This window comes from Ambystoma mexicanum, chromosome 5q, assembly GCF_040938575.1.
Source record: "Ambystoma mexicanum isolate Mex_15411 chromosome 5q, UKY_AmexF1_1, whole genome shotgun sequence".
In the NCBI taxonomy this organism is placed as follows: Eukaryota; Metazoa; Chordata; class Amphibia; order Caudata; family Ambystomatidae; genus Ambystoma; species Ambystoma mexicanum.
In genome coordinates, this window is record NC_090933.1 from 198,009,773 (window position 1) to 198,298,130 (window position 288,358).

The following is a 288,358-nucleotide window of genomic DNA, read 5'->3' on the forward strand; positions in this document are numbered from 1 at the left end:
CGCTTCCGCCTGCCTTTGTGTGGCAGACCCGTTGACGCCTGTGTGCGTCTTTTGCCGTGTGCAGGTTTCCCGTATTCGAATCCATGAATACGGGTTGTTCGCGTGCGTGTGGGCGTTCCGTGTAGTTCCCTGCAGTACTTCCTGAGTTACGCCTTCTTTTTCACGTGTTATTCCCCTTTCCGCGTGTTCCGCCCACTGTTCCGCCCACTTTGGTTGTGTGCACCGCGCTATGTGCACTTTTGCTTTGCGCGTAGCGCACGCCTTTTGTTGGAGTGTGTGCCCGCATGCGCCATGCAAGGATTTGGTGCACGGACAGCGGGAAACATGCACAGCGTCTTCCTTGAATCGCACACGTGCGTGTGCGCTGGGTTTCTCACGCTTGCGCCTGCTTGCACTGGGATTTTTGGCGCGCGTTTGTTCCATGAATCGATCCCTTAATGTCAAATAAATGTACTTGACCAAATGTACCGTATTGCTGTTTGATTTTAAAGTACAGTTTCATATTGCAAATTGTGGCGCGCTGTGTTGTGAGTTGATCTGTGTTTGTTTCTGGGTTCTGTGTGAAGTCGTGTAGAAGACGACTGGGCGCGTTTGCCTACGCAGCACAGTAACGTCAGGGAGAGAGACTGGGAATATGAATGTTTTGATAATGTCAGGCTCAGGGGTGGGGGATATGATTTAGTGCCGCAAAAGCAGGTCAGCCAGGGATCTGGGGCAAGTAATGGGATTATCACAAAATGGCAGATCTCTGATGCCTGTTATCACATGCGCTTAATGGACGAAAACTCGGGTAAGGTCCATAGGATATTTTTCTAAAATCGAGGGACTTAGGCTTAAAAACACATGTCCGACCCCTAGGGACAATACCATTTTTTGACCGAACCATTCCTTTAATTTCCAAGCAATGTGCATCCATGAAAACAAAAGAGGATACCTGGTCGTTTGCATACAGTTGTGAAAGATGTAAAACTGACGAGGATTTAGACACAGCGTTAGTTTGTGAACGTTGATGTATGTGGTTCATTTAATTCACTAACTTCCAAAAATCAGAAGCATTCATTGATTTCAGTTTGGACAAAATGATCTCTAAATCCTGTTGTCTAAGTCTAGCACGTTGACACCTGGTCCAGTGTTTGTATTTTGTTCTGATCTTAGCTATAATCGCAATTTCATGATTTTTTGGAATGGCCTGCATTTGAATAGCCCTGATACTAGATCTAACTTCCCTCTTTTTTTCATCTAACACCAAATCATATCCCTGGAATTTAATGCCACAACCATTCCACAATCTAGCTGCTCTACCTTCCTTATGTAGGTTTACATCATGTGAAGCCAAGATGTGCTCAAAGTTATCAATTGTGAAACAGCCCATTTTATGTTGTACACATGTTTGATGCAAGTAAGAAACTATTTTGTCATTATCTCTTGTAATAGTACCTGGAGAGGGACAATCAAGTATGATGCTGAGATATGATTGTCCCTCACACCGTCATTACCTGAAAGGGTAAGACGCTGTTCCTTGTTTGACGCAGTCTACATCTCGCGCGCCACATAACAATTCCATTGTATTTGCAAGGTGCTTTTTTCTGTGTCACTGTCATCCATCTTATCATACCAGCTGTAATCCATGATATGATGTGATTTGATATATGCAAATAACAAGGGGGGTCCTGGAAGACTCTCTGCCAAATAACCCCCCTTGTTATTTGCATATTTTAAGTAACTTTGGGTCTCACCCTAAGTTACTAGGGGAATCCAGACGTGGACCCCTTGCTTACTATTCTTAGAGAGTCACAGCTCCACCCTACTGATGAAGTCCAAACCAGACCGAAACACGTGTCTGGGGTTGCTGTTGGTTCTCTTGTTCAGAGGAGAATTGCTAGGCATTTCGGTGCTGGACTGCCCCAGGGCAGGGCAAAGACTGATATGTTTTGGATATTTTTCATCTGTGAAAGATAGCAAGCTAAAGACTCTGGGTAAGGCTCTCGTAACCAGGACTAATGTCTGGCAGAGGGCCTACCAGAACCCCCCTTGTTATTTGCATGTTTTGATATATGTTATTTATAACGCTCCTCTACACAAGTGTTTCCATCACGGAGCAAACTTGTGCATTACCAAAATAACATACTGTGCCATCTCCCGTTCATCAGTGCCACTTTCTCCGGCAGCTATGTCTTTATACTCGAAACTAAAGACTAGAGAATGGTGTTTTTTTTCTTCTTTTCTGTAGACCACTGATTAGCATATTATGCTAATCAGTGGTCTCTAGTACATTGAACATGGTCGCCCGCTCTCACCACTCGGAATAGAAGGAGAAGTCTAGTTTTTTCGATCCATTCAGACTGATGACAAACAGCAGACATTTCATGTCGGCTCCACATACAAACACAGATGCCGACATAGGATTAGGCTGCTTTGGGGGTTTTATTGCTGTTTGTACCCCTGAAAACACTCCAAGAGTACTAATATTAATAGATCCTGAGGAGGGATGCCCCTGGGACAACGTTGAAGCCCTTGCTACATTTGGGTTTATAACTCGAAAACCCGAGGGCATTACCCAATTGGTAATCCCCCCCCACCTCCTCGGGATCTATTGCTACAATAGTTTCTCTGTTCTAGGTAAATCTATTACCTTTCTGATCATTTGACAAAACTTCAGAATATTGAGCTTCATCATGATCCAGTTGGAGATCAAAATCACAACTAAGAAAAAAGTAAACATTTAGAGAAGTTGAGACCACACTCAAATAACTACATTTCTCAAAAAGATATGTATGCACGAATATATATTTTAAAGTGGAATTGGACTACCCTCTAGCCCATATGGGATTTCCTGGCATGTCACTTTTAACCATTGCATATCATTTACAAAGACCCAGCTAACTCATACTGCTCATCCATCTGACACCATCATGGCTTTTACTCTTTGATTGCTGATTTGCCAGCATGACAGAGCTTTCCAGCGTTCCCTGTTCCATATGCAGACATCAGGAGTTTATGTCTCCTAGAATAATAACATGACCATGTTTCATATGACTCAGCCATCGTTCCACACAGGTGGTGATTGAGATGCTGGAAATGCATCGGAGGGACAGGGCCTCCGTATCCTTGTCCTTTACTGCCTTTTTATCGTGTGTTCTGTTGTGTTTTCCGCGCAGGAGTTCTTGTGGGACTCCTGGTGGTGCAGCTCTCTCTCTTTTGGTTTGGTGAACAGACCCCTGGGATACCCTTATGGCACCAATGGGTAGGGGTACAAACCTGTGCCCCTAGTGTATGTTTTTGGGCACCTGTGTGTGACCCACAGAGCAGGGTACGGGCTGGTGGCAGCTCCGTGCTGAAATGACTGGTGCCCTGAGGGTCCTCCATTTTGGGATGCCCAGGCCCTGTCATTGGAATCGGTAGATTCCTGATGGAGACAAAATGGCCCCTATGGCCTCTTGCCTTCCATCACCTGTAACCCTGATCTTCCCGAAGTCCCGGGAAACCCTGCCTCTGTCCCTTCCCCCTGACTGGCTGTTGGGTGGAAGTTCCGTATATGGTAGTATGGGGAAGTGCTGACCATGCTGGTATGTTGTGGGTACGCCTGTGGGTTGGACCTGGGTGAATGGAGTGTGTGACGAATATGCATTCTATGGTGTGACTGTCTAGTATCTGGTGTTTGAAACAATGGTTGAGACAGCCCTGCCCAAAACCGGTATGAATGCAGCTCGGAATGTTGAATGGCTCGGTACTTGTCCCAATACACATAACTTGTTGTGAATGTCTGGAGAGAAGTGAATGGCCTGAATGCCTTGTGTACCTGATTGGTTGCCTGCCTGCATTAATGCCCGTAGTCGTGATTGGATGCTTGAGCGCGACCCAGCGGAATGAATGGGAGATCAACAGTATATCTGGGGACCTCTCACTGCTAGGAAGCGTGTTCAGAAGCTGAAGTCCACTACGACGAGTAACTGTAGTGAAGCTTAACCTTGAGCCCTACTGGACAAGAAGAATTGCTATTGCTCTCCTTCGCAATCTGAAAGCTGCTGTGCTTCAAGAACTGACCCAGAGAGGACCTGGTAAGGCGTCCTCTTCCCGAGCTACGGGGGACCATCGTGCCCAGCTGATCTTTGCCTAAGCTCCCTGGTAAACTGACCTTCGACCGGCTGCCGACCCGATACGGGGATTGCGGCGGAACTCCAAAGAGAAGCGCACGGACTTTGGTCCGCCACTGTCGCCGACCACCGTCGCCGACTGGAGTCGCTGTGCTCCCATTGCCTAAGAAACTTCCGTGATCCAAGGACGCTCTCCTCTGCATCGTCGCTGCTGTATCCTGCTGGAGAAGGCCTGACTGTCAACACGCTGAGGAGCATCCACCGGTGGGTTTCCCGCCACCCAAAGACCACAGAGAGGCTGACGACTCAACGCCCTTTCTGGGCCACAGTTCTTCAACTCTTTGCGGTCCAGAACTATCGACAGCGAGGTGCCCCGCACGCCTCTTCCTTGCAGGACGTTTATGCTTCCCCGTTAACGAGCACTGCTAGGAACGACGCGGCCACTTCACCGTTGTAGCTTGACCTGTTCTCCGCCGGACGTTCGACGACCCGTGACTCCTGCCTGAAAGGGAGGACACTCAAGAAGGGTGGTCGATTTCCCCAACACGGAACGCTACAACACCAAGGTACTTTGGGTTTGCAGAACTATTGGGAAGTCTAAGGGTGAACAATATATGGACTGGGCTTGTATCTTTCTTCTACAGGTTGCCCAGGTGGGGGGATCTCCACACAGAACTGTGTCCAGGTAACAGGGCCAGTACTGTGCCTATTGTTCAACCATCTTGCTTTCCTTCCTCTCTCTACTGCTGGTTTCCTCTTTATTTTGATCTGTGTGTCATTCTGACCGTATGCACTTTAATAAGATCTAATAAGGTTAGTGGTACCACTTTAGAATTGTACATATTTACCATTGTTGATTTTTGGAGTACAAAGTGAGTTATCGTGATCGTGTATATGACTTTCAATATTAATGATATAAAGACTGTTTTTTTAACTGATACAGTGTGTGGCCATTCCTTCATGGGGGCTTGGGGACTACACTACTTAAGAACCAGCTTGCATCACCTCCCGAGAAGCTAGGCCTTGATTGCTTGTCCATTGCTACCGTAATAGAGAATCTTGGCAGGGGTCTCTGTGCCTCCCCTCTATCATATAAAGAGCGGAAGTGCAGACCCCCCCCTCCGGTCTTTACAGCAATCTTTTGCAATATAACAGCAATAGAGCTGCACCCCTCATGCCAATACATATTGACCAGAAATGTACAGTTTTGACTTTCTGGAGACCACACCATAATTTAAAAAGAGACATAAATGACCCCTCCAGATGGAAAATAATTGTATGTCATTTGTTCTTTGTTCCTTGTTTGAGGCAGTAGATGAAGCACTTGATAAGAAATTGTCATCCCTTTCCAAGGTTATTCAGTTTTCCCTTCAGACATTGGGCATCGTTCTAAGTTTGCTGGTCGGAAACAAGGGTGCCGATAAGCTCAATGGCTCCCTTGGCTCCGCATCGTCAAACTCACAGTCTGCCGGGTGCAGTGGCCATGGTAGGCAGAGTGGTCACAGAAGCACTGGCACATTGCTAGGACTCTATGGGAAGGGGGACTTACAATTTGTTGGCACCTGATTTACCGGGCCGCCGGACTAGTAGCACCAGCAGCGTTACCACTGGTCCCGTAATGAGGCATATCGCCCTCCAGGTTAACCAATAACCCACAGGTTAGTCATAAGATGGGGACCGGGGATGGTGATGTGGGGCTTCAGCATAGCACTGCCCCTTCAAAGAGGAAACATGCTAAACAATAGGCCTCCTGCAGTGAATTGCCTCATCCTGTATAGGACAGGGATGCTTTAGTCCATGATAGAGGTGCTCCAAGGTCTCGAAAGACCCTTTTGCCCGGAGAAGAGCCAGAATCAGGCAAATTGAGCCAGATTGGATCTGTTACCTTCAACAAGGGATGCTGGCTTGGGCCTACCTCTTTCTAATTGGTAGATGCAGGGGAATTACAAACTCCTGGGGGGTGACCCAGATCTGCTGGACCATGGGGAAGGGCCTTCTGGGTTACAGGATGCTTAGGGTAACCATATACTTTTGGCTACTGACACATCCCAATTCCAGGGAATAGTCTGCAGGTCCTGTGGGCTGGGACTATGCTGAATCCTTTTTGAGGGCCAAGATGGAGTCAGCAGCAAGGAGAAAATGTAAGGCGGAATGCCCTAGGCCGTTGTTGTGATTGGATTTGGCTTCCGCTCCTTTGTTCACTCATAAGATCATAAACGTATTCTCATAGTATATTAGAGACATGTCCAAGGTGGTGGATAGGGCCTTACCTGCATGCCAACACAGATTTCTCAACATATCAAGGCCCCTGGCATTGATACTAGATTTAGCAGAAGAGTCCAAGGCTGCTGGCTACCTTTGGATCTGGAAGAAAACAATGGTTGGACACAAAGTGCCATATGTTTCCTGGGGATGCTAAAGTCTCAATCCTTCAGTAAAGGCAATAGGGTATTCTACTAAAGATTAGTCCCAATCCGCAGGGGTTTACCCCACGCAAAGAGTCCCGATATTTCTGGCCAGCGCTCTTTGGAAATTACTTTATATAAGAGATGGCACAATTTGCAAACACTTTTACTTCTCTAGAAAAGGCCCAATTATCTCTCTAAAAAGGAAACCCCTTTAGCCCCCCTAGCAGGATTGATTATGGGAGGGGCTTGTGGGATGTATTTACCCATGCATCCGGGCCCTACCTCAAAACTGTGCAGTACTGGCATTGAAAACATCATAATGGCCAGAGCTCCCCAGAAAATGCACAGGAAAATCCCATGTTTGCCTATATTGTGAGTTCAGAGATGCAATGCTGATTGCCAAAAGCAAACCCATACTGTTGGGAATTCATTTTCCTTGAATGTCAAATATGGCCAAATCATGGGCACAGAATTACTTTACTGCAGAAACACACCAATGCCATGTCCTGAACATGGACAATCTACTCTATATCACTTGCTGAAAGGAATCAATCTAAAAAAAAAAAATCCCAAAAATGGGTGCAGTACCAGTACTCACCACTATCCAAAAGCCGGCAGTTTAAAACCACCCTGTGTTTCTCTGAAGGCAGGCTCAAACTGTCTATTTTAAACATTGCAACACATCTAAAAACTCACTGGACACCAGCAGACATTTGGTAGAATGGAGTGTTGTGTGCCTACAAAATCTGGGAAATGAAGAGCCCAGAACAATGCTTATAACAAAACTGGCTGAGCTATGGAGTCAGCAGTTTAAGTTGCACTGGATTTAAAGACACTAAAATCGAAAATGTTTAGATTAAATGAGTGACCTATGTTTGGTGTCACATGCCTTAGTAACTGTTGAAATGCCATAGTTTTGCACTTAGAATCAGCCTTCTAGCTGCATATGTGAAAATGTTTAGTTTTATTTGAAGGCAGAAACTGGGGAACAAAAAGTGACATTTTATCTGAAACCTGGCTTAAGGAACTGAATTCTGCCTGGCAACTACCCCCATCAGGAGTGAAACTTGAGTCACAGCTGTGTTCCCAGGCCTAGCTGCCCTTTTGCTGCTAACACTAAGGATATGCCATCTATCTGATAATTGAATTACCTGTGCTCTGCAGGAAAGTGAACAAAGCCCTGTCCTGGCTCAGGCAAAGGTTTTATTGGCAGGAGTCGTAAATGGTCGTAAAAAGTGGCTTCCTCCTGAGGAAAGGGGAGGGGCACTGCCTGTGAGAGCAAGCTGGCTTGGCAGAACTGGAAAAACCAGTATTTCTACCTTGTGCTGAGAGGAAACCACACCCCTTTGTAGCCAGAATATTGTTTAGAAAAAGATGAATAACTCATAGTACGGACATGTGAAAATTTTATAAATGATACCATAATTCTTGTGATTTTTCTGCCCACAGTTTAAGAGGTTTTTAGAACCGGTGGTATGTTCAGGGGGGTTTTAGCGGAAAAGTGGATATTACTCTAAATGTATGCATGTTAAAAATCTGAAACTTCATCAGTTAATGTCCATACTCCCTGCGCACATGTATGTAAAGTTGGGTCAATGTCAGAAATTGAAAAATCAGTTAAAAAGTAAATTATGTGCCATTTCTGAATGCAAGCTCTTAGAAACAGCAGATTTGGACAGAGACATGGCTAAATTCAGCCACACCATGTATATGTAATTTCAAGCAACTGTGTAACTGTGAAATGTGTCTTTTAGTATCAAATATAGAATGTGTGCAATCTGACAGAGGAGTGTCCTATCTGCAAGCCATAAAATGACATCCCTCTGACTCACAGTTCATTCCCCAATCAAATGATAAATGGAAGTTTGACCAATTAGAAGCTGAGAGAGAGGTAGGGTCAGTGATGCTAGAACACACCCACATTCTAAACACATAAAAGCAGACAGACAGGACAGATAGGGACCTTCAATTCCATCTGCAGCGGGACGCTCTGCCGGAAAAATCCATACTTTACCTCCATCAAACCTCCAGAGAGCCAAACTAGAGACTTCAATCTATCCAGAACTAGAGACCCAGACCAGAGAACCAGAGAGAGCTGACCCAGATCACTGTGAAGTGCAGAGACCAGAGGCGAGTTTAAAACCTGACCAGATCCATGGCGAGGCCCATTTCACTCAAGAATATAGTGTGAGTACCTAGAAAACTGTGCAGAACCAATCTCCTAGTTAAAATAATATAATTCAATCTATTTAATCTAAGTAGAACTGCCTCCTAACTGTCACCTGTCATTTGTAAAGCTGTCACTTGTCATTTCCTAGTTGCAAGCTGCACTTGTCTTTTTGAACTTTAAAATTTCAAATCTGAAAAACGACCTTCACAAAATCGCTCATATCTCCGCAACCGTTTGTGCTAGAGACTTGCAGTAACTTTCATTTTGAAGCTGAGATCCTAGGCTTTCCTAGGACCCCAAAACGATAGAGATAGTCCTTGTGGTTCCTCTGTAATAGCGCTCGGCGCATCCGCGAATTTTGCCGCGATTTGCAAATTTCTCCACAAGTAAAATCAGCTGCTGCTTGCCTTCCATTTGCCAGAAAATCGTTTGCCTCATAAAAACTATCCCTGAATCATTGCAAGAGTGAGCCTGAGTTAATATTAACTAGATATCACTCACCCTGAACCTCTGAAAGGGAATTAAAAGCATTTTTAGCATATTTTTTAATTCATTGCCAGCACATATCAAAGCAATTCGGGCCTGTGTTTTCAAACTTCTGTAGTCTAAGATTGCTGGGGTGATCTGATTTACATTGATTGCATTTCTGAGAACTGTGTGTTTTCCTTCCATTTCCTTGCCTTGCATCAAGGGGGGGAGGGGATTGCCAGAGAAAAGTGATTACATTGTTTGGTTGAAATCATATTGAGTATTTTCTGTACTGCATTCATTGAATATTGCATCCACCTGAGCTTACATAAAGCATCCTCTACCACATTATCCTTTTGTTCCTATTTACCAGTGTGCTACCTTATCCATTTCATGTCAACTCATTAGTGATTATAAGAAGTGTGCTAGTGCCAGATTCTCCGTTGTTGATCTTTATCATATCAGATTAAGTGTGCTATTCAATTATTAATTTATTATAAAGTGTGAAATATATATATATATTTTAAGTTATCAAATAAACCTTTTAAACTTGCAAAACAGAACTACTTCTTGGCTCAGTGGGGTCAGGGGGATTCCAAGAGAGGGGTGTTATATAGGGGTAGTCATCCAGAACGCATGAACTGGACATAAAGATATATCAATAAGGGTTTTCATTCAGTATTCTAGACTAGGCGTTAATTTAGCTGTAGTGCTGAATTGAATCCTCTTACAGGCTGCTAGACCGGCCATGTGCAGTCCATCACAGAATCAATTATTTCTTGAAAACCATGAACCCAATCACTTGTGCCATGGTTCAGAGGCAGTCGTGGAAGAGTCATATTTGCTAACTACCTTACTCAATTCCGATGGGAGTTCAATTGCAATTCTTTACCAGAAATGTGCTCCTTTGTTCACAGGACGGGTGATTGTAGCAGACTATGAGGTGCTCTCGCTGGAATTCACATCCCTGCTAAATCAATGTTGACCAAGGAGTGTAGCTTTTTTCCAGAACAGAACTAGTTCTCATTGAAAACAAAATTTCTGGATCTGCTCGAAGAGAGGGCTATAGAGAGGGCTCTGGTGAATCCAAGGGGCTTCTTGAGCAACGTATTTCTGGTGGAGAACAAAGGTTTCAGACCAGTCATACAACCAGGGGACCTGAATTATTTTGTAGGATACTGTCACTTCAAGACGGAGACAATTGCCATCTTGAGGGATGCCCTCTGCCCTGTGGATTGATGGATTCAGCTGGATTAAAAGATGCATACCTCACAGTCCCCATTTGTCGTCAGCATAAGAGGTTTCTTCTGTTTTCGTCACAGGTTCATTCTTATCAGTTTTCAGTCCTGCCGTTTGGTCATTCTTCCGCTCTTGGTGTTCCACCAAATTGTTCAGGCCAGAGGTGAAATATTTGCGAACCAGAGGCCTAATATTGGATTGGTTACTTATCAGGATGTCAATCCGATCATGAGTGAATCAGAGCCATTGGCTCAACGTAGGCAAGCTAGGCTATGCAATTGCTCCAATTTCTGTGATGTGTTGTCAACTTTGGGAAATCTGATTTTATTCCTGTCCTGAACAGGCATTTTTTGGCCTTGCTGAGAATCCCCAGGTCTTCTACGATCAGCCTATCAGAAAAGCAGCTGGAACTCATCAGGAGGGATATCAGGAAGGCACAGGGAGTGACAGTCATGTGTGTCTGATGATTGGCCCGCCTCACCAGTCTTCTGTCCACCTCCATTCAAGCAATACTCACAGCACCTTTACAATACTGGGCCCTTTCCTTTAAAGGCACAAAATGTAGGCTCTTGGCAGAGGCCTAAGTAAGTCAAGCTGGGTGCCTCTTTCCATCGAAGCAAGATGACAATTGCTTTGGTGGGAAGGCACCTAAAGGCCTGGAATATCAGGGCTATATTTGATACTTCCCAGAGTCTGCAGTTAGAATCAGACACAAGCAAAAGAGGTTTGGGTGCCATGTGTGGTCAGGCCTTGACTGGAGGGATATGGTCTCCACAGGAGTCTTTGAGGCATATTAACTATTTACAGATGCATGCAGTTTAATTTGGCATCAGGTGCTTTGCAGATAGATGTTCTCGCTGTGTAGTAAGATTACAAATGGACGATGCAGAAGCAGTGCAGTATGCAAACAAGTTAGGGTGGACGTGTTCCCGGTCATTGTCTGATCTGATCCTAGCATTCTGGGAGTTCTGCCACATCTATCACAACAGGGTGCAGTTGAAGTAAACTCTGGGTGCTATCAACTTGGAGTCCTGTTGGTCCTCACACCAGTAGTTGGAGACAAGCGATTGGAGGCTCTGATGCAGTATTTTCAAGGGAATGACAATCCATGGGTTCCTTTTCAGACAGACAGCTTAGCATCCAGGCGTAACGCCCAGCTTCTGACATATTGCAGCTGTTTCCCGGACCTTTCCACACAGGCAACAGACACCTCTTTTCAATTTTGGGGAACAGGGGGAGACTATGCCTTTCCTTCCTTGTCCATGATTGTGAGGACACTGCTCAAGCGCAGATGAAGGGTATCACTCTGTCATTGATTGCGCTTTGTAGAGAGATCAGCCCTAGTTCCATCGTGCCCTATAAATGGTGGTTGCTGATATTCCCAGACCTATTGCAGAACTTGGCCAGCAGCGCAATCCCTTGGTTCTAGGGGATTGCTTCACTTGATGGCTTGGCTGGTGTCAGGGACCGTTGGGGGCCCGATGGGGACTTCGGAGCAGGCTGCGTCTTTAGTCCATTAATCTTGGGTCCCCAGCATGGTCAAGGCCTATGCGTCGGTATGGGAGTGGGGGGCTGGGTTTGCTTGTGTGCTCAGGCTGGCATGGATCCTGCTTTGGCAGGACTTGTTCAGGTGGTAAACATTCTGTCAAACTTGTCCTCTTCACTTTCATACTGCACTATCAACACTTACAAGTCGGTGAATACTGGATGGCTTTCTGGTGGGGGAGCACCTGTTGGTTTGTAGGCTTCTGAAGGGTCTACCAATTATGTGTCTTCGACCAGCATCCAGGTACATTCGGGGGACTGGGAACCAAAGGAGGCCTTGGAAATAATTCTCACATTCCACATTTTCAGCAAGCTCATCCCTTTTCATATGGTTGCATTTAGAAACACCACACAAAAGAGGCCCCATGTGCAGACGTCTACAAGAAATTTCCAGAGTTCCCTTTATGCCAGTCCACTCATGGGTGCACTTGACTTTGGGATGTGAATGTGGTCTTGACCAAATTTAAGGACTGGTCTGAAAATAATAATTTTTCTTTACAGGTGTTGGTGGTTAAACTGGCCACGTGTCTTATGGATTTTAGGAGAGTATGGGATGTCAGGGCCTTGGACAAACTTGGGTGCTTCTTCTGCCCTTAAATTGTGTGCCACAGGACCAAATCAGGGGTTGCAGTTATTTCTGTCCTTTCCTGGCGTCCCCCAGTTATGTGTTGTTCATTTCTTTCAGGATTTATGAAGCTAGGACTCTGAAGGCCAGGGAGGCATCGAATCAGCTTTTTCTCTCATTTCGGAAGCCTTTTCAGACATTGTCCTCTCCTACTCTGGTGCTTTGGGTAAGGCGGATCATGGAGCAGGAAGGCTTTGATGTCTCTCTTTTTGGGAGTTATTCCTCTGGGGGCCTAAGGCTTCAAAGTTCTTTTGGGCAGGGGCACGTTTAGAGGATATCCACAAAGATGCTGATTGATCTAATGCTGGGACTTTCTATCACTTATGGTGTAAATCTGTCGTGCACGCTGCCAGAGCTGTTATTGAAGGGCTTTGAACATGCATAATAGGAAGCCTCCATGGCATGCCTTAGAAAGTCAATCGCTCCCAGCTTGTGACATAGAGTCCGGATTCTATTAATGTCACAGAGGCAAGTATCATCCCTCCCGGCTCTTCCCACCCTAATGATGTCAGTTTCTTTCGCAGGTGGTTTCTATGGAGGACAGTGCTTCTATTGAGAGTGACACCGGTGGATGATTATGGTCCAGATGGTGTTTGTCGTTTTTGTTGTTTTTCATGCTGCAGGGATATTTGATGATACTATGATGGTTTTCAGTGGCAGAAAAGAGGAAAGTCTAGGGGGAGATGGCCTCTTCTTAGTAGATGCAAGGCTGAAGAGTCATCAGGCTGTGTCAAGCAAAGGATTCTGGGAGTGGAAGTGTCTTCTTTTGTAAAGTTCTTACTGCTAAGGAGCTAGTTTGCTGCATAATACTTGCCACAATGCCATTACTAGAATCCCTACGCAGTCATAAGTTAAGAGCAATCTTCATGAACCGGTCCTTTTGGATGTCATATCCATAAAAGCCTTGAAGAAGGCTCCATGCCGGTCCCTAATTTCTGATGAGTCTGGTCCTGGTAATGACAGGGCAGAGATGCCGTGTTCTCATTTCTCTGGATCCAGAACCATTGGCTCCCCTCAACATATTAAGGTCCCTTATACTGGGCCTTTCTGACAACCCTATTTGACTCCTTTCACTTACTCCTCTGAACAAGCATGCAATGCTATACAGTTTCAAGCACACAGAGATGGAAAACTTGAAGGTAACCGGTCCACTGCCATATAACCTGAGAGCAGTATCTCTGGATACCCGGTCTTGTTTTGTTTACAATGTTGTAGCTTATCACCCTTTTGCTAGGCGGACATATAATTCATGTTCATTAAATGTGTCAAACATTCAAATATTTATTCAGAATGTTTTACCTTCTTTGCAACTGACTTTCTACTGTAGAGTACAACACAGTGGAGCTCATTTTATTGGAACGTGTAAATCGTTATGTGAACACTTCAAAGTAAAAGGCTCTCCACCGCCAAATGTATGCTTCCTCTTGCCATCCACTTATGAATGCTGCAGTGCAAATGAAGTAAACATTGCCTGTCATGTACACATGCCAGGTAATGTTTAGGACCCCTATGGGGTTTGTCTCTTTTTTGCATAAAGCAGCCGGACTCCATAGGGATCCTGAGCATTTGCACCGACATGAAAATGGGTGTGGGCGTAAACGGTGGAGGATTTGTATTGCGGAGAGGAAGGGAGTGGTGGGAACGCAAGTTCCATTCAACCCCTCCTCTTTGCCATGCATATTAAGGAACATGAGGCACCCCATTAATTGAAAGTGTTAAAATCCTACTCAGGACAGGAATTTTACACTTTCAATTAACGGTGCCCCTGGGCGAAAATGAGCCCCACTGGATGTGTTAACTCACGTAATTGGTTGATTTCCTCTTGCAGCTATTCTCTGTACTCTGTAGGGATCTTTCATCCTTTTTAAAGTGAAATATAAGTGCTTTCCTAACATGTTTTCATAAGTAACTTTTATAATTTGACAGGTCGATTTACCATAGCATCTCATATTGTGTATTTCAAGTCAGCTTTATTGAACAGAGATCACTGGTCTTAAGACAACTATGCGGAAAGTGTTGCATGTTGATAGCGGTGCAAGGGGAGATGCAGTCTGCTGTCAAAATGTGCGCTCTCCAACAAGGAAACATAAACCCCGATCCAGTGGTACCCACCTGACCAAATTGTCTGCCTCTGGAAAATGTCTTTACCTCTCTTTACCTCATTTACATTACCTGTTTAATTTACGATTCCCTAGATCGGATTCCAGTTAAGCGTGCACACTCCAGAAAACCTTACGCATCTATGATTTAATAGACTTATATTTTCCTCCAACTATAATAGTAGTGCTCTTTCATTGAGAGGAAACCAGAAATAGGATTGTTAATCTATGGCAGTGCCACTTGTGTTCGATGGCACGTTTCTAGACCACACAACACAAAGACAAATACGCATTATTTGGAGGATGGAGAAACTTCCTTGGGGCCTGCACCTTCAAAAGAATAGAAGAGCAAAAACAGGTGAAACATATGTTGCACCCTGTCATACACTTCAATACATAAAGCGACAATAAGAATAGCAGGCTTTTATGTAGAGCTTCATGCCAGATTCCCCCCTCCCTTACGAATTGTTATAGCAGCTGTTATTATTTCCCAATTTGTGTCATCCCTTCCTGGACTCAAACTTTTTTGTGCAGACTTGTTCCACGCTCAAGGCATATGCATAAGCCATATGCTATCGAACTTGGGTTTGGCAATCATGTTTACCCAAAGCAAAATGAATGTATTTGGATGGGGAGACTCTTCTTGTTTTTGAGTGCTGCAACAATTATGTTGGTTTCAAATAGAGAAGGTTTACAATTCAGGATTTCTCCTTGGGTCTTCCGTACTCATCTAGATGACGTGTCCTAGACGTAGATAACATCTCCCAGGTATTGCCACGTTGGTGTGGAAGGTTGCCCAGAGCAATGTCCGTGGTTCAGATTCATTCAAACCTTACCAACCAATTCTTTTGTGGTTATAGTTTGTCTCCCTATTTGAGAACGGGTATGCCTAGACGTGGGACCCTTGCTCGCTGTGCCACAGGAAACCAAGGTGCACCACATTGAGGAGACCCAACAAGGCCGAAACATGTCTGGGGTTGCTTGTGTTTCTGTGCAATGGGTACCTGGCTTAGCATTTCGGGTTGGGCTGCTCCCATTGGTGACAGCACCTGAATGATTTGCATATGACTGGACCCCTTTTGCAATGGCAAAGATGGGCTAAAATACAATGGTTTGGAAGGTTGCCTAGAGCAATGCCAGTGGTTCAGATTCATTCAAAACCTTCCACCAATCACTTTTTTTATTATAATTTGGTTAACTATGTCAGAGATGGTATGCCCAGACGTGGGTCCCTTGCTCGCAGCGCCATAGGGAATCCAAGCTGCACCTCACATTTACGAGGCCCAACAAGGCCGAACCCTGTCTTGGGCTGCTTGTGTTTCCGTGCATAGGGAACCTGGTTTAGCACTTCTGGCTGGGCTGCTCCCATTGTTGGCAGCACATGACTGATTTTCATATGGCTGGACCCCTTTTGCAATGGCTCAGACAGGTTAAAGACGGTGGTATGAAAGGTTGCCCAGAGCAATGCCAATGTTTCAGATTAATCCAAAATCTTCCACCCATCACTTGTTTGGTTATATATTGAACAATCCAAAGCCATCACTAATTATTGTAACAATGACCCATGCATTTATGATAGGATATTATTCATAACTTGTGCAACAGTCTTTTGGGGAGGGAAGCAAGCATGTAGAGAAGGCAGTGCATCACTCTGTGAGCTACTATCACTGGTGCACTTGCTAGATTTCAACCCAACATGAGAGCCTGTGTACTGTTTGAGATGGTATGATACAGCATGGCTGGTGAGGGAGGTTCTCTCACGTAGTGTGTGTCAATCCATGAAAAGCATCAAACAGAATAACAGCAGATACCTACTGGCTTTGTATCTTGAATTATTTTTCAAGATCAAAGTGGCACCTTGTCAGATGCATGAGAACCCTGAGAACCCAGCTGAAGACACAGTGGGCCTCATTACGAGGCTGGAGGTAGCCGTGCCTGTATTACAGAGCCCAGAAAAGTGCAATTACTGGGTCATTACGACCTTGCCGAAACCCAGTAATTGCACTTTTCTGGGCGCCAGAAAAATGTCTTCCCCATTCCCATTTGAGCCCCATAGAGTTACCGTCATGTTCTGCTGGTGGTGCCGGTATGGCCACCAGGTCAGACCTGGTGTCTGCAAAGGCACCCACGAGCAGAACTCGTAGTTTGACGGTACGGTAACAACGGTGCCAGCAAGTTTACCTGTACCGTTGTTATTGTATCGATAAACCCGTAATGAGGTCCATTGAGTATTTGTAAAGAATAATTGATATAGAAGGTGGAAATATAATTTTGTAAACAGGAGTCAGGAAATAAATTGAACAATGCCTGTGCCCAATGAGCCTCCACCATAGAAGTGAACAACATTGAGTTCCCGGTCATCAATGAATACATTGCTCTGATTGCGTACACTACTCTACCCACCTTTTGTGAATGCTACTGTCTTCAGTGACAGACCCCCTTTAGGATGCCTCCTCAACGCTGATGCATCACAAATAACATACAGTGGACATTTAGTAGGTCAGACTTAAATGTCTAGCTCTTTGGTGCCTCTCGCATTAATAGAGGTGTCCACTATACACAGGCCTGGCAGTTCCCCATATTGAAACATTTAACATTCATAACATAACAATGATCCATCACTGCAGCAAGACACCTAAACACAGACAGCATTTCAACTTTGAAGATCACATTGTATTGTCTGCTTCAAGTCACAGATCGAAAAGTAGAGCAAGGTTGTGAAGAGGGTATTTTGTTTGTAAAACAGACATCTTAAGTGACTGACTGATTACGTGGGTGAGGTGCGACTGTCTTGTCATGATGTAATGCCATTAGTATTTGTGCTACTACTCTTCTTAGTGGAGGGGAGAGCTATATTTCGACAGGTCCAAGTCCTGTTTTTATGAGAATTTTTGCAGGTTCTCTCGACTGCCTCAAAACCGGCTGCATGAGAATGTCATTGGTGCTGCCTGCTATCTTAGAGGCTCCACCACGAGAAGTGTCTGGGTTGTCTCTGGGTCTGTGGCACCGCAAGCATAATCATGTATAGGGTTCTCACAGTGATACACAAGAAAGAAGCAGGCATACACGGTTTTGTCAGTGACTACCTGCTAATTGTCTATAGAAAATGTCCTACGCAGATACCAGGCAAACAAGAAAATAAAAATGCATATTTACAGTGAGATGTCAATACGCACCCAGACAGCAGTGGTTGGGGCTGGTGTCAAGGGAAAGAAGGATGCTCTGGGCAAGTAGTGGAGCCCATTCTACGTATAGAAGATTTAGGTGATAGACTCACTTGATTGGAAACATGCTGCTGAAATGTTTGATGTCAATGTGTAAGGATTTCAATGGTGAGACTGGGATATGCGGGAGAAGGCAAACCTCATCCCGGCATGGCCTTGCCATCATGGCCACCGGGATGCATCGGGTGCTGCTGCCTGCACCCTGGAGGCCCAAAGACTGCCTCCCTGCCCTTGGGAATGGATGAGGGACAAAGAACACCGGATGCCTGTAGCCAGCAGGCGATGCCAGCCCCTCTCCCAAGGCTCCCTCTTTATGGCCTGTTTTTCTTCTCACACTTCCTAACCCTTTTTCCACCCCGGAGGAAGCAGCCTGCATCAGAGACTGTGAGGGGCTCCTTCAACCTCATCCTGACGTGGCCTTTCCACCATGGCTGCCGGGATACATCAGATGCTGCTGCCTGCACCCTGGAGGTCCGAAGACCACCTCCCTGCCCTTGGGATTGGCTGGAGCACAAAGAAGACAGGGTGCCTGTAGCCGGCAGGTGATGCTGGCCCCTCTCCCAAAGGCCCCTGGCTGAGCCTGTCAGAGCGTGGAGGAGCACCAGACTTTTCAACACATATGGCTCCAGTACATCGCCTACCTGCACTGGTAAGCAGCTACCAATTATAACGTCCATCCACATCTTGCCTGGACACTATTACTATTTTCACCACTACCGCGTACCTTCACCCTTTGTCCATTGATAACTCAAGCTCAACCATGACCTTTATCACCACCATGATTGTATGTCCTAGAGTATCTTATGTATATAATGCATATAGTTGTTCTTTGAACTTTGCTAACATTCTGCTTCCCATGCCCTACAATACTTTATAAAAAACTTGCACTTAGCTATTCCTTGATCCGTGTAAACATTCGGTTTCTAGCTCCTGCTGTGCCTTGGGTAGTAATGCATTAGGTTTTTTTTGGCATATGTTAACATCCGCGTATTAACCCCACCTCAACATGAGATGAGGCGTTTGTCAATCCGTGTAAACATACCTATCTGACTCTCATGCCGCCTGATGTAGTGCCCCGTAACATGAGGAGAGACTTTGCCAGTCCGTGTAACCATACCTATCCGACTCTCATGCTCTCTGATGTAGCCCCCTGTAACATGAGTTGAGGCTCTGCCAGTGTGTATACATTATGTGGCTGTAACCATATGCTTTATTCCTGCACTTCACATGTATCATGTACTTTCTGTAATTAGTGCCCAGATGCCCAAGGACTTTGTGCGCTGAAATACATGCAAAAATAGATAAATAAATAAATAAATGAATAAGGAGGAAAAGAGAGCGACTGCATAGGGAGAGCAAATGACAGAGATAACAGACCTCATTACATGTTTGCCAGTCTGAAATTAATGTGCCGGTAATTCCATTTGCTGGCACATTTTGTTTGCTGTCGGTGTGGCCTGAGTTACCTCCAACCAAGAGCTGTACATAAGTCAGGCACCCCAACGGCAAAAAACAGCCGGTATTACTGAAACCGGTAATACCGGCAATCCCCCAATGGAGTCCTATGGACTCCAAGGAATGGGATTAACATACCGTTGCTGATACCTATAATCTGCCAGTAATTCCAGCAGATCAGGCATTGGTAACGGTACTACCATTTGCTGGTACCATCAGGATATCGGCAAACATATAATGAGGGCCACTGTGTAATTTGCTAGATGGTAGGGAGTCAGAAAAGTAATTGTGAAGAGTTAAGAGAAGCCATTTGGGTGACTACTCCATGTCAAATACGAAACATATTTCAGCCCCTCCACCCCCCCTTCTCAATATGGTGGAAATGTTGGGGTGATGGGTGTGCAGGAGAGCCATCATAGCATCTGGGACAGCATTTGCTTCAAGCTCCCCTTAGATGATGATAAACCGACAATACAGGAAATGGGTTCCCGAAAGTTGAAACATTCGATCTTGCTGGTTTATGCAATATGTGGTAAAAGACAACGTTTCCACCACAGGAGGGTGAGGAATGTGCATTGTTTAAAAATTCATTTAAACTCTCATGTTATGCAAATACAAGTCAAGGAACAACATTTTACAAAAGTTTAGAAAGAAACGTCACAGAATCTGTTCCGCCTAGGTGGAAAAAGTCAAAATCAGAAAAAGGCAGTCTCTTTTGTTTGCTTTAGAATACGCAGTGTTCTTTTGGGTGCCCCCGTTTCATGTTAATGTTATACCTTCATTTAAACCAACTCTTCAAAATGGCATGCAGTATATGAAAAACGTTTTTCCCACTGTGTTTTTCAATATTTCTTTCTCACATTGTCGCTACTAATTATCACTCCAACACCTTGATAATTGCATGCACTTTGCACGGTAATTATATATATTTACTCAAAGTATTTTATATAGTGCTCCATGCTGCTGGTTTTCTGCCTGGCAAACATCTTATTAGGCGGTTTATTGGGGCCTGCAAACCTCACAGGGGGAATCACAGCCGCTGACAAGCAGATCTGAACCTTGAAAACCCTTCAGCAAATCAGCAGTGATCGCAGAATTCTCAAAACCTAATCAAAATGAATGGAAATTAAGCCTCTGATTACTTTCCGGTAATCTAATCTTCATTACTCCTATTCCCCACTCTTCATCGTCACAGTACTTACTCTATGAAGGCACACGGCCTTCTGACAGAATCCCTTCCCACTCAAAGCCCAGGGTATAAGGCACCTTACCTGTCCCACAAGCCTCCTCTCTTTACCAAAGGAGCCAGGATGTTCTTACCATGGTAATGGGAGATGGAGGTGTCAATATGTTATAATATTGAATCTTGCATTTGTAAAGGCCTACTGCCTTATTTCAGAGAGTCAAAGTGCATTTGCCTGTCAGAGAGGCAAAGGAGGTATATGAAAGAACATTCAGCAGTGATAGTGAGGAGCAAAGTTGGGTAGATAGTTAGGATGAGGCTGAGGTATCGATAAGGTGCTCGGGAAGGCATGAGAAGGAAACAAGTGGACCCAATTTATAGTGAAAATCAACAGTTTTCTATGAGGCGCAGAGCCGAAAGGATAGTCGGAAAAGAGGTGTTCACTGCACCAAGGGGTATGTCTGGAATGTACTCACTGCATGGTGAGCTGGAGCATGTTGAAGTCATGACCAAGAAAACACAGGTGGCAACACCCTTCTACTTACTTCTCTAGGGCCTGAACAACATTTAGCAGGGGCTGTCTAACAGAAATTCGAATTTGTAACTATGCAAAAGCCCCCAGAACAGTGAGAAAAAAGTTCACATTTATTCACGTCATGGTTACCAACACCCTAGTCTTGTATGCAAAGTGATTTAAAACACTAAAGCCTATCTATGGCTTAGCCACGGACAGACTTCTGACCCTTCCACAGTGCCAGGGTGAGCCAAGACATGTAAAAAACATGCCCAAGAAAATACAGCATGCAAAGACCGTCCATTCACTCCCCTTAGCCCCGAATGGTCGCAAACAGCCATGTTCAATAGATTGGAAAGCTGTAAGAAAATATGGGCACATTTTACTGAGAGTGGGACTTCAACCACAGCTTCCTTGGGAGCAGAAGCCTCAGTGAGGCCTTCCTGGAGGATCCTGTGTCCTGCTATGGCCTTTATGGTAATGGTTTTATTATTGTATGAGGCAGGAATCCACCTAGGCTGATGCTGGATGCTCATGGGTGTTAATGTACATAATCCAACCTTTGACTAGCCTTCTCACCATGGCCTACGGTTGCTGTGTCTTTTTAACACAGGACATCATGCAAAAGTTAGGTCAAAACAGGAGTGTATCATCTACACTTCTGGTTTTTCTTTTTCTTTTTTTGCTTGTTTGAGGGGTTGCTACCTGCTGTATTATGGCAGCTTCAAAGGATCTTGAAAATTATAAATTTAAAGCAAAACATTATAATAAACCTCAACATAATATAACATGACCTATCGAGCTAGTATAAAAGGAAACCAACATCATTTTCTTAACACTTTCCCGAATGAGTGAATTAGTATATACAGTAGCACTCAGATACATTCTAGTTAACATGCATTTAGCTTTGGGAAAATAACACATTGATCCCTGCAGAACAAGACATTACACAGTATGTGTCTACAGCTTTCAACATGACATGGCATAGAATAACACAAACAGTGTAGCATAGCAAATCTAACTGCACTTCAAAACTGGACATGGCATATATAATGTAGCTCAGTGCAGGCATAGAGCAAAACAAGACATAGCTAGGCATCCCAAACAACTAATGATACAACCCAACAGAAACAGAACTGCAAAGATAGTGCATCACACACATAAATGCGTGCACACACACAGAAACGCACAGAGACACAGTAACAAACTCACACACTCAGCATATCTGGGTTTGAAGTCTTTTGCTGTTCTTGGAAGATGTAAATGCTGCTCTTTTTTAGGCCCGCTCCATGAAGGTTTCATCCAAGCAGGTGCCCCCCTGCTCCTCCAGAACTATAAAGGACTTAATTGTCTCCCTTGCTCCAGCCTTGGCTGATTTCTGCAATCATTTGTTTGCCACTGGATCATTCACCTCACGCCTCAAGCACTCCCTTGTGCAACGTCTCCTCAAAAAGCCTTCTGCCGACCCCTCCTGTCTGGCAAACTACCACCCTATCTCCATTACCCCAATCCTGGGCAAACTCTTGGCGAAGCTGGCCAGCTCCTAGATTATCCACCACACTGAATCTGTTAGTTGTCTCCCCGACCACCAGTCTGGCTCAGATCAGCCATAGGCACGGAAACTGCACTCCTGAAAAGCCGTGAACACCTGCTCTCTAATCTTGACTCCAGTTCTCCTTCCATTCTTATTCTTCTTGACCTAGCCTCTGCCTTTGATACAGTCAATCATGCCACCCTGATAAATCTGCTCTGTGATACCCATTGCATCACAGACCTGGCTCTGATCTGGTTGACCTCCTTCCTTCTGGACTGACCCTCGCAGGTTCAACTGGGCCCTTTTCTTTCCACCATCTCATTCTCCACCTGCAGAGTCCCACAGGGCCCTACCCTCTCGACTTGGCTTTTCAACATCTACCTGGCTCCTCTAGCCCACTTGATTTCCATCTTCTCTCCTAACTTCCAGTGTTATGAAGATGACATGCGGCTCTCCTTCAGGCTTCCCTCCTCTGTCTTCTCTTTGTCCTGTCTCATTCCTGACTGCCTGTCTGCTATTCAGGCATAGTGCTCTGCTAACTATATCTGCCCTCAAACCAGTTAGACATTCTTCTCATCGGGACACCTGCTCCCTCTTTCCCTCCCACACTCTGGCTGCCCTCCTTGGGCCCTCTCTCCTCACCCTCCTGTGAGGCTGACAACTTTGGTGTCATCGTCAACTCCTCTCTCTTCTCTCCTCACATCACATACCTTGCCAATAAGGCCCACTTTCAGCTGCACCTCCTCAGAGGCATTCTACCATTCCTCACCTTCCCCCAGAAACTCAATGTCTCCAGAGCGCTGGTCCTCTTCAGGCTGGACTACTACAACAGCCTATTCCTTAATCTGCCTAACTCCTCCCTAAACCCCGCTCAACTAATCCAGAATAGGAATGCAAGGCTTATCCTTGATGGCAAGCCCAGGGACTGCATCTCTCCAGCCCTAAACTCTATCCCCTGGCCCCCACTTGCTGCAATCATCCACAAGGCTTTCTGGGGCCTGGGTCCCCTCTACATCTAACTCTCTCTTCATAAATACCTCCCTGCTAAAGCCCTTCGGTCATCTAGCTCTAACTCTCTGCAGGCTAGACGCGTTTCCAAGCATATATCTCTCCTCCACAGGTGCCTCCCTCTGGAATGGTCCCCCTGCCCCTCTCTGACTTGAGCCCAATATCCTGAAGTTCCGGAAGCTTCTCAAGACCTTTCTTTTTTCTACTTCCTCCGCTCTCCCCCTCCCTTGCTAAGGTGCCTGTCTTTTTCTTGACTGGCTGCCTGGTTCCTTCAGAGTCTTCAGGGCACCAAGCCCCCCATTCAAGTTTACACCTGCACTTGATCCCCCCCTCACTCACCCTACCTGCACTTGCCCTTCTGGGCCCCTCCCCCAGAACTTGCCTGGCTGGGCCTGCACCCTTGTAGCACTTTCAGCCCCTTACCTCGCACTTAGCTTGTGGACCTTCTTCCTCTGCACGCTCTGCTTTCCCCTGGCTCTGTCCACCGGGCCTCCCCTGGCACTCGCTTTTTCTCACAGTCCCCTCCACCCTGACCAGCACCTCCCCTCAACCCCCTCTCCTGTCCCCTGCACTTCTCTTACTGCACTTGCACGTTCCGAAAGACCTAGTAAGATCATTTTTGTTTTGTCTCCCCCCCAACCTCTTGTCTTGATGCACCTCGAAACACTTGTGTATAGGCGCATTATAAATACCCAATCAATGAAACAGGTCAACACATGTTTACAAAAAGAACTTGTGAGGAAAAAAAATCTCCAACACACACAGGGATGTCATTTCACCAAAATGCCTAGGGTAGTGGAAGTGACATCACACAAACATTGTCCTCTGATGACATAATGGGAAGTGATGGCACACAACCTTTCAGCCCTTGACAAAACAGGAAGTGGCATCACATAGAATTGTTCCTCAGTACACTAAGAAAAATATGGTTACAATATCACTGTAATGTTATATACATTTCATACAAGAAGGGATCACCATATGTAGCGTTAATATCAGTATGTATAGGGCCATATTACAAAATTACTGTTAATGTAAGCAGACATCCAAAACAACAACTTGGACTATTGTACCTCACTTGGGCTGAAATGTAAACAGACAGAGCATCTCGAAGAGGCCTAAACCCCAAAGCACAGACATCCACTCCCTGTCGAGTGTCTGGCCAAAGACTGGAAACAGCAACTGACCAACAAATGTCCAACCAGAAAAATGATGGTCTGGAGGGTTGCCCAGAGCAGGGCTAGTGGTTATGAATGATTTGAAACCTTCCAGCCATCACCTTTCTGTTTTGCTTATTTGGAAAGTAATCCACAGTTTTTTTTGTAAGATGGGAGATAGAGGAGAAGGATGTGTTGCAGGCCACAGTAATTTCAGGGTTTTTTATTTTAAAATGTAAATAGCAGCAGCAGCTCCACAGCACCACCCCTAAAAAAGCCTCTTGTGCCTATAGACCTATGCTACTCCTCACTGATGATGCCCAATGAGGCTGGAACATGTCTGAGGATACTTGGGTCTCGTGCAGAAGGGATGTAACCTAGCAGATTGGCTGGGCTGCCCCTTTTGCGGTTGGACCAAACATGATTTACATATGTTCTTTCCCCAGATGTAGTGGTGCGACAGGCTGAAAATTGATGGTCTGTAGGGTTCCGCACAGTTGTGCCAGTGGTTATGAATGATTTGAAACCTTCCAGCCATCACCTGTCTGTTTTGCTTATTTGATAGGGGAAGGATGTGTTGCATGTCACAGTAATAGCATTTATTTTTATGTTAACAGCAGCCGCAGCCTCATGACATCACCCCTACAAAAGGCCCATTTTATTATTGACTTTGGTCCTTTATACCTTGCTTAATGCCAGCCTCCTTCAGCTTCTAAGCACTTGAACACAAACTGAACCCACGTTGCACTGCATCCTCTTGTTCCCAAAGCAAGTGTGTTGCCCCTGAGCTATCCTTCCAAATATATATATATATATATGTATATCCCTAACACATATATATTTGTTTTGCTTGAGGAAGCACCAGATAGTTTACTTGAAAGGCGCAGGGCAACTTCATGTACATTAATTATCTCACCTTGTGTCTATCTACAGTGTGCTTGTGATGCAGGTCTTGTAGATCTAGTTCAGGTCACAGAGTGCCCAGGCAGCATTGGTGGCAGATGCCACTGGGGCCCAGTGACTCAGTGGATGTGCAAAGCAGACAACGAAAAACACTGATGAGATTTGTGTTCATGCTATGCTGTCGCTGGGTACTGCAAGCTGCTCTTATCAATTCCCTGTTAGCTAGACCTAGCCCCCATATCCTTCCTGGTGCTAAGGTACTGGGTATGAGTTGCACAGACAGCCCGCCTATGAACCCAACCATTCAGAAATTTTGCACTAATGGAATGCCAGCCTGTTAGTGATGTCACAAGTACAGGTTGAGGGGTAGCAGAGGGAGAGGCAGGGGTAGCAGCCGCAACCCCTGACAACCCCCAAATGACTTCCCTGAACAAACATTGTTGAACAAAAGAAAAGAAAAACATAGTTTCTATTATTATTATTATTATTATTATTATTATTATTATTATTATTATTATTATTATTATTATTATTATTTTGGTATTTATTGAGTGTGGCCCTAGCTTCGAGAAGCAACAGAGTGCTTTAGAGGGGTATACAATAATAAAACAACATAACTGTGTGCTTTACAGAAGTATACAACAGAACAGATGCATCACGAGCGCTTTTAGAGGTAACAACAGAACAGATATACAGCAGGGGCTAGGATACAGAGGGACACAGAGAAGGGATACAGCTGTACTTGGTAACGTGGAGGAGAGGGGTGGGTGGTGTCTAGCAGGTTACGTGGCACGTGGGTCCACGTGATGGCCTAGGTGTTGAGGAGGAGCGATTCCTTGACGAGGCGGGTCTTGAGTTATTTTCTGAATTGTAGGATCATGTGGGCGAGTCTGATGCTGACAGTGAGGAGGTTCCATAGACTTTGCTGTAAGCAGAGAATGCTTGTTTTCTGGTCCTTTCCTTTTTGCTACAGTGGATTTCAAGTCTGCACATGTCCTGGCTTCTGGTGATGTACTGTCAGCCGGAGATGCTGAGTTTCTCCATGAGATAGTTGGGTGACTTGAGGGCGACTGCTTTATAGATGATACAGCATGACTTGAGGGTGATCCTATCTGCGTAGACCCATGATGAGGTCTGCGGCCACATGTAGGACACGTCTCAAGGACACAAGGGAGGATGAGGGGAGGCCTTGCATTGCCCCATCTAGGTGGGATAGCACAAGTTCTGTAACGGTTGATCTAAAGCTGTCCGGAATGTGGAAGGGCTTGACCTTCTGCAGGAGGGATAGCTGATACCAAGCTGTTTGAGTTTTCTTAGCTATGTGTGCCTTGAAGGAGAGCTGTTTCTCGATGTGGAACCTGAGGGACTTGGCTCAGGAGGTGAGCTTGCACGTGAAGCACTCAGAGTTCATGGTTGATTGCCATGTTTGTTTGTCTAGGTGGTCAGTGATGTTGGTGAGGATTAGGAATTCGGTCTTGGAGGGGTTGAACGTGCACTGGAAATCCGAGACTGGATCAGTGAGAGGCAGGCTTTGAGCATATGATATGATATGGCATTTATAAAAGGACATGGATATGCTAGGTCGAATTCTCATTTCTGTGCTAATTCCCTTCAACATTAGAGACAGCCAGCTCTTTTGCTGGACTTTAGGACTTTAGGACTTTTTAATTTTAACCCCGGCTGAGTGAGACCTTATTCTTACTCTCTCATGTGTTTTGACCTGATTTGTTTTTTCCTTTGTTTTTGGAGTCTAACAAAATCCATAGGCATCTACTTTTGTACACCTTCAGTGTTGTGTCACAGAGAAATCCTTTAGATTTCTCACAAGGTTTAAATACTTTTTGTTGTTTGAACTACTGTACCCAAGAATAGTAAATTGAAATTGATTTTACTGACCGTTTCTAAGTCCAGCACATACCATCTTATGTGTAGTGCTGGGGGGTTACTTAGTAGCCCCCTTTCCTACCTACTCATGTAAAACATGTTATGTTACCCTCACTACTTTAAAGGGCTGTGGCAGTGGTTTAATTTTCCTACCATTGTGATTTCCTACCACAGGCTGAATCCTCAGCTGCAGTATAGCACCCATGGGTGACCATTTTGTCAAAATGGCCCTGGTCTTCTTTTTTCACCATTTTCTGTTTGTGAGGTCTTCTGACGGTTTTACACTGCTCATCAAGCCAGATTTGAGCCCTTTGTTCATTATGCCTTTGGTCGGCTACAGTGCTGAAACCCGCCTCTGGCTCCAGTGTGTCTGGAAGGGCAGGAAGTGAGAGAGGTTACTGAAACTCCCCTGTCCTTTGTATTTTGCAAGGCCTGAATGCACCCAGTCCTGGTTGGCTGACTGGCTGTCCTTTCAGAACAGCCACACTGCTGTTTGAGTGACAGCTAGGCTGTGCATGAATGGGAGAAACCTGCTTAAAGGGCAAGGGTTTTGGGACTGAAGACAGCGTTGACTACTGGGAAGAACAACCCGTAGAAGAAACCATGAACAAAGCTTGCAGCTTCCTCCTGGACCTTTGAATTGCCCGGCTGTGCTGAAACTCCTTTTTGAAATCGACAAGAGAAGCTCTGGAAGGGACGACTTCTTCCATTGGGTTAGTCGGACCAACTAACTCTGAGCTAAACTCCACTGGACCATCTTCCCCGTCTGACTGTTCTTCTTTGCTGCTGCAGGTACAGAGTGACAGGGGTCAAGAAATCCATGGTCAAGAGCAACATCTGTGATCCGGCCAGAAGCTCCAGAAGTCCCCCCAGGACCCTCCAGAACCAGTATGACCATAGCTTGAGTCCCCTCACGAGAGTGCAGGACTCAAGGAGTGAAGGAAGCCCAACAGGAAAGTTCTCGCGGTGGTGCTGTTTTCCAAGCGATGAAACCGCAAAGTGCTGCTGATCTGAAAAGAGCCTGTAGCTGCCACGGACCTCTGAATTGCTGCCACAGGAGTCCCGAGATGTCCTCCCTCTTGTACCCATGACTGAGGCTCAGGAACCCAGGATCTGCATCACTGCAACTAGACAGAAGTCAGCTGGACCACTTTCTTCTAACCAAAGGTACTGTTCTGACTTGGGGTACTTACCTTAGTGTATTCAGCTTTGCTCTTCTCAGTTTAGACTTGCAGTAGCTACTTTGCAAGAGTTGATTTTGGATCTACCCTTCACAAGTGTAATAGCTTGTAAATCTACAGTAATTTTTCTTCAACCAACTGTTTAACTTTGTGCAACACTTTACTATCTAAGAAGTGCCTCAGCTCTATAGACTTTGCTCCAATTGACTTTTTTGTCCTGGCTCCCTGCATACTCTTCTAGTCCATCTAACTTGATACTCACTGTTGCTCATAGGTGATAATTTGGATTTTAACTATTACTGCTGGGAAAGGTTTTTATCTAGCCTTCATTGGAAGATTTAAGTGCTCACATGCTCTGAGAACCTATTTAACCCTTTTCCTTCCCTTAACCTTTCCTTTCTACAAACCTCAGAATCCACAAATTGTACTAGTGATATATAAATGCCATTACTGTCCTAGTTAGTGAAGTCACCTCTGGGTGTAGGAAGTGTGTAAGAAGCATCTCTAAAGAGTATCTACTAGCTTTGTGTTGATTCTCTAAAAGTTTTTTTTAAGTATGTTGATTGTTACATGTATTACCCTTTTAAAAAAATGCTTATTTAAAAACTATTGTTAAATAATTAAATAAATACGTATTTATAACAAAAACCTTGAGTATATGTGTTACTTGGCTACTTGTTTTTGTGGATTACCTTGCTCCAGCTCTACAGCTCAAATGTGCCCCACTTGAGATAAGCCAGGCTGCTCAGTCACACTACCAACTTGTTTAGTACAGGGATAAACCAATTGGTGGTTTACGTAATACCAAGAGGACAAGGGCCGCGTAGTCTCCGACAGGGTTACTACATCAATTCTTGCCTAACAGGATGTCCTTGATGGAGTCGACCTTGAGGTAAACCTGTGTGTCATTGGCATATTGGTGGATGTGGATGTTGTGTGTGGCTAGGAGGGCTAGCAGCGGCTGTATTTATGTATTGATTGAAGATCACTGGAGATACGATGGAACCCTGTGGAACTCCACAGGTGACAGGTAGCATTGGAGTTCATCTGAACAAACTACTAGCGGTCGGGGAGCTAGGACTTGGACCAGCATAGGACACGGTTGGACTAGGAAGGGAAGATTGTTACCTAGGTTGGTGGATACAGAGTGGGTTTCTTTAGTAGAGGTTGGATTTGTCCTGTTTTTGGGTCAACATAAAGGAGCCTTGAGTTAGGGAGCTGTTGATCATCTCCAGGTATGGAAGGAGAACTTCTGCTGGGAGGATCTTGAGGATGGATGCTGGGATGATGTTGTCTGCATACAATGTGGCTTTGAGGGTGCCCAAGCTTTCTAACAGGTCCTTTGTTGAGAGTGTCTTGAAGGGTGTGGAGATTTCATGAGTAGGGACGTGAGGTGGGTCTGTGGATGCAGATCTGGTGTCTATGTGCTGGTGAATCTTGCTGGTTTTATCGATGAAGAAGGCCAGCATCCTTCAAGTTCTAAGCACATGAACACAAATTGAACCCATGTTGCACTGCATCCTCTCGTTCCCAAAGCAAGTGTGTTGCCCTTAGCAATCCTTCTAAATATATATATATTTTTTTCACTTAAGGAAGCAACAGATGGTTTACTTCAAAGGCGGAGGTCAAATTCACATACATTAATTATCTCACCTTGTGTCTATCTACAGTGTGCCTGTGATGCAGGTCTAGAAGATTTATGTCAGGTCACACAGGGCCCAGGCATGATTGGTGACAGATGCCACTGGGGCACAGTGGCTCACTGGATGTGCAAAGCAAACAACGAGAAACACTAATGAGATTTGTGTTCATGCTGTGCTGTCACTGGGTACTGCAAGTTGCTCTTACCCATTCCCAGCTAGCTAGACCTAGCCCCCAAACCCTTCCTGTTGCTACAGTACTGGGTATGAGCTGTACAGACAGCCCACCTCTGAACCCAACCATTCAGGCATTCTACACTAATGGAATGCCAAGCTGTTATTGATGGTGGCTTCATGTTTTTTCCTGCATCCCTGTTATTTCTCCAGCTAACGGGTTCTAGATTCCAGGTGAAAAAAGCTGTGGCACATTTAGCTGCATTTAGAACCGCCTTTTTCAGGTGCAACACAGATGTCTGCTCTTGACACTGCATCTTTGTTCAGTCACAAAGGCACGTTTAGGGGTAGCAGACTGTGAGCCAGGTGTAGCATCTGCAACCCCTGATAACCCCCAAATGGTGTCCCTGGACAAGCATTGTTGAAAAGAAGAAAAGCAAAACATAGATTTTATTATTATTATTATTATTATTATTATTATTATTATTATTATTATTATTATTATTATTATTATTATTATTATTTTGGTATTTATTGAGTGTGGACTGTGCTTCGTGAAGAAACAAAGTGCTTTACAGGGGTATACAATAAAAACAGATACATAACAGTGTGCTTTACAGAGGTATACAACAGAACAGATGCATAACGGAGTGCTTTTCAGAGGAAACAACAGAACAGATATACAGCGGGGGCTAGGATACAGAGGGAGACAGTGGAGGGGTACAGTTGTACCAGGAAGCATGGAGGGGAGGGGTGGGTGCCATCTAGAAAGTCTAGTGGCGCATGGCAAAGTGATGGCCTAGGTGTTGAGGAGGAGAGATTCCTTGAATAGGCGGGTCTTGAGTTCCTTTCTAAATTGTAGAATCATGTGGGCGAGTATAATGCTGACACTGAGGAGGTTCCATAGTCTTCGGGTGTAAGCAGACAATGCTTGTTTTCTGGTACTTTCCTTTTTTACAGCTGTGGATTTCAAGCCTGCACATTTCCTGGCTTCTGGTGGTGCACTATCCGCCAGCAATGTTGAGTTTCTCCGTGAGGTAGCTGGGTGACTTGTGGGTGACTGTTTTATAGATGATGCAGTGTGACTAGAAGGTGATTTGTGTGTGCGGTGGGAGCCAATGAAGGTCGATGAGGGACAGGATGATGTGGCCCTATCTGTGCAGATCCATGATGAGGCATGAGGTCACGTGTAGCACACTTCCCAGGGACACATGGGAGAATGACGGGAGGCCTTTGAAGAGTGCATTGCCCCATCTAGGTGGGATAGCACCAGTGCTTGAACAGTGGATCTAAAGCTGTCTGAAGAGAGGAAGGGCTTGAATTTCCACAGGAGGGAGAGCCGATACCAAGCTGTCTGAGTTTTCTTGGCTATGTGTGTCTTGAAGGAGAGGTGTTTGTCAATGTGGAACCCAAGGGACTTGTCACAGAAGGTGAGCTTGGGTGTGAAGCCCTCAGAGTTCATGGTTGATTGCCATATCTGCTTGTCTGTATGGTCAGTGATGCTGGTGAGAAGTAGGAATTCAGTCATGGAGGGGTTGAACTTTAATTATGTACTGGACATCCGAGGCTGGATCAGTGAGAGGCAGGTTTTGAGCCTATGGATGTCATGGATGGAGTCGATCCTGAGGTATAGCTGTGTGTCATCGGCGTATTGGTGGATGTGAATGTTGTGTGTGGCTAGGAGGGCTCCCAGAGGCTCCATGTATAGATTGAAGATCACTAGGGAGAGGATGGAACCCTACAGTACTCCACAAGTAACAGGTAGCATTGGCGATATAGAGAAGGCCATTTGAACAAACTGCTAGCTGTTGGCGAGATAGGACTTGAACCAGCGTAGGACAAGGTTGGACTAGGAAGGGAAGATGGGTGATGTGGCGACCGTTACCCAGGTTTTCGGGATCCAGAGTTGTTTTGTTTAGTAGATGGAGGATTTGTCCTGTTTTTGGGGTTGATGGGAAGGTGCCTTGAGTTAGGGAGCTATTAATCATCTACAGGTAGGGAAGGAGAGCTTCTGCAGGGAGAATCTTGAGGATGGATGCTGGTATGATGCTGTCTGTATACAATGTGGCTTTGAGGAAGGCCAGGATATCTAACAGGTCCTTTGTTGAGAGTGTCTTGAAGGGGGTGGAGATTTCATGAGTATGGACGTGAGGTGGGTCTATGGATGCAGAGCTTGTGTCTATGTGTTGGCAAATCTTGCTGATTTTGTCGATGAAGAAGGTATTGATGTTGGTGTATTTTTCAAAGCCATGTGGTATGGAAAAGGTAGGTAGCAGATTGACATAGTGCTTGACCGATTTGAAGAGGGCTCTCCTTTTGATGTCAGCTTCTGCTATGATGTTCTGATAGTAGGAGGCCTTGGCTGTGTTGATTAGTTGTCAGTGGGTTGCTCAGATTTCCTTGATTGAAAAGCATCAGTTTGGATTTGGTCCTGGAGCGGCGGCAGGTTTTCTCTTGTTTCCTGATGATTCTTTTGCTGAGGTTGAGTTTTTGCATGTACCAGGATGCTGACCGTTTTGGTTTGCAAGTGCGTTGTTTCAGAGGCTCATGTCAGTCAATTGAGGCTGGGACAGTGGTGTTGAGTGCTTCCAGTAGAGTCACAGTTCGGTTCGGGGTATTTTGTCCATGGAAGGTTGGCGAGGGCTTCCGTGAGGGTTTCCATCGGGAAGTTCTAGAAGGGTGTCAAGGTTTGTTGAATGAGTTTCTGCTGGGATGCTTCACTGGTGTGGTGTGCAGAATGTTGAAAGGCATGGCTAGGTGTCAGATCAGTTAAGCGGTAGAGGAGAGCTGTAGTGGATAGAAGAAAGTGTGGTGATGATTACGTCAAGGATGTTACCTTTCTTGTGTGTTTGGTCTTTTGTGTGCTTTGTGAGGCTCAGGGTGCCGAGAATGCTGAGGAGAGCTTCCTTAATCATTTTGGTGGCCTTCTTGCCTGGGAGGTTGAAGTCGCTAAGGAAGATGTTGTTGGTGTGCATCAGGGACATGGTGGTGACCAGGTCGGTGATGTCTCTCATGAAGGTGGTGTTGGGTTTGGGTGGTCTGTAGATTAGATGGAAGGTGACTGTGTCTGTCGGTGAGAGTGGGAAGTGGCAGGAGAGGTCTTCAAAGTAGCCAATGCTGTCAACGCCAAGCCTGGTGCAGGGCCATGAGGTCTTGTAGACGACTGCAAGGCCTCCACCTGTCTGGTTGGGCCGGTCTCTGTGTTGGATTCTGTGGCTGTTGGGGACAAGGATGTCTAGAATGTGGGTGGAGGTGGGTGTCAGCCAGGTCTCAAGTTCACGTGTTGTGATGAAATTGGCGACGTATGCTGCATGGGTTATAGCTGAACGGACGTAGGTGAGCATCAGCCTTCATGTTGTGGACGGTGAGGAGAAGCTGATGAGTTTGGCACAGATGTGGTTGAGGTTGCTGCATTGCAGAATCCATGCCTTAGAGGAGAGGTGATATCGCTAATGTTGAAGTTTAAAAATAGAAAGTGTGCCCAACAACACTGAGTGTGCCCTAAGAATCCCACTGTGCTGTCCCAAATCTTCACTGAGTTGAATCTTGCAGCTGGAAAGTCTGCCCAAACAACATTGTGCGTCCACTAAGGCTTTACTGTATTGAATTGTGCAATTACATATTTAGGTGAAGCGATAGTAAGTGTACCCGCTAATTTTACTGTGCAGTGAATCCACTGTGCTAAATTACACTTCTTGATATTACAACCAAGCCTAACTCCACCCGTGCCTCACCATGACTCAATCCCTCCCAGCTAGGTCCAGGGTGAGAGCCTCACTCTGGCTTACCCACCCTCCCTTTAACTCCTACCCATCCCATCTCAAACCTTCCCACCCCACACCATGATCTCACTCCCACTCCCATCCAGCTCCCAAGCCAGAGGAGCCCGATTGCGTGCCAACCATCCGAAGACCTCTGTTTCTCCCACCCCTTCCACCCACCCGCCTCCGAGCATACTCCCCCTTCCCACCACTGAACTGCCCACCCACCCACTCAGACCCACCTCCACCGCCCTCCCACCCCCAGCCCGTTTCACCCGTCGACACTCACTAACATCCACCACCCACCACATCCATTCTCCTCCCTAAAAATTGTAAGTCTTGCCCTGGCAAGAACAGTGGCCACATTTCCATCGCCCTCCGACCCCCCCACCCACTCACACACACCAACTGCACTCAAACCCCTGAGAAAAATTAAATTTGCCTGGTCCCCTTCAATCTCTCACTACTCCTACCCCTCCTATCTCAAACCTTCGCACCCCACACCATGATCTCACTCCACCCCCTAAAGAACTCGCAAGCCATAGGAGCCCGATTGCGCGCCAACCATCTGAAGACCTCTGTTTCTCCCGCCCCTTCTAGCCACCCACGTCTGAGAATACTTCCCCCTTCCCACCACTGAAACACCCACCCACCCACTCAGACCCACCTCCACTGCCCACCACCCCCTGCCCTTTCCTCCCATTGACGCCCACTAACATCCACCACCCACCACATCCATTCCCCTCCCTAAAAACTGCACGTCTCACCCTGGCAAGAACAGTAGCCACATCTCCATTGCCCTCCAACCACCCTCCCCTCTCACACACACCAACTGCACTCAAACCCCTGAGAAAAAGAAAACAAGCCTGGTCCCCTTCAATCTCCCACTACTCCTCACCCCTCCTTCCTCAACCCATCCCCTCAATCCCTCAACCTGCACCATCACCACCCTCCCGCCTCCCTCACCCCACTTACAAGCCACCTCCCTCAATTTCTTGCCCAACACAACTACCATCCCCAACCCCATGTGATTCACCCTTGAATCCCCAGTCCCAAATCCCTCTGTTCAACTGCCATCCTGCACACACCTGTCCAACTCCATCCTCCCCACGCCCACCCCCTCCTCCACCTGCCTACTCTTCCCCACCTCCAATGACTGGTCCGCATAATCCACCTCCCAGATCCTGCTGCCTCCCCTCCCTACCACTGACCCACCCCTGCCTCCGTCCACAGCCACTCACCCAATTCCCCCCACCACCAACACTATAACCTCCAGGACAACCTCCCATTCCGAAATAAGATGCATCCTCTTTAATGCCCCCTCTGTAGCAAAAAAAAGCCACATCATCTTGGACCTCCTCGCCTCCGACTATCCAGACCTAGTCTTTATCACTGAAACCTGGTTCTCTGACGACTTTGCCCCTGTTGCTCATGAGGCCATCCCTCCCCTACTACTCCCTCATCCCACTCAACAGACGCTCTAGAGCAGGTGGAGTAGCAGTCGTATTCAAATCACACTTCTCTGTCTCACTCGTCGAATGCCAGACAATCACTCCTTCTTGTGAATTGCTTCTCATCAAACTATCACTCCCCCTGACGCTCTCCCACAGCTTACTAATCATCTACAGAACCCCCGGCTATGACAGACATTTCACAACCAACCTCTGTGACTCTATAGCCACCATCCAATTAAACCACCCCTCTCACACTGTTCTAGGAGACTTCAGTATCTAGCTAGACATTCCCACCAACCCCATTACCCACTCACTGGTCGACTGCCTTGATGTGCTTAACCTCTGCCTCCACATGAACGGCCCAACACAGACTAAAGGACGCACCCTTGATGCCATCTTTAACAAACACAAACAGATACATCTAACCCCACCTGTACCTGTCATCTGGTCTGATCACTTCATTGTCCCTTTCACCATCCACTCGCTGGCCTCCATGACCATCCTTGTGCCAGCTGCCCCCCCCCCTTCGCCGCAAATGCTGGAAGAAACTAAAGCTCCTCCTTGACCTAGCCGAAGGTCTGCTTCAAAGACCTCCCTCAACAACCCCACGTAATGAACCCTTAACCATCGACTCCTTTGACGCCTGGCTCAATATATCACTAATCCTGCTCACCCCCACCTGCGAATCCTCAGCTCGCCGTGGTCCTAATCCCAGATGGTTTACACCGGAACTGAAGATTGCAAAACAACTGAATAAATCGCTCGAACGCAAATGGCAGAAAGGGAAACCAACCGGAGTAGATCCATCCTCGCCCTGCATCATTGCCAGTACAAAGCTGAAATCCGATAAGCTAAAAAAGCCCACTACAACTCTCGAATTTTCGACGTTGGAAACCACAGCAACAAACTCCACAAAATAATTTCTGAATTTGTCAAACCGACCTGTACCTCAGCCCAATCCACTCCAACTCAATCACTCTGTGACTCGCTCTCTCTCCACTTCTACACCACTGCTCTCGACAGAACAACCTTCCTTAACAATAAATTGGCCCTCCTCTCAATGCCACATAATCTGCCCAATTTATCAATCACCCCCCCAGCCCGCCACGGCAACAACAACTCCACCCACTTTTGACTCTTTTACACAAATCTCGAGAGATTAATTTCTTGACCTTCTCTCTGCTCAAAACCATCTGGCTCCTCCCTTGACCCCTGCTCCACCTCAATCCTCAAAGAAATATTCTCATCCACATGCGCAGGAGAGCATGCAAGAACCATACTAAATGACTTCCCTGACACCCTCAAAACTGCACATGTCAAGCCTCTTCTAAAAAACACTTCCCTCGACCGCCTTGACCCCCAAAAACTACCACCCCATCTCAAACACAAGGTTCCTTGCTAAACTCATCAATCGAACAGCATACTCCCAACTAAACGCCTTTGTCGAATCCAACAACCTCCTGGACCCCGCACAATCAGGCTTCAGACCACGACACAGAACCGAAACCGCTCTGGCCTCAATCTGGGTCGTTCTTAAGATCACTGCAGACTCTGCAGGATGCGCTGCACTAATCCTCCTAGACCTCCCTGCCGCCTTCGACACAATTAACCAGTCAATCCTACTTGACCATCTCCACTACCTAGGAGTCAATGGAAACGCTCTCAAATGGATAGCCTCCTTCCTCAACAACAGGCAACAAATAAGCCGCTTCTCCACCTTCACTTCCATTGCCCGACCAGTCAATACTGGAGTACCAGAAGGAGCATGCCTCCTGTTCAAAATCTATATATCCACCCTCCCTTGGAATAATTCACCCACACAATATCCTGTGCTATAACTACGCCGATGACACCTAAATAATCCTAAAACTCCTAAACTCAGACTCCAACTCTCAGCCCAACCTCGCAGCATGTCTCCTTGACATTGATCGCTGGATGACTACAAACCACCTCCTCCTAAACCCCACTAAAAACAAAATCATGGTGTGCGGCAACAACAAGCTTCTTCCCCACCCTTTACCTTGGCCCACATCCATGGGCAATCCCCCCACCACCTCGGCCACAGTAAGAAATCGTGTATGCACTCTCTACTCTGACCTAACCCTCTCTCCCCAAATCAACAATGTTTCTAAGTCTTGTCATTTCCACCTTAAAATTCTTAGATGCATCTTTCCCTACCACTCCTTTCCTAACAGACTTGCTGCTGTTCAGTCTATTGTAATATCGACACTTATTCCCTCTATTTCAGAGTCCGGGCATACCACCTCAATAAATTACAAAGAGCACAAACTGCTGTGGCCAAAATGCTTCTAGCACTGGGCTGGGCCCAAGAGACCACATGTCTCCACCTCTCAGAACTCTCCACTGGCTCCCAGTTGGATGAAGGGCCACTTTCAAAACACTATGCATCACACACAGAGCAGTGCACTAAACCTGCCCGATACACCTGCAAGACAAGCTTAAACCATACCACCCACCGCACACTGTAACATCAAGCTCTGACCTCCTTTTAGTGATACCAAACACCAACTCAGTCAGGATAGGAGGATCCTCATTCTCAGCTTTGGCCCGCACTCTATGGAACTCACCTCCACCCCACATCCGACTCACTGAAGACTACTTGTCATTCCGCAAACTACTGAAAACATGACTCTTCCCATAACACCAATGACCTCCCAAGATATGTCCAAACCCCCCACCAACCAATTGATGAATCACACAACGAAGCTGTCCTACCTGGTGCACACCCACATGATAGGACATAATGGATGGATCAGAGGGTCTGACAAAGTGAATAGAGTCGAGGGATGGAGTAAACAGAGTGAATAGTCACAGTAAACAGAAAATCAGAGTAGATCGAACAGGAAAAAAAAAGTAGTGAATGGAGTGGAAGGAATGGATAGAGTGACTAAAACGGATAGACTGAATGGAACAAATGGAATGAATAAAGCGGATGGAGTGGATGGAGTGGATGGAATGGATGGAGCGGATGTATCAGATGACGCGGATGGACGGATCCAGTGGATGAAACGGTTGTAGTGGATGGAACGGATGGAGTGGATGGAATGGATAGAATGGATGGAACGGATGGACCAGATGGAACGGGCGGAACGGATGGAGCGGACGGAACAGATGGAGAGGATGGAGCGGATGGAGAGGACGGAACGGATAGAGTGGACGGAACGGATGTTGCGGATGTTACGGGTGGTGCAGATGTTATGGATGCTACGGATGGTGCTGACATGGATGGTGCGGACGTTACAGATGGTTCGGATGTTACGGATGTTACGGATGGCACAAATGTTATGGATGGTACGGATGTTACGGATAGTGCGGATGGTACAGATGGTGTGGATGGTGCAGATGGTGCAGATGTTACGGACGGTGCGGATGTTGCAGATGGTGCGGATGGTGTGGATGGTGCAGATGGTGCAGATGTTACAGATGTTGCGGATGTTACGGATGATGCGGATGTTGCGGATGTCACGGATGTTGCAGATGTTACAGATCATGCAGATGGTGTGGATGGTGTGGATGGTGCGAATGTTACGAATGGTGCAGATGTTACGGAGGGTACGGATGTTAATTAAGTTGCAAATGTTACTGATGATGCAGATGTTACAGATAGTGTGGATGTTACGGGTGGTGCGGATGTTACGGGTGTTGTGGATGTTACGGATGTTGCGGATGGTGCAGATGGTGCGGATGGTGCGGATGTTGCAGATGGTGCAGATGGTGCGGTTGTTGCAGATGGTGCAGATGGTGCAGATGTTGCAGATGTTGCAGATGGTGCAGATGTTGCAGATGGTGCGGATGTTGCAGATGGTGTGGACATTACGGATGGTGCGGACATTACTGATCGTGGGGATGTTACGGATGGCACAGATTTTACGGATGGCATGAATGTTATGGATGGCACGGATGTTACGAATAGTGCAGCTGGTACAGATAGTGCGGAGGTTACAGAAAGTGTGGATGTTACGGACAGTGCAGATGTTATGTACGGTGCAGATGTTGTGGACTGTGCGGATGTTGCGGACAGTGCGGACATTTATGGATTTTGCATATGTTACGAATGTTGCGGATGGTGTGAATGGTGCAGATGGTGCAGATGTTACGGACGGTGTGGATGTTGCAGATGGTGCGGATGGTGCGGACGGTACAGATGGTGCAGATGTTATGGATGTTGCAGATGTTACGGATGTTGCAGATGTTGTGGATGTCACGGATGTTACGGATGTTACGGATGGTGCAGATGGTGTGGATGGTGTGGATGGTGCGGATGGTAAAGATGTGCAGATGTTACCGATGCTGTGGATGTTACGGATGGTGCGGATGATACGAATGGTGCAGATGTTACAGAGGGTACGGATGTTAATTAAGGTGCAGATGTTACTGATGGTGCAGATGTTACGGATAGAGCGGATGTTACGGATAGTGTGGATGTTACGGGTGGTGCAGATGTTACGGGTGGTGTGGATGTTACGGATGTTGTGGATGGTGCAGATGGTGTGGATGGTGCGGATGTTGCAGATGGTGTGGATGGTGCGGTTGTTGCAGATGGTGTGGATGGTGCGGATGGTGAAGATGTGCAGATGTTACTGATGGTGCGGATGTTACAGATAGTGAGGATGTTACGGATAGTGTGGATGTTACGGGTGGTGCGGATGTTACGGGTGGTGTGGATGTTACGGATGTTGCGGATGGTGCAGATGGTGCGGATGGTGCGGATGTTGCAGATGGTGCAAATGGTGCGGTTGTTGCAGATGGTGCATATGGTGTGGATGTTGCAGATGGTGCGGATATTGCGGATGGTGCGGATGTTGTGGATGGTGCGGATGGTACGGGTTGCGTGGATGTTATGGGTGATGTGGATGTTACGGGTGGTGCGGATGTTACTGGTGGTGTGGATGTTACAGATGTTGCAGATGGTGCAGATGGTGTGGATGTTGCAGATGGTGTGGATGTTGCAGATGGTGCAGACATTACGGATGGTGCGGACATTACGGATGGTGGGGATGTTACGGATGGCACAGATTTTACGGATGGCATGAATGTTATGGATGGCACGGATGTTACGAATGGTGCAGCTGGTACAGATGGTGCGGATGTTACGGAAAGTGTGGATGTTACGGACAGTGCAGATGTTATGTACGGTGCAGATGTTGTGGACTGTGCGGATGTTGCGGACAGTGCGGACATTATGGATGGTGCATATGTTATGAATGTTGCGGATGGTGTGAATGGTGCAGATGGTGTGGATGCTACTAATGGTGCAGATGCTACGGGTGGTGTGGATGCTCCGGATGCTACGGATGCTGCGGATGGTGCAGATTGTGCGGATGTTACGATGTTGCGGATGGTGCAGATTTTACGGATGGTGTGGATGGTACGGGTGGTGTGGATGTTACGGGTGGTACGGATGTTACGGGTGGTGCAGATGTTTTGGATGTTGTGGATGATGTGGATGGTGTGGATGTTGCGGATGGTGTGGATGCTATGGATGGTGTGGATGCTGTGGATGGCATGGATGCTCCGGATGATGCGGATAGTGCGGATGTTACGGATGGTGCGGATGATATGGATGGTGCGGATATTGCAGATGTTGCGGATGTTGCGGATGTTGCGGATGTTACGGATGCTGCGGATGTTGCGGATGTCACGGATGATGCAGATGGTGCGGATGTTGCCGATAGTGGCAACACCTGTTCACCATAATGTTAATATCTGTATCCCCAATGTTTCCTCTGTACCTGTATCCCCATATATATATCTGTATCCCATATATACCTCTATCCACCATCCTGTCACTATATATATATATATATATATATATATATGTCATTATGTACGTCCCCACTGTCCTGCTCACGTGACTGGTGTCAGGCGCTTATACTGACAGCCACCATATATCACGACTATGCCTACTCTCTACTATACACCATCATTCAACCAGAACACAGCTATACCCCTGTTAATTCAGCCTAGCTGTTCACATATGAACACAACTTCATGATCACCTCATCATCCTAATAAAACACAGATAGTGAGGATGTTACGGATAGTGTGGATGTTACGGGTGGTGCGGATGTTACCGGTGGTGTGGATGTTACGGATGTTGCGGATGGTGCAGATGGTGCGGATGGTGCAGATGTTGCAGATGGTGCAGATGGTGCGGTTGTTGCAGATGGTGCATATGGTGCGATGTTGCAGATGGTGCGGATATTGCGGATGGTGCGGATGTTGTGGATGGTGCGGATGGTACGGGTTGTGTGGATGTTATGGGTGATGTGGATGTTACGGGTGGTGCAGATGTTACGGGTGGTGTGGATGTTACAGATGTTGCAGATGGTGCAGATGGTGCGGATGTTGCAGATGGTGTGGATGTTGCAGATGGTGCAGACATTACGGATGGTGCGGACATTACGGATGGTGGGGATGTTACGGATGGCACAGATTTTACGGATGGCATCAATGTTATGGATGGCACGGATGTTACGAATAGTGCAGCTGGTACAGATGGTGCGGATGTTACGGAAAGTGTGGATGTTACGGACAGTGCAGATGTTATGTACGGTGCAGATGTTGTGGACTGTGCGGATGTTGCGGACAGTGCGGACATTATGGATGGTGCATATGTTACGAATGTTGCGGATGGTGTGAATGGTGCAGATGGTGCAGATGTTACGGACGGTGCGGATGTTGCGGACTGTGCAGATGGTGCAGACGGTGCAGATGGTGCAGATGTTACGGATGTTGCAGATGTTACGGATGTTGCAAGTGTTGTGGATGTCACGGATGTTATGGATGTTACGGATGGTGCAGATGGTGTGGATGGTGTGGATGGTGCGGATGGTGAAGATGTGCAGATGTTACGGATGCTGTGGATGTTACGGATGGTGCGGATGTTACAAATGGTGCAGATGGTACGGAGGGTACGGATGTTAAGTAAGGTGCAGATGTTACTGATGGTGCGGATGTTACGGATAGTGCGGATGTTACGGATAGTGTGGATGTTACGGGTGGTGCGGATGTTACGGGTGGTGTGGATGTTACGGATGTTGTGGATGGTGCAGATGGTGCGGATGGTGCGGATGTTGCAGATGGTGTGGATGGTGCGGTTGTTGCAGATGGTCAGATGGTGCGGATGTTGCAGATGGTGCGGATGGTGCGGATGTTGTGGATGGTGCGGATGCTGCAGATGGTGTGGATGCTACTAATGGTGCAGATGCTACGGGTGGTGTGGATGCTCCGGATGCTATGGATGCTGCGGATGGTGCAGATGGTGCAGATTGTGCGGATGTTACGATGTTGCGGATGGTGCAGATTTTACGGATGGTGTGGATGGTACGGGTGGTGTGGATGTTACGGGTGGTGCGGATGTTACGGGTGGTGCAGATGTTTTGGATGTTGTGGATGATGTGGATGGTGTGGATGTTGCGGATGGTGCGGATGCTATGGATGGTGTGGATGCTGTGGATGGCGTGGATGCTCCGGATGGTGCGGATGGTGCGGATGTTACGGATGGTGCGGATGATATGGATGGTGCGGATATTGCAGATGTTGCGGATGTTGTGGATGTTGCGGATGTTACGGATGCTGCGGATGTTGCGGATGTCACGGATGATGCAGATGGTGCGGATGTTGCCGATAGTGGCAACACCTGTTCACCATAATGTTAATATCTGTATCCCCAATGTTTCCTCTGTACCTGTATCCCCATATATATATCTGTATCCCATATATATCTCTATCCACCATCCTGTCACTATGTATGTCATTATGTACGTCCCCACTGTCCTGCTAACGTGACTGGTGTCAGGCGCTTATACTGACAGCCACCATATATCACGACTACGCCTACTCTCTACTATACACCATCATTCAACCAGAACACAGCTATACCCCTGTTAGTTCAGCCTAGCTGTTCACATATGAACACAACTCCATGATCACCTCATCATCCTAATAAAACACAGCTAGCTGAAGCACATTCCAGCTAGCTCAGGCGTTCCTCAGGCCTAACGCAGCCAGAACCCAGTGTGGGTGTCCACCCACCAGACTGAACACATCCAACTGATTTCCTCAGCACCACACCAATCGCTAAGAAGCAGCTTTCATCCAACAACTAGACCAGCTTCACACATATCCGGTGCACCCATGCATCATACGACACTCTCTCTCTCTCTACTGACTTGAACTACCGTTCCCGAGGGTGTTCAACATACCAGCGCTTTGAGATCACACCAGTGATATATAAGGTGCTATATAAATGCCAAGTAACATAACATAACATACTGTTGGACTTGCCTGGTGATGGTGGGCATGGCCTGTGGTGATGGAGGGAGAAAACACATGTTGGTGCATGCTTACCTGTTATCTAAGCAGGAGGGTGGGCCCTTGGTCATCCCGGTCCAAACAGGTCCAAAAAGGAATTGCCCTTTCCTTTGTCTGCCCTTCATTTTGGACACCCGGGCAAGAGACGCCCTTGATCTAAGAGGTAAGAGGAGACATGAAGAGGCAGGGCTAAGAAGGTGGTTGGGGCCTAGACCATGTGACCTAGATCCACTTGCACATGCTCACCAACTGCAAAGGAAAAGAGGCTGGAGGTCTGCTTAAGGCACCAACAGTTTAAAGTGATTGACTGGGGGGGCGGGGCTTAGGCCATGTGACCCAGATCCACTTGCCCCTGCTCACTAGCTGCAAAGGAAAAGAAGCTGGAGAGCTGCTTAAGTAGGGAAAGGGCAGCAAAACAGGATAGCACCAACAGTTTTAAGTGATTGACAGGTGGATGGGTATTTGGCCCCACGACCTAGATCCACCTGCAACCACTCACCAACTGCAAAGTAAAAGATGCTGGAGGGCTGCTTAAGTAGGGAAAAAGGGTAGCCAAACAGCAAGGCACCAACAGTTTAAAGTGATTGACAGGTGGGCAGGGCTTAAGCCACGTGACCTGGATCCACTTGCACCTGCTAACCAACTACTTTATGTACAGACATCATGAATACAAATACACCACTGACATCCAGAGAACTGACGTCAGTCAAGTTGGTGAATCTTTCAAAGTAAAATAATCCCAATGCTACTCGTATACATCAGTTATGGCTTAAACTGGATGAATTATACAACAAATAAACACAATCAACATTTCAACAACGCTCAAATAACGTACACATTTTCATGATGATACCCCTTTATATTTGCAGGGCTTCACATTTTTGTTTTGTTTACTCTTCTTCTCCTGTATTGATTGACTGATATATCAAATGGTTTTTCCCAGCTGAAGGTGGGGTCCTTCAATCAACATTTCCAATTTCACATTTATTTTGCACAGAAGTATAGAATGTGCCTTAACTTAATCACGCATATTGTCATATAATTCTACAAATTAGATGAGAACCATGATACTCTACAACTGCACTGACACTGGTGGCACTTGAAAAGCTCTTGAATCACATCCGCTTCATGCTCTGTCTGGTTTTTAAAGTGCAAAACTAAAAGCAGGATCCGAACGCCGAACTGAGGCTCCCAGGGTGAGCCAAATTAATGCAGAGTTTTCCATGAAAAATAATTGCCTCCAGCTACACACAACTTCACACAGTTCATCAAAAAGCGCTCAAGTACAGCACAACTGTGCTGACACTTGCGGCACTTGAAAAGCACTTAAAACGCACATGCTTCATGCTCTATTAGGTTTTTAAAGTGCAAAGATGGAGGCAGGTGTCATGCGATGGAGCAAATGGCGTATCTGGGATCGCTGGAAGAGTGGCCGCCATTAGATGTTCCGGCACGTTGTTTTTTGAACGCACCTTGCCGGTCTAGTCATTGTAGTCACTTCAGTCCCGGAAGTATTTAGCCTTTCACTTCCATTTTACTGACGCGTTGCAACGTTAGGCTTCTCTGTGTTGGTAACACTTGTTTGTGATTTCCCTTGCGGTTCCTACCACCATTCTTTCCTCTACCTTCTGGTTTCCCCCTCTCTCTCTCCGTTCTTTTACCGCTTCTCTGGCTGGTTCACGCTGCTTATTCTTTTCGCCATTCTCCTGTGTTTTTTCGCTGTTGCCCTTCTCATTGCTTCCCTTACTTACCGTGGATCTCTGTGATTTCTCTGTCTCCTTGCTGTTCGGTCCACTTCCGGATTTCCTCCATCGGACTTGCCTTCCTGATTTCGGAGTCTATGTACTACTGCTTCTCATTGGAACTGCCATCGACTGCATCTGATCCTGTGTAGGGTTTTTTAATGCCTCTGGCTTTTTCCCCTCAACAGACTTGCACAGGGATCCGTCCACAGTCCACTATTCTAGTGGCACTGTGGCGTCCTTCCATGGTCGTCTTCATCTTCTAAAAAAAAGAGATAAGCCATCCTTGAGGAGCAAGAAGAGGAGAGATTTCAAACTGAAGTTTAAAGGTGAGGAGGAATGGGAAGGAGGGGAGACAAAGTTTACTTCTGAGGAAGGGGACATTACTGAACATTGTGATAGTTTGCAACGTCCGGACACAAACATGGCCACGCCACAACAACTCCAAGAACTAGTAGCAGCGGTCCAAAATTTGAATCTAGAGGTTCAGAATTTAAAGAGTGCCAATACTAACTTTACAACAGAAGATGACTGAGAGGGAACAAGCCTCTAATGATCTTCCTCCACTCCCATTGCTCTCTGGGAAATTTGATGGTGCACCCAAAAGCGTGAAAGAATTCCTGGATGCCTGCAATCTTCATTTTGCTTTCCGGACCCATACTTTTTCCTCTGACCATGCCAAAGTAGGGTTTATGATAACCCACATGACTGGAAATGCCCTGAGTTGGGCCACTCCTTTAGTTAACCAATCTGATCCGGTTCTGCAAGATAATACTGCCTTTAAGGCACTTCTACAGAAAACCTTTTGAGAACTGAAACCACCTACATAGCATCTGAAGACTTCTTGGACATCAAACAAGGAAACTCAGATCTGTTGTCCTATATCACATCTTTTAAGCAAGTGGCATCTGAGGCAGGATGGCAAGAGCAGGCACAATATGCAATTTTTCGCAGTGGCTTAAGAGAGGAACTTAAGGATGAACTTGCTCGTATTGCCCGGCCTCAAACATTTGCAGATCTACTTACAGCCGTACTACGGATCGACATCCGACTGAGTGAACGTCGCTCTGAGAGAAGAAAGAACAGGAACCTACCATCTTTCCCCGAAACACTTCCCTCAGTCTCCTCATAGGCTTCACGACAGGCGAAAGAGGAACCCATGCAGATCGGCACCACTCGAGCCCCTCTTATCCCAGAAGAACGGAAGAGACGAAGGGAAGGCAGTTTGTGCATGTACTGTGGGTCCTCCACGCATTTGCTAAGAGACTGTCCAGATGTCCCTTCAAGGCGATCGGGAAACGATCACCCTCGGTAAGTGTAAGGACTAACTTCCGAGGGGCACAATCAAGTCCTTATGCCACTCTTTCTGTGACGTCTTCCCTAACATCTGAAGACTCCCGTCTCATGGTAATTGTTGTGTCTCTGAGAATAGGTGACTCCGACATCCAGACTCAAGCTTTATTGGATTGTGGAGCCACTGGGAATTTCATGGACACACAATAGGCTGAGAAGATGCAATTACCCCACGCAGCCAAGCCAGAAGATCAGAAGGTCGAAGGGGTAGATGGCAAACCCCTTAGCTCCGGCCTAATAACTCATACCACTGAAGAACTCATCATGAATGTCCACCAACATTCTGAAAAGATTGTGTTCAACATCATTCCCGCAGTCCATTTCCCTCTGATACTAGGCATTGTTTGGTTACGAAGGCATAACCCAACGATCAATTGGACCAAGAACATTCTAAGCTTTCATTCCACTTTCTGCAAAGAGACATGTCTTCCTGAGCCTCATTTTGATACCATCAAGGCAGTGTGCAGTTCGGAGAAAGGCGCCATACACTGCTTACCAACCTTCCTTAAAGACTACTCGGAAGTAGTCACTGAAAAGATTCCGCTCGAACTACCTCCTCACCCCTAAGAAGACTGCTGCATTGAACTCACGCCGGACGCATTGGTACCTTTCAGACGGATGTACCCTTTGGCTTTGGAAGAAAATACATTTCTGAGAGAGTACCTGGAAAAGAACCTCACCAACAGTCTTATCCAACCATCTAAGTCCCCGGCAGGCGCATCCTTGTTCTTCATCCCCAAGAGGGGAACACAGGAACTACGTCCCTGCATTGGTTATTGCGGTCTTAACAAAGTAACGATTAAAGATCGCTATTCCATGCCACTGATCTCTGAAATTATTCAAGCCGTTCAAGGAGCTACTATCTTTACCAAATTGGATTTAAGGAATGCTTACAACTTGCTCCGCATTGCTAAGGGAGACGAATGGAAGACAGCATTTCGCACTCCTTTTGGTTTATACGAGTATCAAGTTATGCCTTTCGGATTAGTCAATGCTCCTTCAATTTTTCAACGATTTATGGATCGTCTTTTCTCTGACCTCCTCTGTCAAACTACAATCATATACTTAGATGACATTTTGGTGTTCTCTCAAACCAAAGAAGAACATGAGGAACACGTCAGGGAGGTTTTTTCGAAGATTGCAAGCTAACCATTTCTCAGTGAAACTCAGCAAATGTGGTTTTTCTGCTACTACCATCCCTTACTTGGGCTTCATCCTTTCTGAAGTTGGTATCTCCATGGATCCCCAAAAATTTTCCTCCATCTTGGAATGGCTTTCTCCCAAAACTATCAAGGAGGTCCAGAAGTTGCTCGATCTGGCCAATTTCTATCGGAAGTTTATTCCAAACTTCTCTCAACAGGTTTTGCCCATCACCTCTCTTCTGAAAAAATCTTCATTGCCTTTCAGTTGGTCCAAAGATGCTGAAGACAGCTTTTGTAGTCTGAAGCAGTATTTTTGTTCAGCTCCCATTCTTCGCCAACCGGATCAAAGTCTTCCGTTGATCTTAGAGACCGACACCTCCTCTGCCGCTTTAGGAGCAGTCTTACTACAGCATCATAGTAATCAGGAACATCCCATTTCGTATTTATCCAAGACACTCACCAGCAGCCAAAAGATTTATTCTGTAATCGAGCGAGAACTTTTGGCAATGAAGCTACCCTGCCTGGAATGGCACCATTTACTTCAAGGGGGAGTGCATCCTTTCACCATCCACATGTATCACAAGAACCTTCAGGTCCTGAGACAGTTTGAATGTTACAACACCCGTCAGGACAGGTGGGCCCATTTTTTTGCGCAGTTTGAATCAATATCTCTTAAATACCAGGTCCTCAGAATCTTTTGGCCGACACTCTTTCTAGGCGTAGCGATTACATGATGGACACAGAATCCACAAAAGAACTCATGTTTCCACAATATAAAAGGATCTGTATACTCTCCACCTTTTTGCAACAAGTCAGAGATGCCTCAGGAGGAGCCTTTGAAATCGAAAGACACCCCAAAAACCAGAATTACGATGTCAAGAGTGGTCTCTACACCATAGACGGTAAACTGTACCTACCCACGCCATCTCTAAGGAAAGTGGCGTTCTTCTGGTGTCACGACTCGAGGATCGCAGGACACAGAGGACTCAAGAGTATGTTTGATATTCTCCAAAGACATTTCTATTGGACGACCATGAGTAAAGATACCACTCTATAAGTTCAGTCTTGTTCCATCTGTCTTCGTAGTAAAAATCCCACTCAAAGACCTTTGGGGCTTCTTGAGCCCAGCTCTGTAGCGTCAGGTCCTTGGAGGACATTGTCTACAGACTTCATAGTAGACTTGCCGAAGTCCCAAGGTTATACTTGCATCATGGTGACTGTAGACTTCTTGACTAAACTGGCATCCTTTTCTCCTTTACCAGGATTACCTACAGCCACCGAGATGGCAGAGGTGTTTGTAAGAGATGGATTCCGGCTTCATGGTATTCCCACAAAGATTGTTTCCGACAGGGGCTCTCAATATACTTCTCATTTCTGGAAGGCCTTCTGTGAGAAGTTGGGGATAGAGAGAGCTCTGTCCTCCGGTTTTCACCCTCAATCTAATGGGCAAACCGAACGCTTAAACGGAACCCTAGAACGGTACCTCCGTTGCTTCATTAACTCACAACAAGATAACTGGGTGGCACTTTTACCCACCGCAGAATTCTCCTACAATAACACTATTCATTGTGCATTAGGTATGAGTCCTTTTTTTGTACCTATTGTAACCATCCCCACTCCATTCTACCTATTTTAGGATTGACATCTAGCATTCCTGCTGTAGAATCTTCCTTGGCTCTGATTCATGAAGCTCATAACAAAGCTAAGATAAGCCTGCAGGAAGCGGCTCATCGAAATAAGACCCAGGCTGACAAACACCGTAGACCAGTACCAAGCTGGGAAGTCGGGTCTAAGGTCATGCTCTCCACCAAATACCTACCCAGATGGGTGAGACCCTCTAAGCTGTCTCCACATTACCTTGGTTCCTATGAAATTCTACACAATATTAACCCAGTGGCCTTCCGCCTCAAACTCCCTGAGAGCTTGCGACGGGTCCATCCTGTATTCCACTCGTCCCAACTGAAGCTGTTCCAGGTCGATGAATGAGCTCGAACCTCTAAGAAAGTATCAGTACCTTCTGGCTCCTCTGGAGATGAATATGAAGTCGCCCAAATCTGTGATTCCAGATACCATCGGGGAAGACTGGAGTACCTTATTCACTGGAAGGGATACCCTTGGTCAGAAAATTCCTGGGAGCCCAGATCCTACATCCATGCCCCATTGTTGGTCCATAAATTTCATCGGGCTCACCCTGGTAAACCCGGGGGGGGTACAGCATCGGAGGGGGCATTCTGTCATGCGATGGAGCAAAGGGCGTTTCTGGGATCGCTGAAAGAGTGGCCGCCATAAGTTGTTCCGGCACATTGTTTTTTCAACGCGCCTTGCCGGTCTAGTCGTTGTAGTCACGTCAGTCCCAGAAGTATTTAGCCTTTCACTTCCGTCTTACTGACGCGTTGTAAGGTTAGGCTTCCCTGTGTTGGTAACGCTCGTTTGTGATTTCCCTTGCGGTTCCTACCGCCATTCTTTCCTCTACCTTCTGGTTTCCCCCTCTCTCTATCCATTCTTTTACCGCTTCTCTGGCTGGTTCCCGCTCCTTGTTCTTTTCGCCATCCCCCTGTGTTTTTTCGCTGTTGCCCTTCTCATTGCTTCCCTTACTTACTGTGGATCTCTGTGATTTCTCTGTCTCCTTGCTGTCCGGTCCATTTCCGGATTTCCTCCATCGGACTTGCCTTCCTGATTTCGGAGTCTCTGTACTACTGCTTCTCATTGGAACTGCCTACGACTGCATCTGATCCTGTGTAGGTTTTTTTTTATGCCTCTGGCTTTTTCCCCTTAACAGACATTCACGGGGATCCGTCCACAGCCCACTATTCTAGTGGCACTGTGGCGTCCTTCCGTGGTCGTCCTTATCTTCTAAAAAAAAGAGAGAAGCCATCCTTGAGGAGCAAGAAGAGGAGAGATTCCAAACCGAAGTTTAAAGGTGAGGAGGAATGGGAAGGAGGGGAGATGGAGTTTACTTCCGAGGAAGAGGAAATTACTGAATAGTGTAATAGCAGGCTCCGAACGCTGAGCCAAAGCAATGCAGAACTTTCCAGGCAAAATAATCCACTCCAGGTACACAGTTCACCAAAAAGTGCTCGAGTACTGCACAACTGCGCTGACACTTGCAGCACTTCAAATGCACTTGAAACATTTTCACTGAAAACAAGATCTGTATTGAACGTACACGCTTGTCTCATATTATTTTTTCCTTTGTAAATATTAAAATTTGATAACAACATAATCTGTTTGAAAGTCAAACAGATACCCACAAGAAGGAAAATGTAGTACAAAAGCAGGCCAGGACATCCCACAATTGAATTAGATTTATTCTGTAAAGCTGCCCGGAACATAGCTTGACTAATTTCAATGAAACCATTCATGCACAGGAGCAGGTAACCCTGACAGTACATTCAGAAAAAATATAAACATGCTAGGAGCATGGTGCCCTGAAGAGAACCTACACCAGAATGCACATGTTATCAAGCTGTGATCAGCTGTAAAGAAATACACAACAAAGACTTTGAGTCACACTGCCTGCTAGTCTTTCTTTTTGGCAGTATCAAATGTCCCAACACAATTTCTGATTTTTGGGGGTGGGGGTAGTTGATAGGGTTTTTCCAGCAGTATTGTCGCCCTGTCCATTGTTGTTGTGGGAGGATTCACAGCCCTATCTCATTGGACAGTGCCCAGCACCCAAAGCCACAAAAGGGGGCAGCACCCAGATCAGGAAAATGCAAAGCCCAGCAGAATCTGCAAGAAGCTTTGTTGGTTGCAAACCTGAGCCTAGGAAACTGCTAAAACTCAGAAACAGAATAGTGACAATGTGCATAATGGAGAATACCACAGTGACCATAGTTGTAATCTTCACTACTCATTGTGACCTCAGAGCTCCATGGAGGTGTGACCACAATCCACACATCACCATGCAGTGCTTCCTCCTTAAACCATGGCCAAGTGTGGGCTGCAATGAACTCTGGTGCCGTTGACATCTCCTGTTGCTCAATCAATGAGCCTCACCATCATGTAGGCCCAGAGAGAGACATTCACAGCCACTCACAACCCAGGGCGCCCCCGGCATTAAGTCCAAAATATCCAGGGATGCCCCACACTTATTAGGCCTGGAGCTGTCTTCCCCCCTCTGAAGTGTAAGCACAGCAGGGACTGAGGGGGGAAAACAACAGCATTCTCAAACTAACAAGCCCTTCAGCAATTTCTAATGTTGGTAAACCATTAGACCAGGCCAGCTGGCCTGCACAGGATTCACTATGTGGCAGGACAGAAAGCTAAATATGAGAAGTATGGGACAGATCAGGTGCTTTATGCCCGAACTATGAGGGGAAGGGGCTGAAGAAAAAGGAAGACAAAAAATATGTTTTGGGATAGTATTGTGTCAGAAGGCAGAGTGCCCTCATAGAGGAAGTACTGTGAAGAGGAATAGGAATGTGGAGGTAATGGATGTGCCATTAAAGATTCATATATATTTATAACTTGAAAGAGCACATACCTTGTTGTGTTATCAGAAAGTTTGGATGGATGTATTCAGAGTGAATGCCAAAATGTGGGTGTGGGGATTGCAATTTTTGGGGATAGAAAGTTAGTTTCTGCGGGGTGAGGACATGCCCCTTCAGAGGGCATTGCATTATTTTATTTTTGCATACCCATCCCACACCCACCAGCCAGGCCTACTTCTCCTAGCAGCACTAAGTAGGGCCCAGTCACTCCCAATATTATTTGTGTAATATTATTTGTGTAAAATAGAAGATCTACCTAATTCGATCTCTAAGTATATGGAGCGCTAGTCTTTCTATTATGTCTACTCTGGGTCTATATGACATCAAACCTGGAGTAGGCATAATAGAAATACTATCTCCTGCTATGCCCTCCTTCTATGTTTACCCCTTTGTTCATGCCATCAAAAAGCCCAGTTTGCTATTGCCAGGAACCGTAATCATAGCCGGGCAGATATTTATGTAAAAATCAAACAAGGCACTGTGGGGTCGTAGCTGCCCCGCTCAGAGCTTCTTATTTACAGACACACCAAAAACACAAAACAAAATACCAACTTTCCAGTTCAAGCAGGGTCTTCTGAATAATTTGGGAGGCTTAGTTATTAGTCAAGATTGTTAACCAAGCTAAATGTGTGACTCTCAAATGGCAATGTCGGTGACAGTCCTAATGCTCCCATCTCTCATGGATGATTTTCAGATTACTGATAGTGGTTCTGGCTTCGAATACAGTCCAAGCAATATATATGGGCAGAAATAAAGGCAAACAACCTGTTTCCTGATGATTGAAGTAGGTGAGCGGGCCTCTTTAGGCTCACTCCACCTTTGCCTGGTGCAACAGGTGAAGGTGGCATGATGCCCTTGATGCCTTAGTGAGGCCGAAAAAAAATACTGGTACAAGGAAATAACCCTCTGAGATGAAGCTTGAAAAGAACTTAGAGTGTTAGCTTCTGTTTTCTGCGTAGGCAGGTGCCCATCTGCGGGTACACCGTAGAAGATGGATGCGAAGAATAACTCACACAGAGAAAGGGGAATGATCTGATAGATGGTGCATGGCAGTGAGCATTAGAGAAAGGCGAACGTGCTGATGGTAGGCAGGGTAAAGAATGCTCCAGGCAGCTCGAAACAGGAAAGAGACAAGTCAGAGGAAATGTCTGAGCATGTATTAGAAAGTGTCACTGCAACAGAGACACTGGTTGTGATGCATTTATGGTGGGTTCCTTCTGACCTTCAGCATGTTGATGCATCAGGACGTACAGTGTACCGTAGCATCCATGCTGAATGGGGGTAAACTGCCATCTGGCAGTACTGCCAACATGCCTATAAGGACAGATGTGACACCCTTACACTACTTGTTTCCTTTTTGAGCAGTGACCACATCTTGGGAGGAAGAGGGAGGCATTTAGGGAGAGATATAGCCAGATGAGAGCAGATCTTAAGGATTATCTATGGTTAACATCGGTCCTGTGGGCCGGATCGGATGTTAAGGGCATTAGCACCCCGGGTTACCAAAGCGGCAACCCAGGGTACTAAAAAAAAGGATTTTCCTTCCTACAACAGGACGCGCACGGCATCCCATTGTACGAAGGAAAATCCTTTACCAACATGGCCACCATGGAAAGGCAAGGCAAGGCTCTGTATGGAGCCCCTCTTCCCTGTGCATGGTGGCCATTCTGTGCAGAGATGAAGGTGTGGCGGCGAGTGCTGCTGCAGCCGCAAAAAGGTAAATTGGGGGCGGGGGGATTAAAAATGAACAAACGCAGACAAAGAGGGTGGGGAGGAGATGGTGGTGGGAGAGCTGGTCGTTAGGCGGCTTGGAACGCAGGCTTACACCAGTGGTTCAAGCCTGTGTTCCGAGCCACCTGATTTGCTGGCTCCCCCCAACCGGGTGCTAATGCGTGTAGTCTCATAATTATTCACGTTTACTTTGTTAAGTTTGTGTCAGGTTTACAGAGGCTTCCTTTAATTTTTAAGTTATCATGTCTATGCTTCTTTAGTAATGGTGACTGTAGGAGGCAGCAGGTAAGATCACTCATATTCCATTTATAAAGTTGTAACAAGTAGGTACCTCAGGATCAGGGCTGAACCCCGTAGGGGACCCACTGGCCCCCATCAACCTGGCTCACATTTTTAACTGCCTGGGTTGTAACACAGTTCACATCCAAACATTCCAGGCACACAGTCAACATTCTCTCACTGACATCACACAGCCAAGCATCCAAGGGATCAGGAAACAACAGCTTCTTTAGATGTTGGGCTTCAGTTTTTCTTTACTTCATTTAAAATGAAGCAAAAGGGTACAGCAATGTTTTACAGTGACTTTGGTCGGAAAGACGCGCTAGTTGACAACCTTAACTTATGATAAGAAGGTGGAGGGCCTCGAGAATATACCATTGACAGCTACGGGGTAGCTAATGTGTCTGTTAATCGTAGTGTTTGGAAACCAGCGGGATGTTGATTAGAAGGCATCAGCTCAGCAGTTGATTGGGAATAGTTTGCAGTGGTGTTTTCTAGTACATGAGATTCATTTTATATGGGTAGGGATAACAAACACTAGCTATATTTGTCGTTTGCAACACATGCTGATTGCTTTATAAGCACTGTAATTGAACAGAGACAAATGATTGTCTATTACAAGTATGGTGTCAGATATTGTTTGTGTGTGTAGCTGGTTGTGTGGGCCTGCTATTGGTCCAAGTTGAAGGACATGATGCACAGTGACATTTGTTTTAAAAAATACCAATGATTTCAAAAAATCAAGCAATTGCCTTTAGTTGTGACCATGATTAGGCCATGATTATGTAATGTCCTCCTTTTCCGTACTGTTATTTTATATTTAATGGTTGTATTTTGCAATTCATTTTACACCTCTAATGTCAGTGAAAATATATCAGTATTACATGAGAAGGTCCTGAGAAGATGGGGTCAAGTGCAGGATCCTTCGGAGAGGCCTCAACACAAGGGAACAACTGGTGCTAGCATCTGTAGCCAATCTGCTGGTCCAGGGAATTCCTGATGAAGAGGACACTCGCGAGGCAAGACAACAATGTGGAATGCCCGTAGGGACAGAGGTTATGAATTTCCATTCCTGATGCTGGCAGAATATTGTGAACAATAGTTTGTGCCATCCCACAATCCTTCAAGGACAGACAGTAGCAGCTGAGAGGAGCATGTTGGTTCATCATGTGTGTAGATTGCAGTACTTTATCTCACAAATACAAGGACAAACACGGATATTCTTCCAAATTCTTTTACTTTTAGCATTGCTGTCAAACCACATGAGGCATCATTCTGGGCTAATCTATGATGGAGTCGGATATGGCAAGAACGCGGAGAGATCATCAACTAGCATGAGGCAATGACGTGCTGAGGAATTCATATTGAGGCAATAGGCCCCGAGGCAGCAGGCCGACCCTGTAGGGAACGGCCTGCCGCCCAAGATAAGGGCCTGAGCGCAGCAAGGGTTCCTTAACGAGTGTGGCGGTACCATTGGCGAAAGGGTGGGCACGCCACAAGGGGCATATTGCCATTAGCACCCATGCAGCCACCTTCACGGGTGCTACTGTTTTGTTATTTTAAAAAGTACCTTTCCTGTGCGGTTGTGACCAGGCCACATTGCGCTACTTAAAGCCGCAATCTGCTTTCAATGATGATGAGTGTAACGTCATAAACATAAAAAGGGACTGAGGGATGTTGTATATTATTATTGAAGGAAGACTCGTAAACAGCGTTAGTATTTCTGGTAGTTTATTTACAATAGGAGGTCCCCAGGTGGGTGCATCCTACGCAGATCAAACAACGCCTCTGCGTGATTCTCAATCTCAGGATTCCAGAATCATGCAGTGCGTCATACTGATGACAGAACCATACATTATAACATCGCACCCTCCACCTTGTTTACGGAACACCAAAAAGATAGTGAGGTGGAAGAAGGGGTGGAAAAAAATAGCAGATAGACAGAAAGAAAATTAACTAAGCACTAAGAAAACTATTAACATAAACACATTCAGAACATACAGAGAAAAACAAAATCCACACAAATCAATTAAATTTCTGGGTACGCTAAACTACCCTTGTGACACATTACAAAGAGAATATGGCCAGATCGTAGCAAACTCCAGAGATTCCTTGTTGCACAAGTACCATTAATGTGGTCGCAGCAAATGTTTCAGTAATACACATAGTCCTTCTTGAAATTGTGTGTGATCCTCCTGTTCCTAGATGACATGACATTTTCACCAAAAGTGTCCTTGGGGAACTCTTCAAACTCTCGTACCCCTCATTCCTGGGAGCCTCTTATACCGCTTTGTCCTTCAATAATTCACTTCCTTTTGCTAGTATAACATCATCACAAGACCATTTCTTTCCATCCTCCAGTATCACCGATTTCTTTGAACAACCCATTACTCTTTGTGGAGCTCTATATCTAGATTCACCTTTTAACACTTTCCTTGCTTCTCTTACCTGAATCCAATCACCTCTCTCAATTGCACTTTCTGTCACATGCTTCCTGCTATCGTAGTATTTTTTTATACTCCTCTTGTCTCTTTCTTACCCTCTTGACAATCTCATCCATGTTGATTTCCTTGTTCCTTCCGGGGGCAAGCAAAGCAGATCTCAGTCTGTTGGTAGCCATCCTACCTCTCATGAGGGTATGTATTAAGTCCTTCTTTCAATGTCTCCTTACAAGGTAAATTGTTGGCCATTGCTAATTGAATGCTTCCTTTGATGAAACCATTCATTCTCTGACTAACCCATTAGCAATTGGGTGATACAGTGCAGTAGTCTGATGTTCGATGGCTCTTTCCTTAAGGAAGTTTTGAACTTCTACCGACATGAATTGGGCACCATTATCTGAGATCAATTCTCAAGGGTCTCCTTCCCTGTTAAATATTTCCTCCGGAAACCTTACCACCTTTATGGAAGTCACTGTGCACTCTGCTACTCCCCATTACACCAACTTGGAAGTGTAATCTGCTAACACAATAAAATATATCTTTTGAGGGTCCAATGTCTCAAACGGTCCTGTTATGTCGATGGGCAATTTAATCCACACAGATTTAGGAATTTCCACTGGTTGGAGGGGTGTGGTTTGTGTATATTTACCTTTATTGCTCACAGCACAAGCAGTGCAATCCTTGACTAAAAGCTCCATTTGATTCCACATATTTGGCCACCAATACGCTTCTCTAACTCTTCTCTTAGTCAAACTTCTCCCCATGGACCTCATGAGCAATCAGCATTATTCTTTCTCTCAAAGACATGGGAGGAGTTATTCGGCCCCCTCTATAAACGCACGTGTCGTCACTGGAGATCTCATCCTTTATCTTCTCCCATGTCTTAATACTCATATCAATTTCCTTCCAGTTGCTTCTGATGGCCTTCCTCAGATATTCTTCTTCAACATCGTCATTTGTCGCCCAGGTCCATTCGTCCTTCAAGAAACTCAGATGTATGTGGGCCACAATGCATTCAGTGTCTTGCTCTCCTGTTGTTTTAGCATCTCCTGTATCACCATACTCACAATCCCAGGGGAGTCTAGAAAAACAGTCTGCAGCAGAATTGGATTTCCCAGGGATGTACATGACCTGTATATTATATTGCATGATGTCCAAAGTCCACCTTCTTATTCTCGGTGAAGTTAAATGCGAGTTTTTAGAATTCAACACATAGATTAATGGTTTATGGTCAGTTTTCATTTCAACTGGAACACTCCAAATAAGGCCCTTAAAATGTTCAAGAATCCACCTAAATCCCAAAGCTTCTCTTTCGATGGTGGAGTAGTTTCTCTCTGCACCAATAAGAACCCTAGACGCAAAAGCAATAGGGACCACTGTGCCCTCCTGTAGTTGTTCAAGAACGCTGCCCAACCCAATGTTGCTGGCATCAATGGATATCATAGTCTTAAACTTACAATAGAACATTTTTAGTGTTGGGGCCTTATTCACCAATTCTTTTATTCGATTAAATTCTTCCTTGCAGTTATCTGACCATATACATTTTGCACCTTTGCCCATTACTTCTCTCATGTACTTGATTCTGTCTGCATAGTGTTCAATGAATTTCGAGTAATATTCTGCTTTCCTAGGAAACTCCGGAGTTGGTCTTTATTCACGGTCTCCGGAATGTGCAAAATTGTGTCTACTAGGGTTCTCTTTGGTTTAATCCCTTTAGCGTTTATACAGTGTTCTAGATATGTTACCTCGCTCCTTTTGATTTTACATTTGTCAATTTTGAGCGTGAAACCTTTCTCCTGGATGACCTGCAGTACCCCTAGTCATTTTGCATTATGTTCGTCTGCCGTCATTGCAGAGACAAGTATATCATCTTGAAAAAAATATGCACCCTGTAGGCCATTGAACAATTGGTTCATTACCCTCTGGAAGACAGCTGCCACTGATGCTAAGCCGAAAGGCATCCATTTATATCTGAGTGCCCCCAAGGGAGTGATGAAAGATGTAAGGTGTCTCAACTCTTCATCCAAAACAACCTGATGATAGGCTGACGATAGATCCAATGTTTTGAAGAACTTTGCTGGTTTCATTGTGGTGAGCATTTCACTTATATTAGGTAATGGATGGCGATCTACCCAAATATTTGCGTTCAGATCTCTTAAGTCTACGACATCCTGATTGATCCATCCGGTTTCTGTATGATAACAATTGGAGAAAGCCATTCTGAACTCTCTATCGGCTCGATAATGTCTTGCTCACATAGCCTCACCAGTTCTTTTTGTAAGGCCTCCTTCGTGCCAATTGGGATATTCCTCACTTTGTGAACTATCATTTTAGCACCTCTCTTCAGTACAATCCGATGTTTAAAGCCTTTTAGGGTGCCAATGGTTTCATTAAAGACTCTTGGGAAACTTTTCACTAAATTCTCACTTGTCTCGCAACTGTCCTCGGTAATGCTCAATATGGGAATGCTTTCTCCTGGGTGTATCTTGATTTGTAATGATGCCTGCTCCCACCATCCAACAATGGAGAACCTATGTTTGGCTACGAACAACTTGCAGTATGTTTTTCTTCCTCTAAAAACCAAGTGTACCCAAGTGTAACCAATTATATTGATGGGCGTCTTTCCATAACCTGTCGCCCTTACTCTTGTTGGTTATAACTCTTCAATTTTTCCTCTTTAGTCCTTTACAAATGTCTCTGTGTCAACCATGGTGTATGGAGAAACTGTGTCTACCATAACTTGTAAGGATACTCCATTTATTGACATAGGTACCCACGGACCCATACATTTTTCAGACGGTGTGAACGCCAGAATTTGTACTTCCTCATCGAGTCCATCCGTGACAGACAGCAGGCCACTCGGATTGTTGATCTCTTCCAATGCTTGTCATATTGCTTCTGGCAGTACGACCTCCCTCTCTCTGTGCCACAGGCATGGTATGCAATATAGGTCTGCCTCTTCCTCTGGCACTCCTGCATACTTTACCAAAATGACCAACATATCCACATGTATAGCATTCTGCTGAAAACGCTGGACATTCCATTTCTACATTGGCGTGCCTGTATCTGCCGCATTTATGGCATCTGTTTTGTGTCCGGTTTACATATTCCCTCTTTCTCTTGGCACTGGTGTTAAGATCAACCCTGGTCATTCTTTTCACCAAGGCAATCAACGCTTCTTCATCCTTGTCACGATTTCCATCTTGTGTATTTTGAATGCATCTTATTTCAACATTCTCTGTCCTATTCTGTAATTCCTTCATGCATTTTTCTCCCAACTCTATCGATCTGGCTATTTCCATAGCCTGTTCCAAAGTTGGATCCCTTGCCTGCCATAGTCGCTGTTGTATACGAGGATCTGCAACTTGTAGGACCAATTGATCTCTTAAGTACTCATCGGCTACACCGGTGAAACTGCAGGTCGATATCAGACCTCTTAAGGCTGCCATGAAGGTATCCACACATTCTCCTTTATTCTGTCGTCTGGAGAAAAATAGGTACTGTTCCCGGACGATGTTGGTTTTGTTGCCAAAATGTCTCGTTAATTTCGTTAGTGCAGTCTCATATTTTCTGCCCCCACTTGTTGCGGCATCTGAGTCACCAGAACCTTCCCCACCATCTACTAGATCAGGCAATGTTCTAAAAATGTGCAATGCTTCTGCACCCACACAATTCAGCAAAGTGGCTTCATTCAAGTCATCGTTGAATTTAGCTCCACCTATAGCCCTTAGGTAGACTTGAAAACTGTCCTGCCATTGCTCCCATGTACACGTTGGGTTACCTGGCTGTGCTAAAAATTGAATGGGAGCTATCACGTTCTGCATCTCCACAGTGTCTTTCCTTTATTGTTCTCTTCACTCTTCCCTCTTTTCCTTATTTTATTTTTTTGCAGTTCACTGTAGAAACTGATATCTTTAAGTTTATCAGATAGCTGTGACAGCAATTTCGTTATGCAATTCCTATGCTATTTTACTGCCCTGGCGGTTATGCCAATTATCTTTCACAGTTGAGCCCTCCTCGCATTCATGTGACTGCTTGCTGTTTCTGTGCCTTGTACGGGCTGTTCTGGAAACTATATTGAGTCAGTTCAACTTGTATATCGGCTCTGTGACTGTTGCCATTACATTGCTATGGCAACACGGGTCGTTTTTCCAAGATGGCAGCACGCATTGCACGCAATTTAGGGTCCTTTACTCTAACATTATATCAGTTGGGTCCATAAAATGCGCTTGGGCCGTATGACACTTCCTCGGGCTTTCCAACTTTCTTCCTTAACAGTGGACTTACTTGCTGCTTCTATCAGTTCTCAGGGAGCGCTCCGCAACTCTGTGGCACTGCGACGTCCGCTCTCCGTCGTGTGCTGCCGCTCCTGTCTCGATCAGCACCATAGCGTGTGTCTCTGCCGGGAACCTCCTTTGATAACCATCCTCGTCGCCAATGTTGTATATTATTATTGGAGGAAGACTTGTAAACCGCATTAGTATTTCTGGTAGTTTATTTACAATAGGAGGTCCCTGGGTGGGTGCATCGTCCGCAGATCAAACAACGCCTCTGCATGATTCCCAAATCTCAGGATTCCAGAATCATGCAGTGCGTCATACTGATGACAGAACCATACATTATAACAAGGGACAGCAACATTGTGCGACCCGGCGCCGTGCAGGAAAGGTACATTTTAGTTGGAAAAAAAGGCACCGTTAGCACCCGTGTAGGAAACTGCATGGGTGCTAAGGTTAGTGGCAAGAGGGAGTGGGGAGGGGAAAGGCACTAGCTGCTTAGGCAGCTCAAGTTTGTACCATACAGTACAGCCCACGTTCCAAGCCTACTGATTGGCTGGCGGCCCCCTTCAGGTTGCTAATGGTCGTTGTCAACCTTACCGTCTGGCCAGCCAGCTGGAAAATTCCAGTCCCCCATTCTTCATGCTGCTACTATTCATTTCTCAGATAGATGCGTAAACAAAGGAGAAGTTCAGGATCACAGTGATGTCATCTGTCTGTCTCCTCCTGTGGATTACACTACTGGCAGCAACACGATATGCAACCTCTCTGCCCTGGGGCCTTGATTCCAGCAGAGAGGGGTTTATCGAAAGTCACATTTACACTGAAGAAACGAAAAGGAACATTCCAGGCTGGCAAAGCTGACAAAGCTGCCTTAGGTCACAAATAGGTCATGAAAGAGGAAGGCACTGCAGGATGTACATGAAGGATACATCAATTGGAGTCAGAATTATTTCCCTTACCTTAAACCGAGACCTTTGAATGTATTCCGGGTCAGGGGCCCTCAACTGTTTTTCCTATCTTTTTATAGTGTGTATTTTACAACCTGAGAACACAGTAGCTGGTGTTATTCCAGTCATCGCATGGCACATCACGGCAAATCTACAGTGATCCAGCATGTGTGGACAATAGTACAGCTTCCTCTAACCCGAAGTCTGGCTTTACCTTTCTATTTGATACATTGGCCGAGTCACTGCTTCATTACCTATCTTTCTGCTACATTCACATAGAAGACTTTGGATAACAATGAGCATTTCAAGTATTCGGTGCTTACAATGTTTGCTCAATGCTTTGGTTTCTAAGAAGGAATTCATTTTGATTGTTTATTTTATTTGAAGTTGTGTAAGGCAACAAGTCACTGGAGGGACATTCCAAAAGCGCCATGATAATGAAAAGTGTTACAGAAAACTAGAGTCAATGACAGAAGTCAGTGAACAGACATCGAGTCCAGCAAATTGTTTTCATAAAACCTCGTTACATGGTGATATGGTGTTGCAGTACTCCAGTATTACACTACTAACATAATCAGTGTTTGGATGAAGGTCCAAGGATGCACACTGTGCTCCTACAGAGCTCCCCTGGATGAACTTGATTGGGTTTCAGTGCAGGCTAGGCGCGGTTAGGTTGAAGACAGAGGGAGCCTTTGTGGACCCTAACATGGCTGATAGGTCTACAGAGAAGGAAGACATGCACGACAGAATCTAAACAGAGACAGGAGGCAGGAGTAAGATACTCTTGTATATGGCCTGTAGGAGTCCGATAATCTTGTATATGGCCTGTAGAAGGAACTGGAGGACTCTGGTAATGAACCCATGGGTTACTTGCTGAGAAGGAGTGGGGCAGTGCTAGTGGGTGGATGGTAGGTGTGGATGGGATGGGTTAGCATAAAACTATTTAGAAGTTGGTGGGTGTACTGGGACCATCGGTCGTTTAGTCCCACAGGCGTAATTACAAAGGTTCCATCAGCCAGAGTTTGAGTGACCTTTTTGAACCTTTTGTAATTAGATTCATATTTTAGGGGCATGGGAGATAGTTCTAGTTTCAAACAGTAAGCACCACTAGAGATCGTACACAAGAATTATTTTTTGGGAGTTCAGAAATTGCCAGGTCCTTGTTGGAAGTAACTCTCTGGCACCTCTGGCACTCATACATTATAATGAAGGGGTTGAGATCATTTTTGGTTGGTTTGCACTTGGATCCAGAAGGTGAGCCAGAGTGTATTATGTGTTTGATCCTTTTCTCCACTGGACGCCATCTAAAGGACTCCAATCCTGTGTTATAGGGCCCTAGGGTTAAAGACTGAGGACTGGTCTGCTGTCTTGTTTGGAAGAAGCTGTAGTTGCTGCAATTGGTATTTGTTGAGGCCTAAGTAGAATATGTTAATGTAATAAAAGCATGAGAGTGGCCTCAGTTTTGTGTGCCATATCCAGGTATGGGAGTACCTTACAATTTTGTGGAGCTGGAGGTTAGACTATTTTCACACAGTGTCTATATGCGGTTTGAAGGATAACTTATTAAGAAACACCCCTCGATTCTTGACCAGATGTCATGAAGAGGATGCTTGATCCATCAGAGTGGATTGTCTGTGGATCACTCTACACATATACTGTATATGCCTTATCCATCATGACGAAAGAGGCTTCATATGTTGGTGAAAGGGGTTGCAATGTGCACAGAATGTCAGATGGGAGAAGGATGAACAGGAGGGGAGCCTCCTTGCTAGCACTGGCTGGCTCAATACATTGAGCTTTAATAACACACCTGTTCTCCAGGTAAACTTCAAACACCCCATTGCACAATCTGGCAACAAAAAGGATGACCCTGAAACTGGACAACACAAATATCCTCTCTTGCCTAAATCAATGGACAAGTTTAATTGTGGCTTAAGATTGGCAAGGTCCTTCAATATTTTGATTGTGGTCTGACAGGAAATGCAACGACCGGATGCAAGGGAACCAACCTGCCCAGAGTTAATTTGTTTTACAAATAAACCTACATATTGGCAGACGTCAACAGGGAAAAATATAAACGTGAATTACAAGGACCTAACCTAAGGCTGGAAAAAGCCAGGAGTTTACCCACGCGGAAATCCCGTGGCACTTTGACAGATACCATGGCGGAAAGGAGGAAATGGTGTCCTGAGCTAAGAGGATAGAAATAATGGCTGCATTGACAGCTTTGGTCTAGAATGAGTAAGTCCAGGAAAGTACTTAAAACGATACTAAGAACACCTTCCTCAAGCATTTATAGAAGTCAGAAGTCTCGTTCCTTTGCTCCTGTTTATGTTGCATTTGACATCGTTTTCCACATAATGCTTTGTTTGGTATGGAATGGTAATGTTTATTTGTAAAGCGCCTATACACAAGGCCAATGTTTCAAAGCGCTCAAGGAAGAAGGGAACAAGGGGAGAGAAACAACAGTCATTCAGAGCCCTTGTGTTTCTGAACGATACCAGTCTGTCCAGGCAGAGTAAGGGCATAAGATGCAATGAACGGTGTAGATAACAGCAAACACTGATTGCAAATACAGATTTGAATAAGATAATGTAATTTAGCCCTTGGGCTGTTGAGATGAAGTTCTCTTGCCTGCACATGCAATGGGGGCTGGTCACCATGCCCTTCCACCCTCTTCTCTCCCATTTCCCTTGACCAATGCCCCCATTTCCAGTTGATACATATAATACACAGCCTCAGGCAGCCTAGCCCATGCATCAATTGGTAACCCCAATTAACCACGCGTAGTTCTTTCTGGTTACTACAGAAAGATTTGGTTTAACATTAAAACCAATAACCTCTTCAATTCAGGTTGCATGCCTTCTATCCCAAATCAGTGAATATCATTGAATCGAGTAAGTGGAAATAGCACTGCCATCTCAGCACAGTGAATCGAAGATACGTGTGAAAAATAGGAAGCTACCACCTTGCCCACCTCACAGAGATTTTGAATGTGGAATTTGCCTTACAGGGAATGCCATGATTTCTTGCTACAGTATATATTATTCGCTTGACGGCTAAAAATAAAATTATAAAGACAGACCGTAAGGAAAATTCTTCTAATGTTTTAAAAAGGAGTTTAAGGGAATGTTCAGTGCAGTGCACTTTAGTGCACAGCTTCAACTTCTTCCTACACTTTTATTCTAAAACTAAACCGTTTCAGAACGGTTTATTTTTAAAATAAAAGTATAGGAACAGTGAAACTTAAAAATAAAAAGTATAGGTGTACCGCTCCCGACCGCTCCCGCCCACTTCGACCACTGCCCCAAGCCCCCACAAAGGAATGTCCACACACTATGTCATGTGCTACCACAGTTCTTTATATACAAATAAGGTTCAATATATATACACAATACCACACTTTATACTTTGGCAGATCTAATATGGCAAATATATACAATGTCTATGCGGTACCACACTTAACTATTGAACTGAGGTTCCTTCTCAGCCCTTTAAGATGGGTTAGGAATACCTTAGAGATGGACGGTGGCTGCAGAGTTTACTCAAACATCAATAATAGAAACAACTCAGGTAGTTGGCAAAAGATACTGTTTTAATGTCAATTATCTAAAACAGGGAGTACAACAGATATCAACAGACATCCCGCATCATGATCTCACTCTCAAGACTTACATTTTTATTGTAAAAAATCTTCATAAGTGACATTTAACCAACATATTACTGACGTCATACTACGTGACAAACTACAAAAACCTAATTGTGAGTGTGATAGGTTCTACAAGGATCATCTAGGTATACAATCCATACTTGTTTGGAGCAGTGGAAGAAAATGATTTGATTCTTAACATCAGGTGGGGCAACTAAGCCCTTCCCTAAAATATGTCCCTATAAAAGTCACTAAATATACAACGTCTTATTGCTACAGAACTATAAGAACCTTGATCATGCGGTCCTCTATCATTGGTTACTTTCCAACCTCTGTCAGTATTCTCCCAACATACGCAGGTGGTCCGCAGACTGAAAGTCCAGGTGCAGATGAGCTTATTTTAACCATGGCTTCCCACCAATTAGCATATCCATCCATCATCACCTCAGTGGTCCACTGTCGATTAAGTCTTTGAACTAGGCCTTGAACATGTTCTTTGCTCCAGGGAATTCAGAGGAGTGAAGGCACGCTCTGCCCTCCTGCTTAGGTGTGACCATCATTCTCGTCCAACTTCTTCTCCCCACGTGACTAAAGACAACAAAATTGAGCTTTCAGTGTATTAAAACACTATTCTTTAATAGACCTCTGGCGTTTTATTGTTTTTGTCCATACTTTCTGAACAGGAGCTTCATTCTTTCACCCGATTTGTATCCAATGTTGCTCACCCAAGTCTAATATGGCCTTGGCTTCTTGGCTCATCCAACCTCACCTTTCTGAGTTTCACCCTTGTTAATTCACTTGTTTTCTATATGCACCACATTTGGAAACTGGGAAAAGCGCCATTCCTTCTTTTGCTCTCTACTGCTATTGTACGTAATGGGAACATCCATCTTCTGCTGACTCCAATATATATATTTATATGTATATGTTCATGTCGGTGCCTGCCACAATCTATTCACTATTCACTATTTATCTTGCATGTAAGAATACTTCATCTGCTTGCATTTCCTTGCATGTGTATACATGTGAAATAGCTTGACCTCTTCATTATGTCTGCAGCATAAGTTTCTTCATCTTGATCCCAAGATGTCATTCATCTCGATACTTTCTTGATGCCTTATAGAATTGTCTAGAGCCTCTAGTCTCGGCATCTCTTCCCTATACGTCAGCTTTGCTCTGTATGACGGTGATGGTGATGACGTCACCATTCTTCTTAATCATTCAACCGTCCTGTTTCTTCCGAAATTTCTTTCAGATGACTATCGTATTTTCTCGTATGTAAATATGGCTTCCTCAATGGGAACTTGCTTCCCAGATTCTCCTTGGTGTCGATATTTTCACTGGTACCGCACGTGTTTCACACTCTGGCATACAACATACAGGTGCTGTGGGTGAGATGGTTGAGGTGGGGGTACTGAGCTCCTTCTCTACACTCCCGCTTCTGGGTGATTCATCGACCACGCTCCCCTCAGTCTTCATCTCTAAACATCCTTTTCTGAAGAACTGTTTCTTTGGGACCCATATCTTTATGACTCTCTTCAGACATCCAGCTGATTTCACATGCTCATCTTTATTCCAATTCATGAGCATGTACTGTCCACTTGGACTGCAACAGATCCATCTACCCACATGCTGCTTATGGTTTTTTGGATACAGAAACTTCGTTCCTTCAGGTGCATGAATACTGGCCTTCAAAATGTCTCTGATTTCATCATCTGTTAAATCTCTTGCCTTCCATTCTGATTCATCATCAATCATGATCTCCATCCCTATAGCTTTCTTTTCTGTCTTCTTACATTGTGTGATTATTATCTTGATCACACAGAATCTCAGCAACACTAACAAGATCAGGGCTCCAAGGAACTGGAACATATCTGCCATCCATTGTGTGTTACGCTTCTGCACCCGCATCAGTGACCGTCTAATGCCCCTCTCACCTCCTCTTCTCATCAGGACAGGCAGAACCACCCAAAAGTAACTTCTAAGAGAGTCATAGCTCTCTGTCGTGGTGTGCGCCACTTTGCAGCTCCTTTCCGTTCTCAGTGGCAGCTTCCGTGGAGACTAGCTGCAACAGCACCTGTTGTGTCCACTGTAAACTACATTATCCATAATACTGACGCCCGATCGTAGTTCAGAAGTTAGGACATGTGAGACTCTCTTTCATGCCATCCCACTTCCTTGTTGATTGAATCCATGGCGGCTTGGAGAATGCTGCTTCTGCTTACAATTATAGCCGGCATTCTAAAAGTTCCGTCTTTCCTGCCGCTCAACTCGTTCTACGCTCTACCATGCATCAGATTTCTGCCTTTGCCTAACGGACTGCCTTGTCTCCTGCTTATGTGATTCTGATGCCCGCCTATGTACCGGATCGCATAACCTGCCTAACGGACTGCCTTGTCTCTTGCTTATCTGATTCTGCTGCCCGTCCGTCTACCGGATCGCATAACCTGCCTAACGGACTGCCTTTTCTCCTGCTTATGTGATTTCTGCTGCCCATATGTGTGCCGGACCATATAACCTGCCTAACGGACTGCATTGTCTCCTGCTTATGTGATTCTACTGCTCGTCCGTGTACCAGACCCTGTAGTTTGCCTACGTTTGCCTTTCCACCCGTATTATACGTCAATTATCTGCCTGAATCTCGAATCTGCTGAAAACCTCCTTCCATTCATTAACATTCTTCAGGTAAATTGGCTTTATTGGTTTATCCTCTTGTGTTGGAACTTCCAGAGTGACATTCATTTCTCACTGACTCTGTGGGCTTATTAGCCTTTCTATGCCTTAACTGCTACTGTATCCACTACTGCTAACAGACCCTTTTCTTTCCTCGGAACAGCTTGCCTCTCATGTCCATAAGTGCACGCAGGGACACTTAGCTGGCAAGTGCACCTACCCGTACCTAGTGCGCTCCTCATGCCGCCCGGGTATAGAATCCTCACTAACCTTCCTGTTTATTGTTTTATACCTTTGCTGTGTTCTTTTCTGGACAATTCAAGCTTCTTTTCTCCAATCAGTGGTAAGGCTTCCCAATCATTCATATTCCTATACATATTCCTATAGTCAGAGTAGAACCTAATCTCCTTCTACATTTGTAGGGGGCTCCAGTATTTACTCCATTGAAAATAGGGAAGAACGTTACTCAGGTATTGCTCTAGTTAGTGCATGTCTGAGGTAGCTCTGGTTACTCACCTCTTGTCCTTTCTTTACAGCTGGGTCCGTGGTAGTGTGTTCTCCCCGCTCTTTTAGGTGATTGGCCTCTTTGTCTGGTACAATACACAGCAGAGAGTCATATCATTGAAATTAGTTAATTCCCTCACACAACGGACGCTCAGGTGGAGGCTCCAACCCGAGCTCTTCAATCAACTATCTGGTTTAAGCAGTTCTGGTTTCCCCTCTTGCTTACTCTCCGTCCGGTGAGTAACATTGTGGAATCCAAGACAAAAGTGCTCCAAACCAACTGTCACCAGCAATGTCTTCTACTTCGTCTATCATCTGGACGTGTAGCTTTATTAGCATCTTTATGGCCTCAGTCAAGGTGCCATTCTCGTCATTGTGAGGAGGCATGAATGTGCAACTTGATTCTCTGATGATTTTTGCACACACACCTCCATCTATAGATGTGATCATGTCTAGGACATATCTGTTCTGAAGAGTCATCAATCTTATGGCTCTCAGCTCCTCCTTAATAGCATTGAATCCCGTTATGGTAGTGTTGATTGTCTGCAGCAATTCCCATCTGGTCATCTGTAACCATTTAGTATTTGCTCCATCCTTCATAGTTGGCATGAAAATTATCATGAACACTGATGACGTTTGGCTGAACAGTCTGTGCTCAAATGGGATTGAGTCAAAAGCTTCTATTGACTTGGCAGAGAAATAGTTCTCCCTCTTTCTTCGATGAACCAGCTCCACAGATCTCTTCTTCCTCAGATGAGCATCTGCTTTTGGGAAACGGTCAATATTCAGGTCACTTTTAGGAATCACCAATGCAGGAACATGAACATTCACCAAGGTGCATATTCTTCCCCAGTCTTTGGGCAGCTTCATATATGCTATGGATCCACAAGCTCAATAATGATCCATATTTACTGCTGTTCGGAGTTTCATTCCTGGTACATCAAAGATTCAATCACAGTTCTCATTCTCTCTGACTTTTCTTGTGCCATTGTATCTGAAGCACAACTTTGATCTTTCCAACAACACTATCTGCAAGGGTCCTCCTTTGTCTTCGACCCAGGTCAATAGTTTAGCAAGTCTTGGCCACAATGATTTGCATCCATTCTGCACTATGCCAATGGTTGGTTGGTAACAACCAATGACAGCCCAGGCTCTGCAGATTACGACTCCTTCTTACCACCCATCTGGTGATAGCACTGATCCCCAAATCTGCATCTGGTCTCTGTTCTTCCATCTATGAATTTCTTCTGCAGATTTTCCTGAAACCTCAATTTTCCTGTTCGCTTCTCTTCTGATTTCTGCTCCTTTTACTCCAGATTTTCCATATCTGATGACAAGGTTTTTCTTTTGTGCCTTATTTCTTGTCTTCGTATCTTGTATATAGTCATCTTCATCCGGATCTGTCCTTTCCGCTGCCCATTTGAGATAGACATCTCGACCCATGAACTTGCCTCTTGTTCTGCAAAGTGCTACTTGTGAAAGACAATGTGCTGTCTGCATGTCTATTTCAATAGCTATGAAGATCTTGGACTTCCCCATGCTATATGGCAGGAGTACACATACAAAGCATTACTCCTTTGAAGTACCTCTTCCCACTTCTTTCATATGCTGGTACCATAGGTTATTCCCCAAATGTGATGTACTGTCCAGGTAATCATTTAGCTCATGATCATTCTCCCTAATATTTCTCTTGTGCCTCATTTTTCTCTTATGAGCCTCTGTAATCATGTCATGAAGTATGTCAGCGTTCTTCTTACTGGACCAATCATAGAAACATTCATCAGTGGACTAGGTGTATTCGCGTGTGCTACCTGTGTAGGAGAAGATTCTAGAAGCCTTTGTCTACTTCAATGCCATTTCTTTGCAGCAGCATGTGAGGGCCATAGAGAGTCTCCTATAATCTCCATAATTGACCTCTCTTCAACAGACAACTCAGGTTTATGTAATACAGGGGTAATAACCTTAGGTTTCGGCTGCCAAGTAGTTGCCACATGTGTACCCTTCTCGTGCAAAGGAAGATACACAGGAATCTTTGCTTCATGTGTATCTACAAAAATTGCAGTATCTATTGTGAGTGAAAGCAATACCACTATGAACATAATGCAGGCATAGATAACACACGTGTACGAAATCTTGCACCACAAAGTTTGTGCACAATGTGGATGTCTCTCAGGATCTCCCATGATGAAGTTGCTACTGGTGCTGCCCATAATTTATTTAAGGAAGGAAAAAAAAATGACTTTAATGGGGCAACATCATGCAATATTCTGGTAATAACTTAATTTTCTCAATAAGTTCTTTAAGCAGCTGGCTGATCGCAGGACGATTAACAGGGTTCCTCATGTATAGAAAAGAATCATCCTTTCTCCAGATGAAATGTGGATGCCTCTCCAACAAGAAGTAGGAGACTACAGCAAGTAGGCTCTGGATGTCTTCCTCCAAAAGTCTCATTCAGGATGTCCTCAGTCTACTTTAGCTTGCTAGATTAGTTCAATGACATACACCAATTCCCAATTGATACAACAAATCTGTCTTAGACCAGATGACATGGAAATATTTCTTTCAGTATAAAACAACACGTCCTCACTTAACAAACATTTTTACTTTTCTTCTTCACCAAGTCTCATTCAGTCAGCAAGGTTCTCTTGGAGTATTCATTCACTTGGTATATAATGTCTCTCAATATTCGGTTGAGTTCTGCATTATTTCTCAGGAAGGTTCTGACATCAGTTTGTCTGCCTACAAGATGTGGACATTCTTCAATCAAATAGTAGGAAACTAGGCTAGCCAGCCCATGTGCATTATCCGGTGACAGGGGCATCTGTGTTCTCCCCACTGTACTCAGGAAGTTGAAGAATTTGTTCCGTGATAACTATAAGCAATCTTCTCACAACTGGGCCATTCTTAGGATCTTGCAGGAAAGTAGGAATGCTAGTAGTTTTCTCCACCAGCGTAGGGTATGCGCGCAATACAAACTCAAGAAAAGTAAGAATGATCTGTGAAATATTGTCATTGGGCATCACCATAGGCACCTCTAAAGAGAAAGTCAGTAAGAGGTTAATCAGAATACTGCTCTCTTTTTCAATTTGTGAACAAGAATTCCAAATCTTGCATACTCTTCTGTTTACTTAAGGCTTAAGTGTGTCCAATGTCAACAAGCTCTTGTGGCTCAAGAACCAATATCTTCCCTTAACTCTTATTTTTAGTAACTAAAAGAGAGTCTCGAAATGAGCCATAGTTCAATGATCTCTTTGCCTTTACTTGACTGCTTCTTCGTCCTTCTTCCTCACCATGGTCTTATCCTGCACGTGCTGTGGTTCTTCCCCGATGCTTGCTTCCGATACTTGCTTCCGATGCTTGCTTCAGATGCTTACTTCCGATGCTTGCATCCGATGGGTGTGGGTGTGCTGTGGGTTCTTCAACCTGGATCTTTACATTGTAGCAAGGAATATCCATGCACGTCTGCCTTACACCGTGACTGCAGATGGTATACTGTCCTTCACTACAAAGGGGCTACTTGAGCAATCGTGCCACCTTTTCAACAAAGTTTGTGAGTCTATGATCGGATTTCCGGGAAAAAGTTTGGAAACACAAAACTCTGCATCTCTGGTTGTTGCAACATCTCCTTCTGTGTTCTGCGCTGCACCACACCTTTGTCGCTTGAGTGGAGCTGAAATGACAGAGATACTTGAAGTAAAACACGTAAAAAGACACACGTAGCTCCATTCTTAACAATTCTATTGTTTGCTGGACATCACTCCTAATCCTATATAGAGGTGTGAGAAATATCCTTATTCACCTCCTTGTCAATCTTGTTTGAAACAAGATGGTTTCCCTAAATCCATCTAATTTCTTAAAGCATATAATGCCGGTGATAGGCAATGCAACCATCCTTTCTTCAGGGTCTTTTTCATTTCTCTATTATCTTCCTTAAGCAATCTATTAAGTCTTCTTACAGACCGTATTCGCCCGCTGGTGACCTTGTAAAAGCAAAAAGAGAATATCGAGGCTGAGTACCACAAAAGGAAATACACCAAACACGGGCTTACAAAGATACACAGATCTTTATTCTACAACTGAACAGTTTTCAAAGGAACAAAGTATCAGATAGCTATCTGGCCCTCAGTACATCACAGCGAATACCAACCCTGTCGGTGTGAGAAGAGAGTGGGACTGTACATCAGAACATTCACTCTTTTATACAATTTGTAACATTATGTCCAGCCCATTTACAGGTTAATCATTACTAGGGCTAGGGGTTTGTGCCGCGGTCACTTCTAATTTATTCATTTATATGCATATGGATTATTCCCAGTTTATATACAAATAAGTCACAATGGCAACAGTGTATCTTCGGATTTAACATTAAGCCTTCGTACATGTTTTATACAATGTAGTTCAACAAGTGTTCACATTCAGTATTTAAACAACATTGTGCTTAATACATGCTCGTGGATCAGTTTCGTTGGCACAGGTAATCCTTGATCTACAGGTCAACGAAGGACAAGGTCTCCTTACATGACCCTAACATTTGGCCTGCGGGCAGTTTAGGCATTAACTTCATGTAGAGGTCAAGACAGCCAAGTTACAAACAGAAGAACACTGTCCACCATTTTAGAACACAGGGTGACTTTGGAGTAAGCATCAAAATGGCGGATGAACCTAAAATGGAGGCTAAATCGATCTAAGGTCAGAACCTTGCAACACAGATTTCTTCATAGAGCAACTGGGCTTAGGCCAATATATACAGTAAAGGAGGCACAATGTGATATCCCGTTCAACAAACCCTCCTTTTGGCCTAAGCCAAGCGCTAAAATTATTCTAGTCACTTTACGAGTAACTCCACGTCTCAATGTCCATACATCCTGAATCACTATCAGAGATATCAATTGCCATAAAATCAGATACTAAGATTTCTTTCAGCACATATTCGCTGGAGATCTTCTCTGGGGCGTATACTTTATGTCCTAATGTACCCATCACTTGTGCACGACATCCCCCTAACATCGAACACATATCAGGAAGACATTGTATACAACAACAAAGAAACAACAGAATACCTAAAATAATTAGCAAGACAGAAAGTAGTTTCCATCCCCAAGGTCGCCAGAAGTCCCAGAACCAAGCGCTAAGTTCCCAGTTTCCCTCGGGAACATGCACTTCTGAACTTAGGACATGCGGATTCTGTATTGCCTTAAAGATAGTTGGGGAGGAATCTGGTTGAAAACACAGCAAGCGGACACCACTAATTTACATACCCCACCACTCTCCGGTTCTGAAGTGCTACTAACCTTATTGCTTTCTGTTCTAAAGTCATATTATAGAGTATGTCAGTGGTCCGGTTGATGGTCCTCTCCAGTACTCTCGCTAGTCTCCTGATATCTTCAGCGTTCATTATTTGCCCCCAAAATGGCACAGAGGATTTAACTACATCTCCTAGAACTTGTGCTGAAGTGTCACCATTCTCGTCCCGCCGTGGACGAGCCTTTGAAATCCCTACAGTACTTGCAATGAATACCCCGGGTAATAGGATCCCAAATAACAAGTTCCCTGCCAATCCCTGGGTAACCACGGAAATGCTACATTCCCGCAAACGAAGTAGACAGGTTCGCCTACATACAAAGGTCTGTCCTCACCAGTAAAATTTGCAACGTTGACGCAACCTTTAAAATCACCCATTAACTGAGTAGCATTCCTTTGTATGCAGAAAGAAACTGAATCGGGGCTCTGGTTAACAGTGTAGTAAGGAGGTGTGGTTTCCTTATTGCCTATAGGAGCCATCTTGAAAGAGATCAAAGATTGAAAAGGACGGGACAGTCTATCAGAAGGCCTAATAGAAGCAACATTAAGCTTACTCCTATTTGCAAAAAGCGAGCATCCCAGGGGCGTCAGAACACGTTTTTCGAACTCGGTCAAGTTAGTCCCATCGAAGTCCCCCGAGATGCTATTGTTCCATTGGCCAAAGAATAGTGCTCTAAGAGAAGCATAGCATGCAGTTGTCAAAGGTAAAGGATGAATTTACCAACCTATCCCCTTCTCCCCGTGTTGTGGTAAATGTAAAGAGAGCCAACAATTAGATTTGTTAAAAAATGGCATGTGTAACATTCATGATGAGTAATAGTGTGTTGTTGTGATAATTCTGTCTGTGCTGAGAGTCTATGCGAAATAGAGTATGCAGATGCATGAAAGGAGTAGAAACAGTAGGTACATTTTTAGTAGGTAACAAATTCTCAAATGGATGTACTTCTTCTAAATACCAGAAACCTAAAACAATGACTATTGCGAAACCAATTAACATTATCACAAGACAGCAATACGTTTTCGGGGCCCATACAGTGGATTGTCCATTCTCACAGCTGGTCACACGTTCGCTTATCAGTTCTGTACGAGCGGAAGCGGTTGCAGGTATTGTATTCTTCAAACAAATGCACCAGTGTTATTTGCTGGCGACCTCCAGGCCGAGTGTTTTCTTAGTCCTTCCACAAACCCTAGCCAACAGAATCCCCTTATGTACAAATGATCGGCCCAAAGAGGCAAGCCCTTTGATAATTTTTCCTTGATGGCACAGCCAAACCGTGCAGTAAGTCTATTTCCTCGGACGCAGATCGTACCTTGTGATTCCTGGTACTGAGTGATCTGTGAACATCGTGTCGTCACTTCCCGTTGGAAGCGACGAATCCAAAGCAGGATCTGATGCAAAATCCAGAACAAATTCAAAAGACGAAACTGTTGGAGAATGTGGAGACGAAATGACTGTTTCCCCATACCCCACGGGCTCAGGGAGAGTCTCCGATGCACTCTCGATGCTGGTTGCTGCTTCGTGATCGTTGGTTACAGCATTGGTGAGGCGTTCTGTATCTTCTGTATCGTATGGCACTGGGTGTGGAATCCTCTTGGCGTGCGATGCATGTATCCAATGCCGCAAAGCAGTCTCTGTGACCAGCAAAACTTGGAAGGTGCCCCGCCAACGAGGTGCGAGGCAAGAAGATTGCTCAAATGATTTAGTGAGGATCCTCTCTCCCGGTCGTATGCTGCGACCGGGACCTTCGTACCGTACAGGTAAAGCCTCTCGCACCTGGTGATAAATAAAATACAGATTTATAGTTAACTGGCCACAATAGTCAGAAAGAAGTACATTTTCGACGTCTCGTAAAGAACGAGACTTTGGAACATTCCAAGTATTAGCAGGCCTCCCCATAACCACCTCAAAGGGAGAGAGCCCAGTTTAGTTTGAGGGGTTGTTCACATAGCGCATAGATAACAACACGATCGGTAAGGCGTCTGGCCATTTTAGTTTGGTGCCAGCACATGTCTTAGCGAGCTTGTTCTTGATGATGCCGTTATGTCTTTCCACTAGTCCAGCACTCTGTGCATGTCTAGCCGAATGAAACCGTTTATCGATCTGTAATCCCGCGCATACAGCAGTGATAAAGTGTCGACCATTGTCCGACCAGTTGACTCTCGGCAACCCAAATCTTGGAAAAGATTCCTTTAACATAGCCTTTGCCGTCGTCATAGCTGTGGTATATTTGATAGGATAGGCTTTAATCCATTTGCTAAAAGCACAGATGACGACTAATAGATACATGAAATTGTTGCAACGCTCCATCTCAATAAAATCAAAATGAATAACCTCCAAGGGGATGGAAGGTGGACCAACACTGCCCCTAGCAGTTGATGTGCCCTTTCCCACATTATGCTGCAAACAAATCATGCATCCCTGAACGAAGAGTTTATCTGCTTTAGGGATTTTGTCATTTACCTACACATTTTGCAACATTTTAGTGATTTTACGGGCACATATATTAGTGGCACCATGAGCCATAACAACCATCATCATAATATATGCGTCAGGCAGTAACCCCGTCCCTTCAACTTTGTCCACCCAACACCCATCATCATCCAGTTTCCCAAAACCCTCAGCCCACTTCTTAGATTCTTCTAATGTGGCATCAGCTTGGATATCCCTTACGGAATCAATACCCTCATCCAAAGTAGAACGATTTGTGGCTTCCCTTGAAGTATACATTTCTGAAGAGAGATCAGTGGCAGTCTGTTTGGCTATCTGGTCAGAAAAATTGTTCCCTTTTCCTACATGATCTACAATCTCCTGATGTGCTGTGCATTTCATGATAGCTAGCTGAATAGGGAGTGCAAGCGCTAAGAGTAACAGTACTATCAAGGAGCCATGTTGAATTTGTGTACCATGTGAAGTCAAGAAACCTCTTTCTGCCCAAAGTCTACCGAAGTTGTGAACCACCCCAAAGGCGTACTGACTGTCAGTATATATGTTTACTGTAAGCCCTTCAGAAAGTTCACAAGCTTGGGTCAATGCTATAATCTCTGCGGCCTGCGCGGAGTTATGCGTGATCCTCTTGGTTTCCATGAACGTGCTCAATGTGGTGATTGCATAAGCAGCTGTGGATGTACCATCCGGAAGTTTGAAGCAGGAGCCAACGCAAAACAGCTCCCCTTGTCGATAGTTCAAAGGAGTATCTTTCAGATCGATTCTACCCTTTGTCTCTTGTTCAGTAGTGTAAAGGCAGTCATGGTTTTTCACTGCAAGCAGTACCTTATGGGAAAGGTAGAAGTTAAGCCGGATTAAGAAGACAACACCTCTTAATTTGTATGTGCGGTGCAAACAAGATCAATTCATATCTCGTTAATTGTGCGGAGGTGAGGTGTTGCGTTTGTGTCCTGTTTTATAGAACATCTACAGAGTGAGGTACCATCAGGTTTAAAGCATGGCCTAGGACCATTCTCTCGCTCTGTTTTACGGAGGAAGCAGCAGCAGCGACAGCTCGCAAACATCTTGGCAAAGCGCATGCTACAGGATCAAGGGCGGAAGAAAAGTAGCCGAACGGCTTATTCTTCCCTCCATATTCCTGCGTTAATACAGCCAAAGCACATCCATCACATTCATGCACATACAACGCAAAGGCCTTTTCATAGTTTGGTGTGCCCAAAACTGGTGCCAAACACAATGCAGTCTTGAGCAAATCAAATGCTTGCTGGTGTTCCAAGTTCCACGGTAATGGCGAAGAAATGCCTTTCTTCGTCAAAGCCAACATTGGTTTAATCACTAGTGAGAAATTGGGGATCCACTGCCTACAGTAAGAAGCCATTCCTATCAAGGCTCTAACTTCCTTCTGCATATTTGGGACAGACATGCTAGAAATTAGTTTTATCCGTTCAGGCGTCAACCTTCTTCCCTCCTTTGACAGGAGATAGCCTAAATAGGCGACCTCCTGACGACAGTATTGACATTTTTTAAGCAAAGCTTTATGTCCATGTTTAGCCAAATGAATAAGCAACAACGCAGTGCCCTCCTTACAAGCGCTCTCTGAGTCAGCAGCTAAAAGCAAGTCATCAACATATTGAAGCAGTGTACAAGTAGAGGGCAACACAAGGGTATCGAGCTGCTCTTTCAAAGCCCTACTATAAATACTAGGACTTTCCATGTAACCTTGCGGTGGACGGGTAAAGGTAAACTAACGTCCCCCTAAGGTGAACACAAACGGGTATCTACTGTCCTTTTGTATAGGAATACTAAAGAAAGCGTTCTTTAGATCCACAACACTAAAATTAGTAGCTGAAGCGAGGATCATGGTTAATATTGTCGTCACATCAGGTACAATTGGAAATTGCGGAGCAACAATCTTATTGATGGCACGTAGATAAATTATAAAACAAAAAGGAAATGCATTATCGCCTTTCTTGTACACGGGTAAAATTGTACTATTGCACAAACTACCTGCAATTTCCTCAATCACCCCTCGATGCACAAAATCGGAGACAATGCATTTCAAAGCTTGCTCGCCATCGACTGAGATCTTATACTGTGGAATACGAGGCAGCTTTAATCCATGCTTCAAGATAATCTTAACAGATTAAATTTGCAAGACACCAATGTCATTATCATCAATAGCCCACAAACACTCAGGAACATGACTAAATTCCAAGGTCTGGGCTAGAATTGAGAGACAGAAACCGGACAGACTGGTGTGCCAGAAAACCCTACAGAAACATTGGTTTGCCCTGACAATGGAATGTTTGGAATGTTTGGAACCTGTGAATGGTCAACGAAACACTTCTGTGCCCCTGTATCTATCAAGAATAGATGTTTCCTATTTCCCACTAACATCTCAACGTAGGGACCTTTCTGATTAATGGGAATAGGCATGGGTTCCAAACCCTGTTTGGGGCAATCCTAGCGAAACAGAATGTCGTCAAAAGGAAGTTCTTCAGAGAGGTAAGCAGCAGAAGCATGGTCAAAAATATTTCTATTATCCACACTCAATGCCTAATTGTCCTGCGAAAAAGGTTGCTGTGAATCCTGCAAAAACTGACCTCTACCAGGGCCCCCTACACCTGGGCGACCTCTGGATTGTCTACCCATATTTCCAAATGTGTTATTTGACCTCTGCTGGAGGATCGGGCATTGTGCACGCCAATGACCCTCTTGTCTACAATATGCACACTGGTTAATTTTTACAGGACCCAAGGGCACATTTCCTTATGGAACGTACTGACCTCTAAATTGCTGCAATAGAACTTTCTTCTTTAAGTCTCCTCTTTTCTCTTTTCAACACTTTCTTTTTCGTTATTGACACGATTCTCATAGTTCTGAGCCATGTGCAATACTTCTGACTGTTACTTTGCTTGCCAAGTGCTCTCGGACTACATAATTTGCGACTGGATGTCAGGCAGCAATCAGCGCACAAATTTGTCCATGAGTAATCTTTTCCCAGACTCTGGGCCTGATCACGACTTTGGCGGTAACACCGGTGGTGTTACCGCCGGCGGCATTAGCCCTACAGCTGAACTCCGCGGTGCTAATAGCGCCAGATCACGAGTTCGGCGGTAATGTAATTCCCCATTCCCCATTGAGCCCATTCGGGAATGCCCCATTGCCCATTGGGCTCAATGGGGAAAATTCATGCTCATACCGCCGGCAGATTTCCCGCCGGCGGTAATAGCGCACATTTTCGGCGGATTTCCCCCCAGCCAAGAGCTGGGGCGAAATCCACTGAAGTCCTGATTTGGCAGACCCTTAAATCTGGTGGTAATAGCGCGACCGCCGGATTTAAGGGTTACAGCCAAAGTCATGATGAGGCCCTCTGTGCCTAAATCTTGTCCACTGAAATCTGAAAATACCTGTTTGAACCGATTGAAGAACACGGTAGCACCCTCAGACTTCCCTTGGACACAGGCAGTAAGCGTGTCCCAAATAATTCTCTTCTCAGAAATTATAGTTTTCAATTACGTAACTATTCTGTCAGGTAAAGTTAGTATTACCTGAGGCGTTGTAAGAGGATTCAATTCAGCACTACAGCCAAGTCAACGCCTAGTCTAGAATACTGAATGAAAACCCTTATTGATATATCTTTATGTCCAGTTCATGCGTTCTGGATGACTACCCCTATATAACACCCCTCTCTCAGAATCCCCCTGACCCCACTGAGCCAAGAAGTAGTTCTGTTTTGCAAGTTAAAAGGTTTATTTGATAACTTAAACAATATATATTATATCACGCTTTATAATAAATTAATAATTGGATATCACACTTAATCTGGTATGATAAAGATTAACAACGGAGAATCTGGCACTAGCACACTTCTTGATAATCACTAAGGAGTTGACATGAAATGGATAAGATAGCAACAATACTTTTATGGTTTCTTTATAATCAATGATGAGTGGTTATAGGATGGATAAGATAGCAACAATACTTTTATGGTTTCAAATGGATGCAATGTGGAATGAAATGCAGTAAAGAAAATAACTTGATAGAATTTCAGCAAAAGACAATGTAATCACTTCCTTGGACAATTCACCCCCCCCCTTTTATGCAATGCAGGGAAATGGAAGGAAGGCACACAATTCTCAGAAATGCAATTCAAATGTAATTCAGTTCACCCAGCAACTTAGACTACAGAAGTTGAAAACACAGGCAAAATGCTTTGATATGTGCTGGCAATGTAGAAAAAAAATATGTTAAAATGCTTTTAATTCCCTATCGTTTTGGGGTCCTAGGAAAGCCTAGGATCTCAGCTTCCAGATGAAAGTTACTGCAAGTCTCTAGCACAAACGGTCGCGGAGATATGAGCGATTGAATAAAGGTCGTTTTTCAGATTGAAATTTTAAAGTTCAAAAAGACAAGTGCAGCTTGCAACTAGAAAATGACAAGTGACAGCTTTACAAATGACAGGTGACAGTTAGGAGACAGTTCTACTTAGATTAAAATAGGATTGAATTATATTATTTTAACTAAGAGATTGGTTCTGCACAGTTTTCTAGGTACTCACACTATATTCTTGAGTTAAATGGGCCTTGCCACGGATCTGGTCAGGTTTTGGACTGCACTCCGGTTCAGCTCTCTCTGGTTTTGGATACTGCTCTGCTTTCTCTGGGTCTTTCTGCACAGCTTTCTCTGGAGATTGATGGAGGTAAAGTATGGATTATCCCGGCAGAGCGCCCCGCAGCAAATGGATTTGAAGGTCTCTACCTAAGTTTCAGTGGTCCATTTATATGTTCTGCAAGTGGGTGTGTGTGTTGGTCATAACTAAACTTGCCCCTCTCACTTGTCATTGGTCCAGCTTTCATTTCTCCCCTGATTGGGGGAGCTAAGTTGTGTCAGAGTGATGTCAGCCATTTATGATCTCTTGAAAAAACTCCCCTGTCATCTGTGCACCCAAATCTATATATGATCAAAATACATATTTCACAGTTACACAGTTGTTTGAAATTACATACCCATGTCACATATCACATGAGGTATACTCTGTCCCAAATCTGCTGTTTCTAAGAGCTTGCATTCAAAAATGGCAACTTTTAGCACTTTTTAATGTGCTAAACAACATTGGATCTTCATTAAATTTTATACAACTGTTCCTCACATATCTACCCACATACCAATGCATTTTCGTTTGTCTAGCTGAAACAGGGAGTCTGTAATATTAATAAACAGCAGGGTTTTGTCCCAGAATATCCCACAATTTGGAGTTTGGGCTTGAATTAAAGGTACATTTTTTAAATTAAGTCTCTCAAAGTTATACATTTCTGTCATTTGATTACAAAGAGTTATCAGTGTTTTTGTAAAATATATATTTTACTTTCAATTCAGTCCTCAGAGTGTTGGAGTCCGCCTCCAAGACTTGGGTGGTTCAGTCACATGTGTCCTCCGGGCAGGCAGGCCTTTGTTGACAGGAAACAGTAAAAATCAACATATTCCTTTCAGAGGAGAGGGGCCATTGTGTGGTCTCTGGGAAGCTGACATCAGGAGGCCAGAGAGCCACTTTGCATTTAATTAACAGAACCCTGTGTTTTCCTGGCTTCTTGTGTTGAGTTCTGAAGTGTCAATAGTTCTCAGGACAGGCAACCCCTTTGAACTTTTGATGAAATGAGACCCCTTTCTTTGCACTAAACAGTTTTGCAAGACAGCTCTCCTGTCAGAGTTTAGACCGCCAGTGCCGCCTTGAGGATTTTGTTGGTACTGCATGCAATTTTGGGATCTTTCTTGGATTAATGCATTCTAAACAGGAATGGTTCTTACATGGTAGTAAATCCTTGCTTAACATTGTTTTGATGGGGCTCCTTACAGTAAGATGGTTATGTGGAACCCCACAAAAGGGTTGAATCTTTAAAGTGGTCCAATGAGTCACGATTTCAGCAACTTTTTGACATCAGTAACAGTGGATTTTGTGAACAAAGACCTTTCTTTACACTGGTGGGTGGCAAGTTAGGCAACCATTTTGGTGTGCGCACAACTGCGCAGCTCTCCTGGATTCTGAGATGAAATGATGGGCGGCGACAGCGCATCCCCATCTTTACCCACTCCAATGATTTATTTTTGTTCTGGGGTAAGATGATGGGCAGCGACAGCTTAATCCCCACATTTACCCCGTCTAATGATTCCACATGGGTCAAAACCCTCCACAAACCCCCCCGCCCGACTGCGCTTTGACTTGAGTCGAGGGGGAGTCGGTTGCAAGGGAGGTTTTGAACCCTGGCGCTGGTATGTCCACATTATCTTCTTCCAATTCTGTAGATGGCACAGTTCAGCATCTTCCTCTCCATCCTGTCAGATCGATCAGTTCTCCTCGCCGGTCCTGATGGGAAGATTGGGCGGTACCCCGGCCCATTGCGTCTCTGCTCCCGGTCTCCGGATCGTCCTCCTTGGCCCGTCTCCAGGTTTTCTTTCTCCTAGGACGACAAAGGAAGAGCGGCAATACCTACTCATAGACGTTTTTCCACCACTGTTGAGATAGTGGGGCAGCATATGCATTTCATCATAACGAAACATTACATTCTTATTTTGATAAAAAACAGTATAACTAAGAGACAGTTTCATGCAAATCACAATATTTTAGAGACTAGATGTGGTATGTTTTATGATTGGAACTGAATTAGTCTGAGACAGTACCCGCTAGGATTCCAGAGGATTCCTCCAGTTGTTGCAGAGCGTGCCTGGGATGGCAACACTTCAACTGGTTTATGTGGACCCACTTGTCTTCCCCCGCTGCCAAAGGACCTTTGGGGATGTGGATTTTGTAGTCCACAGGGGAGATCTTGTCGATGATCTCAAAGGGTCCCTTCCATGTAGGCAAACATTTGCGCTGCTTGGCCTGGTTCCTTTGGAAGTTGTATAGATAGACCCGGTCTCCCACCTGATATTCCTTCCTGGAAGTTTTCAGGTCATAATGGGTCTTCATGCTATCAGCCGATCTTTCTAGATTCCGCTGAGCATAAGCAAAAGCATGTTGAAGGTGTTTCCTTAAATTCTCCACATACTCATGAGTAGTGGAGGCATTTATCAGTGTCTGCTCTTGGGTCCTGTAGAGCAAATGCTGAGGAAGCACCATCTTGCGCCCAGTCATCAACTCAAATGGTGACATTTTGGTTGCAGATGAAGGGGTAGATCTGATGGCCATTAGGACCAGAGGTAATCGGATATCCCAACTTGGCCCAGAATCTGCCACAAACTTCTTTAATATGCTCACAATGGTTCGGTTATATCTCTCTACTGCCCCAGAAGAAGCTGGTCTATAAGCAATATGCAACTTTCTTTTGACCCCCAGTATCTCCCACATCTTTGTCATTACTTCACTGGTGAAGTGGCTACCCCTGTCTGACTCAATCCTTTGAGGTAGACCAAAACGGGAAAAGATGTGGTTAATCATCAGGGCAGCTGCGGTTTCTGCCTTGCAATTTGGGGCTGGGAGACATTCCACCCACTTGGTAAACAAGCATGTGACGGTCAACATGTACTTATTCCCCCTAGACGAGCGAATCACAGGGCCTACAAAGTCGATTTGTAAATCTGACCATGGCAGTGTCATCCCCCGCTTTTGGAGAGGCGCACGGTGCGTGAGGGATGATGGCTGAAATTGTGCACACACAAGACACCCCTTCAAATATTGGTCGAGGTCCTGCCCCATGTGTGGCCAGTATGCAACCTCTCTTAAGATTTCCAATGTTGGGTGAAACCCCCTATGACCGGCGGTGGCCGCATCATGGGCGTGACTTAACATCAGGCTTCGGAATGAGGTAGGAACCACCCACTGGTCATGGCCAGCTTTGGATTTCCTTACCAACAAACCGTCTTGGATTCGGAACATTTTTGGACATTTCATCAACACTCTTAGGTCCTCTTTCCCAATGTAATCGGTATCCGTCAGGGGAAAGTTCTCAGGGTCCTCAAGGTGTTGGTAAAATTTACCAATTATTGGATCCCAATTCTGAGCTGTAATCAAATCAGCATCAGGGGTCTCCTTACTCCATTGTGCAATTGAAAGGTTGTTGTGAGCATTTGTCTGGGACCTAGTGATAGTAGTGACCTGGATTTCCCCCAACAGGGACTCAATCTCAATTAGATCCCCTTGGATGGCCCCGGTTTTGGCCCGCTGATCAGCTAAGTCGTTTCCAGTTTTGTCTGGTCCCTCTACTTTGGAATGACCCTTGATCTTTTTCCAATAGATGGTCATCTCATTCGAGGTGACCAGATCATCAATGTTTTGGATCAACTTCCCATGTTTCAAGGGTTTATTGTTAGCACATAACATGCCTCTGGTTTTCCAATTAACCAGGTGCTCCACGAACCCGTTCCGTACATAATCCGAATCTGTGATTATGACCAGTTCGCGGAGTTGATGCTGGACAGCAGTGAGGATGGCCTGATGCACAGCCATCAATTCTGCCACCTGACTACTTCGGGGACCAATTTTGTATCCAGCGGAGGGTTCTGGGGACTCATTCACCCATGCATTCCCTACGCCAGCCACCAGTTCTTTCTCCCCGTTGTTGTCAACATGGTAAGAGCATCCATCCACATAGACAGTGGGCATTCCCTCACACTTGTCTTCTTCAAAGACTTTGTGTGGGGAATTAAGGTATGCCTCCATGTTGTCCTTGATTTTTAGACTTTCGTCCTCGAGACAGTTTTCTCTGGCACAATCATGCAAGTCAGCCAGACCTTGCGCGAGGGGACTCTTCTTGTTTTGGCCATATCTGACCTCCACAGGAAAGCCTTGCATTGACAGAATCCAGGAAGTAATTCGGGAATTACTCACATTTCCGGTCCGGATTCTATCACTTTGGAGATATTGCAGAGGCTGGTGTGGAGTCTCCACTATGATGTGTTCCCCCTGGATAAACGGGCAGTAATTCTTCAATGCCCACACCGTTGCCAGGAGTGCCTTCTCACAATCGTTGAATTTTTTCCTCCACAGAGGATAAAGTTTTGCTCGCATAGGAGATTACTTTATTGACCTTGTCATGCTTTTGGTATAATACTGCCGTCAAGCACGTATTAGAGAACCCCGTCTCCAGGAAGAACTCCTTGTTTCTGACAGGGTAAGCTAGGCAAGGCGCTTGTGAGAGGCTTCTCTTGAGTTGTCTTACTGCCTCGGCTTGTTCTGGACCCCATTCCCACTTGACCCCCCCTTTCAGGAGATGAATCAGGGGTCTGGTGATCTCTGCGTAGCCCTCAATGAACTTTCTGCTGTAATTAGTCAGTCCAAGGAGGCTCCTTAGTTCCCGCAGAGTTGTGGGGTCTTTCAGTTTCTGAAGCGCTTCCGCTTTCTTTTCCTGGGGACAGAGGCCCTGAGGAGTAATCTCATGCCCCAAGAAATTAACACGGGTTCTACACCACTGTGCTTTCTGAAAGGAAAGTTTTGCTCCGGCGGCCCTCAACTGCGTCAGAACATAACGGATCTCCGCTATGTGTTCCTCCACAGATGAACTTTTGATGAGGACATCATCTACATAAGCCAGGTTACCCCTCCCACCCAGGTCGGGCATGGCCTTATGTAGGAAAATGTTGAATTCATTGCCGGAGTTGAGGTATCCGAAGGGAGTCCGGGTCCATGTGAACTGCTGGCCCCCAAAGGTAAAAGCCAGTTTGTATTGGTCCTCCCTGCTGACAGGCACAGTCCAGTATCCATTGGTCAGGTCTATTGCAGTGAATACCTGTGACCCCTGAATCTGGGCCAGCCCTTGGTCAATGTAGGGAAGAGGCCATCGGGAAGTATGGACCCGTTTGTTGAGCTCCCTGAGGTCGGCGCAGAGTCTCCACTGGCCGTTTGGCTTCAATATTCCCAGCACCGGATTATTGAAGGTGCTGTGGACTGGACGGATTATTCCCCGGGACTCAAGGTTCTTAATTATTTCAGTAAGGGACTCCATTGATGCGAGAGGCAAGCGATATTGCTTCACAAACACTGGAGTCATGCCAGGGTCCGTGGGGATGGTTGTTGTGTGGAGGTCAGTGCGACCACAGTCATATGAGTCTACCGCAAAGAGATCTTGGAAATCCAAGAAAACTTGTTTCAACTTTTGCTTTTGCTCCAGAGTCACACAGGCATAAGCTAGGTTGACTCTCTCTTCCACCATCTGCCTGAAGCCTGGAAAGACTTCTGGTTTGGCTATCTCAGCGGCCTCCTCCAGCTGGGTGGAGAAGTCCCTGGTCAGAGTGCTGATTTGGACCGGAGGCTTCAGGTGGGAAAGGCAGCCCTCATGGACCTGGAAAATCACCTCATCCCTCCTGAAGTCACAAGTCACATCTTCCTTACCATAAGGGCAAGAAGTGTACACCAGGAAGTTCCCCCCATGCCGGGTAAAAATCCTGTCTGGTGTTGTATTGTCCTCACTGTCACTGTCAAAACAGTCCTTGGGGATTGGTCCTAACAGTTCATTTACTAAGTCGATGGAAAAATGTCGGTCATCAACCGCCATTCCAATAATGGTGCCTGCGGCTAGAGTAATACTCTTTAAGTCGCTGTTATCCACCTCTATTGGAATGGTGTCATGTTCTATGTTGACTAATGGAGTTGGGTTTACCCCCAACCCTTGCTGTTGGAGAGAAGCGTTTAGATGTATGTAAGCATCAGGGTTTTTCAACTCTTGTCCCCTTTTAACTTTCACTTCCAGGGAGAATTGTCGGGTCCTTTCTGGGATGGTGACTTCCTCTTTGATCTGAATTTCAACTGCATAAGGTAGCAATTGAGCTGACCTAAATGCTTTTTCTGGATCATCAAAGCCCATGGGATTACCCGCTAATCGGGACCAAGCTTTGAAGTTTATTAGGTCCAAACTAATGGCAAAGCGATTGAGAATGTCACTGCCTAAGTAAAAGGCGGCAGGGACGTCTCGCACGACCCAACAATTGTGGACTATGCTCTTGTTGCCAATGGAGATTTTGAGCATACACCTGCTTGGCAGGAGATGTTTGGAATTAGGTGCTTCCAGGTCCATTTCCCATTTGTCTATCAGTTTGAAGGTGGGAATGGCTGGATCTTTTGGGAGTTGGCGGAACATGGCTTCGCTGATGAAGCTCTTACCGTTGTTCATACACACTCGAGCGAGAACAGAGTCCTTCCCATCATTTAACTGAACAGGGATGAACAACTGCTCTCCAATTTGCTGAATATCAGCCAGGCTCTGAGCTGATTTCACATCTTTCTGGACTGTAGGAGTGGGAGTTTCTGATTGGGGATTAGTAAAGAATTTCAGGGTGTTTCCTTCCAGTGTGGAATACCACCTTAAACTGGAAGGAAGGTTGATTTTCAGAAATAGAGAGGACCCCCCATCACCAGTCTGTTGTCCTACTGCTATTACTGTCACGTCTGGAATTTGGTTGTTCTGGAAGTGAAATTCTACTTGGTCAGATTTTTGTTCAACCATGTGGCAGGTGCCGTTTAAACTAACATGGTTGACACTCTGTTTTAATTTTATTGGTCGGCTAGTCTGGGTCCAGAGGACCTTGTTTACGCAATCTATTAGGGGTGACAACCTTCTCAGGAGGTCATTCCCTAGTAAACAAGGGGTGCCCTCTGGGGTCACAACTATGACCGGGTGTTTCAACTTGTGTCGCCCAATTTTAATGTCCAAGTCTGCAGTCCCCTCAACGGGAATTTCCTTCCCGTCAAAGTTCTGGAGTTGTCCAGGAAGTGAGGTGAGAGGAATTTGGTAATTCTCTCCCCTTCCTGCATTCAGTTCGTCAAAGGCCCTTCTGGACAGAAGGGTAGCTTGAGATCCAGTGTCCACCAGTGCCAAAATTGTACCCTGCCCCTGTACTTGTACCGGGGCATAGTATCTTCCCTCCTTCTCCTCAAGGGGGCACAGATAATGCACATTTTTGGACAACTGGTGGGCTAACTTTCTGGTTTTGGACATCGCTAGCGAAGAGATTTGGGCAGAATTCTGTGGAGAGCCTTGGGAATCTGAAAGAAAAATTTGGCAACTGGAGATCAGAGCCATTGTGGGTTCCCCTGGCTCCGGTTCTGGGCCGCCCCCCCCTTTTTGGAGGCAGTCACCAGGATGGGTTTGAACCAGGGGATTTTCTTGCGGTTGGTTCTGGGATGAGATGGTGGGCGGCGGTAGCTCAGTCTCCACATCTCCTCAGTCTGGATTTGCATCCCTAGGGACCCATTTTTCTTTGGGAGGAGTTCCCCCCTCTCTGAAGGAGAAGATCCTTTTCCCAGGATCCTCTGAGGATCCCTCTCCCTCAAATTGGAAGACCTGTACCTCCTCCTCAAACTGAGTCTGTTTGGGTCTTTTGTTTCTCCTACCGCCCCTCTGCTCCTTAGGAGGCAGACTTTCAGGGGCAAGAGATTTTGTTTCCGGTTCCTGGGTTTCCAGGGGCTGTTTACAAGTGAGGAAGGAAGCTTCCTCCAAGGCTTTACACCCCCCTTCCCTTTGTGCCTCCTCCCTGGGAACCGGTGAGTTATCGGGGTGCTGCCCCCGTCATTGTTCTGGGGCACCAGGTCCAGAGTTGGGTGCGTTCTGCGCCGGCATGCCGATCTGAGGGTTCTGCTGAGCCCTCAGTATGTGACCCAGATCCCGCGCCATGTTTTGAACCTGGCGCTCTAACTGGGAAACCCGCTCAGGCTGATACGGGGCCCTGTTTTCTCCCCTGGGCTGATCCCGGGAAGGGTAGCTGTCCCTCCTCTGGTAATACCCCGGGTTGGGAAGATTTGGGTACCCCTCCACCCTTGGCCTCCCCTCTCCCGGATTAGGTTGTCTGGGCTCAGGGAATTGGGGAAAGAAGGATGGATGATTTTGGGGTTGGAAATTGGGTGGATACCTGGGGAAAAAGTTCTGCCCAGGATTTGGAGAATTTCTGCCCTCCTGTGGGAAGTTGGGAGGGAAGTTCCCTGGGTTAGGTGCTTGGCTGGATCCCCCCCCTTGGGCTGGAGGAGTCCACACATAACCCAGGATGTCGATTTCCCTTGTAACGGGGACTTACATAATCAGGAGAGCGAGGGACCCCATTTGTGGGGCTGCCTCCCTGGCTCCCTGTCTGTGACTGGCCCGAGGACCTTCTGGGCCTAGCATTATTAGGTGCAGGTAGGTTTTTAGGCCCCCCCATCTCCAACTCTAAAACGGGGGTGACCTTTACCTCTGCCACCTTGGCAGCAGCAGGGGTGCTGTTGGCTTTGGGGTTTTTCTGAGCATTATTTTTGCTATCTACCGGTTTCTGCACCTCATAGATCCGGGTAGCCTGTTCAAGGACCCAGTCTAAAGATCTTTTCTCGTGAAAATCCCTCACGAGCTGGGTCATTATGTATTTGGGCAAGGCATGAAAAAATGTATTTATGAATTCTCTACTGTCTGTGCGCACCCTTCTGGTGGTCTGCGCAAAAGCACGTTTCAGTTCTTGCACAAATTCTTGTGGGGCCTGATCCTCCCCACATTGCAAATTGTAGGCTGCCTTGCGAGCCTCTTGAGGATTTCTATGAATGGAAAAATGTTTCAAGATGGCCGCCTTATAGGTGGACCATCTTAAATGATTTTGGTCCTCCAGCCCCGCAAAGAAACTGGAGTATTCCGGGGAGAAGGTCCACTTTACATATTGAATACAGCTTTGGCTGTCCTTCAAATGGAAAGTCTCCATCATTTGCTCAAACAACTCTAAGTGCTCCCAAACAGAATACTTAGCGTTCTTATGGTAAGGCGTGATGACGCTCCTGATCGCCCTAATCTGCTTTAAGGGGTCCTTAAGCAAGGCCCTTTTTGCCTTATTGGCCTTTTTGATTCGGGTAACCCTTGTCCATTCATCCTCTGACTCAGAGGCACTGCTCCCAGAGGTTCCTGTCTGCTCTTCCAGGTTTTCCCGGATTCTGCGAGCCTGGGAATGGCTGGCAGAATGTGGGGACCCGGTCTCTTGTGTCCTGTACCTCTCAGAGGAGTCTTCAGATCCCTCCTTGCTGCCAGGATTTGATGGGTACCCCCCCCACTGACCTAACTGGGCAGAGGTTTTCAGGATGCCCTTAAGGGGCCTACTCTCCTGGGGTTCCCCACTGAACTGTACTGTACTTGGGTGCCCATACCCAGATGCCCACCCCTCCATTCCTGAGTGGTACTGGCCTATGAGCCCCATACTTTTAGCTGGATAGTAATCTGCCATCCCTGTGGCCCTGTGCTCATGTGCGCCAGGGGACATGGGGGTGGTAGAGTCCAGGGACTGGGAGAGATGAAGGCCCCTGGTGTTAGGGCTCCTGAGGTTATGGTCAGGAGTCTCTCTTTCCCAGCCGACCTCATCTCTATCCGCCCCTGCTCCCTGTTGCAATGCAAGAGCCTGCATTTGTGCTTTCAGTTCCTCAGTCAAGGCCTTACTAGACTCTATCAGTCTCTCCTGCATCGCTACCTGTTGTTGGAGCCTATCATTGTGTTGACAAAGGGCCTCATTTTCCCTCTGTGCTTCCTGATTGGTCCTGGAGCACTGGGCCAGTCTTTGCTGCAGGAGGGTTACCTCCTGAGCTGTGTCCCTATTGGCCTGCTCCTTTCTTGCTAGAGCATCCTCCACCCTCCTGGTGTGCTCTAACAAGTTCTGGTGTTCTTTTTGGAGGTCACCCAGTCCCTGGTGGGCCAGGTGATTTTCTTCCATTTTTCTTTTTAAATGGCAGACTTCCTGGCCTAAGGCGTCTCTTTCCTGACTAAGAGCCTGCATCTGTGCTGCCAGGTCGTCCCTCTGTCGTTGAAAGGCACCAGCTTTTTGGCGCTCCTCATCAAACTCTGCCTGGGTATCCAGGTCTTTCAGAATCAGTTTATTGCTCTCCTCTTTCTCTCTATCTAGCTGGCTTTGCAGGGTGGCTACCTGCTCTGTGCATGCCCTGTTGAAATTGATCTGTTGCTCCAGCTTTTTCTGGTTCTGCAGTAAGGAGTCCAAACTGTCTTGGTGCTCCTTCTGCAGGGCCAGAAATCTGGTATCCTGGTCTGTCTTTTCCTGTTGTAAGATGCCCATATCCTCTTTTATTTTAATGATATATTGCCTACTATCATTTTCTGACTCCTGGCTCCTCTGCAGCCTCTGCTCAGAAGAGGCCAGATCAGATCGGGCCTTCTCTAATGCCATCTGTTGCCTATTTGCCAGATCTTGGCTTTCAGTGCATTTATCCTGCATGTCTCCCATATATAGGTACAGGTATGCTGCTATCCTGGCAATCTTATTGTGTTCATCTTTGGCTTTAGGAGCCATATATAGTTCACTCAGGGCCACATGATCTCTCCATAGGTCTGACCCTGTTTCAGTGGCCTGTCGCGTGATGGCCTGCAACCAGGCCTCCTGGCCCTGCTCAGCCCATTCACCTCTCACAAATAGTTTATGTAAGAAGTGCTCTCTGGCTATTTTCATATCTACCAAGGTCGTCATTCTAGAGATTGGTCTCTGTCCTGACTTACAGAAGTTAGTATTTTATTTTTTTGCAAAACAGACCTTTTTCTTAGAGCGTTCCTATGAGGAGTGCTTTACAGCGTAACGCAGCGTGGTGATCCGACCGGATATGTGTATCTGGTCAGCTGGCACGCTGTATTAATCTGCACAAAATGGTAGATCTAACCCAAACGTCCGGCACGAGCCCCCAATTTGTAAGAGGATTCAATTCAGCACTACAGCCAAGTCAACGCCTAGTCTAGAATACTGAATGAAAACCCTTATTGATATATCTTTATGTCCAGTTCATGCGTTCTGGATGACTACCCCTATATAACACCCCTCTCTCAGAATCCCCCTGACCCCACTGAGCCAAGAAGTAGTTCTGTTTTGCAAGTTAAAAGGTTTATTTGATAACTTAAACAATATATATTATATCACGCTTTATAATAAATTAATAATTGGATATCACACTTAATCTGGTATGATAAAGATTAACAACGGAGAATCTGGCACTAGCACACTTCTTGATAATCACTAAGGAGTTGACATGAAATGGATAAGATAGCAACAATACTTTTATGGTTTCTTTATAATCAATGATGAGTGGTTATAGGATGGATAAGATAGCAACAATACTTTTATGGTTTCAAATGGATGCAATGTGGAATGAAATGCAGTAAAGAAAATAACTTGATAGAATTTCAGCAAAAGACAATGTAATCACTTCCTTGGACAATTCACCCCCCCCCCTTTTATGCAATGCAGGGAAATGGAAGGAAGGCACATGATTCTCAGAAATGCAATTCAAATGTAATTCAGTTCACCCAGCAACTTAGACTACAGAAGTTGAAAACACAGGCAAAATGCTTTGATATGTGCTGGCAATGTAGAAAAAAAATATGTTAAAATGCTTTTAATTCCCTCTAGAGATTCAGGGTGAGGATTAGTTGGTTTAAATTAGTTGCAGGCTTACTTTAGCAATGTCCTAGGAATGATTAGCAGGTTAAACGAATTTCTGGCAAATGAAAGGCAAGCAGCAGCAGCTTTTTACACGTGAAGAAATTTGCAAATCGCTGTAAAATGTCAAATCGCGGCTAAATTTGCGAATGTGCCGAGCGCGATTACAGAGGAACTACAAGGACTATCACTATCGTTTTGGGGTCCTAGGAAAGCCTAGGATCTCAGCTTCCAGATGAAAGTTACTGCAAGTCTCTAGCACAAACGGTCGCGGAGATATGAGCGATTGAATAAAGGTCGTTTTTCAGATTGAAATTTTAAAGTTCAAAAAGACAAGTGCAGCTTGCAACTAGAAAATGACAAGTGACAGCTTTACAAATGACAGGTGACAGTTAGGAGACAGTTCTACTTAGATTAAAATAGGATTGAATTATATTATTTTAACTAAGAGATTGGTTCTGCACAGTTTTCTAGGTACTCACACTATATTCTTGAGTTAAATGGGCCTTGCCACGGATCTGGTCAGGTTTTGGACTGCACTCCGGTTCAGCTCTCTCTGGTTTTGGATACTGCTCTGCTTTCTCTGGGTCTTTCTGCACAGCTTTCTCTGGAGATTGATGGAGGTAAAGTATGGAATTCCCGGCAGAGCGTCCCGCAGCAAATGGATTTGAAGGTCTCTACCTAAGTTTCAGTGGTCCATTTATATGTTCTGCAAGTGGGTGTGTGTGTTGGTCATAACTAAACTTGCCCCTCTCACTTGTCATTGGTCCAGCTTTCATTTCTCCCCTGATTGGGGGAGCTAAATTGTGTCAGAGTGATGTCAGCCATTTATGATCTCTTGAAAAAACTCCCCTGTCATCTGTGCACCCAAATCTATATATGATCAAAATACATATTTCACAGTTACACAGTTGTTTGAAATTACATACCCATGTCACATATCACATGAGGTATACTCTGTCCCAAATCTGCTGTTTCTAAGAGCTTGCATTCAAAAATGGCAACTTTTAGCACTTTTTAATGTGCTAAACAACATTGGATCTTCATTAAATTTTATACAACTGTTCCTCACATATCTACCCACATACCAATGCATTTTCGTTTGTCTAGCTGAAACAGGGAGTCTGTAATATTAATAAACAGCAGGGTTTTGTCCCAGAATATCCCACAATTTGGAGTTTGGGCTTGAATTAAAGGTACATTTTTTAAATTAAGTCTCTCAAAGTTATACATTTCTGTCATTTGATTACAAAGAGTTATCAGTGTTTTTGTAAAATATATATTTTACTTTCAATTCAGTCCTCAGAGTGTTGGAGTCCGCCTCCAAGACTTGGGTGGTTCAGTCACATGTGTCCTCCGGGCAGGCAGGCCTTTGTTGACAGGAAACAGTAAAAATCAACATATTCCTTTCAGAGGAGAGGGGCCATTGTGTGGTCTCTGGGAAGCTGACATCAGGAGGCCAGAGAGCCACTTTGCATTTAATTAACAGAACCCTGTGATTTCCTGGCTTCTTGTGTTGAGTTCTGAAGTGTCAAGAGTTCTCAGGACAGGCAACCCCTTTGAACTTTTGATAAAATGAGACCCCTTTCTTTGCACTAAACAGTTTTGCAAGACAGCTCTCCTGTCAGAGTTTAGACCGCCAGTGCCGCCTTGAGGATTTTGTTGGTACTGCATGCAATTTTGGGATCTTTCTTGGATTAATGCATTCTAAACAGGAATGGTTCTTACATGGTAGTAAATCCTTGCTTAACATTGTTTTGATGGGGCTCCTTACAGTAAGATGGTTATGTGGAACCCCACAAAAGGGTTGAATCTTTAAAGTGGTCCAATGAGTCACGATTTCAGCAACTTTTTGACATCAGTAACAGTGGATTTTGTGAACAAAGACCTTTCTTTACACTGGTGGGTGGCAAGTTAGGCAACCATTTTGGTGTGCGCACATCTGCGCAGCTCTCCTGGATTCTGGGATGAAATGATGGGCGGCGACAGCGCATCCCCATCTTTACCCACTCCAATGATTTATTTTTGTTCTGGGGTAAAATGATGGGCAGCGACAGCTTAATCCCCACATTTACCCCGTCTAATGATTCCACATGGGTCAAAACCCTCCACAGCGTTCTTTCGCCAGCTGGCCTTTCTCCATCGAGTCTAACCATGTTAGTCCATGGATCTCCTAGCCCTGGTACATCATCTACAGTTATGATCTGTTTCCACAAGTCGATAGGCAGGAGTTCGGGAAATAACAAATCGATATCACTTAAGGTGAATACCGATGATTGCAAGACAGACTCTATTTCTTTGTCTGTCGGATTCTTCCTAATGTTGGGAATAGATTGTTTAATGGTGTTCACTTCCTGTCTCGATAACGGGACGTGAAGGAACTGTGACACATAATGTGCAGGAATTTCATAGGCTTGCGCACCCGTTCCGGCATCCGCTGGAACCTCGACCTTTGGGACAAGCGTCGGAGGGACCTCTCTCATAGGCAACTGCGAAGTAGGCAACTCCGAATGCTTACTAAGCAACAGAGCCAAATGGAGCGCTAAAGCAGCTGAAGAAGTGTCAGACGAAAAAGCCCTTTTATAAATATTCAATAATTCTACGGGACAACAAATCTTTCTTTTTACACGCTCATCCTGTAGGTACTCTACCATTACCTGTATCACTTTCCTCTGCATTTCTGGCATATACTGACTATACATGTCATATACTTCTACGGGAGTTATTGACGTGTCTGAGATCCATCTAATCGCATCTTTCGTACAAATTTGTGTTTCCTCAGTTATCGATTTCCGACAAGGAAGGAACCGTTTCTGTATGAACATAACGTCCAAACTATCACCATCTTCATCATCAGACCGTAACCTTTCCAGCTGCCTTCTATACTCAAGAACCCTCTCAACATGCTCTTGTATCTTCTCCGCAGTATCTCTAGAAATCGCTGAAGTATTAAGATCCCTCAACCCTTGTGGGAGATCTATATTATTTAGCCTGCTCCACATTACACATAAATGAATTCCTAATCCTACAATAAAAACGTTTTTTTCTCAGGAAGATTGTCTATATTAGAAAGTGTGGTGAAAACATCAGCTTGTTCACCATTCTCCATGAAGTGCTTAGCCCACGCAGTTAACTCACATTTTTTCTCTGGAGAGACAGTATTATGAGTTACAACCCTCAATCCCACTCCCCGATCTACTACAAGCGGTGTCAAACCACTTGCAAGAGGGAGAGTAGGCAAGTTTTGAACATCAGGGAACAGAGGTACTATTACTGGTACAGCAGGCAAAGGTGGAGGAATGGGTGGAGGAGCAACAAGAGGAGGAACACAAACTGGAGGAAGAGGAACAGCAGGAGGAACAATAGGAGGAGCAGGAGGAACTATGGGAGGAGGACTACCAGCAGGGAATAGTACATACGGAGGTGGCGCAGATGCACCAGGCCTTTGTTTGTTTAATAGTTTATCGATAAGTTCATCGAAAACATGAAAGTCTTTAGAAGGGTACATTTTCTTAATCCCAAGTGAAAAAGCCCTATCCATATTCCTAACTGACTCAGACTGTTTATTTTGGTCATACAACAATGCTTTTTTGGCGTTCGTCATATGGCGGCGCACATGCTTTTCTCTACTCTTAAGCTGCTGCAAAGCTTCTTTCTTCCAATTTAATACATCGAATGCTGCAGGTCTAGCCTTTTTCTTCAAAAATATAGATTCTAAGTATTCAATACGAGGGATTTCAAAACTACCATTGATTGGCCACTGAAGTTCGGAAGCATGTCTAGTTAGTCTGTGCCAAATATCATTAAATACTATACTACCAATGCCGTGCTTACAGTACATAGTACACGCCGGCGACCCCTCAATTGGTGCCGGTCAGCCAAATTCCAAAGATTGTCTGTCCTTGCGGAATGATGCCCTGAAGCAGGCAGACAATTTCCCAGGCATATCAGAATACTGGTGTTACCTGGTCAATAATTGAATTTGCGAGTGCAATATGCCAAAACAAATTATCAGGATACTTAAGAATCGGGTCACGACTCACCTGATCAAATCCTAAGGAGGTCCGATCGGATTACAAAGTTTTCTAACAAAGATTTCCTCGTGGTTGGTGATTTCGGCAAATCTGTCCGCCTCGATATATGGACCCTCGTCAAGATGCCGACTCGGACCACGTGCTCACCGTCCAGGGATCGGGTTGTGCAGCACTGCTGAGGTGTCGCTTCTCATCCAAGAAAGGGGCCCCCTTATCACCGTCCGATCCTGGTCCAATAGCCGTATCAACCTTGAACGAGCTGGCATCAATCTTGAGGGTCCCTATTCGGGCGCCATCTGTAAAAGCAAAAAGAGAATATCGAGGCTGAGTACCACAAAAGGAAATACACCAAACACAGGCTTACAAAGATACACAGATCTTTATTCTACAACTGAACAGTTTTCAAAGGAACAAAGTATCAGATAGCTATCTGGCCCTCAGTACATCACAGCGAATACCAGCCCTGTCGTTGTGAGAAGTGAGTGGGACTGTACATCAGAACATTCACTCTTTTATACAATTTGTAACATGATGTCCAGCCCATTTGCAGGTTAATCATTCCTAGGGCTAGGGGTTCGTGCCGCGTTCACTTCTAGTTTATTCATCTATATGCATATGGATTATTCCCAGTTTATATACAAATAAGTCACAATGGCAACAGTGTATCTTCGGATTTAACATTAAGCCTTCGTACATGTTTTATACAATGTAGTTCAACAAGTGTTCACATTCAGTATTTAAACAACATTGTGCTTAATATATGCTCGCGGATCAGTTTCGTTGGCACAGGTAATCCTTGATCTACAGGTCAACGAAGGACAAGGTCTCCTTACATGACCCTAACATTTGGCCTGCGGGCAGTTTAGGCATTAACTTCATGTAGAGGTCAAGACAGCCAAGTTACAAACAGAAGAACACTGTCCACCATTTTAGAACACAGGGTGACTTTGGAGTAAGAATCAAAATGGCGGATGAACCTAAAATGGCGGCTAAATCGATCTAAGGTCAGAACCTTGCAAGGCGGATTTCTTCGTAGAGTGACTGGGCTTAGGCCAATATATACAGTAAAGGAGGCACGATGTGATATCCCGTTCAACAACCTTGTCCATTGAAAACTTGTGCCGTTTCTAAGCAACAATCTTATGTATCTACAGACTTTTTCTTTGACACAAAATAAGGTTTAAGATATGACTCTTATTAACTCCAATATTCTCCATCGAGGAAACACTTTTTGTGCTATGATTCTTAGCTATGGTGACATAATTCACCTCAAAAAGTACATATCCTTATTGATCATATATCCGAGTCTATATGCTAGTGCTACCGGAATCATTAAATCTCGGTCTAACTCCTTCTTTGTGCATAACGTGTGCCTAGTAATAAACTTTTTACTCACAAAACATTTTACATTACAAAATGCAACATATTCTACTATATGCAAACACCAAATCAATCCTTTACACTTGTTACGGTAAGGTTTTTCCTAATGACCTACACAGGGTAGTGTAGCTATTCCAACGCTGTCCTTAATAAGGCTACAGGCATCACTGATTTACCAGTACTGTCTTGTCACCACAATACTTTAGAGGGGTTTAAAGAATACCCTCTTCGCGTCCACAAGTTTTTCTTATCTTGAGGCTCTTCTCCTGAAGTCTTAATGCATTACAATCTTAGACATATTTATCACAATAATTCAACATAATCAACATTACCATACTTCAATCTACTTTTAAATATTTCAACTAACATACCTACTTCAATACATACACCACATTCCCTTTCTTCTCTTCTTTTCAAATTTCCATACAAACTAAAATCTACCCATTTAATGAGGACTATGCATGTTACAACTGCAATGGCTATTGGGAGTTGTAGTGCTCTAAGGAGTCTGTTCAGTAAGAACACATTCCACACCGGAGAGCTGCCCTCTTAGAGGTGGCCCTTCCCTTTTTCCAATGTGTTAACCCTACATGCACCAACAACGTAACAAATTGCAGAGTCACTGTATAATGTTACTTCCTGGTCTGCATACTTCTCAAGCGCATCATTCAGCACCACTAATTGTGCAGCTTGTGCTGAAAAGTGAAATGGTAGTCATACACAGGATACTACTTCAAACTCTCTGTTGGCCTTGTGCTTTACCTTAGTGCATCCCCTACATTTTTGCCCACTCATCAATTCTAAACAACTCTTCAAATAAAAGGACGTTGCTCCACTAGCAATGCATTTCCCTTCACCCTTGGGATAAAGTTCCCAACTCATTCATATGAGTGTTCACCCTCTGCTGGTGATTTAAATACAAACATGGCAGGGTTCATTACTCTACACTCAATCTTTTTAATCACTACACTCAATATAACCACCCCATAAGCAAAGCCTTCTGAGATGTCAACGCCCCTTTAAGCTCTTCCCACATGGCGAATAATACATATTCAATAACTAACATCATAAAACATCACATTACTGCACTGACAGTCCTCCTAATGGCAAAGGCGTTGATCGTAAAAAGTTGTTCATACTGAACATGACCCCGTACTTCTGGATCTAAAATCCTTTCAAAAATATACAAAAACAATATAAATCCTTTATAATAAATCTTTTTGATTCTATCAGTACTACTCATATAGTCATCCTTATTAAACATACCATAACACATTCATTCTCATTTAATCAATACATTCTTAATAAAACATTCTGTGCCTTTATCTAATAACAAAAAATTGAAATCATCATACTTAATGTTGTCATTTAATTTTACACCAATATGTAAACCTTTATCTGTCTTAAATACAACAAAAAAAACTCAGACATGTCTCTCTACTATAGATGAGCATGTTAAATCCGTGTTTATGCTCTTTTATGTCTTCATAAGTGACTTACTGTGCCTGAATGTTTTACTGCACTCTCAGTGCTTGTCTGCTCCACCTTCTAATTCTGAACACACTCAGCTTACTTTCACTGCTAATATACAGGCAGGTTTTTCAGCCCCCCCTTTTTTTAAAGTTGACTATTCTGCATGAATCCTTGACCTCTTCATATATCAAATAAATGTTCTGTCATAGCACATGTCCACCCTACAGGCAGAGGTCTTCTCATTTGCATTTTCTTTGTACCTTGAGTACTACATAATTTTCCCTAATCATTCTAGAAGTTCCTACCTCGAGAGTCTCCTTTCTCAATCAAAGAACTGTAAAAATCCCAAAAGTTCACATTTATCAACAATTGTTTGCCTGCTAGTGGCAGGGACAATGGTCCCACATTGCCTTCTATCTGACAATGGCCTTAATCTGCTCATATATAATGGTGAGTCCCCCGTCTGACCGTGGGACCGCTATTTTAAGGTGGAGTTAGCTGTGTCAGTAAGTTTGATGCCGAAATATTGGGAGGTTTAAATCCGACTGCCTTACTTTTTTACTCCTTGAAAGCTTTCTACAGGGCTACATGTATTACCTATCTGCTCATAAATATGCTCTCTCTCCCCTTTTGTCATATTCTATTCTCATCACGCATAACCCTTCGTTTCATCATCTCTTAATCAGAGTCAGTCCATTTAAAAGACAGCTCCTCAGGTTTTACACTGCGTGAGGCATTCTTCATGCCATTGTGATGCTGGAAATGCATCGGAGGGACAGGGCCTCCGTATCCTTGTCCTTTACTGCCTTTTTATCATGTGTTCTGTCATATTTTCCACGCAGGAGTTCATGTGGGACTCCTGGCGGTGCAGCTCTCTCTCTTTTGGTTTGGGGAACAGACCCGTGGGATACCCTTACGGCACCCATGGGTGGGGGTACAACCCTGTGCCCCTAGTGTATTTTCTGGGCACCTGTGGGTGCCCCGCAGCGCAGGGTATGGGCTGGTGGCAGCTCCATGCTGAATTTGACAGGTGCGCTGAGTATCCTCCATTTTGGGATACCCCGGCCCTGCCATTAGAATCAGTTGATTCCTGATGGAAAACAAGATGGCCCCTGTGGCCTCTCACTTTCTATTACCTGGTACCTTGTTTTCCCAAAGTCCTGGGAAGCCCTGACTCTGTCCCTTCCCCCTGACTGGCTGTTGTGTGGAAGTTCCATATAGGTGTTGTTGTGAGTCCAGTCCAGACTGACTGGAGGCTTCCCAGTGACTGTATGTTGTGGGTACGCCCTGTGGGTGGGACCTGGGTGAATGGAGTGTGTGACCAATATGCACTTCTTGTTGTGGCTGTCTGGTTTCTGGGATGAGAGACAAAGACTGAGACAGCCCTGCCCGAAACTGGCCTGATTGCAGTGTGTAGTGTTGAATGGCTGGGTACTTGTCCCAATCCACATTCCTTGTTGTGAGTGTCTGAGAGGGAGGAGGATGGCCTGAATGCACTGTGTGCCTGATTGGCTGACTGACTGCATGAATGCCCTTCTGTATGATTGGCTGCTGAGAGTGACCCAGCAGTGTGGATGAGAGACAAGATAGTATATCTGGGGACCTCTCACCACTGGAAATTGTTCAGAAGCTGTGTCTACACTTTAAGAGTAACTGCAACTGCTGATCCTCAACGCCCAGCTGGAAGACGAAGACTTGCTGTTGAATTTGCTTCGACCTGATCTGAAAGCTGCCAAACTCATCGAAGACTGATCCGAGAGAGGACCTGGTAAGGTGCCCTCTTCCCGTGCTCCGAGGGACCATCGAGCACCGCTAACTTTCGCCGAAGCTCCCTGGAAGTCAGACCCTCGAAAGGCTGCCGACCCGAGAAGGGACCGCTGAGGAGAACGAAGCAAAGCACCCGGACGTCGCTGCTGTCAAAGTCTATTGCCGTCGACCAGGGTTTGCAGGTTTGTGTAACCGCTGGAGGCCCGTCAAAGTTGTGTTGCCCAGCCATGGGGACCACTTGACGCCGTGCCGCTGACGACCGGAGCCGCCCCCTCCTTTGCCTAAGAACATTTGAATCCAAGGACTCCCTTGCCCGCAACGTCAACCGATTTGTCCCGCCGGAGAAAGTCGGGGACGACCAACGCGCCGAGGAGAATCCGCCGGTGGGTTTCCCACCACCTGAAGGCCACAAAGACTTCAACGACTCGACGCCCTTGTTGGCCACAGTTCTTCTGAAACTCTTTGCGGTCCTGAACACTCCATCACTGAGGTTTCCCGCACAGCTCATCCTCGCAGGACGTCGCTGACGAGCACCGCCTGGATTGACATGGGGGTCTCGGCACCCTTGAACTTCTCATCGCTGCCATCAACGACCAGTTCACCATCTTCTACGCCTCTCGACGATCCATGGCTCCTGCTTTAAAGGGAGTCACTCAAGAAGGATCCTTCAACGCGTCTTCGAAGAACTCTACTCCACCAGGTACATTGGGGGGTAAAACCTTAATAGGAGGAAACAAGGCTATTGAACAATATATGGACTGGGCTTGTGCTATATATCTTTATTTTACAGGTTGCCCAGGTGGGGGGATCTCCACACAGAACTGTACCTAGTGGTAGGGGACACTAGTCTGCCTAACGTGTCAACCATCTTGCCTTCCTTCCTATCTCTATTGCTGGTTTCCGCATTATTGATCTGTGTGACATTTTAACCGTACAGTTGATGCACTTTAATGAGATTCGATAACATTGGTGGTACCACTTTAGAATTGTATATATTTATCATTGTTGATTTCCGAGTACAAAGTGCGTTATTGTGATTGTGTACATAACTTTGAATATTAATTATATAAAGACTGTGTTTTCAGTAATACAGTGTGTGGACATTCCTTTGTGGGGGTTCAGGGACTACACTGTACTTAAGAACCAGCCTGCATCACCTCCTGAGAAGCTAGGCCTTGATTACTCGACTACGTTACTAATAATAGAGAATCTTGGCTGGGGTCCTCTGTGCCTCTCCTCTACCATATAGAGAGCGTAAGTACAGACACCCCCCCCCTCCAGTCTTTACACTGGTGGCAGTGGTGGGATGCTTATGGTTTTAAGAATCAGTGTATAACCGTGCCACTTACAAAATATCTGCACTTTATTAAATTAAGGTTTGGTTGTGTACAAAATAACTGCATTACAAGCAATGGAATCTATTGCAAATGCTAAATTGACTAGGATGAGCTTAGAGTCTCTCCAGAGTGCTTGTGAAGCCAGGGAGTTAGACTTTGTGGATAAGTCTAGGGCTGAGCTGATAGCTGATCTGGTGGACTACCAGACTGATGGTGAAACTCTTGATGAGGGGGGAATGCAACCAATGAGGACTCTGCCCCGGGGGTTCTACTGAATCTGTTTCTGGGAATGCCATCATTCCTGCTGCCTCTGTTCCGAACCCCAGCACTGCTCTTCAGGGGGAAGCCCTGAAGATTGAACTTTTAAAATTGGAGCTACAATGGGAACAGTTAGCCATTCAATACAAAAAGTTGGCAACTGAAGCTGAGTTGAAGAAAGAGGAGTTGGCACAGCAAGTGATACTCAAAGATAGGGACACTGAGCACCAAAGAATCCTGCTAGAGAAAGCTAGAGTGGAGACTTCAGCTAAACCGGTTGAGAGTGGCAGGTCCCCAGCCACCAAGTTTATGAAAGATTTGGTTGGTGTGTTTGTCGAGGGTTCGGATATCCTCCAATGGATTGAAGCGTTTGAAATGGCTTGTGCAATTCATGATGTTGACAAAAGAGATTGGGCTAAGCGTTTGTTAAGCAGAGTGCCTCAGACTGGGTATGACTTTATTCGGAAGCTGATTGTGGAAGAAAGGGGTCAGTATGAGTGTATGAAATCTGCTTTGATTGCCAAGTTTGGCAAGACACCTACCCAATACCTTAAAAGGTTCAGGGATTTTAAGAAAAGAGAGAATGTGTCTTGGGTTGACTGGGTGAGTGCTGCGCACATGAACATGATGGGGTGGATTGATGGTCACAAGGTGAAAACTTTTGTTGAATTGTCCCACCTGTTGTTTTTTGAAAAATTTTCTGAAGCCTGTTCACCGGAGCTGCATCAGCATGTTGCTGACCAGAACATTTTGGATCCCTTTAAGCTGGCTAGGCTGGCTGACAAGTAGGTCTCCCACCGGGTGTCCCCTAAGGACTCCAGTGGGAAGGACAAGGACAAAGAAAAGGGGTCCTCTCAGAAAGCTGAGGAGTCACAAAAGCAGTCACAGTCGGGTAAACCTAAACCCTCCTCTCCTAAGACCCAAAAATCTAGTGGGGATAAGTCATCTGTGGGTGGGAATAAGATTAGTGGTCCACCTGCTGCAAAGCAGGCTCCCAGTGGTTCCAGTACTGTACCCCGCACTCCCGGCACTTGTTGGGAGTGTGGGGCTCTAGATCACAAGAGGGGTGACTCCAAGTGTAAAGCTAAGACACTTGGAGTACAGGCTGTCAGCCTGACCTACCCTTACCCCATGTCTGAGGTGGAGGCCACTGTCCTCCGCTCCTCTACAGGGATCACATTTGGTGCTCCTGTAGAGATTTCCTTAGTGTCCCTTGGGGCCTGGGACCAGTACGCGGATACTGGCGACTATCCCACAGAACACCCATAGATTTTTGAGAACTGTCCTCCTGAATGGCCAGCCTTCTACTGGTTTGAGAGACACTGGGGCAAGCATGACAGTGGTGGACAGGACCCTGCTCAAGCCAGAGGACTATGTAGGTGCTCCTCTGAGAACCACCAGGTTAGCTGGTGGGCCTCCCAAATTATCGCCTGTAGCCTTAGTCACACTCGTAATTGGAGACAAGACGGCAAAGCTTCCTGTCCTGGTTCAGGACAATGTCCCTGCTAACATTCTGTTGGATAATGATCTAGTAGAGTTGGGATTGATCTCGGATGGTCTTCCCATGACTGCTGCTGCGGTCACTAGGTCACAGGTGACCCCGGGTCTGCCTGTAAGTCAGGTACCCGAGCCAAAGGCGCGGCCTAAGGCAAGACGAAGGAAGAACAAGAAGGCCACCTCTGTGGAGGGAGCTCCTTCTCTTCCTGCTGTTCCTACAGCACCAATTGGGATCCATGCTCCGGACAGGCTGGGTCCAGTAGTAAACCCTGTCTCAACTCCTGTGGGAGAAGAGCCAGAAGACTCTCCTGTGGCAGAGGTTCTCAACCCGGAGGATCATCCCGATCTTCAATGCTTGTTAGCTGAAGGAGGACCCTCCCGGGCAGACCTCTGTAAAGGACAGAGAGAGTGCCACTCTCTCGAGGGTCTGAGGAAACAGGCCCTGTCCCAGGCACGAGGAGAAGTGCCTAGGACATTCCGGATTTATTGGGAGGGTGAGCTCCTTGTTAGTGAGCCCACTAAGCCTGAACCTGGTGCCCTCAAGAGGTTGGTGGTACCCCAGGTTTACAGGCCCTTCCTACTGCAGTTGGCGCATGAGGTGCCCTTGGCTGGTCATCTTGGTACCAAGAAGACTAAGCAGAGGCTCTCTGCCCATTTCTACTGGCCTCGGTTGGTGGTAGAAGTGGAGCCCCAGTGCAGGACCTGCCCCACTTGTCAGTTGTCTGGCAAGACTGGAGGCAGTGTCATTGCCCCACGGCAGCCATTGCCAGCGGTTGGCACACCATTTGAGAGGGTGGGCATTGACATTGTCGGTCCCCTGGACCCTCCCACTTCAGGTGGACATCGGTTCATCCTGGTTTTGGTAGATCATGCCACCAGGTACCCTGAGGCTATACCCCTTCGGACTGTAACTGCCAAGGTGGTTGCCAGGGCTCTCTTGGGCATTTTCACCCATGTTGTATTCCACAAGGAGGTTGTCTCTGACAGAGGATCCAACTTCATGTCTAGTTACATGAAGACCATGTGGAAAGAGTGGGGAGTAATCTATAAATTCTCCACCTCTTACCATCCCCAGACCAATGGTCTGGTTGAGAGATTTAATAAAACTCTCAAGGGCATGATAGGTGCTTTGGAAGAGCCCCTAAGGAGGAAATGGGATCGCCTCCTGCCATGCCTGCTGTTTGCTTACAGAGAAGTACCTCAAGAGTGTGTTGGTTTCAGCCCTTTTGAGTTACTCTTTGGACATCCTGTGAGGGGGCCCCTTGCCTTGATCAGAGAAGGTTTGGAAGCCACCCCTCCAGGTCCCGCCAAGCAAGTGGGGGACTATGTGTTAGACCTCAGACGGAGGATGACACAGATGATGGGTCAGGCAACAGCGAATCTCAAGGCCAGCCAGGAATTGATCAAATACTGGCATGACCTTAAAGCATCGCAAGTGGATTGGACTCTAGGACAGGAGGTCCTCGTGATGGAGCCTAGAAAGCCTCGGGCATTGGCAGATAAATGGACTGGACCCTTCAGGATAATCTCCAAGATGGGCAAGGTCAATTATATGGTTGACATGGGAATCCCAGGGGTAGCCCATCGGGTATTCCATGTTAATCGGCTCAAGCCTTTCCACAGGCGAGCAGAAGTCTCATGTCTCTTGCTAGCTTCAGAGCAAGAAGAGGATGAGAGTGAGCCCCTTCCTGATTTGCTGTATAGCAACCCTCAGGATGGCTCAGTGGAGGGAGTGCATCTCTCTCCAGATTTGACTACAGAGGAGCAGCGGGCCTGCAGGACTTTGCTCCAGCAGTATGCCTCTCTGTTTTCACTCACGCCAGGCCTTACACCGTGGTATAAGCACAAGATTGACACCAGGAGCTACCATATGTCAGACACTGTTAAGAACCACATCCAGGCTGAGGTAGCCAAGATGTTGGATCTGGGTGTTATTGAACCCTTAACCAGTCCCTGGTCCAGTCCCGTGGTCCTTGTCCCGAAGGCAAGTTCCCAGGCAGGTACCAAGGATTGGAGGTTCTGTGTGGACTACCGAGGAGTGAATGCCGTCACCAAAACTGACGTGCACCCTTTGCCCCGGGCTGATGAGCTCGTGGACACCATAGGTGCTGCCAAATTTGTAAGCACCTTTGACCTCACCTCAGGCTATTGGTAAATAGCTCTGACGGACCATGCCAAGGAAAAGACGGCGTTCTCAACACCAGAGGGACTCTACCAGTTTATGGTCATGCCTTTTGGGTTGAAGAATGCCCCTGCCACCTTCCAGAGATTGGTCAATCATGCTCTCAGTGGGATGGAAGCCTTTTGTGTGGCTTATTTAGATGACATTGCTGTCTACAGTTCCACTTGGGAAGAGCATTTGACACATCTGGGTAAGGTGTTGCAGGCCTTGAAAAGGGCTAACCTCACTATCAAGGCCACCAAGTGCCAGATAGCTCAGGGGAAAGTCACATATCTTGGTCGTGAGGTGGGGGCGTCAAATCCAACCTCTCCCCAGTAAGGTACAGGATGAACAGGACTGGGAGACTCCCACTACTTAAACCCAGGTGAGAGGCTTTTTTAGCCTCACTGGGTAATATCGCAATTTCATGGCGGACTATGGAACCATAGCTGCACCCCTGACAGCTCTGACTTCCCCCAAACAATCTAGGAAGGTTAATTGGACAGAAGACTGTCAGAGGGCCATTGATGGCTTGAAAGAAAGTCTTTGTAGGGCACCTGTGTTGTGTGCGCCTGACTACAGCCGACCCTTTATCGTCCAGACGGATGCCTGCGACACAAGAATTGGAGCTGTCTTGTCCCAGTTAGATGACAAAGGGAGGGAACATCCTATCATCTTCATCAGTAGATAACTCAAGGGTAGAGAACTTAGCTGGGCTACTGTTGAGTAGGAGTGTTTCAGTATAGTTTGGAGCCTTAGGCGTTTTAGGCCCTACCTTACGGGGTCTACCTTCAAGGTCCAAACAGATCATAAGCCCCTGAAGTGGCTTATGCAGATGAAGGGTGAAAATCTGAAACTGCTCAGGTGGTCCATTAGCCTGCAAGGGCTAGACTTCACCATAGAGCACAGACCAGGGAAGAGTCACGATAATGCAGATGGCCTTTCCAGAAGGTATGTTGACCGTCTGGATGAGGGTGTCTATCCCGTGGGAGATTAGGCACCCTCCACCTCAGTCTGGGGGGGGGGCGACTGTGATGCTGGAAATGTATCGGAGGGACAGGGCCTCCGTATCCTTGTCCTTTACTGCCTTTTTATCGTGTGTTCTGTCATATTTTCTGCGCAGGAGTTCATGCGGGACTCCTGGCGGTGCAGCTCTCTCTCTTTTGGTTTGGTGAACAGACCCGTGGGATACCCTTACGGCACCCATGGGTGGGGGTACAACCCTGTGCCCCTAGTGTATTTTTTGGGCACCTGTGGGTGCCCCGCAGCGCAGGGTATGGGCTGGTGGCAGCTCCATGCTGAATTTGACAGGTGCGCTGAGTATCCTCCATTTTGGGATACCCCGGCCCTGCCATTGGAATCAGTTGATTCTTGATGGAAAACAAGATGGCCCCTGTGGCCTCTCGCTTTCTATTACCTGTTACCTTGTTTTCCCAAAGTCCTGGGAAGCCCTGACTCTGTCCCTTCTCCCTGACTGGCTGTTTTGTGGAAGTTCCATATATGGTGTTGTTGTGAAGTCCAGTCAGACTTACTGGAACCTTCCCAGTGACTGTATGTTGTGGGTACGCCCTGTTGATGGGACCTGGGTGAATGGAGTGTGTGACCAATATGCACTTCTTGCTGTGGCTGTCTGGTTTCTGGGATGAGAGACAAAGACTGAGACAGCCCTGCCCGAAACTGGCCTGATTGCAGTGTGTAGTGTTGAATGGCTGGGTACTTGCCCCAATCCACATTCCTTGTTGTGAGTGTCTGAGAGGGAGGAGATGACCTGAATGCACTGTGTGCCGGATTGGCTGACTGACTGCATGAATGCCCTTCTGTATGATTGGCTGCTGAGAGTGACCCAGCAGTGTGGATGAGCGACAAGATAGTATATCTCAGGACCTCTCACCACTGGAAATTGTTCAGAAGCTGTGCCTACACTTTAAGAGTAACTGGAACTGCTGATCCTCGATCCCCAGCTGGAAGACGAAGACTTGCTGTTGCATTTGCTTCAACCTGATCTGAAAGCTGCCGAACTCGTTGAAGACTGATCCGAGAGAGGACCTGGTAAGGCGCCCTCTTCCTGTGCTCTGCGGGACCATCGAGCACCGCTAACCTTCGCTGAAGCTCCCTGGAAGTCAGACCCTCGAAAGGCTGCCGACCTGAGATGGGACCGCTTAGGCGAACAAAGCACAGCACCTGGACTTCGCCGCTGTCGAAGTCTATTGCCGTCGACCAGGGTTCGCAGGTTTGTGTAACCGCTGGAGGCCCGCCGAAGTTGTGTTGCCCAGCCGTGGGGACCACTTGACGCCGTGCCGCCGACAACCGGAGCCGCCCCCTCCTTTGCCTAAGAGCATTTGAATCCAAGGACTCCCTTGCCCGCAATGTCGACCACTTTGTCCCGCCGGAGAAAGTCAAGGACGACCAACGCGCCGAGGAGAATCCGCCGGTGGGTTTCCCGCCACCTGAAGGCCACAAAGACTTCGACGACTCGACGCCTTTGTTGGGCCACAGTTCTTCTGAAACTCTTTGCAGTCCTGAACAATCCATCGGCGAGGTGCCCCGCACAGCTCATCCTCGCAGGACGTCGCTGACGAGCACCGCCTGGATCAACATCGGGGTCTCAGCGCCCTTGAACTTCTCATCGCCGCCGTCGACGACCAGCTCACCATCTTCGACGCCTCTCGACGATCCGTGGCTCCTGCTTTAAAGGGAGTCACTCAAGAAGGATCCTTCGACGCGTCTTCGAAGAACTCTACTCCACCAGGTACATTGGGGGGGTAAAACCTTAATAGGAGGAAACAAGGCTATTGAACAATATATGGACTGGGCTTGTACTATATATCTTTATTTTATGGGTTGCCCAGGTGGGGGGATCTCCACACAGATCTGTACCTAGTGATAGGGGTCAGTAGTCTGCCTACCGTGTCAACCATCTTGCCTTCCTTCCTATCTCTATTGCTGGTTTCCGCGTTATTGATCTGTGTGACATTTTAACCGTACAGTTGATGCTCTTTAATGAGATTCGATAACATTGGTGGTACCACTTTAGAATTGTATATATTTATCATTGTTGATTTCCGAGTACAAAGTGCGTTATTGTGATCGTGTACATACCTTTGAATATTAATTATATAAAGACTGTGTTTTCAGTAATACAGTGTGTGGATATTCCTTTGTGGGGGTTCGGGGACTACACTGTACTTAAGAACCAGCCTGCATCACCTCCTGAGAAGCTAGGCCTGGATTGCTCGACTACGTTACCAATAATAGAGAATCTTGGCTGGGGTCCTCTGTGCCTCTCCTCTACCATATAGAGAATGTAAGTACAGACACCCCCCTCCAGTCTTTACAGCCATACAACTGCGTACTATTGAATCGATCATCTTTACCCTTCCCCTATGGGACTTCCTTAGATCTCGTGTAATGATAGACTTTTTCGGTCTCGTCATCAATGCTTTTCGAGTCTGCCTCATCCTCCACATTTTTTCTTGACAGTTCTACTTATCAATTCATGTGTCGGGAAGAGCTCTTTTAATCCTTCCCTTGTCACTGCTGGGTTTAGGATTCATTACTTCCTTTTACGTACAATCAGTGCTGTGTGTTCCCATGTCCTCAATGTTCTTAAATCTTGAGTCAGCACAAACTCTGACCACCCATTCATTTGTTTTGTATATGTGCTAGTCCATCAGTTTTGTCTTTTTCCTTCTTACTATCCCTTTTATATCATGTCTTATATCTAAAGATATTCTCAGCTATTGCCCTTTGTCATCGCTTCTCTCCTTGTCTCTTGGGACCTTAGCGATCACACCTTTCTCCCAGTATGTTTCTCTGTGCCCTTATCACTGTTTTGTGCATATGACTCATTAAGCTGGTCTACTATATCCTATTACTGCCTTGAGCTCCCTTAATGGGTACAAGTCCATTCTTCTTCTCATTATCGCTGTCTGTTTCAGTGAGGGCGGGTGGAGTGGAAGGCTCCTCAACCCCCTCTTTACATACATTTAACTATTTGATCGCTAGGAAGCGACTCATCTTTTACCTATTGATCTAAATTTTAAAAAGTGCTAGCTTGCTAGTCACTTGTCTAACTTTTTTCTTGCATACGCATCATGCAAATACGTCGCCATGCACTGCATAACTGCCTTTAAATGGCAATCACTCTTACTGTTATGACAAGCATTTTTCATCTGTGGTTCCTCTACCTTATTCCTCGGTGTACTATCTAGGACCAAATGTGTGTGTTTTCAGCAAGGTCCACCATATTTGACACGTCACTTCTTGACTGTCCATACTCTATTCTACTGTTTACTCTTTGTAAAATTCAACATAAAATGAATGTGCACCATCGTTGCAGGCTCCAAACCCTCTATCACATTTTTTACTATAATCTGCTAAAAAACATCATCAATACAAATTCATTTTTTAAATACACGCTTAGTTCCTCGAACCCTCGTGTTTCTCCTCTTTATTTTTATCGAGTTCATCTACTATTTCGCCATCGTTACACAATCACATAAGACAAACAAACAAACAGACATACTCGGCCATCGACATGCATTTGTCTTCTCTCATAAAACTCATTTTACCCCTACAAAAAATACTCCATACGGAGTGTGAACAGCCCTCGTTAGGTTTGCCTTCAATCAAACCCATCTCCTACGGCTTCCTCTATGGGATTTTAGGTGCTGTTCCTTCTGTTACGCTCTTAAAAGTGCAGGCACTGGGTATACTCTTTACAAAGGCTCTTCCTCATGATACTTTTTAAATTGCTTGGCCTCCCCTCCAGTCAATGTCTACTCATTTTTAACACTCATCGTTCCCCAAGTTACATCATCCGTACCTCCCTCCGCTACATATTTTCCCCTTATGGTTCTCTTTACCCAATGGCCATTCACTCTTTTGCCACCTTGTTAAATTTTTTACTCGCCATTCGTGTTTTTTCAACTTCCAATTCTCGGGATTGCATCAGTCTTCAGTAGCCTCTTCCAACATTCTGTTTGCTCAGCTTCCTGTAGATGCCGGGATGGGTTTTCGTGGAAACCGGGGAACCTATCTTACCCTAGCTTGTACAAGTCTTACTTTAGTTTAAAACCACTATCTACAGGGAGCTTCACGTCCTTTCAGCCAAATGGCAGAGGTCGTGTGATATTGCCGGGACCCCAAAGCTTACTTTTCTCGATGGGTATATCTAACCATCCTCTCTCTGCTACCACGTGAACTGAGGTTCCTCCTCAGCCCTTTAAGATGGGTTAGCAATACCTTAGAGATGGACGGTGAATGCAGAGTTTACTCAAACATCAATAATAGAAACAACTCAAGTAGTTGGCAAAAGATACTGTTTTAATATCAATTATCAAAAACACGGAGTAAAACGGATATCAACAGAGATACCTCATCTTGATTTCTGTCAAGACTTCTAAAAGCATTTCATAAAAAATAAAAATGTTATAGTTAAAAATCGTCATAGGTGACGTTTAACCTGAGTATTTCTAATGCCATCCTATGTGGCTAACTACAAAAACCTAATGGTGAGTGTGATAGGTTCTACAAGCATCATCTAGGTGTACGATTCATACTTGTTTGGGACAGTACAAAAACATTATTTGTTTCTTAACATCAGATGGGGCAACTAAGCCCGTCCCTAAAATATGTAACTATAAATATCACTAAATATACTACGTCAAATTGGCTACAAAACTATAGGACCCTTCATCATGCGGTCCTCTTTCATTGGTTACTTTGCAACCTCTGTCAGTATCCTCCCAACCTGTGCTGGCGGTACGCAGGCTGAAAGTCCAGGTGCAGATAATCTTGTCTTAACCATAGTTTCTCACCAATTAGCATATCCATCCATCATCACCTCAGTGGTCCACTATCAATTAGGTCTTTGAACTCGGCCTTGAACATGTTCTTTGCTCCAGGGAATTCAGGGGAGTGAAGGCACACTCTGCCCTTGTGCGTAGGTGTGACCATCATGCTTGTCCAACGTCTTCTCCACACATGACTAAAGACCATGAAATTGAGCTTTCCGTGTATTAAAACACTATTCTTTAATAGACCTCTGACATCTTATTTTTGTCTAGCCTTCTGAACAGGTGTTACGCTCACCTTTACTCTGCAAGAGCACCCGGAGCCTCTCCTCTGCGGAATGATAGCCTGGACCCTCTGGACCCTGGATTCGCTGGAGCTGCACCTAAGATTGCGTATATGGGCAAGGTTAGAATACAGGTGTGTGTGGGACTGTGTCTGCTTCTACCTTAATGCCACCCTTAGTGTCTCAGGTTAGACTGCTGGTTAACTCAACAGATATATGTGGATGGATGTCTCTCTGTCCTGCTCTTAACTCAGGCAGGGACGCGAGTCTGTTCTGCGTTGGAACCAGTTACGTCACTGGTTCGTATCTCCAAAGCCCAGTCCTGCTGCGGCATGGATGAATGTTCATTCAGGTCAGTCTTTATGTTGTGAGGAATCTTCTCGTTAAATGTTCATACCTTCTGTTGCTCTTCTATGTCCTACTTACTTCAATATGCTGTTTAATGGTATGTGCTTGTTTTTCTCCTAATGCTCTTTTGTTCTTTTGATTGCAGGCCTGCCGGTGGCGGGATGATGGAGTAAATGAATGCAGGGGGCAGCGAAACAGGTAACACCCCTTTAATGTGCTTTGCTTTCTGTGTGCCCGCGGTGTTAATAATAACCTGTTCTTTGCCTTACAAGTGTTTGCCGACCCGTGCTGATGATGCCGATCAGATCCACCACTGTAATCACCACCAGGTAATGTTCGTAACATCGCACAGCGTTCTTAAGCTATGCGCGATGCTGTTCTGTTAAACTGTGCTTACTGTTTTCTTTCTTTTGCAGGTGTCTGTCGAAGTAGTGTAGCTGGAGTGGAGCGAATCTTGAAACCGTGCCGGGTCGATGAAGCTGTGATAACTGGAGCTGGATGCCGGTCGTCTGAAAATTAGTCGCGTGAGTATTCCTGCAGCTGTGGTTCATCCGAGGCTGGAGCGGAACAGGTGAGAGTAGCTTGAGGTCCTTGGGTAGATATCTTCAGGAGCTGTGCCGGTGAGCATCACGCTACATCAAGCAGAGTAACCTGAAGCAGGGATCGCATGTCTGGGTGTGGCTTATATAGCAGCCACACCCAGCCCTGTGTTCTGACTTGGTCCATTCCTCCTCCATGTTGGAGGAAACAGGAAGTGCTGGAGTCTATTCACTCAAAGTGTGATGCACATGATGCCAGATACGCCAAGCCTGGGCCCAACCCTCCTTTCTCTGGCCTCTGACCCAGTGCTTTTTCTGGAGGGTATGTGTCCCTCAAGGATACCCTGAGCTGTGTGTATGAGTGGATGTTGTGGAATGGAGGCTGGTGTCAAGTGGACAGCCCAGGGACCTGACAGCATTCCCCCCTAAGGCCCCTCTCAAGGGTGGAACCCCCAGCCCCGGTTTGGTAGGGTAATTGTGGTGGAATCTCGTGACCAGACACAGTGCATGGGCATGTTCACTAGGTTCCCATGACCTGGCTTGTGGGCCATAACCCTTCCAATCAACAAGATAGTATAGTTTAGACCTTAGTATTTTGGAATCAAATATACCCTTGACTTCATATTCAGGGTCATTGTCTATGGTTATAGGGACTGGAGGTGCATTCAATTGGGTGCAAGGTCGGACAGGCTTTTGGAGAAACATGTGAAATACTGGATGGATATGCATGTTTGGGGGTAAGGTTAATCTCGCGGCAACCGATTGATTATGGCCTCTATGGCATATGGGCCAAGATACCTAGGTCGGAATGCCCTGGGTCCTTTTGTAGCTATATTTTTAGAAGCTAACCAGGCGGTGTCTCCAATTTTGTATGCAGGAACCTCCTTTTGATGCTGGTGTGTGAACTTTTTGTGCCTTTCCTTGGCTTGCATTAATTGATCCTTGGCTTCTTTGAAAACCTGACCACTCTTTGTGTGTAGAGTCTTTACAGCTGGCATTCCCAATTCCTTGGGGGGGGTCGAATGCTGAGGTTTGTGGGTGTCGCCCATATAGGGTATAAAATGGACTTTGTCCAGTCATGGTGTGATATGAATTGTTGTATGCATATTCTGCAACCCATAACAAGTCTTTCCATGTTCCTTTGGACTGGTAGAGCAGACATATTAGGCATTGTTTGAGCGTCTGGTTGGTTCTCTCCGTCTGGCCATCCATTTGGGGATGATGGCTAGTGGATAGTCATACATCGATTTGTGCCAACTGATAACTTTTCTTCCAAAACTTAGAAATTAATTGACTACCACAGTCTGATATTATAACTGATGGAAAACCATGTAACCGGACTATCTGCTCCAGGAACACCTTCGCCAAGGTAAACGCAGTGGGCAGTCCCTTCAACGGAATGAAGTGGGCCATTTTTGAAAACATATCTACTATGACCAGGATGGTGTTATGGCCATCACAGGGGGGAAGGTCAGTAAGAAAGTCCATGGATAATGTGTGCAATGGCATGGGAGGAATTTCAAGTGGACGCAGGAGTCTGGTGTTTTTTTTTGTTTCTAGGCCTTGTTTTGTGCGCAGTTCCCACATGCCAGTACAAATCGGGTGACGTCTTTCCGCCAATATGGCCACCAGTAGCTTCGTTAAATCTTGGCCATTGCTTTGGTCACCCAGAGGTGCCCTTCCAGTAGCGTGTCATGGTAGTTGGCAATAATCTGCTCCTGTTGGGTCCTTGTTGGGAGATAGAGGCAACCCCTAAAATATGGTAGTCCTTCAATGAGTGTATGCTGGGCTCTTTTTGTGGTCCAGGTTTGTAGTTCTTTTGTGCTTAGTTGTTGCCGTATGTCTGCCTTTAGATTTTCCAGTGTAGAGTCTGTAATAACTCCAATGAGTTTACTTTCTGGTATGATGGCGATGGGTTCTGGTGCTGTGTATGCGTCTTCTCCTGTGCCCAGACGGGATAATGTGTCTGCCTTGCCGTTACGTGTTCCTGGACGATAGGTAATAACATAATCGTATCCCACAAAAAACAGGGCCCATCTAAATTGGCGGGATGACTTGCCTTGGTTGATCTCAAATACTGTAGATTGTGGTGATCGGTGATGACTTTGACAGTGTGCCTGGCTCCCAAGAGATAGTACCACCACTCTTTAAAGGCTGCTTTGATTGCAAGGAGTTCTTTATCGGTAATAGCGTAGTTTATCTCAGCCGGAGAAAGCTTTTTCGACCAGAACGCCACCAGATGTAATTGGCCGGCTTTAGGACTTCTTTGCGAGAGGACTGCTCCCATGGCAATGTTCGAAGTGTCTGTTTCCACTACATATGGGAGGTCCGGTTTTGGGTGTTGCAGGATTGGGGCCGAAGTAAACATCTTTTTCAAGACCTGAAAGGCTTCTTCAGCTTCTAAAGACCTCTTGAAGCGTTTGTTCTTTCGTAGCAAGGATGTGATTGGGTGTACGATGTGAGAAAACATGGGATAAAACGGCAGTAAAAGTTTGCAAAGCCTAGGAAGCTTTGTACACCCTTGACTGACATTGGTGAGGGCCAGCTGAGAATTGCATCTACCTTGCGATTGTCCAATCGGATGCCCTAAGGACTGAGAATGAATCCCAAGAACTCAACTTCGGTAACGTGGAAGGAGCATTATTCTAACTTGGCATATAGGTGGTGTTGTCATAGCTTCTCCAAGACAGCACGCACATGTCCGATGTGTTCCTGTTTGGTGGCGGGATAAACCAGGATATCGCAATGTAAATGATCACACAGATATCTAATAGGTCCCTTAGTACATTGTTCATGACGTTTTGGAATGCGGCTGGGGCGTTGCAGAGCCCAACGGGCATTAACTGGTACTCAGAAAGACCATACTTCGTCCTGAAAGCGGTTTTCCATTTGTCACCTTGTTATATTCGTACTAGAGGGTAAGACCTTCTGAGATCCAGTTTTGTATATATTTGTGCATCCTTTACCTGATCTAGGAGTTCTGGGATGAGTGGTAACGGATATCTATTTTTAACCGTAATCTGGTTCAATTGGTGGTAGTCGATGCAAGCCCTGAGGTCCCCCTCCTTTTTTGGAACAAAGAAGAGAGGCAAGGCTGCTGGGGACTTAGATGGTTGAATGAAACCATTAGCTAAGTACTGGTAAAGGTAGGTTCTCAGATGACAATTTTCTTGTTTGGTCAATGCAAAGAAACGGCAGCAAGGTACTTGAGCCCCTGGGTTGAGATTGATTTGACAGTCGTATGCTCGGGGCGGGGGAAGAGCGTTTGCCTGTTCCTTTTCAAAGACGTCCTGAAAATCATGGTAAACCGGGGGTAGTATACCCATTAAACCTAGTGTTGGTCCCGCTTTCTGAACTACTTTGACATGAGTTATCGGGGAGTGGGCCGTGTAGCAGGTTTGGGAACATTCCGTGGAGAATGACAACACTCTGGTTCACCAGTTTATGTGCGGATTATGAGCCTCTAACCATGGGATCCCCAGTATTAACTGGAATTGTGGAGTGCTGATCAGGTCAAAGATGATTTCTTCTTTGTGGCCATTCTGACAGTGGAGCGTCACAGGTTCTGTGTTGTGGGTCACTGGACCAGAGACCAACTGACTACCGTCAACCATTGTTATTTTCTCTGTTACAGCTTTCGGGCGCATGGGAAGACCAATCCGGACTGCCAGTTCTTGATCGAGGTAATTGCCTACTACCCGCTGTCTATAAATGCCTCCAAGGCGTGCATTTGCGATGGCTGCTGGTGGCAAACCAGGGTTACTAACACAAAGAAATGCAAGCTCTGTGGTTCCCTTTCCTTGCTTGACAAACGGACCTCTACGCTTGCCCGGCGCTGGCGTTTTCCGACTCAGGCTCAGGACTCTCTACTTCCAAGGCTCCCACTGACTTTCGAGAAGATTTTATTGGACAGTCATGCAGGAAGTGCCCTGCCTTACCACAATACAGGGATAGCTGCTGCTGTCTCCTTTTTTCCCTCTCTGCTTTAGTAAGCGGGCTCCACACCCCCCGATTTGCATGGGTTCCAGCTGCTGCTCTGTTTGTCGAAGCTGGGTCTCTCTCGGGCGTACATACACCGACCTAGTTTCCACTCTTGCTCGATCGAATTTTCGATCTTTAAGCCTATGGCCAATTGTACCATTAGGTCAATGTACTTGCACATGTAACTGGAGGGTTCACAAACTAGGCTAGAACGTCTTTCAATTCCCCACGTAACCCTCTATACAACAAGGTGGTTCATTTTTCTTCTGGCCAATTGGTTTCAGCAACCAGTCTGTTAAAGGTGGCTATGTAGCCTAACAGATCCCTACTGCCCTGCTGAAGGGCTAACAACTCGTTGTTCAAAGCCTGTCTCCTGGTGTGACGGACAAATAGCTTCTCCATTACTCGTTGAAACCCGGCGAAATCCTGTAACAAGGGGTCATCCTGGTTAACTAACGGTATTGACCAATCTGCTGCACTCCCACCCATGTAGGACAGCACAAAGGCAACCTTGGACTGGTCATTGGGAAACATCCCGGGTCTGCACAAAAAATGCAGACGACACTGGTTTACAAACATAGCACATTTTTTGGGATCCCCGGACTGAGGTGGGGGTTGGTTTCCTGGCAGCGGGGCCTGACTAGCCTGGCTCTGGAGGACTTATCGGGCCAAGTCATCCATTCGGTCCCTGTTCACTATTAGTTCCCTTCATAGGGCATTTGTTTCCCGTCGGGCTGCATGGACCTCTGCTTGGAGTTCCCCTAACAGCTGGGCCAATTGATCTGTATCAGAAGTCTCCATGATGCTTGGGCAGAGAATTCAAAATAGGGCTTTGCGTTCTGTGACGCTCACCTTTACTCTGCAGGAGCACCTGGAGCCTGTCCTCTGCAGAATGATAGCCTGGACCCTCTGGACCCTGGATTTGCTGGAGCTGCAACTAAGATTGCGTATATGGGACAAGGTTAGAATACAGGTGTTTGTGGAACTGTGTCTGCTTCTACGCTAATGCCACCCTTAGTGTCCCAGGTTAGACTGCTGGTTAACGCACCAGATATAGGTGGAAGGATGGCTTTCCGCCCTGCTCTTAACTCAGGCAGGGGCGTGAGTCTGTTCAGCGTTGGAACCAGTTACGTCACTGGTTCGTATCTCCCAAGTCCAGTCCTGCTGCGGCGTGAATGTTCATTCAGGTAAGTCGGTTGTAGGTCAAAGGATCGACAGTGAAACGGTCGACAGGTCAAAGGATCGACACCAAAGGGTCGACAGGTCAAAGGATCGAATGTTTTGTTTTTTTTGTACATATTTTCTTTTTGAAGGGGTTCCACCCAACCCCCTTTTTTTTGCCAAAAACCTCTTTTTTCCCTAAACGAAAACCTAAAAAAATATATATAATTTAAAAAAAAAATTCGATCCTTTGACCTGTCGACCCTTTGGTGTCGATCCTTTGACCTGTCGACCCTTTGGATTCGATCCTTTGACTAGACACCAGGTAAGTCTTTATGTTGTGAAGAATCTCCTCGGTAAATGTTCATACCTTCTGTTTGTCTTGTATATCCTACTTACTTCAATATGCTGTTTAATGGTATGTGCTTATTGTTCTCCCAATACTCTTTTGTTTTTTTGATTGGAGGCCTGCCGGTGGCGGGATGATGGAGTAAATGAATGCAGGCGGCAGCGAAACATGTAACACCCCTGTAACATGCTTTGCTTTCTGTGTGCCCGCGGTGTTAATAATGACCTGTTCTTTGCCTTACAGGTGTTTGCCGACCCGTGCTGATGATGCCGATCGGATCCACCAATGTAATACCGCCAGGTAATGTTCGTAAGATCGCGCAGTGTTCTTAAGATATACGCGATGCTGTTCTGTCAAACTGTGCTTTCTGTTTTCTTTCTTTTGCAGGTATCTGCCGAATTCTCGCAGCTGGAGTGGAGCGAATCCAGAAGCCGTGCCAGGTCGATGAAGCTGTGATAACTGGAGCTGGATGCTGGTCATCTGAAAATGAATCGCGTAACTATTCCTGCAGCTGTGGTTCATCCGAGGCTGGAGCGGAACAGTTGATGGTAGCACGAGGTCCTTGGGTATCTTCAGGAGCTGTGCCGGTGAGCATCACGCTGCATCAAGCAGAATAACGCGAAGCAGGGATCGCATGCCTGGGTGTGGCTTATATAGCAGCCAGACCCAGCCACACCCAAAAGGCAGGACTAGAGCCCTGTGTTCTGTCTTGGGCCATTCCTCCTCCATGATGGAGGAAACAGGAGGTGCTGTGGCCCAACCCACCTTTCTCTGGCCTCTGACCCAACGGTTTCTCTGGACGGTATGTGTCCCTCGAGGATACCTCGAGCTGTGTGTATGAGTGGATGTTGTGGAATGGAGGCTGGTGTCAAGTGGACAGCCCAGAGTCATGACAACAGGAGCTTCGTTCTTTCACACGGTTTGTATCCAATGTCAGCCCACCCCTGTCTAATATTGACTTGGCTACTTGGCTCATCCAAACTTGCTGCACCTTCCTTCTTTTGCTCCTTACTACTATCGTACATAATGGGAACATCCATCTTCTACTGACTCCAATATATATATATATATATATATATATATATATATATATATATATATATATTACATGGACGCGGTAGTTATGGTTAAGTTGGTGTTTCCATAGGAAGAGCACTTTTTGGGCGGCTTATGACTTCTCTCCCCCTGGACGAAACCTCACCAAACTTTGCAAAAAAGTATATGGCCCACTCTGAATTTTTTTGCAAAGTTTGGTGAGGATTTGTCCAGGGGGGGCAAAGTTATAGGGGGGGTCCCAAAACTTTTGTTTTTTCCCATAGACATAATGGGAAAAAACTTTGCGCACGCCTACAGCCCAAACCACTGGACGGATTTACACCAAATTTGCGGCAGGAGCGGGGTTTGGTCCCAAAAGCGTGCTTCTGCAAATTTGGTGTAAATCCGTCCAGTAGTTTTTTTTTAAAATGACCAAAATGTAAGGAAAAATAATTAGTGATTTCTCCGTTCGCTCCGTGGACGGACTTCCCAGTTCGCTCTGCGGACAGTGCCCTGATTGGCCGTGTGGCTTGCGTGAAGTCCGCGGACATGCGACGTGTTCGCTGATTGGACGGCGTGGTGCGTGAAGCACGTCAGATTTTCTGTGGCGCCCGCCATCTTGCATTCGCCGACGACTGCAGACAGCGCGGTGAAACTTGGATTAAAAATTGTATTTAGTGGAGTGTGTTGGTGTGTAAGAGTGTTTGGGGAGGGTGGGGGAGTATGAGATAGGTTCAATGTTCTGTTTTTTTTATATGCTAGCCACTTTTGTTGTGTTCGATTTGTCTGCGGACAACACGGCTGTTCTGAAATGTTCTATATAAACTAAATGGTGGGGTGTTCTGAGGACGGAGTATGTGTCCGTTTTGTTCGCAAGCAAGCTAAAATTGAGCTAAGAACACTCGCGATGTCCTTAAATGTTCGTACTTAAACAAAATGGGGGTGTCCTGAGGACGCAGTCCGTATTGTACTCTGGCAAGTTGAATGTGTTCTAAGAACATTCGCGGTGTCCTGAAATGCTCTGATTACTTACCGGCAATCTTCATTACTATAAATCAGGCTGCTGTGCGTCAATGAAGTGGGAGAATGGGAGAAAAAGCTCCCCCCTATCTCCTCATGACCATGGCCCAGAGGATCGCGGCCCAGACACCCACCACAAGATGAATTTGTCTATTTACCAGATGACCAAAAACCCTGGTTCAAGAACATACGGATATGCCCACCAGCCTGCCCTACTCAAGCCGACACCTGCGGCATGGATGAACTCGACTAAGACCTCAACAACAAGCACCCACATCGTTAGAGATGCCATGACGACCTAGCCAACTGCCAAGAACACATGTGCCACCATGCACACTGGACAATCACGCACCAACCCACACAAAGAATATATTCAGTGCTATGACGTAGGTGACGGATACACCCACTGACGCGCATCTTTATTATTTTTCACATAGGTTTTCCGTAATGCAGAAACGCAAGACGCATAAAGCCCTCGCGTATACGCTTGCTGACGCTTCTCCCACCCCTTGCATCGTGATGAGAATATAACGAAGACGTAATACTGCCTATGAAGCCATGTCGCACCGCAACACAGGTGCCGTGCATTACACATCCCCACCTATGAACCAGGCCCAAATAGGCCGCAAGCAAGAGCCGCCATGAACACTGAATGAGCGAGAGTACAAGTGCTGACCCCGCAGAACGAGCCCAGCGAGAGCTCACAGCCAAGGGGGCGATGTTGCAACTCGTATGCTACCAGCTGGTGCCAAGGTCACACCCGTAAGCAAAGCCAAGCACACAGAAGCAAAATACAACTTTAAATGTGCAGAATTCTGCCCCAGCCATGGTCTCTCCACACGTGACCAAGCCAACCTGACAGGGTGCCAGACCCACGAGGGAGAAGTCGCCTGGGTCCCACGTCTGGGACACAGGTTGCAACAATGAAATGACCCGATGGACACCTACAGAGATGGGAATGGTCTGCTCTCAAGCCTATGAGCAAATCCGCACATTGTCTGCACGAACACATAGTTGCATATTGTTGCTAGTGACAGGTACACCGAGAGCTGGGAACAACAATGGTCCCAGACTGGGGGGCTCGCGGGTGAACCAATCAGAACATGGGGGCACTCATCACTGACGCCACTCACATTAGCCAATCATTAGGGGCCTTTGTGTAACAATTTTCAAGTATCTAATAGAAGGGACAACCCAAGTATACCACCTGACTCATCCTCAACCACTAATACTGTTATCTATATGTATGCTATACTAACCCTACCACTTGAGAAACCAATCCGGAGTGGTGATATGTTTTTCGTTAACTTTCCCAGGTGACGCAAGTAGCGCGTCATACTGAGGCAAAAAGGGCCTGCGAGCCCCACGAATTTTGAGAGTCTGGACGGACGCGTACGAGCCTAGACCCATCCCTGCCGTTGTTTTAATAAACAGCAGAACCATCCTTGCTTCTTGTGTGTGTCTCATACTCATTTTTGGGAACACGGGAGGAGTTGGGGCCTCCCAGCCCGGAGGTCCGCGGACGACAGAGCCGACCCCGGGATAATCACCCCGACAAGTTGGAGGCACTGCTGAGATCTGTTTACGATCTACCTTTTTATTTTTCTAAGGCCTCTCGTTGCGAGGAGGCCCGGCGGCGCGGCCCCCTCTGCTGCTGCCCCCTTTTTGAGGACTACAGGACCATCGCAGAACTGCGAGAAGACCGGACAGCGCAATCCGGATATTGGCCCTCGGGAGCCAGTTGAGAAGTATCCCGCCCGCGGTTGGCGAGTGTCCAGACGTGGTCCAGACGAGGGGAGGTGGCGAGCCGCTTGGAGGGTTGCACGCAGTCGAGCGGCCCCGCATCAAGAGAACTTGGTGAGTATGTCACACCCAACAAGCAATGTGAGATTGTGAGGGAGGGGGGAGGAGTAAAATAAGGGCGGTAGGAGGTGTTACTAAGGTGTGCGGCGAAGATTTGATCAATTAGTGTTAACGGTAAAGTGAATGGTAGCAGGACAGGCGCGAGAGCCGTCCGCTACCACGTCACGGAAAAGGGTGGGCAGAGCAAGAAAACATCACGTGCGGTTGTTCATAGACACTGATTGGCCTAGGTCGTGGGGACCTGTAAGGGGTGTGTGTGTGTGTGGCTTCCTACAAATTGGCGGTTATTGATCAATGAGTAGATGAGGATCCCTATTGATCGAGGAGTGAAACTCGATAGATAGATGACGTTTTCCTGTAGGTGGTAGCTAAATGGTTACCCAGTACGGAAGATAATTGGCTGGTTAAGCCCTCCCGTTGAGGGGCGTATCATACGTGAGGCGACGCAGTGTGCGCAGTCCGATTATATTTTTGGTTACCTTGTTCCAGGCGTAACAAGAGGACAGCTATGCGGTTAACGGGGACAAACAGCAAAAAACTTGTTGCAAGCTTTCTGAAGTGTAAAAGATCTTACCGGTAGTTTTGGAAGAGGTTGGTGACGTCACCCGTAGGGCTTTCATAGGATATCTTGACCACACAGCATTGTTGAGGGGTGGTGGGGAAGTGAATAGTGGACAGGGGGTGTGCACTGAGGTTGTCGGCCACCCCAAATACGGGACAGGTGGAGAGGGGGAAGTGACCGTGCACGGTGAACGCCGGTCACGCAGAGCGAGGTAGGAGGAGGAGAGGAGGAGAAAAGGAAAAAAAAAAAAAGTGGGACGGCTGTATAAGCACGTCACAGAGGGCACGCAGCCGCAGGGGGCTTCGTGCGCCGTGGCCGCAGGGGGCCTTAACGGTATTAAGGAAGAAAAAACAAATACAGGATATTTGCAACTGTTATATTTGACTGTTTTCCCTTTTAGCGGACGGTCGCAAGACCCCAAACTACGGGGCCAGGTAACGTATCTGCAATTTTCATATTTGACTGGTTTTCTTTTAGCGGACGGTCTTAAGTCCCCAAACTACGGGGCCAGGTAACGATAACTATACTGAAGGGAGCTAACAACACAGTGTAACTATGTCATACGGGTCAGGATCGGGAGGGTGGGGGAATACCCTCACTACCCCGCTGCAGCATATGTGTAAAACACTATCGCCCCATAGGGAAAAACTGATCAAATACAGCATAGAATGGACACAAGGAACAGACAGCAAAATGACGACACCCTGGCCGCCTAATGGCAGTTTCGACCCGTACGTCCAACACTCACTACTGACACATATACATAACACATACAAGGGGAAGAAGTTGGTGCATCACGTAGAGATGTTTAACTTATGGAGGATGTTCCAGGGGTCCCGACCAGGACCAACCGGGATGTTCACTGTGGAGGAAACGAAGGAGGGGAAGAAGATTAAGGAGGAAGAGGTAAATGGGGAAAAGGAGGTTGACAGCGCACAGTGCGCGAAAAGAGACACAGGGGGGGAAGAAAGGATTAGCATCGCAAATGAAATAGAAATAAAAAAGGAAAGGACCGAGACATGCCTTTAGCGAAAGTAGTGAAAAAGGAGGAAGGGGGGTTATATCCTGTGACGGAACTACGAGAAGCGGTAAGGCAACAACTAACGGCGGCTGAGGGGTATTCGAACCCAGCGTACAGCCCACCACCATATACAGCTACAGGTGGCTACACAGGGGGGGAGGTGACAAGTACGGTAGGCCCAACTTATATGAAGATGCACGCAAGGGAAGGGAAGAATAGTGAAGAACCAATCCCAACCATAGGACACGACAAGTGGGTAGCCGCGCAGGTGCTGTTAAAATTGCGAGGGACACTAACGGGAGAAGAAAAGGAGTTAGTACGGAAAATGAACGAGGACGATGAGGGTAGCAGTGAAATAAGAGGGGAGGAAGGTAAAAGGAAAGAAGGGGAGCTGTTACAAGCAGAGGAGGAGATGTTAGAGGAACGATTGGCAGAATTCAGGAATGAGCAAAACGCCCTGATCAAACAGCTTGAGAAAGAGGAACGAGATAGAAGGAAGGAAAGGAAGGAAAGTAAGGATGAGTTAGAAAAAATGAGGGAACGAACTGAAGAACCGAAGAGGGAAGCTGAAAGGATGAAGGCAATAGCAAAAAGGGTATCTCGAGCAGCACAGCGAGACAGGAAAAGGGAGCACGAAGAGAAAGAAAAGGAAATGGATATATGGAAGAAGAAAATACTATCAGAAACCACCAAGAAATACGAGGAAGGCAAAGTAATAGAAAGCATATTAGAAAGGGAGAGAGAGAGATGGGAAAGGAGGAGAGAGGAAGACAGGATATTAGAGAAGGTGAGTAGTGAGGTGATGGAGGAATTAAAAAAGAAAAGAGAGGAAATAGGTGGTGAAATAGTAGAGAAGAGGCAAGGGGATAGAAGAGATAGGAAAGGGGAGAGTGGGGTAAGGAAATATGTACGCAGGGATGCAGAAGTAGCCACAACATCAGCAGAAAGGGGAGCAATTGGTAAAGAAGAAGTGGAAGGAACGGATTTAATAGACTTAAAAACAGTGACGATAAGGGGGAAAAGACAGATTGGGGGTTGTCGCTCCTGGATAATTTTTGCAGCGAGGAAGAAGAAAGAATGGGGGGAGAAGGAAGAAGCGGCGATAGGGAAAGCTTAGACAAGTTGTACATCACCCGCACCATCAGGGAATCACCATGGGCATGCAGAAGGAAGGAAGAACTGGGGGGAAGTGAGGAGAAAGAACGAGAAGTGGCAGGAAGACAAACACGTGCAGCTACACCCACATCATCCCGTTCAACATGTCCGCCCACACCCGCTCCGGAACACACCCCCTACGCCGGCAGGCTTAGAGGTCTTCCCGGACGTAGGCAGGAAGAACGGACACACACACCCACATTAAATAAAGAAAATAATAAGAGAAGGGGAAGAGATGAAGGGGAAGCTACAACGAGCGGCGGTAATATGGACATGACAGATGATCTAGACGACACAGAAGAAGAGGAGGGGTATGCGGACTCCACACCGCGACAACTGGGGGGACAGATGGGACACAATCTAATGCCACTATTGGAGAGGTGGGGGTTAGACCACAATACGTCCCTTGGAAGCATGCCGATAAGGAAAATCCACTCCTGAACACACCCCCTACGCCGCAGGCTTAGAGGTCTTCCCGGACGTAGGCAGGAAGAACGGACATACACACCCACATTAAATAAAGAAAATAATAAGAGAAGGGGAAGAGATGAAGGGGAAGCTACAACGAGCGGCGGTAATATGGACATGACAGATGATCTAGACGACACAGAAGAAGAGGAGGGGTATGCGGACTCCACACCGCAACAACTGGGGGGACAGATGGGACACAATCTAATGCCACTATTGGAGAGGGGGGGCGTTAGACCACAATACGTCCCTTGGAAGCATGCCGTTAAGGAAAATCCGCTCCTGAACACACCCCCTACGCCGGCAGGCTTAGAGGTCTTCCCGGACATAGGCAGGAAGAACGGACACACACACCCACATTAAATAAAGAAAATAATAAGAGAAGGGGAAGAGATGAAGGGGAAGCTACGACGAGCGGCGGTAATATGGACATGACAGATGATCTAGACGACACAGAAGAAGAGGAGGGGTATGCAGACTCCACACCGCGACAACTGGGGGGACAGATGGGACACAATCTAATGCCACTATTGGAGAGGGGGGGTTAGACCACAATACGTCCCATGGAAGCATGCCGATAAGGAAAATATAAAGTGTGGGCTCCCATCACTAAGTGGAGGAGCGGGAAAATGGATTTACGAGATGGAAAAACACACTGCAGGACAGAAATTAGCAGTAGGAGACGTGAAGGGCCTATTAGTATCAATATAAGGGGATGCGGCAGATGACATCTGGAAGAGAGCGGGTTTCCCCGGGGTCACAATAACGAACACATCACATGACGGGGCGCCATTTGCGAATTGCAGGCATGCATTATGGCAAGCTCTGAGGGTACAATACCCAGACACCTCAGACATAGGAGCAATTACGTCACGCAAGATGCGTGAGAACGAAGATCCTGTTGATTATATCCAGGAGATTCAGGAGAAGTGGCGTATGGAAACTAGAGAACAATGGCACAAGACACTGGCAATATTTTACCACATACTAATACAAGGGCTCCCGGAGGCAGTACAAAAACAATTGAAGAAACTAGTGGGGATGGAAGCCAAGGCTTGGCCGGAAGTACAACCGACAATAGTACACCATTGTAGGACTTGGCAAGAAAAGATGAAACAAAAGGAAGAAGATAGAAAAGCGGAAGAGGCTAAATTAGTGCAGAAAAAACTGACTAAATACACCATGGAAGGTGCACTAATAACTACACCAACAACAATGACACCAAACCCCACGCAAGTAGTGGCCGCACAGGATCCCTCCTAACTACAAATACCACCACTACCACAATCACCACGACTTATAACACAACAGCTGCCACCACCCCCACCATACACGGCTAACATGGGAGGAGGGTACATGGCACCAGGAAATGGATATTATAATAACATCAGGGGAAGGGGAGGAATGATGAGGGGGAGGGGATATGGCCAACCTGCATAACAGCAAGGGGGAGGATTCCGAAGCTTCTACCCCACTGGACAATCAGTGTACCAAGATAATGCAGGAAGTTTCCCATGGCAGACCAGGGAACCACCTGTATGTTGGGTTTGTGGGATGTTAGGACACATGTCACGTACGTGTAGAATGAGACCCTCCACACCAGTATGGGGGGAACAAGGACAACAAGGGCCTATGAGAGAGCAGCAGGGTTACCAACAACTACAGGGGCTACCACAGAGCAGCACACAGCAACAATTAGCAACACAACAACAGCCGCAGACATATTCACTACCGCAACAACAGGTAGCAATAACACAACAACACCAAGTGCAGCCAGTGCAGCAGCCCACTCAAATACAGGGCCATAAGGTAACCTCCACCGATACACAGCTACAACAAACACAATTGGGAAGGGTGACTGTCCTGGGACACAACCCTTACACAGGAAGTGGTCAGTCATTATACCCACAATAGGACAGCCCACAGACGTCCTTGGTGTGTCCCATCCTGTCGATAACACCTAATAGTGCGGAGGAACCACGCATTGAGGTAACGATAGGTGACACAAAATGATCATTCCTTGTTGACACTGGGGCAACCCGGTCTTGCATAAGGGAGGGTAGATTTAAAATGTCAGGTGAGGCCACGAACACCCAAGGATTCTCTGGGGCTAGGGGGTTGGTTCCCTTTACTGATAATATCTCCTTATCTATTGGAGATTATGACATGTCTGTCCCGCTCCTGTATTCAAGACAGTCGCCAGTGAACATACTTGGGAGGGACATAATGAGCAGGCTAAATATGACAATCTCCTTCAGGGAGGATGGCATAATTTGCTCCACACCAGGAATAAACATGCTTACTGCACGACAAATACTGCAAGCGTACTGTGGCCAGACAGTAGCTCGGGCTGAGCCAGTGGACGGCGAACTGTTCCAGTACGGAACACACATGGCATTCCCCTGGATGCCAGGAATAGAAGGAAAGATCTGGAGGAGGCCAGCAGCATATTTGTTCAGACCTGAGACACCAGCCAATGAACCAGAAGGGAAGGTGATTTCGGTGAGCATCGAGAGTATTATAGCAACTGCTGATTATATTGCAGTACATGCCCAAGACCGGGAAGGGAGAGCATGGAGGGCAGTGATAGCCCTGGCTGAGGAGTGCAGGCTCACCCAGGTGTCCGATGAAGAGCTCTTTTCAGAAGATAAGGAAGAAGGTGAGATGGTATTTATGATGAGTGTAGATATATGGCTAAGAGTGACATATAAGCAAGTGGCACAGAAAATGGCCATGGCACTTGAAGCACCCACATCTACCCCAGTTCCCTTCTACGAGGAAGATATGGCAAAAGTTCCAACATCACTGTGGACCACCAGTCCCTATGACGTGAGCTGCATAAAGAGTATCGGGGGAGTAAGAATAAAGCTGAAAAAGGGTGCAATACTACCTAGAGTGAAACAATACCCACTATCAAAAGAGGCAGATGAGGGCATATACGAAACCATAACGGCTCTAATAAATAATGGCATATTGGTACCATCAGAATCACCATGTGATACGGCCGTGTACCCAGTGCGCAAAGCTAAAGGAGGGTCTTGGCGTTTTATCCAGGACCTCACACCCTTGAACAACATCGTAGAAGCAGAATACCCCATAGCAGCAAACCCGGCCACAATATTATGTGGAATTCTGGCAGAGGCCTCACGGTTCACCGTGATTGACCTCAACAATGCCTTTTTCTCAATACCCCTCCACCCAGATTCACAAGACTTGACAAGCTTTACATACAGAAACACAAAATGGAAACACACCAGGTTACCACAAGGGTACTGCGAGTCACCCTCAATTTTCAACAGAGTAATACAGATGGACTTGGGAAACATTGAATTGGAAAGTACGGTGCTGCAATATGTTCATGATATAATAATTTGCAGCACAAGCGAAAAAAGGTGCAGGGAGGAATCATTGAAAATGCTGACAGTGTTGGCTGAAAAGGGTTACAAGGTAGACAAAGAACAGTTACAGTACTGTTAGGGACAGGTACTATACATTGGTCAACTAATATCCCAACACGGAAGAAAGATTGCACCACAAAGAGCACAAGCTATATCCAACACGCCACTACCACAAACGGTGAGGGAGCTGCAGCAGTTCCTGGGATTATGCAACTACTGTAGAGCATGGGATTTTGAGTACAGCTCATACATAGGACCCCTACTTGAAGCATTGAGAGAAGCACACAAAGGGGACAAAACATTGGGGTGGACAAGGGAAATGAAGGAGGCATTTGACAAGTTGAAGCAAGCCATATCCACTGCTCCGGTACTAGCCACCCCAGATTATGAACGGCAGTTCTTTATCTTTTCGCATTGCGACTCAGCAGTAATGAAAGCAGTATTGACTCAGAAAACCAGCATGGGACACAAGCCAATAGCGTTCTACAGCGGTCACTTGGACCCTGTTATGTTACGACATTTCCCTTGCGAACAGAGTCTCGCCGCGGCTGCATTTGTGGTAGAGAAATCATCATCGATTACAATGGGGTGCCCAACCACACTATTTGTGGAGCATGCGCTGTTTGCAATATTGAATAAGCCTAAGTCCACACTAACCACGAAGAGAGCGTCAGGATATGAGATCATCTTGTCTGGACCTGATCTGTCAATTGTCAGATGCAGTACAGTTAACCCAGCCAGATTTATAGCAGAAGTTATTGAGGAAGGTGATTATGCTCACGATTGTACACAGACTATCGAAACGTACTCATGCACTAGAAAAGTTGAAGAGGATGCACTCAAGGGTGGACAGATTTTCTACATTGATGGGTCATCAACAATAGACCAAAGTGATGGGATAAGGAGAACTGGGGCATCAGTTGTTAAAATGACAGAAGATTTGATGTATGTCCCAGTGAAATGTGTGCAAGTACCACAGCATTATTCGGCTCAAGCACCGGAATTGGTTGCACTGATCTTGGCGTTGAAGGAAAGCGTTGACAAAAGAGTTACTATATATTCTGATAGCGCATATGTCACGTCAACTGTCCACTTGGGGTTGATAAAATGGCAGAGAAAGGGGTTTAAGAGAGCTGATGGCACCCCAGTACAACATGCCCTCTTGTTAGCAGAATTAATTCAAGTAATCAATGATCCCCAAGAGATAGCTTTGGTTAAATGCCCGTCACACACTAATGGAGACGACCATATCTTGAAAGGGAGTGAAACAGCAGACGCACATGCCAAACATGCAGCATACTTTGGTGAAATATGGAACCCCCTAGAGTCAGAGAGAGGAAGAGGGAGGGGGATGGCAAAACAGATGTTGATGAAAGAAGGGTACACCCATCTCCCCGCCACACAGATAATGGAATTACAGGCAGCTGCACCAATGGCAGAAAAGGAACTATGGGTAAAAAGAGGATGTACGATGTCCCCAACTGACGCACTGTGGCGTCAGAATATGATATGATATGATATGATATGGTATTTGTAACGCGCCTATACACAAGTGTTTCAAGGCGCGACGAGGCAGGGAGGGGGGGAAACAAGGGGAAGACAGACAAACGATCCTACTAGGCCAGGTGTCATTCAGATCGCGCAAGTGCAGAGGTAAGGGGAAAAGGAGAAAGTGCAGGGGGAGGAGGTGGGGGGGAAAGTGCAGTACAAGGTAAGTAGCGTAATAAAATAATAAATAATAATAAAAGGGCCAGCTGGTGGCAAGTGCGAGGTAAGTGCAGAGCAAGTGCTGGGAAGGGGGCTGTAGGGATGCAGTGACAGTCCCACAGTGCAGGGGGAGCCAGGGAGGCAGTGCAAGTGGAGAGTGGCTGGGCCCTGGACCGAGGTCACAGAGTGGCCCAGATGCAGGTTTAGTGCAAACTTCAGTGGGGAGTTTAGCAGGTTTAGCAGGGGAGAGGGAGAGAGAAGGCAGAAGCGAAGAGGAAGGTTTTGAGGTGCTTCCGGAACCGGAGATGGTTCTCCTCAAGTTTCAGGGAGGCAGGAAGGCTGTTCCAGAGGGAGGCCCCTGCTGCGGAGAGAGATCTACCCCCAGCTCGTTGCTTCGAGAAGCGGCTGAACATGAGGGAGTTGGAGACGGATGAGCGAAGGGCTCGTGAAGGCAGATATTTAGGAAGAGAGAGTTGAAGGTATTGTGGCCCCAGGCCCCAGAAGGCCTTGTGGACAATGCAGAGGGTTTTGAACTTAATCCTCGCAGCCACTGGGAGCCAGTGAAGAGATTTCAGTCCTGGAGAGATACGGTCCCTGGGCTTGAGGCCAAGGACAAGTCTCGCAGTTCTGTTCTGGATAAGTTGCAGAGGGCAGAGAGTGGAGGCAGGCAGATTAACACAGATAACACTGGAAAGGTGGTCATGCCATTGGCACTGCTGAACACTGCCCTGGCCCAGCTCCATCACCCAGCTCATACAGGAAAGGAAGTAATTGCAGCACGAATTAGGGAAGACTGGTTCTGCCCCGAGTTAAATTCTCATGTAACAAATTTCATCAGCAATTGCCTCACATGCCAACAGTTTATGGCCGGTCACACGCTGCAAGTGATAAAAGGTACTATACCCCGGCCAGAGGGACCCTTCCTGCACATTCATATTGACTACATTGATATGATCAATATATGTCAAGGAAATAGGTATATGATTGTAGTGGTGTGCCCATTCTCCAGGTGGATCGAGGCCGGACCCTGCTCACACGCAAATGCGTTCAGAGCAGCTAAATTTCTAGTGAGAGAGGTTTTCCCCAGGTGGGGTGTGTGCGAAGTGCTGCGTTCAGATAACGGCCCACACTTTGCTAATGGAATGTTTCAGCACATCACGTCCTTGCTGGGTATTAAGCATAAATTTGCATGTGCATATCACCCGCAGGCCAACGGTATATGTGAACGCCTGAATGGCCTATTCAAAGAAGAAATAGCAAAGATACAGCAAACAACCAAGAAGAGCTGGTTGTGCTGTCTTCCGCTAGCTCTATTTGAGCTAAGGAATAGGCCAGGGTCTGATCACCACCTCACTCTTCACGAGGTGGTGACAGGACGTCAAATGCGCCTTCCTCTAACGCCTACATCAAGAGCATTCACAGACTATGAAAACACTGCAACTGTTCTTGGTGATGAAATGTATCAATATGTGTCTTCTTTGATTACTAGTGTAGCGTTTGTATCTCAACAGCTCGAGCACACGCGGGGCGGGTCGAAGAGTTCTCAAGAAGAAGACACCAACAAGGCACTGGAAAAGGAAGCACTATGCAAAATTGCTAAAGGTGACCATGTGCTACTCCGCAACTTCAATAGAAAGTGGAACGGCCCACGCTTTACTGGTCCTCATTTGGTAGAAGAGGTAGCTACCAGAGCGGTGAAATTGCAGGATAAGCGTGCCTGGAATCACCTACATGACGTGAAGATCTACAAACTCCAGACCCGCCCTAGCGTTAATGACAGGGCCATTGGAAGAGCAAAGACAGCAACAGCACCGGCTACAGAGAAGGAGACGTCGACCACAGCTGATCACAGCAGTGTCACTACACCTGATCACCCCCCAGATTCCCCAGAGGCAACTACTGAAATAGACATTGGATGCTTGCCCACAGCCCATCCCATGGTCACGAGATCACAAAGTAAATTCCCGCCAATTGAGCACCAACCCCCTCCCCTCTAAGGTCACCCCCGATTGAAGGACATTGTATAACAAACTTGGGTATTGTGCACACACACACATGTAAAACACTTGTATGTTTTCTCTTTTTCTTCTCTCGCACATGCAGGTACCATGTATAATTGTATTGTTAAGAAAATAAGTAGCTAACAGTGTACTCTGCCCAGGAGTAGATGCTGCCCACGGATGATAACACCCCTGAAGCCCTATCACACCAATTTGTATATCACATAAGAAGGCCAAAGTACCTAAAAAGAAGGAGGGTACGTGGATATTACACCGCATTTGTTTTGGCCATAGAACAATCATTTCCCCATCTTCACCAGCACTTACCTGCTCTAAGAGATAGATCACTAAGATTAGCGTGGGAACAGCTCTTCGCCTGGGCACTGAACGATTACTTGATAGGGAGAGCTTAATAACAACGACTAACAATAATAACAAGCGTATTGAGGATCTTCAGGCGGGCTCCTTTAACGTCGCAAGAATAAGCTGCCGGACCGCAGCAAGGTAAGAGCAAAATGCCGGAGAGACTAGCTTTTGTAATAAAAATGTTAGGAGTATTGGTAATCACTGGTCTGTTGGCTACCTCTGTATGGCAGAAAAGTTATGCTATCAATATTATGGCTGCACCCAAAACTAACATGCCCCCTCCCACGGCTGCAACAGGTATGACGTCAGGTGGTACTAGCAACCCTCTGCATAAGGGAAGTAGAGTTAAACGCAGCACATATACAGATAACAAGGGTATTGATAATTACATAACAGATTCAGCACACGTCTCAAACAACATGTGGTACCAGCACATGACCCAAATTGGTAAGCAGACAACAGAAGATAGCTGTTATGTGTGCTCATTGATCCCATACGCCATGAGCGCTTCTCGAACATTCGTCGCCACAGAGATACAAGAAAAGACGGCGCGATGTATAGTATATCTGGCACTATTTCAAACGAGAGGACGATTTCAAGGAACGGTGGGAAACAAGAGACACGTACCCATACGAAAACAATTTCCTCAAGTCATATTTGAGCTACCATATGAGCAGTTTACATGCTGAAGCGTTCAAATACATGACGAGTGGCCCTAAAAAGGGAGAAACGAAGAAAGTAACCCTACAATACCTACCATGTGATTGGTACGCCACTGAAGTTCCTGGTATTCAAGGCTGTTGGGAAAAGCCACTGATAACAATAACAGGGAAGGTATATATTTACAATGAATGGTAAATAGGAGTGGTCGGTAGCAACATGATAACAAGAGAGAATATTACCACCATACAGGAACACAACGACAGATGTTGAACGACATGGGGCAAATACGTACCCAGGCTGACATGGATGGAGAAGGATGAAGACCCAATAAGCATACTACCGCTGACCGCACCCAAGTTATGCTACCAGCACAGAGGAGATGTGGAGGTGGGATACAACACCAACTGTGGAAGTGTGTTAGAATTACCAGAGAGGGGTGCTGAAATGGCAGTGATAATGGATCACTATTGGGCCTGCGGAAATAAGGCATATCACACCCTGCCCCCATTGTGGAATGGTATATGCACAATGGTACACATCAACGTACCATCACTAGTGGTGCCCCAAAAACATGTCAACATGGCCAATTTCCCGAAATTGGATGAAGGAAACAAGAGGAAGAAGAGATCCGTACAATCACAGGAGGGAGAGAACAACAACAACAACAATAATGTCCTAAAAAGGATAAAGAGACAAGGAGAACCCCTGACAGGAAACTACCCGTGGGGAAGGTCGGAAACAGCACTCACTTCTATCCCACCAGAACATAGACTATTTAGCAGGGCTGCTATGTTCTTCTCGTCAATCATACACCCTGGACTACAAGCTTATGCAAATGCTAAATGGCTCCAGATCACCCGAGGGGAACTAATGATGACGATTAATTCAACAGTAAACGGATTCAATGCAATAAAAGAGGAACTGCGAGCGGTACGAATGATAGCACTACAGAACAGATATGTACTGGATCTTCTCACAGCGATGGAGGGAGGAGTTTGTGCAAAAATAGGACAATCATGCTGCACATTTATTCCTGCTAACGATGCAGATAATGGTACACTTACCGAAGCAGTATCACAACTGGCCCAGATGCACTCCAAGATGATGGAAGAAAGCAAAGGAGTAAAGAAGGATGATAGTTGGTTTTCATTGTTATGGTCATGGATGCCATCATGGCTGTCGGACGGGCTGAAGATAATAGTTGGATGCATAATACTGGCTGCAGCTGTATTGATTGTAATAAGGTTTTGGAAGGCCAGGAAAGCACGCACTACTGAGGAAATGATCGAAATGGTCGGCATGCACCCCTTGATGCCAACTGACGATGACCAGCACACCGACGTGATAATAAAGGAAAGAGAGAAACTGCGCAAACAGATCATCACCACTTAGACCCACCATCCGTAAAGCTTGAGAACCCAAGAAACCCGAGGAGCTATACACAACAACAAGCACCCACATCGTTAGAGATGCCATGACGACCTAGCCAACTGCCAAGAAACACGTGCCACCATGCACACTGGACACTCACGCACCAACCCACACGAAGAATATATTCAGTGCTATGACGTAGGTGACGGATACACCCACTGACGCGCATCTTTATTATTTTTCACATAGGTTTTCCGTAATGCAGAAACGCAAGACGCATAAAGCCCTCGCGTATACGCTTGCTGACGCTTCTCCCACCCCTTGCATCGTGATGAGAATATAACGAAGACGTAATACTGCCTATGAAGCCATGTCGCACCGCAACACAGGTGCCGTGCATTACACATCCCCACCTATGAACCAGGCCCAAGTAGGCCGCATGCAAGAGCCGCCATGAACACTGAATGAGCGAGAGTACAAGTGCTGATCCCGCAGAACGAGCCCAGCGAGAGCTCACAGCCAAGGGGGCGATGTTGCAACTCGTATGCTACCAGCTGGCGCCAAGGTCACACCTGTAAGCAAATCCAAGCACACAGAAGCAAAATACAACTTTAAATGTGCAGAATTCTGCCCCAGCCACGGTCTCTCCACACGTGACCAAGCCAACCTAACAGAGTGCCAGACCCACGAGGGAGAAGTCACCTGGGTCCCACGTCTGGGACACAGGTTGCAACAATGAAATGACCCGATGGACACCTACAGCGATGGGAATGGTCTGCTCTCAAGCCTATGAGCAAATCCGCACATTGTCTGCACGAACACATAGTTGCATATTGTTGCTATTGACAGGTACACCGCGAGCTGGGAACAAAAATGGTCCCAGACTGGGGGGCTCGCGGGTGAACCAATCAGAACATGGGGGCACTCATCACTGATGCCACTAACATTAGCCAATCATTAGGGGTCTTTGTGTAACAATTTTCAAGTATCTAATAGAAGGGACAACCCAAGTATACCACCTGACTCATCCTCAACCACTAATACTGTTCTCTATATGTATGCTATACTAACCCTACCACTCGAGGAACCAATCCGGAGTGGCGATAGGTTTTTCGCTAACTTTCCCAGGTGACGCAAGTAGCGCATCATACTTAGGCAAAAAGGGCCTGCGAGCCCCATGAATTTTGAGAGTCTGGACGGACGCGTACGATCCTAGACCCATCCCAGCCGTTGTTTTAATAAACAGCAGAACCACCTTGCTTCTTGTGTGTGTCTCATACTCATTATTGGGAACACGGGAGGAGTTGGGGCCTCCCAGCCCGGAGGTCCGCGGACGGCACAGCCGACCCCTGGATAATCACCCCGACATCGACATTATGTGATAATCCTATCACTTTCCCCATCGACCTGGCTGACCTGCTTTTGCGACACTAAATCATATCTCCCGCCCCTAAGCCTGACATTATCAAAGCATTCATATTCCCCGTCTCTCTCCGTGACGTTACAGGGTGCATAGCCAAACGCGCCCAGTCGTCTCCAGTCTTACGCGACTTTACACAGAACCCCGGAAAACAACACAGATCATCTCACAACACAGCGCGCAACAATTCAGAATATGAAACTGTGATTTAAAAGCAAACAGTAAGATTGTACATTTCGTAAAGTACTTTTATTTGACATCAAATGTTTAGAGAATATTCAGCGATTTCCCTTTGTCTTTGCTGTCGATCCGCAAAAAGTTCATCTTGAGTCACGCGCTGTTCCTTTGCGGTACACAGGGTGTTGGTTTATGATAAAAGAAGCACTATGGTCGCACTGATAATCGGAAGGCTGTTCCAACAACGAGGCATTAGACCACCATAATAGTTGGTATGTTGCTTCTAGCCGCTAGTACCGCATAAGGGCATATTGGTCCTTGGCGATTGTCCCATAAAATGGTGAGGGTCATGAAGTTGTTTAGAAGTAGCTGCACCTGGCAGTTAAAAAATCCGTCAGCCAGGGTCTGAAAATCGTGGCATTGGCAGTACGGAAGGACATACCTGTTTTAAAAAACATAAATTAGTCTCACCAGCCGATCTTCATTAAAAATATTTATTTTATTTATTAGGGCGTGAAACTATTTGCTAGTGAGGATAGTGCAACGGAGTATGTTAACTTATTCCCATTAACCCACCCTCTGTCCTCTGCCTTTTTCAGAGCCCTCTAAGCAACAGGGGACCAATTCGGCAGTGACAGTGCACGGTAGAAAACACTATGCCACATTGAACGAACAAGTACAACTTAAACGGGCTTTAACACCACAATATTGTTATTATATTCCGGTATAAAATAATCTAAAGGGTTACTTACATTATATTGGCTTTTTCCATTGTCTAAGCGTAGTGCAGTCCCAAAATACGACTCCGTCTGTGTCAACGATCTTTCTCATAGTGATATAATATATAAAAGTGGTTTCATTTCAGAAATGTCATCCTTATCGTGTCTTAAGTTTTTGCAACACTCCTTCAAAAGAAGTCTTTTAGCACGATCCCTGTCTGTCAAGGTAAAAAAACAATACAACCTTATAGTGCGAGTTGTGGGCCTCTCCGGCAAGCGAGCAAAAAATGGAAGCAGCTGACCTTAACTGTAAATGACCATAAATTCTTAGTTTGCAACGTTCTGTGTACAGCCATCTCTGAGAAATTGCTTTTTACACTCCATCTTTGTATATTATTTGCGTGCTAATAAAAAAAACTTTGTTAAAGGGACGTTATGGTTCCAAGTAAAACCGAAAAACCCCTGAAATTCGCCAGTTATGGTAAGCTAAGCAACCATAACTCGCGCCACCACCGTGCGCTGCTAAGACTAACACCCAGGACATCAAAGATGACATCACAAATGTCATTGATGACATCACTGATGACATCACATGTGTATGTACTTTTCATGAAATATGTGTACAAGGGAATCTTATTATAATGTTGCGAAAAAAGTGTCAAGGATCATTGCAATAAATATCATACCCTAATTAGTGCTTTGAACGATGCATTGATATAAATAGCATTCTATTATGGGGTTCTATCTAATATACTAAGCTACTAATGCACAAACATAGGATTGTGTGCAGCGTACAAGATGAAGGTATAATATTCGTAATGTTAATATGTTCAATAATGAAATGATAATTGTTTTCTTAATAGATTTTTGTGTACTGTGAAATATGTAATAATTAGCTAATAAAACCCATGTATTACATAATTGCATTACTATAGAGAAAACAGAAAGAGACAAGAACACATACCAATATACATATACATAGGGTAAATAGCAGCTTTGAAACAGAGAAATCATGATTTATTTGCTTGAAAATAATGCTGTCTTTAAAGCTTGTGTCTTCCCCCATGTATATGTTTCATACGATGTGACTGGACTCTAAGGGAATTACTATAAGAACCTACTTGTAGGATGCGTCTACAAATAAAATACAATTTTTAGTTTCTGACTGTTACTGAAGAAAACCATATGGCCTAGATATGTCAACAAAAGAAAAAAGAGTGAGCCAGAAGAACACTTGCGGTGTCCTGAAATGTTCGTACATAAAAAAAATGGGGGTGTTCTGAGGACGTTGTCTGTATTGTTCGCTGGCAAGTTGCATGTGTTACAAGAACACTCGCGGTGTCCTGAAATGTTCAAAAATAAACAAAATGGGGGTGTTCTGAGGACGTTCTCCGTATTGTGTGACTGCTTAGCTGTATGCAATGAGGGAATGGCACAGAGAGTGAAGTGGAAATGGTAGAAGGGCTGTCCAAGAGTAACGCGGTCCGCGAACACCGCGGCTGTCCGTGGACAGGGCGTGCTACATCCGGGGCTTTCCAGCATGGAAAGAAGACTTTAGGGATCAGCCAATCAGATGTTGAGGTTGTGGATTTGTGTTGAAAGAGACTGTGTGTAGTGAAGATGGCAGAAGTGGAGAAAGTCAGAGTGTTGGTGCTCGGAGATATGTTTGTGCATGGTTTACAACAGTGGGCCTCATTACGACCCAGGCGGTAAGTTACCGCCTGGGCCGTGACTTTACCACCATGGCGTAAACTACGTTTACGCCATGGTGGTTGGCGGACTTACCGCCCCATTCCGAGGTCGGCGGGGCGGTAAGTCCCCAATCCCCATTTACCCTTCCCCATTCCCATTTTTGCCCCACAGGGCATAATGGGAGTGGGGAAGGCGTTAATTACGCCACCGTAAATTACGGTGGCGTAATTAACTCCATGGTCCCTTAGCGCCATGGATTTTAACACCCGCTAAAAGCAGGTGTTAAAAGCGCCATGGCGCTAAGGGACCCCGTAATTGGCGGTAAGGGGTCGGCGCAGCTAACGCTGGCGCTAACCCCTTACCGCCAGGGTCGTAATGAGGCCCAGTATGCTCAATGCAGGCATGTTGCAAAGAATTTTGATGTTAAAGGAGTGGAGGTCGTGTGGAGCACTGTGCCTGATTGCAATGTACAGGGAATTGTACAAGTTTGTGAAGATATGGGCAGGATCAACAGTCCCCATGTGGTAGTTTTGCAGTATGGTGCTTTCCGTTTGGGCTATGTCAGTGCCCCTACTTTGTTGGCAGATTTCGAACACTTGGTTCAAGCAGTAATGAACATCCTTCCAAATGCCAAAGTAATTTTTTCTGGATTACTACCTAGGGCAATATGGGACAATAGTTCAGTTTTTTGTTCTCAGCAAAACAATACTAGGTGTGTAATCAACCGAGGCATGTGTGCCTTCATGCTTGGAGCTGGTATGTTCTTCTGTAATAATGATAATATTGATTCCAGAAATGCTGTTTATTTTAAAGAAGATGGCATTTCCTTATCTTTTATGGGAAATGCCATGCTGTTTTGGAATGTAAGGGTTGCTTTGGAGAAGGTTATGTGAAGATTTTAGGAGTAAAGTAAGAAAAAAAGAAGAAAAAAAATACAAAATAACAGGTGTCTGTCAAGCATCTGCAAAAAAACAAGAAAAACGGCTCTTTTCAGAGCCAACCTCAAAGGAGAAATGGGGCACACTATTTAAATTTACATTCACCACGCTCAGATTTTCGATATGTCCGCGGACATGGCGGTAGTCCGCGGACATCGAAATCACTAGCTAGGGGTTCAGTATGTTCATGTTACATGTATTTAAAGTCAGGGATATTATGGTTAAGTTATGCTACTAAAAACCCATGAAATTCAGTAAAAAAACTTTGTTAAAGGGACGTTATAGTTAAGTTTTGCTACTAAAAACCTATGAAATTCAGTAAAAAAACTTTGTTAAAGGGACGTTATGGTTAAGTTGCGCTACTAAAAATGTATGAAATTCAGTGAAAAAACGTTATTAAAGGAACGCTATGGTTCAAAGTAAAAACGAAAAACCCCTGAAATTCGGCAGTTATGGTAAGATAAGCAACCATAACTCGCGCCACCGTGCACTGCTAACACTAAACCCAGGACATCATTGAGAGAACTCGAAGAAGGTGAACCCTGGTGTCGAGAGTCCTCGAAGAAAAGACTTTAGTGCCCAAAGAAGAAATGATGAAGAGCAAAGGCCTGGCAGTGTGGCATTGATTGTCGGCATTGAATGTCAGAGTCAGCGATCGATACTCGACCAGGCCTGGACTTTGGATCTTCACTTGTAGGTGTCTTTGTGGACTTGGGGTGGCTGGAAACCCACCAGCGGATTATCCTCAGTCATCGACGACCTCGACTTTCACCGGCGGGACAAAGCGGTCAACGGTGATGGCAAGGGAGCCCTTCTTTCAATGTTCTTAGGCAGAGGTGGAGTGTTGCAGCTCCAGTCATCGAGCAGCACAGAGTCAAGCTGTCCCCACTTCTGGGCAACATGACTCAACTGGCTTCCAGCTGTTATGGAAATCCTGCGAACCCCGGCTGACAGCAACAAACTTTGATGGCCTCAATGTCCTGGTACTTTACTTCAAGCTTTCTTGTCGGACTCCATCTCTGGTCGACAGTCTTTCTGGACTGGCTTACAGGGTGCCTGGATGAAGATCAGCTTCTTCACGATGTTCCCTCATAGCTCGGGGAGAGGTCGCCTGGCCAGGTCCTCTCTTGGATCAGTCCTCAACAGAGTAGACAGCTTTTGGATTTCATCAAAGGAAAGCAGCAGCAACTCATCTTCTTCCAGCTGGGCTTCAAGGATAAGCAGCTTCAAGTTTCAACTTCAGCTTCTGAACAAATTGGTAAGTGAGGGGTCCGCAGATATACACATTGATCCATCATTCACACTGTTTATCCAGGCTCAGTCAGCCAATCAGTCAAAAGGGCGTTCATGCAGGCAGTCGTGCCAATCGGGCTAACAGTCCATTCAGGCCATTCACTTCCACCCAGACACTCATAACAAGGAATGTGGATTGGGACAAGCATTCAGCTTTCAGCACACCACACTACATTCATGTCAGTTTCAGACAGGGCTGTCTCATTCATTGTGTTATCCACACAGAAACCAGACACCAATAACATGGAATGCATATTGGTCACCCACTCCATTTATACAGGTCCCACCCCAAGGGTGCACCCACAACATACAGTCAGTGGGAAGGCTTTAGCCAGTCTGGCCTGGACTTCTCCACAATACCATATATGGTTCTTCCACCCAACAGCCAGTCGGGGAAGGGACAGAGTCAGGGTTTGCCAGGACTTTGAGAAAACAGGGTAACAGGTAATAGAAACCAAGAGGCCACATGGACCATCTTGCCTTCTATCAGGAATCCACTGATTCCTATGGCAGGGCCTGGGTATCCCAAAATGGAGAATACTCAGAGCACCTGTCAAATTCAGCATGGAGCTGACAACAGCCCATACCCTGCTGTTGGGCCAAACACAGATGCCCAAAAACATACACTAGGGGTACATGGTTGCTCCCACACCCATGGGTGCCATAAGGGTAACCCAAGGGTCTCTGTTCACCGCAACCAAAAAGAGGAAGAGCTGCACTGCCAGTAGTCCTATGGGACGCTTGTGCAGAACACATAACACCCATGATAAGGAAGTACAGGACAAGGACCTCCAATGCATTTCCAGCAACACAAACTTCAGCACTCAAATTGTAAGGGAGCTGAGGCGGAGGACACTGGCTGAATGTCGAAACTGAAAAAGTACAGGTAAACGCCATGCAACAGGGGCGCGAACAACAAACAAGGCAAAATACAGAGGCATAGCAAATGGGGGTTATGGCACTATGCGATGGTAAACAAGTAAGGAAGGGAACCATGCACAAGGCAGACACTCTAAAATCTCACTACGGGGGAATAAACTGTATATCCGACCTAACATCTACCAAATTCCTGTATCTGCAGTCTGGATCTGGAGAATTACTCTTACTCCATCTGGGATTCCAAATGATAAAAAGAACTTTTCTACTGATTTGAACTGCCCTTCTTCTCCTTTTTACAACACGCGTAAAAGCTTATTTTTTTAAATATTTGTGAATTCTGTAGGTTTAGTTAAGTATGTTCACAGTTGCTCAGATCAATGAATACACTCCATAAACATTTATTTAAAGTCGTTGGGTCGAAGAACTCCTAACAAGCCTTCCATCTTTTATAGGAAACCTCTTTAATGTCAGTCTTAATTTTGCAGCACCGAACATTGATATTTTTTTAGCACAGGGAATGACATATCTGAAGTGGCTGTAGGACAAAGTGTTTCCAAACTGCCACTTCATATACTTACAGTAGAACTGCATTGTTGCCAAAGATGCTTCTGCGGAGTGGAAGATTTCAAAGATGTGACTGTGGAGTGGTAGCTGCCAAATATGCTACTGTGGAGTGGAAGCTGTCAAGTGTGGAGTGGAAGCTGCCACCAATGCGACTGTGGAGTAGAAGCTGTCAAAGATGCGACTGTGGAGTGCTAGCTGCCAAATATGCTACTGTGGAGTGGAAGCTGTCAAGTGTGGAGTGGAAGCTGCCAACAATGCGACTGTGGAGTAGAAGCTGTCAAAGATGCGACTGTGGAGTGGTAGCTGCCAAATATGCTACTGTGGAGTGGAACAGAGGCGTAGACAGGGTGGGGCCTGAGTGGGCAAGGCCCACCCAAAATCTGTAAATGCTCACTCGGCAGTGCTGCGTGGGCATTTACAGATGTTAATGCCACAGCGGTGGACCCAACTGCACTAGCTTCAGGCCCCACTTGTTAGACAATCCTGGATATGCCTCTGGAGTGGAAGCTGTCAAAGATGCGAGTGTGGAGTGGAAGCTGCCAACGATGCGACTGTGGAGTGGAAGCTGTCAAAGATGTGACTGTGGAGGGGAAGCTGACAAAGATGGGACTGTGTAGTGGAGCTGCCAAATATGCTGAGGTGGAGTGGAAGCTGTCAAAGATGCGAGTGTGGAGTGGAAGCTGCCAAAGATGCTTCTGTGGAGTGGAAGCTGTCAAAGAGGCTACTGTTGAGTGGAAGCTATAAACATGTGACTGTGGAGTGGCGACTGCCAAAGATGCTACAATGGAGTGGAAGCTGTCAGACATGTGATTGTGGAGTGGAAGCTGCCAAAGATGCTACTGTGGAGTGGAAGCTGTCAGACATGTGATTGTGGAGTGGAAGCTGCCAAAGATGCTACTGTGGCACGGAAGCTGTCAAATACGTGATTGTGGAGTGGAGGCTGTCAAAGATGCCTCTGTGGAGTGGAAGCAGTGAAAGATACTTCTGTGTAGTGGATGCTTCAAAGATGCTTCTGCGGAGTGGAAGCTGTCAAAGATGTGATTGTGGAGTGGAAACTGTGAAATATGCGTCTGTGGAGTGGAAGCTGTGAAAGATGCGTCTGTGGAGTCGAAGCTGTGAAAGATGCTTCTGTGGAGTGGAAGCGTTATCCTTTATGGGCCAAATGCACCTTGTAGCAAATCACATACATTATTAAGTTTTAAACTCTACCTGCTCCCCCACAGCAGTTGTTATGAACGTTTTTCTTTGCAGATTTTATTTTCATAATAACCCTTCATTGCGAGGATGCTGATGGAAAGAATTTGCCCTGATTAGTGGTGGTAACTTCAAGGAAATGTTCATCTTACATGTGCGCATGGTCTGTTCATCCTAATGCTGCGACCCTTTGTACGCAATGTCATAAGGAAAACAGGGCAGGTCGTTTTGTGACGCTGAAACCATAGATTTCATAGAATTATTGCATTATTGGTCACCGTGAATGTACACTGAAGTGTGAGGATATCGTCAAAATAGCCATTTCTGATCCAGAACTAAGATAGATTAATTATGTTTTCTGGAGTGTTCTATGCCTTTTCGGGTTCCATCTGACCCGTGGAACACAATTTTAGTAAATGTCATGAAGAATGAACTAGGCGCTATGCATTTGAAACCACGGTGGTAGTTGTTAATTTATTCTCTAAAATATGCATTTCTAAAGAATAATTTTTAACTATGCTAACATGTTTGCACAGGAAATAGTGAACCTTAAACTCCAAGGGCTACCATTTACATTGATCGTAGTGTATGACCATCAATTTATTTTAAAATGCTGGTCAGCCTTCTGCTCCTGCGCGGCCTTAGGAACTGACGTACTTGTATTTAATATGAAACTGATGAAAATAATGAAAGCATGAATTGGTTTATCTACAAGATGTTTATTTTACAATATGATGATAGGAACATGGCTGGAGAAGGGTTGGGGCCTGTTCTTCTCCTATAGATGACTTATAAGTCACTGGCAACCCCAACATGCCTGAGGCTACCTGGACTATACATAAGCAACAATTGAGGCAAGCAATCAATATTACAAACTTTCCAGCCATCATATGCATTGCCAACATGCGGCCAGATAAATGCCCTAATCACAACCTACGTGCTACTAAGTCACTCAGATTCCATCTTTATTTCCGATAATTTGGTCATCATTAAGTATACCAAATGCATCACTTTGTTCATGGTAATACCACTATGTTTCATTTAGTCTGTGCCCCAGCATGCAACAGTAGCACACACCACTATTTCCTATCCGCTGCCATTGATAGTGTGAGTAGAAAGTCAACTACACATTTTTGGTGTTACTGCTATTGTAGTTTACTCTAGCATTGAATGTGTTATAGAAATGGGGCACAGTGTGTGCAATTGCGGTGTTTGGGCACGGACATCTTCACGTGGTCATTCTTAAATGGTTGGCTGCGGTTCAAAAAAGGCAAAACATTGCAAGCACTGTTAAATGGGTGAAATGTGACGAGGAATTGGGCGCACTTGATAGCATCTGTTCATGACATCAGTCACCAAAGAGTAGGCCATCTGTGAGTCATAGGGCCTTCATTTGTCTCCATAACCTAGTCAAAGAATCCTTTAAGGCTTCCGCCTCTATCTTCCACATCACTTCTCTTGCACATCTTGGCTGACCTTGGAGAGTGGAATTTATATGTGTTGGAAGTAGCTGTGCCAGTACCGGTGCCCAACATCAGGCAGGAGGTTGTGCTGTCTGTCAGCCATCTTGTCTGAATAATGCTTATCAGCATACACACTCATTTTCAATGTTCCTTCTAGACAATATTTCACTGTCTCAAGCTCTTTCATGCCACCGAAGTGTTGCATGAATAGGTTAGGTAATTAATGCCTGGTGTGACTGTATAGCCTGGAAGATACTGATAATATGGCTGGTCTGTCACATGTTCTGTGGCCAAAAGTGGTCTTATGAGTAGCTATCATTAGCCCCGCGCCAATCTTTCAAAAGCAGGATACATCAACTCCATTCTGCCATGGAATAGTGCATGCTGGTTTGAAACATCATTAGCTCACTGTTATGTCCTTCTCCTTCCGGAAACATGAGTGTGTGTTACAGGGAAATGGGTTTGGGATTCTCTCACAAAAAGCAACAAAAGGAACGAAAGGCTGCCATGTAGTAGCCACCAAAGTTGGCATTATCGGGCTCTCTCGTCAACACAATTTAAGTTGCATTTTCTGAATAGGCAGATGGGTATAACTGAAACAGTTCATTATAATTGGGCAATGCTTGTTTATATTTGTGTTTAGGCACTTCTTCAGTGTGTTTCGGTCCTATCAGTGTCTAAACTAAAGGGGAATGATAAAAACAGAAGGGTTTGATAAACCCCGAATGCCACGAGACTATTTGTAGGTCTCAGGTCATCTTGCATGCTGTCCAGAAAGTTGTGAGCTATTTTCGTTAAATGCGTACTTGCCTCCCCGTTCTATTTATTGTGGGGGGCGCTAAATTGGCTAGCTGTCTCTGACCGTTGGGTTGCCATGAGGCAGAGGGATTTGACATTTGTGTGGAAATAGAAGGATTATGTTTTGTCCAGGCATTTGTAACTGAATCACAAGATTTCCGGAGTAATTCATGAAAAGATTGTGTGCCGAAATGCGTGGCGCAAGCGTGATAAAGCCAGTGCACGCGTGTTATTCACACGGAAGCGATTCATGGAAGGCTGTGCGCGTGGCTTTCCCGGGAGCTGCACCAAATCCGCGCTAACCTTACACGTCACTGCGACTTTCTAACCGCTGTGCGCGATACGCACAGCGAAAGCGCACAACTTCTAGCACACACACCTAAAAAGGGGGCGGGACACGCAGATAGGGAACAACGCGTGAAAATGTGGGTGTAACGGGAAGTACCACTGGGAAATACACGCAACGCCCACACGCTCGCGAACAACACGTATTCATGGAATCAAATAGGGAAAACCTGCGCACGCCAGAAGACACTCACACGCACAAATACGTCGGCCACACGAAAGCAGGCAGAAGCGCCCCACACAGTATAAGTGCGCACAAACAACAAACAAGCATATACAGCTACAATGAATGTCCCATTTCTTGCAGAAGTGATCGTGGGACACTGCAGGATGTGGAGAATAGCCAGACCCCACATTTATTTGCCCAGAACCAGCCATTGTGGGATGACTGATGACCAGGTCTATGACAGGTATAGGTTTCCACCTCATATTATCCTAGACCTGGTCACTGGGTGGGAGGATTACCTCACATCACCCACCTTGTGCTCTCAAGCACTGAGCCCCTTGGAAAAGGAGCTCAATGTCTGGCATTTTTTGGCCACTGGGACATTTCAGCGGACAACTGACATAGTCGGGTGCATCTCACAGCCCACGCAGTCAGGCTGCCTACACCAGGTGTTGGCAATCATGAATGCGCGCCCCTCAACCCGCAGCACATATACATGCCCAGAACACCCACAGAAAGGCGGGCCATGATCCTGGACTTCTACAGGGTGGCACACTTCCCCAAAGTGCTTGTTGCCATAGATTGCACCCATGTAGCCCTACGTCCACTTAGGTCCACTGAGAACATCTACCCTAACTGCAAGCACTGGCATTCCATCAACATGCAGGTTGTATGCGATGCCAAGGGAATCATCACTTCTGTCAATACAAACTATCAAGGGTCCACCCATGACAGTTTCATATACAGAATGTCCACCCTGAGCGCGACCTGGAAGCTGGGAAGCATGGCAACACGTGGCTCATTGGTGAGTACAAATGCCTGTGCACATGAATGCATGTCGCACACAGACAACTAAACCAGCCCAATTAATGACAAATATTATCACCTCCCCAGGGGACAGTCCCTACCCTCTGAGCACCTACATGATGACGCCAATACGGAACCCCACCACACCACCCCAGGTAAGATACAATGCAGCCCATATTGCAACCAGGGCAATAGTGGAGCGCACATTCGGAGTGCTCAAGTTACGCTTACGATGCCTTGACGGCTCTGGCGGCCAGCTACTATATGCACCCCCAGTAGTGTGCAGGATCATTGTGGCAGCATGTGTCCTGCACAACGTTGCAACACAGCGGGGCTTACCGGTGGACATGGTGGTGCCCCCACATCCCCAACCACACACACAGGAGCTGCGCATGGGAGGGGAAAGGGCACGCAGCGAGGCAGCCTGTACCCAGTTTGTGGCCACATTCTTCACCTAAACTCAGACCCCAGCAGAGTGCACACAGGCCTGACACATAGCAGGTGACAATCGATGATGAGAAAGGGACAGTCATCTGTCACAACCTTACCACCCTGAGAATATGTCCACAGAAGTGCTACATTGTATGCATCCCTAGCTAGTTAAACATAACCAATCCTGTGTGACCAAAAGGAACACGTGCAAGATGCATATCCCACCACCCCCGCAAAACAGGGCATGAAAACACTGGTATGTCACCTAAACCCTCCCAACCCCCATTACCCCCATCCGCCACACCATGCCATGGCATGCAATGGCAAAATAGCAAACAAAATGCACAACACATGACATAATTGTCATGAAGTGCCATGTGAGAAATGTAAACAGGTAGTCGACAATTACGCTTGACATGGAATCTGATGAAATGAGTGACCAAAACCTCCCACCCATAAAAAGTGTGGCACAAATGCATGCCACCAGCGGTACTAGCAACAAAAGTCAAAATGCCTGTCGCCATGGACATCAGGCAATAGAAATGTGCCAATAGAAACACTGTGTGCTGCGTGTCTGTCCCCTGCAACACACCACTCTCCAGACAGCATAGTGAGTCTGCTGTGCGTTGGTTAAAGCCCTTGAGCATCATGAAAAATAAGTACAATCAACCAAAAGTACCCTGTGATTCATGTACACGATCAAGGAATTGAAAGTGATCTTGCACTGCAGGGACACAGCATGCCTGAGAAGGCAATCTGGGTGCACGTGTGTGCATGCTGTTGTCATTGTTGGTGTGGGGGTGTGTTGTCTAAGTGCTTGTGTCAGTAAGGACACGCACTGAATACATGCATGCGAAAAGAAGTGACCCTCATTGTTCTGTACACAGCACATGTGAACATTGCCCCAGTGGACCCCCCAGTGTGTTAAACCACACCAATAACCTGACACCTCAAAAGCAAACACAACTCCATTGACCAGCAGAACAAATCATGTACAGAGTACCCCACATCGATAATGTCAAACAGTGACAAATCACTGTAGCCCAAGTGTCCCAATGTGAAATTGTCACCACACTGATCCCTCCCATAATCAGTGTGTGTTGCACAGTGAAAGGGTGCACGGTACCGCCTTACAGCAGGAAGTGCATCAACAACATAGACAGGAGAGCCCATGGAAAGGGGAAGCAGGAGTTGCATATGTGCCAGGACCCCAAGCCACAAACACATACACGAGACAAGCCTGTATGGGCCCAGCTAGAAAACACAGTGGATGCTTTCAAGTGCCACAAAGCGAACACTGTCACATGAATGCACAATAGACAAACAATAATAGAAATCAAAAATAAAAATGGCCACCTACGACCCGGGGGGGACCCAGGAGCGGGGAAGTACAGGGTGCACCTCAACACCCACATGTGTTGATGTTGAGATTTAAAAAAATAATCCTCCATGGGCTCAATGCCTGCACGGCCCGACCTGTGTGAGAGATAAGTTGTCGTCACCCTCTGGATGTAAATCAGAAGGTGGACGTGGCACAGTTGCCTCACCATGCCTATCCACAGCAAGCATGTGGGTCTGGTAAGCCTGGTCCTACATGGCTATGGCACACAGGTCTGCATGCATCACATCACGTGATACACATGCTTCCTCCTGCAAGGTCTCACTTGTATGACAGAGTTCTGCCTGCATGGCCGCACATGACATATGGAGCACCTCCCGGGTTGCACAGAGCTCAGCCGCGATGCTGTTTTCAAGCTGCTCCATCCTCTCTTCTGACCGCATTCTCTGGGTCATCATGAGCACACCCAGAGTAGATTTGAGGGATTGGTGTTCCTCCATCAGGGCCTCCCTGTGTGCCTCTCCCTGAGCAGCAATTGCTTCATGCAGAGCCACCATTTCAGCCCAGCGTTTCCTGTCGGAGCCCGCCATGACCAGCCTGAGTGAGCAGACCGGGTTACCTGCTGCTGGAGCTGCACCTGCCTCTCAGGGGTGAGGATGGAATGGGCCGCACTTTCTATGCCTTGAGGCGTCATCTGAACTGCTCCCCCCTGTTGCTGCGCAATGGCATAAATGGCATGCTCCCACTCAGTGGTCTCCAGTGACACACGGCCAATGTGTTGCCGGACACTACACCTGCCGGGCCCAAGGAGCCGTGGATCTTGCTGGGTTGGCATCACCAGCGGCTGCAGGCCCGCATCCCTCCGTCAACCTGATGCCCCAGGAACATGAGTGTTAGGGAGAATTATCATTCTGTGGCTAATTTCCCTTACCAATAGAGTCCCCCAGCAGCTTTGCTGGATTTGAAGGGTTTGTTTCTTTTTTACCTGCTAAGAGTGAGACTCTTTTTCCCACTCTTGGGAATTTTTGCTATGTGCGTTCTAGGCTACTTTTGTGTTTAATGCCTATGACATCTTTCTCAACCCCATAGGAACCATCTTTATTCACATGTGTTACACAGCACCCTCATTGCAGTGACACAGGGGTGTCGTAGCGACCCCCAAACATAGATTCCATACCCTGGGACTGGCTACTGTCTCCCAGGACATGTAAAGTACCCATTGACTTTACTAGTCAAATCCTATGAACTAAACCAGTACAACCCATCTTACTATGGAGGTACTGGAAAGGGTTAATAGTTTTTCCCCTACGTTCATTTTCGAGATGGTACCGTACAGTCCCTCTCTCAAAAGTTTCTGACTGGTGGCAGTGGTTACTACCATAAATATTCGACCGCAAATATTTTCCTAAGGGATTTTCCCATTGTTCGAGGCTACCACTTTTTCTGACAGCCTCTAACATACAGCCAATGTATTTTAATATAACTTTACCCCGGTAGGTTTTTATTGCCAGAACTTTAATATAACTTCTTTCTCGTGTCTTCCTCTAAACTCCTAACCCATGTCGGGGATCCTTTGTTCGTCCGTTTGGTGGGCTTCTGCCGAGAAGCCCTCCTTTCGGCGCCACTGAGTTGGGGGTAGGTCCATTGTGTGGGGGGGAGTAGGACCCCTGGACATGGTTGCCTCAGCAACCCATGTCACACTCTATCCTGATAGGCTGGAGGGTCTCCCGCCAAGATGACCACTCCACTGTGTGAGTGACAGCTAGGCTGTATGAATGAGGATCTTTTTGCATAAAAGCAGGGTCCTGAGGACAGGAAGAGCAAGACGTCGCCATTGGAACTAAGAAGCCGAAGAGGAGAGAAGCCAAAGACATCTGCAGCGACTGAACCACCGGTGAAGCCCTGTTGCAACGTCTCACCACTTTTCTCCACACGATGAGAGAAGATCTGCACCTGCAAGAGCCTTCTTCCCTTGAACTGGTGGGGCCAACCAGTTTGCCAATTGCCTTCCCGGACCTGCCTTGGTCAAATCTCCCGTACCCTGTACTTGGAGGCCGGATAGCCAGGCACCACTCCACCCGGACCGCGATTTAAAGGAGCGTACCTTTTATTCGTCGGGCAGCACCGCGGCTGGTTTCACCCCTGGTAGTGCAGTAACTTGAACCTTCCTCCACGACGAGAGCCTCTCTTCCTCTGCTGGATCACCCAAACTGCAGGAACTACCAGGAACAACCACCACCGCAGGAGCCACTTCTCCATTTTAAGGTACATTGTTCCGCCAGGCCACCCTTTCTTCGCGGTAGCATAAAAGGTGTTTTAAATCCTTTACCTACTTGTTTGGTTGGCGCCCCTCTCTCTTAACATTGTCTTTTCAACGTCTGTATCCACCTTTTCCACTTCGTTAACCAAAGACTTGACTGCAGCTACAAGAACATATTTGCTCCTGGGCCCTTGCCCTGTACCAACTGACTTTGGCACAGGCCTACTGACTCTGGTCACATTTGTTAGATCTGCCTTTTCTAGATTGAGCCTCAGCTAGAACTGTGTGGTGCACCCATTTCTTTTAACTACCCTTTCCTTCCCATTTTTAAACCTTGTGAAATGCCATTTTGCTCAGTTTTCATTTAAATATTGCTTATACTGATGCACTGCCTTGCTTAAACTGGTTCACAGACTGATGGGAAGTGTTGCTAGGGTGTGTAAGAACCTATTTCTATATAACGTGTGCTTTCCCTCCCTTGTGAGGAATTGTTAGAGGATCCCTTGTGTGTAGTTGTCACTGTGCCGTTTTGCTCAGTTTTCCCTCTCGTTCACTTGGTCTACAATTTATCTTGGGAGTATGTATATTTTTCCTTTGACTTAATTTAACTTGCTTGATGAATGTGAGAAAAAAAAAGTGCATAACAGATTGACTACCCCTCTCTAGATATCCTGTGCAGACACAGGTTTAGATACAGAGAAACTGCATACTTATTATACAGACTGAATCACCTTGTAGGGAAAAAAACTATTTCGACTGAATCCAATGTAACAAAATCATTTATCTCTTTAATGTTGTTTTATAAAAACATTTTAAAACACATTGTTAACTTCTACTCAAACCGATCATACCATTCATTCCACTCATACTTTCTACAAAAACGAGGTTCTACAATTTGAATTTTCTTCCAACATGTTGGTTGTTTTTGATATGCATGACATAGGAAAAAAAATGTTGTTTCCCTTTTAGGTCGACATATGTTTCGGCCCTTGATGGAGTACCACCGTTGTCTGCGGTGGTCAGAAAAACAACTGTTGGGCCATCTTTAGGACAATCATATTTTCTTAGAAGATTAATTTCGTTCCTCATTCACATAAAGTGCCAAATCTAAAACAAAAATTACACATATATTACAGTATGAACAAAGTTTTCCCAGGTTGATTTTCTGAAGGTGATAGCTAGTTTATTTTATTCTAAACAAGGTCACTGTACACACCTGTGATCCGCACCTTCTAGTTGGGACCACTGAGTTACAACCAGTTACAAGGTACAAGTATGGGAGCGATATTCGCTCCCGATCTCGTGAACCTATACATGGACGATCTTGAACAACAATTTATCTTCAGCCTGACTAATCCATTCTCCATCTATATTAAAAATTGGCTACGATACATTGACGACATCTGTCTGATTTGGAGTGGCACTTCTGACCAACTTTCTCTGTTCCACAAGCGGCTTATTTTTCAGAATCCTCATATCCAATTTACTATACACACGGATTCGAACAAGACACCTTTCCTAGACCTAGAGATACAAAAATCAGCTAATGGTAACATAGAAACTGTGTTATATAGAAAGCCAACGGATAAAAACACTCTTCTTAATTATCACAGTTTTCATCCATTAAGTCTCAAAGAAGGCCTACCATATGGCCAATTTCTGCGTGTTCGCCGAAATTGCACACAAGTGGAAATGTATAAACAACATGGAAAAAATCTAAAATCCAGACTTAAGGATAGAGATTACCCTAAAACCACTGTACACAGAGCATATAAAAGAGCATTAAATACAAATAGAGCCACCTGTCTAGAACCGGTTCATCGGAACAATGAGGATAAAATAACGTGTGTTAGCACATTCAGCCCGATTAGTAACAATTTGAGAAAGAACATTCGTAAACATTGGAAAATGATTCAAACACAATGAAAAATATCACCCTTTGTAATAAGGTTATCCAACTAAAAGACTTCACCAATTGCCTAACTCAATGGGTTGTTTATGCCATCAAATGCCCCTGTGACTTGGTGTATGTTGGAAAAACTAAAAGACAAATACGCCAAAGAATCTGTGAGCACAAGTCCTGCATTCGGAATAAAGTTGAGAACAAACCACTAGTGGCCAACTTCACTATGAAACAACATAAATGCACCAATTTGTTATGGTGCATCATTCAGGTCATTAAACCCTCCCCAAGAAGGGAAAATAGAGATCTGACTCTCACCAGAAGTGAGCAGAAATGGATTTATAATCTCAACACAGTGAGGAAGGGGTTAAACATTGCCGTGGAGTGCAGTGCATTTCTATGATGATATCCAACCAGTTTACATCAGACTACATGCATCACGAAATCGGGGCTTGCAATCACCGTGGCCATCATCAGATAATCGATGTAGTCCAGACTATAGTCTTTTCACCATCATTTTTGAATTATCCAATGGCGATATCCCATGTCTCCAGGAAATAAGTAAATGTAACAAGGGACACCAAGATCATTAGGAAGATGACCATTGAGGCTATGTCACGTCTGCATTTAAAAGGCGGTATCCCAATCAGAAATATATTTAACCTTGCAAATATGTTTTAAAGGGTGTGTTTGTCCTAGTTTCCTGGAAAGAACCACGAAACACAACAAATTCTGTGAAAAATGGGTTTACCCACTCATTTGGTAACCCCCCAGCCACATATGTAGAGAAGTGGAGTGGATTTGGCAGATGAGCAATAGCGCGCACACTATTAGGGGGCTCCATACATACTCCCACGTGACCTTTTCACGTGGATACACCATGTAAACAGGTGTTTGCAATAGACGATTAATAGCGCGCACACCACTTTTGCGCTTTTTATACACTGTTACATGCTCCCTGCACATGTATACACCATGTAATTAGACCAACAGTGCAGGTGCCATGTCTGAACTTTTAAAATGCCATACACATTGCAACATGATCCTTTTCACATTTGCACACCTTAATCAGGTGTTTTAAATATGCCTGAAAGGTTTTTTCCTTTCTCCTTGCACGTGTATACACCATGTAATTAAACCAACAGTGAAGGTGACATCACTGCGCCTCTAAAACATCATACGCACTGCTAAGTGATTTTATTCACGTTTGCACACCTAAATCAGGTGTTTTAAATATGCCAGAAGAATTTCCCTTTTACTGTCCATCTATTATGGAAAGGAAATTAAATATAAACTCTGCGTTCACGAATATTCTGTGATACACGTAGTTAGAGAATGGGAAATAGACAACACGATCAGCTGCCAGAAGCAAATGATGAATAATGTAAACATTAGATTGCGCTTTCAAATTCCGTAAATCCATCACATGACCATTTACGCACATACACCTGGAATCAGGTGACCTTTAAAAGGGTCAATGCCATTCAAACTCTGGTGAGCGTATGGAAGACTCCTCCGTCTGCTATCAGCAGCGAGCGTGAGTAAAGTAACAGCAAAAGGTAAGCGTTTGCAAACAAATACTATGGAAAACTCATGTTTTAAATTGCTGCTGCCATGGGCATACAAGAAGCCATGCAGCATTTAAGTTAGAACAAGAATTGTTTCAAATGTATAGCTGTCTGCCATCACAAAATGAGGTTAAATACAAACGATCAGTTTATAAATCCACTTTGCATTAAACAATGGAATATGTTGGGGACGTACCCTCAGCTAAAATAGAATCACTTGTGATTGTGATGAAATGTTAGGCCCGCACCATCTGCTAAAATAGAAATAGTTGTCCTTGAGAACAATATTGTTTTCAAACTGTTGCTGTCACAGGCTCACAAGAAGACATGCAGCACTTAAGTTAGAATAAGAAATGTCTCAAATGTATAGCTGTCTGCCGTTAGAAAATGAGGTGAAACACAAACGGTCTTTTCTAAAAATTCGATTTGCATGAAATAATTAAATATGTTTGGGCCTTACCCTTTGCTAAAATAGAAACACAACCGGAATAACATTGCAACATGTTGATTTCATGTGTACCAAAAATTCAGTGCGAGATAATCTAATGAACTCTGTTCTTTTGAGATGAGCTAGACGAATTAAGGCATTAAAACTCAGTTAACTGCAGAAGGAGCAGTGCACGCTATGTATTAGTGCATTTACAAGTCCCAGCTAAGAGGACTTCACCTGTCTTTTGTTAATAGGCAGGAGAATAGCCACAAACAGCGGACCAAGTCTATACCAGCGAAGCTGTCCATCACACGCTGTCACTACAAACAATTTGTGACCGGGAAGATACATCTACAAAGAGGTGCTTTTCGTAAGTTTTTTCAGTTATCAGGAAACTTCCTTCTTTCTATATAAGTAATTAACAGGCAACTAACTAGGTCCGAATTGTTGTGTGCTCCCTCTAATGTGGGGTCCCGGACACTGGATAAATCACGTACCCAGCAGTCCCAACTCAGTGGTCCCAACTAGATGGTGCGGATCACAGGTGTGTACAGTGACCTTGTCTAGAATAAAATAAACTAGCTATCACCTTCAGAAAATCAACCTGAGAAAACTTTGTTCATACTGTAATATATGTGTCATTTTTGTTTTAGATTTGGCACTTTATGTGAATGGGGAACGAAATTAATCTTCTAAGAAAATATGATTGTCCTGAAGATGGCCCAACAGTTGTTTTTCTGACCACCGCAGACAACAGTGGTACTCCATCAAGGGCCGAAACATATGTCAACCTAAAAGGGAAACAACTTGTTTTTTTCCTATGTCATGCATAACAAAAACAACCAATATGTTGGAAGAAAATTCAAATTGTAGAACCCTGTTTTTGTAGAAAGTATGATTGAAATGAATGGTATGATCGGTTTGAGTAGAAGTTAACAATGTGTTTTAAAATGTTTTTATAAAACAACATTAAAGAGATAAATCATTTTGTTACATTGGATTCAGTCGAAATAGTTTTTTTCCCACAAGGTGTTTCAGTCTGTGTAATAAGTATGCAGTCTCTCTGTATCTAAACCTGTGTCTGCATAGGATCTCTAGAGAGGGGTAGTCAGTCTGTTATGCACTTTTTTTCTCTTCGTAGATTCTCCCTTCCAACAGACTTGACCCCCCGTCAACAAAAATAAGGGATTACCCATATAAAGAGCCTATATTAGGACAACCCTTGGTTGTTGGTTAGATTTTTGTCACAAAAAACGAAATTAGTGTGTTAAGAATCGCCAAAATGGACATTGAAAATTTAGTGTTTTTTTCAGATGAGTATTATAAAAAACTCATGAGCTTGCCAACATTATTAGGTAACAATATTGAAAAAGCAGCAACAAATACTCAGTCAAATGATGCTGAACTTTTAACTCAAAAAAAGAGAAAGCACACACTGAATCTCACGGCCAAATTGTGTTGGCGTATTCAAAAGCCGGCACGATACCAGAAGGCTTACAGATCAAAATACCCCCCGAGTGTTCACCAACAACACTAAGTTCAAAGGGAAATTCAGTGGAGTGAGCAACAAATGGTCAAGAGATCTACTAATTCTCATCATAGACACTGCTGAAGAAGAAGCAGGTGTACAGAGGACCGAAATAGAAACCTTAGAGGCTAAAATCAAACAAGACAATACAATTAAGGACATCAAATAAACTTTGGAAAAAATTGAGGAGGAAAGGACTACATTTAAAAAACTGAATCTAGATAAAAAAAATTGGAAGCTAAAGAAAGATGTAGAGCAATACAAAGAGACCAGAACATATCCCTATCTCATAGAGACATACTATGATGACATACAAAAAGCCAGTCAAGGGAGACCTTATAACACTGGCAATAGAAGACGACCATTCGTGAATTTTTCTAATTCATCAAATGCATCAAATAGCAGTGGGTCAGATACAGGTCAACAAGGGCCTACAGGTCCACCTCCCCAATCTTTTCAGGGACAGGGGAAACGCAGCCCGAACAAACACCGAGGCCATCCTCGGATGAACACGAGGAATTGGCAGGGCCCTCCCCCACAAATTTGGTAGTCCGAATCTATAATCTAACTTCCTATGTCCTTTCCAAAACCGAAATAAGTGTCCTCTCTAAAGGTTTGTCCTTTGTCCCCCACCATGAGAGCTAGACCCTTTGAGACAAAAGTAGAACTACAAAAGTTCTACAGAATAATACGTCTAAAATACTTCTTCAGAAACCCGACACCTTCAGCGAAAGAACCAAAGACAACAGGTCTTAAAACTCCTTGCAAATTCACCTCTACAAATGATATGGTCAGTCCAGCTATTTTAGCATTTGAACAAAGAATTTCCCATGAAATTCAAGGCGTGATGAAAACTAAAAACACTTCAAAAGACACTTTGTCCAGAGCCGAAAGAGAAGCATTGAAAACCCTACAATCCAACAATTCCTTTATAATTAAGCCCACCGATAAGGGGGGAGGGATTGTTCTGTGGGAAAAAGGCGCATACGAAATTGAAGTCATAAAACATCTAAATGACACAGCTGCTTACAAAGAACTGGCACGAGACCCCACACCCAACTACAAGAGGAAATAGAAAGTCTCATGAAACATGCAGTGGAAGAAGGCTGGATAGACCCTGATGAAAAAGATTTTCTGGTTAATCAACATCCAACCACGCAAGCTTTTTACATTCTCCCAAAAATTCACAGAAATGATCAATCACCCCCGGGAAGACCAATTATGGTGGCCATTAATTCCATTCTTGAACCTTTGTCAATATATTCTGACTGGTTCCTCAGACCTTTTGTACCTAAAATGGCATCATATGTGAAAGACACCACTAGGATGTTAAAAAGACTTGAGACTATCAAACTGAATTCATCAGATATCTTGGTAACCCTGGATGTGGTGAGTCTCTACACCAGCATTCCTCAAAATGATTGTTTGAAGGTGATGGCTAAATATTTGGACAGGCGCACTACGACACTCAATCAGGTTCCAACTGCATTCATTTTAGAATGCATTAGGCTAGCGCTAACAGAAAACTTCTTCCTGTACAATGACCACTTCTACAACCAGTTACAAGGTACACGTATGGGAGTGACATTCGCTCCCGATCTCGCAAACCTATACATGGACAATCTTGAACAACAATTCATCTTCAGCCTGACTAATCCATTCTCCATCTACATTAAAAATTGGCTACGATACATTGACGAAATCTGTCTGATTTGGAGTGGCACTTCTGACCAACTTTCTCTGTTCCACAAGTGGCTTAATTTTCAGAATCCTCATATCCAATTTACTATACACACAGATTCGAACAAGACACCTTTCCTAGACCTAGAGATACAAAAAACAGCTAATGGTAACATAGAAACTGTGTTATATAGAAAGCCAACGGATAAAAACACTCTTCTTAATTATCCCAGTTTCCATCCATTAAGTCTCAAAGAAGGCCTACCATATGGGCAATTTCTCCATATTCGCCGAAATTGCACACAAGTGGAAATGTATAAACAACATGAAAAAAATCTAAAATCCAGACTTAAGGATAGAGGTTACCCCAAAACCACTGTATACAGAGCATATAAAAGAGCATTACATACAAATAGAGCCACCTGTCTAGAACCGGTTCATCGGAACAATGAGGATAAAATAACGTGTGATAGCACATACAGCCCGATTAGTAACAATTTGAGAAAGATCATTCGTAAACATTGGAAAATGATTCAAACAGAGGACTTGACCCTGCAAGTCCCTAGGTTTGCATTTAAAAGACAACGAAACATAAAAGATACACTAGTACATACATACCCTAATATTAGGGCAATTCCAACATTGCAAACATAGCTATGGGGCCTACCCCCGTAGTAGGGGTACCACCGCTGTGGTAAATGCTCAGTCTGTGCTCCATCTGCCACAATGAAAAATATCACCCTTTGTAATAGGGTTGTCCAACTAAAAGACTTCACCAATTGCCTAACTCAATGGGTTGTGTATGCCATCAAATGCCCCTGTGACTTGGTGTATATTGGAAAAACTAAAAGGCAAATACGCCAAAGAATCTGTGAGCACATGTCCTGCATTCTGAATAAAGTTGAGAACAAACCACTAGTGGCCCACTTCACTATGAAACAACATAAATGTACTGATTTGTTATGGTGCGTCATTCAGGTCATTAAACCCTCCCCAAGAAGGGGGAATAGAGATCTGACTCTCACCAGAAGTGAGCAGAAATGGATTTATGATCTCAACACAGTGAGAAAGGGGTTAAACATTTCCGTGGAGTGAAGTGCATTTCTTTGATGTTATCCAACCGGTTTACATCAGACTACATCCATCACGAAATCGGGGCTTGCAATCACTGTGGCCATCATCAGATAATCGATGTAGTCCAGACTATAGTCTTCTCACCATCATTTTTGAATTATCCAATGGTGATATCCCATGTCTCCAGGAAATAAGTAAACGTAACAAGGGACACCAAGATCATTAGGAAGATGACCATTGAGGCTATGTCACGTCTGCATTTAAAAGGTGGTAATCCAATCAGAAATATATTTAACCTTGCAAATATGTTTTAAAGGGTGCGTTTGTCCTAGGTTCCTGGAAAGAACCACAAAACACAACGAATTCTGTGAAGAATGGGTTTACCCACTCATTTGGTAACCCCCCAGCTAAAATACCCTCTGCTAAAATAGAATCACTTGTGATTGTGATTAAATGTTAGGGCCGCACCATCTGCTAAAATAGAAATAGTTGTCCTTGAGAACAAATATTGTTTTCAAACTGTTGCTGCCACAGGCTCACAATAAGGCATGCAGCACTTAAGTTAGAATGAGAAATGTCTCAAATGTATAGCTGTCTGCCGTTAGAAAGTGAGGTGAAACCCAAAAGGGCTTTTCTAAAAATTCAATTTGCATGAAATAATTGAATATGTTGGGGCCTTACCTTTTGCTAAAATAGAAACACAACCGGAATAACATTGCGACATGTTGATTTCATGTGTACCCAAAATTCAGTGCGAGATAATATAATGAACTCTGTTCTTTTGAGATGAGCTAGACGAATTAAGGCATTAAAACTCATTTAACTGCAGAAGGAGCAGTGCACGCTATGTATTAGTGCATTTACAAGTCCCAGCTAACAGGACTTCACCTGTCATTTGTTAATAGGCAGGAGAATAGCCACAAACAGTGGACCAAGTCTATACCAGGGAAGCTGTCCATCACACGCTGTCACTACAAACAATTTGTGACCGGGAAGATACATCTACAAAGAGGTGCTTTTCGTAAGTTTTTACAGTTATCAGGAAACTTCCTTCTTTCTATACAAGTAATTAATAGGCAACTAACTAGGTCTGAATTTGTGTGTGTTCCCTCTAATGTAGGGTCCCGGACACTGGATAAATCACGTACCCAGCAGTCCCAACTAGATGGTGCGGATCACAGGTATGTACAGTGACCTTGGGCCTCATTACACGGTAGGCGGTGAGCCATGGCGCTATTAGCACCATGGCTCATGCCGGTAAAATACCGGCACCGCCTTGGCGGAAAGGGGATTTACCGCCCCATTACAAGGTTGGAGGGGCGGTAAATCCCCCTTCCGCCATTGCCCTTCCCCATTCCCATTTCTGCCCCATAGGGCTCTATGGGAATGGGGAAGGCGCTAATTACGGCACAGCAATTTTGCGGTGCCGTATTTTAGCTCCGAGGTCCCTTAGCGGGTTGGATTTTAACGCCTGCAAAAAGCAGGCGTTAAATCCCCCAACCCGCAAAGGGACCTCGTAGTAAGGCGGTAGGGATTTACCGGTACCGGTATTTTACCGGTACCGGTAAATCCCTACCGCCATCCGTGTAATGAGGCCCCTTGTCTAGAATAAAATAAACTAGCTATCACCTTCCGAAAATCAACCTGGGAAAACTTTGTTCATACTGTAATATATGTGTAATTTTTGTTTTAGATTTGGCACTTTATGTGAATGGGGAACAAAATTAATCTTCTAAGAAAATATGATTGTCCTGAAGATGGCCCAACAGTTGTTTTTCTGACCACCGCAGACAACAACGGTACTCCATCAAGGGCCGAAACATATGTCGACCTAAAAGGGAAACAAAATATTTTTTCCTATGTCATGCATATCAAAAACAACCAATATGTTGTAAGAAAATTCAAATTGTAGAACCCCATTTTTGTAAAAAGTATGAGTGGAATTAATGGTATGATCGGTTTGAGTAGAAGTTAACAATGTGTTTTAAAATGTTTTTATAAAACAACATTAAATAGATAAATGATTTTGTTACATTGGATTCAGTCGAAATAGTTTTTTTTCCCTACAAGGTGTTTCAGTCTGTATAATAAGTATGCAGTCTCTCTGTATCTAAACCTGTGTCTGCACAGAGAGGGGTAGTCAGTCTATTATGAACTTTTTTTCTCTTTGTACATTCTCCCTTCCAACAGACTTGACCCCCCGTCAACAAAAATAAGGGAGTACCCATATAAAGACCCTTGATGATTGTGATACATGTGTTTTATTAGTAGTGTATACAATAAATATATATATACTTTTTTCAATACAAAGCTTTGGTCAGTGTTTCCTTGTTCCATAGTCTAGTGGGCCTATTGTGTAAACCCTGAATATTGCTCATCTCCCTCTTGAGATAAGTCTGACTGCTCAGCCACAGCTACCAACTAATTCTTTGTGGTACAGACTGATACCAAAGGGGATTTATTTTTCTCACCTGTAGTCCTAATCTTGTGTAGTGCTCCATAAGGGAACTGCACAGGATTCTGCCTAACACTGGTGTACAGCACTGGGATAAACTTATTGGATTTACATGTTAGAGTTCTGCTAGTACATTGGTTCAAATAACCACAAGGCTAACTATCACAACAAATGTATTTTAAACAAAAGTCAGCATTATGGAAAGTTACAGCCAGGAGAACTTCCTTACTAATACTGCTGATTATTTAAGGGATCTGTGTAGTCAGAAAGGTCTTCCTGTCAAAGGCAAGACATTAGAAATGATTGATAGACTGTTAGAGAAACAAAGTCTGGATAGTGGTGCTTTAGTGCCACCTACTCCAGCAAATATAGCAAATTTTGAGGAAAATAATGATGATGATGTTATTGTTGAAATAGATGAGGAAGATGAGGATAACAATGTCACCCCCTCTGGCCCTCTACCTGCTCAAAGGCCTCAACCTATAGCTACTGCACCCTTACCAGGTCCCACATTAAGTCCTGAATTTATCTTACTAGAAAAAATGAGACTTGAACTTGAATTCAAAAGAATTAGTGCCCAAACTGAACAGAGACATCAAGAACTAAGGCTCAAAGAAATGAAGCTCAACCATGAGCTTGAGATGAAGAAATTGTCTTTGGAAAATGCTTCTCTCCCCAAATCCTTTTGATCTTCCAGTCCAAAAAGACCCCGGATGCCTAAAGAGTTTGTGGGTATGTATGAACCTAAGTTGGATGTATTAGATTGGCTTGCTATGTTTGAATATAATCATGGGCTCCAGGATATCACAGGGAATCAGTTGATCCCCTGGTTATTCTCTAGCATCCCCCCTGTTGCATCTGATGTGGTAATGGCATTGGGGGAGGTGGATAGGATGGATTATGAATGTGTAAAGCTAGCTTTGATAGCTAGATTTGGGAACACTCCTTCCCAGTACCTTAAGAGGTTTAGGACCCTCAAAAAGCATGATAGTACCCCTTGGGCTACTTGGGTGAATGAGTGTTTGAAGAACTTAGAGGGATGGATTAAGGGTTATAGAGTTAACACTTATGAAGGAATGAGAAATCTTGTTATGATGGATTCTATCTATGATGCCTGCTCTTTTGAGCTCAGACAGCACTTGGCTGATTCTAAGGAAATGTATCCTAGAAAGTTGGGCAAGGCTGCTGACTTGTGGGTTGCCAACAAGGCTACTCACAAGGATTCAGGGGTCACTCAGAAAAAGGATGAGGTAAGGCAGCCACCAAAGGAGAACCAAGAGAATTCTAATACCTCCCATACCAAAGAGAGCCACAAACAACAAAATAACCAAGATGAGCCCCAAGGGAAACCAAATTAGGCTAGTGAGTCCTCTGGTGTTCAACCAGAGAGAGGTCAGCAGAAGCCCCCATTCCAGAGAGCATTTGAAACATGATATGGCTGTGGGGCAACTGACCATATCAAAGTAGATCCCAGGTGCAAGGGTACACCTGCAAGGATCAGCACAGTCTCCTTAGCCTTCACTCCTGAGGGGGAAGTGCAAATGGCTAGTGCTGACTTTTAATATTTTGCTGAAGAACCCTTGAGTCTTCAAGCAACTATATCCTTAGAGTACATGGGTCTGGTTAGCAAACAGAATAGGGGTGTGTATGGCTCCCTTCCAGAAAACTCTAAAGTATATTACATGGACAGTGTTCTTATCAATGGCCAGGATACTCCTGCCAGGAGAGACACTGGGGCCAGCAGAACAGTAGTGGATGAAAGCTTTTTTAAGCCTGAGGATGTTGCTAAGGCACCCAAAGGTCCCACAACATGTTCTGGAGGTCCTGTCCAGGTGGTTCATATTCTACGAGCCCTCATTCAGTGTAATAAAATGACAGTGAGGATTCCTGTCAGTGTTCAGACTGAGGTGCCTGGGAGAGTCCTGTTGGATAATGATCTTAAAACTCTAAGAATAGTATCCAGTATCCCCAGAACCCCCATGCCTCCCAGTATGGAGAAGTCGAACCAAACCAAATTGGCTAGAGAAGCCACCTTAAGGGACCGCTCTAAGCCTGTGGGAACCTCTACAGAGAACCCTACTACAGGCCCTGGTGTTAGTAAGTTGACCTCTAACCCAGAGACATCTCAGACTAGTATGTTAGGGAAATGGGAGCCCCAACCAAGCTCCATCATTGTTCCCCCAGTTTTAGAGTCTCTGACTCCCCCTGCTTCTGATGAAGCAGTGGATAGACCAACTGGGCCCCTATTTAGGCCTAAGAGAACTGGTAATTCTCGGTGCTGGTGGAAAACCAGAAAAGAAAACTCTAAGGTCAAAAACCTTCAGACTGTTGGACCTTCTACTGAAGACCCCAACTCAAATCTTAGTATTAGGAGGGAAGCTCCTAAAGTAGGTAAGGTTAGCTCTAAGAGGAATGGGAAGCAGATACATTGCCTAACCCCAACCCCTCCACCCAAGAGGCCTGAGACCCAACCTGCTCCCAACAGAGCGGTGGTGAGGACCCCTGGAGGCCCCTCTAGATCTAAGGGAATCCTTTATAAGGACCCCTTGAAAAAGCCTATCACAGGTTCAGGAGTTGTACCAACATCCGAGGGACTGATCAACCAGATCCTCTATAGCTTTAAAAAGAAAGATGTTTCTCAAAGGGTTTGTAGGTCATATAGCTTACAAAGGAAAACCTTTGATTTTACCATTGAGCACAGGTCAGGATGTCACCACCAAAATGCTGATAGTCTCTCTAGGAAGGTTAGAACCGACTAGAGGTAAGAGACTCATCCAGGAGTGGATTAGATCCTCCTGTCCCTTAGTCTAGCGGGGACGAGTGTTAGGGAGAATTCTCATTCTATTGCTAAAAACCCTCTGCATTGTCCACAAGGCCTTCTGGGGCCTTGGGCCAAAATACCTTCAACTCTCTCTTCCTAAATATCTTCCTTCTCGAGCTCTTCGCTCATCCGCCTCCAACTCCCTCAGGGTCAGCCGCTTCTCCAAACAGCGAGTTGGGGGCAAATCTCTCTCTGCTGCAGGGACCTCCCTCTGAAATAGCCTTCCTGCCTCCCTAAAACTTGAGGAGAACCATCTCCGGTTCCGGAAGCACCTCAAAACCTTACTCTTTGCCTCCGTCTTCTCTCCCCCTCACCCCTGCTAAAGATACTGAAACTGCACTGAATCTGCAACTGGGCCACTCACCGTTCTCGGTCCTTGGCCCAGCCACTCTCCCCTGCACTGCCGCCCTGGCAACCCCTGCACTGCGGGACTGTGTCTGTATCCCTACAGCCCCCCTTCCCAGCACTTGACTGCACTTACCTCGCACTTACCACTAGCTGGCCCTTGTTATTTATCCTGTATGCTATTAACCCTGTTCTGCACTTTCCCCTCTCTCTTCCCCCTTGCACTTTCCCTTCCCCTCTACCCTTGCACTTGCGCGATCTGAATGACACCTGGCCTAGTAGGATCGTTGTCTGTCTCCCCTTGTCCCCCCCGCCTTGTCGCACCTTGAAACACTTGTTTATAGGCGCGTTACAAATGCCATATCATATCATATCATACCTATGGAGTCCCCCAGCAACTTGCTGGATTTGAAGGGTTTGTTTCCTTTTTACCTGCTAAGAGTGAGACTCTTTTTCCCACTCTGAGGCATTTTTGCTATGTGTGTTCTAGGCTATTGTTGTGTTTAATGCCTATGGGATCTTTCTCAACCCCATAGGAACCATCTTTATTCACATGTGTTACACAGCACCCTCAGTGCAGTGACACAGGGGTGTCGTAGCGACACTCAACCAAATACTCCATACCCTGGGACTGGCTACTCTCTCCCAGGGCATATAAAGTCCCCATTGACTTTACTAGTCAAATCCTATGAACTAAACCAGTACAACCCATCTTACTATGGTGGTACTGGAAGGGGTTAATAGTTTTTCCCCTACGTTCATTTTCGAGAGGGTGCTGTACAGTCCCTCTCTCAAAAGTTTCTGGCTGATGGCAGTGGTTACTACCATAAATATTCGACCGCAAATATTTTCCTATGGGATTTTCCCATTGTTCGAGGCTACCACTCTTTCTGACAGCCTCTAACATACCGCCGGTGTATTTTAATATCAACTTCACTCCGGTAGGTTTTTATTGCCAGAACTTTAATATAACTTCTTTCTCGTGTCTTCCTCTAAACTCCTAACCCAGGTCGGAGATCCTTTGTTCGTCCTTTTGGCGGGCTTCTGCTGAGAAGCCCTCCTTTCGGCGTCACTGAGTCTGGGGTGGGTCCATTGTGTGGGAGGGGGAGTAGGACCCTTGGACAGGGTTGCCTAGCAACCCATGTCGCACTCTATCATGATGGGCTGGAGGGACTCCCGCCAAGATGACCACTCCACAGTGTGAGTGACAGCTAGGCTGTATGAATGGGGATCTTTTTGCATAAAAACAGGGTCCTGAGGACTGGAAGAGCAGGACGTCGCCTCTGGAACTAAGAAGCTGAAGAGGAGAGAAGCCAAAGACATCTGCAATGACTGAACAACTGGTGAAGCCCTGCTGCAGCGTCTCACCACTTTTCTCCACACGACGAGAGGAGATCTTCACCTGCAAGAGCCTTCTTCCCTTGAACTGGTGGGGCAAACCAGTTTGCCAATTGCCTTCCCGGGCCTGCCTTGGTGGAATCTCCCATACCCTGTACTCGGAGGCCGGATAGCCAGGCACCAGTCCACCCAGACCACGATTTAAAGGAGCGTATCTTTTATTTGTTGGGCAGCACCGCGGCTGGTTTCATTCCTGGGTAGTGCAGTAACTCGAACCTTCCTCCACGACGAGAGCCTCTCTTCCTCTGCTGGATCACCCAAACTGCAGGAACTACCAGGAACAACCGCCCCCGCAGGATCCACTTCTCCATTTTAAGGTACATTGTTCCGCCAGGCCACCCTTTTTTCGTGGTAGCACTAAAAGTGTTTTAAATCCTTTACCTACCTGTTGGGTTGGCCACCCCTCTCTCTTAACATTGTCTTTTCAACATCTGCATCCACCTTTTCCACTTCGTTAACAAAAGACTTGACTGCAGCTACAAGAACATTTTTCCTCCTGGGCCCTTGCCCTGTACCAACTGACTTTGGCACAGGTCTACTGACTCTGGTCACATTTGTTAGATCTGCCTTCTCTAGATTTATTCTCAGCTCGGACTGTGTGGTGCACCTATTTCTTTTAACTACCCTCTCCTTCCCATTTTTAAACCTTGTGAAATGCCATTTTGCTCAGTTTTCATTTAAGGATTGCTTATACTGATGCACTGCCTTGCTTAAACTGGTTCACAAACTGATGGGAAGTGTTGCTAGGGTGTGTAAGAACCTATTTCTATATAACTTGTGCTTTCCCTCCCTTGTGAGGAATTGTTAGAGGATCCCTTGTGTGTAGTTGTCACTGTGCCGATTTGCTCAGTTTTCACTCTCGTTCACTTGGTCTACAATTTAACTTGGGAGTGTGTATATTTTTCCTTTGACTTCATTTAACTTGCTTGATGACTGTAATACATGTGTTTTATTAGAAGTGTATGAAATAAATCTTTATCTACTTTTTAAATACAAAGCTTTGGTCAGTGTTTCCTTCTTCCATAGTCTAGTGGGCCTATTGTGTAAACCCTGAATAATGCTCATCTCCCTCTTGAGATAAGTCTGACTGCTCAGCAACAGCTACCAACTAAATCTTTGTGGTACAGACTGATACCAACGGGGATTTATTGCTCTTACCTGTAGTCCTAATCTTGTGTAGTGCTCCCTAAGGGAACTGCACATGATTCTGCCTAACAATGAGTAACTGGTGTGGAGTGTGACCGTGCACCCGTAAACACCACAGGCGGACATTCCAACACTGACTGTCCCCCTGAGGACACTACCCTCATTGCTGTCGGGAGTGTCCTTATCTAGCTGGGCCTGGAGTTCTTCTTTGTGTTGCTGTTCATTGTGCAACATTATTTTGTACTGCGTAAAGTTTATATCAGTGATAGTGCTTTCATTTGCTTTGAAAGCGTCTTCATATGAGTCACAGTTTTCTAGTATCTCTTCTTCTTTTCTCCATGGTTTAAAAATTTGTAGCAGGGACATGTAATATAGTTCTTTCTGTTGAGGAGTTTTTAATGACAATTTGATATGATTAATTAAGCTTTGTTTGGTAAGTTTCAGTAAGCTGCCTTCACAATCTGTCACTCTATATCAACCTTTTTTTCATCAGGTTTTATATTATTTTTGTATGCAAAGTTTTGGGCTATGTGGTATAGACACATGGTTTACAAGTGGTACTCCTGTTCGGGTAGTATGTGTCTAGTAAATTGTTTTTCAAAATGTCTTGGCTGTTGGGATCATTTTTGGCTATTGTTTCTATGTCCTCATATGATTTGAGAACTCTTTTTTTTAGATTTAGCAAGACCAAGACTTAGCCATACTATATTTTGAGATTTTCCATGCAAAGCAGTACTGGTTAAATGATCTGCAGCTTCATAGGAGCCACATTCTCTATGAGCGAGCATTTTTATGCCTAAACTATACAATTTCTGAGATAGTGTTTTGTCTGATGATAGGTCATTCCAGAGGTCTTGAAGCTCTGTTTTTTTCTGCTTCTGTTAAGTAGGCTGTAATATATCGTGCAACTGCAGTGGAACTGTCTGTAATGTACTGCACATTTATGTTTGCATTCCATAAGAGGGCAATGATTGCATTGTAATCATTGATATATTTTTATTCTTCTGTTCTTTTTATGTAATATGTGTTCTTAGGTGATTTACCTTTAACACTATGTCTGAAGACATGAAGTTGTTCACTTCACCTGTTTCTGTAACTGGTCTAGGGAAACCAAAGGGTCATTTGGTGTAGTATTTCACTTTGTTTTTGTATTTGTGACAATAATATTTGCCACATTTGTGTCTTTGAAATTGTACAATGTGTGAATGAAGATCACTATTTGTTGCTTTCGATGCAATTTCACAAGTGACATATTTTTCGATAAACTGTAAAACAGTAGAATCACTGTCTTGACCAAATTTAGGAGCATCTTTAATCCATAAAAGCATGTGGATATGTGGTGCTCCTCTGGCTTGGTATTATTTTCTCCAAAAGAAGTGTAGCACTTCTCTGAGGGGAGGAACAGTTTTCTTACAAATAAAGTGTAGCATAGCAATGAAATGATGATGGAAATATCTTGAAACATTAACAGGATCTAGAGAGCAAAGTTCTCCAGGTGTTAGTATATCTATGTTTGTTTTGTTTGATATGCGTAGGAAATCATGTAAATCTTCCCATGCATATTCTGCACAACTTAATGTAACAAACCAAGTGGGTCAGCCAAGGTTTCTTATCATACAACGTACATCTCCGTGACGTCGGAACCAGTACTCTTTTGTACCACGCATGTTTGCTAACAGATTTGTAATGCTTGATTGTAAAACCTCATCTTTTTCCTGCACTTTTTGTATTAATTGCATAGCTCACATATTTTTAAAGTGGGTTTCTGATTTCAATATGTGTGCAACTCCGTATCATAGAGTTGCTAGTTCACTTTCAAAGAGTAGGTGGAATATGTATTTCACATTTTGTCTAAATCTAGTATCTTCAGAATACATTCGTAATGAGCAGTATTCTGATGCTGTTATCTGAGTGGGTCTATCATCGTACCTTCCTCCTTTGCCAGTATAAAAGAGTAGAGGCAAAGCACGTGCTTCCATACTTTTTTCCCATATGCTGATTGGTGATCCTTTGGTTTGTCGCATTTGGTATGTTTCTAGTGCATCATCTATGGTGTCATTAGAGTGTAATGGATGAATTGTATAATGGTCTAAAATATTGGATCTAGAAGTTCAAATTGACCAGTTTCTGGTGACTCTTGAATTATTTCAGATGTTTCCCTTAAGTTTTCTTCAATATTTATTTCTTTGTAGTATTTCTTTGTAGTATTCATTATTGTCTATTAGATATTGCAAGGCTTGTCTAACTTTATGTACGTCTACAAGTTGTTGCCAAATTGTTTTGTCTTTTGTTGGTACACCATTTACTAAAACAATTAAAGATTGCTCTATTGGACATTGCACTCCCAGAGTGTGCACATTTTCTTTCAGATCTAATGGTAAATAAACTACTTTGCCACAAATGCCTTTCACCAATTCAGAGGGAGGTAATTTTGCTGTTTTTGGTTGAAGGCATATTATTGATTGAAATGGGTGCAATGTTTGAATTATGATGCTCTCATATAAATTGAGTTGTTGCAGGGGTTTTGGTAGTGGGAATAATTCCAAATTATATGTGAAAGCACATGAAGGAGTTTGATTGTTGTCAAGTTTTGTAGTGCAGTAACAGCAAAGTATTAAGGGGTCAGTTATTTTGTATTTGTTTTCTGCTACAAGATAGAGAGCTAATTCAAACTATTTGGAATCTTCATTGTCTTCTATTTTGTATGTTACGTCTATAGTTTTTTTGTTACTTTTATAAAAAAGTTCTGTGGCAACACACACACACATGGTTTGGTACTTCAGCGGATATACTTTTAAATTGTAGTATTTCTTTTTTTGCATGTGTGTAGTAGAAGGTTGTTATGTGCAGAATTGTTGCTAGTCTGTTGTAAAGCTATTGCATTTTGTAAGTGGCTTTCACTTCCAAAATATTTTCTCTGGCTATGGTTGATTTCTTTGAGTAGGTCTTTGGGTGTACCATGTAGAAGAGTGTTATTTAAATTGGCTTGTGCTAAAGCAGGACTTTTAGCATACTACAGTTTATATACTAGATTTCTTATAGTTGAATTATGTGTTGATATCATTTTGATATGATGGAAGGTGATTTTGCAAATAGGTCCTGAAATGCAGGCTAATGAATGTCCTTGTAGTCCGATGTATTTGCGCACTGGACAGGTATCCATATTTTGCAGCACTTTCATTTTGATTGTGTCTTTGCCTTTCACATACTGATTGAGGAACTGGGTAGGTAGACATGCCAACAATCGGGAGCACCTGAGAGGGAGATTTCACCATAGCAATCGGGAACATTTGTTTTTCTCATAGGATTGCATTGGGATTAGCATTAATTTAGGCGGGAGACAGTAAAAAATGGTGCAATTTTTCAATGAAAAATCAGGAGTCTCGCATTAAATCGGGAGGGTTGGCATGTATGTATAGGCTATGCAGGTTTAGTGGCATTACTGTGTTTATATGGATTCATAAAACTTGTATATGTACTGTGAATAAAATATGCATACCTGTAGTTTGTATTCATGTATGTGGATATGAATGCAGCTGTAAGTAGAAATCTTGAGACTTGTAGAGTAGTGTTTGTAGTAGGTGCTTTCCAATGAGATGAGACTTGTACTCAGAGTGATCAACAGTACATTTGAAGTGTGGAACTCTGATGATGGAGTTAGATGTAGAGGTCTTGGATGTGATTGGTGTATGGTTGTGTGACTGCTTAGCTGTATCCAATGAGGGAATGGCACCGAGAGTGATGTGGAAAGGGTAGAAGGGCTGGCTAAGAGTTACATGCCGCGCAGACACCGCGGCTGTCCGCGAGTAGGGCGTGCCACATCCGGGGTTTTCCAGTAAATCCAGTATGGAAAGGGGACTGTAGGGATTAGCCAATCAGGTGTTGACATTGTGGATTTGTGCAGGAAGAGAGTGTGTGTAGTGAAGGTGGCAGAGGTGGAGAAAGTCAGGGTGTTGGTGCTCAGAGATATGTTTGCCCATGGTTTACAGCACTATGCTCAATGCAGGCATGTGGCAAACAATTTCAATGTCCCCATCTGGTAGTTTTGCACTATGGTGCTTGCCATTTGGGCTACGTCAGTGCCCCTACTTTGTTGGCAGATTTGAAACAGTTGGTTCAAGCAGTAATGAACATCCTTCCAAATGCGAAAGTAATTTTTTCTGGATTACTACCTAGGGCAATATGGGACAATAGTTCTGTTTTTTTTCCTCAGCAAAACATTGCTAGGTGTGCAATCAATCGAGGCATGTGTGCTTTCATGCTTAGAGCTGGTATGTTTTTTCTGTAATAATGAGCGTATTGATTCGCGTAATGCTGTTTATTTTGAAGAAGATGACATTTCTTTATCCTTTTTGGGAAATGTCATGCTGTTTTGGAATGTAAGGGTTGCTTTGGATAAGGTTATGTGAAGATTTTAGTTGTAAAGTAAGAAGAAAATAACCCCCAAAAAATACAAAATAACAGGTGTCTGTCAGGCAGCTGCAAAAAAACCAAAAAAAACTCTCTTTTCAGAGCCCACCTCAAAGGGGAAATGGGGCACACTATTTAAATGTACATTCACCACGCTCAGATTTTCGATATGTCCGTGGACATGGTGGTAGTCTGCAGACAGCGCGTATTACATATGAGGATTTTGGGGTGGAGAGGCATGCAAATGAGAATGAGCAGAGGTGCGAATTGGTCAGTAAAGTTTACTGGGTCTGTTGTGTAAGGAGAGATTTTGTCAGAATGAAGTGGCTGGACTTGGTACCACTCTGTGCTACTTTAGAGACATAGCATCATCCAGACATAATTATAATTCATTGTGGAGGGAACAGTTTAGGACATGTGTCTGGAATTTCATTGCAATTTGCAATGAAAGAAGGACTTGAGAAGGTCATGGACATGTTTCCAAATTCCCAAGTATTTTTTCTCGGATTGCACAAAGACAAATGTGGCTGCGTTCTTCTTTATTTGGCCCACAAATGGAGAAAGCGAGGCGCAATGTCAATAAGGCTGTTTGTCCCTTTCTAAGAGATGTTGGCACGTCCTCTTTTCAGAATGAAAATATTATGTTTCATAGCACATACATTTTTCGCAGAGATGGAGTCCATCTTACTTATGCTGGCAATCAGATTTTTCTGAGAAATGTGCAAAATGCATTGCAAACTTTTTTGGAATTATAGTCATCTATAAAACACCACCAAAAGGCTCTTTTCAGAGCCACCACTTCCTACCAGAGAAAAGTGCATTGAGTTTGCTAGGGCAGTACCCTAAAATTTTAGATGTCTGCGAACTGTCCGCAGATTTCAAAAAAATACACATGGCCCTGCTCCTTTTATTTTCCACTTCTATTTTTAAACTGTGAAAGGTGGCTTTGAAAAGAGCCTTTCTTTTGGATTTTTGTTGTTTTATATTTTTTTGGGTTATTTACACACAACACACTAGGAGAGGAGGGGAAAGGAGGGTAAGGAAGGGACACCAACCACAGGGATAAGAAAGGGCAGGTGGAGAGAGGAAGATGTAGGGTGGGCCTTACTTAGGTAGGTAGCAGGTCTTCTGGTGCTCGGTGACCGTACTCTCGAAAGCACTTCGAAGACTCTCCCCCCTGCAGAGTACTGCATCGCAGTACATACAGAATATTGTGACCCTCGAAAGGTAAGGGTCAACAGCATTTCGAATGGCATGTGAAGCAGCTGGAGGGATGCGTTCTCCCACAGGAGTGTCTATTGTGGTGAGAGGAGCGGAAAGTGAGGATGCTGTAGAGGAACTCAACCTACTACGTTTATCACAAGGTACAACCTTGCGAATGTCCGCACTGTGGAACGACGTTAGGTGTCGCTTCATGGATGTCGTACCAAAGCTGTACGAACCACGTCTCCCACGACTCAGCACCATTTTTCACTGGTTGCAGGTGACCTTGTTCACACATGCTTTTGGTACGTTACCATGAATGGTAAACAACCGCCACACCCAAGACTCCCGGCGAGTGCGGATAGTAGGGAGTTCCTCGACCTCATTCTCTTCATCCTCTTCATCCTCGTTCTCTACATCCTCATACGTGTTCCCCTCCCCAGGCCCTTGGGGAGGTGATCGTGGTGGAGGGTTTGGGGTGGTGCTGAGGCAGATGTAGCAAGAGCAGCCATGGATGACATCAGGGTTGATGAGATAATCTCAGCAAGAGCAGCAAAGGCAGCAAAATTCAATCTGCAATTGCCAGAAGTACAATGAAGATCAGCTCTGGGGTGTGGCCTTTTATAGGGGTGGAGGGGTGCACTTCACGAACAGATCGAACCCTCAAAAAGTTACAAAAAGTATGTGGAAAGCCAGAGTAATTGTCTGGGACATGTGCAATGGTGAAGTTTTACTGTAAAATAATTTGGGTTGTCTGAATAAGTTCTTTTAAAATGTTGGGGAACCGGACAGTGTCCGCAAATTAGGACACACGCTCAGCGTGGGTGCGGTCACATGATGACGTCGGGAACACGTCCGCGAAGGGAATCGTCGTGCGCATGTGCGCGGGTGTTCTACAGACAGTGTTCGGGTCCTCAAACAAATTAAAAGTGCGACACAAGTGAGACGGAAAGTTACAGACAGGCACGATGTTCGCAGGACTTACGGGTATGGTGCGCATGTGCGTAGATGTTCTGCAGACTGTACGGACAGGTATAGTGTCCTTAGGACACCTCCATTTTGTTTGACTACGGACATCCCGACACCGCACGTTTTCTTAGGACAGTTTCAACTTGGCAGCGGACGGTACGGACAGGTATAGGGCCTCATTAAGACCCTGGCACTGACGGAATGAAGGGGGCCGGTACGGGACCGGCCCCCTTCATTCCATCAGGGCTAATTACCAGGTTCCCTTTGCGGGACCCGGATCAGACGTCTGGTAAAACCAGACGTCTTTTCCGGGTCCCGCGAGGGGAAGAGGGAGGTAACAACGGGACACTTGTAATGTGCCCGTTGTTAACTCCCTCCCCATTCACGTTGAGCCCTATGGGGGCACAAATGGGAATGGGGAATGGTTCCTGCAAGGAGGACTTACCGGATCCTCCTATGTCGGAATGACCCGATAAGACCCCATTGCAGGAACCCGGTAATGGAGCCCGGTTTGGAGGCAGCCATGGTGCTAATAGCACCATGGCTACCTCAAAACTTGTAATGAGGCCCATAGTGTCCTTAGGATTCCTCCATTTTATTCACTTACGGACATATCGGACACCAGGTGTGTTCTAAGAACAGTCCTATCTTGGTTGCAAATGGTACGGACAGGTATAGTGTCCTTAGGACACCGTCATTTTGTTAATTTACGGACATCCCGGACACCGGTGTGTTCTAGGAACAGTTCCATCTTGGCTGCGAATGGTACGGACAGGTGTAGTGTCCTTAGGACATCCCCATTTTGCTCATTACGGACAGCCCGGACAGGTGCGCTGTCCGCGGACATTGTAACTACTTTTTAAAAAAAAAATAAGACACAAAGGATTGAATTAAAAGACACATAATATTTTTTTAAATTATATACAGATACACAATTTATGAAAGAGAGGGGGAAGCAGAAACTGATACAAATACAGGGGAATTAGGGGTTTGGAGAGGATGGATGGGAGGGGATGAATTAGTGGAAGTCTCATCAAAATGTTTTTCTTGGTGTTGAGGGTTTGGGGATAGTTGACTGGGACATGGAGAGGGGGAACAGGTACATGTGGGACAGTGGTATTTAATGTTTTCTTTTATGTGGTCCTCCACTAACTGTTTAAAAACATTGACATTTTCCTTGAGCATGTCCATTTTCTGTTCCATCCTTTGCAGAGTCTTTTCCAATATGCCTTTTGGTGTAATATTTTCAATGTTTGTATGGTCTGTTAAAAATAAATGTATATATGTTAAGTACACATAAAGTAATGATTATTAATTTGGTTATATAGAGAAGTGTCTACCATTATTATCACTGTCTTCAGACATTTCCTCACGTGGAAAATTCTCCTCAAGCCATTCCAAAGTACTGCACATTTCTGTGTGAAAAACAAAAATATATTAATTGTAGTGTACCTAATACAAAAAGTTTAGAAATATATAAGAAAAATGAAGTTTAATTACTAGATTCTGGTAAATTGTATTTGTACTGTTGTGTAGATCTACTGTTGCTTCTATCTCTGCAGTTTCTGTGAGGAAATTATGTTGGAGGAATATCTTTTTTGTGTTGGTATATTCCATTTCACTACATATGGTATTTAAATGGATGGTTGATGTGTTAGATATATAGGTTTCACTGTTTATTTATTATTACATATAATGTGTTTATGTGCTGCTTTTTGAACTTGTGCAATGTTTATATGGTATGATGGAACCATTTAAGATACCCCCTGAGTGTTTGGGTACTGTTGATTTCATCCGCAACCATTCACGGATATATGTGCAGTCTGCAGACATCAAAATCACTAGCTGGGCGTTCAGTATGTTCTATGTTACATGTATATAAAGACAGGGAATCCTAGTAAACATCTATCAAATTCACACTATGAAAATGTATATTCAGTAAAAAAAAACGTTGTTAAAGGGACGTTATGGTTAAGTTGCTCTACTAAAAACCTATGAAATTCAGTAAAAAAACTTTGTTAAAGGGACCTTAAAGTTCACCAGTTATGGTAAGCTAAGCAACCATAACTTGTGCCACCACCGTGCACTGCTAAGACTAACACCCAGGACATCAAAGATGACATCACAAATGTCATTGATGACATCACTGATGACATCACATTTCTGGCTTCCCCTTTTTTCCTTTACTGACATATCTACGCCACATGGTTTTCTTCAGTAACAGTCAGGAACTAAAAATTGAAAAGGTACTATATTTGTAGACTTATCCTTCAAGTATGTTCTTACAGTAATTCCCTTAGGGTCCAGTCAAGTCATATGAAACATACTTAGGGGAAGAAGGCTTCAAAGACAGCAATCCTTTCTGTGAATGAAGATAATCAGTAGGGTTATCAGCACTTTCTGATAGTTCTGTTGTTTTTTATTACTGTACTTTCCCTGTATATGCTCATATTTGTGTACATTGTACTCACACTACTTTCCTTAGGGTCCGTCATGTGATACATATACATAGGGTAAGTAGCAGATTTGAAACAGAGCAATCATGTCTCTGCATACGGATAATCAGTTAGGTTATGAACACTTTCTGCTACTACTGCTGCTTTTTTGCTTACTTCACTTTCCTTCTTTATACTCATATTTGTATGTGTTGGTGTCCCTTTGTGTTTTGTCTGTAATAATGCAATTATGTAGTAAGTGGGTTTTATTAGCTACTTATTACATGTTTCACAGTACGCAAAACTGTAATAAGAAAGCATTTATCATTTCACTATTCAACATGGTAAGATTATGAATATTGCACCTCCATCACGTATGGTGCACACACAGCCTATGTTTCTACATGAGTAGCTTAGCATACATGATAGAGCTTCATAATAGAATGCTATTTGTATCAATGCATTGCTTAATACACTAATTAGCTCATGACATCTATTCCAATGATCTTTAACACTTTTTTTGTCAACATTATAATAAGAATCCCTTGTACAGACTTTTCATGAAAAGTGAATGACACAGTGATGTCATCAATGACATTTTTGATGTCATATTTGACTTACCATAGCAACTTAACCATAACGTCCCTTTAACAAAGTTTTTTTACTGAATATGTACTTAACCATAACGTCCCAATAACAAAGTTTTTTTACTGAATATATGTACATATTTATAGTCAGTAAAAAAACTTTGTTAAAGGGACGTTATGGTTAAGTTGCGCTACTAAAAACCTATCAAATTCAGTAAAAAAATCTTTGTTAAAGGGACGTTATGGTTCAAAGTAAAACCGAAAAACCCCTGAAATTCACCAGTTATGGTAAGCTAAGCAACCATAACTCGCGCCACTGTGTACTGCTAACATTAATACCCAGGACATCAAAGATGACATCACAAATGTCATTGATGACATCACTGATGACATCACATGCACATTTAGTTTTCATGAAAACTCTGTACAAGGTGTCAAGGAGCATTGGAATAAATATCATGAGCTAATTAGTGCACATGTATGTGTATCACATGATGTGACTAGACTCTAAGGAGTACAATGTATACAAATATGGTTATATACAGGAAAGTACAGTATGAGAAAGTGCTGATAATCCTAATGAGTATCTTCATGCACAGAAAGGATTACTTTCTTCCAAGCCTGTGTCTTCCGCTATGTATATGTTTCATATGATGTGACTTGAAGCTAAGGGAATTATTGTAAGAACTTAATTGAAGGATAAGTCTACAAATATAGTATATTTTCAATTTTTAGTTTTTCACTGTTACTGAACAGAACCATGTGGCCTAGATACGTCAGTAAAGGAAAAAAGGGGGAGCCAGACATGTGATGTCATCAGTGATGTCATCAATAACATTTGTGATGTCATGTTTGATGTCCTGGGTGTTAATGTTAGCAGTACACGGTGGCGCGAGTTATGGTTGCTTATCTTACCATAACTGGTCAATTTCAGGGGTTTTTCGGTTTTACTTTGAACCATAATGTCCCTTTAATAAAGTTTTTTTTTTACTGAATTTGATAGGTTTTTAGTAGTGCAACTTAACCATAACGTCCCTTTAACAAAGTTTTTTTACTGAATTTCATAGGTTTTTAGTAGGACAAGTTAACCATAATATCCCTAACTCTATATACATGTAACATAGAACATACTGAACTCCCACCTAGTGATTTTGATGTCCGCGGACTGTGTGCATGTTCGCGGACGGACGCGGACAACACCAATACTACCCAAAAACTCAGGGGTATCTTAAATTGTTATATCATGCCACATGAACACTATACAAGTTGAAAAACCAACACACAAACACATTATACATAGTAATAAATAATACGTAGTACTTATATATATAACACATCAAATATCCATTTAAATACCATATATAGTAAAATGGAATATACTACCAAAACAAGAAAGGTATGCTTCTAACATAATTACCTCACATAAACTGCACAACTAGGAGCAGCAGCACATCTACAGAACAGTGAGAAGACAACTTACCACAATCTAGTAAGTAAACTTTTTTTGTTGTTATATATTTCTAAAATTTCTATATTAGATACAATAAAAGTAATGTATATTTTTTTTTTTACCTCACAGAAATGTCAAATACTTTAGAATGGCTTGAGGACAATTTCCCACATGGTGAAATGTCTGAAGATAGTAAAACTAATGGTAGACACTTCTCTTTATAACCAAATTAATAAGCATTACTTTATGTGCAGTTAACATATATATATATATATATATAGCTATCAAAAACAGGGACCTCACTAATCCCCTAACGGGGCACTTTATTGAAAAACATAAAGGTGATGTCAATGCTATGACATTTGTGGGGCTTGCCCATATCCCAGTACACAAAAGACTGGGGAATCGAGAGCTAAAACTGCGGCAATTAGAAGCCACATTAATCTGTAAACTTGACACACTGAGGCCCCTGGGACTAAACATTGACCCGGAAATGTTTGTGTTTTTATAATAACTGCATATGATGACATTTGTGGATACACTGTTGCACCTGCATGCTCTTGAGCTAATGGATGCTATTATGTACTCTCTTGTGATATATTTGAATCTATGAAGATGCACTGGCACTTTACTAAGCAATATTTGTTCTCTGAGTTGGGAGTAATTGCTGTTGTACATGCACCATGCACTTTTCGATTTTATATATTTTTTACTGCCGACTTGGGCTACTATATATACCTATGTGACATTTCGTGACTCTATGATGATGTACTGGCACTTTATTAAGAGTATTCGTCCTTTAAGGGGGGAGTCATTGCTGCTATATATGCACCATGCACTTTCCGGTTTGCTGTTTACTTGGGCATCTATTTTGCACATGTGAGTTTAAACTAGTTGAGTTCTTTGAAAACTATTACAGTTTGCGTTGCTCGTGTACAATTAGCGTGTAGTTCTTTTCAAGCAACGTTACGTGTATAGGAAGGTCATGTGACATAATTTGAGTGAACAGAGGAATGAGCTGCACTTTTCCCTGGCTACAGTTTAGGACACTCCGTACCATGGAGTGCAATGGTTTGTGGTTTTCATCATGTAGGATGAAACCAAACCATTTAATGATATTTTAGCGCACTGGCGCTCAGCAACACATCATTATTGTTTTTAATGTTTTGTCAGGAAATAGGGTATGGCATCTGGTATGCGCCTTCTCCCGCGCTTTCTATTCATTTTACATTATAGAATTTGCTAATATGTGATTAGCGCCAATCGAAATTTAGTCACTTTTAATTCTTTCAAAGATGGCCGCAAATTTGTAAGTTTACCAATACAGCCTTTTGCAATCACATGATCGGGAACTTAAAAGCAAATGGGAGGACCTTAATACCGATGCTGACCCGTTTCCTGTTTATATAAGAAATGTGTTTTCACGTATTTGGGAAGTAAAAAGCCTGAGGAAGCTTGTTAATCAAGCGGAACGCGTGGCGGTTTCCACCCTGGTGGGCTGAGTGTTCTTTTTAACCTGATTGTCAGCAAGGGAGGTATGGTAATTATGTCTGCTCCTTTTAAGCCATTAGGCAGTGTTGGTTGCACAAGATTTTTTAAAATGCAATAAAAGACTTTTTTTGCAGCAAGCGGTTTGGTCGTGTGTGCAGGGTTTATTTTCTACATGGTGTTGTTGTTTTTTTTTTGAAGTGTTACAACTTTCCTTCACACGTGTATTTTTGCATATATATATATATGTATTTTAACAGACCATACCAACAATGAAAACAATACTCAACAAGATACTTTAGAACAAACTCTCCAGCGCATGGAAGAACAAATGAATAAGCTAATGACAAATTTCCACCTTTTGAAAGATTTTGTGGAGGACCATATAAAAGAAAAAATTAGATACCATTGTGCAACATGTACCTGTCCCTCCTCTCCATATCCCAGTCAATTATCCCCAAACCCTCTCCATGAACAAAAACGTTTTGATGAGACTTCCATCCCTTCATCTTCTCCTGTCCATCCTATTTAAAACCCCAATTCCCTTGTGTTTGTGTCAGTTTCTGCTACCCCTTTTCTATCATAAATTGTACATATGTATAATATAATGAAAAATAAATGTTATGTATGTGTTCATTTAGTCCTTTGTGTTTTTTTGTTTAAAGTTAGTTTTGGTGTCCCCGGACAACACGGGTGTTCTGAAATGTTCGTAAATAAACGAAATGGGGGTGTCCTGAGGACACTATACCTGTCCGTACTGTTCGTAGGCAGGTTGAAACTGTTCTAAGAACACAGGTGGTGTCCTGAAATGTTCGTAAAAAAGCAAAATGGGGTTGTCCTGAGGGCACTATACCTGTCCAAACTGTTCGTAGGCATGTTGAAACTGTTCTAAGAACACATCAAGGGGCCGATTCATGGAACAAACGTGCGCCGGAAATCTATGCGCAAGCAGGCGCAAGCAGACGCAAGCGCGAAAAAACAGGCGCACGCGCACACGTGCGATTCATGGAAGTCCCTGTGCGTGTTTTCCTCGGGATGTGCGCCAAACCCGTGCATGGCGCACACGTCACTGAAACATCCCGAACGGCGTGCGCGACGCGCACAGTGAAAGTGAACAACCTCAGCGCACACACCAAAAAGGGGGCGGAACACGGGGCGTAACGCGCGGAATGGGGAACAACGCGCGAAAATAAGGGCGTAACTGGGATGTACTGCTGGGAAGCAGACGGAACGCCCACACGCACGCGAACTACACGTATTCATGGAATCGAATAGGGCAAAGCCGCGCACGGCCAAAGACACGCACAGGCCTAAACACGTCCGCCACATGAAGGCAGGCGGTAGCGTCCCTGCGCATCACAAAAGCTCCAATATACAGCAATGATGAATGTCCCATACTGCTATTGTGCCTGGGGTTCCCGTGAAGTTTCTCACGCGATCGGGCCTGGGGGAGCGGGCTACGTGTATTACAGGGGTTCGTGTGAAGTTTTTCACGCGATCGGGCCTGGGGGAGCAGGCTATGTGTATTTCAGGGGTTCGCGTGAAGTTTTTCACGCGATCGGGCCTGGGGGAGCGGGCTATGTGTATTACAGGGGTTCGCGGGAAGTTTCACACGCGATCGGCCTGGGGGAGCGGGCTACCACTCACCGTCTGCCTTGCATGTAGAAGAACGCGTAGCCAACACCCGCTCTGAAGTAATAGCGTGTGAACCCCAACGGCTGGAAAACACATGCACCGCACCCCACGAAAAGCACGTACAGAGCAATGTAAAGGCACGTGGGATCTACAAGCCCTGCCAGGGAAACGCCTGTGCGCAAAACGTCACAGATGTGCTTCCGCGCTATGGGCCTTTGGTCCAATGAAATTGCGTATGCGTGCTGACGCGCTTATGCGCTAAGGGCCTTTGGTCCAATGGAATCGCGTATGGGTGCTGACGCGCTTACGCGCTAAGGGCCTTTCCTCAAATTACACGCAGACGTGCAAGATTTTCACGTGCCAAATCACTCCGTATCAAGCTGGCCACGCGTAAGCACACGGAAGACCACGCTCCTGCCCAAAAGGCCGAATTACTGCCCCCCAGAGCCCCGAGCAGCCTCCCACGAGCCATCTGCTGCTGCCTGCCTGCCTGCCTGCTGCCACCGTGCCCTGCCATTTGGTGCCTGCACATCAGCCATCTGCAGGGGTCCATTTGGTGTGTCCACCCCTGCCGGAACAGAAGACTCCCGACTGGGATACCATCGCTCCACAGCCCAGCCCCAGGACCCAGTTGCCCACCCACTCCTGCCTCTGGGGTTGCCATATCGGGCACTGCAACATCTGGCACCACTGGCAACCGCCGGCCAGAAAGGCAGAGGGGCACCAGCTTCACTGCCACCGAAGTTGGTGTCCTGGTGGAGCAAGTCCTGGGGCAGTATGATGCCCTCTTCGGAAGTAAGCGCGCCAACAAGGAAGGACGGACTTGGATCTGGACGGACATCGTGACTGCCATCTACGCGGAGGGGGTGGCAGTCCGCGACTACCAACATGTCAAGAAGCGCTGGGATGACTGCAGGTCCAGGACCCTCTTGAAGGCCCGGCGCATCATGGAGGGGGGCCGGGGCCGCATGAGTACCATCCAGATGAGGGTCCTGGAACGCGTAGGCCCAGAGCTCCACGCCCAGATCTTTGAGAGGCAGACCCGTCTGGAGTTGAGCGGTAAGTGGCCAAGCATTGCTGTGTGAGACAGGGCATGTCGCAGTGTGCTGGTTGTCTGATACTTGCCTGTATGTGTGACATTGGCCATGTATGCATGTGTGTGTGCAGGGACGTCATGCATGTGAGACCAGTAATGTGTGAACCACACGGTTGGTGCATGTTTTCAAATGCAACATGGGTTGCCCTATGCATAATGGCCACATGAAAGCATGCCAGTCTCTGTTCCTGGACATGGGTGGGGGTGAGGGATGGGTACTGATGCCATGTACATGTATGCTGTCCATGTCTGTGTGTCTGACCTGCGTGTCTGTGACTTGTGAATGCCAGGGATGCATGACACATGAACATGTCTGTCGCAATGTTCAGGTTCACTGATGCAGCCTAGTCATCCTTGTATCCACTGTGTCTGTGGTGTACGAGGCCAGATGGATGAAACTAGGGTGAAGTGTGTGCATGTGATAGGCATGGCCCATGATGCATGTGAGTTCCAAAACAACATTGTATGTTTCAAGAATCCCTTGGACATGTATGCTAATGTCCATAGCATGCGCCATGCCTGTTACTGCATGTGTTTTACCTGCACTGACCCATGTGTTGTGGAGGGACATGATGGAAGTGATCTTTGACAGTGCCACTCATCTGCTATTGCTTCCTGTCTAGGGGACCATTGTACAGTACCCTGATGCTTGTGTTCTATGTCTCCCTCTACACAGCACCAAGTGAAGAAGAGGGCGGAGACGGCGCTGTGGAGCAAAGCGGCGGGGATGCCCCCACGGCTGCAGCGGAAGGGGTGGGTGAGCCCCCACAGGGGCTTGCAACGGCGGAAGACGGGGTGGAGCCATCCAGGTTGGTGGTTTCCACAGAGGAGGAGGAGGCCGCTACTGAGGCGCACATGGGGCCTGGTGGGGGCATCCCTGCTGGTGCAAGTGGTGCAGTCCAGGGGCAGGGGCAGGAGGCAGCACAGGTCGCCGTGGGGGGGCCTCTGCATGTCACTGTCCCTGACACTGTGACTGCACCACCATGCACCAGCAGGGATGCCCCATCCCAGGCCCGTCCGCAGGTAGGGGGGATGTCCATGTCATCTGACTCCCCTCCACCTGCGGACGAGGGGACCCCTGGCTGTATGGAGAAGGTCCTGATTGGTGTCGAGTTGCGCACAGGTGCAATTCGTGATGAGGTGCGTGCTTCCCGGGAGGAGCATGCACGTCATCACGGAGAGCACCGTGCCGACGTGGCCCAGTTGGGAACGGCCATGGTCGGGGGTTTCCTACATGTGTCGGCCAATCTGGCGACCCTCTCCTCCTCTGTGGAGACTATGCACCAGTCGTTCTCCATGCCGTCTTCCGGCCCAGATGCCACCAGGGCCCCCTGTGGACCTGCCGCGACCAATGCAGCCAGCTCGGTGGGGATCCCATCCCTGCCACAGTCGGGAGTCGGAGGTCCAGCAGGGGTGGACACACCAGCAACTGGACCCCAGCAGATGGAGGATGTGACGGCATCATCGGGCAGGGCACGTGCACGACGGCGTCGGTGGATTTCATCAGCCTGGATGCCGTTGTGCTGGCACAGGCAGTTGCATCGGAGGCAGCGGCAGGCTCGACGTGGGAGGCATCATGGCTCTGGGCCATCAACATCAGGGGTGCAGGCATCGGCCGGAGGGCAGGAGAACCCTGGAATGGGAGTGGCTTCCGTGTGGAAGCGGGTGGGCCAGCAGATAGGTGCGGAGCAGCAGCGGGCAGAGGAGGAACGGCTCACAATGGTCAGGGCGAAGAACTCCATGTGGAGGGCGCTGAGGCGGGCATCGAGGGTCTTCGCAGGGAGTTGGAGCTGGACACTGCTTTATCCCTGCGAGACCTCTGGGCCAGGGAACATGCCCGCCTCCAAGCCATTGAAAAGGAGTTCGATGATGCCCTGGCCCATGACAACATCCAGTGAGCCGTTGGCCTAGCCCGCTGCCCTTGTAAATAGTTATGTAGTTAGTGTTAGGTTTCCTTTGTTTTTGCATTTTTTTGGACCTTTTGGACAATGGGCCACATTTTTATATATAGTTTTTTTTTATTAGGTAGTGTTGTTAGATTGGTTTAATTTCTTTTGTTGGGATCATGGACCCTGGCTTGTTCATCTGTACATAGTTCACTGTTGGATTTTCTTTTAATTTTACAATTTACCCATGGAGCAATGGCTTTCAATTATAATTTCCCATTGGATTTTCTTTTGTGGACTGTGACTTTGGAGCCCATTCCTTTGGATTATGATTTTTGGTTTTGCATTTTACACGGACATGCTTCTTTTTATTTTTTTACATTCCCATTTCTGTTTGTTTATTTTTGATTCAATTCATGTTTCCTTTAATACATATTTTTTGATAAAACTTCAATGTGTAGTATCATCTCATTGGTTTCATGCATATCATGATATGGGTTTTGAGATTCACTGACACCCATTGGGTGTATGTGAGGGACATGTGTTCATTTCCAAACTTACAATTGGTGTTCTATCATGTTATTGCCATTTCTAAGTGGGTGGATGCAATACTCGGGTGGGTGTTTTGCATTTGGAGGCTGACCACAGGGACCAGGGATCTAGATTGTAATGACATGTTGGCTGGGGAACATGAGTTGGGGCCTGGTGGAGGGTGCACCACAGTGCTGGGGCGTGGGGGTGCAGGGGAACATGAGTTGGACATGAGTGGGGGCCTGCTGGCAGGTGCCCCACAGTGCTGGGGGGTGGGGGTGCAGGGGAACATGAGTTGGTGCCTGGTGGAGGGTGCCCCACAGTGCTGGGGGGTGGGGGTGCAAGGGAACATGAGTTGGGGCCTGGTGGAGGGTGCACCACAGTGCTGGGGGGTGGGGGTGCAGGGGAACATGAGTTGGACATGAGTGGGGGCCTGCTGGCAGGTGCCCCAAGGGGTGGGGGTGCAGGGGAACATGAGTTGGACATGAGTGGGGGCCTGCTGGCAGGTGCCCCACAGTGCTGGGGGGTGGGGGTGCAGGAGAACATGAGTTGGGGCCTGGTGGAGGGTGCCCCAGAGTGCTGGGGGGTGGGGGTGCAGGGGAACGAGTGGGGGTGCAGGCTAGTCCCCCGTGGTGTGGGCTGCCTGCAGGGGCCGTGGAAGTTGTGGAGCGAACACCTGGGAGGACCCACACGGCCAATTCACGTGTAGTACTCCACGGAACCCCTGAAATACACGTACCCTGCTGATGTCGCGTGTGAAACTTCCCGCGCACCCCGAAATACACGTAGCCAGGACATTCGCGTGTGAAACTTCCCGCGCATCCCGAAATACACGTACCCAGGACATTCGCGTGTGGAACTTCCCGCGCACTCCTGATATACACGTACCCTGCTGATATCGCGTGTGAAACTTCCCGCACACCTCAAGATACACGTAGCCAGGACATTCGCGTGTGGAACTTCCCGCGCACCCCTGGAATACACATACCCTGCTGATATCGCGTGTAAAACTTCCCGTGCACCCCGAAATACACGTACCCAGGACATTCGCGTGTGGAACTTCCCGCGCACCCCTGAGATACACGTACCCTGCTGATATCGCGTGTGAAACTTCCTGTGCACCCCAAGATACACATAGCCAGGACATTCGCGTGTGGAACTTCCAGCGCACCCCTGGAATACGCGTACCCTGCTGATATCGCGTGTGAAACTTCCCGCGCACCCCAAGATACACGTAGCCAGGACATTCACGTGTGGAACTTCCAGCGCACCCCTGGAATACACGTACCCTGCTGATATCGCGTGTGAAACTTCCCACGCACCCCGAAATACACGTAGCCAGGACATTCGCGTGTGTAATTTCCCGCGCACCCCTGATATACACGTACCCTGCTGATATCACGTGTTAAACTTCCTGCGCACCCCAAGATACACGTAGCCAGGACATTCGCGGGTGGAACTTCCAGCGCACCCCTGGAATACACGTACCCTGCTGATATTGCGTGTGAAACTTCCCGCCCACGCACCCCAAGATACACGTAGCCAGGACATTCGCATGTGGAACTTCCAGCGCACCCCTGGAATACACGTACCCTGCTGATATCGCGTGTGAAACTTCCCGCGCACCCCGAAATACACGTACCCAGGACATTCGCGTGTGGAACTTCCCGCGCACCCCTGATATACACGTACCCTGCTGATATCGCGTGTGAAACTTCCCGCGCACCCCAAGATACACGTAGCCAGGACATTCGCGTGTGGAACTTCCAGCGCACCCCTGGAATACACGTACCCTGCTGATATAGCGTGTGAAACTTCCCGCGCACCCCAAGATACACGTAGCCAGGACATTCATGTGTGAAACTTCCAGCGCACCCCTGGAATACACGTACCCTGCTGTTATCGCGTGTGAAACTTCCCGCGCACCCGGAAATACACGTACCCAGGACATTCGTGTGTGGAACTTCCCGCGCAGCCCTGATATACACGTACCCTGCTGATATCGCGTGTGAAACTTCCCGCGCACCCCGAAATACACGGACCCAGGACATTCGCGTGTGGAACTTCCAGCGCACCCCTGAAATACACGTACCCAGCTGAAATGACGTGAGGTACTTCCCGCGCACCCCAGTGATACACGTAGCCCGCTTGCCGTGCTGGTACAGGGTTAGCGCAGCCCTTTGCGCTGGATTGGGGATTTTGATGGCTTTTCCCTGCGCGAGAGGCGTTCTTGGGGGCGTAACTGGCACTGCTGCAGGGTCGCTGCGCCACTCTGCGCCATGGCTGGTTTTGGTAGCTGGAATCCATGAATACGCTGTGCGCGGAGATTTTAGCGCACGCGGCTGGCGCAGGGATTCGCACGCGCACACTGTGCACAAGCCGCGTGCGCCACTTGTGCGCTAAATTCTATGAATTACCCCCCAAGTGTCCTGGGATGTTCATAAATAAACAAAATGGGGGTGTCCTGAGGACGCTATGCCTGTCCGTACTGTTTGTAGGCAAGTTGAAACTGTTCTAAGAACACAAGAAGTGTCCTGGGAATGTTCGAAAATAAACAAAATTGGGGTGTTCTGAGGACGTTAGGCCTGTCCATAACTGTTCGTTTCACGTGTGTTGCACTTTTAATTAGTTTCAGGACCCGAACACTGTCCATAGAACACCAACGCGCATGCGCAAAACAGTTTCAGTGCATTTGGTGTCCTGTGGACACCCGTTCCCTTCGTGGACATGTTTGCGACACCATCATGTGACCGCGCCCACGCCGAGCGTGTGTTCTGACTACGGACAATGTTCTTGTCCGCGAACAATTTAAAACTACTTTTTCAGGCAATCCACATTTTTTTATAATAATAAATCACCAAAGCACAAGTCCCAGACAATATTCCAGATTTTGTACAAACTTTTTGGGACTTTTTGAGCCTTTTTTTGGTGTTGGATCTGTCCGCAAATGGATTCCGCAGACCAGCACCAGCACCCCTATAAAGGGCCACACCCCAGAACTCATTCTCATTGTGTTTCTGGCTACCTTACAGAACACAGTGCATTTTGCTGCCAACTTTCCAGATTTTCATCTGAAACCTGATGGCATCCATGGCTCCTCCACTGCCACCTGGTGCTACATCTGCTTCAGCACCACCCCCACCTCCTCCACCATCACCACCTCCTCAAGGATCTGAAGAGGGGAACAGGAGTGAGGATGTAGAGGAGGATGAAGAGGATGAAGAGGATGAGGTAGTGGAAGTCCCTTCTACCAGCACATGCCGTGATTCTTGGGTGTGGCGGTTACTTACCATTCATGGTAACATACCCAAGGTGCGTGCGAACAAAGTCACCTGCAATGAGTTCAAAATGGTGCTCAGTCGTGGGAGACCTGGTTCGTACAGCTTTGGTATGACAACTATGAAGCGACACCTAAAGTCTTTCCACGGTGTGGCCATTCGCAAGGTTGTACCTTGCAAGGTGCGTAGTAGGTTGAATTCCTCTACTACATCCCCCGTTTGCGCTCCTCTCACCACAACGGACATTCCTGTGGGAGAGCGCATCCCTCCAGCTGCCTCACAGGCCATTCATAATGCTGATGACCCTTACCTTTCGAGGGTCACAGTTGTGTGTATGTACTGTGACACAGTACTCGCAGGGGGGAGAGACTTTGTAGTGCTTTCAAGACTATGGTCTCACAGCACGAGAAGACCTGCCCACTACCTAAGTAAGGCCCAGCCTTCATCTTCCTCTCTCCACCCACCCTTTCTTATCCCTGTGGTTGGTGCCCCCCCTTACCCTCCGTTCCCCTCCTCTCCTAGTGTGTCATGTGTAAAAACCCCCAAAAAATATAAAACAACAGAAATAAAAAAAGCCTCTTTTTTTTAGAGCCGCCTTTCACACTTTAAAAATAAAAGTGGAAAATAAATGGAGCAGGGCTTTGTGTATTTTTTAGAAGTCCGCGGACAGTTTGCGGACCTCTAAAATTTTGGGGTGCTGCCCTATCATAACCATTGCACTTTTCTCTGGGAGGAAGTGGTGGCTCTGAAAAGAGCCTTTTGGTGGTGTTTGTTTTTGTTTGAAAAACTTGAAATGGTCAACACCTACTGCAAAATGGATGGCTGTAATTCCCAAAAAGGTCGCAATGCATTTTGTACATTTCTCAGAAAAATCTCATTGCCAGCATAGGTAAAATGGACTCCATTTCTGCAAAAAATGTATGTGCTACGAAACATAATATTTTCATTGTGAAAAGAGGACATGCCAACATCTCTTAGGAAGGCACAAACAGCCATATTGACATTACGCCTCGCTTTGTCCATTTGTGGACCAAATGAAGAAGAAAGCAGCCACATTTGTCTCTGCGCAATCCGAAAAAAATTACTTGACAATTTGGAAACTTGTCCAGGACCTTCCCAAGTCCTTCTTTCATTGCAAATTGCAAAGAAATTCCAGACACATATCCTAAACTATTCCCTCCACAATGAATTATCATTATGTCTAGATGATGCTCTGTCTCCAAAGTAGCACAGAGAGGTAGCAAGTCTAACCCCTTCATTCCATGTACTCCATGCCAGTGCACTTCTACATGTGGGAAACCAAGATCTACAGCTACTCCACAGCTTTCTGCATGTACCTTCAACCAATGTATCCACGAGTCTACCAAAATCCAAACAATCTGTTTTCTAAAACACACAGCCATAGCTATCTGTTCTTCTCTCAGGAAAAAGACTATCTGACAAACTTTCCCCTGGCACAACACACCCACTTAACTTTACTGACCAATCCCTTGCTCTGCTCATTCTCATTTGCATGCCTCTCCACCCCAAAATCCCTTTATGTAACACCTAACTACCGCCATATCCGCGGAAATATCGTAACATGGATAGCCCTTCAACCATTTCCTCTTCACTCTCTGTGCCATTCCCTCATTGGATATAGCTAAGCACTCACACGACCATCCACCAATCACATCCAAGACCTCTACATCTAACTCATTCATCATAGATCAGCACTTCAAATGTACTGTTAATCACTCTGAGTACAAGTGTCATATCATTGGAAAGCACCTACTACCAGAAATACTGTACAAGTCTCCAAGATTTCTACTTGCAGCTGCATGCATATCCATATGCATGAACACAAACTACAGGTATACATATTTTCTGTATAGTACATGTACAATTCGTATTGATTCATATAAACAGATTAACTGACTTATAACTTGTATAACCTATAAAATGAACTTACTGTCATTTTACCCATCTGCTATAATCAACTGTCACTTCCAAACCTATCTGCTATTTAATTTCTTTTTACACACACATTTGCAAAGCATGTTGAACTAACATAGTTAAAGTAAAATATAAAGACTGCACATAGTCAAACAAAATTGCATGCACACACTATGTTCAGATATCAAACAAGAATACTTGTACAAAAACATAAAAATCAATGTCTAAATTAACATCAATGCTATAAACACACAAAATTACTAATTTGTTTCCTTTACAATTGCAGTGAAGACCACTCTTCTGAAAAGCAGCAGCAGAATTTGAAGTACAAACAACAACTCAGAAGAACCCTGCTCATTCCACAAAAAAAAGTAAGTTAAATACCACCATAATATTTTTACTATTACTCAAACATACTGTAGGGTTCATTCATGCTATTTCTGCGTCTAAAAATAGACATTGTGCACCATTCTGTCCACAAATCCCCATTTGTTAAACAGGTATTTACAGGCAGAATGGTGCACAAATCCCCATTTTTCGGTGCACAAATGACATAACTCAGCCCCTAGAATTTTAATATTATAGAACAAACAACTGTTTTAATTCTATACCATTAGATTTACTATGTGTGCTTCTCCTCACCACTAGCTTACTTTCTACTGTCATCTGAACCCCAGTTTAGTAGCAGATAAATTCAAGAATACCCATCCCAACTAGTTGTAGTTGCCCAATGCACAATCACACACCATCACATATATCTTTATCATCATACTCATACACTCATGCACACAGCACACATACATTGCAGAACACCCTAACCCATACCTTCTTTATTTTTTTCAACAGACCCTAAAGAATGCGTACCAAAAATCAAGTCCGTAGAAAGCAACGCAGAAGTAGAGCAAATGAAAATAGAAGTGTCCAAAATAAGCATCCATCTCTAGCAGAATTTTTACAAAAAGTTCAAACAAAACTGGTAATAGAGTCATTTAGCGAAACAAAACAAGCTTCAAGTACAGAAACTTTGCCTCCTCTCTCAAAATGTAAAACGAAACATAAAACGATTAACAAGAATTCAGCTAAGACTACTTTTAAAACTGTTCCTATAAATCTTGATATAGTGTCAAGTAAGCAGACCAAAAAAAGCATTTTAGCAAAAATGTTCCGCCACAGAGTCCTTCAAAATCTAATAAAAACAGAAATCATGCACAACCCTTAAAACCTACCGTAGGAAATTAATCTTAGAAGCTTTGATAGACAGTGCAATCCTTCTCAAAAGAAAGTTATTTATTTTATTGTTAAACAAAATGAAACCACTACCAAAACTAATGACTACACTACAAAAAAGACTTCTCAATAAACAAATTATCAACAAAAATAACTTCTTAAATATCTGTGGAGGTGAGTGGAGTCACACCACAAGCACAGAACCATATTTTAATGAAGAAGCATACAAACAAAAGCAAACAAATACAATTGCCATACATACCAGTGGTTATTACTACTATAATGGAACAAGAAATACTGCTTACAAAAATATCCCCAGAAAACATAGAATTACCTCTCAATTCAACTGAACCAGAATGTCTAGTATACAAATGGCCATGCACGTCAATGTGTAACATTCCCAAAAAATCTTTCAAGTCTTTACGCCAATTCCTCAATCAGTATGTGAAAGGCAAAGACTACATCAAAATTAAACTACTGCAAAATATGGATACCTGTCCAGTGCGCAAGTACACAGGACCACAAGGACATTCATTGGCCTGCATTTCAGGACCTATTTGCAAAACCACCGTTCATCATATCAAAATGATATCAACCCACCATTCAACTATAAGAAATCTAGTCTATAAACTGTACTATGCTAAAAGCCCTGCTTTAACACTAGCCAATTTAAATAACATTCTTCTACATGGTACAGCAAAAGAACTACTTGAAGAAATCGAATATATCCAGAAAGAATATTTTGGAAGTGAAAGCCACTTACAAAATGCAATAGCTTTACAACAAATTAGCAACAATTCTACGCATGGCAACTTTCTACTACACACATACAAAAAATAAATACTGAAATTTAAAAGTACATCTGCTGAAGTACCAAACCATGTGTGTGTATATTGCCGCAGAACTTTTTATAAAGTAACACAAAAACTGTAGACCTAAGATACAAAATAGAAGACAATGAAGATACTAAATGGTTTGAATTAGCTCTCTACCTTATAGCAGAAAACAAATACGAAATAACTGACCCCTTAATACTTTGCAGTTACTGCACTATAAAACTTTACAACAACCACACTCCTTCACGTGCTATCACAAATAATTTGGAATTATTCCCACTACCAAACTACAACAACTTAATTTATATGAGAGCCTCATAATTCAAACAGTGCACCCCTTTCAAGCAAAAATACGCCTTCAACCAAAAACAGCAAAATTACCTCCCTCTGAATTGGTGAAAGGCATTTGTGGCAAAGTGGTGTATTTACCATTAGATCTAAAACAAAATGTGCACACTCTGGGAGTGCAACGTCCAATGGATCAATCTTTAATTATCTTAGTAAATGGTGTACCTACAAAAGACAAAAAAAATTGGCAACAACTGGTAGACTGACATAAAGTTATACAAGCCTTGCAATATCTAAAACACAATACTGAATGCTACAAAAAAATGAAAATTGAAGAAAACTTGAAGGAAACCACTGAAATAATTCAAGAGTCACCAGAAGCTGCTCAATTTGAGCTTCTAGATCCTGCTACAGTATCTAATACTTTAGACCATTATACCATTCATCCATTGCACTCTAATGACACCGTAGAAGATGCACTAGAAACGTACCAAATGCGACAAACAAAAGGATCACCAATCAGCATATGGGAAAAAAGTATAGAAGCACGTGCTTTTCTTCTAGTCTTTCCTACTGGCAAAGGAGGAAATTATGGTGACAGACCTATTCAAATAAAAGCATCAGAATACCACTCGTTATGGATCTATTCTGAAGATCCCAGATTTAGACAAAATGTGGAAAACATATTCCACCTACTCTTTGAAAGTGAACTATCAACTCTATGTTACGGAGTTGCACACACATTAAAATCAGGAACACACTTTCAAAATATGCCAGCTACACAATTATTACAAAAAATGCAAGAAAAAGATGAGGTTTTACAATCAAGTATTATAAATCTATTAGCAAACATACGTGGTACTAAAGAGTACAGGTTCTGATGTCATGGAGATGTACGTTGTATGATAAGAAACCTTGGCCCACCCACCTGGTTTGTTACATTAGGTTGTGCAGAATATGCATGGGAAGATTTACATGATTTCCTACGCATATCAAACAAAAACAAAACAAACATAGATATACTAACACCTGTAGAATTTTGTTCTCTAGATCCTGTTAATGTTTCAAGATATTTTCATCATCGCTTCATTGCTATGCTACACTTTATTTGGAGAAAAGAATACCAAGCAGAGGAGCACCACATATCCACATGCTTTTATGGATTAAAATTGCTCCTAAATTTGGTCAAGACAATGATGCCACTGTGTTACAGTTTATCGAAAAATATATCACTTGTGAAATTCCATCAGAAGCAACAAATAGTGATTTTCATGCACACATTTTACAATTTCAAAGACACAAATGTGGCAAATATTGTCGTCACAAATACAAAAACAAAGGGAAATACTACACCAAATGCCGCTTTAGTTTCCCTAGACCAGTTACAAAGATAGGTCAAGTGAACAACTTCATGTCTTCAGTTAGACATAGGGCCTCATCACGAGTTGGGCTGTATTCCCGGCTGTAATACCGCTGACTGTAATAGCCCTAGCACCGACCAGTCCGGCTGTATTACAGCCGATCACGAGTTGGGTGTTAACGGTAAATCCCCATTCCCCATTGGGTCCATTGGATTCAATGGGGCATTTTCAGCGCTAATTATGCAGGCTAATACAGCCGGCGGTAATACAGCCGAAAACAGGGGATTAAGGCTGGAGGTAAAACAGCCCATTTAGCGCCCAACTCGTGATAGGGCCAGCCTTTAAATGCGGCTGTAATACCGTTACCACCACATTTAAGGGCTACAGCCAAACTCGTGATGAGGCCCATAGTGTTAAAGGTAAATCACCTAAAAATAGATATTACATAAAAAGAACAGAAGAAGAAAAATATATCAATGATTACAATGCAATCATTGCCCTCTTATGGAATGCAAACATAGATGTGCAGTGCACAATATGTTACAGCATACTTAACCAAAGCAGAAAAAACAGAGCTTCAAGACCTCTGGGATGACCTGTCATAAGACAAAACACTGTCTCAGAAATTATACAGCTTGGGCATAAAAATGCTCTCCCATAGAGAATGTGGCTGCTGTGAAGCAGCAGATTGTTTAACCGGTACTGCTTTGTATGGAAAATCTGAAAATATAGTATGGATAAGTCTTGGTCCGGCTAAATCTAGAAAAAGAGTTCTGAAATCATACGACGACATAGAAACAATAGCCAAAAATTATCCCAACAGCAACGACATTTTGAAAAACTATTTGCTGGACACATACTACCCAAACAGAAGTACCACTTTGGAAACCATGCATCTATACCACATAGCCCAAAACTTCACATACAAAAATAATATAAAACCCAATGAAAAAAAGGTAGATACTGAGTGACAAATTGTGAAGGCAGCTTAGTAAAACTCACCAAACCAAATATAATTAATCATATCAAATTGACATTAAAGACTCCAGAACATCAAGAACTATATTACATGTCCCTGCTACAACTCATTAAACCATGGAGAAAAGAAGAAGAAATACTAGATTACTATGACTCCTACGAAGAAGCTTTCAAAGCAAATGAAAGCACTATAACTGATGTAAACTTTCCACACTACAAAACAATGTTGCACAATGAACAGCAACAAAAAGAAGAACTCCAGGCCCAACTAGATAAGGACACTCCTGACAGTAGTCATCCTTCTGTAACAGGAAGCCAAGAACCACTGGTACTGCCACTAATAGCAAATGAGGCAGAATTAGCTATGACAGAAGTAGAAAACACCATGTGTCAGTATGAAGATAAAGAAGACTTAACTATACTACAATCAAAACTAAACAATGAGCAGCGTAGCATTTTTTAAGAAGTAACAAAAGAAATAGCACATGGTTTACAACATGAAAATAAAGAATGCACCTGCCAAAATTACAAACCTATACTACTGTACGTCAGTGGTGAAGCTGGTTCTGGCAAAACATTCTTAATCAAGATCATCAGCAAATTCCTTCAACAATTGACAAACAACAAACTGTCAGCTAATGTCACTGCCCCCACAGGTTTAGCTGCCTACAACATAGGTGGTGTCACTTTACACCGATTACTACTCCTGCCAGTAGCACACCAAAACAAATTAGACTATTACAAACTTTCTACAGAAGCTGCAATGGAACTACGCAGAGTATTAAAACAAATGAAAATGCTACGAATAGATGAAGTGAGCATGGTCTCCAACCTAATGTTGGCTTTGATTCACCTCAGATTACAAGTACTCAAAACAAACTACAAAGAGCTCTTTGGAGGAAAACACATTATTGTTTTTGGAGATCTTCTTCAATTGACACCAGGGAAAGGTGAGCCTATTTTTAAAACCTTAGGACACAAACTCTGCCGTAAAACTGTTGGCAGCATAGGAAATATCAACCTTTGGCAACATTTCCAATGCAGAGAATTAACAGAAAACATGCGGCAATCTGCAGATCTCTCTTATGCCAACATCTTAAAAAGTATTAGAGTTGGTATACGATCTCAAGAAGCACAAGCAATATTGAAAACCCGGCACATTCATGCACTTTATGGCGATAATGCATGTGCTACAGATGTTATGGAACAATTAGCGAACAAAAATGTCAATTGTATGGCCTTAATGCCAACTCTTGCAAGCTGTTTCAAATTCAAGGAAACTATGTTAAAAAAAGAAATGCAACCAATAATTGAAATTAGCGCCAAAGACAAACTCGACATACATGGTATGACACTACCCATGTGTGAGCAAGCCACAACAAGACTAAATAGTTTAGAAAATTCAATCTCCAACACAGCTGGATTGGAAAATATATTAAAATTATCCTTAAATTGTAGAGTAATGCTTAAACGTAACCTTGACGTGGATCAAGGACTAGTTAATGGAGCACTGGGTACAGTTGTTGGCTTTCAAACATACCCACGTGACAACAACATTCAGTTTGTCAATATTCTCTTTGACAAACATTCAGAAGTGAAAAGGATAGGACGCTCAACAGCTTGATTCCTTCTCTTCAAAGACATGTATGTATGCAGAGAACAATTTTCTCTAACCGTTGCATACGCAGTCACTATTCATAAATCACAAGGTCTTACCCTAGACAAAGCATTGATAGATATTGGTAGCACAGTCATTAAAGAAGGCATGAGCTATGTAGCACTATCTCGCTTACGTACACTTGAAGGTCTATTTCTAATCAACTTTGATGCAAGTAAAGTAAACGCTGATATTCCTTGCATTTTAGAATACAATAGACTTCGTTCACTATACAAACCCATCTACAAACATATCCTGTTCCACAAAAAGCAAAACGTTCTAAAAGAAAACTAAATCAAATAGAAATGCAACAGGATGTCACTGCAAATCCTCCAAAGAGAGTAAAAGAAACAAATACTTCATCAAGTACCACAAGCAAAAAAGAACCTTTTAGGGAAAGTAAACCAGGTACTTCTTCAAAGAAGGAAGACAAACTCCAAAAAAAGCACTCAGATACAGAGCTGCCTGATACATTTAAACTTTGAAATATAACTGGTGTAAGTTGCTACGCAAATGTAGCAATGAATATTCTATTTCAATTACCACCAATTGTTGACAACATTTACTTACGCAGTACAGACCAATTGTGTTTGCAAATGTTAGTACTTCATATAAACGCAACAAACAATCCTGACAACACGTATAGTGTTCACGGAATAAGACAACAATTGGACTACTGTGCTGGAATGGTGAAATTCACTATAAACTCACAGGAAGATCCACAAGAATTTTTAATGTACCTACTACAAGTACTGGAAAACAAAAACATACCTATAAAGGAAATCTTCTAGATTTCATACATGTGGAAACATACATGCACTCTCTGCAACAATGTGACACAAGAACAAATCCCTAATGAGCGCTTTGTGTATGTATCCATACCTACTTGTGAATCTGTTCCATTTCAGCAACTTGTACAAAATGCAAACCATGGTAGATTATGTATTACCTGCAATTCGGATAATCGCTCCACCTTACTCATAAAAACACATAGTAAATACGTAATACTAATGCTTCTACGATACAATGCAGATGGTACCAAAAACAACTCTAAGCTGACTGGATTCACACATGGTCAAGTATCACTTGGTAAGAAAACCTTCACAAAAATAGGTATAATCTACTGGGCAGGAGCCACAACCAATGCAGGTCACTATACTGCATGTATAAAAAAAAAAAGTGGATGGTTCGAATGTAATGATAGTACCATTACTCTAAAGCAGAGATTACCAGCAAATCTTACAAAAGCTTATTTAATCTTCTTAAAACCAAAATGTATTAACTAATCTGTTCTTAAACATTAACAAAACTTCTATTAAAAAAACTATAAACTGTTAGAATATGCCAACAGCTATCTGACTGCCCCAAGATTGTACAACAACTAAACAGATAAATGAATACCACTAAATTATATCAAACAATAAACAGTTATAATACGCCAACTGGTATTGAACTGCCCCAAGATTTTCAATAATCAAACAGATAAATCAATACCACTACATTACAACAAAAAATAGGCAGTTAGAGTACGCCAACTGGTATCTAACTGCCCCAAGATTTTACAATATCCAAACAGATAAATCAATACCACTTCATTATAACAAAAAATAGACAGTTAGACTATGCCAACAGGTATCTAACTGCTCTGAAAATCTGCAACAAGCCAACATATAGAACATTAGCCAGAAACAACAAGTGAACACTGAAAACAAACAGATAGACTGTAGCATAACAAAAAAAGTTTTTTTTTAATCCAACATGGATTTTTTTTTTCACAGACCCAATTATTTTAGCAACAAACACAGAAACTGAGCAAAGTGCACAGTACACTGGTTTGTAATCTACTAAATATGAGGATAAAAAAAAATGTTGATTATTCAATGTTATAAGTCGTTACAAAATACCAATACTAACATGATCTTTTCTTTTATCACAGAAAATAACAAGGAATATATGTACTCCAGTTACTAAACCAAACAGTAAGTATATTATAATAAGTACAACCATCGCAGCATATGAAAGCCATAGTAGCTTATAACTTCGGTGTTTATAAATTTGTTCTTGGCCATGCACCCAAGACTCCAGGACCTGCCCACAACCATCACAGCATACCACACTCATACTGGTTTATAGCTTTGTTGCTTATAAATTTCTCTTGGGTCCCAAAGTTATAAGCCACTATGGGTGTAATATGCTGTGGCGGTTGTGGCCAGGGCATAGAGTCTTGGGTGCATGGCCGTACAGCACCCAAGACTCTATGCCCTGGCCACAACATATCACACCTATAGATTACACCGGTGTCTAGTCAAATGGTCGACAGACAAATGGTCGACAGTCAAAAGGTCGACACAATTTGGTCAACAGGTCAAATGATCGATTTTTTTTTTTAGTTCCATATTTTTTTTTAGGTTTTAAGCAAAAAAAAGGTGGTTGGGAGGGGACCCTCCCCCCCCCAAAAAAAAAAAAAATTTGAAAAAAACTAAACACAAAAAATTCGATCATTTGACCTGTCGACCTTTTGGTGTCGACCATTTGTCCTGTCGACCATTTAGATTCGATCATTTGTTCTACAACCGATTACACCCATAGAGTCAAACATTTTCACTATGCCATATGGGCACTTTTAATGTCCGCGAACAATATGAGTGTTCTTAGAACAGTTTAAACATGCCTACGAACATTGCGGACAGGTATAGCGTCCTCAGGACACCCCCATTTAGGTTATTTCCGAACATTTCAGAACACCGCGTGTGTTCTTAGAACTGTTTCAACTTGCCTGCAAACAATATGGACAGGCATAGCATCCTCAGGACACACCCATTTTGTTTATTTACAAATATTTCAGGACAACGCGTGTGTTCTTAGGACAGTTTCAGATTGCTTGCGAACAATACAGAAAGGCCTAGCATCCTCAGAACACCCCCATTTTGTTTATTTACGAACATCCCAGGTCACTTGATGTGGTCTTAGAACAATTTCAACTTGCCTACAAACAATACGGACAGGCATAGCATCCTCAGGACACCCCCATTTTGTTTATTTACGAACATCCCAGGACACAATATGTGTTCTTAGAACAATTTCAACTTGCCTACGGACAATACGGACAGCGTCCGCAGGACACCCCCATTTCGTTAATTTACGAACATTTCAGAACACTGCGTGTGTTCTTAGGACAGTTTCAGCTTGCTTGCAAACAATTCGGACAGGTCTAGCATCCTCAGAACACCCCCATTTTGTTTATTTAGGAACATCCCAGGACACTTGATGTGTTCTTAGAACAATTTCAACTTGCCTACGAACAATATGGACAGGCATAGCATCCTCAGGACACCCCCATTTTGTTTATTTACGAACATTTCAGGACACTTGATCTGTTCTTACAACAGTTTCAATTTGCCTATGAACAGTACGCACAGGTATAGCGTCCTCAGGACACCCCCATTTTGTTTATTTACGAACATCCCAGGACACATGATGTGTTCTTAGAACAATTTCAACTTGCCTATGGACAATACCAACAGCGTCCTCAGGACACCCCCATTTCGTTTATTTACAAACATTTCAGGACACTGCGTGTGTTCTTAGAACAGTTTCAACTTGCCTGCGAACAATACAGACAGGCATAGCGTCCTCAGGACACACCCATTTTGTTTATTTACGAACATTTCAGGACACTGTGTGTGTTCTTAGGACAGTTTCAGCTTGCTTGCGAACAATACGGACAGGTCTAGCGTCCTCAGAAAACCCCCATTTTGTTTATTTACGAACATCCCAGGACACTTGATGTGTTCTTAGAACAATTTCAACTTGCCTACGAACAGAACAGACAGGTATAACGTCCTCAGGACACCCCCATTTTGTTTATTTACGAACATCCTGGGACACATGTTCTTAGAACAATTTCAACTTGCCCACAAACAATATGGACAGCGTCCTCAGGACACCCCCATTTCGTTTATTTACGAACATTTCAGGACACTGTGTGTGTTCTTAGGACAGTTTCAGCTTGCTTGCGAACAATACGGACAGGTCTAGCGTCCTCAGAACACCCCCATTTTCTTTATTTATGAACATCCCAGGACACTTGATGTGTTCTTAGAACAATTTCAACTTGCCTACGAACAATACGGACAGGCATAACGTCCTCAGGACACCTCCATTTTGTTTATCTACGAACATCCCAGGACACATGTTCTTAGAACAATTTCAACTTGCTTACCAACAATATGGACAGCGTCCTTAAGACACCCCCCTTTCGTTTATTTACAAACATTTCAGGACACTGCCTGTATTCTTAGAACAGTTTCAACTTGCCTGCGAACAATACGGACAGGCATAGCTTCCTCAGGACACACCCATTTCATTTATTTACGAACATTTCAGGACACCACTTGTGTTCTTAGGACAGTTTCAGCTTGCTTGCGAACAATACGGACAGGTCTACCGTCCTCAGAACACCCCCATTTCATTTATTTACGAACATCCCAGGACACTTGATGTGTTCTTAGAACAGTTTCAACTTGCCTACGAACAGTACAAACAGGTATAGCGTCCTCAGGACACCCCGATTTTGTTTATTTACAAACATCCCAGGACACTTGATGTGACATTTGTGATGTCATATTTGATGTCGTGGGTGTTAGTCTTAGCAGTGCACAGTGGTGGCGCGAGTTATGGTTGCTTAGCTTACCAAAACTGGCGAATTTCAGGGGTTTTTCGGTTTTACTTTGAACCATAGTGTCCCTTTAACAAAGTTTTTTCACTGAATTTCAAAGGTTTTTAGTAGCACAACTTAACCATAACGTCCCTTTAACAAAGTTTTCTCACTGAATTTCATAGGTTTTTAGTAGCACAACTTAACAATAATAACTCTGACTTTATGTACATGTAATATGGAACATACTGAACCCCCTCTACTGAATTTGATGTCCGCAAACTCTTTTAATGTCCGCGGACATCTTCAGACAACATCACCACTACCCAAAAAGTCTGGGGGTGTATGTTTAATTGTTATATCATAACATATGAACATTTTACAAATTCACAAACAAGCACACATACACATTATGTGTAGTAATAAATAAGAAGTGTAACCCATATATATATAACACACTAACCATTCATGTAAATACAATATTTTCTAAAATGAAATATACCAAAAGAAGAAAGATAGGCTTCCAACATGATTACCTCACAGAAACTCCACAACTAAGAGCAACAGCAGATCTACAGACCACTCAGAACACACCTTACTTGAAATAGTAAGTGTACTGCATTTTACTCATATATTTGTAAACTGTCTGTATTAGATACAAAAGAGAATGATATTATGTTTTTTTTCTCAGAGAAATGTCTAGTACTCTGGAGTGGCTAGAGGAGCATTTCCCACGTGATGAAATGTCAGAAGATAGTGAATCTAATGGTAGACACTTTACTATATAAACCATTGAATTAATATTATTTTATATACATTTACCATATATATATTTTGTTGTACAGACCATACAAAAATTGAAAATACTAATGAAAAAGCTGTTTTGGATAAGACTCTTCAGCACATAGAAGAAAAATTTGACCTACTCTTGGCAAAATATAATAATTTAAAAAACTTTGTGGAGGATCACTTAAACAAACAACTACATACCATTGTCCCACATGTACCTGAACATTTTGATGAGACTTCCATCCCTTCTTCACCTCATATAAATCCTATTGAAACCCCTAATTCTCCTGTTTTTCTTTCAATTTCTGCCTCACCTTCTCTGTCATGAATGTAACATACATGTAAAATAAAGTAAAATTATTATATTGTGTCCTAATTCATTTCTTGTTTTTTTTTTTTAAAGCAATTCAGGTGTCCGCAGACAGTGTGGGTTTCCGGAATGTCCGTAAAGAAATGAAAATGGAGGTGTCCTAAGAACACTATACTTGTCTGTACTGTTCACTAGCAAGTTGAAACTGTTCTAAGAACACACACGGTGTCCTGAAATGTTCGTCAATGGACGAAATGTGGGTGTCCTGACGACGCTGTCCATATTGTTCGCTAGCAAGATGAAAGTGTTCTTAGAACATATTATGTGTCTGGGATGTTCGTTAATAAACAAAATGGGTGTATCCTGAGGATGCTATGCCTGTCCGTATTGTTCGCAGGCAAGTTGAAACTGTTCTAAGAACACAGGCTGTGTCCTAAAATGTTTGTAAAGAAACAAAATGGGAGTGTCCTGAGGACGCAATTCCTGTCCGTATTGTTCGCAGGCAAGTTGAAACTGTTCTAAGAACACAGGCTGTGTAATAAAATGTTCGTAAAGAAACAAAATGGGAGTGTCCTGAGGACACTATGCCTGTCCGTATTGTTCACAGGCAAGTTGAAACTGTTCTAAGAACACAGGCTGTGTCCTAAAATGTTCGTAAAGAAACAAAATGGGAGTGTCCTTAGGACGCTATGCCTGTCCGTAATGTTTGCAGGCAAGTTGAAATTGTTCTGAGAACACACGCGGTGTCCTGAAATGTTCGTCAATGGACGAAATGTGGGTGTCCTGAGGACGCTGTCCATATTTTTCGCTGGCAAGATGAAAGTGTTCTTAGAACATATTATGTGTCCTGGGATGTTTGTAAATAAACAAAATGGGGGTGTCCTGAGGATGCTATGCCTGTCCGTACTATTCGTAGGCAGGTTGAAACTGTTCTAAGAACACATCAAGTGTCCCAGAATGTTTGAAAATAAACAAAATGGGGGTGTCCTGAGGATGCTATGCCTGTCCGTATTGTTCGCAGACAAGTTTAAACTGTTCTAAGAACAAACGCCTGTCCGTAACTGTTCGTTTCACTTGTGACGCACTTTTAATCACTCCAGGAGCCGAACAGTGTCCGTAGAACACCAACTCGCATGCGCAAAATAGTTTCAGTGCATTTGGTGTCCTGCGGACACCCGATCCCTTCGTGGACATGTTCGCGAAGCAATCATGTGACCGTGCCCATGATGAGTGTATGTTTTGATTGCGAACACTGTTCATGTCCCGAACAATTTAAACCTACATTTTCAAGTCATCTACAATATTTTCCAACAAAATCTCACCATAGAACAAGACCCACATTGTAATCCTGAGTTTCTACATACTTCTTGTGACTTTTTGAACCCTTTTTTCTGTTCGATCTGTCCACGGACAGCGCGCATGTCCGTGAACCGTGCACAAGCACCCCTATAAAAGACCACGCCCTAGAGCTCATTCTCATTGTGTACCTGGCTATCCTACAGAGCACAGCAAATTTTGCTGCCAATTTGCAGATTTCCATCGTGAACTTGATGGCATCCGTGGCTCCACTACTGCCACCTGGTGCTGCATCTGCCTCAACACCACCCCCACCCCCTCCACCGCCACCACCTCCCCAAGGGCCTGAAGAGGGGAACAGGAGTGAGGATGCACAGGAGGAAGAAGAGGATTATGAGAATGAGGTAGTGGAAGTCCCTACTACCAGCACTCAGCGTGAGTCTTGGGTGTGGTGGTTATTTACCATTTGTGGTAATTGTCCTAAGGCGCGTGCGAACCAATTCACCTGCAATGAGTGCAAAATGGTACTCAGTCCCGGGAGGAATGGTTCATACAGCTTTGGGACAACTACCATGAAGTGACACCTAAAGTCATTCCACTCTGGGGCCGTTCGCAAAGTTATACCTTGCGAGGAGCGTAGCAGGTTCACTTCCTCTACTTCATCCTCTGTTTCCAATCCTGTCACCACAAGGAACACTCCTGTGGGACAGCGTATTCCTCAAGCTGCCTCACAGGCCATACGCAATGCTGATTACCCTTACCCTTCGAGGGTCACAATTGTGTGTATGTACTGCGACGCAGTACTGTGCAGGGGGGAAAGACTTCGTAGTGCTTTTGAGGCTGTTGTTTCAGAACACGAGAAGGTCTGCTCACTACCCAAGTGAAACCTACTCCACATCTTCCTCTCTCAGCTCACCCTTTCTTATCCCCGTGGTTGGTGTCTCCTCCTTACCCTCCTTTCCCCTTAGTGTTTCTTGTATAAAAAAACAAAAGAAATGAAAAACAACAAAAATAAAAAAAGGCTCTTTTCAGAGCTTCCTTTTACAGTTAAAAAATAGAAGTGAAAATAAATGTAGCAGGACCCTGTGTATTTTTTAGAAGTCTGCGGACAGTCTGCGGACATCTAAAATATTGGGGTGCTACCCTATCATAAGCATTGCAGTTTTATCTGGGAGGAAGTGGTGGCTCTGAAAAGAGACTTTTGGTGGTGTTTATTTGTGTTTGAAAAATGTGAAATGCTCAACACCTACTATAAAATGGATGCTGTAATTCCAACAAAGGTTGCAATGCATTTTGTACATTTCTCAAAAAAATCAGCATTAGTAAGATGGACTTCATCTCTGCGAAAAATGTATGTTCTATGAAACATAATATTTTCATTGTGAAAAGAGGACATGCCAAAATCTCTTAGAAAGGCACACACAGTCTTATTGACATTGCGCCTTGCTTTCTCCATTTGTGGACCAAATGAAGAAGAATGAAGCCACATTTGTCTATACGCAATCCGTGAAAAAATTACTTTATATTTGGAAACATGTCCATGACCTTCCCAAGTCCTTCTTGCATTGCAAATTGCAAAGAAATTCCAGACACATGTCCTAAACTGTTCCCTCAACAATGAATTACAATTATGTCTGGATGTTGCTCTGTCTCCAAAGTAGCACAGAGATGTAGCAAGTCCAACCACTTCATTCCACGTACTCCATGCCAGTGAACTTCCACATGTGGGAATCCAAGATCTACAGCTACTCCACAGCTTTCTGCATGTACCTTCAACCAATGTATCCAGAAGTCTCCCAAAATCCAAACAATCTGTTTTTTGAAACACACAGCCAATGCTATCTGTTCTTCTCTCAGCAAAAAGAGTATCTGAGAAACTCTCTCCTGGCACAACACACCCACTAAACTTTCCTGACCAATCCCTTTCTCTGCTCATTCTCATTTGCATGGCTCCCCAACCCAAAAATCCCCGGATGTAACACCCCATGTCCGCGGACTACCGCCATGTCCGCGGACATATCATAAAATGAACCGTCCTTCTACCATTTACTTTTCACTTTCTGTGTCATTTCCTCATTGGATATAGCTAAGAAGTCACATGAATATCCACCAATCACATCCAAGACCTCTACATATAACTGCATCAGCATAGATCAGCACTTCAAATGTACTGTTAATCTCTCTGAGTACAAGTGTCATATCATTGGAAAGCACCTTATACCAGAAATACTGTACAAGTCTCCAAGATTTCTACATGCAGCTGCATGCATATCCATATGCATGAACACAAACTACAGGTATACATATTTTCTGTATAGTACATGTACAATTCGTATTGATTCATATAAACAGATTAACTGACTTTTAGCTTGTATAATCTATAAAATGAATTTACTGTCATTTTTTCCATCTCCTAAAATCAACTGTCACTTCCAAACCTATCTGCTATTTAATTTCTTTTTACACACACATTTGCAAAGCATGTTGAACTAACATATTTAAAGTAAAATATAAAGACTGCACATAGCCAAACAAAATTGCATGCACACACTATGTTCAGATATCAAACAAGAATACTTGTACAAAAACATAAAAATCAATGTCTAAATTAACATCAGTGCTATAAACACACAAAATTACTAATTTTTTTCCTTTACAATTGCAGTGAAGACCACTCTCCTGAAAAGCAGCAGCAGAATTTGAAGTACAAACAACAACTCAGAAGAACCCTGCTCATTCCACAAAAAAATGTAAGTTAAATACCACCATAATATTTTTACTATTACTCAAACATACTGTAGGGTTCATTCATGCTATTTCTGTGTCTAAAAATAGACATTGTGCACCATTCTGTCCACAAATCCCCATTTGTTAAACAGGTATTTACAGGCAGAATGGCGCACAAATCCCCATTTTTCGGTGCACAAATGACATAACTCAGCCCCTAGATTTTAATATTATAGAACAAACAACTGTTTTAATTCTATACCATTAGATTTACTATTTGTGCTTCTCCTCACCACTAGCTTACTTTCTACTGTCATCTGAACCCCAGTTTAGTAGCAGATAAATTCAAGAATACCCATCCCAACTAGTTGTAGTTGCCCAATGCACATCACACACCATCACATATATCTTTATCATCATACTCAGACACTCATGCACACAGCACACATACATTGCAGAACACCCTAACCCATACCTTCTTTATTTTTTTCAACAGACCCTAAAGAATGCGTACCAAAAATCAAGTCCGTAGAAAGCAACGCAGAAGTAGAGCAAATGAAAATAGAAGTGTCCAAAATAAGCATCCATCTCTAGCAGAATTTGTATAAAAAGTTCAAACAAAACTGGTAATACAGTCATTTAGCGAAACAAAACAAGCTTCAAGTACATAAACTTTGCCTCCTCTCTCAAAATGTAAAACAAAACAGAAAACGATTAACAAGAATTCAGCTAACACTACTTTTAAAACTGTTCCTATAAATCTTGATATAGTGCCAAGTAAGCAGACCAAAAAAAGCATTTTAGCAAAAATGTTCCGCCACAGAGTCCTTCAAAATCTAATAAAAACAGAAATCATGCCCAACCCTTAAAACCTAATGTAGGAAATTAATCTTAGAAGCTTTGATAGACAGTGCAATCCTTCTCAAAAGAAAGTTATTTATTTTATTGTTAAACAAAATGAAACCACTACCAAAACTAATGACTACACTACAAAAAAGACTTCTCAATAAACGAATTGTCAACAAAAATAACTTCTTAAATATCTGTGGAGGAGAGTGGAGTCACACCACAAGCACAGAACCATATTTTAATGAAGAAGCATACAAACAAAAGCAAACAAATACAATTGCCATACATACCAGTGGTTATTACTACTATAATGGAACAAGAAATACTGCTTACAAAAATATCCCCAGAAAACATAGAATTACCCCTCAATTCAACTGAACCAGAATGTCTAGTATACAAATGGCCGTGCACATCAATGTGTAACATTCCCAAAAAATCTTTCAAGTCTTTACGCCAATTCCTCAATCAGTATGTGAAAGGCAAAGACTACATCAAAATTAAACTATTGCAAAATATGGATACCTGTCCAGTGCGCAAGTACACAGGACTACAAGGACATTCGTTGGCCTGCATTTCAGGACCTATTTGCAAAACCACCGTTCATCATATCAAAATGATATCAACCCACCATTCAACTATAGGAAATCTAGTCTATAAACTGTACTATGCTAAAAGTCCTGCTTTAACACTAGCCAATTTAAATAGCATTCTTCTACATGGTACAGCAAAAGAACTACTTGAAGAAATCGAATATATCCAGAAAGAATATTTTGGAAGTGAAAGCCATTTACAAAATGCAATAGCTGTACAACAAATTAGCAACAATTCTATGCATGGCAACCTTCTACTACACACATACAAAAAAGAAATACTGAAATTTAAAAGTACATCTGCTGAAGTACCAAACCATGTGTGTGTATATTGCCGCAGAACTTTTTATAAAAGTAACACAAAAACTGTAGACCTAAGATACAAAATAGAAGACAATGAAGATTCTAAATGGTTTGAATTAGCTCTCTACCTTATAGCAGAAAACAAATACGAAATAACTGACCCCTTAATACTTTGCAGTTACTGCACTATAAAACTTGACAACAACCAAACTCCTTCATGTGCTATCACAAATAATTTGGAATTATTCCCACTACCAAATCAACTACAACAACTTAATTTATATGAGAGCATCATAATTCAAACAGTGCACCCCTTTCAAGCAAAAATACGCCTTCAACCAAAAACAGCAAAATTACCTCCCTCTGAATTGGTGAAAGGCATTCGTGGCAAAGTGGTGTATTTACCATTAGATCTAAAACAAAATGTGCACACTCTGGGAGTGCAACGTCCAATGGATCAATCTTTAATTATCTTAGTAAATGGTGTACCTACAAAAGACAAACAAATTTGGCAACAACTAGTAGACTTACATAAAGTTAGACAAGCCTTGCAATATCTAAAACACAATAATGAATGCTACAAAAAAATGAAAATTGAAGAAAACTTGAAGGAAACCACTGAAATAATTCAAGAGTCACCAGAAGCTGCTCAATTTGAGCTTCTAGATCCTGCTACAGTATCTAATACTTTAGACCATTATACCATTCATCCATTGCACTCTAATGACACCGTAGAAGATGCACTAGAAACGTACCAAATGTGTCAAACAAAAGGATCACCAATCAGCATATGGGAAAAAAGTATAGAAGCATGTGCTTTTCCTCTACTTTTTCCTATTGGCAAAGGAGGAAGGTACGATGATAGACCTATTCAAATAACAGCATCAGAATATCGCTCATTACGGATGTATTCTGAAGATCCCAGATTTAGACAAAATGTGGAATACATATTCCACCTACTCTTTGAAAATGAACTAGCAACTTTATGTTACGGAGTTGCACACACATTAAAATCAGGATCCCACTTTCAAAATATGTCAGCTACACAATTATTACAAAAAGTGCAACAAAAAGATGAGGTTTTACAATCAAATATTCCAAATCTATTAGCAAATATGCATGGTACTAAAGAATACTGGTTTCGACGTCACGGAGATGTACGTGGTATGATAAGAAACCTTGGCCCACCCACTTGGTTTGTTACATTAAGTTGTGCAGAATATGCATGGGAAGATTTACATGATTTCCTACGCATATCAAACAAAAACAAAACAAACATAGATATAATAACACCTGGAGAACTTTGTTCTCTAGATCCTGTTAATGTTTCAAGATATTTTCAACATCGCTTCATTGCTATGCTACACTTTATTTGTAATAAAACTGCTCCTCACCTTGGAGAAGTGCAACACTTCTTTTGGAGAAAAGAATACCAAGCCAGAGGAGCACCACATATCCATATGCTTTTATGGATTAAAGATGCTCCTAAATTTGGTCAAGACAGTGACGCCACTGTTTTACAGTTTATTGAAAAATATGTCACTTGTCAAATTCCATCAGAAGAAACAAATAGTGATCTTCAAGCACAAATTTTACAATTTCAAAGACACAAATGTGGCAAATATTGCCGTCGCAAATACAAAAACAAAGGGAAATACTACACCAAATGCTGCTTTGGTTTCCCTAGACTGGTTACAAAAACAGGTCAAGTGAACAACTTCATGTCTTCAGTTAGACATAGTGTTAAATGTAAATCACCTAAAAATACATATTACATAAAAAGATCAGTAGAAGAAAAATATATCAATGATTACAATGCAATCATTGCCCACTTATGGAATGCAAACATATATGTGCAGTAAATTGCAGACAATTCCACTGCAGTTGCACAATCTGTTACAGCATACTTAACCAAAGCAGAAAAAACAGAGCTACAAGACCTCTGGAATGACCTGTCATCAGACAAAACACTGTCTCAAAAATTATATAGCTTGGGCCTAAACATGCTCTCCCATAGAGAATGTGGCTCCTATGAAGCAGCAGATCGTTTAACTGGTACTGCTTTGTATGTAAAATCTGAAAATATAGTATGGCTAACTCTTGGCCCTGCTAAATCTAGAAAAAGAGTTCTGAAATCATACGAAAATATAGAAACAATAGCCAAACATGATCCCAACAGCCAAGACATTTTAAAAAACAATTTGCTGGACACATACTACCCAAACAGAAGTACCACTTTGGAAACCATGTGTCTATACCACATAGCCCAAAACTTCACATACAAAAATAATATAAAACCCGATGAAAAAAAGGTAGATACAGAGTGACAAATTGTGAAGGCAGCTTAGTGAAACTCACCAAACCAAATTTAATTAATCATATCAAATTGTCATTAAAGAATCCTCAACATAAAGAACTATATTACATGTCCCTGCTACAACTCTTTAAACCATGGAGAAAAGAAAAAGAAATACTAGATAACTATGACTCCTATGAAGATGCTTTCAAAGCAAATGAAAGCACTATAACTGATTTAAACTTTACACAGTACAAAACAATGTTGCACAATGAACAGAAACACGAAGAAGAACTGCAGGCCCAACTAGATAAGGACACTCCTGACAGTAGTCAACCTTCTGTAACAGGAAACCAAGAGCCACTAATAACAAATGAGGCAGAATTAGCTATGACAGAAGATGAAAACACCATATGTCAGTATGAAGATAAAGAAGACTTAACTATACTACAATCTAAACTAAACAATGAACAACGTAGCATTTTTGAAGAAGTAACAAAAGAAATTGCACATGGTGTACAACATGCAAACAAAGAATGCACCTGCCAAAATTACAAACCTATAATACTGTACGTCAGTGATGAAGCTGGTTCTGGCAAAACATTCTTAATCAAAATCATCAGTAAATTCCTTCAACAATTGACAAACAACAAACTGTCAGCTGTTGTCACTGCCCCCACAGGTTTAGCTGCCTACAACATAGGCGGTGTCACTTTACACCGATTAGTACTCCTGCCAGTAGAACACCAAAACAAATTAGACTATTACAAACTTTCTACAGAAGCTGCAATGGAACTATGCAGAGTATTAAAACAAATGAAAATGCTACTAATAGATGAAGTGAGCATAGTCTCCAACCTAATGTTGGCCTTGATTCACCTCAGATTAAATGAAGTACTCAAAACAAACTACGAAGAGCTCTTGAGGAAAACACATTATTGTTATCGGAGATCTTCTTCAATTGACACCAGTGAAAGTTGAGCCTATACTTAAAACCTTAGGACACAAACTCTGCCGTAAAACTGTTGGCAGCATTGGAAATGTCAACCTTTGGCAACATTTCCAATACAGAGAATTAACAGAAAACATGCGGCAATCTGCAGATCTCACTTATGCAAACATCTTAAAAAGTATTAGAGTTGGTATATTATCTCAAGAAGCACAAGCAATATTGAAAACCCGGCACATTCATACACTTCATGGCCATAACGCATGTGCTATGGATGTTATGGAATGATTAGCCCACAAAAATGTCAAATGTATGGACTTAATGCCAACTCTTGCAAGCTGTTTCAAATTCAATGAAACAATGTTAAAAAAAGAAATGCAACCAATAATTGAAATTAGCGCCACAGACAAACTAGACATACATGGTATGACACTACCCATGTGTGAACAAGCCACAACGAGACTAAATAGTTTAGAAAATTCAATCTCCAACACAGCTGGATTGGAAAAAATATTAAAATTATCCTTAAATTGCAGAGTAATGCTTAAATGTAACCTAGACGTTGATCAAGGACTAGTTAATGGAGCACTGGGTACAGTTGTTGGCTTTCAAACATACCCACATGACAACATTCAGTTTGTCAATATTCTCTTTGATAAACTTTCAGAAGTAAAAAGGATAGGACGCTCAACAGCTCGATTCCTTCTCTTCAAAGACATGTATGTACGAAGAGAACACTTTTCTCTAACTCTTGCATACGCAGTCACCATTCATAAATCACAAGGTCTTACCCTAGACAAAGCATTGATAGACATTGGTAACACAGTCTTTAAAGAAGGCATGAGCTGCGTAGCACTATCACGCTTACGTACAATTGACGGTCTATTTCTAATAAACTTTGATGCAAGTAAAATAAACGCTGATATTCCTTGCATTTCAGAATACAATAGACTTCGTTCACTAAACACCCCTATCTATAAACATATCCTATTCCACAAAAAGTAAAATGTTCTTAAAGAAAACTAAATCAAACAGAAATGCAACAGGATGTCACTGCAAATCCTCCAAAGAGATAAAAGAAACTAATACTTCATCAAATACCACAATCGAAAAAAGAACCTATTAGGGAAAGTAAAGCAGGTACTTCTTCAAAGAAGCAAGACAAGCTCCAAAAAAAGCATTCAGATACAGAACTACCTGGTCCATTTAAACTTTCAAATGTAAATGGTGTAAGTTGCTACGCAAATGTAGCAATGAATATTCTATTTCAATTACCACCAATAGTTGGCAACATTTACTTACACAGTACAGACCAATTGTGTTTGCAAATGTTAGTACTACATAGAAACACAAAAAACAATCCTGACAACACGTATAGTGTTTATGGAATAAGACAACAATTGGACTACTGTGCTGGAATGGTGAAATTCACTATGAACTCACAGGAAGATCCACAAGAATTTCTAATGTACTTACTACAAGTACTGGAAAACAAAAACATACCTATAAATGAAATCGTCCAGATTTCATACATGTGGAAACATACATCACTCTGTGCAACAATGTGACACAAGAACAAATCCCCAATGAGCGCTTTGTGTATGTATCAATACCTAATTGTGAATCCGCTCCATTTCAGCAACTTTTACAAAATGCAAACCATGGTAGATTATGTACTACCTGCAATTCGGATAATCACTCCACCTTACTAATACAAACACATAGTAAATACGTAATGCTAATGCTTCTACGTTACAATAACTGCAAGCTGACTGGATTCACACATGGTCAAGTATCACTTGGTAAGAAAACCTTCACAACTATAGTTATAATCTCCCACACAGGAGCCACAACCAATGCAGGTCACTATACTGAATATATAAAAACGAATTGTGGATGGTTTGAATGTAATGATAGTACCATTACTCTAAAGCAGAGATAATTCTGCATTTAACTTGAAAGTCAAACTTGGGTGTATTTTGCATTTAACTTGAAAGTCAAACTTGGGTGTAATTCGTAATTCTGCATTTAACTTGAAAGTCAAACTTGGGTGTATTTTGCATTGAACTTTGCCCATTGATTGTAATCCTGCTAGCCCAGTGACTGTTCCATACCGCTGCACCTGTTTTCTCCTCCCCCTGCCTCCTCTCTTCATACTCATGGCACTGTCTGTTTCTCCCATCTTTTCCAACTGCTTCTCTATCAACTATCCTTCCCTTCTCACTAGGTCTGGAAAGAAGAAGTTTAAAAAGGATATCTTGGCCTCCAACCCTGGTCTCCCTATTGCTGATACCTATACAAGCGCCTCTTCCAGACAGACCCTCACCGACATCCTCATTGTTGTTCCTTCGCCTGATCTATGGACCCCCCATATGATCTCTGTGCTCTGTCCTGCCTCCTCCTCTCCCATGAATGGTGGAACTCGCTGGGAATTCCTCATCCTTAACGTCTACCTAAATGGCACTATCCGGGTCCAAGCTCCCCAGGCCAATCTCCTTCTCTTCGATAGGCGTTTCCCTCACCTCATCAACTTCCTTTCTTCTCCGGCTGTCCCCTCCTCTCATTGTTTGGCTACCTTGCACACTCTTCCCTCCTCTGCCCATGTTCTGGCCACCTCCACAACTCCACAGTGCGTACCTCTGATTTGTACCCCTCCCCGGAAGGTCTTTAAGACCGGCAACCTTCTTCATCTTGCCACTCTCAACTCTCGCTCTTCTGTCAAACACTCCTCTGACATCTGCCACCTCCTTGAAGAACTTGACCTTGATGTTGTTGGTGTTACAGAGACATGGTTCACGGCCAGCTCTGTCACGAGCTTTGACACTCTCTTCCCTGATGGCTACAAGATCCTCTCTGCACCCAGATCCACTCACCCTGGAGGGGGTGTAGCCTTGATCTTTCCTCAGTGGATTCCTGCCACTTTAATTCCCACTCAGATCTACTCCTCTTTCGAATGCCTTGTCTGCAGGCTCTCAATCTCTCCTAGCCACTCTCTTACTGTTGCCACTCTCTACTGGCCCCCTGGTCAAATACCTCTTTTCTCTCTGAGTGGGCTGACCTCTCCTCCTCTCTCCTGGCCTCAACCACTCAACTCCTCCTCCGAGGTGACCTCAACATTCACCTTGATTCTCCCTGTCCCTCAACATTGCTCTTTCGCGACCTCTGTGATTCCCTCTCCCTCTCTATCCTCCCCTCTGGCCATCGCACTCTGCAGGTCACACACTTGATGTCTTGATCTCCTCTAGCCTCCCCCTATCTATCCCTCTCTCCTCTCCCCTCTCCTGGAGTGACCACTACCTCCTCTCCTCTCATTTCTCTCTCTCTTCCCCCCAAGCCAAGCCTAAACCAACACTGCCACCTACCTTCCTGGACATCCAGCCCATGAAGCGTGTGTCATTCGAGGCTTTTGCCTCCACCTTCTCCCCACCCCCTCTTCCTCTGGCTGACTCGCACCCTGACACAGCCCTGTCTTATCTCTATTCTTCCATTTCTGATACTCTTGATGTTCTTGCCCCTGTCATGAGGATCCGCCTGAAGTCCAAAGCCAAGTGCAATTCCTGGTAGGACTCCGACCTAGCTACACTTAATAGTAGGTGTGGGAAGGCTGAGAGAAAATAGAGGGATTCCTGCTCATCCTCTGACAAACTGGACTGTCGCCTTCTCCAAAGGCAATTACCGTCTCTCTGTCCGTACCAAGAAGAGAGTCCCCATTCAAGTCTGTGTCTTTGCGGCATCTAACAGCTCGACCAAACTCTTTAAAATTTGTAAGGAGCTGGCCAACCATGCTGCAGTCTCTACCCCTCCCCTTGCCTCTCAGGCTCTTTGCAATGCCCTGGCCTCACACTTTATCTCAAAAACCAAGGACATCCTGTCCACACTCTCCTCCACCCCCTCTCCTCCCTCCTCTCCGTCGGTACTCACTGACACTCTTCCAGCCACCCCACCACCCTCCTTCTCTTCCTTTCCTCTCTTTTCCCCTGATGAGGTCGCTAGACAAGTCCGATCTATGAAAGCCTCGTCAAAACAGGTTCATCCCTGTTCCTCTAAAACTCTCAAGACCACATTGATACCCTCGCTCCGGCCCTTGCCGAATTCTGCAACCACTCCTTTGCCTCAGGATCCTTCCCATCCCCTCTTAAAGGAGAGTTCCGGGACTTTTTTTTTATTGTCCCTACGGTTCGGCCATGTGTTTTTAAGCATAACTCGGTAGATCGTGGAAAACTTTCCTATGGACCTTACCCGACTTTTCGTCCATTAACGCACTCGAAATCAGCCGCCATTTTATGATAATCCTATCACTTGCCGCATCGCCCTGGCTCACCTGCTTTTGCGGCACTAAATCAAATCCCCCGCCCCCGAGGCTGACATCAGCAGACGCGTACCGCCCATTTCCCAACGCCAAAGCACGTTTCGTGTCAACAATCGCTGCGCCTCAGCTAATGAAGTGTCGCCATGGAAACGGCAGGACGCCTCTTTCCTCAATAAGTATAAACACACCGTTTCACAACACACAGCAGCAGATTTTCGATTCCATTACTCTCGCTGTGTTACTTTGAGTATTCTGTGACTCGTTTCTGTGCTCTGGTCAGCTACCTTCGTTGATTGTAGCCCGTGTGAACAGATACCAGTACCACCGCTATAAATTATTTTACTTTCTTTACCACACAATGGCTACAATAATGCCGTATATGTACGAGCCCGAGTACACCGAGGAAGAACTACTGGAAAGGCAAGCACGCGAAAACGATGGGGATTCGGACGGCAGTTGGGAGGACCAGTCAACGGATGAAGAGCCTGGACCATGTTGCATGGACGGCGTCTCCACCTGGTGCACGTGCAATCGTTGCGAGCTAATGCCAACTGAGGAGGAGAACTGCTGCTGCCGTGAAAATTCCGGGTGCTTGGCCTACATTTCGGAAGGCGAGCCAAGTCCGCAATGCATCACCGAGCTGCCAGAGTTCAGGGAAGCCTGCCTCTCACGGACAGTGTTGAGGATGATGATGGTGCTTATGCACGAACTTTGCGGCACTGTTCGTCCGCGTAATCCGAGTAACGAGTAAGTATACTCTGGTTGTGATGTCAGTGATGCCACTACTATTTCATGGTCGTCTCCCACATATAAAACTACATCTACATATCATTCGAATGCATGTAAATTGGTTCCATGTTGTGCATTTTCTAGATAGAATTTTTTTCAAAGCAGAATGACATTTTTGTACCTGAATCGACAGTGATAAGAAAGTTGTCATTTTAATACAGTTTGCATCTTTCATTTTCACAGGTGGTACAGGCTGGTGGCCTATCGTTGCTTCACTTGGTGGCTTCACGGGAGGCTCGGACACCGCGTTCGGAGAGTAATACCTGCCTGTGCGGTACTTGCCATTAGACAACATTTCCCCAGCGACAGTGGACAATACCGCGGCTTTTCCCGGGATGTGCTGCAACCGCAACTTTACAATGTGTAATGTTTATTATTTATGTTCAATTGAAATTAAGATCTAAAATAAAACCCAACATATATTTTAACAATGGTTGTTTTGATTTTTTAAATGAATCTAGTGTGTCTCCATTGAATAGTCTTCCTGTGCCTTGTCTTGTCACACCACATGTCTCCGGCCAGCATCCTCCCTCACGCTGGCCGCCCACCTTCAATCCACATAACCGTTGAACCCATATGCAGCAGACATACATATGTTATTTTGCGGGTTGGCATCAAGCCTCCCGGCCTTGCCTCCTCCCCCAAAAATACTTACCACACCACTTTGTTCAGGGTCTCCAGGGTGAACTGCACCCATATATTCTCCTGGGAGGCTGAGGTATTTATAAACTCACCCCCCTGCCTTCCATGTACTAGATCCTGCAGCCTGCCTCTTACATGCAGTTAGATGGCCTCTCCTTGGTGAGGCCCTACGGCAAACGAGTCTTGTCTGCACGACCACCGCCCGCACCGGGGTACTTGCGCTGGCAAGTGGAGCTGTCAGGGAGCGATAAAGGCCAAGAGGTGCCAAAGACCATGTACACTTCAAAGTGGTCTATAGAGCATGGGTTGTTGTTCCCATGTCTACCGCCAGACCCCGTGTCTCCTGCCAAGCATCTCCCCTCACGCGGGACGCCCCCCTGCAAACCGCATAATGCCATGACATATACACGTCATTCATTCACAAACACACCCCTGTTTCGAATTCTTTATAACCCACTTCATATTTCTAATGAGAACTTCTTTGCGCTTTGCTAGTCAACCCGTGAAGGTGCTGGTTGTCTGCTCTTCGTCTCTGTGAACTTCCGTGACCACTTTGAGCAAACTGATCAGTTTGCAACCTGTGAACTGCTCCCTGTTCTACGACAAGAAACTACTCTGATCCCTGCATCTAACTGTTTGCTCGTCAAGGTAAGGCCATGTACCATACTCATTTTGCGTCCAATTTCTTTTCGTTCAAGACAGTACATGCAAGGAACTAGTCACATGTTCTAGTCAAATTATTTTTGTATTTTTTTAAAGTTATTCAAATACTTATCCGCATGTGAATAACGTGTATAGTTCCAAGAACCAAAACATACCTTGCATTGAACCTTTTATGTATTTAATTTTTTAACACAATGGTATTCATAGAGAATTGTTGATCTTTACTTTTCAGAACTTTCCACAATGCCTGCCTGTTCCATTGGCGGTTGTCCTTCGAAGACCCATAATAAATCTGAAGGTACTATAATGCATGTTTTCCCTAAGACAATAGATCAGATAAGAGAATGGGTCCGATATTGCGGATATCCACCCTCTGAGCTTGAAAGTAGAGTCCTAGAAGTCTTTGCGGACAAGAGGGGTGATCGATACCGCATCTGCAGCAGGCACTTTACCTCTGACATGTACTCCACATCATTGCTAATAAAGAAGAACACACCGCGAGCGAGGCGAAAATTGCTCTCAACCGCTATTCCCACTCTATTCGTCCACATCCCTCCACTGGTGAGTCAAGTTTACGTATTTATCTCTCGGCCTTGCGGTAGTGTGTAGCATTAGCTAACAATAATTTCCCCATTTATGTATCCACTCAATATGAAGGCGGAAGATTCTCCATCCGTGTCGTTATTGCAGTCATCAGCCACTTCAAGCGCCTATCGGGTAATCTTACTTGGCTATTCTGCCACTGACTTGTTTTAGGCATGTAAATCAATAGTTTTAATTTATCGTGTAATTATTTTACCTAATGGTACACCCTTGTACTCGTCCTCTAGTCTTTGTTTTCAGTTATTGTTATCCAAAATAATTCAAGTACTGTCTTTCAGGGAGATGCTGAGGAGTCCAACGTATTGACGACTACCGTTGATGTCACTCAGATGCTCGAGGTACGTTTCAGGACAGTTCCATCGATGGAGATCATCAGATCTTGCATTCTTGTAGCGTGATTGTTACACACAATGTTTCTTTTGTTTCTAGCCATTGATATGTCCTTCTGTCGTCGCCCTCCTATGTGTCTTCTTTTTTCAATATTGTGTTCATTACTAATGAAAGTCCTATGTTTCAGGGAGTCGATGGAGCATTAGTCCAAGAAGAAGGGGGAGCGTGCAGTTACGGGTTGGCGCAACAGCTTGCAGAAGTGTGCACCGCAGTTACATCGTCCCTTGATGTTCTTATGCATTTCGAGGTATGGATACTGACAGCTCGATCAAGCGAGATCATATGACGTGATTACATCCGCTATACTTCCTTCTTTATTAACGCAAGTACTATGTTTCAGGGAGATGACGGAGCTTCTTCTACAAGAACATCACCCCTAGTAGTTGATGCAGATTTCTGGGTGGTGACACTTCCAACGATCGAGCAAATCGAATCATATTTAGATATCCATTATTTATTTTAGACAACTGATCATTTGTGCAGGTCTATTTAGATGAGCCGTTCACGCCTGCACAAACTTTCTGTTCTTTTTATCAAAATAGAAAACCATACTAATGCAATTACTGTGTTTCAGGGAGTCACTGAAGCATCATCTTCAATAATATCATCAATGGAAGTCTATGAGGAGCCCGAGGTATGGATCTTGACAGTTCCATCTAACTAGATCAACAATGCGTGAATAATTGTCGTTTGAATGTTCTACACAAAGCGTTCATTCGTGTTTTGCTATTGAGATGTACGTGGGTATTGGTCCCCAAGTACATTTTGTGTTTTCGATATTATTATACATACTAATGAAAGTTCTATGTTTCAGGGAGTCCATGGAGCGTCAGTGCGTGATGGATGTGCTTATCAGGAAAACATAGTCGTTGCAGCGCAAGAGGAAGTGGAGACATGCACACACGAGTCGGAGCAACAGCGTCCTGATGTTGAAGTTCGAGGCAAGAAAGTTTCAAAGAAAAGAAAGCAAAAGAAGGTTAGTGTCCTGGTCACTATATTATGTTGTTTTTCACTGTTAATAGTTCAATACTGTAAGTTGTGTTTAAACTGAACACCCCTTTTCCAATCTGTCCTCTAGTTGCGAGTGGGTGTACGAACTAGATCTACACAGACAGTGAAGCGAACGAGAGATGTTGCTTGTCAAACCTTTTGGCAGGGACTTGAGACTGGAGAAGCATCGTGCCAATGGGAAGAATATGAAGTGATTGACAACGGAGCTATACCACCACCAGCCATTGATAGTGAATGTCCTCCTGGTAGTTCGGATGCAGTCGGAGATCAATTCACAGAACCCACACCCGCAAAAACTAAGACGGCGAGAAAGTTGAAGAAATTATTTTATCCACCCATCGCCGGAGAAGGAACAGATGTTGCAATGGAAGAGAATGAAGTAGACGACAATGAAACACCATCAATATCACTGAACATAGCGGAAGACGATATCAGAGATTCTACCTTTCATGTGAGTGACATGTCCTCAACGTTACAGGCCGAACCAGCTGGGATGCAGAGTGACAGTATAAGGAAAGAGGCCAAATTCATTGTATTCGATAGTTGTTTGATTGATATTATTATTCGGATTAAATGTGGGCATTTGGTAGGTGGGGAAGTATGTGGGGAGCCATTGATTAATGTGACTCGTGCAATTCGAGGCACTAACCTTAAAATACATGCCACCTGTACAAAATATCATCCTTTCACATGGTCTGCACAACCTATGCTGGGACAACTGCCAGCAGGCAATCTACTTTGTGCAGCGGCTGCACTTTTTAGTGGTTCAAGTTTTAAAAAATTAGAGTCTTTCTTTCAGTTTGTGGGAATCCATTTCATTGCGAAAACTCAGTTCTACAAATACCAAACCGATTATCTATTTCCAGCCATTAGCGAAGCTTGGAGAATGGAAAAAATGTCTATTGATAGTACATTCGCGGGCAAACGGTTCAGGCTAGCCGGTGATGGACAGTGCGACAGCCCAGGATTTTCAGCCAAGTACTGCACCTACCACTTTCAGGACATGGAAAGTAAGAAAATTGTGAGTTCGGTGGTCGTGCAGGTGTCACAAAGTACATCCTCAGTGGCCATGGAGAAAGTTGACAAAGCACGCAGACAAAATGCAAAGATGGAGTGTAAATTTCAAGTCCTGTGAGAATGCCTTACACTGAATGTAGCTAACTTGGAATGTGTGCTCGTTCGAAGTGAAGGTCAGCTGCTTTGATTTTTTCTCGGGTGCCAGAATGGCCCACGACTCAGAATAAGGTTCTATTGTATTTTGACCTTGACAGGCCTGGACCACGTAAGAAACGATAATGAATATAATTTCAGAAACGAAAGCCATTTCATGTTCGTTCATTAGAAGAAATAACGTCGGCATAGAAGGAGTGGTATTTCGGGGCTGCCCTACGCATAGACGCAATGGAAAATGCAAATATAATGTAAGTAACTCTTTAGATGAGTTTATACCGCAATTTAATTACTATACAGTTGCTTTAAAGACGGGTTAAGTTGTACTTGTTCGTTCTATGTGGCATGTTGTTTTGTACCGCGCACTATCTTGGGGAGAACCGTCTACTTGGCCCCCTTCCCGCCCCTACCTGCAAGGCTAAAAACCTCGGGGTCATCTTCGACTCCACACTCTCCTTCTCTCCTCATATATCTGACGTCTCTAAGAAGTCACACTACCAGCTGCACCTCCTCAGAGGTATTCTTCCCTTCCTCTCCTTCCCCCAGAAGCTCACTGTCTCCCGAGCCCTGGTTCTCTCTAGGCTGGACTACTGTAACAGCCTCTATCTTAATCTGCCTGCCTCCACTCTCCGCCCTCTGCAACTTATCCAGAACAGAACTGCGAGACTTGTCCTTGGCCTCAAGCGGGCCCTTTTTATTTATTATTTATTATTTATTATTTATTATTTTATTACGCTACTTACCTTGTACTGCACTTCCCCCCCACCTCCTCTCCTTGCACTTTCTCCTTTTCCCCTTACCTCTGCACTTGCGCGATCTGAATGACACCTGGCCTAGTAGGATCGTTTGTCTGTCTTCCCCTTGTTCCCCTCCCTCCCTGCCTCGTCGCGCCTTGAAACACTTGTGTATAGGCGCGTTACAAATACCATATCATATCATATCATACTTTTACGGAAGCACCTCAAAACCTTTGCTTCTGCTTTCTCTCTCCCTCTCCCCTGCTACAACTGGTCCACTGTCTGCGATCTCGGTCCTGGGCCCTTCCACTCTCCACCTGCACTCCCTGTCAACCCCTGCACTGGGGGACTGTCTCAGTATCCTACAGCCCCCCTTGACGTTTAAAACCCAGTTGCACTGTCCTAGCTATGAAATAATTTCCAGACCTAATATATAAAATGAATAATTTTAATAAAGATCTGATGGTGAGACTAATTTCCTTTTTTTATGTTTTTCAAATAGATACATCGTCCATTATTGTCTGTGTCACGAGTACCAGACACCGGCGGATGGCTTCTATAATCGCCAGTTGCTTCTCCGCGTGAGCAACGTTAGCACCCTGACCATTTTGTGGGACGATCGCCAAGTACAAGTATGCCCTTACGCGGTACTAATGGCTAGATGCAACATACAGACCGTTGTGGTGCCCTAGTGCCTCGTTGTTGGAATAGCCATGCGATTATCAGTGCGACCGAAGAGCTTATTTTATCGTAAACCAACACCATGTCTACTGCACACGAACATCGCTTGCCTCAAGACGAAATATTTTGGATCGAGAGCAAATAAAAATTCATTTATCTAAGACCCTGTGTACAGCAAAGGAACATCGTGTGCCTCGAAACGAACTTTTCGGAACGTGAACAAATAAAAATGCAAATCGCTGAATATTCTCAAAACATTTGATGTCAAATAAATGTACTTTGCCAAATGTACAATCTTGCCGTTTGCTTTTAAACCACTGTTTCATATTCCGAATTGTGGCGCTGTATTGTGAGATGATCTAAGACCCTGTGTACAGCAAAGGAACATCGTGTGCCTCGAAACGGAACTTTTTGGAACATGTGCAAATAAAAATGCTAATCGCTGAATATTCTCAAAACATTTGATGTCAAATAAATTTACTTTACCAAATTTACAATCTTGCGGTTTAATTTAAAAGTACAGTTTCATATTCCCAATTGTGGCGCGCTGTGTTGTTTGAGCTCATCTGTGTTGATTTCCTGGTTCTGTGTGGAGTCGCGTATAAGACGCCTGGGCGCGTTTGCCTACGCAGCTCAGTCACGTCACGGATAGAGGCGGGGAATATGAATGTTTTGATCAAGTCTGTTTCAGGGGCGGGGGATTTGATTTAGTGCCGCAAAAGCAGGTGAGCCAGGGCGATGCGGCAAGTGATAGGATTATCATAAAATGGCGGCTGATTTCGAGTGCGTTAATGGACGAAAAGTCGGGTAAGGTCCATAGGAAAGTTTTCCACGATCTACCGAGTTATGCTTAAAAACACATGGCCGAACCGTAGGGACAATAAAAAAAAAGTCCCGGAACTCTCCTTTAAGCACTCCCCTGTGCAACCGCTCCTTAAGAAACCCACAACGGATCCCTCTTGTCCGGCAAACTATCGCCCAATTTCCATTACCCCCTTCTTAGGCAAACCCCTTGAAAAGCTGCCATCTCTCAGCTAAACCTTCCTTCTGATTCTGTTGGCTGTCTCCATGACCATCAGTCTGGCTTCAGATCTGGCAGAAGCACGAAAACTGCTCTCCTGAACATCCGTGAAGATCTGCTTTCCAACCTTGACTCTAGCATTCCCTCTGTTCTCATCCTACTTGATCTCTCCTCTGCCTTCGACACGGTCAACCATACCATCCTGCTCAACCGTCTCTGGGATAACTTGGGCATCACCGATCAGGCTCTGGCCTGGCTGACGTCTTTCCTCTCTGATCGACCCTCCCAGGTCCAACTTGGGTCCTTCCTATCATCTGTCTTCCTCTCCACCTGTGGTGTTCCCCAGGGGTCTAACCTCTCACCCTGGCTTTTCAACCAATGCCTGGAAACTCTTGCCCGCTGTATTGCCATTTTCTGCTCAAACTTCCAGTGCTACGCAGACGAAACTCGGCCACCTCCTCCACCTCTCTCATCACTGATTGCCTAACTGCCATCCAAGATTGGTGTGCCGCCAACGATCTTTGCCTTAATGCCAGCAAGACAGAGATCCTCCTCATTGGCACACCATCACCTTCCTTTCCCCTCACTCTCTGGCCAGCTTCCCTTGGCCCACCTCCTATCCCCACCTGCGAGGCCAAGAACCTTGGTGTCACCTTTGATTCCACACTCTCCTTCTCCACCCACATCGCTGATGTATCACAAAAGTCAAACCTCCTACTGCACCTCCTCAGAGGTATTCTTCCTTTCCTCTCAACCCCCAGAAGCTTACTGTCTCCCAAGCTCTGGTTCTCTCTAAGTTGGACTATTGCAACAGCCTCTTTCTTAATCTACCTGCCTCTACTCTCCGCCCTTTACAACTTATCCAGAACAGGACTGCGAGACTTGTCCTTGGCCTCAAGCCCTGGGATTGTATCTCTCCAGCTCTGAAATCTCTCCATTTGCTCCCAGTGGATGCAAGGATTAAATTCAAAACCCTCTGCATTGTCCACAAGGCTTTCTGGGGCCTGGGTCCAACATACCTTCAGCTATCCCTCCGCAAATACCTCCCATCTCGAGCACTCCGCTCCTCTACCTCTGACTCCCTCAGGGTCCGTCGTTTCTCAAAGAAATGAGCTTGGGGTAGATCTCTGTCTTCGGCTGGGGCCTCCCTCTGGAACAGCCTCCCTGCCACTCTAAACTTGAGGAGAACCATCTCTGGTTCCGGAAGCACCTCAAAACCTTCCTCTTTGCTTCTGCCTTCTCCTCCCCTCTCCCCTGTTGATTCTACTCTCCCTCTGCACCATGCACCTGGCCACACCCTGTCCACCGGGCCCAGGTACCTGCTCATCTTGCCACTGTCAATTCACAATGAGTGTAAGTTGTAGATTGGGCACACAGAGGTGCTAAACCATACCCGCTCACCTTGGCGATAGAAGACTCCAATTGGAAGACCCAAAGCAGATAGGAAGATTTCCCGGAACAAATCCTGACACCTCCGCCCGAGGTAAAGTAACCCGGGTGAGGAGACAGGACTCCCAGGGAAACCCTCAAATGGGAAGAAAACCCTGGACGACTTCCACTCGAGATGGTCCGGTAGAAGGCAGTGGATTGGATGGCTCCGGCAGGAACCCTCAAGAATAACCCCGGGAATCTGGTCTGCAGAGTTGAACAAGGGGAAAAAACAGGGGAGAAGGTTTAGAGGAGAGAGCCAGGTAAGAAGAGAAATTAGGAGGTAATGGCAAGCTTCTCACCATCCGAAGATGGATCGGGAGTGATTATCCGGAGCTTCGTGGAGTAGAAGAGCTTCGGGAGAATCTAGATAGGGATAGACGGGAATAAGAAACTAGGGTAGAGGCACGAGAACCCCTAAAGGAAACTTACTCAGCTGGAGGGAAGGCAGAGACGGGAATCAATGGAGAGAGATCCGTGGAACCGGCTGCGAGCGGGATTAGCGGGAATAGCGAAACCGGAGAGACGGCTCTGCAGAGGATCGTAAGGTAAGTCAGAACTGTTAGTTTGAGAGTAAAATGAGTTTTAGGAGAGAGAGAGTAATCCAGAAGCGAACTCACGGAGCGCCAAAGGCAGAAGCGACGCAAAGTGCCGGTCGCTTGGTTTCCGTATAAAGGGTCACATGATCTCCATGCCGCACGTGATCGCCTGTACGCACGGCAAGGGAGCGTGCAACAACTAGACAGCTACTAGCCGGATGAGGAGAACAGGAAACTTCCCACACAGCGGGATGTGTAGTCAAGGCACAGCACAAGCGGGTCCGAGCCCATAGGGACCACTTGCGGCGATGTGTAACAGTATGCCCCCTCCTCCGGGAGGGTGCCCCGGGTTTACCCGGATGAAGTAGGAAAAAACGCCGTACAAGACGAGAAGCATGAACCCCAGAGGCAAGCTCCCAAGTTCTCTCAGCAGGAGAATAACCCTTCCAGTCAATAAGAAACTGTAAGCGACCCCGATGAATTCGTGAGTCACAGATAGCCGCAACCTTATATTCTGGACCATCGTCAGTGAGAACTGGAGGTGGTAGGGATTCCCCATCACGATGAAAACGGTCCTGCACTACTGGCTTGATCTGGGACAGGTGAAAGACTGGATGAATCCGAGACCAGGAAGCAGGTAAGGCAAGACGAACAGCAGCAGATCCGATCTTGGAGAGGACTTGAAAAGGACCAAAGTATTTGGGAGACAATTTGGATGGGACCAAACGACGGGGAAGAAATCTGGAAGACAACCAAACGGAATCCCCAACGGTTAAGTCCTTAATATCATGACGATGACGATCAGCATATTTCTTAGCTCGATCCTGAGCCTTCTGTAACGACTGTCTGGCAATCTTCTGCCCTTCGTGGATATCCGCAACCAGGGAGTCTATACCTGGGCAGCCAGATCCAGTGGGAGACACAGATGGAGCAAAAGAAGGGTGATACCCATAGGTACAAAAGAAGGGAGTGGATTGGAGAGCAGAATGCAGAGAATTGTTGTATGCGAATTCTGCAAACGGAAGTAGTTCCACCCAGTTGTCTTGAGCTGCAGAAATGAAGCACTGTAAGTATCCCTCGAGAGTCTGGTTCAATCGTTCTGTTTGACCATTTGTCTGGGGATGGAATCCAGACGAAAGGGCCCGTTTTACCCCCAAAATGTGACAGATCCGTTGCCAATAGAGAGAGGTATACTGAGGACCTCTATCTGACACAATCCTCTCTGGTAGGCCCTGGCGAGAAAAGATTTCAGAGAGAAATATCCTGGCCATGAATGGAGCACTGGGTAGCTTTCGCAAAGGGGTAAAGTGCGCCAATTTTGTGAAGTAATTGATCGTGACCATGATAGTAGTCATCTTCGCCGATGGTGGCAGATCAGAAACAAAATCAGTCGAGATTATCTGCCAAGGACGTTCCGGAATAGGCATTCTCGCTAGCAGCCCTAATGGGGGTGAACGAGGAGCCTTAGCATGAGCACAAATCCTGCAGGCAGCAACATAGTCCCAGACATCAGATCTCAAATTCGGCCACCACAAATGCCGCTGGATGAGCTCCAAAGTGGGAAGGACTCCTCTATGTCCAGCAGCGCGTGAATCATGACAAAATTTTAACACCTCCAGTTGTAATGAAGGAATAGGAATCAAAACCTGAGTACCATGAAAGTAATACTCCGCTTCCTTGGATAGGTGATGAAGGGATGCCAGGTCTTCACAGAGCGTTTTATTAAGTCTGGAGGCTGATCGTATCTCTTGAAGGAAATCGGTAAGTACTGCGATAAAACTAGCGTTGGGAAACATCCTTTCCGGACAAAAGGAAGAAGCCGGGGAATCCTTGCGGGATAACGCATCAGCTCTGAGATTATGTCTGCCAGGCCAGTAAACAAACTCTATCCGATAGGGTAAAAAAAAATATGCCCAACGCGCTTGCCTGCTGTTAGTGGTGTAAGCGTTTTGAAGAACCTTGAGGTTTTGGTGGTCCGTACGCACCAAGACTGGAAAGGGGGAACCCAAAAGCAAATGTCTCCATTCCTCAAAGGCGCGTTTGATGGCCAACAGTTCCTTCTCAAGTACCGAATAATTTGTTTCAGCAGAACTAAACGTTTTGGATAGGTATGACACTGGTCTCTCCTCGCCATGCGCAGAGGACTGTAGGAGCACAGCCCCTAATGCATTTTGGGAAGCATCTGTTTCAACTATGAATTGTTTAGATTGATCCGGATTGATCAAAACGGTCTCGGATGTAAACAGCTTCTTCAGAATATCAAATGCTTTCTGGGCTGCTTCATCCCAGACAAATGAGACACCTTTCTTGAGAAGGCGAGTCAAGGGAAGGATGATTTCAGAGAAGGATGGAATGAATTTACGATAAAAATTGGTGAATCCCAGAAACCTCTGTATGTCTTTTATTCCTGTTGGACTGGGCCATTCCACTACTGCAGAGATCTTTCTTGGGTCCATGGCGGTTCCCTGGGACGATAGAACAAAGCCTAAATAGGTGACCTGTCTTTGGTGGAATTCACACTTAGATGCCTTGCAGTAGAGATGATTGGATTGAAGGCGTTCGAGTACAGTATTAACATGATGGATGTGTTCGTCCTGGTTGTTGGAGTATACAGTTTGAGAGTAAAATGAGTTTTAGGAGAGAGAGAGTAATCCAGAAGCGAACTCATGGAGCGCCAAAGGCAGAAGCGACGCAAAGTGCCGGTCGCTTGGTTTCCGTATAAAGGGTCACATGATCTCCATGCCGCACGTGATCGCCTGTTCGCACGGCAAGGGAGCGTGCAACAACTAGACAGCTACTAGCCGGATGAGGAGAACAGGAAACTTCCCGCACAGCGGGATGTGTAGTCAAGGCACAGCACAAGCGGGTCCGAGCCCATAGGGACCACTTGCGGCGATGTGTAACAGCCACCCTCATGCACTGCCTCTGGGCCACCCCCTACACTGGGGTCTGTATCTGTACCCATACAGCCCTCCCCTTTTCTTCCTGCACTTTCAGACCTACATGGCCTGCTGCCATAAACCCAGCACTTGCCACTTGCTGGCTGCACTCCCATTGTTTGTTGCCTTTTTATTTATTATTTTATTATTATTTTTATTTTTTCCTTCTCGCTCCGCACTCTCCTTTTGTTCCCCCTTCCATGCACTTCTCCCCCTTTTCCCTCTACCCTGCACTTGCACGTTCTCAATGTCACTGGGCCTAGTAAGATCGTTGTTTTTGTTCTCCCCTGTTCCCCTTCCCTTGCCTTGTCACGCTCTGAAACACTTGTGTATGAGCGTGATAGAAATAAAATATCAATATCAATATCAATTACCTGCAAATCTTATAAAAACTTATTTAATCTTCTTAAAACCAAAATTTATTAACTAAACTGTACTTAAACATTAAGTAAACTTTTATTAGAAAACTATAAACTGTTACAATATGCCAACAGCTATATAACTGCCCCAAGATTCTACAACAACAAAACAGATAAATGAATACCACTAAATTATATAAAAAAATAAACAGTTAGACTACGCCAACTGGTATCTAACTACCCCAAGATTTTCAATAACCAATCAGATAAATCAATACCACTACATTATAACAAAAAATAGACAGTTAGAATACGCCAAATGGTATCTAACTACCCCAAAACTTTACAATATCCGAACAGATAAATCAATACCACTTCATTATAATTTCTTAAAACCAAAATGTATTAACTAAACTGTACTTAAGCATTAACTAAACTTCTATTAGAAAACTATAAACTGTTACAATATGCCAACAGCTATATAACTGCCCCAAGATTCTACAACTAAACAAATACATGAATACCAATAAATTATATAAAAAAATAAACAGTTAGAATACGCCAACTGGTATCTAACTACCCCAAGATTTTCAATAATCAAACAGATAAATCAATACCACTACATTATAACAAAAACTAGACAGTTAGAATATGCCAAATGGTATCTAACTACCCCAACATTTTCAATAATCAAACAGATAAATCAATACCTCTACATTATAACAAAAAATAGGCAGTTAGAGTACGCCAAATGGTATCTAACTAACCCAACATTTTACAATATCCAAATAGATAAATCAATACCACTTCATTATAACAAAAAATAGACTGTTAGAATATGTCAACAGGTATCTAACTGCTCCAAAAATCTGCAAAAAGCCAATATATAGAGCATTAGACAGAAACAACAAGTGAACACTGAAAACAAACAAATAGACTGTAGCATAACAAAAAAAAGTTTTTTTTTAATCCAACATGGATTTTTTTTTAGCCCTCAGACCCAATGATTTTAGAAACAAACACAGAAACTGAGAAAATTGCACAGTACACAGGTTTGTAATCTCCTAAATATGAGGGTAAAAAAAATGTTGATTATTCAATGTTATAAGTTGTTACAAAATACCAATACTAACATGATATTTTCTTTTATCACAGAAATAAACAAGAAATACATGTACTCCAGTTAATAAACCAAACAGTAAGTATATTATATTAAGTACAACCATCACATCAAATAACACCCATCGTGACTTATAACTTTGCTGCCTATAAATTTGATCTTGTTGATGCACCCAAGACTATAGACCCTGCCCACAACCACCACAGCATATCACACCCATAGTGGCTTATACATTTGTTGCTTATAAATTTGTTCTTGGATCCAAAAGTTATAAGCCACTATGGGTGTGATATGCTGCGGTAGTTGTGACCAGGGCATGGAGTCTTGGGTGCATGGCCATGTGGCCATGCTCCCAAGACTCTATGCCCTAGCCACAACCATCGCAACATATCACACCCATAGAGTCAAACATTTTATCTATGCCATATGGACACTTTTAATGGCCGCGGACATCATGAGTGTCCTTAGAACAGTTTCAACTTGCCTACGAACAGTACAGACAGACATAGTGTCCTCAGGACACCCTCATTTCGTTTATTTAAGAACATCCCAGGACACATAATGTGTTCTAAGAACAGTTTGAACGTGCTTGCGAACATGTGTTCTTAGAACAATTTGAAATTGCTTGCAAACAGAATGGACAGGCATACTGTCCTCAGGACACCCCCATTTTATTTATTGACGAACATCCCAGGACACATGATGTGTTCTTAGACCAGTTTCAACTTGCCTGTGAACAAAACGAACAGGCTTACCGTCCTCAGAACACACCCATTTCGTTTATTTACGAACATTTCAGGACACCGCCAGTGTTCTTAGAACACTTTCAGCTTGCTTGCGAACAATACGGACAGGCATAGTGTCCTCAGAACACCCCAATTTCGTTTATTTAGAACATTTTAGAACATCTGCGTTGCCCGCGGTCAAAGCGAACACAACAGGAGGGGTCTACCACCAAAATAAATACAACATTTAACCCATCTCTTACTCCCCCACCCTGCCCAAACACTTTCACACAACAACACACTCTACTAAATAGTATTTTTCAACAAAGTTTCACTGCGCTGTCCGCGCACGTCCGCGAATCCAAGATGGCGGGCGTTCCCGAAAATCTGACGCGCTTCACGGTCTTCACCCTCCAATCAACGAACACGTTGCATGTCCGGTTTGCCAATCAGGACACTGTCCGCGGAGCAAATAGGGAAGTGTGTCCGCAGACCGAACATAGATATCACTAATTTTTTTTAACCTATTTTTTGCTCATTTTATAAAAAGCAACTGGACGGATTTTCTCCAAGCCGCTTCTCCTGGTCCAAATTTGGTGAAAATCCGTCTAGCGGTTTGGGCTGTAGATGTGAGCAAAGTTTTTTCCCCATTCAGTCTATGGGAAAAAAAGAAGTTTTGGGACCCCCCTTATAACTTTGCCCCCCCCAGACCAAACCTCACCAAACTTTGCAATACATTTCAGAGTGACCCATATACTTTATTTTCAAAGTTTGGTGAGGATTCGTCCAGGGAGAGCGAAGTTATAAGCCACCCAAAAAGGGCTCTTCCTATGGAAACAGCAACCTAACCATAACTACACAGCCACTACCGTGGCTGTGTAGCATATATATATATATATATATATATATAAATATATATATATACCCTTTGGGAACCCTTTTGGAAGAGAAAAAGTGCTTTAATCCAGCAGTTCTAGGCATGTAGACTTTGTTAAGACAATTAACTTTGACATATGGACCCAAATTCTCATGTGACAGTCAAGCAACGTGTCTACTCTTTCTCAAATGGGAATCTGTTTTAAGCAGAGTAGGGTCCTTTCCCCCAACATTTTAAACTGTGTTTGCAACATCTACTCACACTACTCTTATGTATGATGTTTAGAGAATTAGGGTGATCACTACACATTCTTTAATGTGTCCTGATGACCTGACCTTGACTTTCCAGATGAGAATAAGTCTGCAACATAAAGTGGAGGAACTTGATATGCACTGAAGAGTTAACTTAATTACAATAATAACGCAAAGACTAAAATTATGGTCATTTCCCACAGGAAGGTTTAGGAAAAAACTGTATGTGTGTTTGTTTGTGTGCAACTCCTCTTCAGCAGATTTCTGACCATACATATTTAGAATTTTACTTTCCACCAAATCTTTAATGGATGTTCCATAATAAATAGGTCTTACTAGAGGCCCATCTACTTTTAGGGTTTTCTATTTTCTATCCATAAGAGTAGAATCCTTTCCATTATTACTTGCCAAGCTTACTTGCAAGATGCCCACAGTGCTTATTGGAGCACATTTCCAAGTGTTTTTTTGGAATGAGGCCCTGAACAGTACTTTGTATGGAACATGGCCCGCTAGCTTTACATAGTTCTGTGTCAGTGGATAGGCACATATGTTTTTTATGACTTTGGAACTTGCATGCTTTTGGTACTTTCCAGCGGTATCTCTGGTCAAATGTTGCCTGCTGATGTTTATAGTTGACTCCTGTTGGGAATATCATTGGGCTTAATAGGAGAGAGGTACAACCTGGCACAGACCTTTGGTTTGGGTACTTTGCTAGCAAATGCTGGACAAGATAAGGTTATTAAAAAGTTACTGAAAAGTAACCTCACTCTCTGCTACTGTTATATTGTTTGTATTTATTTGTTTTGGTTTATAAAAAAATAACCTTTACAAAATACAATTCATAAATCTTCAATAACACAAAATTCATTACTTTAAACAATTAAAAAATATAATACAGAATACAATACATACCACATCAATTACACAAAATTAATGAGTAAAGACTGTTACACAAATCATTCCTAGCTAATCTTTATCATAATCAGTAAATACTCAATTCATTTATCAGATTTTGCAAACCAATTTTAAAAACTGATTTACCATGCATGATATTTATCCAAAATAAATCTAGAGGTACCCATTCTGTATTCGATAAATATTTGCCAAAGTATTCAATTCTTGGATTTCTCAATGCTGGAAAAGAAAGCAACAGATGATACAACATTTCCACTTCCTTATTATTCTGACAATGTCTACAGCTTGATTGTATTTCCCCAAATTGGCTTCTGATGGATAACACTTCGTTTGTTAAAAAAAAAAAACATTAATTCTAAAACGCATAAAATCATGTCTTAGTCCTTTGTTTGGAAAACATTTCAGATATGGTTCCATCATACCAGGCTCTTTATGAGTAGACACAACCTGTACATAAAGACTTGTACCCAAACATTTTCCCACTGTATTAGCCCAATCTCTAAATTGTAAAATGTTCTTAACCTTTAAAGGTAGTTCCAGAGTTACTCCCGCTATATACAATGAATGCAAGCTCTCCTCGTATAGAACATAGATGTATCCTCTTTTAGGTTTGCCCGTTTTAACATTCCTACTCAATAAAATATGTAGTGTACATTCCAAATGTACAAATAGTTTCTGTTCAATTGAGTCTCTTCTATACAATGATGCTCTGGGTTGAGTATAGGCCCAATTTGTAATGGAGAACTGCATATGTCAAACATTTGGGGATGTAATATAAAACAGACCTCCGTATTAAGGCCTCATAATAATCAAGTTCGGGTAAAATCCAAGAAGGAATAAACCCGTCTGTAACAAAGTCTAGGCACCACCTTTACATTATAAAATCTGATATTCGGGGTCATGGAGAACTTGGTATAACTCCTATTTACATATCTTAGTTGAATAGCACGTTTTCTTTCCTTTTCCCTTAAATAATTTCTGTAAAAGCTTTTCAGGGGATTTGCAATAATCAGATAACCCAAATACATCATGTTAGATTTTATAATCCTGTGAAGATGCCAAATACCTTTGGTTTTAAATCGCTTAGAGTTTGATAATTTAAGAATAACAGTTTTAGAGGATTTATGTTTAGATTATTTTGTGACACATATTGATCAAATGCACTTATTAGTCTTTGTAACCCAATAGGGGTAAGGTCAAATAATACAAAACCATCCATGTAAGCAGTCCATGCAATTTTTAAGCTTCCAATCTTTGGTGGAACAACAAGGCTTCCTCTAGAGTTCTACCACATCAGCCACATACACATTAAATAGAGTTTGCCCTAATATGCATCCTTGTCTTAATACATTGGCCGTCAGTATTGGCCCTGTTAAGCGACCCTCAGAGTTAAGCTTCACCTAAATCGGAGAACCAGCATGCAAATAAACTAAAATAGGTAACAGACCTCCTGGAATGCCTAGTTTATCTAATTTTTGCCATAGAGCTTGGCGATCAACACTATCAAAAGCCAAGGACATTTCCATGGATGCCACGAAAACGGTCCTGGAGTTGGTTTCCCAAGCCATTCCCTGCAAACTACACCTCAGGAGACCGCCACAGTCTGTCCCCCTCGACCTTCTAAACTTGATTTGATGATAGCCCAGGACTTTGGTCTCAATACACAAAACTTCAATATGCTCAAGCAGTATAGAGGAGAAAATCGTGGAGTCAGCGTCCATGATTGCTATTGGTCTGTCATTTGCAGGGTTATTTCTTATTCATTTTTTATATATTGGAATAACATAGGAGGTCTTTTATCTCTCCGGCATTTGCTTTGACACCAAAATGTCACTAAATAGCACATTTAGCTTTGGACCATAAATCTAAATTTTGTTCTAGGAGGGCATTAGTTAGTTGGTTAGGACCCCTGCTGTAGAGGAGCCTGCCTTTAGAATCATCTGCCCAATAGTTGCAATTGAGATACTTAGGTTTGAGTGTTCATTTGTGCCCTCTTTCAAACTGAAACCAGATGTCCCTTCTGAATATATGCTATTGCAATGGTTTATCCATGTCTGCTCAGGGATAGGATTTGTTTGCTTTGAGCATTGGTTATTCTCTAATTGGTTGATCTTGGACCAAAACGTTCTTAAGGTATTATCTCTAAGAGCCGCCATCATAGTCTCACCATCCCTTTGATATAGCTAGTGATGATATGATATAAACCCTTTTTTTGATGTTTTTTCACTATTTTTATCATCTTAAGTGCCTCCACTCCACACTTATCATCCTTCTTAATTGCCCAAATCTTCTTACGGAGTGCTTTCTTTTTCTCTAGGACCGGATAGTCAAAACTATGTCTATGAATACTCTTATTCTTATCACTATCAGTTCTCTTTCTCCCTGACATACGTTTAATCATCATTGCCTTTATATGCTCTTGGAAGTTATAAATAGAATATCTAATTATTTTTACTTCCATACCTGAATCCTCAAAATCATTCAGCATATGCATATTAATTCTCTCTGTATTATTTTTATTCCAACTGAGGCTGTTAGCTCTGACATTAGTGGTTAATACCAATTTGAGTGTACTATCTTTGCATTCAGTTACTTCCCCAAAAAAGCAAAGCTCAAAATAGCATTATCACTATAATCGTTAAATAGAACATCGACCCTGGCGATACTGTCATACACACTTTCACTAAGAAATATGTAATCAATTGTTGCGGATAACCCCATCGCAGACCATCGGTGCGAATTCATCAACACCTTAGCTATGTCCCAACTTTCAAGCGCTGTATTCCATTGCCACCTGCTGCCTCTTACGTTGATTAGATGTAACATTTGTGTCTTTTATGTTCTGAAACACCTGTTTTTCTAAGGTCAGGATATCAATATCAGATATTGCCTTAGTATTGCAGTCCGCTTTAAAAGTCCTGCACTACAATGATACTCCCCTCGCATAAGCAAAAAGCCACACTTTTCATTAAGTATTTCTATCTCATCGTTCAAGTTATCAGTAGGATTTGAATAGATGTAAATCAATATCAAGTGCCCCCTGTATGACTGGACTTCAACCACCAGGGGCACAGCCAAAATGCACCAAGAGATCATCCATACATCCAATTTACAAAAACCAAATCCGTTTCATATGGCAACTACAAGACCCTCCGCTGGTCTACCTTGGATCCCTTGCACCTCAAGCATACTGGTCAGTTCATAACCATCAATAGTCAATCTGCCCACTTGCCACGTTTCTTGCAGAAAAAAAGGAGGAGGATCGTAAATAAATCACATAGCTTTTGAAATGCAAACAGACGAGAGAAACGTCTAACATTCCAAAACATAAATGTGAGGCCATACTCATAGCTAAAGGTGCTTTTTAATGCCCTTTAGTTGCAAAATGGAATTCTTCAGCATTAAGGCCAAGCAACTCCAATTGATTTCTCCTTGATTTTTATTAATTTCTATTGATTTCAATGTTTCATTCAATACTCCTTAACATTTGATCTGATTGGTGACTTTCTTTCATAGTTTGTATCACCCAGATCATAAGTGATTACATTATTGAAGGGAATCAAGTTATAAGCACATGTTTGAATGTTCTCAGTTTCCTTCACAAGTAGGTCACAGATGAGCCTGGATGGAATAACTAGCCTCACAAAGTCATATCGTGTTACGTGTATAAAGTCAACAATCCTAATATTTTAGGATGAAATACATCTTAGACCAGGTATCTCGTTAAACACTCCCAGAATTCTAGTACAATTCAGAGACTGTGGGGAACCATGATCAAACATGAAACTTAGGATAAAGCTAAGTTTCTCAGGGTAGATGGGCTCTCTTAAGCTTTCCCTCTGTCAGGTGTGATCTTCAGTCGAGTCCCTATTTGTTACTGCCACAACAGGAACCTGTGTCTGATGTTGAATTATTGCATCTATGGTTGGCAAGGGAGAATGGAATTAAAATTCAGCCGTGATTCTGATAAACAAAGCCCCCCACCCCTTTGATGGAATAAAGCGGACTGCTCTCTCTACAACACCCATTCTCCTCCCACTGTGATTTTTCACTCACCACTGAAGGATGACCATATTTATCAATAATAGAAGAGTGGTACTTATGTTTATCATGTGCCCACTTAGTTTTCATGCCACGTTTCTCATTGTCATGCTCTCCTTCCATTAGGCTTCTCCAATTTCTCAGTTTCCAAATAGTCTTGTTTGATGACGTTTCTAACCAAATTACTTAACACATCTTTTGAAATATTAAGAGTATTCAGAGAAGTTTCCTTACTTTTGCTCATTATTTCACGCATTGTCTTATATGGGCTATGATCCACATGGGGGGACAAGTTGCATTGATCCCCATGCAGTGCCAATGATTCCTCATTCACTCTGCCCATCGTTTTTCCCTTTCACCCACTTGTCTTTTATTCCCTTGGCCTGTATTTACTAACACCTATGCAGAGGTCATCTTTTTCTTGTCACTTTCATGACAAATATTTTGTTTCAATGAGTCAGTCAGTTTAACGGTAAAAACCGCTCCAGGTTGCCACCGACGAGCCGGCTCGTCGGTGGCACTTAAGGGGTTAATGAGGGGGGAAATGCTGGCGGGTTTGGGCGGTGAATACCGCGATTTAAAAAAAAAACCATTGGCACTGGGGGGGAACCTCAATGGCACTTAAGAGGTTAATACTGGACTCAACATAGTTTTCGCCATTGTTCGTAACATATATCACTTCATATATGGCCATACTTACATCTCTTACTGAGTCACAGTCAGATGCCCGATCCCCTTCATTATTATCCTCATCTCAGTTAGGTACTATGATTGCTTTTTTGCCTGTATGGAATGTTACACCTTCTTTGTCTGTCTGAAAATCCTGCAAGTCATGGAGGGCCGAAGAGCGTAAATATTTATGCAAGGTGTTCTTTTTAATTCTTAATTAAGGTACTAGTTTCTGAATTGCTTTTTTCTTTTTTTTCCTTTTTGTTTGATTCAATCCTGAGTCAAGAACCATTTCTGGCTCAGTAGAGCATATGGTCCCGCCCACTCTTGCTGCAAAACTTCGTAGTGGTTCAAATCACTCTTCAAGATTCGTGTTAACACTTGCATTGATAGATGATTTATCATAGGTCTGTTTGTCCCTAGCTTTATCAATTAAGCTCTGGGAGGAGGAGATCTCTCTCAAGTAGGAGGTATGTGTTTTTAATTCACTATCTAGACAATCCTGTAGGTTATTAATGGCAAAGATCAACACTTCCAGGGTTCCCTCCGTCATCTCCAATACTGCCCCCCCTTTTCAATCTAAATTGGGATTAGTTTTGACTCCATCCGCAACATGGGGATATTCAGACATAGCAAGCATAGTTATTTCTCCCACTGAGAAAATTGGGGGCGTGTCCATGGGAGATTGGTTAAGTTGTTCATTACCATTAGTGTTTCTTCCATCACCCTCCCCTGAAATCTGCTTAAGGACTCCCTGCGTCCGACTGTCAGACTCCTCTTGAAATAAGGGCTCTGAGGAATTGACGTTCTCCTGGGCACCATTCAGCCCATCATTCTTCTCTTCCAGCAACCCTCTCCTACCCTCCTGACCCAACGCCTGGGTGGGCGGCGAGGTTGGGAGTGGCAGTGCTAGTGCGCTGGTCAAACTATTGCACCTTTTAGTAAACACCAGTGGTTCTATAATAGACTCTTTTCTAAGGGCCATGGTCCTTTCTCTCCCTTTTATTCTTGGATCCAACAGAAAAAGTGAGCAAGATCAGATTCATTACAAGGGGACCTCTTAGCTGTACCCAGAACAGTAAGTATAGGCCGTAAATCCCCAACTCCAATTACTGTCATACACGTTACACAAACACATGCCTACCGCCCCTTGGGCCACTTTGCCACCGAGCTAGCAAACAGCCAACAGCACTTGTGAAGCACTCCAGAATGCCGGTTTGTTGGTGTTTGGGGGCAGGGCTTGGATCTTGTGCAAATTGGATCTAAAACAGAAAATATAGCAAAAGGTTAAGGTCAGTCAGTAGACGTAAGGCTTCATCCAATTCCAATAGGGTTAAAGTGTCCAGATTAATGTACCTCCAGGTATTTCAATAAGTCTTGTGGATAATTCGACTCCTTCTACGCTCAGCGGCCAGCAGCCCAGCTAGCAACCCACACAGCCAACAGCACTCGTGAATCACACCGGAATGCGCGCTGCGATTGCTATTGATGCATGCATGTCATGCTGAGAAAGATGTCCTTTGAAGCTAAGTTGTTGCTCTGTACTTGCCCGAAATACTTACACTTTTACCCTTATTGAGAGGACAGAGAGTTTTTAAAAAGACTAACACCATGTACAATATACCATTCCTATTTGCCTTTGACACTGAGGATTGGTCAAGAATTCCATCCAATGAAGACTGCAGCAGGGTACAACATGCTTTTGCCAATAAAATCACAACTGCACTTAACAGAATATCCAAATCCCTGATTACTGACATCCAACAGGAAACCCAGATACAGAGGAATAAGCACATTCCAGGTTCCTCCTTTAAATCAGTGACCGAAGTAGAGATATGTACTTTCCTTAACTGCATGAGGCCTACCTCTTGCTCTGGTGAGATCATACCTGCCAAAATTATCTTACATCATCCTGGACTCTTCCCTCCTTTCTTGGCATGTTTTTTGAGCACCTCTTTCAGCTATGGTTTCATATCTGACACCATCAAGCGGGTTGTTGTTACACACTTGCCTAAAAAACCTGGTCTGAACCCAAAAGATTCCAATAATCTGCCCCCAATCATGAACACTCTTTTTCTATTGCAAATCATAAACAAGGTAGCAACCTCCCAGCTTCAGCAACATCTTGAAGATTCTGGCATCTTCCATCCCAAACAATTTGGCTGCCAAGCAAATCACAGAACAGAAACTGCCTTATTAGACCTCCAGACGTGTATGCTTGAGGTGTTGGAAGAGAGCAGGTCTGGGCTGCTGATTCTATTAGATCTGTTGGTCGCCTTTAACCTGCTCGACCACAGGTGCTTACTCCGAAGGAGCCAGAAATTGGATCAGCTCTTTATTGAGTGACAGGAACTCATGGTTATGCTGGGGTGATGCTTCTTCCGAAATTGAGTCATAACATTTTCGTGTCCCGCAGGGGGCTTGTTTGTCACCCACTTTGTTCAATCTTTACATAAAGCCCCTCTGCAATCTTCTATTTACTCAGGGTCTCCATTTTACAAACTATGTGGATGACACTCAACTCCTGATAAAGTTGAATGGAGACTACAAGGCTGACTCAATCAGACAAGTTTACATCTATGGCCTGATAAAAAGCTGGATGTCCAGTAACTGGATGTGTTTGAACAGCACCAAGATGGAGCTGATGATCTTTGTATCTACAAAGGCCAGAGCCAAGTTAGGTCCCGAGTACAGCCACATGTACATTGAAGGAAACTGCAAAGACATCATGGGTAAGGTCAAGACATTTGGGGTGTATGCCAAAGCCTCCCTTGGCTCCAACACACATTTTGACGGAGTGGTCAGTGGCACACGGTACCGCTGCAACGTGTTGAGGCAGGCCAAACCATCATACTCTGGTCACAGCCATCGTCTTCCCACGCTTGGATTATTGTAATACCCTTCTGCTAGAAGGAATCTTCATTGGCTGAATATATCAGCAAGAATACATTTTAAGGCTCCTTCTCTGATACACAAATGTATCAATGGAGATGCACCTATCTATCTTAAGGAACGAGCAATCCTACACGGAGTCCCTCCAGATCACTCTGCTCGAGTAACTGTGGGTATCTGACAGTCCCAAGATGCAAAAGAGCTAGAGGCTATGGCGATCCCTTCCCGTCCCTGCAGCGCAAGCTTGGAACAGGCTTCCCACGTACCTATGCATAGAACCATGTTATCTGGTGTTTTTTAGAAACATTTAAAAACTCTCCTGTTTGAATAAATCTCTCCCCCCTGCTATGCTCTGTCTCACCAGCCTCCTCCTCTCGGTAAATGATCCATCTGTTAGTTAATGTTTTTGTGCTTTTATAAGCTCCCTGATGCGTGTGGGTGTTGGCACTGTATAAACAAATAAATAATTACATACATAAAACAGAGGATGCCCAAAAGCATGAGGATGAAGACGGTCTGATACGCTTAGCGATTATCAATAATATGTTCTTTCGCTCTTCGTATTCATACATGCTTCCATTACCGTATTTGTAGAAAGGTTGGTTGTGTACTGTCTTTGAGGCATACAGTGTTGATTAAAGGTGACAACAAACAATGCATTTTGACTTTTGCCCCTCTCCTTGCAGGGTTTGGTGGCAAAATGATACCGCTGAGAATGAGTGAGTCACTAAACAGCAACCAAGTTGTGTTGATAAGAATTCAGCTGTAATGTTTGCTATAAGCATTTTTTTCAGACAAACTGTTTTGTTTTTATGATAAATTGTTTGATGATATTCCAGCCAGGGACCTCATCATAAAACCTTCAGTTGGAAAGTGTTTAAATCTATCTTATTGTGTCTTAGTGCTCTATTTTTGCACAATCCTGCATGTTTTATGACTATCGTTAACATTAATAAAATGTACTGGTGTGCCTTTCAATAGAACCAGCACTTCCTTTGACTGTCGGGACCCCATTTATATTTATTTCTCAGGCAAAAAGTAAAACTCTGCTTGTTCATGCCGCTTAAGGAAGGAAAGGTTATCAATAATTCAAAAGGGAGACTCTGCTTATATATGCAGCATGAGGTAAGAAATGGGCTCATTCATTCGAAGGGAAAACTCCACCATGTGCAGCTTGATAAAGAAAAGGTTAGATTCAAAGCTCTAGTTCACACAGTTCAGCTCACCTCTGCTTACTTTCAGAACCTACTCACAAGGTAGGGCCCTGGTATGTCTGCGGCCAGCCTAGTTCCAGACCTGGTCAGCAATTGTATTACAAAACTTCATCACCATACAACCTTTTCACACTCTTTAGCCCACTGGCCTATCCCATTGACTCTTGGGCTGTTTGGTTAACGCTACACTGATTCATGTCACCGTTTTCATGACCATGATTTTCAGGAAGTACCATTATACTGTTTCCCATTACTTAGTAGGCATACATGTTCTGGCCATACTTGACCTGATTTTCATTATTAACAGACAACAGTTTCGTCCCTCCCTCCCATCTGCTCTGCTTCTAAACTCTGTTGCACATAGAAGAGAAAAAAATGATACAGTGTAAGACCAAAAGAGGAACTAAGCTTGTGGACAAGCCCCTCTTCAATATTTGTCACAGAGTGGACATTGATCAACAAATATGCCAGACATGGGAATTGAGTTAACAACTGTTTTAATTACTTGAAGTGTTTTCTCTTTGTTGGGGTAATGCTCTGAGAAATGTTAGCCAAATATAATTTCTCTCACAAAACTGTTCCAAGAAAGGTTCTGTCAGTATTCTATAGGACCAGGGACTGGATGTCTTACAGTGAACACACACAATGCAATCTATTCTAAAATCTAAATCTGGGAATGCTTCTAAAAATCATGTGAATGAATTGTCAACTGCTGACACTATTATAAATCTTAATTGTCAATCAAATTCGCTCCTGGGGCCCATTTCAGGTAAACTCAATTCAACCAAATCACAAGAGGGTGGACTAGAGGCTCAACTTAATCTGGCGAGGCTAATTGATTGACCCACCAGTCCAATCGTGTGGTCGAGCACAAAGTTATCCATAACTCCACTGACAGGTCTCTTCTGCCATTGACCAATATTAACAACTTGACAGGTCCACCACCCCGTCTCCCTTCTAAATCGATTCAGCAACTGTTCAGAGGACAACAAGTAAAACTAACTTCTTTATGGCCAACACAGCCTACAAACTCTAGCACCACCATCTTTTCTAGGCCCGAAATAGTGCCAAGAAACACTCTAAGCTTGGACCTGGTGGCTCAATCGGTAAGAGAAGGGTTTCTTCCCCAGACGATTAATTCCCATGTTGCAAGGACCTCTGAATTGTTCGAGGCTCATGCCCTGCAAGACATTGTTATGAAATCCTCTGATAGTTCTTCAGTATGTCCCCGAATAAAACCGGAGGACTTTACGGGTACTCAGGTACCATCAATTGACCTCACGGCCGCATGTTCATCTAAAATCTTAGGCTGAGAGGTCAACACACAGAAGCATGGTCCCACAAGGCTGAATCGAACAAAGGTGTTGGATATGTTCTCCTTGATTCCGCCTCTAAGATCTTTACATTCTGGGGACATTGAGTTCAGCTCTCTCCCTTAGGTGAATAACAACTGCATGGTTTCTTATTTCTAATCTGAAATCGTGGCAAATTTGGTCTGGGATCAAAGGGCAATTCTCCATTATTTAGGGTCTGATTTGTTTGTACTAGATTCAAGTGATGTAGTAAAGTTGTTTCTAACACCCCTGGAGGCAGCACCACAACTGACTTTAAACTCAGATAGTGTGAGCGTGCATCTCAACTTTTGCACATTCTTGAAATCATGTTATGCCCCTCCTTTCAAAGATCAAAGAGTTACACGATTGTTTGTGGCTGGAATCTGCTATGAAAATCTTTGCAACTCTGTCCCACGGTCTTAATCAATCCTAGCATCCATGAAATTAACATTCTCTCTTGGAACGTATGTGGGCTTACTAACTTCTGGCGGGTGTGGAATGGTGCCCACTTTTTTCGAAATTCCAACATTATGTACACCCGGGAAACTATGTACATGGAGAATCTGTCTTTGCAGGGATTCTCAACTTTTTTGCTTACCAGCAAACTCCTCGGCCAAATGACGACCGAGCGGGGGCCTGGTGATTGCAATTGATATCAATTTGAAAATGATTTATACGTTGTGGTTTGCCTCTGAGGGTATTCTAGCTGCCGGACTTGGCAGGGGAATTCATATTAGTCAACAGCTACTAGCATCCGACCAAGCATACTTTTTGAAACATGGCTGATAGAAGGTAATTCCCCAACACTTATTATGGGGGGAGACTTTAACGCCTACTGTGCCGAGGGCAAAGGCTATAACCAACTTTCTTGTACCCCTGAGTGTGTAATCAAAATCTTACATAGGGCTTAATTTGGGAGGCTTTCATATACAAGTGGGATTTACATCTATTGAACACTACTAGATCTCCGATAGCTTTGATATTTAGCTGGCATTGCGGGCCTCAAAATGTTGAATTGAATATTGTTTTTTCAGCTCAACTCTTGCCTCAAAGAATAGTAGTCTGTTCTTTGTTGACCCACGGGTAGGAGATTAAGTTTACTCTGAAAATGTCTACCCTTAAGCATGAGGTACAGCCTTTGTTGGTACCAGTCGTGCCAGAACGGAATGGCCAAATGTGCCGTTGGGATGGGAATATTTACAACAAATTCTCCAAGTTTCTATTTAGGGTTGAGCCGTTGGAACACAATGAGATGCTGTGTTATATGGGGTTATCGTTTGTATGGCTGCTAAAGCCTTAGATGTATGCATTATAAATAGTATATCTGAGGTATCCCAGTAAATCTGTATTGAAACCAATAAAACAACTTATCTCCATCACTTTTAGCCATAGATAAAATCCTCTAACGCTCACAAATGGGTGGATATATAGTCTTTGAGTGCCAAGGATCTTACTGTGGAAGAATACACAAAGTGTAAGAAATTTGCCTGTCAACGGCACAGGAATTTATTCAAATCCTTAAAATTTGATTTACATCTTAGAGACAACCAGTCTATGCTGAGGACTTTATTACATTCCAATACTAGACCATTTTGGGTATGTATCAACAGGAAATTGGGCACAACTACTTCTTCCACAGGAGATTCCATCCATGAACACACCTGGGTCAGCTTTTTTCTGGAAATGTTTCTGTCCAGGAAAAATGTATTAATCTTCCTGATCTGCTTGGAAGTATGGCTGTCACAGGTGGATGCCCCAAGGCAATTGAAGATGTAGTATGGGTCAGCCATTAATAATCTTAAACCTTTCAGGGCCCCATGGCCCAGATGGCCTCCCTCCTTTCATACTGAAAAAAGATCCTGTATCTTGGGCTTATTTCCTCAAACCACATTTTCATCATATATTCGTTACGCACAATGTTCCTGAGTCATTGTCTCAATCTATTATCATCACTATTCACAAGAAGGGAGACCCGTCCGATCCAGGCAATTATAGACCCAGTGGGTAATGATGCTGGTAACATCTACATTGCATCACTGGCCATGTCTTCAGCATTTGACCACATCTTTTGTGAACATTTATGGGAGAAATTGATTAGGTACAATGTCCCTCTGAAACTAGTGCAGTTGACCGCTCATTTGTATTGAAATACTATGCTGAGAATTTGCTTAACTAGGGAAGGTGCGGTCACCAGACCCATTCTGGTCAGCTTGTGTCTCAGACAGGGCTCTATTTTGGCTCCAACCCTTTTTAACATCTACCAAAGTGACATAGATGATCTATAGCACATCTACAATGTGATACTAGTAAAGCTGGGCCATGTGTAGATGCATTGGGTGGTCTTTGCTGATGATCATCATACTGTTTGCTAGGACTGCCCGTAGCCTCCAACAAAAACTGAAACATCTATTTTATTTTTTTGAATTTGTAAAGTGCACTACAGCCCACACATGACCTACATATAATGAAACAGAAGGCAGGTAAATGGAAAAATAGCGTGATTCATAACTTAAAAAACGGCAACATGTTACATTACATGGGTGATGGGTTACAGAAGAAGGCAGGGTGGAGACGCGCTGGAGGTCGGTTTATACAAAGATGTTTTAATAGCTTTCCTGAACGCTGTGTGTGAGTCAATGCATCTTAGGTGAGTTGAGTTGGTAGGGAGTTCCATATTTCACTCGTACGCCGTACGTAACAACTTGGTTGCCAACAGCAGTGAATTGAAGGTGGTTATTTTTTCCAAACAAAAGAAAACTAAAACTATTTGTTGGTATTTGGGGCGGAAAGGGTTGAATTGGCGGCATCTTTACGTTAATTAGGTTACAATCTAACGAATATGTCCTAATTATGTGGAAGGCAGTCTTAAAAGACAAGCTTATACCATTTCTAGCACACATGAAGCATATTTTTGGAAAACTTTGCAGATTTTCTTTGCAGGATTTTCTATCCTCCCCATACTATTAGGTATTACGGTTAGACATGGTGCCTATACATTTGGGCCCATTTATTGACTCTTTACAGGGCCTCATATGGAAGAACACATTGAGGCTTTCTACTTCCATTCCAAACGCCGGCATACGTCATTAACTCAATCTAACATAACTTCACGCTTGGCTTAAAGCGTCAATTATTGTACTACTCTAGGATACTTCCTTTCCCGTCCAACTCTCTCTACAAAGATTTGGGAAGAGCGTTCAGTAAAATCAGTTAGCCTTTATACTGATACCATGCACGGCCTGTTAGGATGAATAGGTTCATCGGAGTCTGAATTAATAGGCAACCCTGATGCCACTAAAGGGAAACCCTTCAGAGGTGACTGAAGGTTGACTCTTGAAGCTATGTCTGCTTATGCTTCTTACCTCTAATACGTTAGGTTCCCACATAAGAGAGGTCATCTAACTGCGCACTTGAGGTGTTTTCCATGTAAAGAGATTTGTAACATTTACTTGAGATTTAAACTAAATCAATTCCATACCAAGGAAAGGACCAAATATTGGTTGTCTATTCCTGTGGAAGGGATTCAGTTAACCTTTTGCTTTTGCAACTCTGTGTCGTCAATTGAAACTTTAAGACACTGGATCATGGAATGCTCTGCTTTGACTGCAATTTGTTCTGTTTCCTTTTCCAAAGAACGGAATATATTCATATTTAATTATGCTAAGGAATTGCTATGGTCGGGATTAATGTGGGCTGATAATATTTCTTTAATTGTTGCTTTGGTGTGTTTCTTGAATGAAATTGATCTTATTCTGTAAATTGAATGAATTTATTTTTATATGCAATTTTCTTTTTCATTTGTATTTTGATGTTTCTTTTTCGTTTTGTGTCTTAGGTTTCACAACTTTGTCTAAACACTTTTCCACCATGTGCTTTGCTCAAAGTCCCCCTCTACTAGTGCTTTGACAGACCTCCCTGTTGCCTTCTCAGTTTTCCCACTTCCTCCTCCTTCCCCTCCTAGAGGTACACAACATTACAACATTCCCCCTTTGCTTTTTTATGTCACCTTCATTTCCACCAACCTGAGGTTTCTCCTCTCATTCACATTCCTCAATTTTCCCTACACCCCTACCTTCACTTTCCTATATCTCGTGTTCTTTCCTTATCCATTCATCATCAATAGTTTATTTCAATAGCGGGTTATTCTTCACACCTTCTTCACCCTTTTGGGCCCATCACTTAACTATGTAAGATAGTCCAAATATCTTCCAACTGTCCAAAGGTCTTCACACATTTGGGCCAATCTCTCACACTATACTTAAACTACTGCAAGTCTCTTTCAACTCTCCCAATGTCTTCACCTATTAGGGGCCCTTCTTTACCCCTTTGGGCACTTCCATTATTACAGTTATGGTTCCCCAATCCTCTCCTTACTCTTTCACCCTTGTCACCCCTTTGTGCCCACGCCACGCCCCTTTAGGCACTTTCCATATAACCCCAACTGCTATCCACGTAACCCCTGTCTCTGTCACTTTCTTGGAACTTCCTTTCCCTAGCTTCCTGGGTTCTCCTTCTCTAATCTTACTGGGTCTCTTGATACTCCACTTTCAGTGCCTGCCTTTACCCAATCTCCTAGGCTCTTCATGTAGCCTCATGTCTCCTTCTTACCCCAGACGAGTAGGTCTCTACTGCAGGCTCCTGCCTCCAGTTCTGCCCTGGCTCCAATTTAATAGGGCTTTGCTCCTCCTTCCAGCCACCCTCTAGAGGAATGGGGATCATGTGTCATGCTTTCATATAGGGAACCTGGGAACCATTGTTCTCTGGACCTGGATGGAACTGGACTGCAAATTTGAGAATCACTTCCACTACATTGGAGTTCCCAGCTCCTTCTTCTTCTTTAAGGTGCTGGCTGTCGGTCTTTGGGATATTTTGGTCTTGCTCAGGTCCCCTGCTTGTAACAAGGATTTGGTAGCATCTGTAGCACCCGCTCGAGAACCCTTTAATTCTTACACTTCTAAGCCTGGCACAGTCATGTGCCTCACATATCACCGAGGCATCCTCACCTCAAGATCAAACATCCCTTTCTCCTTGTAACTGTGTTATCTATGTACTTTGTCCCACGGCACCCTATTGACCAGAGGGACAATGTATCATAGGTTTAATTGCTTCCCAGTGACAACATTTTCTTGGTCACTTTTGTTTGCCAACAAAAATGCCCCCATATTTTGCCTGCCATGTCAATTTCTAGCACACTGTTTTTTTTCTATTCATAATGTGTATGGTGTCATCTCTTAAGATTCTTGAAATTGTCTGCCACCACCGTCTCAATGAGTGGATGGAGTTGTCTACTCTAATGAATGGACAGGAATTAATAGGGCTGCTTTATGTGTTGTCCTTAGACTCAGCTGATTAATCATGCCTATCATCATGGTGGCTGTTTGATCTGGCACAAGGTTCCAACTAATGTGGATTTCAGTCTAGTTTTTGAAATTGTCATACAATTCCATATTGGACCCCTCTAGCAGAGCATCTCGATGACCCAGGTAATGCTGTTGTTGTCATGGTAGCACACAACTCTAGGTGAAAATTGAGCTCCAGATTTACATTCCTATTTGATCTTGTGGCTCGCTGAACATTGCTGCTCTTTCTTCCTTACAACAATAGCACAGAAGTACACTCATTGGCCTCTCTTTGCAGTTGTGTCCCTTGCGACTGATAAAGCATCACATCTGGATGAGGCGTCCTCATATTGATGAAAGAACCCGTTTACTCTGCTATTCAGTGTGTGACTATTTGACTTCTGCCCTGCAGACGTACAAGGTTGTGTAAAGGCCAAAGTTACCACTCAGCCCTTACACTTCTACAATCTAAGAGCCAACACAATCATAAAGGTACAACAGGCACTGTTACGAGAGATATCTCCTTTACGTTTTGTGCAAATGCGGGCTGAGGGAAGGCTATACTCTCAAGAAGGGTGCAAATGAGGTTCAGTAGCACCCCGAACAGTGAAGTATAACAGTTAAAAATAAAGGAATGCCCATCAAATATACATATTTTAATAAAACACACCATGTGCTATGTCATTAATATAATTAATACTAATGTATGTAAATATGCCCATGTGAAGCACTTCCGATTAAAGCACTATATACCAAACACATTATTATTGATAGCATTATTATTATAATTATTATTTCAATTATTATTGTTGTTATTGTTGTCCCATAGCTTTATTCGGCAATTGCCATGAAAGCATAAAACAGTTATAATTTAGAAATGTAAAGCAATAATACAACAATATCACATTACCGTTAATGAAAATACAGACCGCGCAGCAAAATAAAACATGAATTCCTATAAGATTTTTGATACAATATATGGGCATTCGCTACACATGTCATAGTCCTAAATTTCCATTGGGGGGGGTTGGTAGAACGAGCATAAACAGATCACAGGGAACAGACATAAGCACTTGGCAATTGAACAAACATGATGTTACACATCTAAAAAAGTTCATATTTCATATTTCAAACAGGAATGATGAGGGGCTTCACCCATAACACACAGTGCCCTACCACAATGTGGTGATGTGCCTGATGAACTAGGGGAGCCCCACAACAACTAAATGCAGGCGCATTCAGCATAGCCCTCAAGAACAGGTTTCACCCCTCTCTCAACATTGCTTTGGCCCTTCTCAACCAAGCCCTATGAATATACTTCGCTACAAAGTGGACAACATTCAAGTTGTCCGAAGATCTGCAAAGCTGCATGGCATCACCAGTTAACGAGATGCTGAGAAGCTGAAACAGAGGCTTCAAATGTCTGACCATGAGGTCTTTTAGGTCTTCGCATATTAACATAAAGTGGAGAGTAGTTTGCATATTTGCCCCACAGAGTGGCAAGTCACTACTGCAGTTCGTGCCCCAGTGACTGGTATAATTCCTCACTGGGAAGCACAGCGTTGACAGCATGGAAATCCATCACGATAAAACCAGCAGACAAGGAGGGCAGCATTGCCATTATGGACACACTAAACTATGACAGGGAATGCCTCTGGTTACTCTCGGACACAGAAGCCTATCAGAAACTCGACCAAGACCCCACAAAAATACTACATGAAGAACTCAGTGGTTTGCCCATACATGCAGAGGACCAGGTGTGGCTTTGCGTAGGTGAACGCTTATTTTTTAATAAAATACATCCAAGGATACCCGCATTTTACACCCTACCTAAGATACACAAGAACACAACCAAACCACCGGGAAGACCAATTGTCTCAGTGTGTGATTCACTGCTGTAACCACTCTGTCTTTACACTGACTTTTTTCTGAAACCATTTGTGGGACTAATGGACTCCTAGATAAAAGACACAACTGACATAATACAGATCCTAGAGAAAGTGCAATTATCACACAACTGCATCCTAGCCACCTGGATGTTGAAGCCTTGCACACCTCAATCCCCCAACAAGAAGGCTTGGAAGCCTTGAGGATTTGTGTAGACAAGAGAACAGACACCACAACCACTGCCACCAACTTTGTTCTGGAATGTGTAAGGTTGGCAATGTCCGAAAATATCTTCCTCTTCCAAGAACAACTTTATAAACAGATGAAGGGAGTCAGCATGGGGGTGACTTTCGCCCCCGACATTGCCAACCTATACATGTCGCAATATCAAGCTGACCATGTCACCTCAAGTACCAACCCACATAAGGGCAACATGGCTCTTTGTATCAATACATAGACGATGTCCTACTGATATGGACATGGACAAAAGAAGATCTCATAATTTTTCATCAATGAGTCAACAAACGGTATGGACACGTCCACTTCACTATCCAGTGGGACTACCATTCAGTGGACTTCTTAGACCTTCACATCTATAGGTCATGAGACATCGTCAAAACCGAGCTCTATCGTAAATCTACTGATAGAAACAGCTTGTTACACTTCACTAGCTATCATCCCCACGGATTGAAATACAATGTGTCCTATGGGCGATTCCTGAGGATTAGGAGGAATTGCTCTGAAAAACAGAAATATGAGCAACATGCCAATGACCTACAATCCAGGCTTCTAAGCAGGGGATACCCCAAGAAGTCGATCAGGAATGCATGGAAAAGGGCAGCCAACACAGACCGAGAGGTGTGTCTGACCCAGAAGACAAAAGCAGCCATGGATCGTATTGTTTGTGTCACAACATACTGTCCACTCAGTAATATAACCAAGAATGCGAGCAACAAAAACTGGCACCTGCTAAAGAAGAAGGGCACTTTAGACAAAAAAAAAAATCTTTACCTTCAGAAAGAACAAAAACTTAAGAGACACCTTGGTCCACACCTATACTGAACCTAAAAAGGAATCAAACACCCTAGGAACTTACCTCCGGTGACTGGCCATTATAGATGTGGACACTGTGTTGCCTGTCCATTTACAGACTCCACCAAAACATTCATTCATAAAAATTTCCATTGGGAACTCGGGACCCATACATTTTGCAACAGTACATTTGTTCTTTACGTCATTAAGTGTCCGTGCAACCTCGTGTATGTCGGAAAAACTATCAGACCCATCAAGCAGAGAATCTCTGAGCACAGGTCGTGTATCAAAAACAAAGTACAAGGTAAGCCCCTAGTAGAGCATTACAACAAGATGGGACATTCCAACGAAGACATCAGATGGTCAATAATCCAGCAGTTTATCCCGCAAAGAAGAGAGTGAGACATTTACAAAGCCTTGACACCACTGGAACAACGTTGGGTGCACAGACAAAGCACAGTGAAAAATTGCCTAAACATTACTGTGGAATGGAAGCATGTTTGGCACCCCTGATTCGCTAAACTTTTTCATCAGACTCCATTTGGCTATATCCATTTTAATATGGAGTGATTAAGTATCTTTCCAGGGACTAGACTGGAAGGAACCCTATGGGGAGCACCACAATCATTTATGTGTACACCATACCATTGTTTTGGTTACCCCTTCTACTGTACACAACTCTGTACACAACACTGGGGCTACATTTTGATATATGGCTTAAGTGGCTAGCCCACAGTCAGTTGAGAAAATGTAGGTGCACCAATTAACCTTGTATTAATGTATACATCCATGGATGGTTGTGCCACATGCTTTAGTCACATTAAACTTTGCATGTATGTATGGTTGTACCCCATTGCAAGTCCACCTTGGTCTGAAGCAGCTCTCTCAAAATCAATCTTAATGAAAATGATGTTTGTGTGGGTAGACTGTGTATATATTGATTTTGTCCAAACGCTAGCAGACGTGGCTTTTTAACCATGATCATGTACAAACACGTATCCATGCTTTTCAGTGATTTTGTCTGCATGGCAACTGAGGTGGCACGTTAACCATGATCTTGCATAAACACTCATCTATGTTGTTCCACTAGGATTATGTTGGTAATTAGATGATTGACAGTGCCCATTAATCATACCGACACTTTGTCTAAAATCATTCTTTAAAATCATTTTGTTTGATAGGATCCAGTGCGCAGCTCCGGCCGCAGTGACTGTAGTACCATGCATGGCCACGCTGCCTTCAATCATTGGCCGCTTCCATGACATCCATTTGTTGCCAGAAGTTAGCTTATCTAAAATGGCCACCAGACGTAGGTTGCCTAGGTAACACGAGTCCGCGCTGGCATTCATTTCCTTGCATCGGACTGAGAAGCAGCCTCTCAGCACGCACGCACACAGGGAGCACTAGCCCCATACGGTAAGCGAAACAGCACTGCTAACCACAACAAGTGCACACTCACAAACTCAGTCTTCATACTCGTATGTTTCTAACACGGGGCTTAGCACACAGTTAGAATGAGCAGCATGATTTCGCTAGCCGCACATTGCAAATTCTTAAGCACTTGTATGAAGAAACTGTACAATATCTAGCATTTCACCTCCAAGTGAGCATGATCCTGCTGCTGCTTGGATGAGCTGCATGGCTAACTGTATTTAGTGCACACTCTCGATAACATAATTTTTTTCAACTCTATTCACAACGAGTTGTATCACATAATTACACTCACAGCAATCACCACCCTGGTCAGTTCTTGCGTTTTAGGTCAGCTGCACGATGCACCCGCATGAAGTCCCTGCACACTAGAGAGTTACATACCGTTATAGTGTGGTTTCACCCCGTGGACTCACATGATTGTGACCCCCCCACTAGCAGACGCGCTCTATTTATTATTGCTGCCCTTTTCATCCACATTGTGACCGGAATCATACCCCGATACGTGATTGGATCTACCGGCTCATTTATTAGCTATAGACCGCATGCACAGAGCAAATCATCAATCCGGTAAGATTTTGGAAACGCTATCCGCCTTATTTTTCGATGCTTATGACAAGTCCACCAGAAGGGTCCAAGATTTTTACTCACATTCCCTTCTTGGTCATTCCCTTTTGTCTTTTTTGAAAGGCACTCGGACATTTCAGAATCCACATAGCAACATGTGGTTTGAATCTCCTACATTCGGAAAAAGGGGACCAGCTTACAAGCCCTCTACCATAGCAAAACGTTGCACACAGTAAGCCCAGTGATGTGTTCTCTTGACACCATTGCTGCATTTTCCTAATGTATAGCAGTAATAGCTTTCTTGTAACTAATTAACTCTACCCCGAGACCACACACCTTCTGAACCACGTACCTCTTGTCATTTTCTTGACAGAGACCAACAGGACACTCCTCTCCACAACCAGTTTCACCGTCCTGATGAAGGCCCTCCACATGCAAGCTTCATTAAACAGCTTATCTTTTTTGGCTGAAACACAGTAGTGTCGACAACCCTCTCTTTGTACCAGTGTCCATTACAAATACTGTTATTTGTACACTGTAAATTTATGTTGTGCTCACTTGTTATCTGTAAATTAAAATCTGTATATTATAGAAAGGAATAAACATGTTCAATGTTCACCAATTCCAGTCAATTTGACTGGACTGTACCTATGTATATGTTGTACAAAACTCCAAGTGAATATTGTTGCCGATTGTTGTATCATGACAAACAAATGTGTATTAAAAAGCTTAGGGTCAAAACCTTTTTTGACCCTCATACAATCTGAGAACAATGTCTTCTTGCACATAGGGGTATAACTGTGAAAGTGTGTGTTTCTCTTTCACCCTGATTATTGTGTGATTATATAAGTGGTGATGAGGTTGGCAATGTTAGCTGTATGTTTGATTGCTGAACTGACAAGCATTAATTTCATGTAATGGTGGATGATGGAGTAGTGATGGGGTGTATGGTGATATGGGTGAGGTTGCTTTGATGTGGTATCCATGATTTTGCCGGTGTGCAGAATGGTTGGTGATGAGTGGTGATGGTAGGAATGGGCTGTTGGCACAGAGAGGAGAAACAAAACATCAATGAAGCTTACCTGATGTTAAGAGGCTGGCAGGGGTTCTGACCTGGATCTTACTTGTCTGAACACATCCAAACAGGTATTCCCATTTCTTCATCTGCCCTAAATTTCGGACACCAGGGCGAGAGATGCCCTTGTTCTATGAGTTATGAGTAGAAAGGAAGAAGCAACGCTAAGAAGGTGGGTGGGGCTTAGGCCACATGACCTGGATACACTTGCACCTGATTATCAACTGCAAAGGAAAAGAAGCTGGAGGACTGCTTAAGTAGGGAAAAAGAGCAGCCAAATAAGAAGCCCCCAACAGATTAGCAGTGATTGACAGGTGCGTGGGGCTTAGGCCATGTGTCCAATATCCACTTGCACCTGCTCACCAACTTATATATGATGTGATCCCCATTCAGACTGGGTTTAATTTATGGGAATATACCCTTCATTTGGAAACATCCAACAAAGTCACTGCTGTATTGGAATACTCAACATTTGATGGTCCTAGTTATAAACTATGATGAGACGGCACATCTCCCAACCTAAAGATCAAACCCTTTAGGAAGATTTTAGAGTCAACATTAACAGAAAATTGGTCGATATGAAGAACATTTTGAGCATGGCCTTCCTTTGTTTACTACAGGGTTTTCCTGCATTTCAGCAATTTTTGTGAGACCTTCTTGTTGGGATGCGTTCCTAGCTGTTTTTGTTGATCAATCCTGATTACCCTGCCAGTGTTATTCTATGGAGGAGTGTTTAATTTGCCACATTAAGCTATTTTAAGTACCTCCTTCACTGTTAACTTGAGGGCAGAGCCCTATCCAGCTCCGAAGCGCTTTAATCTTTATTTTGTATAAACTGTCAGACAAAGGCATCTTGTTCCATGACTCATTCAAATGTTGACTAGGCTCTTTCTGAAATGATGTTGGGAGATTTTAGGTTCTGCTGAAACAGGTTAATGATCTGAGCAGACCCAGGGGAAGATAATGTTCCTGCATGATTCTAACATCTCACCGGAGAGAAATCTTATATCAGTCCATGTGTACAAGTTTATGGACCATGGAATAATATTTGTAATTCTGTTTCAGGCCATTTTCAACCCACATGCCTCCTTTAAAAGGGTACTCAGTAGAGATCTGCCTGAAAGCTACACACATCTTCTTCATACACATTTTCCATACCCTACTGCTCAAACCAAAAGTGGATCCATTATAAAATTAATAGCCTCAACTATCGTTAGAGTCTCTCTTCAGGTTGAGAAGTTCTATTCTACGATCATCAATGATCCTGGGATTTTATTCCCTTGACAAACATACTTAGGAACCCATTATTTGGTCTATATCAAGCTCGGTGTTTATCCCTCACTATGTATCATCATCTGTATTGGTTGGATTTGTATTTAGTTGTAAGTAGGCCAATGGAAAGAGCATGTCCCATATCACCGGGTGACCAGGGTGAAGGTCTGATCTAGCTACGACAGGCTGAATGACCCAAGATGTAATGTGAGTACTGATGTGCAGAGGAGTGGCTTGTGAGGGTTTCATAACGTCCCTGGCACCAGACAGGGCAGACAGAAGAGAGACAAGGACTACCTGGACTTGCTCTTTGCCTCAGGGTCATCCAAAATATGTTGTCCCTTCCCAGGTAGGCAGTGACCAGAGCAAGAACTAGAAGATGTCTCAGTAGAGAAGTCAGAACCTGAAGAAAGCAGCACCTGTGCAAATGTGCATGCCCGGGACTGTGATGGTGGCTGTAGACGATTAGGAATAAAGGCAGGCCTGTCCTCTTCATGAGTTGGGCATCAAGGTGAATGTGAACAGGCACAGCCTTCTATATAATGTGACGTTAATGTTGGTATCAATGGCTGGTTAGCTGTAAACAAGCATGTTGTAGTAATTTCTCGACACCAGCAAGTGAGTTTTCTTGGTTTTATTTGTTGATATGCAGGGTATGCACCAGTAATCACTGCAAGCATCACATCACCCCTTTCACTCTTCCACTCTCCTACCAACTGTCACTTTGTTCTATTATCTCTTTGCCTCAGGCATTCTAGAACACTTCTGAATCTCACATTAAGATAGTACACATCTCCCTTTCATCCATACACAACATAATCTTCCAATTTCTATAGACTTTCTTACACAACAAGGCTGTGCACTCCAGCAGACACAGCTCTTCCCTACCTACACAGGAATACCTTCTAATTGCATCACAACTGTCCCCAGACCCATAGACATCCTTACCTATTTCCCCCACACATAATCTCACTGGGTTAAAATTCCAAACCCTACCATCTTTTGTATGAATTGCCCCATACATCACCTGACACACCCTTTGCTGTTGAGACCACTTCAATGGCTCCTGCATTATTGATGATGGAAATCCTAAAGTCACCCTCTCTCCTACCTTTACACTTATTTCACTTGCTCTCATCCTTTTATCATATGCCTTTTTCTTTTCCTTTTGCTTCTTCTTGATCATCTCCTTGCAACATCTATCTCCAACCATTTTGCCATCTGCAACCAAGGTGTACATAACTGTTTGTTGGGATTCCTGTCCCAGCTCATCTCAAAGGGAGATACACCAGTGGAACAGTGAGGTGAGAAGATGGCAGCACTGTAGGAGAGATACTCTAGATGCAGGGATATTATTTACAAGCAGCAGTACATGAGCCATGACATTATATTCAGAGCAGGCAATAAACAGAATACAGACATCAAATAGCTGGCCTACATTACAAACAGAAATGCACATTCTTGTAGTAAACACATTTTAAAATGATCCACTTCAGGGTCAACAGGTTATCTGTCCAGTTTGCAATTTGTATATATTAACCCAAACTAACCAATTAAGACCCTTTCCCATGAATTGATCATTTATCTTCAACAAAGCAGTGTAAACCAGGTTCAGATGACATGTCAAAAGTGAGGTGTTTTTTTAAAATGGAGTTAAAACATGCAGGCACACGTTTGCTGGCTGTAATTTCATTGCACAAACTGTAATACCTCAGTCGTGGCAGTCTAGTCATATACTGACAGTCCATAAAAAAGGGGCCTGGGACTGTCCTAGGAATTTTCAGATGCTTGCAATGCTCGACTCTTCATCGAAAATGTTTGCATGAGTCTTATTACAGAATCTGAACGAGTGGATTACAGAGAAACAAATACTCCCTCCAAATCAAATTGGCTTTCGTGCAAATTCAGGCACTATGCACGGGCTGCTGCTATTGTCCACTGCGGTTGAACATTCGTGGATTAGGCGCAAACTTGATGTGTATTGCACATACATTGATTTCTCTGCAGCGTTCGACACTGTGCAGAGAAATCGGTTGTGGAAGAAGCTGTTTGCTTGGGGCCTTCCCCCAAGCCTCTTGAGGATGTTGATGCTGTTACACACCGACACCACAGTGCGTATCCGCCTGAATGCGGCCGATAGATTGTCGGCCACTATGATAACATCTAGTGGTGTGAAACAGGGGTGCATGGTTGCTGCGGCACTATTCAATCTGTACCTGGCAGATATACAAACGGCCTTCCGTATTGCTGCAGCAAACCCTGTGAAGATATCTGAGGTGATCATTCGATGGTTGAAGTACGCCAATGATCTAGTCTTGCTTGACTACACACCTGCAGGTCTACAGCTAATGCTAGACGCATTAAGCAGTTATTGCATTGACAATGGACAGCTGATTAACATTGATAAGAGCAAGGTGATGGTCTTCACAAAAAAACGTTGCCTGAAAAAATATGTGTGGCACTTAACGGAAAAGTATTAGAACAAGTCACATCCTACAAATACCTCGGTATTATTGTAGATGACCGTTTAACATGGAATGCACACTGCTCCGCATTGCAGGCCCGGTGTAAAGGTCTCCACCAATGCCATGAGCATCTTCATTGGAAGAAATAGTGGCTACTTGATATCAATGGAATTGACTATCAATATTGCAAAGATAAGGGCAATATTACTATATGCCATCATTATATGGGGACACAATTTCATCAAATTGGTTGAGCGATTTGAAGCTCGCTTGCTCTGTAAATTGTTTCTCTTACCCCAGTGTGTAAGTGTTGAATACTTGTACTTAGAATTTGACTTGGTAGGAATGACTCATGTATTTGTCAACCACTGTGTGTTAAATTTTGAGAAGCTGAAACGACTTGAAACCGAAACAATTACAAGTGTCTATGTGTCCGCATATCTGAGTCTTGAGAGTGGTGTTGCATTTGGCATAATGGGTAAACTGAAAAAGCTTCACAGTAAGTGGATTAGACCATCTTCTTCACATGGCCAAACGAGTATGTATACCACGAAACTCATGAAAGAAAATGCAATGAAGGAAGCCAGTTATGAACAGCAGATGATCAATCTCTCTACTAAAATTAATAGTGGGATCTATTGCGAAGAGCGCATATCGCGATGTACGCTTCCAGGTACATTAACGCTTACCCAAGCCCACAAATAGCGCGGCAATACCTGCTATTGAAATTCAACATATCCGAGGCAATAGAAATAAAAGGCACCTTATTGGGGATCCCACGTCCTAGGCGATACTGTCGTCTGTGTGGTAATAGTGTTATTGAGACATTGCATCATCTGCTGATTGTATGTGATAGCTTACATGCACTGCGATATAGACATATGAAGTCATATACCAACACTATCGAGCCCAATGAAATTGAGACATTATTGTCATTATTTATGAGTGGCAATGATATAAATCTAATATATTTTATGGTGACATTTTATAAAAAGATTGTATTGATTTTACATTGTATTGAATGACTATATGTCCTACTGCAAGCAATACTTCATGAAATATGTAACTAGTTATGTAATGTGGTTGTTTTTAATTGATTTTAATATTGTAATAGGTTGTATAGTACTGAATATGTGATGTGTAAACTATGTTATATAAAGCATTTGTTTTGCTATATGTATATCAATAAACTATGCAACTATGAAACTGCAAGGAAAATATGCACTCTGGAAAAAGGCCATTGTACCCAGAGGAATTGATTGTTACAAGTACATTCACAAAGTTATGCTTCCAGAGAACCCAAATCGGGTGATGATGCATGTCAGGTTAGAGGCAGGTTTTTAGTGAGATTGACAGGGATAGCATATGAATTCAAGAGACAGAAGGGGTGTGGGAAGTTCAGCCGACAGATGAGCAAGTTACTGTCCATAGTCGTGCCGTGCAAAGAGGCAAGATTTTCCAGGCAGCAGACTGAGAAGACGAGTTGTAGCAGGTGGGAGGTTGTGTCCTTTTACCTGGATTGACTGGTTGCGGGATTTGCGATACAGCTGCATGCTGGCAGGATAGCAAAGAAGGGATGCCCGTGAGAACAGCACAGAAATCTCGCTCATATTTAATGTGAGTATATCGTGATAAGTGAGGTGCAGAGGTGCGAATGTATTCTGAGACAGCCAGAGAGGTTTCGTTTTTTTACGTAACAGAATTCAGCACCTTTCAAATGTTATTCAGAGAAATGACATTTTTTTTGTACTAAGCGTGGTTCCTGCTAAATACTTCACAACCCAAGTTCAAAGTGATTGAAACACATGTTGTGTCATTGAGCTGAGTTCTTGTTGACATTTTCTTTCACATCCACATGGTTAATTGTATCACTATTCAATGTTGCTGTTTACGATCGGTAAAGTTTATTTGCCACGATAAATACACACTTTAAACGTTACTGCATGTCTTGATATATTCTTCATGGTGCTCGGGTTGTGTCATTTGATTTACTGTGGGTTCTGAAGATAGACAGAGTGTGAGTGCAGTGTTTCGGCTGTGCATGCTTACAGATGAACAAATCTGCTAAAAGAAGTAGCCCAGCCTCGTAAATAAGTTGCTGCAGTGACAGTTAGCACTGCCAAGTTTTCACAAGTACTAAGCCTATTAATCTGTATTTAGAGTTGAAGGTAATAGAGGGAAGTTGTGTCACATCATAGAGGGCATCATCAGAATAACGCAATACCACTTTACCACCGTTATAAAATACCACACGATTATGTAATAGCCCTCTGACAAAATCCCTAACAGCACTAACTTTTTCTTTAAGTGTTTTTTTCTCCAATCCTGATCATTAACCCACACTCATTGACATTTTATTTTAATACATTGGCGAATCTTTCTGCATTCCCATTGGTTTGGGGAAGATATATAGAGCTACATGTATATATTATGCCATTGTAGTCATATGTTTTAATCTCCATGGATTTAAAGTGTCCATTGTCTGTCATTATCATTGTGGGGTAACCTTCCCTCCTTAAAAACCTCCCCATAAAATTCTATTAAAATCTTGGTAGTAATATGTCTGGTGATGTTTACATCTATCCATCTTGTAAGGATATCTATCAATACTACTCCTTGGCTTACCACCGCCCACTATGTCCATACCTACCCAGAAAAGGTACAGAATAGACATTTCTGTCATTGGAACTTCTCTGTTCTTTAATCCTTTCTCACTCCACACTAGACACAATTTTGCACTGCCCTCTCAACTTACAAATCAGAACCTGGCTACCAACAAAATGCTCTTGTTCAATTTTGTGACTCCTTGATGTTTGTCATGAGCCACGTGTATTACTTGTCCCTTACTTGAAGTTAGAATCAATCTGTCTCCTCTCAGCTCATTGTTGGTCATCATTTTTAGTTTGTCCCTGATAGGCCACAACCCAACAAGATTGATTCTGATGAATGTTTCTTTCCTCATGTTGCCAGTTTCTGAAACATCAAGTTTTACCTTTTGGAAAAGGTTCATCTTCACGGTTATAGGTTAAAGGTTTGAATCAAAAGGTTTGAAATACAATAGGTTCGAGTCAATAGGACCAAAAACAAAAGGTTTGAAAACATTTTTTATTTTCTTTTTCTTTTTTAATTTTTTTGGGGGGGTACTCCCCATCCCCCGTTTTTGTGGTAAAAAACACTTTTTTTACCTATACGGAAACCAAAAAATATATATATCATTTTAAAAAAAATCGAACCTTTTGTTTTCGGTCCTATTTACTCGACCCTATTGCATTCAAACCTTTTGTGTTCGAACCTTTAACTGGACACCCATCTTCACTATGTTTAATGTTCAACATTCTTCTTTCTCCTTCTTCTTCTTCTTCTTCTTCTTCTTCTTCTTCTTCTTCTTCTTCTTCTTCTCTGTCATGTTCACGCGGATGGGTCACTGCCAAATGATATATGCTGATATATTTTCCTTTCCTGTAATATACTCTGCAGCAAACATATATTCTTGGAGTGATTAAACCTATCTTATGATCTGTGTAGAGATTTCTCTAACCCTTTGATCAACAGAGTTTCTTTCAAGGGTTTCTAATCACTGCGAACTACAAACCTGGAACCCCATAAAAAGGCCATGAATTTTTCATTCGACCATTTGACTGCCAGCAGTTCCTTTTCAGTCGTTGAATTGTCCCTCTATGTGCCCTTGTGTAAACCTAAACCAAAAATCAGTATGCCTTTCTCTCGTTCTTCGACTTGCATCAGTACAGCACCCAGTCCATCATTACTAGTGTCAGTGCTTAGTATGACGTTTCTTTCCCATTTCAACGTTCCTTAGTGGTGGAGTATGGTGGTCTTTTTTCTTTCAGTGCAAGAGATGTATTTACAACAAGGCCGACTAGGCCCAGGCCTAGTGTGGCAGATTGTCAGAGAGGCAGCATTTTATTTCAGTAATTTATTAAATATGAAGCCAATTTAGTTTCTCCTAGTCTGGCCAATCCACAAAGCTATGCAAGTCATTTTGATCTCTTAGCAGTCATTACACTCTGACAGCTAAAGACGTTCCTGGCCAAACATATATATGCTTGATATTTACACAAACTGTATTGTTAGGGTGACTTTTGTTTTATTTAAAAAAAAGAAAATGCATTCCAAACCCAGCGTGCTTAGGTATTTAGTGATTCAGTCATACAACTCTCACAGACATATGACAGATATAAAAGCTCTTTGGTCATTCTTATCTTCCCAAAATGCTCTTTAATGTACACAACTACCAAAACCTCACTGGTTTTATTTATGCCACTTCACCTTATCTTTGGAGTTTTTCTAATTGATACACATATACACAGTGTTAAGCAATCACTTTTATATTTAAATACACAACATGAGTTTGCAAAAATTATAGTTTTCCCCTTCAGAAAAGTAAAGGTTAAAAATTATGCATTGTTTTACAATATTAATCACATGCCTATGCTTAGGTCAAGCACAGAGTTCCCACAAGTGGCATTAAAATGATGTTCAGAAGCAAGCCCTAATTCCCCTCCCCAGCCCCACGTTTCAGCAGTATGTGGCTGCCGGGAAGGTGCAGGAATGCAATTTATCATAGAGAAGTTAAAAAACGTGAACAGTAAACCTAAATACACAAGTGCATCAAGAAACCTGTGAAAGGATAACCAAAGTCATAAAACGGTGAGAACACAAATGTCCCAAAGGTACAACTTTTTCACTGCTGTAAAAAAGGTGTTCCGTAAAAGTATCCATGCAGCCATGTTTACAGAAGCTGCTCAGTGCTAAGCAGGCATATGGCATTCTGCTGCACGTTCAGTACAACCATGAGAACCGACTGCAAAGTATGTCACATAATGCATAACTGATATTTGTAAGTAATCTTTACATGAATTATATTTTAAATACAAGGTAGGACTTTTACTGTGAAACAGTACTTCAAAAGACAGCAGGACATCTATTTCTTTACTCACAAATCCTAAAAATATTTCTATGTATTGTATAGTCCAAACAACTCTACGGAGATAAAACATTATAAATAATTACCTTAAACGCAAGCTGGCAAGACCCATAGTCTAAACCACGCCCATAGAGGTAATATTGTACTTGAACGCCTGATCTATTGCTCAATTTGGAGTGTTGGGTATTTTGGACTATGGCACAAACCACAATGATGTAAACAATAGTGTTACACTACATTTGTTATAAAAAAAAAGGGCCTGGATTGTGCTGCTACGAGTAATACTGTTGCTTGCCACACATGAATGTTAAGAGTCGCTGTTATACATTACTCTACCATGAGGATGCACAGCCAAAGATTCCAAGAAACATCTTCAACTGTCTTTATCATACTGAGGTGTTTATGCCCAGGCAGAGTTTACAAACTTCACTTGTGATTTTGCCATATTTCAATGGCGTTCCAGCCTAAGGTTTTGGCTTTATATCGGCTGCAGCAGGTAACTTGCCTTATTTCCATTTGCCCCCTGCTAACACCAGAGCTGTAACCATGAGAAGGGGCCGAGTTCTTTTTATTCAGCATTTTGATAAGATGTGCCTATACCACTTGCATATATTTCAGACAGCTCAGTAGCACTTTGCTTATGTCGGCTGGTTTGACAGTCTTGGTTTTACGCAAGCACTTTATCTGACTATGCACTTTATTGCTTCAAATAATATGCTTATATTAGATATGAGCTGATAATCAAGTTTAATATGCATGTTTAAATCAAATAATACAATTTAAATAAAACAATCATATTTTCTAGCAGACTTTTTGCTTTGTTTCATCTGCTTGGTTGATCAGCAGTTCCGCATTTGTGGACCCTTTCCCCGAGTTTTGTGCCAGTTCCCTTTATAATTTGTTTTTCCATTCCGCTGATATGACCTGTGTCTGTACTACAATTATATATCATATGTAAACTTTACCATTTGACAACACCGGATGTAGAAATGCAGTAATGTTGCATTAATATTGGGGACCAGTCTAGGTGCTTCTCAAGTGACAGCAGGCAATCCGTGAGATACACCAGATATACGCATTGAAACCGAAATTCCTCGTTCCATCCTTCTCTCACTTGTGTGCAATTAGCAGACAGCTAATTTTCTGATTGTTTCCTCTAAAAGATTGTTTTCAGACCTAACGAAAAGTATTCAATTGGCAGTAGCAAGCACCTCTAATGCACTCAACTGTAGCACACACTGCCTTCTCCAACTCTTGTGAAGCAGAGATTTGAACACACTCTTTAACATAACCTAGAAGATAACATGCTTGAATTAATAGAGAGGAAGCAGTAACTTGTCCTTATAATGTTCTGGAGCCAAAATGGGGGGCACAATGGGGGTGAAAGGGCATAGATTGTACACTGCAAAAAGAGTTTGATGAAGGGGTGGAATCTGATGAAGGTGCAGAGTCTGGCAGAAGTGCAGTAAAGGTGGGTGGGGGGTGCATGCACTTATTTGGGACTAGGGCAGCAGAAAGCCTAAATACACCACTGTTCAGTGCTGTAAATCCATCTTGCAAACTTCATTCCAACCAAATATTTGTTTACTTTTGAGTAACTGTCTCATGTTTACTGTTTTGTCTGCAACTGGTGCTAAGAAAATTGAATATTATTCAGCTCAATAACTTCATAAGAAATAGTGTGACCCAAATACTCAATACTGGCTCATCTCAATCTGCATTTGTCTCTGCTTAGTGCTAGACCTTTCTCTTCCAGTATTTTTAGGACTGCACCCAACCTTTGTTCATATGTTATCTGGCCTCTCCCAGAGCTTAAAATATCATCCTAAAAACAGGCAAATCCAGGTTGTTTCTTAAATCTGTTTCTTGAAGTGTAATCCTTTGGTAAACTGATGCCGCCTACACTAGACCACAAGGCATGCAAGTAAATTGAAATAGACCTTCTTTGGTAATGCATGCAGTCAAACCTTCAGAGTCGGGTTGTGTTAAGCTGACCTTAGGTCATGGGCTGAAAACACTAGGGAATCCCCTAACATGCACAACACATCTGAGATGTGCACCAGAGGGTGAAAGTAAGGTATTATACATGTGTTCAAAGCATGTAAGTGCAGGGTTATTTTTCCATTTGCTTTTGTAACTATCTCCATTGGTGATCCCCACTCAGATGCTTTCATGCATTCAATGACTCCTTCTTTTTTCATCTTCTCCCACTTGGTCCCTAATAGAGAGGGGAATGCTTCTCAATGTATGCACCACTGGCAATGAGTTGACCATAGCCTTATCTGATTTACAAATCCCTTGAGACACCACAAGTCTTCTTTGAACACTTGGCATCCTTCTGTCTCTTGGCAGTAAGGCCTCTTCCACATTCATCCAACGTTATGACCACTTTCTTTTGATGCAGTCAATTTAAAAGAGGTGAGAATCCGTTACTTGTGGCATATACCTTCCCTGTAGCTTCTCTTCACCAGAACTCCACATTTGCTATGAACCACCCAAGTGTACTTATTGTCTAGGGTTGATATTTACAATGAAAGAATTCTTGCCCTCCAAATGTTTGTTCGAAAATCTATATGGGAAGGAGAGTACATTTAGCCCCTGAGTCTATCATCATGGGTACGAGTATGTTGTTGAGATATGCTGTATCTTTAGGTTCTTTCAGATTCTCTTCCTCATCGTATATAGTGAAGATGGCTTCTTCTTCTCCATAATTCATCTTCTCTACAATATTGATGTTGTGCATCGTACAGCATTTTGCCAAGTGCACCTTCCTTTTGCAATTGATACATATCATATTTATTGCTGTGCATATCAGGCTGATGGCAGCATGTCCAGTGACATCGCACCTATCACACTTCCAATGTGCATTGCTGTGTCTGGCATTATTGGGCCTCGTCATCCTCATCTGTGGTCTCATAAAACTTTTGTTGGTTGACCGGCTGGCAGTTTTCACATTCATTGTGACTGTGCTTTCTCCCATAGATATATTGGTACATTTCTGTGCTAGGGCTTTGACAAACTTATTAGTGTGCTCCACTTCTTGTCATGAATCGGCGATTCCGACCCTTCTGGTCCGCCTGGTCCCTTAGAAAATGAATATTGCAACCCGACCCTTCCTAACATGGCCGACGCCAGGGAACTGCGCGGTCTAGTCTTTCTGATTCCTTCTTATGCTTCCTTGAAAATAGACACGCCGCGTGGCTCGGCGCGTCTCAATGCTACACTTGTCTGTACTCCTCATCCCGGCAAGTTGTGTACCTTTCTTCCCTGACCTCATTGTATCCTTCGTACCCAGCTAGGCACCGATATTCTGCCCACTTCCTGACATCCCTACCTGAGCAGTCCCGCTACCTCCACCTTGAGGAGTTGCGCAAGCCACTTTTATGGCCATTCCCGGACTCCAGCACTCGCTACCTGCCAGCAGACTGGCTTCAGCGGAAACAAGACTGTACCTCTAAAAGAACTGCACCTCCAAGAAAAAGAAGCCTGTACACACCAGAAAAAGAACAATAAGAAACAAACAGGTGAGTCACGAATCCGAAGACTCGGATTCAGACACTTCTTTAGCAACACTTAGGACCTCCTCTAGCTCAGATTTCTCCTTTGCCCAAAGCTGTTCTCTTATCTTTCCATCCTTGCATTCCAGTATACATTGGTCCTCTAATCTTTCGTCTGTTTGGGCCCCAAAATGGCATGTTCTTTCCAAGCCTCGTAGCGCTGTTATGAATTGTTCTCCAATCACACCTTCTTGTTGATTGCACTTTCCAAACTTGTATCGTTTCAGTTTGACAACTATCTTTGCTTTGTAGTGTTTATCTAATTTGGCAATGTATGTTTCATATTCATTCAAATCCTGTGATTCCTCAATGTTCAACTTGGGAAGATCATCAAATTTGTCCTGTCCAGCTGTGCCCAAACAGTGCATTTGAAGAGACTTCTTTCTTTCTATGCTATTGTTTGTCCCACAAATAGCACTAGCACAAGGCTTGGAGGACTTCTTCCACCTTTTCCAGTTTATAGGTGGTTCTGCAAGACAGATTTGGAAGGGCATGGGTTGATAAAGGTTCTGTAGCATCCTTTCTACCGTCCTGCCACCACCTCTATCCGATGGAGTGTTTATTCTGAGGTATATAGTGTGTCCTCAGCTTTCTTTTTTTCCACAAATGAATCAAACATTATGTTATTCTCTTTTATTTTTGTTTGTGTGCTTCACTTTACACTTTCTTTTACAGAGCAGCTGCCAAGCTTTGCTATTCAGTAATATCTGTGGTGGTTCTGTAGTAAAGGCTACATAGACTGGACGTGATAAAGTTGAGGCATCCCAAAGTCCCCTAGCAACTGGATTGGCACACTGTGGCAGTGTGCGCAAGGTCCTTTCCTCTAGTGCTGGTCTGTCACTGGTTCCCTAGTAATGGTATTGGCACTGTGTGGTGGTGCGTGTGAGGTACTTTCCTCTAGTTCTGGTCCATTTGGGCTAGGTAGTGCACACGCTTTACTTCCCCAGACCGCTTGGCGATCTCCTTCTAACTCGCTGCTCACTAACATTCGCTTTGGTTTAGGGACTGCATGGTCGCCACTGACCTCTGATTCACACCTCCCACTCTGAAGTGTACCAGGAGGAAATGTGAGGCGTTGATAATGCTTCTAATCTGACCTGCCGGGCTCTCCAGCTCATTGCCACGCATGATGTAAATTCACAACATCCAGCAAGTGAGTTTTCTTCTCATTGTATTTGTTGATATGCTGATTATGCACAATTAGACCGACCAGCATCACATTAGCCCTCTCATTCTTTACATCTCCTACCAACTGTCACTGCACTCCATTCTCCCTTTGCCTCATGCATTCCAGATCCCTTCTGAATCTAACATTCTGATCCTGCACATGTGCTATACAGTGATAAAACTATGTGTAAGGTCAGTGGTTTAGGAAGGCTATGGCTGATGTAAAGGTTCGGTAAGGGGCCTTGGTGTGTGCGCTCACTCCAGCTATACTCAATGTACTCCCCCATGCCTGTAGAAATTGCCTGGAGTGGGGGGCTAACTAGGTTATCTTCTGACAAGCATTCACTGATGAAGCAGGCCCATGGGCATATTGATGAATGACCTAAGCAGTGTTGTTAGTGGGTTTTCTTCGAACACTTATCCATGCTCACGCTCCCCTTGAGCACAGTCACAGTGTGTGGTCTGGAGTGGGGTGGTCAAGGTCTGAGCTATATTCATATACACTGGACATATAGTTCCTAATGCATTAACTGCCATCACAGATCAAAACAAATCTTTTAAGCCATAAAGTAAGCCCTACGCATTGCTCAAGTGCATTCACCACTTGATATGATCATTCTAAAAAGGTCACATTACATTATTTTATTTGTTTGGGAATGTTAGTACACACTACACCGAAACTGTTTTACAAATAATAGGAGTGGGAAACAATGATATACGCTATGATATGATGAATGTGGGATGAAAGGGGACTAAATAATTAAGGGATTATTACTTTGCGCAACGAATGATAGAAAAACATCAGTGAGAACTGTGTAGATAGGCCATCAATGTCTGCCCATAAGAGTTTATCTACATTTCCAAAATGGCAAAGTGCAGTGCTTGCTGCAGGGAAGATAGGCAATTTCTCTGGAAAAGAGTGGAATGAACTGTTCAGTGCCCTATGCACTTACTTTTGCAAACCAATTTTAGAATATGTGTTATTGCCTAGCGAGAGAGAACCGGCAAGAATTCCAAGATTGTTCCAGAAATCGCACATTGCAACTTTCAAATTTCTATAACTACATGTTTCCTCAAAACTTTTTTCCAAGCATAAACATGCTGATTTAGTCTTGAGTATTTCACCAGAATACGAATATCCCCATTACACAATGGCGGATGATTCAATACACACACAAGAAACAGAAAAATGCATGATTTAATCACCGCATCCTAAAAACATTACAACGTTTCATTACTACTGAGGCAGAGTGAAAATTACATTTCTTCACCAGAAGAGGAAAAACAAAATGAGGAGCCTGCAAGGATCTGACAGGGTAGAACGTCAGCGAGAAGGGAGGGAAGATACTGTTTGCCAGAACCTCCAAGAAAACATACAATTATCGTAGCAACGAAGAGCCATATGGGAGTACAAAACGGTTATAGGAAAGGCCTGTTTTCCATTTTTAGCTGAGATTGGAGGAACTGAACGTGAAAACTCTACCTTGTGCCCACGATTAACAAGTCAGAGGATGCCAGGCCCAGGCAGATAACAACATGACCAGCCTTTATTTTTGGAAATCTGTTTTTGTCATGGACCTGTTATGCACAGGAGAAGCACTTCTTACCCTAGAGGAACATCATTATTTTCTGTTTATTGTTTAATGATATACAACTCGTAAAACCTCATCATTTAGTAATGAAATATAAGCATACGTCACCAAATGGGAAAGAAATGTAACAATGTAAATATATCATATTGTACGTGATACATTGTAGCCTTAAACAGTACTGACAGAGCGGTGTGAATCAGGCCCTGAGCTTGATGGAGCTTCAGCGTTTAATTTCTGTCGTGTTTGGTTTTGAAGCACTTTTGCTATAGCAGTCAATACTGCCCCCTTGTAAAAGGGCATATACAATTGGCACAACGCAAATAAGCTTTATGCATCACCAATGTTCCTAACAGCAACCCACCGCGTCTCGTAACTAGTGCTGGCCCCTTGTTTGGGCATTCATACGACACAGCACCTGGATATTTATCATGTTCTGCGCAGAAATTATCCCGCAAAAAAAGGCGCTGAAGGGTCCAACCTTGAAAATACATTATAGTGCAGTACCTATCTCATTGAACTATCGGCAATATTGTTTCAAAGGCCAGAAAAGTGTGATTTTGAAATAAACACAACCCAGTGTTATAATTATTTACGTTAGTCTATTGCAATAGAGTATCAGATTGTTCAATCTGCTAAACTAGGGACTTGCATTTGCATGTTGTAACCCGACTACCAGCCAAATTACATGTTTTGGGGTAATTTGGTGCAAATTACAGTCAATTTAATTTACTGTTACCTTCACGTTCCTCTTCCTCGTCCAAGTACTTACCTTTGAGACCCCGCCTCCTTTCCATGACCCTTCCTTAAAGTTTTCTTTTCATGTACTCTGCCCTACCCCAGAACGAATAAACTGTCTCCTACCCATGACCCACGAGTTTTTCCATTTCCTACCATGCTCCAGGCTTCTCTTTGGTGTGGCAGCATGGAGGGACAAAGAGAAGCAGCCACACTTAGGGTTTGGCTAGCGGCATGGAGAAGGCTGGTCTGGCTATGCGGCTAGGTGGCAGTACAGTCTCTCCAGGGCAGGTGCCGAGCCAGTCCCCAGGAAACAGGTGAGTGTGGCTCACTGGGCCCGCTTAGAGTGAGGTACCTGGTTGAGTAGAACGGAGAGAGGAGAGATACAGGGCATGTCAAAGCTCTTCCACTTTCCCCAATTGGGTCGAGGTTTCTGCTTTCTTCCTTGAGAGGCGGAGGCAAAACAGAATACAAAATAAAGTACTGGAAGATACTAAACTCTGACCAGATGCACAGGGCAACCCGAGAAGCACCGGAAGTTTCCCAGTGGTAAAAGACGGCGTAGGTTGGTTGCCAGACAACATCCCGTCGTTCATTGTGTAAAAAGCTTGTGAACACCAGAAGTTGTGTTGCTATCAGAAAATGGACAGGACAACAAAAGCATCTGCTCATGCTGAGGAAGAATCCTCTACCAGGGGGCATATATGCAAGCTGAAGAAGAAGGTCCACAAGTCCAAACACCTAGCCAGTACTCTATCAAATTAAGAGATGAACCTTTTAAACAAGTATTGTCTGGGCACAAGAAGAGGAAGGATAGGAAGAGGAGGCTCATTCTCCTTCCTCCTCTTCACTATCCTCATACGAGTGCTCTTCAAGCTCCCAGAACACCTCTGACGATGATTTACTTAGACCGGGAAGAAGCTGAAAAGGTGGTGGGGAATATCTATGGCGCCATGTGTTTTAAGGGACAGGTGGTACCTGTTGCATCCCTGGATCCTATGATGCAACAATATAAACAAATCTCCAAGATGTGATTTCCAAGATGGCAGATATTAAGGATAAGAAGGATGAGACCTGGAGCATATTGCCATGCCACACTTCATGTTGAAATTGTATCCCTTGAAAGGAGTGGAGTTCAGACTTCCTGAGTTTGTGGAAATAGCATTCTGGCCAGTGTGCTGGGCGGGAGTTCATCCATGTCGCAGGAGGAAGTGCAGTCAGAGGCCACGCGGTTTAGGAAAGTGGACACAACTCTGAACAGATTTTATGTTGGCTCTCATATTGCCTTGTGGGCATTTTCTTATGGCTCTATGAAGCAGAAACAGTCCTGGCTGGACTCAAGGAGTTGAAGAAGGCAATGCAGGATGGCTCAGTGTGAGAGTCAGTACTTGTTGACATGCAACATGAAGTGGAATTCACGTTGGATCTCTTCTATAACAATGTCAGTGGTACCACTATGGCTATGGGAGACTCCAACTCGGGGAAATGCCATGCCCACATCAGAGACTGGTGGACTGAAGGCTCAAAAGAAATCACTGCCCTTAACTTTCCTTCAAAGGTTAACAGCTTTTGGGGGATTCCTTGGAGGCAAAGGTTCATGGGATCTTCAAAGCTGTCAAACATAATGCGGATAAACTAAGGAAAATGTCCTCCACTAAGAGAAGCTTCCTGACTACTAGACCACAATGGAAACCTAATTTCTCAATAGCACATGGTGTACAGAGGAAAGGCATGTTTCGGAGGAATGTCAGCAAGACCAGTCCCCACCCTCCTTAAAGGACAAATATCCTGATTACTACAGTTGCCAGTGATGTTTGGGCCAAGAGCACAGTATGCCTGGGTTACAAAATTGAGTTATCCTCCCCTCGCAAAGACTCAGGTACATTGCGGACTCCATTTCTGAAAAACAAGAGGGAAGCCATGAAGGTGGTCATCCAAGAACAGCTTCAAAAGAAGGCAAACATTCAAGTAGTGAGTGGGCATATTTGAAGGGACTTATACTACAGAGTTTTCTTGGTTCCCAAGCTCAACACCAGCACATTTAGGCTCATCATAGATCTTAAGGACCTTCAGACGTTTAAGTCTCACTAACCCTTCACGATGGAAACCCTACAGAAAATCATCCCAGGTCACCTGAAGGGGCATTGATTGGCAACAGTGAACCTGCAGGACGCGTATTGCTGCATTCCAATTGTCCAACAACAGTTTCTGAGGTCTATAGTGGGACACAGCCACTTCCCGTTCAGGGTCCAGTTTTTGACCTAAAATCAGCCCCCAGATTTTTCACAAGAATGATGGCCTCGCTGGTGAAAACCCTATATTGAGAGAGGGTAGAGGTGTATCCCCGCTTTGATCATTGAATAACCAGGGCAGCAGACTGACTTGTGATGATCTGGAATCTGTGCATTGTCTGCCAATAATTACTCCATTGGGGGCACCTGTTAAACACCCCCAAGTCCAAGCAAATGTCCAGTCCTTACAGCTCATCGGGGTGCAGTTCTGTATGAGGAAAGTGAAGGTCTGACTTGCTCTGCACAGGGCTGTTTATCTTCTGGCACTTTTATCCAAACTCCTAAACAAGGTGCGGGCAACAGCCGGGATTTGTTAACGCAGTTTACCATCAATTCTGCGGGGAAAACAAGAATGCCAAAAGACCAAATTTTTTTTTCTCCCCCTTTGACCACATATATATGCAGGGGGGAGACCCCCCGCACCCTACCCCCTTAACCCTTATCATTATTTATCAACATTTTCCTTCCACCCACATATATTCACGGTGAAATTGGGCATCTAAAATCGGTCTCTTGGGATTCGATCTTTTCTTCCTCAATCTTTTTGGTTATTACCGTTAAAACTATAGGGAAATATGGCCACATGTTTTTGCTGTCCCTTAGGCGAGACTCTGTCTTCTCTCTAGCACATCTGATAGTCTTTAAGGCCACGTTACAGAACCAGGTATTAGCAATGAGGACGGACAACACCAGGAGTCTGTCATACATAAATCATCTAGGTAGTACGAGAGTACAGTCCTTAGAGACCGTGGCACGGTGGATCAATCTCTAGGTGGAACGTCACTTGGTGTCCCTGGAGGAAGTTCACATCAGAGAAAAAAGACAATGTAACTGCAGACCATCTCAGCAGGGTGTTCCCTGTATCAGGGGAGATGTCTCTGAAGAGACAAATGTTTAGTAAATCTGCACGAGGGTTGGGACTCCCTTCATAGACCTATTTTCATCTCAAAATGGCCAGTTCCCCAGGTTTTACTCTGTATTGCAGACATAGGGTTCTTGGGGGATGGGCGCCATGATCATGGATTGGCCTTAGACTCTGGTTGATGCATTAATTTCTATTCCTTTGATACCCCAAGTGGTCAGGAAGATATGGGAGTGCCAGTTTACAGTGATCCTGGTGGTGGACTAGGAGGAAGGGCCTCCTGGCTCTTCCAGAAATACAATTGAAACCTCCATAGATGCTGCTCAGGTGGCCTTCCCTTCTGGTGGAAGGTCTCCCTCCCTCCTCCCCCTACATATCCAATGGGCAGTTTTGAATGTGAGAGGAGGGGAGTGCAGAATATGGGATTTTCTGGACAGTTTGACATGGCAGTGCAGAGAGCTCAACAATCATCTGCACTCAAGTCTTCTGACCTCACTGGGTGAATTTTGTAGCCTGGTGTAGTAGGATGTACCTACCAGTGCTACACTGGGATATTCCAGAGATATTACAATTCCTTCATGATGGGGCCCAGAAAGGACTGACGTTATCCTCCTTAAGACCTTAATGGGTGAGCATTGTAGACGTTTAGGAAAATTGGTTGCCTGCTAAGAGAGGAGAAAGTTGGTTATCAAGATGCTTAAGGGCATGTTGTTATCTGGGCTGGTGGTTGTCTGATGACACTTCATGGGACTTAACTTTGACTTTAGAAATGCTACCACAACCTTCCTTTGAGAAAATGGAGTCTATCAAGCTAAGGTCATTGACCCTAAAATCTACATTTCTGATGGCTTACATGTCAGCCAGAAGGTTGGGTAAGGTGGGCACCATGTTATGCAGACTCTCATTTCTGAAGGTTTTAGACCAGTTTACAATTCACGAACTACACTCCAAAGACACCAATTATGATGCATTGGAAACATATCAAATGCATCAAGACAAAGGATCCCCAATGAGCATATGGGAAAAAAGTATAGAAGCACATTATTTTCCTCTACTCTTTCCTACAGGAAAAGGAGAAAAATATTATGACAGGTCCACACAAATTAGTGCATCAGAATACTGCTCTTTAAAAATGTATTCTGAAGACACCCTAAATTCAGACAAAATGGGGAATACATTTTCCACCTCCTCTTCGAAAGTGAGCTAGCAACACTATGTTATGGAGTTGCACATAGATTAAAAAAGTCACTAACTTTTTAAACATATCCACTACCCAACTGCTTACAAAAATAAAAGACAAAGATGAAGTTTTGCAGTCAAGTATCACAAATCTCTTGGCAAACAAGTGTGGTACAAATGAATACTAATTCCGACATCACGTTGATGTACATTGTATGCTAAGGAACCTGGGCCTACCCACATGGTTTGTTACTTTAAGTTGTGCAGAGTACGCATGGAAGGACTTGCATGACTTCTTACGCACTGCAAACCAAAATAAAGATGGAATAGATATAAAAACACCAGGCGAATTCTGTTCTCTTGACTCTGGCAATGCATCAAGGTACTTTTACCATTGCTTCACTACCATGCTGCACTTTATGTGCAATAAATCTACCCCTCCACTCGAAGAAGTGCAACACTTCTTTGGAGAAAAGAATATCAATCCAGCGGAGCACCGCACATTTGCATCCTTTTGTGGATAAAATATGCTCCTAAATTTGGCCATGATAGTGATGCCAATGTTTTACAATTTATTGAAAAATACATTACCTGCAACATCCATTCAGAAACCACAGATAGTGACCTACATACACAAATCTTAAGCTTCCAAAAACACAAGTGTGGTAAATACTATCGACATAGATATAAAAACAAAGGCAAATACTATACCAAATGTCGCAGTGGCTTCTCTAGACCAGTTTTCAAAAAAGGCCAAGTAAATAGCTTGATGTCTTCTGTTAGACACAGTGTAAAAGGCAAATCCACTAAAAATATATAGAACATTAAAAAGGATGAAGCATCCAAGTACATCAATGATTACAATGCAATCAGTGCACTCTTTTGAAATGCAAAATACAAACAACTCAGTGATAATGATTATTTTATCACCTCGTATTCGGATTTTTTACTTTCCTGTTAAATGTAGTTCACGGTATCACGCAAAACAAAGGACAGGTACAGAGTCAATTTTCACACATGATTTAATTACGTCTGTTATTGCATTCCCTTCATCCCACCCTAGCCGGAAGAACACCCTGTCCATCTGTGATGTTCTTGCCCTAGTTTGTGCTGGTGCACTGCCTATCTAACAGGGAGAGTCAGGAGAGAGAACATTTCCCCTATACTACAATGAGGGTGTTACTTTGAGATTAAGAGGCATACACTTTGGGATAGCTATTCCCAACTGTTTGTCACGGTATGGTGAAGCACGTGGGACTATTTGCATATGGTCGTAGACCATGTCATTTTATTCACCCTCCGTGAAGTGTGCTTGGCGTGAATTTTATTTCATAAAAAATATTGAAAACTAAGAAATGTAGAGAGACAACAAAAAAACTCTCTCATAGGGTATAAAACCTAATTGCTTGATGCACTGGTTTCCTTTACATCAGCTTCGTAAAAGACACACAATGACCATTGATTTGCATTTCTTAAGCAATGGTTCAAGTGGGCAAAAATTACTGAAATTGGGACCTTTTATCATGTCATATAGGCACTGGTCAGTGATTCTAGTTATTTAATGAACACGTGTCTTTCTTAATCAAGAGACATCTGTTAGATCTCTGGTTGACCGGTTTCAATTACTTCTTTTATTACGTCATCTTCTTCAGGACCGATTTCTTGAATGTTACAGCAATCAGTCATTCACCCGCCAGGTTCAGCGGGGCACCCAGCTCAATCTACAGGCTGGCTTGCTATTTTGCATCAGGGAGCTTTATTATTTATTTTGCATTGTATGCTATTTCAGAATATGGAGTTCAAGGACATTCATTTTCCCCCTCTCATACTCGTTTGGTACATACCATGTCTGTTTTTTTCATCTCCTTAGTAAAACCGAGGAGACCCGATTGTCTCTGTTCCATCAGAAAAGAGTTCTATATTGCAGTTAAGGTAGCTTGATATTGCCAGAGAAAAACATGTTTACCTTATTTTTCACCTTAACTCCTACGCAGACCTACTCCTCTTTTGAATGCCTCGTTTGCAGGCTCTCTCTCTCTCCCTTAGCCATTCCCTTACTGTGGCTACTATCTATTGGCCACCTCGTCAGATTTCTTCCTTTCTCTCTGAGTGGGCGGAGCACTCCTCCTCACTCCTGGCCTAAGACTCTCCCCCCTGCAGAGTACTGCGTTGCAGTACATACACAATATTGTGCGCCTCGAAAGGTAAGGGTCAACAGCATCGTGAATGGCCTGTGAAGCAGCTGGAGGGATGTGCTCTCCACATGAGTGTCAATTGTGGGGAGAGGATCAGAAATGGAGGATGCTGTGGAGGAACTCAACCTACTACGTTCTTTACATGGTACAACCTTGCGAATGTCCGCACCGTGGAACCAAGTTAGGTGTTGCATCATGGTTGTCATACCAAAGCTGTACGCACCAGGTCTCCCATGACTCAGCACCAACTTGCACTGTTTACAGGTGACCTGGTTTGCATATGCTTTTGGTACGTTACCATAAACGGTAAACAACCACCACACCCACGACTCTCGGCGAGTGCTGGTAGTAGGGAGTTCCTCCATCTCATTCTCTTCATCCTCTTCATCCTCGCTCTCTACATCCTCATGTGTATTCCCCTCTGCAGGCCCTTGGGGAGGTGGTGGTGGTGGAGGGTTTGGGGGTGGTGCTGAGGCTGATGTAGCAACAGCAGCCATGGATGCCATCAGGGTTGGTGAGGTAATCTCCACTAGAGCACTAAAGGCAGCAAAACTCAATCTGCAATTGCCAGAAGTACAATGAAGATGAGCTAGGGGGGAAGGTAGGGGCTTTTATAGGGGTGGAGGGGTGCGCCTCGTGATCATATCGATCACTCAAAAGCGTTCAAAAATTTCCAAACACTATGTGGAAAGCTAGGGCCATTGTATGGGACATGTGAAATGGTGATTTTTTATTATAACATAATTTGGCTTGTCTGCATAAGTTCTTTTGAAATGTTGGGGAAGCGGACAAAGTGCGCAAATTAGGACACACGCTCAGCATAGGTGCGGTCACATGATGACGTCGTGAACACATCTGTGAAGGAAATGGGTGCCCGCAGGACACCAAATGAACAGGAATTGTTGTGCGCATGTGCGCGGTTATTCTACGGACAGTGTTCGGGTCCTGAAACTAATTAAAAGTGTGACACAAGTGAGACGGACAGTTACGGACAGGCGCAATGTTCGCAGGACTTACGGGTGTGGTGCGCATGTGCGTAGATGTTCTGCTGACTGTAGGGCCAGGTAGAGTGTCCTTAGGACACCTGCATTTTGTTTGACTACAGACATGCTGGACACCGCACATGTTCTACGGACAGTTCCATCTTGGCTGCGGACGTTATGTACATTTTGTTCATTTATGGACATCCCGGACACCTGTTGTGTTCTAAGAACAGTTTCATCTTGGTTGCCAACAGTACGGAGAGGTATAATGTCCTTAGGACGCCCCCATTTTGTTGATTTACAGACATCTCGGACATCTGGTGTGTTCTAAGAACAGTTCCATCTTGGTTGCGAATGGTACAGGTAGGTGTATTGTCCTTAGGACAGCCATATTTTATTAATTACGGACAGGCCAAACAGGCGCGCTGTCTGCGGACATTTTAACTCTTTAAAAAAAAATAATAATTAGATGCAAACAATTCCACTAAATTAACATAACATTTTTTTTATTAAACACATATACAGCAATTAAGAGAGAGAGGGGGAAGCAGACACTGAAATAAATATAGGGGAATTAGGGGTTTCCACAGGTTGGTTGTGAGGGGATGAAGGGATGGAAGTTTCGTCGAAACGTTTATGTTGTTCTTGAGGGTTTGGGGATAGTTCACTGGGAAATAGAGAAGAGGGACAGATACAGGTAGTACAGTGTTATATAATTTTTCCTTTGACGTGGTCCTCCACAAATTGCCGTAAACTATTGCAATTATCTTTGAGCATGTCCACTTTCTCTTCTATGCGTTTCAAGGTGTCTTGCACTGTGTCTTTTGGTTGAATTTCTTCAATTTTTGTATAGTCTGTTAAATATATATATATATATATATATATATGTTAAGTACACATAAAGTACTAACTATTAATTTGCTTATGCAGAGAGGTGTGTACCATTATTATCGCTATCTTCCGACATTTCGTCATGCAGAAAATTCTCCTCCAGCCACTCCAAAGTACAGCACATTTCTGTGTGAAAACAACAGATTTACATTATTTGTTCTGCACCTCATACAAAAAGTAAAATATAAGATAAATTAAGTTCACTTACTACTTTCTTGTAGTTTGTATTCGTTGTGTTGTGTTCGTCTACTGTCGCTCCTAGCTGTGCAGTTTCTGTGAGGTAATTACATTGGAGGCATATCTTTTTTTGTTATGGTATAATCAATTTCATTATATATGGTATTTAAATGGATGGCTGATGTGTTAGACATGTAGGTTCCACTGCTTATTTATTATTACGTATAATGTGTTTATGTGCTGCTTTTTAAACTTGTGCAGTTTTTATATGGCATGATAGAACAATTTCAGATACCCCCTGAGTGTTTGGGTAGTGTTGATCTCATCTGCGCCCGTCCGCGGACATACGATCACTCCGTAGCCTTCAAATATGATTAGCTGGGGGGTTCACTATGTTCTATGTTACATGTATGTAAAGTAAGGGAATCCTAGTAAATATCTCTTAAATTCACATGATGAAAGTGTATATTCAGTAAAAAAACTTTGTTAAAGGGATGTTATGATTAAGTTGTGCTACTAAAAAACTATGAAATTCAGTAAAAAAAACGTTGTTAAAGGGACGTTATGGTTAAGTTGCGCTACTAAAAACCTGTGAAATTCAGTAAAAAAACTTTGTTAAAGGGATGTTATGGTTCATTTGCTCTATTAAAAACCTGTGAAATTCAGTAAAAAACTTTGTTAAAGGGACATTATGGTTCCAAGTACAACTGAAAAACCCTTTAAATTCACCAGTTATGGTAAGCTAAGCAACCATAACTCACGCCACCACCGTGCACTGCTAAGACTAACACCCAGGACATAAAAGATGACATCAAAAATGTCATTGATGACATCACTGATTCTTAAAAAAAACAGATAACATAAGGTCTAACTTAATTCCAATTTTTTTTACACAATTAATGCAATATTACTTCCTGTGTTAGACTAAATCATGTCAGTCGCGTACCTTCAGTTCTCCTTGACAACTCATGTATTCCAAAGACCTAAAACCAAAGACCAACAGTACACACTTGTCATTTTGACCAAGCATAACCCTAGGTTACAACAAACTTCAATTCAAAATCCATTTGCAGAGAAACCTCATAGTCTCTAACTTACCTGACAGGTTGTTCGACTACATTTCCCACGGGTGTCAGCACGGCTCAGTATCCCATTCTCATATACCTCTTCCACCTAAGAAATGCAGATATCTGCTTTACTGTCGTGAAGGTTCCTTGAGTCCTCATTCATGCTTCGCTCTCCTACATCACGCTATTTACTGTTTCGACCTCCTTTATATGCGGAACGTGAGGCATCCACCAGGTAAACCGGTCGGGTGCCCCGCGTCCGCATATGTATTTGTTTGCTGTGCATGTTGACCACTTTACAAGGAACAAGGCTCGGCTCCGCTAACAGGGCGGCCATCTTAGCGTAGTTCCTGTGGCCAACATCTATAAGCTTGTATTAACTTACTGGCGTAGCTCCTTCTTATTTCAAAACGATATCGCCAATATACATATTCACATTTTTCTATTTGAATAGACCATAGTGTATCGTTGTTCCATTCCTCCCAGATCAGGGCTTTAGTTAAAGGCTTGGTGGCCCCTTCTGGATTGTTCCATTACTAAGCATTCTTAATTAGATATAATGTGTCTGTTGCCTCTGATCTGTTCACAATCAAATTCATGAACTACAGAAAGCATGACAAATCCCACTCAGTGTTCATACCCTTCGGATCAATGCATCTAGTTCCTCTATCCACTTAATCTCCCTCTGTAACAGTCTTTTCTTCATATTGCCTCCACAGACCCAGTAAAGGCATCCATGGGTGCTCATTTTACCAAAATTGCCCCTGTCTTCTTTTTTTGCCATTTTACCATTCCTTGTCCTTTCATGTTCCTTGCCCTGACATAGAGGGTGGGAAAATCATTTGTGCTAATGTTATCTTCGGCAGGGGACCTCTTCAAGCTCACCCAGGCTCCAGAGTGCCTGTGAAGGCAGGCAGGAAGCAAGTGTGGTGTCCAAAACTCTGAAGCCCTTTGCCTTCCAGCCTGACTGCGAGAATCCAGTTCAAACGGGGAGGCTGGCCATCCTGAAAGGATTGCCAACCCCCCAAGATTGAATGTTGCATGGCTTTTTGATTGGCTGGCTTCCTGCATAAAGGTCTGATTCTGGAAGCCAAACCAAAATCAAAGAGGATGATGAATAAAATGCAGCTCACACAATTTCCAGTGACCAGAGAGCCTGCTGTGTAACCGGGGGAAGCTGTTACCATTCCTTCCGAATGACCTGAGGACTCCGAAAATGACAACCCTGAGGACCTGCATTTTTAGCCATCCCACGTGGTGCTACGACCTTGCGGGGCTGCAATACCCCAATACCTTGGGACCTCAAGCCATTGTGAGGTGCACAGTATTTTGAACTCTGAATCTTGCTCAACCTTTGTGGGCATCCTGCTGGACCTCCAGAGACTTGAATAGAGACCAAAACGTCCCCTCACCAGAGTGCCGACCTTGCAAACAATGAGAATCCAACTGGAAATATTCAGTCTTTTTCTGGCTCTTGAAAAGTTGGTAACTGTAACTCTGAGCGTGAACAGCTACAGACGTTCTTACTTACCTTGAAAATGTTCTGTCATTTGTAAAAGCATATGTAAAGTTATCACTCACCTTAAATATGTATGCCATTCTGAAAAGTATGTCTAGGTTTTACCTACCTGGAATAGCTGTGTGCTGTTCTGAATAAGTGTACTCAAAGTCTTACTTTCCTTCAACACTGTCTTGCCATTCTAAAAGAAGGTAGATAGTAGGTTAATTTACTCACCTGCAAATGATATCCACCATTTCCAAAAGTAATGCTGTTGGTTCCACTGTACTATTCCTGTTAGGATATACATGTATGAGTGTCCCCAATTGGGTCTTGCTTCCCCTGACTTGCTGTTAGCCTGCCCAGAATAAGTCTGCCTTAGGTTGTACGGATTCTTAGTTGCTGATAGCTCTGTTTAAAAGTATATAGGTTTTGCCTGCCTAAAATAGCTGTGTGCCATTCTTGAAAAGTGTTCTTTAGGTATAGCTGACCTTGGTATCTATGATGCAATACTCAATTAGTGTACAAAGTTCTTTCTGATCTTAAACTGTGTTCCATGGAGCTGAAAAGTAAGTGTAATTGTAAATTACACTATAAGGACCAACTGCCCTAGAATAACTGTGCTATCCTGAATCAGAGTTATAGGTTTTTACTATTCCTGGAAAAAGTGTTCCACTATTCAGAAAAGTATGTTGGTTCACTAAGTGATTTCTTGCTCCGCGTCACAGTACGACTGCGAGTGACGACTAGCCTTGTATATCTGAAAGTAATCTAAATGTAACTATTCGTTAGATATTCTAAATAAGGTTCTATGCTTTGGTCTGAGTACCTTCAAGCATAGTGGTGTGTTTTTATAAATGTGTTTATGACTCTATGACCAGTACTTACCGTAAGAATTAACTTGGCCTACTTGTATTTAAAATAATCTGTTATTTTTATATAATACTTCTGGTTGTAAGCATTTCTATTTTATCCTTGATGTACTTACACATTCTATGTACTTTCCTACAGCCATATCTCCCTCTTAAGATAAGCCTGGCTGCTCTATCTATGCTACAACGAAACTCTGGTGGTACAGCCTTATACTAAGAGTGGAGTCTTGTACTGTCTCAGTTGAATTGTTTTACTAAGCTCTTAGTTCCTCTTCAGAAAAACTGACCTACCACTGGTGGCAGTGTTGGGATACATTGTAGGCTGGATTACATTGACTCTGGATACCATAGTTCAAAGAAACATCGAATAGGTTTTGTCTAAAGAAAGGTGTACCTAGACTTAAAACAAAAACCACACCATAGGCTTATTTAAGCCAGAGGGTTACTCATAGGTTACAATGGAAAGATTATTCACAATGAGTAAAGAGGAGGGCTTCAATTGTAAAAGAAGCACACTTGATTTAATACAAAGTTTGTGGGACCATAGGAATGGTACCACAATACCTAAGTTCACTATGCTGATGAATGTGAGGAGGATGAGGGCTCAGACAGCGGTCCAAACTCCTCCTGCGATGAGTATGAAGGTTCTGATGAGGAGGATGTTAGTTTGACCCCTCTCCTTCTCCTGTCCCTACCTTACATCATGACTTCTGAAATGTCTCTGGAAATTTATAAAAGGCAACTCCTGTGGAAACAAACACAACTTGAAGATTTGGGAACATTAGAAAATGTATGACCTATCTGTAGAAGACAGGCTTCTGGATACTTCTTTTTCAGGGTCTTTTCCGTCTGAAGTTTCCAGGATAACAGAATTTGTGAGTCAGTGTGATATGGAAGGTGAATTGTTGTGTGACTGAAAACATTTGTACTCACTTATAAAAGGTTTGGTCTGTGTGAGAGTGATAGCATACCCTGGGTTCTTTTTAGGCTTCACAAGAGAGACTACCAAGTAATCTTGGATTTAAATGTATCTGAAAGAAGTAACTGGGATAGGGTAAAATAAACTCTCCTAAGTATATATAAGAAGAAAGCTCCTTGATGGCTAAACCCCTTAAGGGACCCTGAGAATACAGATATGTCTAAAAGTGGAATCTCCTCATCCCTTAAGGAATCTGTTCACACTGAGTGTAGCAAAAAAGCTGTAGTCTTAGACTCAGTCGAGCTGCCTTGTAAAAAGGTTGAGGTTCTTAAACTTGCAGTAAGAAAGGTCCCCTAATGAGACCCTTCCTCAAAGATAAAAGGCATTAGCTGCCACTTTGAAGGTAACTTGAGTGTAGCACCCATAATTTTAAATAGGGACACATTTCTAGGCCCACAAAGCTAGAGGTCACTCCTATTACCCCACCTTTAGTTATCAAAGAACCTATTGAAAACCCTCCTAGAGTGGAAGTTGTTCACCCTGTTGGTAGGAACTTAAATGTTCTTTTTCAAGATATAACACTGTGTAAAAACCTTTTTTCCGGTTACTGATGTGACTCTGCCTTCAGCTGACCCTGAGGTAGAAAGTCCCTCGGCACTCACAGACAGTGGAGGGGGTCCTTGAATCGCAAAACCTGGACAAGTGCTGTGGGGGCAATTCCTAGGGTTGACAAGAACCTTGGTGTTCCTGTCACACAACCTGTGTGTTGTATGTCCCATAGACTAAAGGCCACTTCAATTAAATCTGAATTGGCTGAGCCACGTGAAAACCCACTTACAGTGGAAGTGGTTCTTAAAACTCTAAAACTGTGTAAACCTGAAAACCCACCTAAAGTGGAGGTGATCCAGATAGATGTAAAGAATATAGGTATTTTCAACAAAGCTAAGAGGCCAAAAAGTTTCCTTGACCCCAAGGTAGCCATTACGTTTTCTCCTTTATTTCAGAGTACTCAGAATGAAACTTCTAGGACTGAAAAAAACTGAAGCCCAAAAAGAGTTATAAGAAACCCATCAATAGCTTTCTTACTAGGCCTTCTGATAAAATGCCTGTGACTCTAACTACTCCTATAGGAGAGATGGATAGATGGTCTGAAAGGGCCAGGGGCTCTGCTTCAAAGATCACTGTAAATCTGCAGAGGATCCTACTGTAAGTCCTTATGTTATTAGGGCAACCTCTAATAAAGGCAAAACTAAAATTAGAATGTTAGGGAAATGGGAGCCCAAACAATGCTCCACCATTTCAATTCCAATTATAAAGTCTTTGACCCACACTGCTTCTTAGGAAGGGGTGGATAGACAAGTTGGAAACCTATATAGACCTTTGAGGACAGGTAATCCTTCAAAGCTGGTGGAAATCCAGAAAGTCTAAGGCTAAACACCTTGAGACTCGGGGATCCTCTGCTGAAGACCCCCTTGTAAATCCTAGTGCTAAAATGGAAACCCCAAACCAAGGTAAAATTAGATCTAGGAGGAAGTGGAAGCATGTACAATGCTTTACCACAACCCCTCCAACTAAGATACCTGAGACACAACCTGCTCCAGAGGGAGAGATGGTGAGGAATCATGGAGGCCTCTCTAGGTGTAAGGGATTTCTTCATAAGAGCTCCTTTAAATAGCTTATTATAGGTTCAGAAGTTGTCACTTCGGAGGGACTGTTAAATCAGATCCCCTGTACATTAGACAAGAGAAAAGTGCCCAACAATTCTTGTAGGTCATATAGTTTTCAAATGATAACCACTGTTAAAAAGTATCACAGCAAGGGTTAAAAAAAGATTTCTGGTGGACTCAGCTAACAGTTTAACCGACTGAAACATGAGATCAATCCTGGTGAGGACTAGATCCTCCTGTTCCTTATTCTGGGAGGGACGAGTGGTAGGTAAGATTTTCATAGCAATGATGAATCTTACTGACCTGTGTCAACCCCAGAACTTTTTTTGCTTTACTGGTGGCTTATTTTTCCTTGTACCTCAGTGAGTGGGAACCTTTTTTCCACACTCACCGAATATTTTATTCTTTTTATGGATGTCATTTTTAAGACTCTCTATAGTGTCTTTTTAATTGTATTGTCTTTGACAACGTTTGGCACATACTGCCTATTGTTGCTGGGTTAACCTTGGGGCTCCCCTTTTAACTTTCTATGGCAAGCCTAGAAAGGACTTTGGATTCCTTTTACATTTTATTATGTGAAACCAGCACCCCCCCACCCCCTTATGTGCAGTGTTGTGAGGATACTGGGTACCCCCTTTCTCATTCTAAATGTAACATTTATGTTACAAGGACAAACCTACCATTAATGGCTGATGGCAGTGTACCTTTTTATTAATTCGGTGCACCTTTACCACGGGCTGTTTCCAGAACCCCGGTAAAGGCACCCATGGGTGCTCATTTAACCGAAATGGCCCCTGTCCTCTTTTGTCAAATTTTAGCATTCCTTGTCCTTTCTTGTTCCTTCCCCTGACATCCAGGGTGGGGAAATCCTTTGTCTTAACTTTATGTTCGGTGGAAGAACTTGTTCAAGCCTGCCCAGGCTCGAGAGTGTCTGTGAAGGCAGGAAGCAAGGGAGGAGTCCAAAACTCTGCAGTCCTTTGTCTTCCAGCCTGACTGCAAGAATCCAGTTCAAACTAACTGGGAGTCTAGCTGTCCTGAAAGGACTGCCAACCACCAAGTTTGAATGTTGCATGGATGTTTGATTGGCTTGGTTCCTACATAAAAGTAAGATCCTGGAAGCTGAAGAGGTAGTCCACCACTGGAACCAAAACTGAAAAGTATGATGAAGAAAACACAGCAGAGATGATTTCCAGCGACCAGAGAGCCTGCTGTGTAACCAGAGCCTGCTGTCACCGTTCCTTTCAATCAACCTTGCAACTCTGAAAACAATGATCCCGACACAGCGCCTGATGATATTGATATTTTATTTGTATCACGCTCGTACATAAGTATTTCAGAGCGTGAAAAGGCAAGGGAAGGGTACAAAGGACAGAAAAAACAATGATCTTACTAGGCCCAGTGACATTGCGAACGTGCAAGTGCATGGGAGAGGAAGAAGTGGAAAGTGCATGGGAGGGGGGAGTAAAAGTGCTGAGCAAGGAGAAAAAAAGAAAATTAAACATAAATAAATAAATAAATAAATAAATAAATAAATAAATAAATAAATACGAGCAACACACGGTGGAAGTGCTGCCAGCAAGTAGCAAGTGCTAGGTATAAGGCAACAGACAGGGTGTGCCAGATAAGTGCATAAAAACAGTTGGGGGGATTCTAGGGTAACAGATACAGGCCCCAGTGCATGCGGCTGCAGGGGTAGTGTGGGTGGGTGGCAAGGTGAGCAGGTACCTGGGCCCGAGAGTCAGAGGGTGACTAGGTGCACGATGCTGAGATAGAACAGATCAGCAGGGGAGAGGAGGAGAGGAGGAGAGAAGGCAGAAGCAAATAGGAAGGTCCTGATGTGCTTCCGGAACGGGAGATGGTTCTCCTCAAGTTTAAGAGTGGCAGGGATGTTGTTCCAGAGTGAGGCCCCAGCCGAAGACAGAAATCTACCCCCAGCTCATTTCTTAGAAAAACAACTGATCCTGGGGGTGTTAGAGGTGGCGGAGCGATGAGCAGGGGAGGAAAGGTATTTACAGAGGGAGAGCTGAAGGTAATTTGGGCCCAGGCCCCATAAAGCAACCAAAGGGTCTTGAAGTTAATCCTTGCAGCCACTGGGAGCCAATGGAGAGATTTCTGGGCTGTAGAGGTA

The 288,358-nt window shown here is 44.0% G+C and overlaps 1 protein-coding gene across 1 annotated transcript; it reads left to right on the forward strand.

Moving 5' to 3' along the window:
* The first annotated feature begins 38,794 nt into the window (after window positions 1–38,794).
* Window positions 38,795–43,396, forward strand: LOC138498240 (dentin sialophosphoprotein-like). The gene is made up of 8 exons (XM_069622097.1): window positions 38,795–39,293; window positions 39,336–39,725; window positions 39,823–40,005; window positions 40,128–40,301; window positions 40,343–41,047; window positions 41,089–41,397; window positions 41,934–42,668; window positions 43,047–43,396. Exons 1-8 carry the CDS (start codon window positions 38,795–38,797, stop codon window positions 43,394–43,396), a joined length of 3,345 nt encoding a protein of 1,114 aa, XP_069478198.1.
* Window positions 43,397–288,358: the final 244,962 nt, after the last annotated feature.

What these genes read in the sequence shown, in the direction of transcription:
- LOC138498240 (XM_069622097.1), top strand. Translation starts at nt 38,795, where the DNA reads ATGGATGGAACGGATGGACCAGATGGAACGGGCGGAACGGATGGAGCG. An exon ending in TGGTGCAGATGTTACGGAGG is followed by an intron (nt 39,294 to 39,335) that starts GTACGGATGTTA and finishes CTGATGATGCAG; the next exon opens with ATGTTACAGATAGTGTGGAT. An exon ending in ACGGAGGGTACGGATGTTAA is followed by an intron (nt 42,669 to 43,046) that starts GTAAGGTGCAGA and finishes CGGATGGTGCAG; the next exon opens with ATTTTACGGATGGTGTGGAT.